This window comes from Oreochromis aureus, linkage group 3 (genome assembly GCF_013358895.1).
Source record: "Oreochromis aureus strain Israel breed Guangdong linkage group 3, ZZ_aureus, whole genome shotgun sequence".
In the NCBI taxonomy this organism is placed as follows: domain Eukaryota; kingdom Metazoa; phylum Chordata; class Actinopteri; order Cichliformes; family Cichlidae; genus Oreochromis; species Oreochromis aureus.
In genome coordinates, this window is record NC_052944.1 from 39,612,854 (window position 1) to 39,846,483 (window position 233,630).

A 233,630-nucleotide genomic window follows, 5' to 3' on the forward strand; every position below is an offset into this window, starting at 1 on the left:
GTAAAATTGTTTTATTAGTTTTAACCTTTTAATTTTATGCACATCAAGCAAAAATTTAATTATAAGCAACAGTCTTTGACTTGGAGAAATTTGTTTAAACCTATTTTCTGCATCTTGATGCATTCTCAATCATCCAGGAAAGTAAATCTCCAAAAGTTGATTCTGTTCATCTGGACGTAGCGTTTTGTGGGAGAAACGTTTCGTCACTCATCCAAGTGACTTCTTCAGTCTCAGCTGACTGCAGGTTTCCCCAAACCTTATAAACAGTACATTTGCATAATGACTGAAACCAGCCCACTGAAGGAACAATGGGCTGTGAGGTCAGTTCCTTAATCATAATTATGCAAATTCCCATGACCATTGATCAACAATCACTGACCAAAACCCACTGATCAAAGAACACTGATCAATGGCCATGAGTACCATTCACAGAGAGTTGGGGAATGGCTGCAATCACAGCATTGTAAGATGGCGAAAGATGTACCCTTAGGCCCCTCCTCGATTCAGAGATGGTCTTTCCTTTTCACGTAAATGGCCTCCTTGACTCAGCGCTCAAACCAGCGTTCTTCCCTGTCCAGGATGTGTACATCCTCATCGTTGAAAGAGTGTCCACTGGCCTGTAGGTGTAAATAGACTGCAGAGTCCTGGCCTGATGAGGTTGCTCTTCTGTGTTGTGCCATCCACTTCGCTAGAGGTTGTTTGGTTTCCCCGATGTATAAATCCTGGCAATCCTCCTGCACTTAACAGCGTACACTATGTTACTCTGTTTGTGTCGGGGGACCCGATCCTTGGGGTGGACCAGTTTTTGGCGCAGCGTGTTTTGGGGTTTAAAAGCCACAGAGACCCGGTGTTTAGAAAAAATGCATCTCAACTGTTCCGATACTCCTGACACATATGGGATCACTACAGGTTTTTCACCTGGGCAGCAGTTGTCCTTCTCTCCTGGATCGGCTGGAGTTTTCTTTAGGTGCCTTCCCAGCTTTGACAAAAGTCCAGCTGGGATAACCACATTTACTCAGGGCCTTCTTGATGTGCTGTTCTTCTGCCTCCCTGGCCGCTGTGTCAGTGGGGATGGTGTTCGCTCTGTGTTGTAGCATCCTGATGACACCCAGTTTGTGCTCCAGTGGATGATGAGAGTCAAACCTTAGATACTGATCCGTATGCGTAGGTTTACGGTACACATCAGCTTTTAGATGTCCCCCATTACTGATGGAAATCTCACAGTCTAAGAAGGCTAACCTGCCACTTTTCATATCCTCCTGGTGAATTTGATGTGTTGGTCCACCGAGTTAATGTGATCCGTGAAATGTAGTACGTCCTGAGATTTGATTTTCACCCAGGTGTCATCCACATATCTGAACCAATGGCTTGGTGGTGTTCCAGGGTAGGATAGCAACGCCCTCTTTTCCACTTCTTCCATGTACAAATTGGCCATGATGGGTGAAACTGGGGAGCCCATGGCACACCCATGTTTCTGCCTGTAGAACTGACCCTTGTATGTGAAATAGGTGGAATGAAGACAGTTCCAAAAGCAAACACACTTGGTCGATGCTGAGAGTGGTCCTGTTGCTGAGGTTGGTGTCATCCTGTAATCTCTTACGGACTACCTCCAACGCTTCCGTGACTGGGATGCAAGTGAAGAGAGATGTAACGTCGATGCGAGACCATGGTTTCATCTGCCTCCATAATGACATCTCTCACCTTCTCAACAAAATCCAGGGTGTTCTGGATGTGGTGTTCAGAGCTGCCCACCAGCGGGTTGAGGATCGAAGCCAGAAACTTGGAGATGTTATAGGTGACCGAGTTGATCATACAGACAATTGGTCTTAAAGGTGCACCCTGCTTATGTATTTTCGGTAAACCATACAGACTTGGTGTAGACTCCCCTGGGTACAGCCTGTGGTATGAGGTCCGGTCGATAGCCTTGTCTTGTTCTAACTGCTTCAGACAGTCTATGACCCTCTTCCTGTAGCCACTTCCTGGGTCTCGTTTCAGGGGCTCATAAGTATTTTCATCACTGAGTAGTGACAAAATCTTCTCATGATAGTCTTTCTGGTTAAGCAATACTGTGCACCTACCCTTGTCTGCCGGAAGGATGATAATGTTGTTGTCATCACTAAGTGATGTGAGTGCCTTCCTCTCCTCCATGGTGATGTTGGATGCTGGGGGCTTTGCATTGCTGAGACAGGTTTGAGCGCGGAGTCAAGGAGGCCATTTACGTGAAAAGGGAAAGACCATCTCTGAATCGAGGAGGGGGCCTAAGGGTACATCTTTCGCCATCTTACAATGCTGTGATTGCAGTCATTCCCCAACTCTCTGTGAATGGTACTCATGGCCATTGATCAGTGTTCTTTGATCAGTGGGTTTTGGTCAGTGATTGTTGATCAATGGTCATGGGAATTTGCATAATTATGATTAAGGAACTGACCTCCCAGCCCATTGTTCCTTCAGTGGACTGGTTTCAGTCATTGTGCAAATGTACTGTTTATAAGGTTTGGGGAAACCTGCAGTCAGCTGAGACTGAAGAAGTCACTTGGATGAGTGACGAAACGTTTCTCCCACAAAACGCTACGTCCAGATGAACAGATTCTATTTTCTGCATATTCCAACATATAAAATGAACTAATTTTTTATGTTTACACTCACTCTTTCAAATAGGTGCAAGTAAAACAGCAAAAAATAAATAAAATCAAAGATTCAGTGGCACTAAGTCCTGTCACTCTTAAATCTATTTTCACCTGTTTAGCAGGAGTGGGGCGGGTGGAGATTTGCCCAGTGCCGCAATGGTCATGTGGCGGGATTTGGGGGTTTCTCTGTGAATTTCACATTCCCGTGGCAGCTTGCTCAGTGCTTGCTCAGATTTGAAGTTTAATTTTTCTTCCCACGTAGAGTGTACAGCGGACACTAATGTTTTTGTCACTTTTTACAGAATAAAACTTGAAGTAATATAAGTACGCTTTTAACACTTACGTCATCGTCATGAGACATGCTCACAAACAAAATCACGGTTTAGTAATGCAGAGTGCTTACAGGAAAGTAGCGGTAATCTAATTACTTTATTTGCAATAGTAATCCCAATAGTAATTCAATAGTAATTACTCATTACTTGAAAAAAGTAATTGGATTAACGCGTTACTGCCCATCTCTGATAGGGACAATGATTGTATTTTAGCATTAAAATATCAAAATTTACTGGGAGAGTATATACTGTAGGTAGTATTGAGAGAATTTAAAAGCAGAATGTCAGTTCTCATTCGTTTAAATTAAGCTAACATGCATGTCTGGAATATGAGGGAATATCCAGTATCCAGAAAGAGCACGTGCAAGGACCAGCGAGGGAGACCCCAGCCAGGATTAAAAACCAGGACCTTCTTGTTGTGAAGGTACCACCGTGCTGTCCAATAAAAACTGCAGTTTCTCTTTAGATTGCTAGTCAAAAGAAAGAGTGGTCAAAAAATTCCCTTTCCAGATATCTTTTTCATTTTATATTTTATTACAGGAGTATATTTAACAATCATAGTAACAAAAAGAAAACAAGGAAAGTAGCACACGACATTCATATTTAACCTAAATGATTTTTTTGTATAAAGAAAGACAAATATGTACAGAATGACGTAAGACAGGTTCAGACACCAACAGGTGAGAGGAAAAGGAAGTGTAGTCGCATGGCACTTAAAAAATAAAACATACCTCACAAGTGCTTTTTTGTTTCCCATAATTAATATCAAATAAAATGCAGTGATAATAAGTCTGAATAACAAAACAAATAATAATTATTACAGTAATCAAATCATCAATATTAACATTTTAAACACTGTTTACAATATAATTGAAATACATAACATTCTAAATACATCCAATATTTACCAAAGACCTTCTCATTTAGCCTAAAAACTCTAAATCTGTAATAGAATAAAAAATAGCATTTCAAATATCTTATAACAACAATATTAATCGTACAATAACATTAATATTAGGTTATTAGTTGATGTAAATAGCTGATTTTTCCCCATGGCTTGCTAATAAAAGGAATATTGTACAAATTAATATACACTATAACCTATTAATCCTCTTTCTGGTTTCACAAAATATTTTAATCAGCTAAATTACATATATATGTATATATACATATATATATATATATATGTATGTATATATATATGTATATATATAAATGAAAGAAATAGCAAATCTCACTCGATACAAACTATTGCAATCTAGAACTCTCAATTAGAAAATGTACACAAGAAAAGCAGCAAAACCAAAAACAAAAATATCTACGTTCATATTTTTTCATCATGACGAGATCAGTGGTGTGGTTGGCAGAAAGAGTGAACAACATCTGGCACAGGCAGGATCCATCTGGAATGTTAGTGGACAACAGGATGGTCCAATAACAATTCAAATTTAAAAAAAAAACCAAACAAACAAACAAAAAAACTCTGAGTGCCACCCTGTCCTCCCCTAAAACCTCATTGGTCCTTCTCTCCCAAGCTCAAAACTTAGAACTCTGTCCGAGGAGTTCAGAATGTCCCAAACAAGTCCCAGATTTCCGCTGTTAGAAGCTTTCCATATATGGGGAAAAAGAACTGGATGTTCCTTTCCAATTATGGAACACAAAAATCTCCAAGAGTTCTGATTGTGCAATCACCTCGAGCAATAAATCTCTTTCAGCTCATAAAGTTGCTTAAACCATGGAATTCATTTTGTTTTTGCATTCTTAGTGTTGATTGGAGGAGCAGCAAGACAGAGCGTCAACTTTTCCGCAGGGCTCAAAATGGCCGCCCCAGGGAGCCGCGCAAATAAAAACAGCACACAAATAAACAAACGCAGAATGACAAAGCAACACTCAAGCAGCATGTATGTAGGACTTCTCTCCACCTCCGCCTTACCCTTCTTTCTTTTTCACCACTCTCTCTCTCAGATTAAGTCCTTAAAGTTACTTGTGTCCTTGTTAGCGGGACAAAGTGTCCACCCGAGAGAGAGTACAATCTCAATGCAACTTGGTAGTGTGGTATATAAAAAAATAAAATAAAATCAAAGCACAGGTTCAGAGAATTTACAAAGCAGACCTGGACCATATTACTTTTGACCTGGATTCCATTGCTTTTATCTTGTGTGATGCCGAATGGGAATTCCTGTCGGTTGTTTGTGCTTCCACCAACAAAATTGTTTGCTTTGGGGGATGCAAAATGGTTGCAGAAGGGTAACATGTCAAGTAGAAAAAGAATTGCTGTTTGAAGTTGCTCACCCTCACCCCATGATTCATCTTCTTCTTTTTGCTTTTTTTTATGTGGGCAGAAAACATCGATCCAGCTTTGAAGTTACAGCCGCGAGTAAGGGATAGTCCTGTTATGTGCAGTCATTGTAAATATTAAAGAAGGCTTATCAGTTCTACACCACAGTGCCTAATCTGCACCTGAGTTTATTCACTTTTTACATAATTAGGATTTGTATATATGGGAAAGATTCTGACTTAATGCAGACGGGCAACCTGAAAAACAATCTCAAGGTTCGAAGTGGAATTAAGGAAGTAAGGCTTTCTTTGAGCTTCTCTTGAACTCAGTTCCCGTTTTTAGGGCTTTTTAAGTGGAATGTTAGAGCCAGAAAGCACATTGTCCTTCCAGCATGATTTTATTCTTTCAAGATATATCTCAAAGACTTTGAGGCTCCCTAGTCCCTCTCTTTACTGTGATTGCAGCTGTACTTTGCATTAAAATTCCCCCTCCCTCCTGGATAAAAGCTCTGCAGCTCTTAGCCTTTATGTATGTGTTTCTTTGCGATGCTAGTACTTTGAGAAGCTTATTTTGCTTTATGGTGCACGAGTGGAGGTAATATGGAAACTGTTAGAGGCAGATAGGAAAGGCAATGTTGTCATAAGAAACAAATTGCCCATTTACATCACTTCAGTGTGGTTTGAGTACTGCCCCTCAACTTAGCCGTCCAGCATATCTTCCCTATTAGAATACATTCTTCATTGATACTTGACACTAATTAGCAGTACAAGTTTAACCACTCTAAAGTATATACTGCATCATCATACAGTTAATGGTATAGAGCTAAAGTGATGCACAACCTGCTACCCAGTGTGCAACGATCCTTTAGGGTGCATCCGAGTGCTAGTGAAGAACTTGAATTGGAAAGAACCCAAAAAAAGCTACCACTGCCATACACTAAAAAGACATGGATTAAATTTGAAGGGCACCACTAAGAAGGAAACGAAAAAGACTAAAGGATCATGAGACCTGAAATTTTTAAGTCTATATATCCATCTCTCTTACCCTGCTATACAACTGAAATGGTTCACTCATTTTTTGATTAAGCACAAGCATAAATGCTAGAATATCATATTCGTTCGTCCTTTACCCTGTTTCATCCATCTCACCTCCCATTGACAACCATCTTTAACTTTTCTACACTTCATTTCACCAAAAGTACCACCACACCTCTCTTTCTCCCTTTGTGCACTACCCACATTCTCTTTCAAATTATATTATATAGCTTTTTTTGTTTTTTCTTTTGTTTTTTTTGTACATACTTTTTGTTTGTATAGTTCTTTGTATAGTATAGAACTCTAGAACTTTTTTTGGCAGCTTCTTTCTTTCTTAAAGGAAAGTCCAAATCATCAGCTGTAGCATAACATGAAGACTTCTCTTTCTTGGCAGGAAAAAAAAGGCGGAAAGGAAAAGATAACTCTAAAATGTATTTCTTCCTTTCTCAAATCTTCTCCCTTGCAAATCTGCTCTCCTCCCCTACCGCCACTCATCGACCCCTCCACCCTTTTAAACTGTCGCTCCCAGGAGCTCTTCGGACTTGGCCATGATCTCATTTTGGTTGGAGTCCAAACCGTAGAACTTAACCTTCAGCCCATCAACCGGGTGGACAACGGGCACCGTGATCACGCGGGGGAAGTTCCGCGTAGCCAGCTCGAAGCGGCTGGTGCAGGCCAGCTCGATCGCCAGGATGCGAAGGAAGAGGGTGGCGAGCTGCTTTCCCAAACAGGACCTGACACCCCCACCAAAAGGCAGATAGTGGAAACGTCCTTCTTTGTCTTCACTCCGCTCCTGACTGAAGCGGTCAGGGTCAAAGGCATCCACATCTTTGAAGACAGCAGCAGTGTCATGGGTGTCCCGAATGCTGTACATCACACTCCAGCCTTTGGGAATCTGGACTCCCTGGAGACAAAAGACCAGGATCCATAACAATGAACAAACATAAAAATAATTGTTCACTTAGCCACCATAAGCTTATATGACCAATTAGTTTGGATAAAAATCTGATTTCTGTTGTTGTATCCCCTAAAAGTAATTGTGAACTTTTCTGCTAATATGTGTTCTTCCATATTCAAACCATCTTTTCTCTGTTCATACCAGAATACAGCAAAATGAGAAGCATTTAGGGTCCTTGATCAATCCAGGAACCCATTGGAATAGAATAGAATAGAATAGAATAGAATAGAATAGAATAGAATAGAATAGCCCTCTACTGTCATTGTACATGTACAATCGAAAGAGTCTGTTGATTTAACATCTGGCTGCAACACCCATTTTTTTCAGGCTTGCAGAGTATCCAGGGCTAGGACCTTCTTGTACTATCCAGTGGTCATTGTTTATGAATGCAAATACATTAAAGAAGCAAATAAATTCAAAATCATCATAAATAGTTTCATTGCTAAATACATCTATGATGGTGATCAGGAAATTGGAACACTTTTCGTACCAAAATTCGTGTCCATTGCCAACCGGTTCTCTTTAAATACAGATAGCTATTTAAAGAGGTCCGTCCTTGGTAAATTTCCCCTAAATCTCCCCTTCCCTCCTTTTGTGTGATCAGACTGTTGATGCTCTTGTAATGATTCTTTTAGTGTCTGCAAGTTGTGTACCTACACCTACACCATTCATTTGAATGGTAACCTGATGATTCTTCTAGTTGAGTCTCTGACTTTTTGAGCAGATTTGATATGACAGAACTACCACTGCACAAAAATATAACAGGAAATGAAAGCTGACATTGAGTAGCATTGATTTAAAAAAGAAAACTTCCATTAAGAAAAGCATGCTGCACAACGAGAGGTACATGGAGATGTGAAGGATGTACTGTTCTAGGGACACTTACGTCCAGTTCGAAGGTCTGCATGGCGGTTCGGTAGGCCCCAGAAACGGGAGTAAAGAGTCTCAGCACCTCCTTGATGACACAGTCCAGGTACTTCAGGCTGATAATGGTGTCGAGCCTCAGTTCTGCTTCTGGGCAGAGGCAGCCATTGTGAAGGAGACCCCTGGATCTTAGTTCCTCCCTCAGCCGCTCAAGGACTTGAGGGTGGCGGAGGAGCTGCATGATAAGGGAGGTGCTTGCGCTGGCAGTGGTGGCAAAGGCAGCAAAGATCAGCTCAATGGTTGATTCCTGTGGGTCAGCAAACAGATACGATGGTGTATTAGTGCGCTCCTTGGGTCTTGTTTGGTTAATTACTTCTTGCTTTAATAAACAGTTTGCAGAGTGGGAATAAAGATTCTAATATTATGTGCTGAAGGATGAGGGTGGGCATCAGCCAAATGCTCAACCAGTAGTCTTTCATAGTCCTTCTGAGCTAGAAGCAAACCCAGAAACTGCTGGTTTAACAGCGGCATGTTGGAATATTATTCTAAAAAATGTAAAATTGTTCTTTCCACTGAGTAAAAACAGAGCTATGTGCAAACTCAACCATAATTTGGGCACAAATCCATTACCCCACACCTCAAGCTTGCCATTTGTTTTGGAACAATGTTGGACCAAAAAAAGAGAGAGAGAGAGAGAGAAGTCAAAAGCCAATACATAATAAAAGTATGTTGTTTCTAATTCCTGAAAAGTAGTGTGTATGGAAATATGGAGGTAACATCCAATAACAAACTCAGTGTGCACCATGCTGGGCCCCTTAAGGCAGTGGAATAAATAATAGTGAGGTCCTCCTCACATCTACCAGTGTGTCTATGTCTGTATGTGTGCGCGCGTGCAGGTGTGTGTCTGTGTGTGTTATAAATGCATGCAGTAGAAAACTGCAGGAGAGAGCTTCAGCCTAGGCCTCTGCGACAGGGCCTCCCCAGTTCACTTTGTGTGTGTATTTAAATATTTGTGTGTGAGTGCGTGCGTACAGGAGGCCTCTTTCAGACCCCTAGCAGGGGGGGAGTGTTGACTTATTTTTGGCCCTGGACTTAACCCAGAAACCACAAAGTCCGAGAGAGAAGCAGAGAGTCGAGTTTCCACAGAATTCCTCTGAATTACTTTAATAGGTAAACAGAGGGTGTGCCTGACCATGAGTGTGTGTGTGTTATGCTGTTCCTGTCAGCCGATAGGTATTAACGCAGCTCGCTTTCATATTTCACATTAGGGTGTGTATCATTATCCCCATTCAGTACTTATGATCACTGGCTGATTTGGCAGAGAATTATGATGACTGTTTGTGTTTTCAGTCAGCCTAGACTGGTTCCTTTTGGCAGCTCTCTGCTAGGTAAACAGAGATTTCTATGTGTGTTTGCACCCATACGAATTAGTGTGTATCCACGTGCTTCCACATGCGATTGAGTGACTTCTTGTGGATCCTGCTTCTTTTCAGCACATGCTTGCACTACCCTACCCTCTTTCCCAGGTGGCTGTTTTTTTGTGCTTAGGTATGTTACCTTGAGTTCTTGCATGGTGAGCTCGCTGCCGTTCTCTTTGGCACTCTCCATCAGGACGTCCAGCGCGTCACTGTAATCTTTGCCTTGGGTGCACAGGGGCTTCTCCCTGATGGCTTTCTCTATGCTCTTCTGAAGGGTGTCTCGTGCACGGATACCCTGCAATAATGCACAAATTAAGTCCTTTTACCCTTAAAATGTCCTCTTTAATGCATAGTTAATCAGACTATGCTTAATAATCGAACGAATTCAGTTCAGCTGAGCAACAAGCATCTCAAAATGCTTTGTATTGTAAGGTAAAGATCCTGCAATATTAGAAAGAAACCTAAACAGTTGCACAACGCCCTATGAGCAAACACTTGATGACAGTGGGAAAGAAAAAGTCCCTTTTAACAGGAAGTAACGTTGAACAGAACCAGGCTCAGGGAGGTGCAGCCGTCTGCAGTGACCAGTTGGGAAAACACTTCTTAATTTTATTTTTGGGGACATTAAGATGTAAAAAGATATACTAAGATCCAAAAATATCAATGAGAAGGAAGTGGACATATGGTACACTTACCCTTCTGTACCCGCTAAATGGCAGGTCTATGGGCAGACTGAAGAGGTTGTTAACAAAGTCCTGGAAGGTTGAGAACAAATGCTTCATTTCCTCCTCTGTCACTCTGAAGCCCAGCAGCACCCTGACAGCCATGGTGAAGGACAGCCTTTGGCTCTCCCTGCAGAAAAATGACAGATGAATAATATTCATTTAGTAGCCCTTTGAAGCAGCCTGTGTTTTTGAACTCTTGTTTATTCTGAGTTTCTACCAATGCTGATAACGACTCTGTGTAGTCAGCGATACTCATCATAAATACCTTTCTACCTGCGTTCAACTAGGATAGGAGCGGTGTTTTAGTCTTGCTCCCAGATTTTAGCTACATTAACAACTGTCTCCACTATCACTCCCCGGCCGTACCTGTAGACATTGATGGGCTCGGGTGTAGAGCTCCACACTCTGAGACTCTCCTGGATGACCTGCTGGATTTTAGGGAGGTACGACTCCAAGGCCTCATGGCTGAACACTTTGGCAAACACCTGGAGAGACAGAGAAATGAGCAAATAACATCAGTCTCAAATGCAGAATGCAACAGCGCCCAGCTGTTGGCGAAGTGCAAGTCAAAACAGAAGACAAAAGTCCACAGATTATATGTTGTAATCCCCTCGGTAAATCCTGACTGACAGGTATGTGAAAAGACAACAGGAAGCACAAGTTTATTCTGCTGTAATGCTGGCATTCACTGGGAATTTATTGGGGTGTTTTGTGTCTATCTCTTGGTTTGCAGGGCATCTAAAAAATGTGCACTTTACAAGTGAAATTTGGTACAAAAGTCCACAGTTGACCATGAAAGAGACAACTGGTTTTTGGTAAAGGATAAAACTTTTGGCTGTATTTTTTTAACCATTGTCTTGGCCTCTCCTATTTCTCTACACTGTCTAATCATTGGTCTCCTTCTCTCTTCTAAATTCTACCTAGGCTGGACTTTCCATCACGTGTTCATTTTTTTTTTTTTCATTTTCTATGATTCCCGTTCCTTATTTATCCCCAAATTCTCCCTCTCTCTGTCTCTCCCCCCTTATTGCTCTTGCTCGGTCTTTACAGAGACTTATACATTGTGGAGGTTTTTCCCCTGTAGTCAGCAGAACTAGAATGACAGACAGAAAGAGCACGAACAGAAAGGGGGGGAAGAGCTAAGTTCTTTCCTGGCTGCTCAGAGTATTTCTTAGTATGAATCAGTCACCAGTCGTCAGTGCTGTTTGGACAAATAACATTCCATCAGATTTAAAGTGCAAAACTGCCCTTGAAAGAGTCTTGGGAATGATTTAGAAGTGGAGAACACTGGAGAGGAGAAAAAGGAGAGGGAAGTGGACTAGAATAGGGCTTTTATATTAAAATGAATCAGCTACCCATGCTTAGCTTTATTTGAACTAATAAGTTTCTTGTTCATTTAACACTCGGACATTTAACTATTAATGTAGATGAGTGAAGAAGAAAAAGGAAAGTTAGAACCAGATGAACTGTAGCTGTTAGCAGCCTTCATAATTTTCTAAAAACACTGAGTGAAATCAAATTTTGTAGCTGTGTTTAGGATTTCACCTAAAAAAGATTACGCCAGAAGGGAGGTGCAGTTCCTTCAGTTGCCACTTGAGGCTGATTCCAAAAGTGAGTCAATGCCCATAGAGCCCCATATTAAAATGCTCTTACTTTATAACAAATAAACATGTTCACAGCCTGCTTAAATGTTAGTGGACTCTATAATAAATTTATCTCTTCTTAATAGCTGTACACAGTTACTATTTTTTATATTGTTCCCTAATCTAACCAAGGCATGGCTGACTTGTTGGGCCTTTTTATCCTTTACATCCACTGATGCAAGTAACTGAAGTGGACACTTCAAACATATTTGGAGTATTTTAAAGCAAATATTGTTTGACTGTCGAACAAGTCTGTGCTCTAGTTTTGGTGAGAAAAAAACTCTACTATTTTTTATACTATATTACAATACTAATAAAAAATACTACTAATAATAAAAATAATAATGAAACCGTGTTCTGCCTAGTAGTATCTAACTGTGTCTATGCACTCAACCATCACACTTGGCTCTAAAACAAGACAGTGATATCAGAATGGTCACACTGAGACTTCAAAACAAGACTGTCATCTATTTCATTTTGACCGCCCTCTAATCAATACATCTTATGGTTTTTACTGAATCAGAAATCAAAGCTGAATGAGTTGAGTTTCCATTAGAAGTGGAAAACTTCCAATAAATAGTGGTCATTGAAGCCTTACAGTTGTTTTGGAAATGTCTCCAATCCAGCAGAGTTAAAGTGGCTTTTTATTATTTTTTAATGGCTTTCGTTTTTATTATCTAAAATACACATACAAACTCCCAACTGCTACTTGTCTGTGGTTTTTCGCTGCTCTTTTTAATCACTGTGGTTTCTTTTTATGACTTTCACCTTTATTAGACCCTGCAGAGAAACTAATCTATGCTAAAAAATCCTGTAGACGTATTGTTTCTAATAGCAGCATGCTGTAAAAAATATATGCTTAATCTCTTTGATAATGGCTTTTGTCTGCAATCATCCTTAATTCGTTACCTCATGGATGCTGATGAGGAGGAACCCTTGAAACTCTTTTTCTGAGCTGAGTGGTTTCTGTCATATTTCAGGGCTGCTTACATAACAAAATGCGTGGTTGTTCATCAAAAGTTGGTGAGGGTGGTCTCTGCCTATGCAGCTATCCTTGGAGAAACCCGGAAACTATTCTAATGGTGGTCAAACCACGTCTTTATTGATACAGTGAAGTGTCAAAACTCATCATTAAGGGTACAGGGGAGGCTGTCAAATGTTGTCTGTATGGGGGAAAGAGTTTTGTTTTTAAAGTATAACAGTGTATGTTTGTAAAAACTGTATTGTGTCCAGATTCTTTGCTTTACTGAAATATGTGCAAACAAAGTGCCTTTATTGTTTATTTTGGAATATATTTCCCATATGTTAACACACTGGAGGAGCTGGTGGAGTGTTTCTGCTTCTCTTCATTGACTTATTGAGAGGGAAGAAAGGAGCTTCTAGTGGGATTTGAACCAAGGCCAGAGAGGGTACATGTGGTTCTTGAGGTTGATGTTTCAGCCACCAAAACATCAGTTGGGCGCTCATACTCTTATTTTGCTCTCTACTTCATTTTCCTCTTATTTTCTCCCACTCTTCTCATTCCTCCAAAGCCTGCTTCCCTCCCTCCGCCCCCCTTAAAATGAATGAACAATAGTCCACTGAGCTGGTGCCGAGTGCACGAGTGCATGCATGCATTACATGTGCGCACTGTACGGGTACATACGTATGTGCTGTGTGTTAGGGAGTGGTTAGTGCAGATCACAGAGCCCTCTAAGACCTTAGTAGCACTACATTTCCTCTGCTGCCGCACCCTGGGGCTGCTGGTCACAGATCAGCTTACACGACCTGCTGCCCAACCCCAACCACAGGAGATTACACACAATATCTGAACTCAAAAGAGCCTGAGATACTGAAACACTGCCTGCAGTGACGTCTTTTGTTCGTCTGGAAGACAGTATGCTAGTTTGAGGACTGTCAATGTAGGATTAATCAGTCATTTGTTTGTCTGTTGCCCAGGAAACAGTGGACACCGCTGATTGGATTTGGATGAAATTCGAAGGATTGCACATCTTTGAACTGCTTCCCACTCTTTTCATAATGACATTGATTGTCCCGTGAGGGTTGCTGAAGTTGCGTGGAAATACAGGGTTGTGGATTGCCCCCACCTCTACCTCAGCCTGTTCCTATTCCCATGGTGTCGAACGCTGCCAAGGTCAAATTTGTCAAAGCTGTCAGTGTCTGAGAGACACTTGGCTCTGGCACTGTGATGCACCAATCATGGCAATAATGAGACGAGTGTTACGCACATATCAATGCTTGTTCAAGACAACTCGGTGTCACATTGAGTGCCACGTACCCTGCTTGTGTGCAGGGCTGCTGTTGTGAAGGGGCATATTATAACAGAGCCATTTTGTCTTAAGTCTAACAAAGTCCCTTTTGTGCCTAAACCTAACCAATCAGTGAATGAAAACAGAGCAAAACAAATCACAAAACACAAAGCTCCCCAAGGGGATGCAACAGTCTCCTGGCTGGCAGCTTTGTGCCTTAAACTTCCACCAGCCCTCATCGTGTCTCCTCATGCTGAGGTTTTGCTTATAAAAACTAGGTTGTTCGTTTTCAGCATACCTTCAGATAAGAATGTGTTTTCCTTCCTATGTGCTGTTTTTTAAAGTTTGGTTAAGTTTGGTATGTACTGTACAGGATACTGCTAAAATGTCACGTGTGGGACTACATATCCAACATTACCTTTGCGTCATTATATCATTAGTCTTTATATTGGTGTCTTTGCCAGTAAATTAGATGGCTAGTTGGTTGGTTTATTAGCCCGTTTTTCACTTTGAAGGTTTCTCATGTTGTAGTTAAGTGGTGGAAATGAGCTTTCTCCGAAGGGTGACTGGGCTCAGCCTTTGAGATAGGGTGAGAAGTTCAGGCATTCGGGAGGGACTCAGGGTAAAGCTCATCCACATTGAAAGGAATCAGTTGAGGTGGTTCAGGCATCTGATTAAGATACCTCACGAAGACCTGGTAAGAAGAGGTGTTCCAAATATGTCCTACCAGGATGAGGCCCCAGGTAGGACCAGGACACACTAGAGAGATTACATCTCTGAGCCTTCCTGGAAATGTCTCGATGTAGAGAAGTATGGATGGATATGACCACAGTTTGCAACTTAAACATCACATTGCGCTCAGTCAGTCTGAAAGCTAAAGTCTGAGACCTTAAAGAATGTGAAAAGTGTTGACTGAGAGGCGGAGATCAAATAATTTTCCAATAACCTTCAATGCTACCCGAAATCTTTTTGCAACCAGTCGAGTCTCCCTCTGCTGGCCGTTCAAAAGAATTCAGGTTTAAGGCACTTTTTAAATCAAGAAGCTCAATTTATCTTTTATATACAATATCCAGTACATGCAAGGCAAATATGTTTGTGAATCATCATGAAAAATCTGCAATAACCACAATGCAAACACACACACACGCCAAGCAGAGACTGAAGGCCAGAAACACTAGTTAGGCCAAATAAGGCTTTGTAACATTGTGAATTTAGCCATTTAACCCGTCTGCACTGGATTATGCATAATTGGTCAATCTGGTTGAGCACTTTGTCTCTTCCAACACACACACACACACACACACACACACACACACACACACTTCTAAGTACAGACGGAGCAGAAAGGTTGAGCTACTGTAGGACCCATGAGTCAGGCAGTCAGTGTGTGAGCAGGGAGACTCTGAAAGGTAACTACAGGTCAGACAAACACACACATGTTCAGAAACAGACGCACACACAGTATCTCTGGCTGCCAATCACCGTTTTTTATGTAGTGTCACTCTGGGACGTTCCAAGTTCCACACAAGACGGGAGTGTGTGTGTGTGTGTGTGTGTGTGTGTGTGTGTGTGTGTGTGTGTGTGTGTGTGTGTGTGTGTTTTAGTGGGGGATTGTTCAATACAACAGTCATTTTGCTGCACCACAAAAACGTGACTGTCTTCTGTAGCCTGCAGCGCAAAGACACATGCTTAAAGACACACTCACTCCTGTGCTCTCTCTCTCACACACACACACACAGATATAGTCAGACACACACTCACACACAGACACAGTTGTCCTAATAACGTCCATATGTCTTAAATTATGTGAAAGTGCTGCGAGCTGCTGGTTCCACAGACATGTAAAGACTCCTTTATTCTTTTCTCTGCCCTCCTTTCCCTCCCTCTTTCTCTCTCTTTCTCTGCTCCCACCTCTTCCTGGCTCTCCCTGCCCCTTCATCCATCCTTTTTTTCTAAACGATACTTTTTATTCCTTTTTACTCATTTCTCTTACTTACACAAGCAGTCCCCATGTTTTTCCCTGCTTCTATTGTCACGTTGAATCACAAAGTGATTGCTTTGCTGATGAGGGTTAAGGTCAGTATCAAGGTTAATATTTCACCCCGTCATTTACTTTTAGGAGGAAGATGCGATAAATTTAACTTTTAATTTTTAACAGAATTTGGAAATCTAGAGCGGAAAAACTAACAGCAGTGCACATGTTTAACGTGAAGCTACAACACTGTATTCAGGAACACATCTCTATCTAATTCAGGGTAATGGGGTGGCTGGAGCCCCTCCCAGCTGTCACTGGGTGGAAGGCAGGGTACACGCTGGTTGCACAAAGAGATTCACACCTTCAGGCCGATTTAGAATCACCGATGAACTCAACATACATGTCTTGGACTGTGGGTGGAAGCCATCCTGCAGGAAACCACGCAGGCACAAGCACAAAATGCAAACTCCACACAGAAGAAGCTCCTAGACTCAAACCCAGGACCTTCTTGGTGTGTTGCAATAGCTCTAACCATTGTACCACTGTGCTACTGTGTATTCATGTCAAGTAATAACAACCTTTAATGCTGGACTGCTGGATTTTTACTTTCTGGGTGTTATTGAGTATTACTTTTGTCAAAACTAAATAATCTTCCTCACGTGCTGTATTTCTAAGACGGTGTAGGACTGTACTGATTTTAAACTTCCACTGGATCTTTAAAAAAATATGTATATACACTTTTGGAATTTCTAAGAGGGCCATGTTGCACCCCATCTGCACTATAAACAGCAGTTTCTCCAGGCAACAAGAGGATAAAGTGTAAATTTGGTCTTGGCAATGATAAAACCTGGAATACAAAAAAGGGACGCACAGAGTGGGCTTCACCTCAGTCCCACTTTGCAGTGCCCTCTACTGGTGATGAGCAGAAGCACAGGAGGCTGACACAAACATACAAGGGCTCCATGCAGAGAATCATCACCATCGCAGCACTTTCACTGACATCACATCTCTGTGATTTCCCTGTACGCTTATTTAAAGCAAGCGTTTATGGAGTTCCTCAAGAAAACCCAGGCAGCAACCGAGAAAAGGTGTCAGATCGAGTCAGATTCTTGTCCATTCTTCTCTCTACATCTCTTTTTTTTTCTTTTTCCAACTTGTGTTTCTCCTAAATGTAGGGATCGGGCAAACGTTCCAAAAGAAAGAATAACAAGGGAGGAAGGAAAATGTGGAGAAAAACGGGAAAAGAAAGAGATGGTATGAGGGAATGTGCGGGCGGCTGCGGGCTTAAATTGAAGAAGTGAGAAGAATCTCGTGAAGCTGAAAATAAAAGTAGTGGCTGCCACAGTCAACAGAGTGGTGTGAGTGTTTGCACAGTGTTGTTCCATCATAGAGGGAAACATTTCCACTGAGAGCCAAGTAGGACTCTCTAAAGAAGCATGTTTATAACCGTACCCTGCTTCTTTAATTTAGCCCCAACCAGCTGCCTCTCCCTGACCCGGAGGTTTCTTCCTGTTTAAATAGGAATAGAAATAGTTTTTCGTTCCCACTGTCACCAAGTTCTTGCTTATAGGGGCGTCACCTGATTGTTGGGGTTTTGTCTGTATTACTGTGCGGTCTTTACCTTACGATATAAAGCACCTTGAGGAAACTGCTGTTATGATTTGGCCAATATAAATAGAACCAAATTTAATTGAATTTAAAACACTCATGAATGCAATGTGTCCAAACAAAGAGGGGGAAAGGGGTCAAAGCTAGCAAATTGTGTAGCATCTTCCCTGATCTGACAGAGGAGACCAAAAACAGAGTTACGACCTCTAATTATTGAACTTCAATTTTTTAAAGCTGGAAATAAAAGAGATATATCTCTAAACTCTGATTTCTGATTCTGGCCCAAGAGTCATTAACCTAATCGAACACCTTTGTGGAGTTTAAGCAGTCTTGCCGTGCCTCTAGTGTTTGCACAGATCTGAAAAAGACATATTTCATTGGAAAGTCTGATGTCTGCATGAGCACAAACACTATGCTCAAACCCTGAATTATCCAGTTGTTCATCCAGCAGGAGCAAAGATCCCAGCCTACACAAGTAAAAGCCACCAAAATAAAAAAAGTCCTTCAGTTTACAGCAGAAATGCAAACGGTATGTTCGACGTTGTTTTCAGTCAAGGATGATGTGTAAGTGCTGGCTGCCCTTGTTAGGCTCTGGTTGGCCCGTAGTGGAAAACCAGTCTACTGTGGTTCTTTGATGGAGTTAGTTTCCTAGCTTAACACGGGGTTATATGGAAACTGGCTGGCTCTGTTGATCCACCAAAAAGGCTAATGCGCTGTGTGCAGATTGTTTTTCCATATGAAAACCACAGACACACACACACAGAGGAGACGCTCTGGTCCAGCTGGTCAGACAGTAAACCAGTTTCTTATTTTTCTCTCAGCTGATGGTGTTTCGCTTCTTTCTGTTGACTTAGCTTTATTATCCAGAAAAACAGGGGGGAGCCTGCACAAACACACACACAAACATAGCACACACACTTTTGCTTAAGCTGCTGAAAAATGGTCAGCTGACCTCTGGCTCTCTGTATAACATCATTTATTCTGTCGGCAATCCTGATATTGAAGTGATGTGTCTGTAAATCTCACAGCAAGCAGAAAGTCAAAGTGTAAACACGCGTACCTCTGAAGGACCCTGTAAGCCACCCGCCTCTCTGCACCTGCCACAAGCTCGATCTATTGGTTTTCTGATGGCTCTTTATACCTACACATGTTCACTAATAGTGCTCTCAGAGTCTTTCTAGTTCTGTATCCACAACAAGGTTTAAACAATCACATACAAGTTAGGGTGTTGTTTTTAGGGGGGTAGCTGCTAAATGATGACTTAAGTGCTTATATATACATATATATTTATCTTGCTAGAAAGTGACTAACTTGGCAGCAGTGATGGGTACTGATCCATGATGGGATTGGTCGGCACTGAAGCTAAGACGATGTTTGAGGTGGCGTGGAGGCCCACAAAAATCAAAAGTCTTACCTGATTTAAACTTGGCTGATCTTCTAGGGTATGTCATGACAGCTTCCAGGCTGCTTTTAGATCTCTCCCTGAAAGTCCTGAAAGTTCTGACCACTTGCGCTCTGTGATCTTACCACAGGCTCGAAACTTGTGCAGAGAGAGCAAACATCCTCTGCTGTTTCATGTAGAGGAGCATAATCGGTGACCAGAACCGGGTCTGCGGCTACAACTGAAGTTTTTAGCTCATCCCTCAGAATGAGACTGACACTGCAGAGAAATAAATACTGTCTCACCCCAGAAAAAAAACAGCCTGACCTGAAATGCTTGTGTGCCATTTTTTTCTCTCATCACTAGGCTCCACACGACTTCATCAACTTCCCAATCAAAGTGAGGAGACTCAAAAAGGCGCAAGTGCAAGGGGAAGGACCACTGAGAGATGTAAACATATCAGTCGTGCTAAAAATGCGGGTTTCCCGATCATAAACAGGACAGTAGACACGTTGAAATCAGGTTAGATACAACAGTCGAACATTCGGGTACAGCCAAGCTGTACCCGAATGTTGGCATTTCGTTGCTTTAATCATTTTTTCTTCATGTTTTACTTCTATCAGAGAAAGGGCTTCAACGACAAGTTTTTCCTCTTTGCATTCCAGTCAAAATTCTCTCTGAACTCGACAGTTTGACACCACACTGGCTGATCTATTTAGGAAGGATCTCTTTTTTTTGCCTATTATGGAGGCCAGAGGTCACAAGTTTGAGTTTTGAGTCTTGCTCAGAGGCACTTCAGCTTAAACCTATGAGGCTAAGCAACTTTACTGTGTGTGTATCCATCCAAGGCAGCGTTCAGGTGTGTGTGTGTGTGTGTGTGTGTGTGTGTGTGTGTGTGTGTGTGTGTGTGTGTGTGTGTGTGCGCGTTGGGCCCCCACAGAAAGCCCCTCTTTGTGCCGTGTCGGAGGCAGCCTTCCTAATCAGGGGTCATTACATGAGGTTAGTGAGGGGGTCTCCAGGGAGAGGAGAGGGGATCAGAGCTCAGATTAGACCCGACCGACCCCTCGCCTGTCCCGGGGCACGGCAGCAAGGAAACCCGACCCCGCCTCCAAACCCCTCCAAAAAAAAAACTTAACTGTGTCTGCAGAGAGAAAATGAGAGACTGATTTACAGGAAAACACAGCGAGCTCTGCTTCTTGTTTTTCTCGTTCCGATTCTTTGTGCGTGACGTTGTGTGTGCATCAAATGTGTGTGTGTGTGTGTGTGTGTGTGTGTGTGTGTGTGTGTGTGTGTGTGTGTGTGTGTGTGTGTGTGTGTGTGTGTGTGTGTGTGTGTGTGGAAGAGATAGAGAGAAAAGAAGGTTTGTGCCCTGGGGATACGGGGATAATAGGAGGGAGAAGTAAGTGGCTGATTACCTGAAATGGTCTTGGCACAGAAACGAGAGAGCCAGAGAGGAAGCGAGAGACAGAAAAGAAGAGAGAAAGTGCAGGAAAGAGAGAGATAATAATAATAATAGTCAGGGGGAGAAATGACAGAAAATTAAAAAAAAAAAAAACGGAAACAAGAGGGCCGTCTCTCCCTCTCTCACTCACTCTGTCCGAAGGCAGATGAGAGGAGGAGGAGAAGATGGAGTGATGGAGGGGTCGTTCTCACGCTTCAGCAGCCAGGACGCTGCTGATAAGAGCGAGCGGACAGGATCAGCTTTACACCGATACTCTCTGTCTGTTTGCACGTCCTGCCTCACCCTTTGTGCAGAGGAGGACTCCAAATGTGCGCACGTCACTGTCTGCCACTTATACCACAGCATGAATATTGATGAGCGTTTTTGCATGCAGTTGCAGCTGCTGCAGGATGATGTGCACATAGTGTGTAAAGAGATGAAGAAATCAACAGAAAATAGGCTCAGAACTAGTTTGGGACTCGATCAAAGTCGTCACTCCCGAGTCCGATGGTTGCCTTTGCAAACAAAAATAATGTGCACATCCCAATACCCAATTTTTTTTTCAGTCAATCATTAGGAATTAAAAAGTTGATGTTCCATCTATTAATTGTTTGCATTTAAATTAGGTGTGCTCTTTATTTTCTTCATCGACCAAAGCGCAGTGGTTCCGCCCTCGCTCCTTTCAGAGTCTAAGTAAAGTAAAAACATTTTTAAGACATTGTGCTTGATGACGGGTGGATTTCTCACTGTTCTCTGGCAGCTTATAACTGAAATGACTAACAGATTAATATAGAAATCCTATTAAGGTTTGACATTGGTCTTAATAATTAAATAATTTTTAGACATGAAATTAAGAGTTAGTTTTTGTTTGCATGTGGAGTCAGATCTTTATCTTTGGTAAAAGTAAAAGCCAACTATTTAAGATGTCCTGGTGATTTTATATGTTTTTATTGCCTCACATTTCTTTTGCCTCCGAGAAATGTATTCGAGCATTGTCTCGGTGAGCATTTGATATCCCCGTGCATGCTGCTGCATGAAGATGCAGTTCATATGACTACCTTCAGTTCCACACTTCAGCCCCGTGTGTGTTACAAAAACAAGGTACAAGAGAAAAGCCCGTAAGTCGAAACCATTTAACCTCATCAGGCTAAACAAAACAAGAGTTTAATTATCTTTATAACTTGTGTAATTAATCTTGTGTCTCTTTTGTGTTGTATTTTGTGTTCTGGGTTTGTATTTGTGAATCCAGGAGGGTTTAGCCGCAGACATTTTGAGGGAGACAGATCCTTTGCGGCATCTTTTCAGCGTTGAGTGTTTCTTTCAGTGTGCTGCTTTTAGTTCATACTGAAGCTTTGTAAGAAAGCTGTTATTATACATTATGGGGGCCAGGGACCTCTTAAACAACCCCCTGATACGATAGCAAGCATATGCTTCCCACTTCATCCTCTTCAGTGCTCTTAAGGTTGTCCCCCTAAAGCGTCATGTGACAAGATGATCAGTTTCTACCTAACATAACGTAAAAGAGAATAAAGGACCAAACTCAGTGTTTCTGTCAATACTGAGTTAGGGCTGGAGTTTATCGTCAGAGTGCAGTTTTATAATTTGCTGCTAATTATTTAGAGGAACTGTTTATGATGTGTTGCAGGCAGCTAGAGGTCTGAAGCCAAATATAAGCCGTACTTACAAAAAAAAAAAAAAAACCCTGTTGTGCAGATTCAGAAAACACTTGAAGATATACTTTCATGTTACTTTTTTTCTATTGTGTCAGGTGAGTACTCTGGTCTCCAGAAAGTTCAATATTATGCTTCAGTTTAAAACAGTCTTTTTAGCTTTACTATCATGTTAGAATATCATAATAACTTGGTAGCTGGTGTTAACCTTCTCACATTGAAGGGAGAAGTTAGTTGTATCCGAGGGCAGAGTCATTAATAATGATTGTATTTAAATTAAATCAGTAATTGCATTGTTATATTTAAGTGTGTATCTCTCCTCAGCCTAAAGTATTGAAATTATAATGCTGCATTTTTTTTGTGCTGCTAAAAATATAAGCTAGAGACTGAGATGTCTTACTAAACACTTTGTATAGTCAAATGGCTTAACATCAAAATATTTACATCCTGAAAATATTTAACTTTTGATTGGTTTAGGATGTAAATTTTCCTTGGTCGAGTTGAGTCTTTGCAGTTAGCACAAAGTGAAGCATTTAAAGTAAAGATCAACACACACAAATACATGCGTTCGGTATCTCTGTGTGTAGTTGTGTGTGTTTGCGAACTTAAAGTAACACGTGTCCTGACCTTCCTTCTCTTGCGGTGGATGTCTCCGATGCTGTTGGCCAGTGAGTTCGGTCCCAGCAGCGTGGACGTGCTCTGGGGCCAGTCCACCGCCACCAGTGTGTGCTCGCCCATCAGCACCTTGCGCACGTTCTCTGCGCCCGTAACCCGAATCACAGGACGGCCTAGCAGGTGGGTCTTGAACACGTTGCCATACTTCTGTCTCCGTGATGCATGGAAGCTGGAGCCCTGGACAAAGGAAAAGAGAGTAAGCACAGAGATCAATCACAGATCTAACCTGAAATGCTGAAGACACAACTCACAAGAGTCATTTTAAGATATTTTCTACGGTAGAATGAACGACAGTTCTTTAGTCGTGCTGGAGGATTAATTATACGAGGCAGTATGTCAAAAATCCATATTAAAGAAACTAGTTTTTCTCATAGAAAAATAAACCTGGTGCTTTTCCAGTCTTCTTCCTTCAACATCTATAAGAAAGTCGAAATTCTATTAAGAAAGGAAGAAGAGAAAGATGGGTAGTTTTAGAGAACACTGTTGGGACTGAATGCTGGAGTTCCCCTTCGCCATTAGAGAGAAGCAGAAGCTGTGAGGAGACAGTAACAGAAGGAATTCCCCAAACACTCCTCTACCCTGTTTCACAGAAATCAGAGGAACCTTTTCAAATCTTGCTAATGGAGATCGACCTCATCTCCACTTCTAAATCTATATCTTTCTTAATATCTACACTCAAAGAAATCTTTTAGATTGTCAGTAGTTTAAGGGTTCATGTATTCTTAACATGAAATTCCTTAAAATTGAGTGATTCTAGCCATCATCATCACTGTTACGGAAACATTGTGAGACGAGGTTTTATTCATGCAGAAATCATTTTAAAAATTGAACTGATGGGGCCTACTCTGAAAAACACTCTCCTTGCCCTCGACCACTGTTAACAACAGATGCTAGTTCTTCATGCTTTTTGCACTTTCTAATAATTTAAAACAGTCTTTAGGATCCAACCTTCACCCAAGCTTTTGATCTTCATCTCTAAAAGGTTTCAGTAAGTACTTTCTACTCTCTCTGTGGCTCGGGGCCCAAACAGACTGGTGAGTTCTCCACATGCTAAAAGTTACTGAGGTTTCCATCATCTCAGCTCTCAGAGAAAAAAGTAAACTTAAACCAACTGAAAGCAGAAGACTGCAGATGTTTAAGGAGCCTGTATACATCAGGTTAATGCAATGAAAACTGATTCAAGTTGCCTTTAGGGCACGGGCAGAGATCGGTTTTAACATCGGCCCTCGAGCGGTGAGGTTAAAGGTTCTCAAAACATTTGCAGTTCAGGCTTAAAATACAGTAAATGAAATTTCTCATCCTGATGAAGAAGACTGACAGGAGACTGCTCGAGGATATAAGAAGTTTCAGCCTCAGATTGCTCATTTTTGGCCATTGCCACTTCAAATCTTTTTCTCCTAGTTCAACAACTGAGGTGGAGCTCCAAGTTGTCAGGCCTGGGGAACCCTAGCCCTAAGATGAATGGACTGTGCCGGCGACCTTACTCATGCCCTCTGATGACTGGTCATGACAATCTACATATTAACAATCATGAAACCGAGCTCATGGCTCATTGTTAGGCAATGTTCCTAGTGCCAGTCATGTTTATAAGGTTGGGGAAATCCGCAGTCACTTGGAAAACTGACGAAATGTTTCGCCAGTTGAAAACGTCCAGATGAACGGGATCAGTATACCTGAATTATTGAGGAGGTCCAAAAGATGTAGTTTAACATGTAGCACATTAAACTACAGCTTTCTTCACATGGTTGTCACTATTTAAATCGCAGAGGGGATTCCTCCTTCTCAGATTTTTTTATTTGAAGGCAATCAGAGAAAGTGAATTTTGCCTTTTTCCATAAGAAGCATAGTGCTTGCTAGAATTACAGGGAGAGCTTCTGGTTTAACTCGGTAGAAAGAAGAAAATAGTTCTTAGGGAAATTGCAAAAGAATTTTTTTATTGACAGGTGTGTGATTTGTGAAAAAAAACAAGAGAGAGAGATTAAGTGCACGTTTTATTCCTATAAGCATCTAGATTAGCGTTGTTACAGCCGATACCTGCAAAACTGGGCAGCTCACCCCAAAACAATGTAGGTGCATGAGCTATACTACGAGCCACGGAGAAAAATTCGAATTTCTTGCTGGAGAATAAAAAAATACACATTTGTCCCTGTTTTATGTTTGGACCCATCACAAGGAGCCACATCGCCACATTTCAGGGCCCCTGTCCCACAGTTTGGACAACGCAGGTTCGAGCAAAACCCCCAGAGGACCGAAGCTGGAGTCAGTTAGCGAGCTGACCTGAGTTCAGCTTTGACGTTGACCTCTAAACGGTCTGGGTCACAGCAGAGCGAGAGGGAGCTGACCCCAGAACTGTAAATGGGGTGTTTGAGTGAAAAGAATATATATCCGCCTGAGAGGCTGCTTACTGTGTTACACACACACACACGTACACAGGACATACACACTGAGTCTAACAAGGCATTATTCAAATGCGAGTATTAACACACATGTGCATATAGACTTAAACACACACACACACTCAAGATTATTAAAATAAAAAATGTTTAAAAACCCAAAACATGGAACGCAAACAAACACGCGGAGGCCCAACTGCAAATTGCCGTGACAACACTAACTGGTTTGACCCCAGTTTACTCAAGGGGAAAGAGATATTTATGACCGTGAGGCACACAGACACACAAATATATATGTATACATATATATTTGTGTATGTGTGTGTGTGTAAACATACAACCCAAAGAACAGCCTGTAAGGCAGTTTATTCACACATCAACACAAAACAGACAAGGAGAGCATTTTTATTGTGATTTTTGTTTAAAAAAAATCAGATGAACTTCAAACCTTCCTGACACGAGCCAACATTAAGATAAACTGTAACCCCGAGCGCTACAAAACAGTCAGCATGTGTGGCAGGGCTTCAGCGTGTATGAGTGCAGTTATAGGCAGCATGTTTGTGTTTGAATGCGGAGCTCAGTGGCTAATTTTAGCAGGTAGTTTGTTTCCTGGTCGAGGGCACACCTCTGGCAGCGGCGGCGGTGCTTTTTGTTTGTGTGCGAGGGCTCAAAATGTGTCCGCTCACTGATTCCGGTCAGCGGTGTGATTACTGGCTCGCAGTCCTGCAGTGAAGCCTCGATAGATTTACTAAAATCCAAATCAAAAACACCCCGCTTGGCCAAGAGGTTTTAAAGCTGAGGAGGTGCTTATGGTCTAAATTAGGAGTGACTTTGTATAGTGTAAAAAAAAGTGTGTGTGTCTCTGGTTGGGTGTAAATAAGCTTCGGTGTTTTACATTCGGTGCGTAGATGTTTGTAAAGGGGAACTCTGTGGAATTAGTAGTGCGTGTTTATAAAGTCACATATTTTAAGAGAATAAATTACCAGAGGCTGAAATATTCCTGCTTTTAGTCCCTATGAAAGCTTCAGCTCCAAAAACACTGGTAAATGTTAAAGAGATGTCTAATTATCAGAGACATATTGCTCACTTGTGTTTGAGCAGCCTGCAGTTGTACACGGGAATAGATAAAGACTTTGAAGGGGGCTAAAAGAAGCAATGGAATAAATGCAATCTCAAAACTTTATCTGGTCTTTCACGTATTTAGATTTTTTGTAGCAAAGAATGAGCTGGATAAAACTGAAAAACTCCAAAATTACCATCAATTGATAAGAGGTATATCGGTTTTCAATTACCTGGTGCTATCAGCTTGAGGATAACAATACCTAATTTCTTTTGTATTACCTCTCACAACTAGCAAAGAACTGGTGGACTCCACCTTCAAGCACAAATGAAATATATCTTGAAGGCGGAGACACCAAATCCTATTAAACAGCTTGAAGCGACGGTGGATAAAATAACCACTGGTGACATGAAGTGGGTCAATTGATTGAATAGAATTCAAGTGAAGTATGCCGTCGATTGCCATGTGGCAGGGTTTTAATAAAAATATTAGAGGGTTACCTAGGCAACCAGAAGGTAGAATGTCTCCTGGCTACCAACCATCGGCACCAAAGTGATGCGCTTTGTGTATGGAGCCCCTTTGAAAAAAGCAGCTACTCTCAGCTGCTCCGTTATGCTGCTCTATTCCATAGTATGCTGTATTCAGTATGTTTTGCCAGTACTCCTTGGATTTACATCTATGTTGTACTGCACTGTGCAGGAAAACCCACGACCCTAAACGAACACAGCAGACACGCAGGTGAAGCTCCTACTCCTAAAGACTGGTAACAAACCAGTTTCGATCCCAGTTTCCCCCCACGATGAAGTTGCTGTAGTAAAGCTGACTGAGTCATTTTTGCAGAATATAACATTTTGAATCATTTTGATTCCCACAGCTCAGCACAGTGTTACTTCAGGCAGGCCAAGAAGCTGAGCTGAGCCTTTTACATGATATCCTTGTACACATCCAGGCAGCAAAACTCATGTAAGGCATGCTATGTATCAATGCTCCTTCTGCAAGCCACATTGCAACCCACCTCCACTCCAAGCAGCTCCTTTTCATGCCACCTCTTACATCTCTGTTGTGTAAGTGGTTCCTGCTGGTGCTTACCATTACCATATCACCAAATATAAGTTAGTGCATGTGGAAATAAGAGTTGTAATTAAAAAGCACACTCTTAAACACTCTGCCGTGTTTCAGAGTGTTCACTCGAACTCGAGGTGCTGGCGTTATTTTATTCACACCGGGTTTTATCCTGCAAAGCTGTCCGACAGCTGCCTGACTCCCGGTCGATGTCGTCCACCTGATAGTCGGCTTAAAACTGTAGAAACCATCCAGTTTCAGTGTAGCTGGGACTGAGTTTTCGTTAAACAGTCTATTTTTGAAGCAGCATCCATTCATTCATTCATGCACCTTTGCAAATTTTGGGGGTTTCTTTTTCTCTCTGTTGATGTGTCTGGGTACAAACTGTTGGCCCGAGCTGTTTTCACAGCTCCTGTACACTTCCTGTTTTCACTGCGGCACACACACATTAACACACACACACACACACACACCAGGTCGACCGGCTGGCCTCTAGAGCCCTCAGGGTGTGTGTGTGTTTGAGTGCGTAAATGTGTGTGTTAGAGCAGGGTTGTTTTCCAAGCTACATTTTGCTGCCACATGGATGTAGAGTGGTTTAGTATGTCTGCCTGGCAGGCCTGCTGACACACACATACACACACACAGTCCAATTCAAAGGGAGTTCCTCAGGCAGCCAGACAAGGCTCCCTTTCACCCTCCGAGATACAGCATCAGATTGGGACGATTGTGTACTTTTTTTGTGCGTTACGACTTCTCTTTCCATTTCTCTGTGTTTTCTTTTTAGAAACTCGCACACATTTTGGCAAATGCTGAAGGTTTTCTTCTGTCAGATTCTCTGCAAGAAAAAAAAGTGTGTGCGTGCGTGTGTGAGAGCATGCGCCAGGGGTGTGGTCTGGGTGACATTTAGCTTAAAAGGTGAGAAGTGTACAGCCCCCGTACCCCCACCCCATCCCTCCCTAACCCCACAACCTCCCCGCCTCTCTCAAATCTGGCCCAACACACACACACACAGGGAGCAAGCATGGAAAGTTGTGATGTAATGACGCCACAGTTCTTCTGCAGGAGAACACGTACATAACTGTGCACACGCACACACAGACACATAGATTTGTAAACGTAGCCGTCGCGTCTGCAATCACCCTGATTGGTTCAAACACACTTTCCCTCCAAACTCCGGCGAGGCGAAGCAGCCGTCACTGTAAACACACACACACAAAAAAACCCCAAACCAAAATTGGTCCCACAACATAACGGCTGATTTTACCATCGAGGTCACAGGCAACAAACTCTGATGTGAGCTGAAAACCATAAAGAGGTTTCTCTTAATGACGGTGGGCATAAAGTTTTTTTTTCTCTTGTTACATAGCAACTGGGGGAAGTACAAGCTGGCTATGTAAGCTGAAAACATCACGAGGAACGCACCTCGGGTTTTATTTAATTTTATTTTTATTTTCCAGCACCGTGCAGTCAGAAGCTGTGAATAACACTGGAATCAAGTCAAAGAGCTCAGGGTGCAATCACACCCCTGCCGCCGCTTCGCTGTTGAACCGCGGCCGACTTTGTGAAGGTTTTCCAGCACGAGCTGAATGAAATTCCTGCAATTACCTGCAATGCCGTACGCCAGTTGGATGCTTTATGAAAAGCAACAAAGCTGACGACATGTAGATTTTATTTTGGATCTGCTATAAAGTAGCCTGCTGTGATTAGATAACACAGCTAATACCAGCAAGCATGGCCTCGAAAACATTCACAGTTGATTTTAACAATTATAAATAACCACTAGCTACTTTTTCTTTTTTTTAGGTATTTAAAATAAATTCAGGTCCTTTATTTGACTTCTCACGGATCATTTTAAGTGGGTTAAATTTGTTTCTCTTGGTTTAAATTAATTCCTGTTTGAACTTTACTGCATATTAGCTCCATGCATTTAGCAAATGGACAGCAAATAAAGGTGCGTGTGTGTGTGGCTTCACTTAATTCCGCAAAATGTCTGAAGTGCATTCTAATCTGACTCTTAAGAACAAAATAACAGCGCTTTTGCTGTTGTTCGTTCTTTGCATGTTACACGGAATAAACAGCAGCAGTGGGGCCTGGACCCAAACTGGTTCACAGTGTCATTAATAATTCAAATTTATTACTGTTGCCGTGGCGATGCAAGCAGTTTAAAATATTTCTACACCTTGACAAGCTGTTTGAATCCAAATTATCGATATGAAGGTTTCGTGACTTTTAAGGTTTGGTGGCAGCAGACTGATTGCATTTTTTTACAGACTTTTGTCATGTGGATCGATTATTTAAAGGGAACATCTTTTCTAAAAAAAAGGGGGTCAATCTTACCGTCAATCTCCTCGTTGCAACAACTTGTACACTGACATTTTCAGCTATTTTCCCTGTTCTTGATTTGAAAGGAAGAAGTGGGTTTCATTCAAAAACAAAAGCTTTTCTTGACTTAAAAAAATTTAAAAATTGACGCTTTTTTCCAAACACTTTTTTCCATCGGTCTCACCCGTAAACTCCCCATTCACTTTAAGATAAGAACAAAACTGCCGCCATCGGGTTTAGACAGGCGAACGCAGCTTCAAGCTGGACCCTGAGGTGTGGTTAAAGGAGGGTTAGGATAGGAGGGTTAAAGGTTTTATACAAACAATGGGTAGGGGACAGAGTAAAGGAATAGCCTTGAAAGATTGTCTGTGCGTGACTACAGTCTGGACAGCGTTGCCGCCAGTCTCCGCTTCTCTAGAGTGCTTTTATCAGATTTTTTTCTCAATAAAGGACAGCTACACGCTCACATTTCAACAGAATTTCTCACAAAAACCAGCACAATCACAAAAGATGTCATAAAATCTCAGTTTCTCTTCTTTTCTCTCTCTCGTACACACACACACTCACTCACACACACTGTCCCGGCAAACCCTGCTAGCACGCCGGCCGTGCTAAAAATACACCCGTCTGTTCTGTTGGGGTTGGCCTGGGGGCGAACCTGGGCCCGGGCTTATAAATGTCCTCTTTGTAGTGCAGTGGAAATGTCCAACAAATGAGTCTTTTATTAGGGCAAGACAAAAAAACACAGCTAATTATGTTTACTCAGATCAATCCACACACACAGACACACACTGGCTCGCTGACCAGGGACAGTGAGAGTAAGTGTGTCTGTGTATAAATGTGTACATTTAGAGAGTCTATGAAATACAAATATTGGGGTGATGGTTAGACGGAGCAGAGAAACAGACAGTTGCAGGAAATTCACCAACAAAGCTGGGGTAGATTTTTTACCAGCTGCAGAAAAAATAAGGGAGATGGAAGCTTTACTGTGTAAAGAGATAAAGCAGCTGATATAACAAGAGCAAATATTTCAAATTAACTTCAGGGAGTGAACCCAAACTTGATGTTTTGGGGGATCTATTTAAATATATGAATTACATCTATCTTTTTCAAGGCATTCCCAGAGCGGTTGAAGGTTCCCTTGAATGAAAATGTTTGACTTATTAACTCGGTGTAAAGTGCACACGATGCAGTCGACATATGCAGACGCTATACCCCGATTTAGACGTGCTCGTACGAGTGTTGTTTCAGGACATTTCCCGCTAAATTACCAGAAAGAAAGAAAGAGTGCATCCTGAAGTGTTTTGTCTAAATTCTTGCTTTGCGTTTATTTTCTGTGATTTAAATGCATTCATGTTTTTAAAAAATCTTTATAGTTTCTAAGTTAATGGTTAAAATGTCGGTTTTTCACATCAAACTCCAGTCCCTTTACAGCTTTGTGTGAATTAGCAGGCTCACACTTTAAAATGCTTTAAACATTTTCTTTAATCAAGCTGTGTGCACTAACATTTAACAAGAAAGCCGAGTATGAGCCCCAAAATATTATATTCAAAAATACACAGTGACATTGAGAGAAAAGGTTTTACTTCGGAAAAAACGTAATCGTAGTAAAGCGGTACATTTACCAACGCGAGTCGTTATTATAAATACTTATCAGAAGAAGCTGTTTGGCTTTTGTTTTTAATTCAAAAATGTAATTTAAATATAATTAATTGAATATTAACCTTAAATCTAACAAACTTAAGAAAGCTCAAATTGAACTTGTTGACCTCATCCAGCTTCGGCCTCGCCTCCTTCTTACCGTATTCTGGTTTTACGGTTGCTCGGTTGTTTTGTTTTATTGACGCTTTTAATCACGGCTCCGTTAAACACATCTGGGTGGCGCAAGACCGAGGCGGCTGGTTTCCAACAAAGAGTATGTTTGTGTGGGACGTGAGGCACGTCAGTAATATATAGTCAGAAATTTCAATATCGATATTTCTTAAAAATGAAAGCAAACTGTACATGTTAGGTTTGTCACGGCATCGATCGTGTGACAGACAGATCTACGATTGTTCTTATGGTCTTCGTGCACTCATGAATTACCGTTTTCTATCCTGGTAGCTTTTTTTTGTACACCCAAAATCCCTGTGAAACGCGCATGTGTGTTCACTTTGCTAAAATGGAGCCAATTGAAATGTAGGACATTGCCTCGGTGATGCAGTGCTGGGGAGGGCCGGGTCATGCTTTCTGAGGTGCGTGCGTGTTGCTGTCATTGTGTTGGACTCTGTCGATGGTGTTTCTCGTTAAAATGTGTGATTGTCTTAAGCGTTGCGTTTGCATTTATCTGTGCTGTATCTGACATGCTGGGAATTTCTGAGAGGAATGGATATCCATCAGACTTTAACTCTTTATTGTCTTTGCACAGACATATTTGTACACAGGTACAGTGAAACTGCAGTACGGTTGCACATCGGTGCTAAAGAGGAAGCAAGCGAAACAAATGTACGAGGAGACACCGAGTTTACTGACTGCTTATTTCCTCTAACTGAAGAAATGACAGGTACCAAGTGCCGGCCTTCACCTCTTCAAGTCTTTGCAGTTTGTTAAAAGGCAACCTTTAAGACGCGAATGGCGACGTGAAGCAATGTAAGGTCGTTCGCGGTTAGCTTGATGCGCTAACGTTACTAGAAGTGAGAGAAAGAGAATTTAAAACCCACAAAAGTCACAGGCGAAGAAGCAAAAACTAACTCCATTAGGAAAAACATCCACATGGTCTCTGTCCACATGATGCTTGACTGATAGGAAGGGGAGAATATATAGTCTGGAAACACAAACACATACAAAAAACCCACTTTTATCTTAATCAAAGGTTAAAAAATGAAAAGTGAAAATGCTGCGAGAATAGCTGTGGAAGTGCGAGGCAGAGGAAACGAGGTCAAAGGCTGCAAGGGAATTCCTTCTCTCTTTTCAACTGTCAATCATTCAGCTGGAGCCAGAGATACCAAGGAGCCAGTGTGTGTGTGCGGGGGGGTGGGTTGTGCGTTTGAATGGTGCGATAGGTCCTCAACTTGACAATGAACCCCCGTCCCTTTGCGGTCACGCCACCACATCAGAGAGAGTTACCGAGAGGAGGAGGAGAAGAAGAAGGGGTAGGAGTGAGGGGAGTGGGGTGGAAGAAAGAAGAGAAGGAAGGAAACTAAGGTAAAAGGGAAGAAGGAAAGAGAAAGAGGAGAGGAGGAAAGATAAAGAATGAAGGTGGGGGGGGTGTTAAAGAAGGAGGGAGAAAGTATGAAAGGGCGCTGAGCGTGGCGGAGGAGGCGGGGAGATCGGGATGGGTGCTCGCTTCAGAAAGGACGGATTAAGGAAAAAAGGGCTATGGATAGTTCAGCCAAAAAACGAGGAGAATAGAGCGAGAGAGCAGGAGAGAGAGCAGGAGAGAGAGGGAGCGGGTGGGAGAGAGAGGGAGAGGCTTGGCCCCTGACCCGGGGACATTATAGAAAGGGAGATTATGGTTGTTTAAAACTCTCTAAGCGCTAACCCTGGGGACCCGAGCTAATACCCTGACACACAGACGCACCCCAACTACAAGCCAACACAGACACCGTGTGAAAGTCCACCAATATCCTTCAGCTGATATTCCCTCTTTTTCCTTCTTAATGACCAAAACCAACAAGGACTTGATCCTCCTAGCAGCCACCATCTGACACGTCCTCTTCCTCCATTGTTGTCCAGAGAGTTAACGCTCATTTTGGCTAATAGAAGCTTTTTAGAGGAGGCATCACGCCACTTTTCTCCTGCAACCTCTGAGCCTGAACTTGACTTTGGATGCTGCGACTGGAACCCAAACAGGGTTTTGTTTGCACTGGTTCTCCCAGCAGTGTTTCTAGAAAGATCTGCTTGACTTAGTCCCATTTACAAGCACCAAATACTCATTATAACACCAAATGTAAATCAATCCGCTGCTGAAAATAGTTCCTAACACATTTAGCATTTGCTACAATGCCGTGCTCGTCTGTTTTTTAGGAGCAACTTCGTGATTTCTTCTGTGACGCTTGGCAAAAAGTGAGGAAAGCGTTGTGAAAAACGCAGCGAGTGTTGGGCTCTTTGGTAGGAGTTGTGCAGCCAGTTTGTTGACAATGAGAAAATAAGAGAATGAAAAAGCTATCCTGATCTTTTAAAAACTCGAGCTCTCTGTAACACACACACATGCACACTCATTGAGAAAGGGAGATTAACACTGGCCTCTATACTCAGCCCAGGACAAGAGTGTTGAAGGAGGGAGCAGTGTGTTCTCGGGGTGAAAGAAGGGGCAAGGGAGCCTGCTGCCAGTACCTCCTGCTAATCTGTACAAGAGGAGGGAGGACGAGGGCAGGGATGGATGGATGGATGGATGGATGGATGTAAAAGTGAGGGGGGGAAAGGAAGAAGAAAAGTAGTAATGAGAAAGGTCATTATTGATTGATTGGGGAAAACAAGAAAATGGCGAGACGGGGGCTTCAGGAGACAGCGGGGAAAGAGTGGGGAATGCAAGGCAAAGGGGTTTTTTGAAAAACTGAAATCCAGAAAGTTAGAAATGCCTCCGAAATTTGAAGAAGATAAAAAACAGAAGGGTGCGGGGAAGCAGCACTACGGGACTGAAATATTGGGGGTAAAAATTATATCACGCGATATCATTAAACGCACTTAAAATGTAAAATTGACTATATTTACACACGACGGTGACAGGAGCTTTTTTTCATTGTTAAATTTAAGAAATTTGAAAAAAAACGGGAGGAAAAAAATACAACAAAAAAAAGAAAAACACAGAGAGAAGCTTGAACAAAGTTTAGCGGGGTGTGAGAAGAAGAAGCGTCCTCGGCGGTTCAAGGGTCCTGCCTTGAATGTTAACACTTTTACCCCCTGTGCCCGCTCAGTGAACTATGTATCTCTCACCCAGTGAACATGCACTTGCCAGCTCCCTGCCACGCCACACAAGAAAGACAGAGAGAAAGAGTGGGTTTATGATCTGTGTGCTCTCACACACTGCTGTGCATGTGTGGCCAATTAATTGTGTCTTTGCATGTGTGCTACATCATCGTACTCTATATGTGCGCCTGCTGCATGTTATATGACTTTATGCTCACACAGACCAACACACAGCAAATGGAAAGACTCTGAGTGTGTGTGTATGTGTGTGTGTGTGTGTGTGTGTGCCTCAGGACTGTGTAACCACAGCTATGCAGCACACAGCGGGCTGGACCGCAGTAATGGAACCTACTATAGATGAAGCCACCAGTCCTCACAATCCCCCCTCTGTCTGAGCTGCTTAAAGGAGCAATCCGGCTAAAAAACAAAAGGCCTCACATGCGCTACGAGGCAGAGGAGCTTCGAGGTGGTCGTCTGCCGTCGGCATGAGAGAATCTTGTGTCGTATACGACTGAATTTTGAGTTTTATGATGACAATTTGTCGAGATCGCGAATTGCAAGCTCTTGATTTTGCAGAGCGAATCTGTGAAGCTCTGTTAAAACTTCTACAATTGTTCCCACTTTTAAAAAAGTTTAGGAAACATTGTTTTTTAACAACAATCTTTTTTTTAAGTTTTATTGCATTAGATTTTTTTTAAAAATCCAGTGTTTCTTTCTTGCATGTTGTCCATCCTCACTTCCAGCTCCTCACATGCTGACATTCGGTCAGGAGCCAGAAGCTTCACGTATTGCTCCAGCAGACAACATGGCACGTCCCCCCACATGCCTGGCACAGCCGTGAATAGATGGCATGGTTGCTGGTACAGGACACTGTGAAATGACCACCGTGCCGATTAGGCAAATGAAGAATGGTGCTGGTGTTAGGGAAAAGGTCAGTGTTTGGGTTTAGATGCCTCTTTTCTCAGCATTGAACAAAACTTGCGTATCTCCTCTTCAATAAGCCTTAAGCAACAAATATAGTTTATATAGCGCTTTTCTGCTCTGTTTGGGATTGGGTGCAGCACAGGAGGTAAAACCAGGTCACCTGCTTATTGGAAAGTTGGCGGTTCGATCCATGTCTAGATATGCTGAAGTACCCTTGGGCAAGGTAACAGGTTGCTCTAGGAAAAAATGAAAAAAGTGCGTGTACGAACTGGTGAATGAGGCATGTTGTATAAAGGGCTTTGAGTGCTCAGGTGGAACAGAAAAGCACTGCATATGAACCAGTCATTTTACTAAAGCGCTTTCTTACTACAGCCTTCATTCATCCTTTCACACTCACATTCTGATGGATGCATCAGTGGAAACTCAGGGTTCAGTATCTTGCCCAGTGATGCTTCGTCATGCTGAAGTGTTTCCTCCACATCCTACTTCAGACTTCTGTATTTACTTATTTGTCCTCACCGGGCCAAAGGGTATGCTTGCAAACATCTACGCACACTGAAAAATGCTGCACAGCGGGCTGCAGTGAGACAATATGGGCCTGACCGAGCATCGGCGTCATCCATGTAGCCTCTTAAGCGCTTATCCAGGTGAGGATTGCCAGACGGAGCCAAAGCGAGATCCAGCACAGAGAAGTCGCCAGTCCGTCGCAGCGGACCCACCATAGAAGAAGACAACAGTGCAGGTGCAAAAGAAGAAGGAGCAAGCTGTAAAAGGAGGGAGGCTGTCGTCACTGTGAGCCGCGAGAGAGTGTTTGGGCTGCAGGATTGTTACTACTCTGGCCACCATCATTTACACTTCATCACCGCCAAACAGACAGAAGAAAGCAGGCAGCGGGTACATCATTAGTGTGTGTGTGTGTGTGTGTGTGTGTGTGTGTGTGTGAGTTGATGTAGCTCCATCTGAGCTGCTGGTTGCTACTTTTGACCAATTATATAAGCCAAAAATGACGACACAAAACATTTGGACCTTCTACTCTGTGTGTGTGAGTGTGTGAGCCTCATGTTCATTTCTTCTCATCTGACCCAGATTCAGTCCAGCGAGTCTGCTCCACGAACATGTTTGTGTGGTTTGTTTGTGTCTGTGTGAGAAAGTTATGAGGCTCTGACCCAAAGAAACTGCATGAAAAACAGAAGAAATGTTTACCTGGTTACCTAGCAACAGTAGATTTGTTGTGTCAAAGGAGGATAAAAATGTATTTAAAAAACTTCATTGGTTTGACTCATCTGTGTTTCCGATGTTTTTGAATTCACTTCTTAGCTACCGAAACATATTCCTGGGATCCTTGTGGTGTGGTGACCCCTAGTGGTCGCGGAAGGTAACTGTTAACGAACTTCAACCAAGTAGAAACTCAGCGACAGGCGTACGATATTTCAGAAAAACTTCAAAAGAAGTTTAAAGATCAAATCGGATCATTTGCGTCCAGCTTAAATCGTGCGGAGTGGAATGATTCAAACAAAGTGTCCAGATCATCTAACGTGAGACTAAAACAACTTGGAAAAAAATGATGCGCGACAAGTCTACGGCTGTACAACTTCACTCAAAAATAAAAGTTTGTTATAAATTATATGTTTAAAGGTAACTCAGAATCAACATGCACTTGTGGTTTTTGTACCATATTTTCTCTTCATATGTGTGTGCAGGAAAACATTTATGTCTATGTGCAAAAAGGTGTGTACATTATTTCTGTGCGCCTGTATGTGTGTTTGTGTGTGTGTGTGAAGGCTCAGTAGCGCTCCTGCTTGGCACCGTAGCTCCAGAAAGCTCAGGCTCCTAATGAGAGCAGACAGGGCTCTGGCAGAGTGACCACAGAACTATTTCTAACTGCAGATTGCTTTAAAATGGATCCGTCACAGAAATGTGCTGCTGCATGTGTGCAGGGTAAAAATATACCGTGTGTATATGTGTGTATGCGCATAACTTCACTGTTTTGACGCTCTCGCAGTGAGAAAAAAAAATTCAGCAGCAGACAGACAGATTTACCAAATGGTGACTATGTGTGTAGCTAAAGTGTGAGGAGTGGGCAGCGGCCGACGACAGCGCTAACACAGAACGCTCAGAACCTCCAAATGCTGCTTCTGCTCTGCATGAGTTGGTTCTCACGATCCCAAGTGATCAAAAAAAAAAACTGAGTCTTTAAAAAGAAACCAAACATTCAAACAGGGAGCTAGTTCTGGATGATGACGCTGCATGTAACTCAACTCTGATTGGTAGAAAGAAGATGACCACAGAAAGTAGGGTTGATCACTAAGAGGAAGAAGAGCAACAACAACAAAAAAACTACATCGCAGTAATACAGTCCCCCCAAAATTTTCTGAGTAGCACCAATTCAACCTCCGCAAGCCAGCTTTATGTCTGATGGCCAGCAGGGGGCGAAGTCAGCTTTTAATTAAACCTATAGGAAAACAGCGCTGGTGCGTCTTCAGGCAGTGACCTCGCGAAGCGCTTTCCTGGCGAGTTTATGACCTCATTGTTCGGTTTCAATTTATCTTCAGTGCAGCCTTTGTTGTGTCGGTTATGTTCCCATTTAGAGAAAAATATGCCTGGGGGCGTGGCTTCCTTAGCGCATGGGTGTGGTGTAGTCTCCTGTGGCTCGGAGACTGGCAAAGTGCTCAACCTGAGGCTTCCAGACAGGATTTCGCCAGCCAGCAAGTGATGTCACAGACATCCATCTTCTATCTACAGTCTTTGGACTGGACACGGGACACACACAGAGTGTTTCTTTTTCTTCTGACACTTATAATCAAAAAGATGTCTGTAATGACTCCTGGTACACTGGCTGCTACTGTAAACACAGAGCAAGTATTACCGATGTGCCGATACTACTACTTGATGAAGGCAGCTCACGTAGAGGAGAGCAACGAGTCATGATTTATGAGATGAATACTCAAAAGTGTGTAAATTTCGAACACTTGTTAGCAACCAATAAATCACCCTGATTCTTACTCTCCACGATAATTAGTTAACAACAAAACACAACTTTCAGCGTTTGGTGTTTCTTGAATGTAAATGTGCCTGCCTATGAAGCACTTTGGCTCGACTTCTGTTCTTTAAATGTGCTATAAGCTATAAATGAAACGGGCATGACAGTCAACACAAGAACGATCCTAGACCAATACCAGCATACGATTGATATTAGGACTGACCCGCCCACCTCTCCTGACTGCGCTGTGTTCTGAAACTTCACTTTAAGGTTATAAATCAGGTCTGAGCTCTGCTTGTGGGGACGCGGGGTCCTCATAAGTACAGACAGCCTCTTATTCCTCCTTCTGACTGACATGCCTCCCCCCTCCCCTCACCATAAACTTGGCCGTGGTTCCCGCTTGCATTCCGGGAACGCGTCTCGCTCGGTGTCAGATGTAACGCAGAGGAGCACCGCGAGTTCAAGCCCCGCACGCGGCCAACGTGCCTCCGCTCGTCGAGCCTGGCTTCACTTTCCCTCCTGTCTCTCTTCTTCTCTCTGTTTTATTAGCTGTCCCCTCAGCTGGCGCTCTCCCGGGAGTCCTCAGTAGCGGCACTCACGTGCGCCCTGATCTCCTATCACTCACTCACTGGTCCAAGTGTCTCGTTTTTAGCCTCAAACATTAAGATTATCTACAAATTTTATTGATAAGGGTGGATGCTGGGGGGTTTTTAGACAGTGACGCATCTCACCGATTAATCGAACCTTCGGTAAGCTGGATCAATACTGCGCATGGTGCAGGACTTTCCTTTTTTTTCTGCAGGAATCTCTGACCAATCTACTGAACACGCAGCGTGTTGGGAACCTTTCTGAATGCGACCAAAAGAAGAAGAGGAGGAGGAGGAGGAGAGCGTGTCCGGAGACTGCACTTTACCCTCGATTTAACCCTTTTACACAGAACTTCTCTTTTCTCGTTCCTTCACCGAACAATCAGCACCAAACAGAATCTCTTTGTGGACACGAGTGTCCTCCTTCTCCGTCAGAGACATGAGTCCTCACGGCTCAGCCGGGACTCGCCACCGTATCAGATGTGATCAATAGACTGTGACGTCGCGCCGCGGCTGGCTGAGCCGATGCGCTCCTGTGTGAGATAATGAGGGGAAAGAAGAGTCTGTGCGGAGCCACCGCTGGAGTGCGGGGAGAGATATTACAGGGCTGTAAACTAATAAAAGATGAAGCGAAACTCTTTGATTCTCCTCTGTGTGTGTGTGTGTTCACTGTGCATCCCATTCGCGCAGGATGGAGATGAAGCAGCAGCTCAGTTTTGGGGGGTTTTTTTTAGAATCTCGATGTTTAGGAGTTTCTGAGTTAATGTAACATTGTGCATTATGGGATATGGAGTCCAATTAACTAAAGCTATAAAAGAACGAGTGTGAGGCTTTAAAAACAAAAAAGTTGCGCTCTGGTGTTTTTTTAAATGAGTTTTCTCCTTTTTGCAAACAACAAAAATGTGGCTGGTAAAAAAAAGGCGCAGATGTTTGCACAAAATACTAAAGATGTCAATAAAAGAGCGCAAAACGATCTTTGGGGAAGAATAAATAAATAGATGAGACTGATATCACCTTACAGACACGGAGACCGGCGCTGACCCAGATTCTGTCTCCCTCCACCAAACTCATCCCCTCTCCCTCACTCCCTCGCTCCCTGCCCAGAGTGCGCTCTTACCTGCAGGAGCCAGTGGCAGGTCTCGCCGATGAAGGGGAAGCCCATGGATCCTTTCGGCATGGGCAGCTTGCAGTTTTTATCCCGCGTGGCCGTCCACCGGAGCTGCCACAGTTGCTGTGACACGGCGAGGAGCAGGGCCATGGACACAAGGCAAGCGGCCAGAGTGGCCAGAGCGGAGACGATGTCGAAAGTGTCGAACAGCATGATGATGGAGAGCCCGGTGATCTCTGCAGAACTGGGGTCGACTTTCAAAAACTTTGGACAAAGATGCGCTGAAACTTTGTTTTTGTGGCCCAAAAAGGGGGTAAAGTAAATCTTCGTCAAACTTTAAAAGTTCTTTTTTGCGTAAAATAGCGCAGCGCTCTTTTTACGCGCACTGGAGGTGTCAGGAGGCAGCGGCTGCTCTGCTGTGAGAATGAATGAAGTGTGTAAAGTTCCTTTCTGATTTCGTGGGTCTGTGTTTTAAAACAGTCACAAAGTGGCGTCTCTGTGCCTCAGAGGTGCAAATCAGGCTCGGCTGAACTGGGCAGAGACGCTACAGGTGAGCTCCCCGCGTCTTCAGGATCACGCCTCAGCTTATGAAGTGTGTGGGGGGGGAAAGTGAACAATTAAAACTCGCTTTGTTTTAATGATTGAAACATTTAGGACACGGATTTCTCTTGGCTGGGGTCTGTCCTGATGTTTGAAATATCATTTTTAGTCTCGTTTGTGAATTACTGACTAAAAAGAAAAAGAAAAAAGGGAGTTGGAAAAAATTGCTGAAGAAAGAAAAAGAAAAAATGATCTCTAAGGTGACACGTTTATTTCAAACGCCGGGACTCCCGGGGACACGTGGAAAAAGTGAAGCCGAGCCCTGGAACTGACGAGGGCTTTTTACTTTTTAAAACTTCTCGAGGGATGGAAAGAGTTGGTTTAAGGTGAGAGAGGAAAAAAATAAACGAAAACTCTTCCAGGAATCGCGTCTCCTTCAAATATTTTTAAAGAGAAAATCAAAAACCTTCTTTGCATTAAAAAGTCACGTCTCTGTGGCGCAAACACGACGAGTAGATCCGTGAGCGTACAGGGATGAGTGGGTGCGCAGGAGATGCTCAGGAGCTGCCGTCCTCCTTCTCCTTCTCTTACTTTCTGACGTCCACTCTCCTCTCTGTGTACCTTTCTGTTTCTCAGAGCGCTCTCTCTCCTCTCTCTCTCTCGCTCTCTGGCTGCCTATACAAGTCACCCTCAGTGTGTGTATTGTGCATGCGTGCGCAAGGAGTGTGTGTGCGTCAAGCCAGAGGCACCAATGAGTGTTTATATAGCGTGGAGGCAACTGGAAGGCGAATAGGCGGCCAAGGGCTCCCGTCGCCCCCCTCCAACCCAACTCTACCTCACTCCAGTGTCGGCAGAGAGACTCCCCTGCTCCCTCCCTCCGCTCGGCTCCACCTCTTTCAGGGGCACCCCCTCTCCATCCTCCCTCCCACTCTCTCTCTCCCCTCTCAGGAGAAGGGGTGGTGTAAAGTGAGCGGCAAGCGGCGCAAGAGGAGAAGAGGCTCGGAGCGTGCTGGAGCTGGCGCGGTGCCAACGGGAGGAAAAGAGAGAGAGGGGGGAACAAGGCTCGCAGTTCTGACTTGTGCCTCCGTGCAGGACGTGCGCACTCGAGTACGAGTCACCTGCATCAGGACTGATGAGACCTCTTTGTCTTTTTACAGAAGCGACAGCGTCCAAACTGTTAACAGATCCTGTCGCGGTTGTTTGAAAACGTGATTCTCAGCTGCGTCTTTACTCTGAGATGCGTCTTTACGCGCAGGCTGTCTGGAGCGAGCTTCTTGTTTCTTTCTGTTGCGCATGTCAAAACTTGAATCACTGAGCTCTCAGGTGTTTTAGTGTCAAACAGAACTGATGTAAACAGCGTGGAGCTGATTTATGCTGACTTTATTCACAGAACATCCCTTTGTTCATCCCATCTTTTACGCACATCCCGCGCGCTTCATCAGAGTGACAGATGAGGTTCTGTCTGTTTCTTTCCTGATATATTTTTTAATTAAACTCGTTTCCTCACTTTCTCCGATTTCTCTTTGTGTTTGTAAAGAAATGAGTTCAAGTTTAGGACTGGGAATACTGGGAATGTTCGCTCTCCAACTAAACCCGCTTCTGCTCATCCTCCTCGCTTCTCTCTCCGTGTTGTGTCCGTTCCTTGCCTCATCTGAGAGTTAAAGTTGCTGCGCATCTTCCCAACACGCACCTCATCTCGTCTCATGTCTCCCGCGTAACATTGATTTAATCCCGCTCACTCAGCTGACCTTTTAAAATTGAGCGCCGGGTGGTTTTCTCTTTCTTGAGCCCCCAGAATACAATCTCATCAATGACACGGAGGAGCGCGGGGGTTGGGGGGCGGGGTGGGTTGCGGGAGCTGCTTCATTCCAAAGAAAATGACTGGCTTCAATTAGGTCCACAGACATTACCTGTTACGTAACACGGAGGCAGAGAGGAGACGCTGACCCGCAGCACGGATGCAAAAGGTCATTCGTACAGTGAGGGAGCGCGTTTTGCTCTGCGGTCTCATTGTTTCAGCTCATTTATCAAACCACATTTAAACTCTCTGTTTTCTGTCTTTGCATCTTTAACCACACTTGTGTCTTTTTTCACGAATCCTCCTTTCTCTTCACTCTTTCCCCTCTTTTCTCCATCTCCGAAACCTGTACTCCAGACCGAGACTCACAGAGCCAATTTCTCATTTCTCCTTTCTTTCATCGGGTCTTTCCCCTCTCGCTCTCAGACAGTGGCTCAATGCTGCCGCCTAGCGGAGGAGAATCACATGACCCGCAATTCAGACATGCGGGAGGAAAGGGGTGAAGAGAAAAGGGTGAAGAGCAAATGATAGATAAGAAAAAACTGTGTCGAGTTTTTCCTTTCATCGTGAGAGCTTCAAAAGTTTAGTTCTGCATCATTACACGCTTGAAACTCACTGCTCAGCACACACACGCACACACACATGCACTGATATCTTATAAAACATCTGCTGACAACAGGAAACTTCAAACATGTGTTAGAGGTCAAAATGAGTCAATCATTTCTTGAAATCCCAATAAAATGCTTACATTCAGGATCTCAGTATTAGTTTGAACTCATATGTGGGGAAGCAGCAGCTTTATGTCATAAACCCAAAGTCACCACAGTGCTGAATCATTTCACACACAGATCTGATCCAATAAACCCCAGCAAGACAACAATAAAAACAAAAATAAAAGCAGATTTTTGGATTTTATTCTGTTCTTTGCTTCTTCACTTTATTGTGGCGTCTGGCTTCAATGTACAGTTTGGAGAGTTTAAATGCAAACCAATCAATCTCAGCAGAAGGTTTGCTGATTTGTTATTTCAAATCTCTTGACCACATTGAATAACATTCCCGAGAAGACTCCATTTGTCCAGTTTGTGTGTTTCTGTGACTGCAGGTATTCAAAGTTTCAGTTTCTGTGAGCAGTTTAATCAGTTTCCCCAATCAGCCAATCACATGGCAGAAAAGCATTTAGGCACAAACCTGGAATCAACATTAAGAATAAAGGTGATTTCAGTGACCTTGAATGTGGCATGGTTGTTGGTGCTGGGGATATTCCCACACAGCCATCAATAGGGGTTAAAGAGAAAGGGCTGAAAAAGAGAAAATATCTGGTGAGCAGCTTTGTTGATCACAGGGTTCAGATGAGAATCAGGCTGCTTCAAGCTCAACACAAATAACCACTTGTTGCAACTAAGGTAAGGAGAAGAGCATCAAACCTTGAAGCAGATGGGCTGCAGCAGCAGAAGACCACGCTGGATGCATTCCTGCCGCCTATAAATAGGAAACTGAGGCTACAACTCACACTGGCTCACCTGATGAAGATTTCTAACAACCTTTTGTACTCAAAGGCCCTCCACACTCAGCCTCAGATGTGTTCAGCAACTTGTTGAAGCTTAGCCACGAAGAATTAAAGCAGTTCAGAAGGCAAAAGGAGCTCCAACCTGGTACTGGTGACGTGTAACTCATGAGTTTTCACAGCACCTTTGGCAGATGAGCAAAAAACATGTTTCTCAGAAGCCAAATTAGATTAGAAAGACAAACATTAAGGCAAAACAAGTTTAAATGACACGACTATAAATAGGAAACTGAGGCTGCAACTCACACTGGCTCACCAGTGTGAGTTGCAAGATTTAAATTTTAATAAACACACCCTTATAAATAAACATACAACAGAAGCAATAAGTAGAAACCAGTTTATACTGAAATAAAGATGAATATAAAAGCATGTGGATAAACGTACGCAGTGACATAAACATGCCTCTCTGCATATCTTTTACTCTAAAAAGCATGCCTGAAGGTCTAATCCACACACAGAGTTACAAATGATGCACATTTATGTATTTAAATATAAAGTTCAGAGGGTTTAAGAAGCTGTTGTGCTGTTACTCTAACACGTGTTTCCTATTTTCACTTGTAGATGTTTTCTTTCGCAGTTGTTTTTCACCTGCCGTCACGCCGATTTCACAACAAAACGCCCGAAACCTGACCTCAGACTGAACTCTAGATTAGAACACCCTAACCCGCATACCATTGCCAAACTGCTGAATCAGAGCTGCTTTGAAACTGACTTTAGGCTAAGTGAAGGGAGTGTCAGCACCATGGACAGAGTCGCAGCACTGCAGATTGACAGGATCAAACGCTTCGTGTTACTTAAACTGCACAGAGTTAAAAAATGGAAGGGAAAGTCCAAGCTCACGAGTTTCTAAACAGAAACAGCGAGATCAGCGAACTGCTTTACTTTTAGTCTCGTTGTTATTTCAGCCTGCAGCCAAAACTGGACCGCATGCCATCCATGCTTATTATCTTGGACTGTTTGTTTGTTTCAGTTAAAATTCAGCTTCATATCCCAAGCAGAGATTCCTCACAGTGATTATGGGCACAGTAGTGATGTAATATTCACTGCTGGCAGAACAGAGGAAACCACAATAGCACAGAAAAATGCTCCCAGCACATCGTATATTGTTTGAGACAGATGCATGTGTGCTCAGTAGAATGAATTAAGTTTGTTCCTAATTTCAAATCTTCAGGTGTCCTCCAGGTCTGCAGGTTGCACTCATACTGGTTATATATAACTGTTCTGTATATTGATACATAGCTGCTATTTAAATGCAGGTTCTTAAGTCATGTGTAACTAACTATAAAATATTAAACATAAAAAACTGTGTTTTTATAAATAGGGAGTAGCTGTAGCTAGGTTATTTTGGGGAAACCTGCAGTCAGCTGAGACTGAAGAAGTCACTTGGATGAGTTTCAACTTTCTGGGCTTTTCTCACCTTTAGGTGTTCCTCCCTTCCTCGTGGGTCTCTCTGTCTTCAGTTTTGTCTTCAGTACCTGTTGGGTTGAGAGTTGACTAACAGTTGACTAACTTGGCCGTTGAAGAGCATCTCTTTTCTCTGCCTTAAGAAACTCTTGAGTTGTTGCTGTGTTTTTTTTTTTTTGGGGGTTTGCAGTGTGCTTTGGGTCATCATATGTTTGCATTTTGAAACTCTTTCTGATCACTTCTGCAGAATTTTGCTGAATCTGAGCGGAGAGTATAGCCCAGTACACGACACAATTAATCCTGCTACACCCGTCAGCAGTCACACCGTCAATAACACCAGTGAGTTTTATCATCATTTGTGATGAAATAACAAGGAAACAGGCATCACCTGGCCCTGAAACTGCTTGTCAGTTAATCATTGTATTCTCACCTCTATAGTATTATTGATTTTTATAATTGAGCCATTTGTATATATTAGTGCTATTTCTTAAATTTGTAAACTCTGTAAACATATTGTGTTATTTAATACAATATGTTAGTTTAGTCTGTTACTGTGACTGTCTTGGAGCAACTGAAACCCACATTCTTAGGGATTAATAAAGTATTCTGATTCTGATCGATGAACCTTTGAAAATGAGGGAACGTGTATAAAAATGTGTAACTCCTAAACAGTGATTGCAATACTTTAGTTAAATCCCTTAAATTAAAGGTGGAAGTCTGCACTTTCTGAAAGTCTGAACCCACTTAAAACCCACTTTAAAAACCCACTGTGGTGCTGCACAGAGGACAATATCCAAAACTAGGGTCAAAGTCTAAACACATGTGGGCTTGACCACATACTGTAGGTGAGTAATTAATTGAAGAGGAACTGTGAGACCAGAGACCTTCCAATTCTGGGAAACTGGCTTCAGTATCTCAGGGTTTTAAAAAAACAGCAACCCTTTCACCTCCACCTTTTTCCACACCTTAAAAGAAAAAAAAGCAGGAAAACATTTCTCCTGTTAGAGTCCTATGTTTTTTAAACCCATCCATCCAGCCCAACCTCCTCCTGGTGTGGATTTTGTGGCTCTAAAATATAATCTGAACTTCTTCTTTGCTGCTGTCACACATGAGTGATTGCCAAGGTGTCTCACTTGACCATAGAGGATCATTTATCATTAATACATGAGCAAACGCACCACACAGCAAATGTCATAATCATTTTTCTTCTGTGATACAAGTTATGCAATGTAATGATGTCACAAATGCAGTATTATTATATTATTATATACACCAAAATTATACATATACGCCAATAAAGAGAAAGTATTTTAAATCCAATCGACCATCTTTGTAAAGTTTTGGTTGTTTAAAGGAGTTTTTAGAGGGGTAGAAAATGAGTAGGAGTGCAGATGAAGCAGTTTAAAGTCACTCTGATTCAAAGTTGATTCACAAACTTGTGGTGTGACTCTGATTGAACACAGTGAGGCAATGAGTGAGCAACTTTGATTTAAATAGTTCCTGAACAAGTAAATCACTGCCCTCCTGAACATCCTCTGTGGGTGACCTCATTCGCTCGACTGCGAGGTCGTGACCTCTTGTATAATGTTTCAGACTTCCAGTGTTTGATTTGGTGCTGCTTAACCCCGTTAACGCTGTTATGCCTGTAAGACAGATAATTACCCATTTCATGTGGCTGCAGCGTAAGCGTGTGTGTGTGTGTCTTTCGTTGTATAAGCGCAGACGCCTTATCTTTACATTCCACAGCTATGTCCATTTAAGCTTTTAACGCTCTACCTAAACACACACAGCCGCTTGCCTCGGTGAGCCCGAGCAGAAACAATGTGGGTGCGCAACTTACAGAAAAGTGTGTGTGTGTGTGTGTGTGTGTGTGTGTGTGTGTGTGTGTGTGTGTGTGTGTGTGTGTGTGTGTGTGTGTGTGTGTGTGTGTGTGTGTGGAGAGAGTCCTGACGTGTTTCTACTCAACAGATATTTTCAATTTCCTCTGACCCTGGAACAACCTTTCACAGCCAAGGTGGCTTTAGAAGGCTTAGCGGAGCACAGGGAGTGAACACGAGTGCACACACATGCAGAAAAGTGAAGCGGTGAGCAGAATTATACTGATGTGTAACTTCATTTTAAAACTGTAAAGAAAACCCTTATTGATTTTGAGTCTGTCTCAGGTATCTCCTGGAGGTGTTCACTTCATCATATTCACATAATGAGTCTCTCTTTCCTCATACCATGTACATACAGAGTTGTGCAAAACTCTTGAGCCAGCACTCACATCTTTAAATTTGTGTCCAGTGAGACAGACTTTCTTGGGGTTTTTTTGCTTTTTGAGAGACTTGAAACTGACCTATGAATCATTCGAGAATAAAAGAAAGGCACCAAACACAAGGGATGAACAAGTGTCATGTGTGTGTTCCTAGTAAGGTTATCACCTGTGCTAATTTCTGATGTGAACTCAGTCATTTTGTTCTGCAAACAGGCCTGAAATATCACAGAAACCACTCAGTAGGCATCCAACAGGAAAAGAGTTAAAGCTTTTGGACCCAAAATAAGCAGCAAAACAATGAATTGCAAGAAAAACAGCGAAGGCTTGACTTGTAAAACTGAACATCGACCCAGTATTTTAAAACAGGGTAGAGGGGAGAGGAGAGTGAGACTGCAAAGATAGTTTGCAATGACCTCATTATCTCACATACAAAAACAGAGATAGTCGTTTCCATCACCGCGTTCACTTCCTGCTGATTAACTCAGCAATGCTCAGCAAGTCAGTCGGTCTTTAGGTCGCTTTGGTAGATTTTGCGTTCAATAGAAGCCATTTATCCACTGTATTTAGTATGTATAATATATGTATAATCGATGATATAGTGTATTTAGAAAACTATCTGAAGCACTTCTCCATCCAGCTAACTGCAACTTTTTAAAATGTAACTATATCTGACTTAAAGTTTTCATTTGCCACTAGCATTTTATTGAATCTCTCCATCTTTACTGGTGACTTATCCAGTATTATAGTACATATTTAAACTATTTCTCAGTTGCTCTAAGCTATTGTATTTCCTTTTAACTACATGATCGAACTTCTTTGTTCCATTTAGTGTTTTTATGATTCAGCGGGGACATGTTTTTGTTTTTTTTATTTTTAATCAAATGAATCTATTTAGTGAGGTTTCCTGTAGGGGTGTGGGTACCCGTGAGTGGGAGTCAGGGATTTAAGTGATTAGGGCTGTTTTTCCCTCCCTGAACAGGAACAGGGTCCCCACAAGTAACTGATTCACAGTGCGCCCCCACAACATTGGTTATACAAGTACACACACACACACACACACACACACACACAGTGCATATTTATCTACAACAGCACCCCAGGTGACCTTACAGGCTGACTTATAATACAGTATCCATTCAGCAAGCCATGACATCACCACTTACTGCCTGCAGACACTCACACAAATCAGATTTACAGTAACCTGCTGATTTACAGGCAATACCACCAGATTTACAGCCTTAATAAGGACACAAATAACACCCAGAAACTAACCTGCATTCTTCTGAACATGAGACATTTGCATCATCAGCTTGTTGTTTGCTGTTGTAATTTTTTTTCTTTTTTTAATATGTGGGTGTTCAAAACAAAATCAGGGGAGGGAATTACCGAAAATCCCAGCCGGTGAGACTGGTCTCAGCCTTAGGCTTGCTATTATCTTCTGATGGAGCACCAGCTATTTTCGAATTAGGGGGAAATTTAGGCAAGTTTGGCATGCAGAAGTGACGATAGTTTGTTGGGTGCCTTGCCAAAAGATGTTGGATAACATTTAACCTCTTCAGTGCTGACAGACTAGTGTAGGAAGGAGTTTGCAGAGCATTTACTCAAATAGAAAATCCAATGGTTTTACATTAAATTCTTTATGCAGATGGTACTACTTGTGTGTGAAAAATGTAGCTTGCACAAATGTAGCTTTGTTCCTTGGGGCTTAAGAGGGCACATGTTTAAAGATGTGAATAAACTAGCATCAACTTTCCTTTTTGCAACCATTTTATCTTAGTTGGCTTATTATCTTACAGGTATGGGATAGGTGTGTCTGGCTGTTTAGTTTTGCATGTGCATGGGCTGTGTACATAAAAAAAAAAGGGTGTAGCTTCTACGTCTGTAAAGTGAAGCCAATCTGGAGGTGTCTAAAATCATCAATTTTTAATGGCCAGCAGGAGATGAACCCTGCAGCTGCATAAAGACTTCTGGTTGTATATAAGCCTTTCATTTTAATTTAAAGCACCTCACGAGTGTTTCTATTGGAAAATTCAAGTTTTGAAGGGTTAAACGGGTAAATGAAAAGAACTAAAAGTTAATTTGGGCATTATAACTGTGGAAAAAGATGATCATCGGAAAAGCCTTTATTATATTAATTTTAAATGAGCTAGTAAGCCTTCTGATATGTAATCACAGGCTGTGCCAATTAGCTTTGCACATTTTTTCATCATTTGAACTCTTAGGTAACCTCCATTAACAAAATAAGAGCTGTGTGTAGCACAGCAGGCGGCTGCAGACCTGTGGTAATGGATGAAACAATAAAAGGACCGGGCAGAAGTGGGAAGACAACAACACGGTGGAACAAGCAGAAACAGACAGATTAAATGAACTAAAATTAAAGCTGCTCAGTAGTTACAGATGTGGCTGATGTTCTGTTCTGTTCATTTTAGTGGGGAGACAGAGGTTTTCCACGTGGCACTTTTTGTTTTGGATCTCCACATGAGCGTTGAATCGAATTAATTAGCTATGCTGATAACAAACCATGTCCTCATGTGCCGTTCGCGGTGTTAATAAACACTTGGATGTCACATTAAAGACGGCTGATCCGGACTTTAAAGTTCAGGAGAGGTCAGCAGCCTGCTTTTTATTACCAAAATAATAATCCAATTTATTCACAGCACTTTTCAAAACAACACATTCAGAAAAGTTGTATTCGCGAGTCAAACATGAAACCTTCTCGTCATCTGTTATATATTGAAGACCCGAGCCTTTAAAACGGCTGAAGCTGAACACACGACTGATTCTGGAGACGAGTCTCACAAGACGAAGAAGAGAACTATCTGTGCTGTGTTTGATGCCTGCAGGGTACAGGGTCAGTGACTAAGTGTGGTTAAACAGTCCAAGGTTTTATGCGGATTCCTTGAAGTAATTAAGTACAAAGTGCCCTTCCTGCTCCACAAATTTTCTGGATCGGGACTTGTGGAAGACTTCTGAATAAAACTAGGATGTGGGTTTCTAAGCTGCCCCTCAAGGTCGCTGTGTGACAACTTAATTAGAGCTTCAGCTCATCAGAACTCTAAGCTTCTAGTCTTGGCTGCATATTTGTGAGAAGGGAAGATGTAAAAATCTGCTCACTTCACTTATTTAATACTTAAAAAAATGCTTTTTTTTTTCAATCGGAAAGCTGTACATTTGAACCCTTACATTTGGCCGAGGGATGTGAGTGCATGATTTTCTGTTTGTTCAGTCTGTCCTGCTGATGAGCTTGTCACTAATTTATTCACAGCCATATTTAGGGTCCTGCTTGACAGTTAAAGTCAGTTCTAAGTTGGCGGCTGCAGATAAAACAAGCTAAATAGTCCAGTGGGCAGACTGTACGCATGTTCTTCAAAGGAAAATTGTGACATTAACTCAAAATCCTAACCAACAACTCATCCAACCACTCACTCAGGTCCAGGTCAGTTAGATCATCCATCTGAATATTGCTGGCCACCTCCTCCACTTCCTCTGGGGCAACACTGAGCCATTCCCAAACCGGCCAGGAGACATAATCTCTCCAGCGTGTCTTGAGTGCACCCCTTGTTCTCTTCCCATTTTGATGTCACCTAGGAGGTGTTTGGGAAACATCTTGATCGAATGCCCAACTCATCACAACTGGCTTCTGTTGATGTGGAGGAATGATGAAGCTCCTCGCAGCTCTCTCTTCAACGTATAGGCATCTGTAGATGCAGATGTCAGACTCCACGCTCACCTCACTCGTGAACAAGAACCTGGTCTGAAGCTTTGTATGTCAGTAGATTGTGAATTTGGTTTTGTCTTTGTGTTGATGTTTTCTTTGTTGTGTTTTTAGAAGGTTTACTTTTATTTTTGAGTTTCAGGTTTATTGATTTACTTGGTTGATGGTTATGTTTACCACACAATTTTGGAAATATTGATTGTATTGATCAGTGTGTTGTGTTATGCCTTTTTCACCACCTTACATATATAGTGCAACAAATCTAAAGGTTTCTAAAAGAAAAAGTAAAAGTAAAGAAAGAAAAAGTAAAAGTAGATCCAAGTGTTGCAGTACAAAGAAATGTTCATAATGTTGTGAGTCTGCAGTTCACATGAGGGAAAATGACAAAACGTAGTGAAGGTTCATTGTGTTTATTATGATTGTTGTGATCCATCTGACATCCAGATGTGTGCAGAAGCCGGTCCAGAGGCAAGTTTGGTAACCAGGATCTGTATGTGAATCAATTTTTTTGGTTTGTGACTTTTTTGAAAAAAGATTTTTAAATTGTTTTGAATTATGTTGAGAAGTACACTTTTTAAGTCAAGTGAGATGATTGATTCCACCCTCATACCTAACTGTGAAGCTGCAGCCAGCAAACACATGTTTCTAAACAAGGAAATGGCTTGCCTCGGGCCGTTTTCACACATGCACCACAGCTTTAAAGTAGACAGCACCCAGCAGAGCTTTATGTGAAAATGCAGTACACCAGAAAAAGTTTTTGCTCTGCTAGGTCCCAAGGACAAAGCCCAAAAATGACCCTCGAGACCATGTGGGATAGTGCAGGGTGTCTTCATGTCACAGTTCCTTTCACTGAAACCAGGCAGTGTTTTTACTGCTCTCAATGTAACTCATGCCTGATATGACAAAAGGCAACTGGGGACAAAGTTGCAACTCAGTTCTCCCAGCAGTGTATTCTTGAAAAGAGCCTTAGTGAACTTCAGTGACCTTTTAAGATCATGTTAGGTGGACATTAACATTTCACAGAACCAGTTTAGCCATTACTCTCTCTCCAGTTTTGTAGCCTTTTTGTGAAGAGATTAGAGAAGAGAACTTATTTCATGTTGATAAGAACCAGATGATGTAATCTGGGCATCCGATTAGGATGATTAGGCTCTTGGGCACTTTTTTTTCAGGCACAACCAACTTGGAGGACACCCCATGATGGACTCAGGACCTTATAGAGAGATTATACAGCTCTATCACCTCAGGAATCCCCTGAAGTATATCTGGAATACTTGACTTCATTAAGAAGCACAACACCTCTAATCTCTAAGTTAAACATATGAAAATATTTTCTCTTTAAGAATCTGACTGAAACCTCTGATTCGTGCAGAAATACAACATCTGTTGTGATGTTTTGCTGTTGTTTTGAGAAGAGCCTCTAACTTTTTCGCCGTCGGGAGCTCCACAGGGAGTCTTTATGCTACTGGTCGGGCAGAGGATGGTTTAAATTAACTCAAAGTCTTCTTGTGTTAGAGTGCGAGTGAGAAACAGACAGACCTTAATCCGCCCTCGTCAGATGCCATGGCGACATCTGATGATGCAACAAAAACAGAGGGATTAACGTATTTCCTTTGAAGTGACAAATAAACCCTCTGATGAAGAAGAAGAAGCCAGAGAAAAGAGTGACGCTGGGAAGCCAGAAAGGGAGCATAAACATATTTTTCTGACAGAATAAGTGATCAATGACAAGCACCAACAAGGCGTGGAGGGGAAAATATGACAACAGTGGTGCCATACAGGGATCAGAAGTGAGCATGTACTGGAGGTTTCTCTGGTACAGACCAGACTGAGACCAATGAGCGAAAATTAGAACAAGAAATGCCAGTGTTTATTCTCTGTCTACCCAGTTTGTCTGGTTTCCTCTAAACTAGTACTTAATCACTCCTCCCTACCATGTTATTTTCTCTTTAAGTCAGCTTTTTTGTGGTGCTTCTCTTTGTATTTTCTTTTCATACGCATTCCTCCCACGCTGTTTCTTTCCCCATCCTTTCTTCTTTCTCCATCATCTTATCAGCCACTTTCACACAGTCCAACAAACAGCCTTCCTGCCTCCAGTTTAGAACCCAGTCTCTTTTTAAATAGGTCAAGTTTTTCGAAATGCGGATGAAATGTTTAGTTTCCAAGTACCTCTTCAGTCTGGCACCAAGTTAGCATTAGCTTACTTCTGACAGAGGACACATTCGAGCTGAGGATGTCCGCTGACGCAATAAAACAGGTAAGTTGTTTTATCTGACCATTTTTTTCTGCATTCTTTAGGTAATGGGTCATACTGGTGTTTAGCTGTGGTCTGCTCCAGATAAGAAAGTATTCAACGTTCCCTCTTCATTAATGTTATCTTCTGCTGTGAATCAGTGCCTTTGATGCATCATATCATAATAAAAACCCCTCCATCTATGCTCGTGAGAGCTTTAAAGGTTGTGTCTGTCTTAGTAAATGAGTGCAACATAAATAAGTACAAAGTAATGAGTATAACAAGTTACTCACAACATGTTTGCTGTGTTTTTGTATATTGCAGCAGTGTTGGATAATGTCACCAAATCTAGATCCACAGCAGAACTTGCATCGCAGTGCACGAGCACTAAGTCTGAAACTGATGTTCTGCACCATAAAAGGGTGGAGTGCCCACTCGGGATGAGGGAGGAGTTGCTGCCCTAAGTGGAGGAGTTTAAGTATCTTGGGAGTTTCCCAAGTGAGGGGAAAGTTGAGAGGCAGATGAACTGGTGTGGTATCAGCAGTGAGGGGATTCTGTACTTGCCTCTTGCTGTAAGGTGAGAACTCAAAATAAAAAAGTCACCAATCTACCAGTTGATCTACATACCCTCCACCTATTGTCATGAGCTTTGGATAGTGACCAAAAGAATGAGTTCGCAGATACAAGCGGCAGAATTGAGTTTCCTCTGAAGAGTTTCTGGAGCCAGGTGAGGTTGTTCAGGGTGTTTTAAGCATATCCTACTGGGCGGAGGCACCAGAGACCCCAGAGTCGTAAAAACTCAGTATTCAAGGAGGTAGGAGTCTCTCCTTAGAGTGCTGCCCTTGTGACCCTGACCCACATAGGAGGCAGAAGTTGGATGGATGAATACTAACAAATTAGTATCATCCAACAACAATTATAAAGCTCAGGAAGTTTTGGATCATTGTCCTACTGCATGACCAAAGTGAAATCATGTGTTAGTTTCACACCAAATTTAACCTTACTTTTGTCTCAATAATCCACAGAGTATTTTCCCCAAAGTCTTGGGGATCATCAAGAAGTTTTTCAGCAAATGTGAGAAGAGCCTTTGTGTGCTTTTTGGTCACCGGTGGTTTTCTCCTTGAATTCTCCCATGGATGCCACTTTTGCTCAGTCCCCTTCTTACTGTTAAATCATGAACTCTGACCTTAAGTGAGAGACGTGAGGTCTGCAGTTCTTTAGATGTTGCTCGGCATTCTTCTGTGATCTCCTGGATGAGTCAGCGATGCGCTCTTGGAGTAATTTGGTAGGTCGACTACTCCTGGGAAGGTTCACCACTGCTCCGAGTTCTCTCCATTTGTGGATAATTTCTCTCACTGTGGTTCACTGAAGTCCCAAAGCCTTAAAAATGGCTTTGTAACCTTTTCCAGACTGATAGATGTCAATGACTTAGTTTCTTAGTTGTTTTTCTAGGTATGATGTGTTGCTTTTTGAGATCTTTTAGCCTGCTTCACTTTGTCAGACAGGTTCTATTTAAATAATTTCTTGATTGTTAATCAGGCCTGTGTGAAAATAAACTCAGCTTTCCAAAACATGTGGTTAATCACAGTTAATTCAAGATTTACCAAAGGAGGTAATTACTTTTTTATACAAGGCCAGGTTTAGATTTTAGATTTCTTTTTCATGAAATGTTTTAGGGGGACAAAGATGCAGAGCAGAGAAAACATATACACAGCACTTTATATGTTTATATCTTAAGTTAGTCAGGTGCTTATCAGCATCAACTTCAGTGCAATAAACAGTGAAGCATCTCCATTTAATTGTAAATGTTGGCAGAAATGAGAGCGTTTTGCTCATAGAGATGTGGTGGACATTTACTGTAAAATCAGCCCCTTGCCGTTGACTGGAAACTACAACCTGATTTAAACCTGTAAAATCTTTTGACTAAGGTAAGTTGTGGTCATGGCTCTGTTTATGGAAATGCAATAAATTCACCAAAAAAACCCGCAACTTGTTTTCCCAAAATAACTTTTTTATATAAAACTAGCTTTCTTTCACTCTTTCTGGATCCACCTCTCTCTCTCTCTGTCTCGCTCTCTCCCTCTTGCTCTGATGGATGGTGTGGATTAGTGTGACAGATCGTCTGACCGCAGACTGGTGTTTTACTGGGCAGCTCCAAAGAGATCGTTACCCCGCTGCTCCACACTGACATATCTGTAAAACGTCTCGGAGTGTCAGATCTCCTGCTGACAGTCGCCCCGCTTGGTGCCAATGAGACGAAACGCACATTGCAAAACTATTAGTCTGCACTGCACAGGGGGTCGCAGTGTGTCCATGTGTGTGTGAGAGAGAGACACTGAGCATTTGTACATCCAACAACCCATTTCCCACAAACGTCATGAGTTGCACATGTACACAACACACTCTTTAGCTCTGACACACACTGTTGTTAATCAGCGGTTTATAGATAACACATGTAGCACCAGTTCACCATGATGACATATCGCCGTCAGCTAGAAAACACAGTTCATTAGGTCAGCCTGGTCTGTGAGCATACCATCAGGTGAGTTCATGATAATGGAAGAGTGCGTTTGTGTGCATGTATGAGTGCATTCAATCGTTCGTTAGTGTATTGTGTGTGGTTATGAGATTGTATTTTGGGTTTTATGAGTGTGTCTCACTTAAACAGTCATTCTGGGGGGTTTTGTTTTTTTTGTTTTTTTAGGTGAAAAGCCGAATCAGGACATCTGGGCTCAATGATTCACTTCTGTGTGAGTTTGGCTGCCTTCTGTAACTTTGTTTCTCCATAGTTTGTGTTTTAATGTTTATGTCTCACACTTTTGGTGTACCTCATCATGAGTGGTGGGAAAAGTTTAAGCGGATTTTTTTGATTGCTGTGAAAAAGTACAGAGTTACTGTCAGCGGTAACAACAAAAACAGGAAGCTGTTCTCGTTTAGAGGAAGGACCAGTTTAAAGAAACCTGTGGGGGCTTTTCTGAATTTAATCTTGGAATTTTCAAATGTTCACATTAGATGAGGTCAAATTTTCAGATAATCAAATAAACTTATATAAAAAAAGCTCGGGCTTAAAAGCTCGGACTTGAGACTGCTTTAAATGCCTTGGTTTCCAATTACTTTCTATGTATCTGACAGATTTCCTTATTAGGTCATTTACTGCAGAATAAGTACAGGCACTGAAGCCAGGCTTTACTCATTGCCAGGGTTTAAAATAACGCTTTAGTCAAAGTGATGTAACTGGTGACATCATTAATGAAACCTTGTTGTCACTCCCAACCCATCATTTTTCATTACCGATGAAGGTATTGATATCGAATTGATAGTGTAGTGAATTGAATTGTTTTAAAAACATACCTTTTTTTAAATCCACCCTCTTCCGCTTATCCTTGTCAGGGTGGGGGGCGATTAATTGCATTTAATCGCACAAGAAAATTTGCCCCAAAGCGCAAATGTTGTTTTGTTTTTTTCAATTTAAAAGGGTTTTATTGGGCAACAGAATCAAATAATAGACATGGACATAAATATTGCAAAGTCAAGCAGACTTAAAAAATAAAGTGCTAATTTAAGTACTTTAAGTACATTTTCAAAATGGTATTGTCTTTAAATAATAATAATGATAGAAATTTTAACATTAAGTACAGTTTTTCTTTTTAAAAAAAAAAATAAGGCAGAAACATAAAAGGTTATTTGACCAGCTTCACCTTTAAACTCTGAGTAACCTTAGCCCAAATTATTTTGTACATTAGGCTAAACCATCAAACATTTTAGTGCAAAAAAATAACAAACCCATTGGAGTCACAATACCTTCATGCTTATTTGCTGTCCGTCTCTTTCAGCCAGTTACTTAGACAAACCAGCCTGTTTACATTTTCAAGGCAGCACTCTTTTTTGTTACAATGTGACCTGCGAGTGAGAAAAGTCCCTCACATGGGACAGAAGTGGCAGGACTAATCAAATACTTGCGGGCCAGGACAGACAGCTGTGGGTGGGTCCCTGCTCAACTGGACCACCACTGCAGCAGACAGTCTGTCTCGCTGATGGTGGATTCTGCTCTGTACAAACTCAGGGCCCTGTTACACAGGGCTTCCTCATCTGAATCAGAGGCTGAAGACAATGAAGAGAGGAGGAGGCTCTTTGTCTTTGCTGGCTCCTTTGTGATGGCATCTTTACACTGTTCCTGCAGCAGGGTCTCAACGCTGGTCCAAACCTCTTCTCGCTATCCCCTCGCAAGACACTTTAAATCCTTAAAGCGTGGGTCAAGCACAGTAGCTATCTTGAGCCACTGATGGTTGAGTGTAGCTACACGTTGGGATAGGTCCTTTGTGAAGGCAGTCTTAAATTTCACCATGTAGTTTGAGTCATCATCGGAGACCTCCATGGTGAGATGCAGGTGGCAGAAAGCAGGTAAAACCACTGAACACGAGACATATGTCTCACCTCCAACAAGCTCAGTAACAAACCGGTAGTAGACAGTTCAAGAAAGTAATTATTAATCTACACAATAACTGTAACTATAGAGCTTTTTGAAGAAACAGTAACAATAAGTTAAAAAATAGTTTTATTTACCTGCATGGCTCAAGGACACTCGCCAGCTTTTGGAGTTTTACCAGCTCTGATGGAGTTAAAATGACTAGCTTGTGGTTTTGTATGTCTAAAGCAGCAAGAACAGCCACTTGATTCTTAGGTAGAAATGAAACCATATCTAGCGTTGCTGGGGTTTGCGGAGGATGGTTTTAAAAAAGAGAAAATATCCAGTGAGCAGCAGTTCTGTTGTTGATGCCAAAAGTCAGAGGAGAACAGCTACACTGCTTGAGCTGTAACTCAAGTAATCACTTGTTACAACCAAAATTTACAAAATAGCATCTCTGAATGTGCAAGAAAATCAGCTACAGCAGCAGAAGACCACAGTGGGTGTAACTCCTGTAAGCTAAGAACAGGAAGTTAAGGCTACAATTTACAAAGGTTTACTGGGGAAATTTGGTCGATAAGATTTTTTCATTACCAAGCAGTTGAAAAAGGTAAAGATATGTGGTGAGCAGTGTTGGTCAAGTTACTTGAAAAAAATAATCAGTAACTAATTACTGATTACTTCCCAAAAAAGTAATCCCGTTACTTTACTGATTACTTATTTTCAAAAGTAATTAATTACTTAGTTACTTAGTTACTTTTTAAAAACACGATTTACAACCTGAATAGGTGATAAAGCGATAGATCTTTCAGCCCAATTCTACTTTTTCTGCATAATCCATCATACAAAATGTAATCAAATGGAAACGTCTCTTTTGAAAACTTGTTTTATTAGTTTTAATCTTTTAACTTTATGCATCAAGCAAAAATTTAATTATATGCAACATTCTCTGACTGGAAGAAATTTGCTTAACATTTAAACCTATTTTCTGCACATTCTAGCACATAAAATAAAATATTTTTTTGTGTTTACACTCACTCTTTCAAATAGATGAAAGTAAAACACAGCAGAAAATAAATAAAGTCAAAGACTAGTTGCTCTATTTTCACCTGTAAAGCAGGACTGGGGTAGGTGGAGGTTTACCCTGGTGCAGGTGTGCCGCAGCGGTCAGTTGAAGAATCCGCGAGTTTCTCTGTGAATTTCCCATTACAGTCATAGCGCACTCAGTGCTTGCTTGGAAGTTTAGGGGTTTTTTCGCTGTAAAAAGAAGTTTTCTTCCCACGCAAAACGGACGCTAATGTTTTAGTCACTTTTAATGGAATCAAACTCAAAATAAGGTCAGTACTTCCACGCTTTAAACGCTGCACGCTCATACTCTCTCCCGCACTTGATATATTATCCATTGTTGATCTGCAGACAGCTGTTGTCATGAACGTCGCACTCGCTTACGTCACTGTCATGAGACACTCAGAAAAGAATCACGGTTTTAGTAAGGCAGCGTTCCTACGGGAAAGTAACAGTAATCTAATTACCGTTTTTGCAATGGTAATCCCTTACATTACTCGTTACTTGAAAAAAGTAATCAGATCACAGTAACGCATTACTGCCCATCTCTGGTGGTGAGTGTATGTAATTATACCAAAATCCTGGTACAAAGCACTGCAGTTTCACAGCCTTAACCTAAAATTCTGTGTTTCAAAGCAGACTTGATGTCTGGCTGTATCAAAAATTCCTCCTGTCCTGGTGGCTAAATGAACAACGAGAGTCAAACGAGAGTCAAACAAGCGTACGTTCAATTTAATTCAGGTCCAGGAAGCTACATGAACATCAACAAAGTAATCCAAACACTCTATCATGGGTTTTGCTGACATGTATCTAAACACAGCTGATGATTCAAAGACCACTAACACACACTCTGCACTTAATTTATCACAATAATAATAAAACACCACGAATTAGCAATAAACACACTTGTTCTGTGTTCACTAATGCTGCTCATTTCCCAGAAATCATAACGGTAATCAGTTAGTCAGTTTCCCAGCTGGATCGCCGTGTCTCTTTCTGATGTACACACACACACACGCACACACACACGTGCACATACATTTCCGAAAATTTCCCCAGAGAGGTCTGTATCGAATCAGATCTAAAACGGCAATTACAGTAATGCCGCCTGACACTTTAATGTTTTTTGCATTCACCGTGAATACCAGGGGAAAAATCCAGCAAGCACACACACACACACACACACACACACACACACACACATACGTGTTTTCGTGAAATATCAGGACCTATGACAAAAATGTGACAAATGGGAACGTGCCTTTCTGAAGGTCCTAGAGGCATGGGAATCACACAAAGTTTGACCCATGCTTCCAGGAACACGCCCATCTGTTGAGATTTTGGCTAGGGTGAAATTTTGGTCAAACCTGAATTTAATGCTACTTGTGAGGACACTGTCAGGTTTATGTGACTTATGAGTACCATAAGGTCACACACTGATATTTCATGTTTAGGTGAATTGTGAAGCCCATGGAAACACATAATTTTCAAGTATATATGACTTATAAGGACCAGGTAAGGGTAGGTTCTGTATTTTTAAGCTTGGCTCCTTTTGAGATTACAATATAATAGGCATGGATGCACAATAGTAATGCTCACCAGTCGGGTAACTTCTGACAGAAATATCAGACATTTATGTGTTAATAAAACAGTAAATATGAGCTGTGTAGAGACTTAAAAAAGACATAGGTCAAATGTGGTCAGTCTACTTTTTAAGTCTTAATATTGTAATGCATTAATTCATTTTGTAGTGAATGTTCATGTCAATAAAAACGTGGAACATTATCTGCCTTTCTTATCATTTAATTGGAAAAAGCACCCAGCATAAACCACAGATTTATGAGTAAGAACAATGCAATACAGAAAACTACAATATTGACATAACTGTGGAAGCAACAAAGTATCTCTCTTGGTTGTTTCTTTTTTTCCTTGCATCTTTCTTTTAATGCAATGATCCTGTTGTGGATGTAGTACTTTATGGCAACCCAGTCTCTGCCTTTACGAGCTGCCGGCTCTGCTTGGAAGCAGCAGTCACATTCCTTTTACCTGGTACTTTGCAGCAACCTTTACTTCATCATTTGTCCACTTGCTTCTCACCTTCCCAGCTGTCATAAATGGAAACAAAAGAAAATATCTTAATGTGAATGCAAGAAAAGATAGAAAATATTCTAGTTTATAGTTTATAATGTGAATACAAAATGTTCTTAAACCTTGCTTTCTACTGGAGCACTTTAAAGGAGCAATGTAACACAAACTAGAGTTGTTGGTTCTACCAATTGAGAAAGGCTACAAAAACACATTCATGTCCTTCACAGCTTAAAACAATATGAGGACAATGTAACACAAAAACACAAAAATATCAAATTTAGTAGGAATAAATATCAAGCTGATGCTTTAAAGGGAAAGTTAGAACTAACAAATGGTACGCCAATTTCTTTCTCCTAAGATCTTCACAAAGAAGTAAAGCTAATGTTGATTTTGGGAAACTTTGACTCAAACTGATTGTTTTAATACAATCAAAGTGCATTTAATTTATGCACTAGGCCCAACTGACACATAAACTTGATTACTAAATACAAAAAACATGATGTGTAACCTGTTGGAAGAATGAAGTGGGTATGTCACTCACCAATTGGTCTGTATGAGGCTGAGACAGGACCTCAGCACTTGGTGTCTGCAACAAAAGACAACAATATAACGTCAGAAACATTCTCTAGTATAAATCCCGACTAGATGATCAACTACAGATCATATTTGTAGCAGTGAACATTATTCACAGAAGGATCCGACTTCCTTATACAAGATTCTATAGAAACTTAACACTGTACAGTTCTGCTACCAACAATATGAGGACAGTGTAACACACACTAGAGTTGTTGGTCCAACCACATGAGGAAGGCAACTGAAACACACTCATGTCCTTCACAGCTTAAAACAATATGAGGACATTGTAACACACACTACAATCACTGGTCCTACCATATGAGGACTTCTTCTTAAACACACTCATGTCCTTCACAGCTTAAAACAATATGAGGACAGTGTAACACACACACTACAATCACTGGTCCTACCACATGAGGACTTCTACTTAAACACACTCATGTCCTTCACAGCTTAAAACAATATGAGGACATGACGACTGAACACATGTAGAGTTCATGTTCCTGACTTCTAACTTCTCCTGCTGTTGTCAATAAAAGCTCTAAACCCAACACTGATGTAAAGCCATCTATTTCCCCAGAAATTAAATCATGTAAACTGATCAGCGGGAGGTTAAATGGACAAAAACATGTGTAAAAGGACAAAAATATCAAATGTAGTCAGAATAAAGATCAAGCTGATGCTTTAAGGGTAAGTTTGGACTAACAAATGGTATAGACCAGGGTGCCCAATCCCAGTCCTCGAGAGCTACTGCCCTGCAGCTTTTAGATGCGTCCTTGTTCGAGCACACCTGAATCAAATGAATGGCTCGTTATCAGGCCTTTGCCAGACTTGATGGCATGCCGAATTGGTAATCCAACTATTTGATTCAGCTGTGTTGGAGTAGGGATGCATCTAAAAGCTGCAGGACAGTAGCTCTCGAGGACTGGGATTGGGCACCCTGGTATAGACAATTACTTTCTCCTAATGCTAATGTTGATTTTGGTTAACTTTGACTGAAACTGATTGTTTTAATACAATTAAAGTACATTTCATTTATGCACTAGGCCCATCTGACACATATACTTGATACCAAATACAAAAATATGATGTGTAACCTGTTGGAAGAATGAAGTGGGTAAGTCACTCACCGATTGGTCTGTATGAGGCTGAGACAGGACCTCAGCACTTGGTGTCTGCAACAAAAGACAACAATATAACGTCAGAAACATTCTCTAGTATAAATCCCGACTAGATGATCAACTACAGATCATATTTGTAGCAGTGAACATTATTACAGAAGGATCCGACTTCCTTATACCAGATTCTAAAGAAACTTAACACTGTACAGTTCTGCTACCAACAATATGAGGACAGTGTAACACACACTAGAGTTGTTGGTCCAACCACATGAAGAAGGCAACTGAAACACACTCATGTCCTTCACAGCTTAAAACAATATGAGGACAGTGTAACACACACTACAATCACTGGTCCTACCATATGAGGACTTCTACTTAAACACACTCATGTCCTTCACAGCTTAAAACAATATGAGGACATTGTAACACACACTACAATCACTGGTCCTACCATATGAGGACTTCTTCTTAAACACACTCATGTCCTTCACAGCTTAAAACAATATGAGGACATGACGACTGAACACATGTAGAGTTCATGTTCCTGACTTCTAACTTCTCCTGCTGTTGTCAATAAAAGCTCTAAACCCAACACTGATGTAAAGCCATCTATTTCCCCAGAAATTAAATCATGTAAACTGATCGGCGGGGAGGTTAAATGGACAAAAACGTAAAAGGACAAAAATATCAAATGTAGTCAGAATAAAGATCAAGCTGATGCTTTAAGGAAAGTTTGGACTAACAAATGGTATAGACAATTGCTTTCTCCTAATACTAATGTTGATTTTGGGAAACTTTTCCTCAAACTGATTGTATTAAAACAATCAAAGTGCATTTCATTTATGCACTAGGCCCAACTGGCACATATACTTGATACCAAATACAAAAACATGATGTGTAACCTGTTGGAAGAATGAAGTGGGTATGTCACTCACCGATTGGTCTGTATGAGGCTGAGACAGGACCTCAGCACTTGGTGTCTGCAACAAAAGACAACAATATAACGTCAGAAACATTCTCTAGGATAAATCCCGACTAGATAATTAACTACAGATCATATTTGTAGCAGTGAACATTATTACAGAAGGATCTGACTTCCTTATACCAGATTCTAAAGAAACTTAACACTGTACAGTTCTGCTACCAACAATATGAGGACAGTGTAACACACACTAGAGTTGTTGGTCCAACCACATGAAGAAGGCAACTGAAACACACTCATGTCCTTCACAGCTTAAAACAATATGAGGACAGTGTAACACACACTACAATCACTGGTCCTACCATATGAGGACTTCTACTTAAACACACTCATGTCCTTCACAGCTTAAAACAATATGAGGACATGACGACTGAACACATGTAGAGTTCATGTTCCTGACTTCTAACTTCTCCTGCTGTTGTCAATAAAAGCTCTAAACCCAACACTGATGTAAAGCCATCTATTTCCCCAGAAATTAAATCATGTAAACTGATCAGCGGGAGGTTAAATGGACAAAAACATGTGTAAAAGGACAAAAATATCAAATGTAGTCAGAATAAAGATCACGCTGATGCTTTAAGGAAAGTTTGGACTAACAAATGGTATAGACAATTACTTTCTCCTAATGCTAATGTTGATTTTGGTTAACTTTGACTGAAACTGATTGTTTTAATACAATCAAAGTGCATTTCATTTATGCACTAGGCCCAACTGGCACATATACTTGATACCAAATACAAAAACATGATGTGTAACCTGTTGGAAGAATGAAGTGGGTATGTCACTCACCAATTGGTCTGTATGAGGCTGAGACAGGACCTCAGCACTTGGTGTCTGCAACAAAAGACAACAATATAACGTCAGAAACATTCTCTAGGATAAATCCCGACTAGATAATTAACTACAGATCATATTTGTAGCAGTGAACATTATTACAGAAGGATCCGACTTCCTTATACCAGATTCTAAAGAAACTTAACACTGTACAGTTCTGCTACCAACAATATGAGGACGGTGTAACACACACTAGAGTTGTTGGTCCAACCACATGAAGAAGGCAACTGAAACACACTCATGTCCTTCACAGCTTAAAACAATATGAGGACATGACGACTGAACACATGTAGAGTTCATGTTCCTGACTTCTAACTTCTCCTGCTGTTGTCAATAAAAGCTCTAAACCCAACACTGATGTAAAGCCATCTATTTCCCCAGAAATTAAATCATGTAAACTGATCAGCAGGAGGTTAAATGGACAAAAACATGTGTAAAAGGACAAAAATATCAAATGTAGTCAGAATAAAGATCACGCTGATGCTTTAAGGAAAGTTTGGACTAACAAATGGTATAGACAATTACTTTCTCCTAATGCTAATGTTGATTTTGGTTAACTTTGACTGAAACTGATTGTTTTAATACAATTAAAGTGCATTTCATTTATGCACTAGGCCCATCTGACACATATACTTGATACCAAATACAAAAACATGATGTGTAACCTGTTGGAAGAATGAAGTGGGTAAGTCACTCACCGATTGGTCTGTATGAGGCTGAGACAGGACCTCAGCACTTGGTGTCTGCAACAAAAGACAATATAACGTCAGAAACATTCTCTAGTATAAATCCCGACTAGATGATCAACTACAGATCATATTTGTAGCAGTGAACATTATTCACAGAAGGATCTGACTTCCTTATACCAGATTCTATAGAAACTTAACACTGTACAGTTCTGCTACACACAATATGAGGACAGTGTAACACACACTAGAGTTGTTGGTCCAACCACATGAAGAAGGCAACTGAAACACACTCATGTCCTTCACAGCTTAAAACAATATGAGGACATGACGACTGAACACATGTAGAGTTCATGTTCCTGACTTCTAACTTCTCCTGCTGTTGTCAATAAAAGCTCTAAACCCAACACTGATGTAAAGCCATCTATTTCCCCAGAAATTAAATCATGTAAACTGATCAGCGGGAGGTTAAATGGACAAAAACATGTGTAAAAGGACAAAAATATCAAATGTAGTCAGAATAAAGATCACGCTGATGCTTAAAGGAAAGTTTGGACTAACAAATGGTATAGACAATTACTTTCTCCTAATGCTAATGTTGATTTTGGTTAACTTTGACTGAAACTGATTGTTTTAATACAATTAAAGTGCATTTAATTTATGCACTAGGCCCATCTGACACATATACTTGATACCAAATACAAAAACATGATGTGTAACCTGTTGGAAGAATGAAGTGGGTAAGTCACTCACCGATTGGTCTGTATGAGGCTGAGACAGGACCTCAGCACTTGGTGTCTGCAACAAAAGACAACAATATAACGTCAGAAACATTCTCTAGTATAAATCCCGACTAGATGATCAACTACAGATCATATTTGTAGCAGTGAACATTATTACAGAAGGATCCGACTTCCTTATACCAGATTCTAAAGAAACTTAACACTGTACAGTTCTGCTACCAACAATATGAGGACAGTGTAACACACACTAGAGTTGTTGGTCCAACCACATGAGGAAGCAACTGAAACACACTCATGTCCTTCACAGCTTAAAACAATATGAGGACAGTGTAACACACACTACAATCACTGGTCCTACCATATGAGGACTTCTTCTTAAACACACTCATGTCCTTCACAGCTTAAAACAATATGAGGACATGACGACTGAACACATGTAGAGTTCATGTTCCTGACTTCTAACTTCTTCTGCTGTTGTCAATAAAAGCTCCAAACCCAACACTGATTTAAAGGCATCTATTTCCCCAGAAATTAAATCATGTAAACTGATCAGCGGGAGGTTAAATGGACAAAAACATGTGTAAAAGGACAAAAATATCAAATGTAGTCAGAATAAAGATCACGCTGATGCTTTAAGGAAAGTTTGGACTAACAAATGGTATAGACCAGGGTGCCCAATCCCAGTCCTCGAGAGCTACTGCCCTGCAGCTTTTAGATGCGTCCTTGTTCGAGCACACCTGAATCAAATGAATGGCTCGTTATCAGGCCTTTGCCAGACTTGATGGCATGCCGAATTGGTAATCCAACTATTTGATTCAGCTGTGTTGGAGTAGGGATGCATCTAAAAGCTGCAGGACAGTAGCTCTCGAGGACTGGGATTGGGCACCCTGGTATAGACAATTACTTTCTCCTAATGCTAATGTTGATTTTGGTTAACTTTGACTGAAACTGATTGTTTTAATACAATTAAAGTACATTTCATTTATGCACTAGGCCCATCTGACACATATACTTGATACCAAATACAAAAAAATATGATGTGTAACCTGTTGGAAGAATGAAGTGGGTAAGTCACTCACCGATTGGTCTGTATGAGGCTGAGACAGGACCTCAGCACTTGGTGTCTGCAACAAAAGACAACAATATAACGTCAGAAACATTCTCTAGTATAAATCCCGACTAGATGATCAACTACAGATCATATTTGTAGCAGTGAACATTATTACAGAAGGATCCGACTTCCTTATACCAGATTCTAAAGAAACTTAACACTGTACAGTTCTGCTACCAACAATATGAGGACAGTGTAACACACACTAGAGTTGTTGGTCCAACCACATGAAGAAGGCAACTGAAACACACTCATGTCCTTCACAGCTTAAAACAATATGAGGACAGTGTAACACACACTACAATCACTGGTCCTACCATATGAGGACTTCTACTTAAACACACTCATGTCCTTCACAGCTTAAAACAATATGAGGACATTGTAACACACACTACAATCACTGGTCCTACCATATGAGGACTTCTTCTTAAACACACTCATGTCCTTCACAGCTTAAAACAATATGAGGACATGACGACTGAACACATGTAGAGTTCATGTTCCTGACTTCTAACTTCTCCTGCTGTTGTCAATAAAAGCTCTAAACCCAACACTGATGTAAAGCCATCTATTTCCCCAGAAATTAAATCATGTAAACTGATCATGGGAGGTTAAATGGACAAAAACGTAAAAGGACAAAAATATCAAATGTAGTCAGAATAAAGATCAAGCTGATGCTTTAAGGAAAGTTTGGACTAACAAATGGTATAGACAATTGCTTTCTCCTAATACTAATGTTGATTTTGGGAAACTTTTCCTCAAACTGATTGTATTAAAACAATCAAAGTGCATTTCATTTATGCACTAGGCCCAACTGGCACATATACTTGATACCAAATACAAAAACATGATGTGTAACCTGTTGGAAGAATGAAGTGGGTATGTCACTCACCGATTGGTCTGTATGAGGCTGAGACAGGACCTCAGCACTTGGTGTCTGCAACAAAAGACAACAATATAACGTCAGAAACATTCTCTAGGATAAATCCCGACTAGATAATTAACTACAGATCATATTTGTAGCAGTGAACATTATTACAGAAGGATCTGACTTCCTTATACCAGATTCTAAAGAAACTTAACACTGTACAGTTCTGCTACCAACAATATGAGGACAGTGTAACACACACACTACAATCACTGGTCCTACCATATGAGGACTTCTACTTAAACACACTCATGTCCTTCACAGCTTAAAACAATATGAGGACATGACGACTGAACACATGTAGAGTTCATGTTCCTGACTTCTAACTTCTCCTGCTGTTGTCAATAAAAGCTCTAAACCCAACACTGATGTAAAGCCATCTATTTCCCCAGAAATTAAATCATGTAAACTGATCAGCGGGAGGTTAAATGGACAAAAAACGTGTAAAAGGACAAAAATATCAAATGTAGTCAGAATAAAGATCAAGCTGATGCTTAAAGGGAAAGTTTGGACTAACAAATGGTATAGACAATTACTTTCTCCTAATGCTAATGTTGATTTTGGTTAACTTTGACTGAAACTGATTGTTTTAATACAATTAAAGTGCATTTCATTTATGCACTAGGCCCATCTGACACATATACTTGATACCAAATAAAAAATATGATGTGTAACCTGTTGGAAGAATGAAGTGGGTAAGTCACTCACCGATTGGTCTGTATGAGGCTGAGACAGGACCTCAGCACTTGGTGTCTGCAACAAAAGACAACAATATAACGTCAGAAACATTCTCTAGTATAAATCCCAACTAGATGATCAACTACAGATCATATTTGTAGCAGTGAACATTATTACAGAAGGATCCGACTTCCTTATACCAGATTCTAAAGAAACTTAACACTGTACAGTTCTGCTACCAACAATATGAGGACAGTGTAACACACACTAGAGTTGTTGGTCCAACCACATGAAGAAGGCAACTGAAACACACTCATGTCCTTCACAGCTTAAAACAATATGAGGACAGTGTAACACACACTACAATCACTGGTCCTACCATATGAGGACTTCTACTTAAACACACTCATGTCCTTCACAGCTTAAAACAATATGAGGACATGACGACTGAACACATGTAGAGTTCATGTTCCTGACTTCTAACTTCTCCTGCTGTTGTCAATAAAAGCTCTAAACCCAACACTGATGTAAAGCCATCTATTTCCCCAGAAATTAAATCATGTAAACTGATCAGCGGGAGGTTAAATGGACAAAAACATGTGTAAAAGGACAAAAATATCAAATGTAGTCAGAATAAAGATCACGCTGATGCTTTAAGGAAAGTTTGGACTAACAAATGGTATAGACAATTACTTTCTCCTAATGCTAATGTTGATTTTGGTTAACTTTGACTGAAACTGATTGTTTTAATACAATCAAAGTGCATTTCATTTATGCACTAGGCCCAACTGGCACATATACTTGATACCAAATACAAAAACATGATGTGTAACCTGTTGGAAGAATGAAGTGGGTATGTCACTCACCAATTGGTCTGTATGAGGCTGAGACAGGACCTCAGCACTTGGTGTCTGCAACAAAAGACAACAATATAACGTCAGAAACATTCTCTAGTATAAATCCCGACTAGATGATTAACTACAGATCATATTTGTAGCAGTGAACATTATTCACAGAAGGATCTGACTTCCTTATACCAGATTCTATAGAAACTTAACACTGTACAGTTCTGCTACACACAATATGAGGACAGTGTAACACACACTAGAGTTGTTGGTCCAACCACATGAAGAAGGCAACTGAAACACACTCATGTCCTTCACAGCTTAAAACAATATGAGGACATGACGACTGAACACATGTAGAGTTCATGTTCCTGACTTCTAACTTCTCCTGCTGTTGTCAATAAAAGCTCTAAACCCAACACTGATGTAAAGCCATCTATTTCCCCAGAAATTAAATCATGTAAACTGATCAGCGGGAGGTTAAATGGACAAAAACATGTGTAAAAGGACAAAAATATCAAATGTAGTCAGAATAAAGATCAAGCTGATGCTTAAAGGGAAAGTTTGGACTAACAAATGGTATAGACAATTACTTTCTCCTAATGCTAATGTTGATTTTGGTTAACTTTGACTGAAACTGATTGTTTTAATACAATTAAAGTGCATTTCATTTATGCACTAGGCCCATCTGACACATATACTTGATACCAAATACAAAAACATGATGTGTAACCTGTTGGAAGAATGAAGTGGGTATGTCACTCACCGATTGGTCTGTATGAGGCTGAGACAGGACCTCAGCACTTGGTGTCTGCAACAAAAGACAACAATATAACGTCAGAAACATTCTCTAGTATAAATCCCGACTAGATGATCAACTACAGATCATATTTGTAGCAGTGAACATTATTACAGAAGGATCCGACTTCCTTATACCAGATTCTAAAGAAACTTAACACTGTACAGTTCTGCTACCAACAATATGAGGACAGTGTAACACACACTAGAGTTGTTGGTCCAACCACATGAGGAAGGCAACTGAAACACACTCATGTCCTTCACAGCTTAAAACAATATGAGGACAGTGTAACACACACTACAATCACTGGTCCTACCATATGAGGACTTCTTCTTAAACACACTCATGTCCTTCACAGCTTAAAACAATATGAGGACATGACGACTGAACACATGTAGAGTTCATGTTCCTGACTTCTAACTTCTTCTGCTGTTGTCAATAAAAGCTCCAAACCCAACACTGATTTAAAGGCATCTATTTCCCCAGAAATTAAATCATGTAAACTGATCAGCGGGAGGTTAAATGGACAAAAACATGTGTAAAAGGACAAAAATATCAAATGTAGTCAGAATAAAGATCACGCTGATGCTTTACGGAAAGTTTGGACTAACAAATGGTATAGACAATTACTTTCTCCTAATGCTAATGTTGATTTTGGTTAACTTTGACTGAAACTGATTGTTTTAATACAATTAAAGTGCATTTCATTTATGCACTAGGCCCATCTGACACATATACTTGATACCAAATACAAAAATATGATGTGTAACCTGTTGGAAGAATGAAGTGGGTAAGTATGAGGCTGAGACAGGACCTCAGCACTTGGTGTCTGCAACAAAAGACAACAATATAACGTCAGAAACATTCTCTAGTATAAATCCCGACTAGATAATTAACTACAGATCATATTTGTATCAGTGAACATTATTACAGAAGGATCCGACTTCCTTATACCAGATTCTAAAGAAACTTAACACTGTACAGTTCTGCTACCCACAATATGAGGACAGTGTAACACACACTAGAGTTGTTGATCCAACCACATGAGGAAGGCAACTGAAACACACTCATGTCCTTCACAGCTTAAAACAATATGAGGACAGTGTAACACACACACTACAATCACTGGTCCTACCATATGAGGACTTCTACTTTCCTGTTGGAGGTTGAGACAGGATGGAAGGAGAGCAGGAAGTAGCTGGCACAAATGATTCTATTGACACAACAGGTCAGTGAGATTAATGAACTGAACACAACAGACTCTTTCAAAATAAAACAGGAAAAATGGCATGAAAATACAAACGTTGTAATATACAACCCTAACATAAACTCCTTAAAACAATGTTAATAACGTTAAGCCAAACTCAACTAACCCGCCACTAAACATAAGAAACTCAAAACCTTAGAATAACGTCAGAAACGCTGGGCCAGAGACCCAGACCCTATTGGTTTGTGCTAAATACGAAAACATTATTATTAACATTTAAATCCCCCAAACATATCTTGTGTTGAAAAAAAAATGTGTGTTGCAGTTAGCTACACTTAAAAAGAGCTTAGACTGACTGTCTGTGCAGTTGAAGATGCAGAGCACGTGCAAGGCCACAGGTCCCTTTAACTCCAGTGGGAATTTAAAACAGTTAAATTAAACTTCTAATATCTATTGTTGAAGATAAATCTTAAGTAATTTTTTAGCATTTATCATCATTCATCACACAGTTTGTTCAAATCGATTGTGTATTGTTTTAGTTCCGTTTAACTAGCGTTAATTAGCTTGTTAAACATACAACTTTACCTTGCTAAATGTGCGTCGAGTCATGGATATCAAAGGTAAATACATACGTCAAGACAAATCTCTGCTGAGTGCTGAAGGTCCCGGATGTGCAGTTCACTCAGAGCTCCGGCGAGTTTGTATCTTGCCGTGACCAGCAGCTCTTTGGTTGAGGCTTTCGAACAATCAGATGCAGCGTTACTCACTTGTTGTCCAATCACAGACGTCGTTCTATGCTCCACTGACGAAATGCCGCATCCTCTCACCAGCCACGGGCTCTCCTCGTCCATTTAACAACAAAAACACAGCAACACTCGCTGTATTTGAGGTAGGAACACTTGAGAAGTGTCACAGTGTTTTGCAAACTGCTGTTACAGTTAATTTCGTTCCGTTAATTTGTTTGGTTCCTATTCTTAAGTAACACTTAAATACACATGTGGTTAGCTTGCTGGTCTAGTTTAAGTTAGCATGGGCATGCTGTTCACTGATGGAGTAATGCCAAAATTGGCCTGATATTGTCAGTGTGTTATCATAAACATGTCCTAATTTGTCATGAAAAGAAGAGCAGTACCCTAGACCCTCAAGTGAAAATACAGATAATAGATAAGCAATTTAAGAAAATAAGTATAATGTGTATAATAAATGATTTTACTGTCACTTTCCTGGGTTTGTTGACCCAGCATTTTAAGTTTTAGTTTGTTTGGATGTCGATGTTTATTTATAAGTTCTTTAGGTTAGCTAAGTTCATTTGTTTATTAGATTACCCTTGTGATGTCTGTTTTATTGTGAAAGTCCTTGTCCTATATGCAGTGAGTCTAGTTTTGTTTCCCCTTGTCTTGTTAGGTCTGATTTGTCCCAGCTGTTCCTCATCCCTCATTGTCTCTCTGTGTACTTACAAGGGCTTGCAAAAGTATTCGTCCCCTTTTCCACATTTTGTCACATTACTGCCACAAACATGAATCAATTTTAATGGAATCCAATTTCAGCAAAAGGTGGTTCTACAAAGTATTGACTCAGGGGCTGAATAATTACGCACACCCCCTTTTCAGTTATTTATTTGTAAAAATGTTTGGAATCATGTATGATTTTCATTCCACTTCTCACGTGTAGACCACTTTGTATTGGTCTTTCATGTGCGAGTCCAATAAAATTGATTCATGTTTGTGGCAGTAATGTGACAAAATGTGGAAAAGTTCAAGGGGCGAATACTTTTGCAAGCCACTGTAAGTCCTGTCCTCATTTGTTCAGTGTCAGGTCATCTGTTGTCTTTGGTGCCACGTTTCCATGTTCCAGGTATGTTTGTATCCATGTCAGGTTTCATGGTTTGTCCCCAGGTTAGGTTATTGTTTAGCTTCACTTCTGCCTTTTGTTTTGTAATCTTTTAATTCAATTAAATTCAATTTTATTTATATAGCACCAAATCACAACAACAATCGCCTCAAGGCGCTTTATATTGTACAGTAGATCGCACAATAATAGATACAGAGGAAAAACCCAACAATCATACGACCACCTATGAGCAAGAACTTTGGCGACAGTGCGAAGGAAAAACTCCCTTTAACAGGAAGAAACCTCCAGCAGAACCAGGCTCAGGGAGGGCGGGGCCATCTGCTGTGATTGGTTGGGGTGAGAGAAGGAAGACAGGATAAAGACATGCTGTGGATTAATAACAAGTATGATTCAGTGCAGAGAGGTCTATTAACACATAGTGAGTGAGAAAGGTGACTGGAAAGGAAAAAACTCAGTGCATCATGGGAATCCCGGCAGCCTCACGTTCACTGCAGCACAACTAAGGGAGGATTCAGGGTCACCTGATCCTGCCCTAACTATATGCTTTAGCAAAAGGAAAGTTTGAAGCCTAATCTTAAAAGTAGAGATAGTGTCTGTCTCCCGAATCCAAACTGGAAGCTGGTTCTGCCTATTTTACCAGCCTTAATAAACAGCTTGCTTTCTGTTAATATTAAAATTTTCTTTCACGTTCCTTTGTGTCTGCATTTTGGGTCCATTCCTCAAATTCATACATGTGTCTAAACGTTTTTCCCCACTCGGCGACACACCGTCGGGGTCAAACTCTGGTAATTGGTGATTCTGTTCTCAGACATGTGAAGCTAGAGACACCGGCAACCATAGTTAATTGTCTTCCAGGGGCCAGAGCAGGCGACATTGAAGGAAATTTAAAACTGCTGGCTAAGTGTAGTGAAGTAGATTCTGGGGTAGGATTTTTTACATGATGTCCACAAACGCACCACTAACATCCACACCTTCCCAGTTGACAATTAGCAGGCTTATAAGAAACAGCTGCGCTTCACTACCAGAAGGAGTCATTTGGTAGTCTTGTCCATCCAAGGTGGCTGCGAGCATTAGGCAGTTAAGCGCTGCAGATCTCTCCAGGAAAGTTACTCAGTTTAGTATTGCCCTTTAGAGAGTGGTAAGTGGGACTCTTGTGTTCATCATAACGTGGCATAGTAGGGTGGACTTTGACAACTGTTTCCCTCTTTTGTTGCAGGCTTGCACTATACTACTGCTGTCTTGTCATATGCTGTTTTGTTTGTTACGCAATGCTTTTATAACAAACAGTAATTTGGGGTGTATTTGTTTTATGTAGATCTTTTACTAATCTGTTTAATGTTTTATGCTTTCTTTTATTGCTTTAGTGGAGGTGTGGCTGCTTGTTGAGGGGCTAGGCACGTGAGGTGGAATCCCTCCCGATGCATGCGAGTGTACACACCGGCATAGGTAGATTGCACCGTTTAGTGTGAGTGAGGTCTGCAGTGAAATCACATGGGTGAGTAATTGGTGGCACCCTTGGGCACTCCTCCCTGTAGGTTGCCTCCTCAAGTGGCCGGTCTCCACCATTTTGTTTAGTTGCTCTTTTATCATGTTGTGATTGTTTTTAGGGTAGCATCGTGGTAGGGAGTCTGGTCGTTTTAATTAACTATTTTGCCGTCTCAACCCTGCTACCTTAGGTGCCTCTTTGATTTTATAATTCTATGTTTTTAGTAGTTCTTCTTAATAAACCTTGATTTGTAAAATTCACCTGCCTCACCTTTGCCGTTAATAACAAGTCTGTGGGCTTTGGTTGCCAGTGTAACACTTACATTGGCTAGAGATATCTTTCCTGGGGTGTAACTCCCTCCCCAGGTGGCGTTGTCAACATCTTAGTTACCGTCCCGGTTATTCCTCATTCGCGCCACCACATAAGGGTAAACGTAAATTCAGTAAAATCATAATTCACATCGGCAGTAATGACACCCAGTTACGTAATCGGAGGTCACTGAAATCAATATCGAATCAGTGTGTAACTTTGCCAAAACAATGTTGACTCTGTAGTTTTCTCTGGTCCCCTCCCCAATCAGACCAGGAGTGACCTGTTTAGCTGCATTTCTCCTTAAATTGCTGTCTGTGTTGTCCCAGAAATGATGTCGGCTTCATAGATAATTGGCAAAGCTTCTGGAGGAAACCTGGTCTTGTTAGGAGAGACGGCATCCATCCCACTTTGGATGGAGCAGCTCTCATTTCTAGAAATATGGACAAATTTATTAAAGCCCCAAAATATGACTATCCAGAGTTGGGACCAAGAAGCAGAGTTGCAGTCTTACACGCCTCTCTGCAGCTTCTCTCCTCCTGCTACCCCCAAAACCCATCTCCACTGAGACCGTGTCAGCTCCCAAACAGACAAAAACAAACTAAAACCAGCAAAAACAATTTAAACATAAAAAAAATCAAAAGAAAGAACAATACAGTATCCACATCTGAACCAAAGAGTAAAACATTGTGGATTATTAAATATTAGGTCTCTCCTCCAAGTCTGTTAGTACATGACTTAATAATTGATCAACAAATCGATTTACTCTGCCTTACAGAAACCTGGTTGCAGTCGGATGATTATGTTAGTTAAAATGAATCAACACCCCGAGTAATTCTAACTACCAGAAATCGCAAAGCACAGGCGGAGGGGGCGGTGTGGCAGCAATTTTTCACACCAGCCTATTAATTAACGAAAGACCAAGACAGACTTTTAATTCATTTGAAAGCCTGATGCTTAGCCTCGTCCACCCCAGCTGTAAAACTCAGAAACCAGTCTTACTTGTTATCATCTATCGTCCACCTGGGCCTTACAGAGTTTCTGTCTGATTTCTCAGACTTTTATCTGATTTAGTGCTCAGCTCAGATAAAATAATTATTGTGGGTGATTTTAACATCCATGTAGATGCTAAAAATGACAGCCTCAACATGGCATTTAATCTGTTATTAGACTCAATTGGCTTCTCTCAAAATGTAAAAGAACCCACCCACCACTTTTATCACACTCTAGATCTTGTTTTAACATATGAAATAGAAACTGAACATTTAACAGTGTTTCCTGAAAACCCTCTGCCGTCTGATCATTTCCTGATAACATGTACATTTACAGTAATTGATTACACAGCAGTAAAGGCCCTGGTGTGGTGCCTATGGGTCTAGCTAGGCCCTGGTGCGGTGCAGATGGCCTCAGAAAACAGCACAGGCCCTGGTTGAGGCTCAGTTGGTTTATGCTAGCAGCACAGGCCCTGGTGTGGTGCAGACAACTTCTGGTAGTAGCAGAGGAGAAAAAACCAAAACAAAAAAACAACCCAAAATTCAAAGCAGACATTCAACAAGGAGACATGCTGCTGCCCTCTTGGAATTCAGAGTCGAGACTGAGCCTGATGATCATACTGAATCACATGACAGCGGCAGGAATCTCTAAGTTCAACTGCAGATTGCAGATGCAATTATATTAATGCAGATTAATATAAACTCTTCAAGGGTCAAAATCTGCACACACATCATTCTGCTTAGTGAAGGTCAGACAATTTGTGCATTGATTTTGAGAAGTAAGACTCATTAAATAACAGTAATATAATTACACAAATGTTGAAACTTTATATTTTGAGACATTTTGTCAACAACAAAAAACCCCAAGATGTGCAGGCACTAATAACTGAATCTAAAGACCTTCATTTTTGTCAAGATTTGCCTGATTTAACTGTTGTTACCCTTGCTTAAGCCCCAAGAAGGGTATAACCTGGGTCAAATGTGTTATTGTGTCTGACACACCTACAAAATGAGGACTCGCAGAGTGACGTCACTATAACCTGGGTCAAATGTGTTATTGTGTCTGACACACCTACAAAATGAGGACTCGCAGAGTGACGTCACTATAACCTGGGTCAAATGTGTTATTGTGTCTGACACACCTACAAAATGAGGACTCACAGAGTGACGTCACTGAAAGTGTGTTAAAAGTGTGTTTTGTTCCAAAACTGGCCAGTAGGCGGCGAAACTGAAAGTGAGCAAAAACGCTAAACACACTTAAACACACTTTTCATAAAATTGTGATATTTCAGGACATTCGAGATTTTTGGTTTGGGAGCATGTTGGGGCCTCTAGAACACTTTAGAAGGCTCGGAAAATGAGGACCTCAAAATGTCCTCATTTTTCCGAAGGTCCTCATTTTGTGAGTGTGTTATCATAAAATTGTCCTCAGATGTCACGAAAACAAGTACACACACACACACACACACACACACAGACACTCACATAATAAATGTACTTGCATCTTTACGAGGACCCTGTATTTGATATCATGAGTTTATTTATAACCCTAATTGTAACAAACAATAAGATCACTGTGAAAAAATGTCCTCTCAAAAATCTGAAAATTCAAACTAGGTGCCCCCATAGAGACATATACACACACACACACACACACAAAATAATAATCCTCAGAAACACAGAGCGATCAGGCCTCTGCTAAGCCCTAATAATGGGCTCCATTATGATTCAGTTTTCTTCATATGTGGTCAGGAAGAAAAAAGGAATGAAAACCTGGCAGGACACCGCTTTCTCTCTCTTTCTCTTTCTCTCTCTCTCTCTCTCACACACACACACACACACACACACACACACACACACACACACACACACACAGTAGTCATCTTTCAGTGAAGAGGAGAATTTGCTGGTCAGGCCGCAGCTATTTTTGGGGAGGGATATTAGCAAAACACACTGCAAATGTCAGCTAAAAGAGATGATGAGATAGGAGATGAAAAGACAGAGCAGAAGGAGGCAGAGGAGGAACAGGATGGAAGAGGAGCTTCAGAGCAGTGGACCACAGGCATCCAGAGAGAGACAGGGAGATGAATAATGTGGTCGCCTTATGTCTCAGAGGACATTTCCAATTTTAAATCAAGTTACTTTAACAAATATTTTCTGGTGCGGTTGTGTATTGTGTCCAAGTCAGACCAGAATATTTTATCCTCGTTATATTAAACAAGCTAGGCTGGGCAGATTTGAAAAGCAGCGACAAGTAGCGAACTGGATTTAACAGCACCAAGAACACAAGCAGTGTAGAGAAGAAGAGACGGGCAACTTATTTTAGAAAGATGGTGAGGAAATGAGAAAGCTCACAGGAATGGACTCGTCTATTTCTGTCAGAGCCCTCATCTGAAATAACAGCTGCAGACAGTCATGTGGCTCTTCTCCTCAGTCTTTCCTAACTGTATAGATGAAACAAAAAGGTTATGTTTGAGTCAAAATTCAATTCAATTCAAGTCAATTCAATTCGATTCAATTTTATTTATATAGCGCCAAATCAAAATAGTCGCCTCAAGGCATTTTATATTGTAAGGTAGACCTGAACAATAATACATACAGAGAAAAACCCAATAATCATATGACCCCATATGAGCAAGCACTTTGGCAACAGTGGGAAGGAAAAACTCCCTTTTAACAGGAAGAAACCTCCAACAGAACCAGGCTCAGGGAGGGGCGGGGCCATCTGCTGCGAACGGTTGGGGTGAAAGAAGGAAGACAGGATAAAGACATGCTGTGGAAGAGAGACAGAGGTTAATAGGTTCTCCCTCCAATTCTACTTTTAAATACTCTGGGAACAACAAGTAAGCCTGCAGTGTGAGAGAAAGACAAAGAATCCTGAGTAAAAAATCAGTGTGACAATTATTTAAAAGCACAGATGCCAATTTTTCATGTCTGTTCAATTAAACAGCCAATCAAAAGCAGAAATTGAAAATGTGGACAGCAAAGATTTATGACGGTTTCAGCACTTTTACAATAACAAGTACAAATGTACCTATGAGCACATGCCTGAAACTGCCTGATTTTGAAACAACATCTGAAACAACAGATTTCTATTTTTTTAAAGATAATATTTGTTGGTTTCTAAACAACAGATAGATTTTTCCATTTCCATTCCAGAAAATAGGTTAATGCTAATGCTAAAGATGGTTGAAAACTACATCTTTCGGTAGCTTTTCAATACCTAAAAACTGTTAAAAAAAAATAGCGATGCACCTGCAGACTCTTGAATCAACACACATTTAGTAAATGTCATGTTACGCATGAGAAAAGTTACATGATATTATCACTTCAAACCAACTCAATAAATAGATCAGTATGTATGCTCATCCCAACAAAGAGCTAAAAAAAAAAAAAAATACGAGCTTGGGAGTCACTGCACTGAGTGCTCCGATTGCCACTGGGACCACTGTTACCTTCACCCTGCACATCTTCTCGAGCTCTTCTCTGAGCCCTTGGTATTTCTAAAGCTTCTTGTGTTCCCTCTTCCTGATGTTACTGTCATTCAGAACCGGTACGTGTACCACTATGGCTGTCTTCCTCTGCTTGTCCCCATCATGTCCGGTTGGTTAGCCACCACTAGTTTCTCCATCTGTATCTGGAAGTCCCACAGGATCTTAGCTCGGTCATTCTTGACCACCCTAGGGGGCGTCTCCCATTTTGACCTCGGCACAGATGTTTCTGTATACAGAAACATCCCTTTCTTGGATGTCCGCCTCTGTAACTATCACCCTGTTAGGGAGGTTGCTGTGTCCTGCTCTTAGCTCCAGTAGCGAATGAAGATTGTTGTTATCAGTTGTGTCCTTCTCCCAGATGCTCTTCCAGTATTGCGCTGTCTGCAGCGTTGGTGGGGCTGTTCATATTCATATTGTCCCCTTGCCACGGAAAGTACAACATGGAAGTTCAGTGGAGTAGCTTTATCCTCCTGCCTTCTGTCTTTCTGGTATAGCTCTTCAAGCGGCTGGCCAAGGCTGTGACTCTTTACTTGGCACTTTGGTCTGTTTAGATGTAGTATTGAAAGAAACTTGAATTGTCTTTAATAGTGGGGGAGGGGCTTAGCAATTAGTGAATGGTTAAACATAAAAAAGCTGAGATGACCTAAAGTATTTTGACAACAGATTTGTGGGTTTAAAATATGTAAAATGTAAGATGTAGAACTTAGAAAAAATGAACTGAATGCAACATATGAATGATGTCTTAATTAAAAGTTTCTGTTAAGCTTCAAAAACATTCTTGCTTTACTTTTAGTACCTAAAACTTTTGCACAATGCTGTAAATGATTTACAGGTAAACAATGATTGGACCAAAAATGTTCCAGAAAAATAAAAGAGAACATACTAAAAATTAAAATAAAATAAAAAAAACACAGAACTTAAAATCACAGCGACAAAGGAGCAAGAGTGAAAGTTACTCGCACACCTCTACACAGATGGTGTTTCCTTAACCTTTGACCCCTCAGGCTCATCAATAACCGGGAGGCCAGGAGAAGTGTGTGTGCTGTCTCATCCATCTTCATTAGGCTTCTGTGTGTTTGTTATAGCGGCACTGATGTGCTAACCTTCACACACAGGATTGATTTATACAGGGACGTACACTAAGAAAACAAACTTGCAGCCTTTTCTCTGATTTACTGTAAGTCTGTTGCTTCTTTTAGTTTTTTGGTTATTTTGAAAACTTGATGGAACTAAAATGTAAAACCAGCTGTGCAAGAAACACACAGACACAGAGATCAACCACATATTGTGTCTGTTTTCTCTCCATATCTTCTTTTTATCGCCTCTCTTTGTTTGGAGCAAGGAACATGAACACACTGATGTCTGATTAACTGATTATTTAACTCTGTCTCACACAGGACCCGCAGGATATGCAAACCAGAACTAAAGCAGGAAGAGATGCTGAAGCTGAAAGCCGTGTCACCACATACACATGTGACAAAGACTTCCTCCTATGTTTTCTTTCCTTACATTCAGTGCATTTGTCTCACCTCAGACTGGGTCTGAATGAGGTCATCACTGTGCTGCGCAGATTTTTACATCACAAACTGTAAATAAATTAATGAAAAAATCCTGTTCCCGATCACTGGAAAGAAATGTTTTTCCACCATGATTCAAAATTTGGGTGTTTTTATCTCAAAATATGGAGTTAATAACTTAAATTTTGGAGACAACCTGCAACTTCCACTTTGGTCACAATTTTTTCCATTTGGTTTTTTTTTTAATTAATTTTTTCTTCAGTGACAGAAATAAGCTTCAATTCAAAATTCATATATTCATTTAAATAAAAAAATTAAAAATTAAATTGTTGGTAATTGGTTTGTTTTTGTTTGTTTTTATTTAAGGAATGATATTATTTCACTTTTCAGTGTCAAGTTGGAAATAAATAATGAATCGTGCAAAATTTTATTCTAACACCAACAGCATCTCCTTCCAGTCATGTTTTTAAGGTGGACTCGATTTAATTAAAATGACTCTGACTTCTACGTGCAGCTCGCTCCGCAGGGATTGAGTTAGCTTTTTTTCTTGTTTGGTTTTGCTCAGAATTTTACCCACCCTCTTATATATTGTTTTCACCTTTTTCTTTTTCTTAATACATCATCGTGGTTCTCTCACCAGCTTCATCTTTTTTTGTCTTGACTACGAGATATCTGTCTGGTAAGATACTCACAGTCTCAGGTTTCTTGATTGAATTCTTGCCTCGGCTTGGAGAGAGCATAACTGACTGACTTAACGCCTTCTGCTTTTTGCCTGACTGGCCTTCTGTCATCTTTGTGACTGGGAGGGAGTTTTATGATCAAACTGTGTTGTGTGAATAGCATTTCTGTAAAGACATCCCATCATTTTCATTTTCCATATAACAAACATACAATCTCTTCACATTTAAAGTATATAAAGAATGTGGTAGAGCACAGGAATGTTTCTCTACTAAACAAATGCTACCCTTAAACTTGCATTTGAGAATAGCGTTTAGGTTTTGTGTTGTTGTTTTCAATGCCCCTGGTAAGCTGTTGTGAAGCCCTTTGGGATTTTTATCTTGAAAGTTGCCATAGAAATAATGTTTTACTTGCTTACTAAAAAGCCTTGTCACGGGACGAGAGGTGGGGTACACTCCCCTGCAACAAGGTACCTGCCCTTTTGCAGTGTTAATGTATAGAGACAAACAACCATTCATGCTCATATTCACACCTACAACCACTTTAGACTCACCAGTTAGCCTAACCTCATGCATCTTGATGCATTCTCAATCATCCAGGTAAGTAAATCTCCAAAAGTTGATTCTGTTCATCTGGACGTGGCGTTTTCAGTGGGAGAAACGTTTCGTCACTCATCCAAGTGACTTCTTCAGTCTCTGACGAAATGTTTCTCCCACTGAAAACACTACGTCCAGATGAACAGAATCAACATCTTTTAATTTTATAAAAATCTGTGCATTTAGCATGTGGTTAAAACCCTTCAGCTATCTTTAGATCAGGAGTGTCAAACATAAGGTCTGGGGGCCAGATTCAGCCTGCCAAAGACGCCAGTCCAGCCCACTGGACAGCTTTGGAAAATTCAGTTCAATTTAGTTATATAGCGCCAAATCACAACAACAGTTGCCTCAACGCACTTTATAATGTAAAATAAAGACGCTTCAAAAATGTGACAGAGGGCCTACATTTTGGAGGTTTTAGTGTTGATAAATGTGGCTGTAGCTCAGGTGGTAGAGCAGGTCACCTACCAACCGGAGGGTTGGTGGTTCAGTCCTAGTCTGCTCCAGTCTGCATGCCAAATATCCTTGGGCAAGATACTAACCCCAGGTTGCTCTCCAATGCATCCATTGGAGTGTGAATGTTAGTTAGACAGCACAAAAAAAAACTTAGCGCTTGGGTGAATGAATGAGTTGTGTAAATCACTTTGAGTACTCAGATATAGTAGAAAAGCGCTATATAAGAACCAGTGCATTTGCATAAATACACCCCGCACTCGACCCCGTGTTTTTAATACTACACCAAACTAATTCGGAAAAAATGAAAAGACATACAAGTTCCTGTTTTTTCAACTATAGAGATTTCTATTTTTTACAGCTTTTCCGGCTCATAAAGACCTCCTCCATAGGCATCCATACAACACTAAAGTAATTAAATAATAAATAAACTATTAAAAATCAGAAATGTCCTCTTTATTCACAATCAACTACAGAAATGTATGATTTTTACAGTGGATTCACAGCAAAGAAAAACAAGGGCACATTCTGCCATATAACAAAAAGTTTTATGTAACTACGGGACAGTGTTGGCAAGGAACTAATAGAATTTTTTTTATATTACAGTTTGAGCCCAAAGTTGTGGTGACAGAATTTTTACAATTTACTAGAGCATCATTTCATTATTGTGTAGAAAACGAAGACGTGCTGTTTAAACATCTTTATGTTGACAGAACGGCAGAGATGTTTCACTGACATAAATAAAATATAAATAAAGGAGGGAGGGAAGCAAGACTTCTTCCTCAGGCTTTCCTTCCTCTCGTCTTTCATGCTCCTGGCTGATTTGTGTTTGGGGGAAGTTATTCTAGTTTGTTATACAATAACTTCCTGTTTCTATATTTAGCTCTCGTCTCTTCCGACTCGGCTTGAGCACACAATCGAACCTGAGCATCACAGACACAACGTGATCTGATAAAAATGAGTGTAAAGATGAACAGATTGTGCAGTGAAGAGTGTTTGAGAGAAACTCTGATAACAGATGCTCTGACCTCGTGTGAACCCCTGCTGTCTGTAGCTCTCAGAGATCTAAAACTGGCTGAGAAATGGTAAAAATAAAGAAATGTTTGATTAGCTGAAGGAAGGAAGGAAAGATTTAAGTAACAGAGATTCAGAGGCCTAACAGAGGTCTCTTTGAAAGAAAATAATAGTAGTGTGTAAGAAATTAATGAATAATTAGGATGAAAGGGGAAACTTTAAGACTTATGAGACCTCCACTTACAACTGCATTTCAGCGTGTTGTGGATTTCCACCACATCAGGTACAAATGATCCAAACAAGAATACGTTAGCATGTTATGAATGACCGTGTGTCCTTTAAATTGTATTTAGATGCAACTAATCTGCAGTACATTTGGAAGGAAATGTGATTAAAGCCTAACTGCGTCCTCCCACAGTCTCTCAGAGCTTTATTAGTTATCCACAAGTCTCTGTAGGTGTCGATGTGAGCGATCTGTCTCTCTAGCTGAGATATTATACACTCCAGCGCTGTGATACGTTAGTTTAATCAGGCATGCCATGAGGTGCTAACAGGCCCACCAACAGTTAATAAATAAGACAGACTGAAGAGCTTCCAGTGTTGTCACAACTAAAATTCAGTTGCAGCTAATGAATGCAGGGAAATGTGTGTTCCTTCTGATATATTGCCTTTGGGTCAGTTAAGTTATGTAATCTATAAGTAAGTTAAGTATGTCCTAATTGTATCTGTTTAATACTATTTGTTTGTTATAACCAACCCCTGGCCTCCGGTCTTTGTTTTCTTAAAACTAATCCCTGGTTGAAGCAAGTTCAGTGTCCCTGATGGTAACCCTTCACAGGATACAGCAAAGTTGCATAAATGTAAGTTTACACAGTTGGCATCTGATGGATTTTTTATTAAGACATATATCCTGGTTTTGGTAAAAGTGGAAAGGTTTGATCAGAACCACAATCTTTCCCCCTAAAACTACTCTGATCTCCTCGACCACACAGGGACAGGGCGGGTCATGAAACATGTGAGAGATCAGTTAGACCACCAGGGATGAATATCCTTCCTGCCTTGAAGTTTGTGATGTTCTTGACATAATTGCTGTTAAAAAATAATAATAGTTTTGAGAAACACTGTTTCAAGGCCTCATATTAAAGTGTATCTGTTATGCTTTTCCTTATGTTTTTTCACAGCACTCCTGTGAAAAAGTATTTGCCCCCTTCCTGATTTTGTAGTTTTTTGTAAGTTTCGGGTAGTCAAACTAATTTTATTATTAGACAGAGATACCCCGAGTAAATTAAAAATCATTTTTTGTGCCACATTTGTATATAAATGACGATATTTCAGTACTGCAGCCAATTACCCATATGCCATTGGACCGTATCTCATTTACTGTCATCCCTCGGCCTTGATGATGCGTGTTCTCATGAAAATGTTTGATGAGCAGGTGCGACACATGATGTTTCTTTGGCAGAATGGCTGGGTGTTTGATGTTGGGATGGATTGACGCTTTTGTAAGTCTTCCTCCTAACCTCAAGATATTGTGTTGATCAAGGAATGGACTTAACTGATGTAGCTTTGAGTGAGATGGTTTGACTTCCTCCTTATCTTTTACGATCTTAATTTCCTTTCCAAATGCTTCTCCTTGAACTGTCCGTATGATGAACTCCTCGGCTTCTTTCCTTTCTTCCAACGTAGTACTTTCATTGGACATTTCTTTTGAGTTCTTTGCATACTTTACACGTTGTCTTAATCTTGCTATTGCTTTCACAACTCTCATCCAATCTGAGAATTTTTCCAGTCGTTCCAAAATGGATTTCTCTTCTTTTGCCTTAACTGCGAATACTGTTGTGACTTTGAGTTCTGGATCTTCGACACTGATCTCTTCCACTTTAGCATCTTCTTTTGGTAGTTCCTTTTGCCATAAAAAACTTGGTCCTGTGAACCAGTTGGACTGTACTAGTTCTTTTGTCATGACTCCACGTGACGCGTGATCTGCAGGATTTTGTTCAGAGGCAACGTATCGCCATTGACTTGGTTCTGTACTTGATCTGATTCTCTGTATTCTGTTAGCAACGAATACATGAAAGCGCCTTGCGTCGTTGTTAATATAACCAAGGACAACTTTGGAATCAGTCCAGTAGTACTCCTGAATATTTTGGATCTCCAATTCTCTCTTTAGAAAGTCAGCTGCTCACGTAGCTACTACAGCCGCAGAAAGCTCCAATCTTGGGATGGTTGTCACTTTAGTAGGAGAGACTCTTGCTTTACCCATCACAAGAGTGCACTGTACTTTTCCAAACTTGGTCACTGTTCTCAAGTATGAGCACACACCATAACCGGTTACACTGGCATCAGAAAAGCTGTGTAACTCATACTGCTTCACTTGGTCAGATGTTGATGGGACATAACAACGTGATATCTTTATGGAGGACAGGTTCTGGAGGTCTCTGAGCCAAGCTTCCCATTGAGGCTTGAGATCTTCTGGAAGCGGCTCATCCCAGTCCAGCTTTTCCTGACACATTCTTTGGAGGAGTTTCTTACCAACTAAAATGAATGAATGGGCAGCGAATCCAAGTGGGTCGAATATTGAGGCCACTGTCGAGAGCACTCCTCTTCTAGTGAAGGGGTTATTCTTTACAATCACTCTGAATTGAAAGGTGTCTGAGCTTACACACCACTGGACCCCTAAGGCTCTTTCTATCTTTGGCTCTCCTAGTGCCAGATCCAGATCAGTTGCTCCTGCTACACATTCTTCCTTTGTGATAGCAGCAATCACTTCCTTGCTGCTGCTAATGAACTTGTGCAGGTGCAGCTTACCCGTGGCACACAGTTCTCTAGCTTCCTTTACAAGTTGAATACCTTCTTGTACTGAATCCACACTCACCAAACCGTCGTCCACGTAGAAGTTGCGTTGCATGAACTTCACCGTGGCTTCACTGAACTTATTTTCACCTTGCGCATATGCTTGAATCCAAAGTTTGCGCATCCTGGTGAAGATGCTGCACCAAACAAGTGGACTCTCATGCGAAACACTGATGTGGACTTTTCCATGTTACCATCCTCCCACCATAGGGATCGGAGGTAATCTTGATCTTTTGGGGCAACATGAAACTGGTGAAACATGCGCTCCACGTCATACATGACAGCTACATGTCCTTTCCTGAAACAACACAGAACTCCAACAAGAGTATTTGTGAGGTCAGGTCCTGACAGGAGATGCTCGTTGAGCGATGTATTCTGGAACTTTGCAGAGCAATCAAAGACGACACGAATCTTATTTGGCTTCTGTGGATGGTAGACGCCATGGTGAGGAATGTACCATGCTGGTTGATTATTTAGCTCAGCCTCTGGCACTTTCTCTGCGTCACCTCTCTTTATGATGTCTTGCATGAAAGCCACATAGTCCTTGTAGTAGCGTTCGTCTTTTCTGAGACGCTTTTCTAGACACTTCAGTCTGTGTTCTGCACAAAGTTTGTTGTTTGGCAAGTCAGGTCTTTCTTGTCTGAAGGGTAGTGGCATTTCAAAGTGGCCATCTTGCTTTTGTCTTATGCCTTCTTTTACTTTGGCTAGAAACAGTAGATCTTCTTGTGACATTGACTCTTCTTCAACACCCTTTTCAACAAAGTCCATCTCTAGCACATTAAGTATCTCAGCTGGAGTAAGTATTTCTTTGACTTTGTTTCTGCTTACACAGTGAACTTCTGTTTTGAGCTTGTGAGCGGGTTCTACAGCTGGCAAGACTTGTCTAACAATAACACGATGGCTTACTCCTATTTCATCTTCACAGTCACCTTCAGAGTCGCTGTAGCCAATGATGCTCCAGCCAAGCAGAGATTTCTGTGCAAATGGCTGGTCTCTATCACCACTGACCACCGCTAGAGGGAGCAGTGCTTGAGGACAGTTATATCCGATCAGTAGTCCAACTTCACAATCAAGCTTGGGAGCCATCTCCTTTGATAAATGTTTCAAATGTGACCAGTTCTCTGCTGTTTTGTTTGTGGGAATATGTGATCTGTTAGCAGGAATGTAGTCTCTGGTATAGCTTGTTGGTAGTTTGATTCTCGTTTCAGAGTAAATGCCTCTTACTTGTAAGTCCTTTAACTTGCTGCTTGAAACAATTTTTGTTTTGGATGTTATAGTGGAAATCTTGAGTTTAACTGGCTCTGACATGGCGTTGAGCGACTGAGCTGTGTCTTTCAAGATGAAAGTGGTGTCACTTTGAGTATCGAGCAAAGCATACACCAACTTTTCATTCTCTGGTTCATCCACAGTTGATACATAAACTGGGATAACTGAGGAAGTACAACCTTTTGACTTTTGTTGCACAACTCTGTTGGATGTAACTTGGTTAGATACTTGCTCTTGTACTTCAGAAACCTCTGTTTCCTGGTTAGTCTTTGATTGTTGTTGGCTATTCTTTCTTTGTTCCTTGTCTCTTTTCACTCTGTCTTGATGTAGATAAGTTGGGTGAGGCTTTTGGCATTTGTCACACACACTTCTGGAAGTACAGTTCTTAGAGTTATGACCAGTCTTGAGGCAACCAAAGCACAGTTTTTCAGACTGCACAAACTTTACTCTCTCTTCAACTGACTTGTCCATTATCTTGCGACATTTCTGAAGCATGTGACCAGGTTTCTTACAAAAGAGACATGTGACATTTGTCCTTTCACTAGAGCTTGTACTAAGTGCCTTAGCATTCAGCATGTAGTTTCTTTTGGGCTTTGGGCTTGTCTTTGAATGCATGCTTGTCTTGTTCACTTGGCTTTATTGCAGGCAGAGAAGTGATAGGATTACATGCAATTCTTGCTTCTTTATTCAGGAATTTGACAAAATGACTAAAATCTGGGAACATTTTGTGTTCATCTTGAAACTCTGTCACCATTCTGTTCCATCGTGCACTTAGCCAATGAGGCAGCTTTGCAGCTATCCTCTGATTTCCCACGCAATTACGCAAAACTTGTAAACCTTGAACATAAGGTATGGCTGACTCAACACTAGGGATGGGTATCGAAAACCGGTTCTTGTTGAGAACCGGTTCCCACTGTTTCAATTCCTTGGAATTGTTTGCCATTTTTGCAAACGATTCCCTTATCAATTCCAGTCGCCCCGAATGACGTCACCACGTTGCGGAGCGTCATTTACCTGGCAGGAAACATGGCAGCTCAAACGCTCAAAAGTTTGGTTATACTTTACAAGAACGGATGACAACAGGGCAACTTGCAATACTTGCAAAGTAGATATTTCATTTAAAGGAGGAAACACTACTAATATGCAAAAACATTTGCTCACTGCTTAGAAAATCTGCAAACTCACGTAGACCTTTAGTGTCTTTGCTGTTAATTTTTGGCCATGACTGAATCTTGTCACGATATGATTTGCCTATCACAAAGGGATCTCCAAACCTGTCGTTGAGTATCTCCCAGGCAGCATGATAAACGGTGTCTGTTCCAACCAGAAAATGTCCTTCAATAGCCTTCTTCGCTGGACCTCCAACATACTTTCTCAGGAAGAAGAGCTTTTCTTGAATTGGCAGACTCTCGCGGTCAACTAATGTTTCAAAAGACAACTTCCAGTCGTTATACTGCAGCGGATCACCTGTGAAGACTGGAGGCTCTGGGATTGGGATTCTGTTTGCAGTGATAGCTTCAGCAAGCATCCTTACAAGATCAGTGGAGGGCGTTTCATTTGCACTACGAATTGCTGTTTGAGGAACAGAGGCTTGGAGAGGTGCAGTTTGTTGTGGAGCTTGTGAAGAATAGAAATATTTTCCTGCTATTATTTGCTGCTATTAGTATAATCATCATTAATATTTCATGATTGAGAGTGATGTTGAACTTGAGAGGGGATGAATGGTATCGAGTTCACATTTGGAAAGCTTGGTTGCAGGAAGGAACTATCTTGTCTTACTTGGGAATGAACAGATTTGTCTTCATCCTCACTGTTCACACTTTCAGCATACACCTTCAGTCTTGCTTGTGCTGCGTTACGCTTTTGCAATTCTTTCAAAAGTTCCACTTCCTTTCTCTTTTCATCTAACCTTGTCTTTATTGAGGTGCTCTCATTTAGAAATTGAGCTCTTTTCCTTGCATCCTCAACTTCAAGTTCTCTGATTTCTTCCTCACACTGATGCTGTGTTTTCATTATTTTAATGACTTCTTCTGTAGCTGCTACTTCAGCTGCAACTTCTTGTCTTTGTTGTAATGTGACCAGAGATGATTGCTTTGACATCCCAGAGATAGACCTTGACTTATATGTGATCCTTGAAGAAGCACTGGATGAACTGCTGTCAAACACAGACTCTGAATCAGGCCAGGGTATACTATTTGGATCACCATCTTCTTCTAAAAGGCACCGAGCCTTTGCTCTGGCAGTTTCACTGATAGCCATGCACACATCACATCTGCTGCGCATTTCAATATCAGGACTTTGTATTTTTCTGATCTCATCATGAATGTTACAGATGTCAGCCATACTAGGGTCTATAACACTTACAGCTTCAGGTATTAACTCAATGTCTTTACTCTTCACCATTCTTTTAAGTAAGTTTATCTGGTATTTCCACTTCTTGTAAACTCGCTCAAAATTGTTTGTCAAGTCATTTAACTTGGCTTCTTGTAAAGACTGTCCCTTTTCAGTGACAGTGCGTGTGCGCTGGCTTCTGCGCAAGCTTTCTGACTGTGTCCCTTCAGTAAATACTGAGGACTGTGGAGTTTCTTCTTCATTTGTCTGCTCTTTACTTTCATCATTTTGAAAATTATCATCAGCACTTTCTTCTTCAGTGGGCTGTATTGCATCTTCATTTTCATCTGCCATGTTGTCTTAATAGTATTTTCACTTGACTTTAACATTTACTTGATAAATCTTGATTTTAGCTGCTCCTTAATATGAAAGGTCACTTTGAATCTCAAATGGAACTGAGGCTTGATAGCAATTTACAAGTGCTTTTGTTACTTCCAAGACACGGACTTTTGTGCTTGCTTGATTATCTTTCACTTCTTAGCTTGCTTCTTTACTTATTCAATGCCTTTGCTGGAGCATGTGATACTTCTCTTGCTAGTAGCTTCTCTTGCTAGTAGCATCTCTTGCTAGTAGCTTCTCTTGCTAGTAGCTTCGGTCCAACCATCTCGTTACCTTCTCCGGGGCAGTGCAGTGTTCTACTATGCCGGCTTGTACACATACACGAGAGACACGAGAGTTCTTCTTTACTGATGTTTACTGTGCTTCTTTTTAACATACACAGGTACACCGTAGAACTGGTGAATACAAATGTACAAGAAAGTTATATTTCAGCATTAAAACATATTACAATATAAAATTCACAAAATATAAACAAACATACCACTTTGGCCTGCAAGTAGACAAACCAGTGTAATTGGAACTTAGGACTTGTTTCTTCTTTGACATTCACACAGCTAGACCGTCACCATGAGCAGCTTCTCTGACCTTACTTCCCAAAACAGGAAGTGACCTCTGCCCTTACCTTATACTTACAAAATTAACCAGTTATTTTCCATGTATCAAATTAACTTTACACCAATCCGGTATGCAAAAAAGGAAAATGTTAACATGCTCAACACAAAAATAAAACATACAAAATAAAATGCGTTAATTACATTATCATTACAAGAGCTCCGCCTAGTGGTCAAATACTAACATTTCATCAACTGTTACAAAGAGAATTCGCGGCTTCATCAATTATGGCAAGTCGTCCCAACGCAACAAAGCAGCCCCAGACCATCACTACCTCCACCATGGTTTCATGTTGGTATGTTGTTTGTTTTAATGAAATGCTGTGTTACTTTTACACCAGATGCAACAGGACTTAAACTGGTTTTCTCCTTGCAGCTCTTTCATGCATGCCATTTTTGCCCAGTCTCTTTCTTATTGTTCAGTCATGAAATTAATGAACTCTGAGCTTAACCGAGGCAAGTGAGGCCTGTAGTTCTGTAGATGTTGTTCTGGGTTCATTTCTGACCTGATGGATGAGTTGTTGATTCACATGATGACAATTATTTTAACTGAGGATTATTTAAAGTTACTCTAGTGCAGTGGTCATCAATCTTTTCCAAGACGAGATCACTTTACACTTTTAGATGAAGGCCGTGATCTACCATTTACAATTCTAAAAAATACAATCCTACAAATGTTTACATGCTGGAAAATATGAACTTTTTAAAATATAAACAAATGGTCAGCTTTAAAAACTTTAATTCAGACTAGTATATGTTTGCGTATAGGATTTTTGATGTCATGTTTGTTTTTATAGTCTTTAAATAAGGTGTCCACAGAGATGGATAGTGCTTCCTTAACTGACTCATCATCTGTAAAATGTTTAATTTGTGCTTTGCTATAAGGTGACTCACACGAAATGATGCCTCTATAGAAGCTTTTAGTATTTCTGCAGACCTAGTAAGCAGCTGCTGTTGCGTCTTTAATCCGACTTTAACTCTGTGACTTTGGCGGCGTGCAGACCGCTTTTAGGTGGAGGCATTCTTTGAATTTTGGCTGGGCCATAGCATGATGTCATTCCAGGTTGCCTTTTGTTCTTCAGCGCAACTGCTTGGGTGCAAAGCAGGCACACTGGTCTGTCATTGACTAAAGTGAATTAAAACTCATACTCCCATTCTGAGTGAAAGTGGTAGGTTTTAAACTTCTTCCGAACGCCATCTGCCATCTTACGCTGCTACGTGGCTTGTAGTTTCAGCCAAATGACCGTCTCTGTATCTTTGCTAGTAAATCAGTAAGGCACCCAATTAAACATCACACATTCAGACATCGTGAGCCAATCAGTCATGGGAATGGTAGAGTGACACATTATAAAGTAAACAGATTGGCTGTGGATGGGAAAAAAACTTAGGTGACCTAACTTCTGATAGGTTAAAATAATATATCAGGAGTCTTAAATGCTTTGCAATCTACTTTGACACAGAGAACGTTGGCGATCCCTGTTATAGTGCAATAACATAAATCTAGAGGTGGAAATGTCCCCTTAAGTATTTGGAATTTATCCTGAATAGAAAAAGAGTAAAAAAGCAGCAACACTGCCTCATTGGAGTATATAATGACTGAAATTATGGTATATTTTCTCTCCTAGTAGCAGCTTTGAAAGGATTTTGTACACTGACACATATATCTAATCTTCAGCCAGCTCCTTTCTCCGAGCTTTTGATGTGGTTGGCTCCTCTTAAAACGACAAAAGACAGCAGAGGAAATGTGAAGATTGTTTTATTAGAGCCTGGATGCTCATGTGTGCGTTTGAGAAAAAGATCTGCTTCTTCTCACACTTGCCAGACCACATGAATCTGAGACAAACCACTGTCAGAGGAGTATTAATGAGATAACACACACTCTCACACACACTTGAGTTTGCACTATTATCAGACACTCCTGCAAGGTTTAGTGCATGTCCTGCAGAAAAAGACACTGATTGCACAAGCTTGTCCATTTCTTCACTTATTCTGTTTCCTTCTCTTTATGACTAAGATTTCTTGCCATTTTTCAAAGCTAAACCCAAACAAAACCCTTTTTTGGATGGATCTTACAATCTGTGAGAAAACATTGTGTTAGCAGGATTACTGAAAAGGTTTTATAGATGGACTGGCACAGGAATTTATTTTACCAGACCGAACTTCAGGAAGCAAGGATTTGTTGGATTTTTTACCACAGTGGGGCAAAACTAGACATTTATTATTATAGCTTTACAATAACATATGAAATTGAACCAAGTAAATTCGGCAATGCTGTCTTGATAGTCTCAGCAAAATACCACACACTAATCCAGTTAAAGATATTCTTCTTAACGTGGAGGCTCAGTTCATCCATTCACATCATTGGGAGAATTTTTAGCCTTAGAAAAGCTATGTAGTCTAAAATTGCTTATATTAGAGATCAGGGTCGTTCACTTTTTCAAACCAAGTGAACCAGGGCTGAAAAAGCTGCAGTTCTTCCAGTGACCGCTTGAGGCTGGCTACAATAGCCATAAAGTCTCCCATGTTAAAAATGCTCAACTTTACAGCATTAAACAGCACAAAGAATAAAGACTTCTGATTAGATTCCCCTTCATTACAACATTTAGTGGCCACTTTGATTGACAACTGGCAGTCGTATCACTTCCCCAAGCAGATTGACCTTTGAACTGGATATTTTGACTGTGTTTGTGCTTTTGGTGTCTGTTGGACCATTTCTTGTGGAATTAAATGAGAAATAATTAATTTGCTGTGACGTGCAGAGTAGGGATGTCACAGTACTGGGAATTTAGTAGTCGCTATCAGTACTAGTAGAGTTACACGATTCCTGATACCAAAATAATGTCGTCCCACATACGTAAACATGAACATCTTCATTAAAAAGTCATTATAAAACACTGAGTATTTAATGTTAGCTATTCAAACATTTCAGCCTGTGGATCAAAGTTTATTTCCCCAATAATTACTTAAAATGCAAAACTAACATTTTACATTATTACATATTCTGAGTGATATCAAGTGACCTACTCCCAACTTGTTCTCCCAGTTGTTCTACCGGAGCTCCTCTTGGACGGCAGGTCTGTGTTTCTGCTGCATGATAATAATGTTGAGCAGGGTATTGCAGGAAAAGAGCATCAGTTTTACTTAAGTGTAGGTTACAGTATATATGAACAGAATGAAAAATTCCACTGCAAATTGATAATTTTTCTGACACTCAAAGCCTTTCTGGATAAAAGAACTGACCTCCAGTGGAGTAGATGCACATTAAGATAGGGAGTATGTGTGATGTGCAAATATAACTGGAAGAAGCTTCAAATGAGCACTTTTGCTCATAGCCATCTGTGTACAGTAATCACATCTTTAGTTTCAACACTTGGGAACCAAACAGTGACCCAAAGAACGCCGCTACAAGGAACCAGAGAGAGGAACTAAAATCAGGAGAGTCAGCTACTCTGAACTCATAAAAAGAAGGCCGACTGACTCAATGCAAAAATCTGCAAATTTCATTAGAAAAAAACAAGCTGCCTCTTTGTTATTTTGGTTAGGAACAGTTAAGAACTCACAGAGCGGGAAGGATGAAAAGGAGGAACTTTTCAGGAAACACTGTACGTGCAGCTGAGGAGAGTTCAAGAAGTTCATGCTGTGGAAAAATGTGAATAAACACAGAATGCAATGATTTGCAAATAATTTCAGATCTTTATTTCATTGAATCCATATTTGATTGGAAACAACACAGAGATGATGTGAAAGTGCTGCTGCACCACCTGTTAATCTAGCAACACTGTAAGCACTTTGGACCTCAGGAGAGCAAGCACTGAAGCTGGCTGAAGAAAGGATTTCAGCTGCTCTGTGATTCACAGGCTCCTGATCTAAAACGTCTTCAGGGAGTGAGCTCAAACTATTTAACTACACAGACTGCTGGATCAAGTGCAGAATCTGGTTTAGCACAGTCTTCCTGAAATAAGCAAGAACTCCCTGAAAAGGATGCCTGGATGTCAGTAGATGTCAAAAATTACCAATGCCACGTGCACTAAGGTGCTGCCACGCAGTAACATGTGCTGGCTTTTGAGCTATGTGTTGACTAGCCAGATGTTCTGTCTCTTCCCTTTAGCCCGAAATATTGATTGATCAGATCACAGGACAGTTTTCTGCTCCTGCCCATCTTAAAACCAGAGATGGGCTGAAGTGAAAATACTGAGTACACATGCAGCACACATGATCTTACTGATGATGACAAAAAAAAATCATAAAAGCACTTTCAGCATTTTTACAAGTGATCATGGTGACATTTGGAAAGGTATGCACATGTGCAAGAAAACACAGCGGCATTTCTCAATCTTGTTTATGTCTGTTATTTTCTTGTTTTGGTCCTATTTAATTCAGTTCAACTCAATTTTATTTATACAGCGGCAAATCACAACAGTTGCCTCAAGGCCTACTGTAATACAAAGAATACAGAGAAAACCTCAACAGTCATATGACCCACTGTGAGCACGTGCTTTGGCAACAGTGGGAAGGAAAACCTCCAGCAGAACCATTGCCTTAAAGTAAGTTTTAACTTGTATGTGTGGATAGAAAATTAAACTGTGTGCACTGATCATGATTTATTGAAGTGTTCTTGAGCCCAAGTGGCGATTTCCACCTCAGAGACACATCAGGTTTTAATGCAGTGGCACTGACAAAAAGACTTGTTAACATGTTAAGATTTTAATTTCGAGTGCCTAGAATGGTCAAGATTAGAAATGAGCACATCAGAGGGACAGTTCAGTTTGACATGGTTGGGACATGTGCAGAAGACGGATAGTGGATGTTGCAGATGGAGCTGCCAGGCAGGAGAGGAGAGCACAGAGGTGGTTCATGGTTGTGCTGAAGGAGGACATGCAGAGGGTTGGTGTAACAGGAGGATGCCAAGAATAGGATGACATGGAGGTTGATCACTGGCTGCCATGGGGCCTAAAATTTTGCAAGTGTCAGCAGTGCATTTGTTGTCCTGACCTAGTCGCATTAAGACGTCTATGTCAGTGAGCAATAATTTGTGAGTAATGCATTCCAACAGGGAGTACGTTTTGTATTAGAAGCACGTACATTTTTCAGAAAAATCAGTCACCATCACCACGGCAACCAAGTAAACAAGTTTTTAACAGATGTTGCAGCTGCTATATTTTATCTCAACACAGACGGTTTTTTTTTCATCCTTAAATGTAATCAAGCAACTTCCTTAAAATGAAATCATAATTAATCCTGAAAAAATCAGAAAATCCTGAAGGAGACTGTGCGACCATCAGTCCATGCTCTGAAGGTCAGGCTCACTTGGGTTATGCAGCAGCTTTTGGAAGTTGTTTGTTGTTCAGGCACTACTTTAACAGGCCGTTCATGCTGAAAAACTGTGTGCGTGAGTTAAAAGAGTTCTGCAAAGAAGAGTGGGACGGTTCCTCCACAGTGATGTGAAAGACTCATTGCCAGTTATCACAAATTGCAGTTCTTACTACCAGGGGTCGCACAACCAGGAACATACAATGAGTCAGAAGAGGTCATGACTATTTCATGAATTCCTGTGGATTGTTTTGGGATTTTGTGTCTATTCAGCAGTTATTTTTTTCTGGTTTTTGTTCCTTTTTTCATAAAAATATTTCTCTGAATCATTTAACAATATACCATAAATTGTCTAATTCTTATATTGTTAATGTTATAATTCACATTGAAATCATCCACGTTAATAACCAGATTTTTGTTTTTTAATGATTATTAAATGTTTCCAGTCTTTTGTTGCCTCTTTCCAAGGTTTTTTTGTGGGGGTTGTGTGTGTGTGTGTGTGTGTGTGTGTGTGTGTGTTTGCTGGCATCAAATTCTTAATCAGATTAATATCAGTAGGATTTTTTTCTCAAAAACCTTTAAAAGTTTCAACATATGATCTCACCCTTGTATGTAAAATATAAGGTTTAAATTATTTGGAAATCATTACATGTTTTGATCTGCACCTTTCTCAGCTTTTTAGGAAACAAATTGCTCCTCAAAGGTGGGATGGGTTAGGGAGCCAGTCGAGGACCCTCCAGTGAACACACGCACACACACAAAACTTCTGTTAATCACATCCTTCACAACAGACACCTCTGCTGCCGGAGAGGTCAAGGGTCACAGAGATGAGAGTGGGTGAGAGAAGACCAATATTTCTTTCTAAACAAACAGGATGTCAGTCTGTTCTGTGCACCCCTTTTCCTCATCAACTTAAGAGCTTCGGTAGATCTACAGAGGTACTGAGAGGAACACACATGAAAATCTAAGCATATATAAACTTCACCGTCTAAGCCACAGGAGGCTGAGCAGATGCACACTGGCTAAGATAAATGGTATTGATACAGTGCTTTTTAAACCCCATGATTTTGGTCCACTCTTCTTTAAAACATCACTTCAGTTCATTAAGGTTAATTTATGCACAGTTCTCTGAATGTCCCACCGCAGCATTTCCATCAGGTTTCTTCTTTTTTCAGTCATTCTGCTATAGATCTGTTGCTGTGCTTATGCTGTTGCATGACTTAGCCATGCTTTAGCTGTCAGACAAACTGCTGCAAATTTGAGTCTAGAATATTTCAGTATACAGAGGAGTTCATGGCCGACTCAATGACTGCAAGGTGCCAAGTGGCTGAAAACAAAGACCAAATCATCACACCTCCACCGCCATGCTTGACAGCTGGTATGAGGTATCTGGTTTTCCTCAAACGTGGTGCTGTGCATGATGGCCAGATATCTGTACTTTGGTGTCATCAGTCCAAAGGACATTATTTCAGAAGTCTTGTGGTCTGTTCAGATGAAACTTGGCAGCAGAGCTTTAGATTTGCAATCTTTTTTTTTTTTCTCCTTAGAGAAAAGAGGCTTTGTCCTGGTAGTTCGTCCAAAAAGCCACACTTCAGTCTTTTTCTAACTGCACTGTCGTGAACTTCAAAATTTAACTTGCTAATCGAAGCCTGTAGAGTCTGAGATGCAGATTTTTTTTTCAATTTTTTATTTTCGTTTCGCTGAGCATTGCACACTCCTGGGGAGATTGTTGTGTTGTAATAACACATGACTATATACTGAAGGAATGTCAACAAACAGTTTCGTTAATACTGGCACCTATCACTGTCACCCCTCAGACTCCTAATAGATGGACCTAGGTATCAATTTGGAAATGCTACGTCGCCTTGTTCTTGAGTTCCCAAAGTAGGTTGTCCACGCTACCTGCACGGCAGGGAGACAACCCCCATCAGCCTTTTTACATCTAAGGGGTAAAAAGGATTATGTAGCTTCAAGCGACAGAAGAAACTTGAGCGAACAAAATGTTCAACAGTTTTTCATTTATTCCATATTCATCTGTTGGCATTTGTCATAATTTTATTAGTATTTTGTTTCATTCATTAGTGGTTTAATACAACAGCGTGTACAGAGTCTCAATAACAACATCTGCTTTACAAAAAACCAAAAAACAAATTAGCAACAACATCTGCAGTGTGTGGACTCTGGATACCAAGAGAGTTTTAAATTGAAACGGGGACAGTGGCACTAACACAAAAATGTATTTCTTATGTCTTAAATTAAACAATATAAACATCAAGCAACTATCAGCAGTTCCTCTAATGGCCACTTAAGGCTCAGTCTAGAAGGTCACTCATAGACTTCCATTTGTCTAAACTCTCTCTTTGTATAGCGGTAAGGTTTAAAGTTTGTCTACTTTGATTAGCTAGGCTTGACCTCAGCTAATCTGAATGACTAAACTGCACCTCTCCACGGTGTTTGTGCTTTCTGATGTATTTTTAATGAAATTATCTGACATATATTATGACCTGCTGTGTGGTGTAAGGTTTCCCGGAAGTTTGAGTGAAGCCTTTTTTTACTCTGTTTTTTAGTATTATTTATCTCTCTGTTTATGAATGCTGGCTAGCATTAGCTGTTAGCTTAGCACTCCTAGTAGCTGGGAAAAAAAGAGCTATGTGACGCCAAAAAACCCCAACATAGTGACAACTAAAATATTAATGCTTTAAAATGCTTAGTCCAAAAATCAAGAGGTGGTACCACAGTGGCAATGTTCATCTTTTACATACAGTCTATTGCAATTACATTAGGAATACTAAGAAATGTTTTGCAGATCTCTTAGAACTATGAAAAATGTTTTTTATAATAAAGGTAGTTTTTGTGAATTTAGTAGATGCCCAGCTGTCTTAAATAAAAGAAAATAGCCTTCAGTTATTTAGAAAATGCAAAGCAGTCTTCACTGTGATCATAATAAACTGTGTAAGTCCAGGGTATTAACATAAAAGCTTCAAAACAGCATTATAAATAATATTGCAGAAAAGAAAGCAGAACAAAAACACACTGTAAAAAAACGGAAAGATTTTGCAGATTCTGAGTTAATTTTTTGTAAAGAATGAAGTGTTTCCAGAGTCCAAACACCACAGCTGCACACGGCTGCTTTATTGGCAGGAAAAACAACAAAATACAGCAAAAGGCACATTCAATAACGACGGCCTCGTTCCCTTTCTAAAAAAAACAAACAAGAACAAAAACAATCCCCCCAAAAAAGATGCACAGCTAATAATGAATCAAAAAACCTAAAAAACTATTTAAAAACAAAGAAAAAGAAAAAAGCACAGTGCTGCCATGCACAAGTGAAACAACACACTCATGAGCATGGGAAGGAAGACACTTTTTCCCTTCAGACACCCACCCACACCAGGTTAGCATTCCCTTTGTAAATCCCTATTTATAATCCCTATATGATTAACGCGCACACACGCACACCTGCTGCAGTTTCTTCCAATGTCATTATTGCACCCGAGTTCAAGAAAGAAAAGTTATACAAAGAGTGAAAAGACCCCCGTTAGTTTCAAAGACGATCTAGTGTGAAAGGAATTAAGTATTGTGCTTCAGTTATTTAAGCTTGCGTGTAAAAGTAGCCGCACTACACACACTCGCACACACAGCTTGGCATATGTTCATGGAAGAGACACATCTGTCTACAGCGGTTTATATACAAATCTTTCCAAACCACGCGGCAAGCAAACTACACATTTTATAGCAAGTTGCAATGTTGGAGCATTACCCCCCCCCCCCCCACCGTTAAGACCTAGTTTTTGTAATACATTACAACAAAGAAAACACCCAAGCGATGTCCCTTCCATTCCAAATCAAGTTTCACTTAAAATGTACAGGGAATGCGTTGCCATGTTGGGAGACCCCACCACCATCACTCACACACACACCTTTAAATCCCCCAACATGCACTGTGCTACCAAAGGAAATAAGGTTGCCAAATCAAGATTCAAGTGTCTGCAGGTTGTATATACTAAGAGGGGAAATGGGTTACCAAGCTGCGCCAATATCCCCCCTTCTGTTAGAAGATAAAGGCAGTAACATTCTGTTCATTTTCACTAATATCTTGTTTTTGTTTTCAGTGCTTTTCCAGCTTTTTCACAACCTTGAAAAAAAACAGAAAGACATTCAGCCATGGGAGGCGACCCTCTGTGATGTACATTCAATGCGTTGTTATCACGCCACAGTGACGGAGAGTGATGCGGAAGACATTAAAGCCAAAGTTTCTTGTACACAATTCCCTCACAAAACTTTTAAGCCAAAATTAACTCTCATTCCCACTACGTAGACCCACAAATGGATCGATAGCAACCATCCAGCAACTGGAAACGCATTTTTCAAGCTTCAAAGATGATGGAGAACATTTGATCTGAGAGCAGTGGATGACAGCAGGTGTAGATTTATTTGTAACGTTACATTTTTTTTCCTTTTAGCTGCATGATAAAAGAGAAATGATCAATTTCATTATCACTTGTGCTCCTAAAGAGACCAAAGTCAGAAACCTTCCAGGCTGAAGAACATCAGGTCCAGTTAAAGGCAGAAGTTGGTGATGATGTAGATTTTTTCTTGAACATCGTGAGGTTTAAGGCAGAGCCAAAGAAAATACACTAGTTCTCTGTAACTGGGGTTACAGAGCCAGGGAAAAAACTTGTGAATATACTTTGTGTTAGGAGAAGATATTGGTACTATAACTTTTCTGAAACTGTAAAAGCAAAGCTGTTAATTTACTGTTCAGTCTCTGTTCCTACCCTCATCTGCTGCCATGACCTGCAGAAAATGTCCGAAAGGAGGCGATCATGCAGAAATGAGCTCCCTCCAAAGGCTGTCTGTGCTCTCTCTTAGAGACAGATTGAGGAGCTCGGTCATTCAACAAACACTCCTCTACAATGAAAGGAGCCAGTTGAGATGGTTGAGCTATCTGATAGGAGGGAGAGTTTGTCTCTCAGCTTGGGAACACGAAAGTGTCAGCCAAGAAGAGCTGGAGGAGCTGGCTGAGGAGAGGGAGGTCTGGGTGTCTCTGCTTAGACTGCAGCCCACATGACTGATCCTGGATAAGCTGCAGAAAATAGATGGATCGAAGTTTTCTGGTTTCTGTTTCTACTGACCAAACAGTCTGAAGACAATTAAGCCTTAATTGTTGGACTGCAAACAATGCCTGGGGCAGAGAACAGAAAGCCTTGGCCCAGATATCGAAGAGCTACAACAGAAGTCCCAAAAACATTAAGCTTGAAGCCAAAATTGTCACGTAATAGCCGATGGGCTCCTACATTTCCTCCTCATCAACGAATACCATGAAAAGACCAAAACCGACAAAGTTTTAATCTATCGTTTGGTAACTAAAGACCTCCTGACACCTTTTCTAACTACTGAGACGATAATTGGTGGAAATCAGTGGGAAATATTATTGAACTTTAAAAAAAGAAGGCTCAGCAGGTTTCCGCCATTTATTGCAAATGGCTCTAATAGACGAGTAAACAGTGTTAGAAAGATGAGTTTGTTCGTTTTGATCTTTTTCTGTACTAAAGAAAAATATAACATGGCACCAGACTTCTGTTTATAGGTCGGTAGGACGTGTGGACATGGAATTAAATTTTGAGAAGCCTGTATGGTTATCTAACCAGATCCAGACGGCTGGATTAAAACTGAACTTTCAGGATGTACAACACTGCTTTTAAAAGGATGTCATTCCAGCTAACATGCTACTCTGGACAGTTTCTTACATGGTTGTCTTCAGCCAAAATGTAACCATTAACTCTAATCAGACTGCAAGCTTATCATCCGGTGTGCTTCTTCCAGTTTTAGACTGCCTAATTTGTTGTTGCTTTTTGAAGTTTTTTTTTTAACTTAAGGTGCATAGATCAGCCTCGTGGGGTTGTTGGCCAATTGTGTGGCTTGCTTTAGGTGTGGTGCTGCGCGATGAGGTTGCGTAGCTGCTTGATGACGGTGTCGATGAGCTTCTGCCTGTCTCTATCCGTCTTTCTGAACTGGGCGAAGACGTTGTTCTTCCTGCTCGTCTCCTTCATCCTGGAGATGGGATTGTGGGTGGGTTGGGGGGGGCAAAGGAATAAACAGGGAGGAAAGAAGAGCCAAGCAGAAATAAAAAAGATTTTAAAGAAATCAATCAGGGACCAAAAAGGATCAATATTCACTGGGTTGTTCATTTCATGCAATCAGGTAAACACAAGTTTACGAGCATGCTCAGAACAAGCACACATCCCTGCTAAGGTCACCTATTTGAGAAGAAAAAACCATCATTGTCACATGTGCATCTCGGCATGTATTTTTTTTTTTTTTTTTGTATTTTGTAGCAGAACACTGGAGTGTTATGGACCTCCAGGAAGTTCGGGGCCCAGCAGACCAGACTAACCCCAGTAGGGTGCTTCCTCATGGGCAAAGAGAGACCACCAGGCTTGGCTATCTGAAGAGAAAAGGCTGTCCCAAATTAAGGTGATCTGCCGCACAATGAATGAAAACACATGACTTTGTGTGTGTGTGAGCATTTTTTTTGTTTCTTGCCTCAAGTCTTAAAAGTGTGTATTTACTTTCAGGTTTCTGTGTGAAAGCTTTTAGAGGCGGTGATCCACAAAGTCAGATTATAACTTTTTGAGTTCATGCAGGTTGTGTGTGTGGTTATCTTCCCTATTTTCATATCAGCTCGAGCTCTATGATCAGGCCCTACACTGATGGTACACAGATACAGGATGCGGGTGGTGTTGTAGCGATAACATCCTATGGTTAACAGCCATGGCGATAAACATCAGTATCATCACGACATGAGTTTATGTTCTCAGGATGTGTGAGAGTGAGTAATACGGAAGGTGAGATTGCACACACCCTTTTTTAAAAGGAAGAAGGTAAACAGCTTTAGTAAACCCGAGTATTGGTCTCGGTGTAAGTACATGCCTCAAACAAGCATCTCTCTCTCACTCTCACACTCACACACACACACACACACACACACACACACACACACACACACACACACACACACACACACACACAGATGATACTCACGGCTTAAACAACCTGTCAAGAACATGAAGGAGGACAGGAGACAGAAAAGAGCAGATGGAGGAAAAGGTGGATGAAGTTCAAAAGTTCAAATGAGATTTGATGTAGGAATGCTGCTAGATTTCCACTGATCTGATGTTGGCTTTCTCATTAAAGGAGCTCTGCATAACCCACAAACCCAAAATCCATCCATTAACATACATTGTATTTGCCCACTTCCTCGTTTCCAATTTATATTGCATGTTTGTCATACTTGCATGATTCAGGTCATTAGATAAGAAAACCACAGTAAATGCAAAATGCAATTTTAAATGATGATTTAATTTATTAAAGGAAAACGTTATCCAAACCTACATGGGTTGTGAGAAAGTCATTGTTCCCCTAAATCTAATAACTGACTGGAGTTGTTGCTGCCAGGGCCAGCACAATCAAGCATTTGTGTTAATTGTCAATGCGTCTCTTCTCTGTGGAGGAATTTTGGTCCACTCTTCATTGCAGAATTGTTTTAATTCAGACACATTGAGGGGGTTTAAGTATGAACACTGTGTTTTAAGCCACGCCAAAGCATCTAAATCTCACCTAAGTCCAAACTTTGACCAGGCCTCTTCTTCATTTTGTTTGAGCCTTTTAGAGGTGGACTTGCTGATGTGTTTTGGATCCTTGTCCTATTGCATAACCCAAGTGAGCCTGAGATTCAGGACACAAACTGATGGTTGGACATTCTCCTTCAGGATTTTCTGGTACAGAGCAGAATTCGTGGTTCCATCAATTACAGCAAAATGTCCTGAAGCAGCAAAGCAGCCCCAGACCATCACAGTGCCACCACCATGTTTGACTGCTGGTATGATGTTCTGTTTATGAAATGCTGTGTTACACCACATGTAACGGGACTCAAACCTTACAAAAAGTTTGTCTCGTCAGTCCACAGAACATTTTCTCAAAAGTCTGTTTTTTTGGCAAATATGAGACGACTCTTTATGTTCTTTGTGGTCAGCAGCGATTTTGTCTTTGGAACTTTGCTCCAGTCTCTTTCTGATTGTTGAATCATGAACTCTTAACTGAGACAAGTGAGGCCTGCAGTTCTTTAGACGTTGCTCTGGGTTCTTTTGTGACCTCATGGATGAGTTGCCGTTGTGTTCTTGGGAAGGTTCGCCACCATTTCCTGAAATCCCAAAGCCTTGAAATAGCTTTGTATCCCTTTCCAGACTAACAGACATCAATGACTTTGTTTTTCAGCTGTTTCTTTAGATCGTCACGGCATGATGTGTTGGTGTTTGAGATCTTTTAATACACTTCACTTCGTCAGACAGGTTCTATTTAAGTGATTTCTTGATCCAACAGTTCTTGCAGTAATTTGGCGTGGGTGTGTGAAACTAAACTCAGCTTTCCAAAACATGTGGGTACTCAAAGTTGGTTCATGATTAACGTATTCAAACGGTCAGGTAGATCTGGATAGAATTTTTTCCTTAATATATGAAATCATCATTTTAAAACTGCATTTTGTATTTTTGTAGTGGGTTATCTTTGCCTAATGTTAACATTTGTTTGATGATCTGAAAAATGTACGTGTTACAAAAATGCAAACAAAAACATCCGCCCAGGAAATCAGGAAGGGGGCAAAATCATCAGTTTGCCCTTCCAGGTCATCTCCTTGTGCAACTTTCACTGCTGTCTGATCCCATTTCCACCACATGTACATCTGTAACCGGACAAACATCAACTTCTGTGTAAAACCAACCTGACTTTAATACTTGTATATCAAGGACAAGGGCTGGTTGTGAGAACTAGGGTGCCCTATGAAATACCACAAAGGAATCACACAAAGGATGTTGGGGGTACAGGATGAGATGCTAAATTTGTTTCTTTTTAGACACTTGTAGGTTTGCGAACTACAAAAAAAAAAAAAAAAAAAAAAATAAACAATTGGATCAGACTGTTGTAGAACTTGGAGTTGTCTGAGGCACAATCCAGATTTGGCTCCAAGAAACTTAATCCTCTCCCCTAAAATAAAATTGGGTTGGGACACTGAGGGCGATCCATCACACACACACACACACACACACACACACACACACACACACACACACACACACACACACACACAAGTGCTCAAGCTCAGAGTGGGACCTCCACTGATCTACAACTGCAAACATGCTGGATGTGATGCAGACCTTGATAAGGAAATCAGCCAAATTTGAGCCAGGCAGGGTTTTAATTTTTATGTGTGAAGCCCCAGAACTTTGTGTGGGGCGAACTAACCAAAACGTTGACGTTTTATCAATAGAATGAAGTTTATGAAAATTTCATAAAACTTAAAGTGAGGGCTTCAACTTTTTTTGTGAGATTAATTAACATGAAATTAACAGTAGTATAAAGCTGAGAAATAAAGGAAACTCTCACATTTAAGAAGCTGGAATCAGAAAATGTTTGGTCAATTAATGGCAAAACAAGGATTTGAGTCATCCAAAAATGAGGCAACAGAACAATAGATGAACAGTAATGTGTGAATCCCATTATGATGAATTACTACTCACTTCTCCAGCAGTGCCAGTGCAGTGTGTGGGTTGACTCTCAGGTATTTGCAGGTGGGTTTGCCGTAATCAGCCAGGTAGGTTGACCAATCCCACTGGGTGAACAAATCCAGTAACTAGAAAAACGTCAGAGGAAGAACGTGAGATTTAGGGAGTGTTTCTGTTTTACTCATAGGAAGATTTCAGATTTTGGAGATGATAAATTATCCATTAAGCAGTGATGAAATAAACACCAGCAGATCTCTGATTCACTCACAAACCCACCAACATGTTGTGTAACAGCTGGCGCCCACTTCAAAAACCAGGGAAATATGAACCTGTACCAGCTTTGAAGATAAATATGTGGTGTTTTATACAACCACGATGTACCCAGATGGATTCAGAGCCAAAAGTTTGTCTTGTGAACAGATGTGTGGCGCGTCCATAACCACACTTCTCACAGTTTTTCTGGGCTTCTTTGCTCAGCTTGGCATCCCCACACTACCCCCTCACTCACAGCAGTGATGATCACGTTCATCACGACCTTGCTGTCGCAACTCTGCCACTGGGTTAGTATATCAGACATGAGTGATTCCTTAGGTATGCTCAGAAATACAGGATTGTTATAGAGGTGCAGCTCGCTGTAAAAATCACACCAACTGTGCTCTCCTTGGAAAAGGCTGGCAGGTGCGATCACGTCTCGATTGCAACTTTCAAAAACTAGAAATGCTCCTCTATGCTGACCCGACTGTCCTGTAATTATAAAATGTTTTTGTTATATCACAGTAAAAGTCCGATTCTTATTGAATTTTTACTGTGAAATCAGTATAGAAAATTTATTTCTATAGAAGAAAGTATAATTTGAAAACATAAATAATTAAATGTCTTTCATTTAGTTATTTATGTATTACCAAATTACTTTGGTGGCGTATGAACAGCTATAAGGGGAGGTCTTTATTAGCAGGAAAAGCTGTAAAACTTATGAAAACAGTTTTGAGTACAAAATTTCTGCCTCCACATTTTCTATCTCACATTTAGTGAAAAAAAAATCTACATATTTGACACTAATAAAGAGCACTGCACACTAACTCCACATTAGCACACTAAAACCTCATCCCAACTGTGAAGCATGGTGGAATCACCATGTTTGGAGCTCCTCTGTTCTGGCTCAACAAAACCTAGAACCCCACAGATGGGGTTCTAGGTTAATCTCGCTGGGTAGTACACCCCTCTGAAGACTGCTCAAAAACCGTGATGAACCGAAGAGACCAACAGAGAAATGGTCCAAAATTCCTTTCAGCTCCCTTTAGTTGCCATAGGAAACCTTATATGACGGTGCTGTTTGCGTCCAGCGTGCACTGCGAGTTATTACTCAGTGTAATTAATAAGAACATTAAAAGCACATTTGTTTGTGCATTAATGCTTTAGATTATGCTTGTTTACAAGTGCCACTTGTGTTGAAGATTGGTCCGCATGTTATATGAGTAACCACTTGTGAAATCCTGGTAACTCCAAAGGAAATAGTATCAAGTTCTGGCACTTGCAGCTTGTGCCAAATTAATGCGGATGTTTATGTTTTCAGCACTTAAAAAAATGACCAAATTGTCTCAAGAAACTTTTAAGTTCCCCACATGGAGGCATTTTTACATTTAGGTAAATAAAAGCAACAACGCCAAGAAAGTAAACGGCAAACGGGTCTAGGGAAAGAAAAGAAAAGCAACAAGCTGGAGAGGCTGAGTCTTCTTCGGAATGGCCCACATTTCAAACAGTTGCATAACCTGCCGCTGCCCTGCTGAACTCTACCTCACCACACACACACACACACACACACACACACACACACACACACACACACACACACACACAGAAACAGGCCCAGGCAGGCAAACCCGTAAGCCTGCAGACATTCACACACGCCGTCTCTCTATCTCTGTCTGTAAAACACACACACACATATGAGCAGGGAGCCCCAGTGAACTCTGGGTAACACCAAACACAGATCCAGAGAGAGAAACCATATGTGAGCGAGGGATGAGAGAAGAAGAGGAGGAGGTGGAGGAATGGAGTACAGAGGGATGGAGAGCAAAACCACATGTGAGGAAAGAGGGAGAGAAAATGAGGGAGAGTAAAGATGGAAGGAGACACAGATGGAGAGGAATGGATAACAGCGCTTACAGAAAGAGGGAGAGGGTAAAGGAAGGGCAGATGAAGATGGATAGATAAGACTAAGAGAAGGGGATAGACCGGAGTTAGCTGATGAAGGTGCCCTGGCAGGCGACCGGGGAAAACGGAACGGATGACAGAGGACACGAGAGAAATTAGGTGAAATGAAGAATCTGTGAAAGTCACTGGCTTGTACTGCTGCTTTCTCAGTATTCACATCTATAACTGTGGTCCTAACGTTTACGAGAACTGTGCTTCACCTCACAGAAACTCCTGCATGAAATCGCTAATTAATCATCCAGTTAGTCCCTATTGTACATAGGATTGATTTTTACTAGTTCCCTTGAGGATCCTTTATCTTTTCTTAATTCTTCTTTATACTCCAGTCCAGGAGACACTATTTATTAAATCCAACACGCATTTTTGTGTTTGTATAATCAGAACGTCGAGCTGTCATGGATGTGCTTTCAGTCTTCCACTGAGTTTAACCCCATTAGATTGCACACACTTAGCAACTTGGTTTTGTACCACTGAACTGTGCGGTGAAAACTTCATATAGTGCGGCTGGTTGTTATTTTTGACATGAACCGCCTAGCTAACCTCTGCTGGAGACTGAGAACCCTTCCCCCCATGCACTCCCCGATGGCAGCACCCTCCTGCAGCAGGACAGTTGATTTAAGAAACATATCAAAGAAGCCGAGGCTGTCATACTCTCTGGATCTCTCCAGACTCTGTCCTAAAAAAAGCCCTGGAGCAGACCCAAGATGCTGCAGAGTTTATGTCTCTGGGCTGGTTTGGGAACGCCTTGGTGTCCACCCAGACAAAGAGGAGGTGGTCAGGAAGAGGTAGGTCTTCTTGCCCACGCAATCCAATCACACCTAAGTATTGATGGCTGCTGCGGTGCGTGCGGCACCGTGTCAGACTAGCTAGCAGGTTGCGTTGCTAATATAAACAGTGCTAGCAGCAGTAAACTGTACCTTTCTCCAGGCTAGCATCTCCATGCATCTGCGGAGCGGGGTTGCTGACATAGCCGACAATCGTCGACAATCATCGTCTGCATCAAAGTCCTGCAGAACCACACCGCGCTGCTGACATCTATTAACGTCACCACTTGTTCTTTAACATCGCTGACTGAGGAAGAAAGGGGCGTGGCCCTGGTAACGGACTGGTGGTGTTGTAACACCTTTCAACCGACAGGTAACTGCTGCTGTACATTAATAAAATAACTCGTGTAACTGCAGAGCATTCGTGGTCAGCAACTTCTAAACATTACAACACTGTGATTGACTAGACTTGGACATGTCTGTACAGTATTTAACACCAGACCAGTCGATGAACTCGCTGACTTAAAAATGTGAGTGGATAATGTAACAAGTTGCTACATCTCTGCGATGTGATAAAACGGCCCAAACGAAACGAGAATTCACTGGGTGTTCAGTTACTTCTTTATCTGGAAACTGAACTCATACAATCAAACCAATAAAGACAAGAATATCAGCTGAACAGTGCCTGCTTCAATCAGTAGTAAAATAGATCGCCTTACAGACCACCATAAGCCACGACTCCACATGCATTCATACAGCGCTTTACCTTTGACACACAGACTTAAGACTATCTTGGCCAAGGACACTTCAACATACGGACTGGATTGAATCAGTGATTTTCCAATTACTGGACGAGCCTCTCCACCTCCTGAGCCACAGCCGCTCGTGCTTTAGACACGTGGAAGTTTCCTTTCATAAAGACCCAGAATTTGAAGACTGCTGTGGGATTACTGAGTTATTACAGTGTATTTACTTTCCAATTAAGCATTGCTTTTGCCTTGTTTTGAATTCACGCCACGTTTATTTCCAGAGCAGGTTTAGTTCAGTTTTTATTATTTAAAAACACTCCATTTTTTTTTCGGTTTCATTATTACTTTGTTTTCCTAATTATTTTTTAATGGAGCATATTTTTTTAGAAGTACAGACTAGAAAAGCTGACAGCACTTTATGAAGCTCACAATCGTGTAAACACCTTGAGAGTGAATAAAGAAATACACCAAAACATCATGAGGCGGGCTGTGATGACAAATTTGACCAATCTGATAAAGTAAAGCGAAACACATTTGCTTTATATTATTATTAAATTATAGTGAATTTTGTGAGCGCAAAGTTTTTAAGGGCAGTTTTGCTTTAACATGCCTGGGTGTGTCACCGAGCTATTAAACAGCTATAAAGTAATTGGATCAGGAGGCGTTGCCCACCGGCAGGTACCAAGAAGTCATACTAGTCTGAGCTAACCACCAAAACTGATTGCTTTAAAATAAATATTTATTCTCTTCCTCAGCCTGTCAGGTCAGCTGATTATATGATTTATCAGTTTTATTGATTAGCCTTTCTTTAAGCGTTCTCCTTTGTTTTGTGCTGTAGTTTGAAACTATTTGTGTGTATGAAAGTGTGCATGTTGAAATGAATGTGACACTTTTTTTAAAATATGAAGCACTTTGTCACTGTGCTTTGAAAATGCCATACAAAAATAAAGTTATTATCATTATTTCACTTCATATGTGTAGTAAGTGAAAGTACTCCTTGAAGATGCATCTTTATCTGTATTTTTTTTAAAGGTCACGACTTCTACCTGACTTCACCTCCTCAGAGTTATTCCTGAAAACAGGAAACATCCTAAATATTTTCTCAAATGGTTCAACCTGGCTTCGCAAGACAGGCGGTTCCTTTGGACTCCCCCCTTCCTTTCCTCCCTCCTTTGACCCCCTCCCAGCGTCTCCTATCGCTGCTTTCTGCTCCTTTCCTTCCACCCTCTGGTCCTTTCACTTCTGCGTTCAGCTCTCTCTACTTTGTCCCCGAGTTCACCCTTGCACGGCCGAGGTTTGACCTGCTAATCCTCCCATATAAACAAACACACACACACGCACACACACACATACATGCACACACACAAACACACACAAGTGAGGGCGGTTAAAGCACAAATATTATCTGATGATTAGGTGCCGATACAAGTGTGTGCACAGTGTTCACATAAACTGTTTCAGTATTTTATAATATTGTTTGTCAGGATGTTTCCATCTGCTTGTGTGCAGCCAGTTATTTGTGCACACGCACCTTGCTTTGTGTATGTGTGTGTGTCTGCACTGCTTGTACGTCTGTATTTGTGGGGACCACATGCGCACCATTCTTCACTTTAACACAGATGTTTAAAAGGCTTTTTTTTGGGTTCAAAGTTACTGTTGAAGGTGTTGGAGGATGAGGTTCGTGCTCAGAAACACGGCACATCTGTACTTGTTTCTGAGGAACATACAAGGTAAAAGCATGTGGGATAAACACACATACTTTAGCTGCCTGTTTACAGGAAGTAACGCTCCAAAGCGCCACACACACACACACACACACACACACACACACACACACACACACACACACACAGCAAAGAAGACACACGCCACCATGCATCCATAGATGGATAAGCTGTTGGCTGAGATCCGTGAGATTTTCATTTTATCTGACAGCAAATCACTGTCTTCACTCTGCAATCATGCTCTGCATCAGTCCTCCTTTATCTCTTTCTTTTTTCTCCCACCCACTTTCTTTTTTGTATCAGAGATAAAAAGGAAAATAAACCTGCACAAAATTTCCCGTTAGGCATGAGGATTGCAGAGGACTAGGAAGGAGAGAAGAACAGGACCACAGACCATATACAAGATCACCCATGGTTAGCAAAGTCCCTTCAACCCTTCAAACTTTGAGTTCAGGGTTTTTACTGCAGCTGCGTTCGTGTGTTTGAAACTGGACATGATGAGGGATTGACCTGAAAGCAATGAAACTGTGGCCTCGTTGGCAATTGTATACTGTAAGGTAAGGACCCTCCCCAAGCCGCAGGTTTCTTCCTGTTAAAGGGGAGTTTTTCCTTCCCACTATCACCAAGTGCTTTCTCATAGGGAGTCATCTTACTGTTGGGGTTTTCTCTCTATTATTTGTGTCTTTTTCTTAAAATATAAAGCACCTTGAGGCAACTATAGTTGTTATTTGGTGCCATAAAAGTAAAACTCAGCTAAATTGGCTTAACTTCATTTTTCAGTCTCTTAGTTTTCCACTCGTATTCTTTTAAATGCAAAAGGAAAAATGAGTATGGGGAGCATCACAGACAAGATAGGAAAAAAAAACTGCAAAAACAAACCTTTAGCTTCATCCGAACATTAACAGCTGTGTCCTTTTTTTGGCAAAACATCTCATGTGAGGAAGGGCAGCATTTGGGTGCACACGTAAAATTATGGCTATTTGTTATCTTCAACTTTGGTACCTCAGGTGCTGATCTGAGTAAAATTAAGAGCAGTAATGTGGGATAAAAGGGATAAAAATTAAGAAAAGGGAGAAATCAGGGCAGCAGGGAAAGTTTTTGAGTGAACCTCAGTTTGGATGACAAACTTTATTTATACGTCACAATTTCTTTGCAAATTTGCACCAAGGGAAAAAAAAAAAGTCTAACCCAAACATCGATTAGGGGGGTGACACAGGAGTGAAGAGTGGAGGGCACGAACAGTAGGAGAAGTTCAACAAGAAGGGAGGACAGCAGGAGTAGGAGGCAGATAAGACTGATGAAAATGGAAAAGAGACGGAGAAAAAGAAAAAAAAAAAAGTGCGTGTGGGTGGGTGGGTGGGGGGGTGTGGGCTGTCAAAAAAACCCCCCAAAAAACCAGCCACACGCGAGCCAGCAGGTCCTTCACACACACACACACACAGACAGACACACACACACACACACACACACACACCTGACCCTTGATTCACCCTAAACACACACACAGAAAACGGCAGGTCTCTCGCTTCACCTCTAGCTGAACTTCTCTCTCCGTCTCGCTCTCCCTCTCTCACCTCGCTGTGACCTCCCCCACGCTATCGCTGCTGTCTCCTCACACACACACAGATTATTGCTTCCTCTTATTCTTCTGGGGGGTGGGCAGAATAACAGTGATGTGTTGCCCTCACATTTCTTGTTTGTTTTCTCTCATTTCTTCTCCACTAATGGGCTTCTTTTACTTCTCGTAATCCCTCACCCACAAACCCCCTTCCCTCCCTCTGCCCCCCCTTTCTCTCTCTCATCTGTTTCTACAAACTCCATGCTCTCCATCCTTTCTTTCCCTCGTTATCCCTCCTTTTTTCGTGTCCTCACCAGCTTTTCTCACTTCCATCTCTTTCATCCTCCTCATTTAACCCAACTTCCATTCTTCACCCACCTTTTTACTCTCCCCATCACTCTCCCTGTGTTCTCCTCCCCTTCTCTCAGCCCTCTCTACCTCCTCAAACTTTTCACTTGCTGCTTCAACTTCCTCACATCCATCCCCATCTTTTCCCGTCTCTCTTTCTCCCAAGTTAACTTGAGCCGTACACTCCCCCCTTTCCATCTTTCCTCGATTCCCCTCACCATCCGTAGATTTGTCTACGCTCCCCTCTTCCCCCTCCTCCTCCTCTTCTTCTTCAGTGTTTAGCAGACTTGTTAATGGTTATTCCGGCTGCGGGCAGGATTTATTTGTTTGGGACCGTTGGGGAATTGCCATGTTCCCGTTGCTAATGGCCAAACGTCAGGGTCACCCAGAATTCATCATGTTTACACTCACACACACACACAGTTAGGTTGTGATTATGTAATGTTTCGGCTATGAAGAAAACAAATTTGTGACCCAGCGGTGTGAACTTAGTATCATTCATCTTTACACGGGAGAGGAAAATGAATAAAAATGCACCATCTTGGATAATAAGTAATGCTTCCCAACTTTTCATCCCTTGCTCTTTAAGCTTCAGTTCACATCTCTTACTCCCTCTCCCTGTACGGACTCGTCTCAAAGCTCTATTAGCTCTCTGTGCCCCTCAAAATTTGACAGGCGAGAGGTCAAAGGTTGCTAAAAGCAGGGAAAGTGCACCGGGCTTTTATCAAGAAAAGCAGCCCTTTTGGCACCCGTCCATCTCCGAAATCCAAATCTACCGCCTCCATCCTTCAGCTGTCAATCACCCAATGTGAGATCACTCTTGTCTTTATTCCCAGTGAAGTGCTGTTAAAAGCAAGAGCGGCCCTGTTGAGATCCCTGTTACAGGAATAAAGTGGAATTAGCATCCAGGCTGCACGTACAGTGCTGGGAAAAAGTATTTACCCTCTTCCAGAATTCATATCTCTTTGCATATTTGTCACACGTGTTTCAGATCAAACACATTTTAAGGTTATACAAAGATAACCTAAGTAAATACAAAATATGTTTTTTAAATAATGTTTACATTTATTAACAGTTATCCAAACCTACTTGCTTTCTAAACCTAATAACTGGCTGTGCCACACTTCTCAGAGAGAACAGTAATCAAGCATTTGTGATAACTGTTTTTTCCTTTGTCTCATCACTGTGATGAATTTTGGTCCACTCTTCATTCAACTCAGAGACATCGGAGGGTTTTTGAGTATGAACAGCCTGTTTGAGGTCATTTCAAAGTATCTCAAACCGACTTTAGTCTTGGACTAGGCCTCTTCTTCATTTCAATTGTTTGAGCCTTTCAGAGGTGGACTTGCTGGTGCGTTTCTGATCACCGTCCTGACAAACTGTTAGTTTGTGTCCTTGAGCTTCAGGACACAAACTAACAGTTGAACATTTTTCTTGAGGATTTTCTGGTGCAGAGCAGAATTCATGGTTCCATCAAATCCAGCACATCATCCTGATTCAACAAAACAGCCCCAGACCATCACAGTACCACCACCATGTTTGACTGTTGGTATGATGTTCTGTGAAATGCTGCGTTGGTTTTACCTTAGAATTAAACTAGATTAGACTCAAATTTTCCACCAAGTTCAACTTTTGTCCACAGAATATTTGTCCAAAATTCTTTTGGATCACTTTGGATCATCAGTTTTCTGGCAAATGTGAGATGACCTCTGTGTTCTTTTTAATTAGCAGAGGTTTTCTCCCATGGACACCATTTTTGGCCGGACTCTTTCTTATTGTTGAATTGTGAACACTGACCTTATTTTGGTAGGTCAGCCACTTCTGGGAAGGTTCACCACTGTTCCACGTTTTCTCCATTTGTGGATAATTTCTCTCACTGCGGTTTATTGGAGTCCCAAAGCCTTAAAAATGGCTTTATAACCTTTTCCAGACTGATAGATGTCAATGACTTAGTTTCTTAGTTGTTTTTCTAGGTCATGGCATGATGTGTTGCTTTTTGAATTCTTTTAGCCTGCTTCACTTTATCAGACAGGTTCTACTTAAGTAATTTATTGATTCAACAGTTTGGGCAATAATTAGGCCTGAGTCAGGCTAGTGAAAGTAAACTAAGCTTTCCAAAAAAATTTGATTATTAACAAACCAATTACGTTTTCACAGCACTATATAATCTCTCTCTCTTTCTAGATAGATATTTATCTATATCTCTATAATTTAGAGTTCAATATCCTGCCGAATGACGCACTGGTATTGGGGAAGCCAGGGATTGAACCAGCAACCCCCTGACTGGTCTATGCTAATTTGCAAGAACTCAAATAATTACATTTTAAAAATAATTTCTTTGAAATAACACAAAAAAACCATCTAATTGTTATATCTAGATATGTTAAAAAAAGTTTGAACTGGCAAAACTATTTGGGTGCCGGTAGACATGAAAAAGAAAATCAAAACAATGCGGCTAATTTTTTGTTATCTATATCTAACATTTTACTTTCAGCAGATTAAAAGGTCAAAGGTTAGCAAAGCAGAGAAAATGCTTCAAATTGTTCCAAGGCTAAACCGTTTCCTTTGACACCTGTCCATCACCAGCTTCATCGCTAAATCCTCTTTTCACTTCAAAGTTCAAAGGTCACCATCAGCACACAAAGACCACCCCCACACCTGTCAGTTAGGTCTGTGCGTCAGGAGTATGTTTAAGGTCAGACAGAAGAGAAAAAGGAGGCGAGGACATGCTGGCTGTTTGAGGCAGAAAATAAGGAGGGAGCATCTCGACACCTGCCCATCACGGTGGTCGTCCTGTCGAGGAAGCAGTTTTTACCTTCAGCATGAAAAACAACAGCAGCTGTCTGTCATCCTTCAGCTCCTTGCTTTCTTCCTGACACAATCTGTATTTTTTGCTTCCACTCTGCACCAGATTTTAGGGTTAAAGGTCAGAAGTGGAGCAGAATTTGGAAGCAGCCCCACGGACCCCACAATCCGAGATGGTAGCAATGCACGTGATCAGAAACCTTTGGGGTGACTTTTGGTGACGCTTGCACCGATCCTCATGTTCAATCTCTGGTTGTCTCTTGTTTCTGTCACTTAAGAAATATTCCCAAGTTAAGTGTCACTGTGTCTCAGTCTGAACTGCAGATTGTCATTCATGCATTTATTGTAATTCATCGTTCATTTGTTTAAGCAAACTCGCTAAAATGTCTAATTCCTCAAGGTCATGTGATCAGGGTCTGCTGGCCGTGCAGCTGAGAACTAAAGGAAGCAGACCTTTTTGCAGCAGCAGCCTCCAGACTCTTAAACTTTCTTCCTCTTCTAAAAACAAAAAAGCTCAAACCTTCTCTTCCTAAACTTGCTTTTGTGTATTTTTTGTTATAATGATTTAACATTAAGCATTTTTATTATGAAGCACTTCATAATATTTTCATTGTGTCACTTGTGTGACCTTGCTAAGAGGAGAACAAATCCTTGCTTTTAGTGCTGTATTACTGGAATGTGCTCAAATCGGGAGTGATGTCACTCTCAGCCGCTGGCACCCGACTTCCGGATATAAAGCAGCATTAACTGCATTAATAGCCCAGTTGTCCCTTTGAAAGTGAGAGCCAGGACCCCACCCTGTAATCTCGTTGTGATGGCTCGTGCGACCCACATGGTGTGCATGGAGGTGTGGGTCATTACTTTCACAGGGGCTCAGCCATGGATCTTTAGACAGGAAGAAGCCTCCTGAATGAAAGATTAAATTCATGAACCTGAAAGAAGTCCCAGTCCAGGTGCCTTCGAGTCCACCTGCTACACTAGAGTCCTCCTCCAACCTTTTCCATTAGCACTTAACTCCTCGTCGAATGCTCAACAGACTTAAACTAATACCAGTGAAGAAGGAAATTCAGCAGTGTTCACCACACACACAACATTCGACGACCTCCCCTGTAACATCAATGATGAGTTTTGACACCTCGGTATATATCAATAAAGACATGGTTTGAAGAGCATTATAATAGTTTCCAGGTTTTTCCACGTGTACCTGAATCGGCAGAGACCACCCTCACTAACGTCTGGTGCAAACCTATTCATTTTATTCTATAAGCAGGCCTGAAATATGACAGAAGCCACTTCAAGGGTTACTCCTAGTAGGCTGTTAAGGGTTAAAACGTTAAGACACCTCTTAGGCAGTTTTGTGAATGGATGGTTCATTAAATGTGAACATTAAAACGTGATTACACATGATTTACACAAAAAGAAACATGTCATGACATGTTGTCATTTGTGCAGTGGGTTTATTAGTTTGGCACAAAGTCTGCATATGACCCATAGATTGGGAGTGTGGCAGTTCTGCATTACAGCACTAAATGATCACATTTGTGAAGCCAATATGGCTGGCAGCCATTTTTTTTTGTTCTTTTGCTTTAAAGTGAATAATGATCTATCATCAAAAACACATAAAAGGTTTTACATTCAAACCATGTAACAACGAACATACAAACATCCTGCCGTGGTTGGTTTTTTGGGGTTTTTTTTTTACTCTGGAAATAATAGATTTTCATTATCATTTCGGAGGAAAAATGCTTCTTCTGATTCGTCAGAGCCCAGGGTGATGTCCCTCATTTGGTTGTTTTGTCTGAAAAACAATCCTAAAGCCCCCAGATTTCATTAAAATAATTTGAAACAGACAAAAGCAGCTGTGAGAAGCTGCAGGGAGAAAATCTATTGACGATTTTAGCACCAATGTCCCATCCAGTGTGAGAAAGTCCGCTTAGACACCAACGTGCTCAATCTTATCTGCCACAGAGTCCCACTGACAATCTGCAGGAAAACCCTTAAGTCAGCTCTTGACTCCTGTAAGTAAGAGGTCAAAGGTCATATGCAGAGGTTATACTGACTAGCTACTAGCACCTCCACTTTTACTTTTTTAAGTGCCAAACAGAAACTTCTTCCTCTTGGTTTCTTTTTTTGTTGTCGCATTCAACCAACATTTGTTTCTACCTTCATGTCAGCATGTGAAAGGCCCTCCATCACTGCTTACACATAGCCCCGTACCCTGCAGCTCGAACGCTATCGCTCAATCTCGAGCTATGAATGGAATGAAGCACGCTTGGATGTTTATCGCTTCGCAACAGGGAACTAATTTCACTTTCTTACTGCAGGGCCAGGAGTTAAATTAAAACCAAAAGCTTGTATCTTTGTACATCTGCCTGCTGCTTCGTTTCCACAGCCGCAGCACGCTGCTGCCAGTGACCACAACGCAGCACAACCTCCGCTGTGATACTGCTTCGCCGTGCGCACTGCACTTCATTAATCCACTGCAGGTCGACTGCTCGCCATGTGCACGCAGCAAAGTGGAGATAAAATCCTGATACGTTATCGCTCCCTGAGGGGAAGCTATCTTATGCTTCCCCCACACGCACACAGAGACGCCAGAAGTGTGCTAGAGAAGCTTGCTCAAAAGCACTTTAAGCATGCTAGATGTATGCCATACAGGAGGATTTGAATCTGACTGATTTTCAGATAGAATATGGTTTGAATTTGGTCAGTGACCCATTTCTGCCTCTTGCCAGTAAATGAATAATGAACAGAAGCCACAGCAAATGGATAAAATTGATTTTCTGACCTGCTTATTTTACAGAAGATTGATGTACACAAGTATTTTTTTTTTAATCATGCTGCTCATGTTAGCACACTTACAACACTCATAAAAGTAAATGAACACTTGGACTGGAAGCAGACGATGACGAGGAGCATTAATCCATGAATTTTCCACTTTTCGGACACTAACCAAACTAGCAGCCTACTGAGAAGCTGCAAGTGGGTTACTATTGGTAACCAGGGTTCTTACAGCTGGAGGCAAAATGAGATTTTTAAGATATTCTTTTTTCATGTCACTTTGAATGAAATTTAACATCAACTACACAATAATCGAAATTGAAGGGGGAAAAAAACATCAGTGATTAGGGATTTGGACGCCAACTGCTTGGTTTCGTGGTTTGGTTGAGGCTCCGGATAAACATTAACACAAAGGAATTCTTGTTAACATCAACAAGAAGTTGATTTGCAGTGTTCTGGGCTAATCCGCACTCCCTGATGTAGGTTATATCATCCAAAATGCATGCAAACAGACTTTTGAATAACTTTGGAGTTCAGCATCATCAGGCTGGGTTCAGTGTCTAAAATTCATCACTGATTGTGATTTGTTTTAAACACTGACATAGAAACGGGTCACAAAGCACGATTGTTGCCTACGGTGAAAGGCAGTAAGCCTGTTCCCTTATTTAGTAACTAAGTAAGTAAGTAAGTAAAATTTATTTATATAGCACATTTCACAGATAAAAATCACAAAGTGCTTCACAATAAGATCAGACATACAAGTTAAAATTAATTAAAAGCCCGTTTGTATAAAAATGTCTTCAGCTGCTTTTTAAAGGAGTCAGTAGAGTCTAGACAGCGTAAAGACAAGGGCAGGGAGTTCCACAGCCTAGGTGCCAGTGATCTGACAGAAATCTCTACAGTTACCTGTCATTTCATGCTGTCTGATGAACAAACATGGATATTTTCTTGAATTAATGAAATTCAACAGGAAAAATCTTTATAGCAACATTGGAAGGTGCTGGATGTGGTGCACCAGGAATTCCTCTTGAGGAAAATTCACTTCTTCACATACTACTCCCTGATACTGCTTTTAGCTGGGTGGAGCAGCCCTAACCTACATTTTCCCATTTCGTCACTAAGAAGGCAGAAAGGAAACAGTGCATCGGCTCTGGGGATCCCAGTTGCAAAACATAATGAGTGTTGATGGTTCAGCAAACCTGCTTGGTGATATTAATGCCAGGGGCTTTGGGGTACATTACTTAAATTACTTTGAATGTCTCAGAATTTCTCAAGCCTTAAAAAAGCCTTCGTTTTTTAGGGTAATGAATTCAATGTTTAAGTTTTTCTTTTTTAAGGAGACACAAAAAAAAAATAAAAGAAACTACATGAATGATACAACTGCTGTATTTGTGTCACAGAGTCACAAGTACTGGGAAAAATGTGACCAGAATTAAATGGTTTTAATTCACCATTAAACACGCCGTTTGTTCAGACAGCCGTTTCTTTTTGACCAGTTTCAGTAATGTTTTATATCCTTATACTGACTACAAAGTCAAACACAGCAGTGGGTCATTTCTGGATGTGATTTTGGCTCCTAAACATACTCCGATCTGTTGAGGATGACTGTGAAATGCAGTTTTTGGTTTCCTGGTCATGCTACTAGCTGCTTTTTTACTGCACAAGCTTTTACCAGTGATGAGAACCCTCTGAATGGACTCACTGTGCTTCCACTGCAGGGATAAATGTCTGCTCAGGGGGATGGTACTTTCTGAAAGTTCGGAAGCATTAAACTCTGGGTGTGTGGCTTGCAATCGAGAACATTTCTTAGTGCTTGCAGCATTTCAGCCACTCACTGAATCATTTCCGTCATTAGCTGGTAAAAAAAAAATGCTTACTTTAAGGTATATTGCACAAATTGTTAACGTAAACACAACCTTCTAGAATCATTACTGGGTCAGTGAGCCAGCAGGCTGGAGAAGGAGGGCAAGCAGGAGTGGTGGGGTGAGGTAAGGAATGAATGAACAAGAGGGAGCTACGCTAGAGGAAACCAGGAATGGATGCATTGGGGGAAATTTTGGGGTTCAGTATCTTGCCCTAAGATACCACAAGAAATCAAGATTCAGATTGGCAGACAAACGGCTCTACTTCCTGAGGCTTAGCAGGTTGTGGCTCAGGAGGCAGAGTATTAAGGCTGATGGTCTTTGTTCTTGGGAGTAAAAGCAAAACTATGACTGTGGAAAGCGAGCTACTGTTTAAAAAGAAAAACAAAAAAACATTTCATGCGCAGACAGAAAAGCCAGTCAGTAAAGGGTTGCAGTTCAGAGATGTCCTGATGTAACTTCAGACCAGTAAACAGAAAACTGCTGCGAAAGCACACAAAACACAGAAGAAGCTGAATAAAATACAACAGAAGTGACAGAAATCGAGACAAGCAAAGGATTGCACCGAGACACTGATTATCCCCATGTTGATGTTGTTCCTGCATCATCATCATCATGTTGGTCCAGGATCATCATCAACTGACCAATCATATCGTTATGATGTCATAGCTTTTCAATGTGGAGGAAAAAGAAAAAAAAGAGTTTGTTTACATAAAACCTCTTCTGTAACAAATGGTAAGCATTTGACGTGTTTATTAATTTCTACAATATAATAACTATATTATCAATTTATGTTTGCTGTTAGCCAAAATTAGGCTACTCATAGTAGTTTCCTAGTAGCAATATTTAAAAGCATTAGCCAAGTTCTTGGATGCTAACTGAATGCTCAGACAACTTGGTCATTTTCAATGCTGATCCTGGACCAGCATTATTATGATGATGTAGGAAGAACACCAACATGGGGATATCATCGTGCCTGAGACATACTTTAAAGAAGTGCGATAATTCAAGCTAACGTGTGTTCTCTAATGTACATAAATGTTTGCTATTAGTTGTTTGCTGGAGTTGTCCCATCGCGTTGTCTCCCCTAAGTCACTTCTGTTGTGTTTTATGAGCTTTTTATGTTTTTTGAATGTGCTTTCGGTGTTTGACCTTTTGTTTTATTCAACTTGTGTTGCCTTTTGTGAGCTTTTGCAACTAATAAATTACACTTCTGAACTTGAAGTGCGTTTGACCTCAAAGGGCCACCAAGATGGGCAGGAGAAAGCAGAACTTCTGGAGGAAACCCACAGAAGCACAAGAAGAAGATGTCATGCATCTTCCTGCTTCCTGTAAGGCGACAGTGCTAACTCCTGAGCAGCAGAGCTTTCACAAGTTCAACAACACAATATAACAAGAGGAATGGGAACACGTCTGCCAAATGACTTATGCTTCTGAACTCTGAGCTACCCTAAAAGAACGAGCTTTTCAGGATCCGTCCCCTCCTTCCTCTCATCTTTCATCTTGTCCTTGTCCCCACCTTTTCTCTCACCTATTCATCCTCCCTTGTTCTTCGTCAGGAGTGTTAGAGAAGTTGTGTGACTCGCTTTAAAAAAAAGTGAGAGGACTCGAATGGAATGAGTGCCGGAGAAAAGGAAAAAAAAAAAAAGAAACAAAAATGAGAGAAGAGTGCTGGTGGTTCAACCAGGGGTCTGCGCTGTCAATTAGACACTGCACAGACGGAGAGAGGGCGAGCGAGAGACATACATGGACAGAGACGGAGTGGGGAGAGAGAGCAAGAGAGAGAGAGAATGAGAGGAGGTAAATGAGAGGGACGAGAGAAAACTCAAAAAGAATGATTGGGGGAATATTACAGGACTGGAGGAGCAAGGGAAAGGAGGGAGAGCAGGAGGTCAGGCGGAGGGTAACTAGATGTTACGGAGGAGGAAGAACGAGTGAGTGAGAAACAGGGAGACGATAAACAAGTGCAGGCTGAAGTCAAGAGGGGCCTGCTGGGAGCTGCTCTGTGCGCTGATAAAGCAAATAAAGACAGAACACTCCAAAACAAACAGGGCTAGAAAAACAGCAGCTTTTAGCTGCACTCTGAGCTCAGTTTAGATTCAGGCACTTTTTCAAAAAGGTCGATTCAAACTCAGCCACTTTCTTAAAGTCAATTTGGGTCCACACACTTATTTTTAGAGGTTAATCCTGGGCCGGGAGTTCATGTGAGGTTTGTCCATTTATTAGACTTTGATAGAGTCTTGATACACCGCTGCACTGCAAGTCCTTCACATTTTTTCTATGCAGACCGAGTCCCTTTAAATGAATTTAATAAGAAATTTTTACCATAGGCTGCTCTACAAGGCAGCACGCATTTACCTGAGAGGAACTCGGTGTTGTAGCTGGACTAAAACATAGACCCTTAAGAGGAGATGGTCCTGGTCTGGTACAAAGAAAGCTTCAGAGAGATTTGCCTATGACAAGAACGTGATCTGCCCTCAATCTGGCCCAAAGACCAAGTGTATGCTTCAGGTTTGAGCTAAACGTCCTGTATTAAAGTACAAAAATTGGAGTACCTAGCATGCTACACGCAGATTTACCTGAAACATTAATCAAATAAATATAAATCAAATCACTCAATCAATCTGTCGTTTTTCACTTTACAAGGTGTAGTATCCAGGATTGTGGAGGGGGATGATGGCTGGATAGGTGAGAGTTACACTCTGAACAGGTCACCAGTCTGTTGCAGGGATAACACAGAGAGACAGACAACCATTCACATACACGCCTACAACCAACTTAGACTCACCAATTAATCTAACCCCACTAACTGCATCTCTTTGGACTGTGGGAGGAAACCCGAGTACCTGGAGAGAACCCATGCAGACACAAGAGAACATGCACAACATGCAAACACAGCTGATAGAGTCAAACCCAGGACCATCTTGCTGTGAGGCAACAGTTCTCTATGTTATCCATTAGTCCAGACCACTAAGGGATAACATTTATTTATTTTAATTACTCCTGCCACAGGCACTTCTGACCAACACGTGGACTGAGTGTTGTCATGTGGTTTGATTTGATGCATTTTTGGTTCCAAACCACAGGAAAAGTTATTATTTTACAAACTCATCAACTAACCAAGATCAAGTAAACACAGTGTAGGTGTGAAATGCCTTCAATTACAGTACACACACACTGAGAATTTGAGGGTTTTTTGGAGGGGAAGAGTAGGAGACATCTTGTGTTTAAATAGTGTAACTCATGGATTTTCAATTATGAAGAAGGTGGAATGTATATTTTCCAGGGTTTTAGCCTCTAGGTCGTCAGGTTGAATAATGGCCATCTGACCAAATTCTCATAGGCTGCACAATTTCCAGAGTTACTGAACTCCACACGTCAGTTTATGGCATAAGGTTTCAGCACTGACATGTAATCCACTGCACCTCGTCCACTCTTCCCTTATTGATGCCTTAGATGTATCAAATAGTACATTTCAGTATGTTTGGTCTAATAATCATCTCACACGATCAATAGAAGCAGCTACACCCAAGCTGGATGTAACACCTCTTCTCTCATAATAAAGGAAGTTTAATTTCAAGTGAAATTTTCTTTGGGCTGCTGCAGACATAGTGATTTTATGAATGATGAAATAAGATTACAATAAGTATTAAAAGATATCTTCAGAGGATCTTTAAAGAAAAAAACAAGAGGAGTAACATTTTTGAGAAAAGTTTACTAAATTTGGAAGAACTCATCATGAAAACTCTTCATTTTGGTCAACTTACTAGATCTGTTGTTTTTGCTGTAATTCTTTATATTAGTCTCAACATCTCTTCATGTCCATAACTGAAACGGGTTAAAATAACTTTTAACTTTAAAGCACGTGGCTTTAAAACGTGGCAAAACGTTAAAAGTATAAAAATAAATAAATATATAAATCTGGGATATTTTAGTCAGCTGGAGCCATTTTTTCCCAAACTGGGAATAAGGAAACCTAAAGGTAAATCTGAAGATGTCCCGACCTCCAAAAAGCCACTGCTGGGTTAAACTGGAACACTGGAAAAGGCTTGGGAGCATGTGCATACAATTAGTCAAATTTCGGTGGCCCCCGGACTGGTCTTCAAAAGATGATTTAACTGCTGTGAAAAATCTAATTTGCAGATCCAGGAAAATGAGACTTCACAGCATCACTCTGCAGCTCTCCGAACCCTCCCCCCCGAACAACAGGAAACAGTTGAAAGGTGAGAGCTGTTGGAGGGTTTTTCGGTTTGACCACAGAATGACCGCAGAGTCGCACTCTCTCACACACAGGAAGGGGTGTAGATGTAGGTCATATCGGAGGAGACTGACGGAGAGGTCGGGACTGATAACGCAGAACAATGACCTGACCGGGTCACAGCGCGGCCACTGTATGTGCATATTAAAAACAAAATATATACAAGAGGCACTTCAGCGTTCTGCGTGTGCGCGTCTGCATCTGTGACTGCGTGCGTGAAGCTATTTATCAAAGTGTGAGAGAGCTCGTGTTGTGTTTGCATTCATCAGAGTTTGAGCCACCTTGACTCGCCCCCCGCCTGCCCCCCCTAATTCCTGACCGCTACTTGACCATTGGTCGGAAGTAGAGAGCCAGCGCTCCCCACCCCGTCCAATCAGGTCAGTGAATAGCTTCTGCTGCCGTGACCACCACCTGACCCGCTGTCACGCCGATAAGGCCGGCCACAGACAGGACAGGAAGTTGAGACAGGGGCCGAGAAACACAGTAACCGTTCCCAGATAAATAACAGCTTACGCTCATAAATCCGCAGATATGGACGCACTCGCGTCTGAGCAGCAGCCGCTTTTTGCTGCGTTATCTCGAGCGCAACAGGATCGCAGGCTGCTGTTACGCTCAGAACCTGTTGGAAGAGGAGAAGAGCAGAAATGTGTGTGCGTGAAGCAAAGAGGCAGGACAGGTGTATACGGCAGACTTTCAGTGTTTGTGGAAACGGAGAGAATGTGTGTGAGAGACAGATCGATCAGATAAGCGTCTTTCAGGGGGGAGGCTGACGGCAGATTCTCGCCCCTCCCTGGCACCACTACTTATCCCGCTGACCTTATATTGCACTTATTGTGAACCGTGTGAATGCGTGCCTCTGTGTTTGACTGAGACATCAGCCCCCATGATGCCCAGCAATCACGCTTCAAGGCAGAAATTTAGAGAAAGTGGAGGAAGAGCAGAAGCAGATGAGACCATCAGAGCCAGTGAGAGGGAAATTACTCCTCACAACCGGTGGATGACCTAAAGGTTCAGGGCACTAAAGTAGGAGGACTGTAAGCACCCACTCATTTTGCCTTTAACTGCTATCGATATTGCATGCAACATTTTTTTAAATCACTCGAAAGTAGAGCTGCAGTCATATTTTGCATTTTCTCTTTTTTTTCATGCCACAACCTCAAAAACTAAAGATCCTATAAGAGCCACCTCCAAAAGTGATTTAATCCCCATAGATTTGAAGGTACTTGCGGCCTTTGGGCTTGGAAACTGGTGAAAAAAAACTTTGTGTAACCAGAGATCCAGCTTTTACAGAGATCTTCCACCAACCTCCGAAGGTTTTAAGAAAACAAAACAAAAGATGAAGGTTTCAAAAAGGAGTCCAGAATCACAGAATCATGTTTACAGCATTAAAAACCACATAACCTGCTTATCAAGTTAGTATTTCACAACAAAAAGTCAGCAGATGAAGTTTTAACTTCATAAGATCAGTGACACAAAACATGGGGGAAACATAGGACAAGGTTTCGGCAAGAAAACCAGGACGAGGTTGCGTGGTTACACGGCAAGTCTCTCAAGCCGTTTGGCCATCATCGCGCCCGGGGGGAGGACTATTTTCTGTATTTGAGAGTTTTTAGAGGGCCAACAAAAGCAACGTTTCAGAGCATTTTTTTCTCCCCCCGTTTCCACACCCAAGTTTGCACGCATGGATGTCCACTACCAGCAAATGTGTTGCTGCATTTTGTGCAAACTGCCCCATCCATGTTTTTGTTTGTGTGTCGGCCTCTGCACGCTCGTTCTTCCAAAAGATCGGCAGGCGAGCATTTAGATGTCCGTCTGCTGCTCATCCTCTCTTCGGCCCCTTTCTTCTCCGCTCATCCCACTCTTTCACCCCTCTCCACTCCTCTATTCATCCCCCCTTCTGTGACCGGTCAAACGGATGAAGAGAAGTGTCAGCCTCCCGATGAGAGAGAGAGGGAGCGAGGTAGAGAGACAGAGGGAGAGACCGGTGGAGAGAGAGACCACCCTGTCCGTCCGTTCGACTCGCCGTATCACTTTCACCTGACTGCACTCTTTCACTTGCAATCCCTCGCTTTTTTGCTCCGTTCCGTCAACTTTTTTTTCCCTCTTTTTTTACACATTCATGTCTCGTTTTGTCACTCGGTGAGTTCAGAATCGGGCCAGAGTGCTTTCTCTCTTTTCCACTTCCATCTCCTCCCGTCATCTTCCTTTGGACTCATTCATCTCCTCCTCATCGAGTCTTTCGCATCAACTTTCCCCCTCATTTCCGCCTTTCTGTGAAGATTTTTGTACTTTCGCCATCTCTGCCTTTTCTCCCACCCCCACCACCCCTTACATTCATCTTCCTTACGTGCTCGTCCTCTCCTCTTTCCCCATCAGTCTGAGTCTGGTGAGGAGTTGAAAGGTCAAAGGTGAACCTGTTGCATGTGCGGTCATTGCTGTTCAACCCTAACACACACACACACACACGTGCACGGTTCGCCCTGGTCTTGTCAGCAGTCCCTTTCCTGACTCTGACCTGCCTCTCACACACACACACACACACACACACACACACACTCTTAAAAACACACACACCCATGTTGCAGCTGTCCCAGCGTGACCACAGTTCTTAGGAATGTGATGGTAGCAGATTTTTCTGTCTCCTTCCACTCCTCTGACCTCGTCTATCTCTTCCTGTCCTCATCCTCACCTCTGTCCTACCCTTCTCTTAATCCTTCAGTTTCTCTTTACCTTTTGCCTCACATCGCCCTCCCCGGCATCTTTCTCTTGTGTGAAAACATCGCAAAGAGTGAAGACAGGTCACCAAATAAGCAAGCCTCAGCATACGACCTGTTAAATGTTGCCACAAACGGGTAAAAGACTATAACTGCAGGGTCAACAGCTCAAAAGGAGTTTGAGCTAGGAGAGCGTTGTCTCCATATGGTGTCTTGCTTTCCAGTTTCCAGCCAATGAAGGCTGTCAAAGCAGTAAGCGCAAACATTAAAAAGCAAATGGGAACAAAACAGCAGCACATAAAGCAGCTTCAGGAATGTCTCGTTCCCGTGCACTAGTAGGTCTTTCTTTCCTTTCTACTGTTTCTGTTTACATAAAATTTACAGCATATAAAATCAACATTTCATGTATGATATGTTGATATGTTGTTCCTGACTAAACTAAGTCTTTTTAGTTTATTTACTCTGTTTTCAGTGGAGTTTGGTCACTAATATAATATTACTGAATTCTGACCAGAGTTATTACAGATAACTCTCAGATCATTCATTATTTTTGTTTTCATTTTGTTCTGAATTTGAGTTTCAGTAAGTTTTTATGATTTAAAACTGTCTTTAATTTCTTATCATCAGGATTATTATTGTGCTCAACATTATTTTTGCTCTTTATTATTGTCATTAATTACAATCATCCTTATAACCATTATATCATCATCATCATTATTCAGCAGCAGCATCATCAGGTCAAAAATTTCCAGAATTAAAATCACCAATATTATTAGTAGTAGTAATTGTTTTAGGATTATAAGCACATTTTAACACAACAGAACTATTACAAACAACACTTGGGTAAGTAGTTTACTCACACCTGACTGTGGTTGACGAATTAGCTCAAAGTGACATGAAACAAAAAAATGTAATAAAACACTTCAGCTTGTCCTGCTTTTCTTGTTGCATCTCCAGCTCCTGTCCTGTTGTTGCTTTGTTAAAAATAACATTTAGAAAATAAAATGAAAAAACAAACAATTTGTTAAATTGTGTTTTTCCTAAATACAAAACTGAACTATAAACCCTAAGAAAGAAAAGAGAAGACCACCTACCTTACCATATCTATCTGGCTACTTACCTATCAGCCTACCTACCCACTCGCCTATTTAGCGCATGATAATGTAAGAAAACCCCTGGTTTTGCTCTCCCTCAAAACATTAACTTAACCTCCCTACTTCACTACCATCATGCGCTCCTTTCCTTCTCTCTCATTCTTCCCCATATGGGTGTAGTTTTCAGGTCAACTTGGCTAAAGACAGACTCTGGATCAAACATCGAGAAATAAATCACACTGACATATTACGGGCTTAGCAGTAGCTAAAATGAAAATCCATTTATCCCCGTCACGAGGACTGAAGTAAAAACTTTGCCAAAACTAAGGAGAAACCTGATATGATCAACACAAAGTTTCGGGTTAACGATGTAAGCATAAACAAAGTTACTAAGACAATATGGTTGTGAGGGATTATTTCCTGCAGGAGCGTATCACGTTTGAAAGGAAGCGGGGAGCGTTAAGTAGCATGTGCACTCCAGTGGGGAACAATGAGTCGACAAACAAACTGTGGTGGAATCAAGTGAAGGCTTCCTGCCGTGTTGATGGACGACCTTGTTCTGTACAAGTTGTTTTTCTTACTGATACAACAGGCCTGAACGAGAGCCAACAGCTTTTCCCCGAGGAAGAAACAAACGCTCGTTTTTTGCAACTTCGTGAAATTTAATCCACTACGTGAGGTTATCGTCATGTTGTCATGCCATGAATAAAAGCTTAACCAGGGTTATTTTCCAAGTCTCCAACTTCTGATCTGGGATAAACAGCGTATGCATTTATAACCTGAGTCAAGCCAGGCTTGGTTTAGTCATCTGTTTTTAAAAAAACAAAAACTTTTGCAGACTTGTTGCTTAATTTAAAGTTAAAGTGCACATTTAAAGGAAGGGATGCTTTGTTTTTCTTAAATGTGACATTATTAGACACTTCAAATCCAAACTTTTAAAAAAAGATGGGCAAAAGAAAACAAGACAGAGGAAAGCAAAACCCAAAAAGATGAATACAAACAGCTTCGTGTATCAGAAATATGAGGTAATGCTGCAGCATTATGAAAGTGTTGTAAATGAACGCAAAACAACATTTTAATCTTCTTTAACTTCATTTGTATTTTGTGTTTTTTTGGAAATGAAGGTCCTCTCCGAGGATTTTCACAGTTAATTGGCCTACACAGTTAATTTTATACTGTTATCATTCGCTATCATCTTTAATGGCTTTAATCTTCAGGAAAGAAACATAATGACAGCAGAAATTACAAGGACTGCCCTGGGGGTGACGGAGTTCCTAAAACTGTTAAGACGATCAAAATAGCAAGTGCAGAAAAATAATACAACTCCTGATACATTCAGCTTGTGTTTTCCATATCTTCGTTTCTTTCCATCACTCCTTCTCTTTTTCCAAACTTCTCTCCCGTCTCCCTCCCACTGCTCTGTCAGTCTGGGTTAGGAGGAGGTGAGATGGAGGTTTCCTCTCCCACTGGGCCTCATCGCCTCCCTTAGCTTGTGTATTGCCTCCACATACACACACAGAGGGGGAGAATCTGCTATCCTGTCACTGGATAATCGCTACTGGCCACGCCAGTCAATCTACACACACACAGAGTCGGGATAAGGGGAGCAGTTGTCATGCTGTGACATGTTGCTTTTGGAGAGTGAGGGGGGAAGCCTCGTGAGGTAATGCTCGGGATGGACGCGAGCGTCAGACACAGGGCAGACGGCACTGAAAGTCTGCACGACTGTGTGTGTGCTTAAAAAGGGAACTGGGTGATATGTTGACCGCTGAAATCCAGCACGTGAATTGGTGAATTGGCGGACGGAGAGACGGAATAATTTAAGGAAGACGGTGACAAATACAACGGAAAGAACTACAAGTGGGGGTAAGAGTGAGAAGGACACAGACAGGGAATGAAGTAAAAGGGAATGAAAAAGTGCCAGTAAGTGAAGCACAGAGCAGAGGAAACTAAGAACATCAAAGTGAGAATTCAAATGTTTAGTTAGTAGTTTTAGTTAGTCGTCTTCTGTGTTGTGTGATTAATGTCAGCTTTTTCTTATTTTGCCCCAGCTGTGTTTTTTCCAGATTAGTCTCCAGTTTGCTTAAAAACCTTAGTTTGCCCTAATGTTGCACATTTTGGATTTTTTGCTGTTTTCACCAAATAAAAGTTTGTTGCTGTTTATTCACTCTAACATCCGAGTCTGTATTTTGGGTTTGCATTCCACTTGCATGTGAAAATATACTGTTGCAATGTTGGACTCATATGAAACATGACCATTGGACCTCTACACTGCAGAAACCGAACAGCCATTCCATAAGAGTCACCTCGACAGGACATGACTCATCTGCACCTAAAGGTTAAAGGTTACTCGTTCAAGGGTGCCAATGTTCACGATTAAGTCCAAGAAGACAGATGGTTTGAAAGCCATCTACGCTCACTGTGAACAACCATCGCTGAACGGGCGGGTACAACACTAACTGTTTGCCACCTACACTCCAGTTTTGAGATCCTTTCTCAGGTGCCTTAACCCCCACTTACATTTTGCATCAGGTGACCTCAATAGGTCGGATAATAGAGTGAGGCAAAGTCAGTTGTTTCACTACGAAACCTCCTTTTTTCGAACCTTGGCTCATGCGATCAGCCATCCTCCTTTTAAACGTTTTGGGAGGGGGAGCCAATCAGCAGAAAGCTGACTTAAAAGGAGACAGAGGATGAACTTAAGGCCCAATTATTAAACAAATATGGGTTATTTAGAACTGGGAATCATGCAACAGTACATTAGTAGAATCCTAGAATAAAAATATGGAGTTGGTCAACTTTCAACTGCGCAGGGCAGCTATGCCCATTAGGTTAATTGCTCAATTTAAAGTGAGTGTAAGGTGTGAATGGAGAGGTGAATGGGAGCGTTAATGTCTAAATCTTTGAACTGGCGACCTGTCCAGGAGATATACCCCCCCCCCCCCCCGGCAAAAATGGATGGACAGATGGTTTAAAAGAAAAAAAAAATCAAAAGAGGAAAGAAATGACATTTTATTTTTTAAGGAGATGAATGGGTGGAATTTGACTGTCTGTGGTCAACCGAAGGAATGAAACCAATCTCACACACACACACACACACACACACACACACACACACACACACACACACACACACACACACACACACACACACACACACACACACACACACACACACACACACACACACACACACACACACACACACAGACGGGAGAAGGCTGAAGGTGGAAGAATGCATGCCTGGCATATGAACGAGTGGAGAAGGGGATGAGTGGAACTCCACTGTTGCAAGCGTTTTTTTGGGGGGACGCCACACCGCAACACAAACACACACGAGAGGGCCAGCCAAAGGTTTGAAGCAACCACAGACTTCTGAATGTTCTAAATATAGGAGGATTGATAGGATCTGTGGAAAAGGACAACCTGGGGATTGAATACACACACCAACACAATCAGCCTCCTACGCTCACCAAATTATTTAGCAATCATAGGGAAGAGGAGAAAGCTGCTGACAACTTAGATAAGCTTGTTGTTACAGCGAATCAGCCTTTTTCTAGACAGCCTTGAGTAGTGTGCCATGAAAATGTGAATTCTGGCTGGTGTGACACTGCGCTTTTTTCCCTTTTCTTTGTTTTTTTGGTGATTTTGCAGCTAAAGCATGAACTTGTCTTGTTTGGAGCTTGCAGTGGTTTCACTGTGGGACTCAAAGTTGGCAAATTCTGAATACTAAAAGTGACAGTTTCTTTCTTTAAGTTAATTTGATGCATGGCTGCTTATAGAAAGCAATGCACCAACACAAATCAACCTTATCAACCCAAATCTTTGGGAAAACTCCACCACTGCCTTGTCCCAGGTCCAGGATGAGGGAGTAGGAGGGTTGGGCATGGGACCAACAACCGCACTCTATAAACAGCTAACTGCTACAGAAGCATCGATGACAAACTCACAGCAAAGCGCTGGCAGGCAGCTGTCGATGGCCTACACTCCAGGAGGAGGCTAAGGGCCTAACTGACGTCGTTGTGTCCAACTTTGTATGTACACTAGCAGCTACCGGATCACACAAACACATCAGGGTTTTCCCAGAAGCGGGGGGTAGAAATCACCAGCTTTGTGGCTGAAATATCAAAGTTTCATGAGACATCTAAAGAGGCTGGATACGCGATATACTGGGCAAAGGGTGTTGACTATGGAAGAGCCAGGCAAGAGGAAGACCACAGAGAAAATACATGGATGTAGTGCAGGAAAACATGCAGAGGGTTGGCGTGACCTGGGAGTATAGCAGGGATAGGGAAGGATGGAGGCAGATGACCCGATTTTGTGACCTCTAAAGGGAGGTTTGAATCAATCTGCACTGTATAAAGAATAGAAAAGCTTTACTTATCCCATGTTTCTCTCTTCTATTTGTCACAGTAAAGAAAGGAAGTTTTTCTGACCAAACACAAATAACTCGAGACACTCCCACCTTCAGGAATCAGTAAGGATACCATTTAATTTTGAGGGGTATTGACTGAAATAGGTCTGCAGCACTGACTATTGAAAAAAATCCCAAAAGCTTACAATGCTTAATATTTATTTATTTATTTAAAAAAGGCCAGCTGAAAACACCTGATATAGCATATAAGATTATTGCTTCCAGCTAAATATTCACAGTCGACAGTGCCTTGACAGGGATCCTTCTTCTTTGATCGGACAAAAAGTTTATACATGTACGTCTATTATATCTTTAAGTGGAGACTTGTAAGTCTATCTTTTGTTCCACATGGCATTTTTTTTTCAATCCTCACAGTTGGTATCTGCTCCAAAATGCAGGTACTGAATTAAAAACAGGCTGTACTTTTAAGAAAATGCTTAATGGTGTTAAATTTTTTTTTGCAGGTACGACATATGTCCGAGCTGCCCGTTTACAGCGATTGTATGTGCTCGGTGTGTGTGTGTCCATCCAAGTATCTAAAAGTGCATAAGTGTGTGTGTCCTGGGGGAACTCCTGTCTCGGCCCTGTCCCAGGACCCCGGATCCTTCCAGAACACCGGGACCCGACCACCCAACAAACGGACCCGTCAGCGTGATTTATCGGCCATTCAAAAATCAGGTCACACACACAAACACACACAGACATGTTGCACAAAGACCCGCACACACTCACAGAGCGCCAACATACGAAAGTCGACACAGGAAAATGAAAAATCGACCCTCGCACAAACGCACAAGAAAAGATGCGCTCGGGCAGATGTGTACGCACCGACGTCACGTATGAAAGCTCGTTCAGAGCTTTTGGGGGGGGAAGGAATGCTCTTTCTTTTGATATGAGAAGAATGGTGAGGAAAAACAAAGGAAGAGAGAGATATAAAAGAGTGAAGGAGCTGAATAATGCTAAAAGAGTCAACTGATTCTGATCACTGACAAAGGAGGAGGAGGAGGAGGATGGAGCTGAAGGAAGAGGACGAGGTAGCGGGCAGTGGGAGCAAAATGGGGAAAGAGCGGAGGAGAGAAGAGAGAAGGAGGAGGGGGGGTAGCTGAAGTAAACATCAATGCCGGATGAATGCAATTTTTTCTTTTCTCATTCTCCCCATCTTCCCCCCTTCCTTCTCCTCCTCCGAGCGAGAGAACAAGAGGCACTGCATCATCCCGACAGGCGGAGAAAGAGAAGAGAGGGAGAGAGAAAGAGGGATTGTGACGGAGGGATAAAGGGCTATCCGTCTCTGTCTGTCACCTCATTCATCGTCCCCTGCTCCGTCCTGCCGGCCCATCCGTCATCCGCTGTCTCACACACACACACACACACACACACACACACACACACAAAAATACAAACACACACTTTCCACCAACTTTCACACACTCAACAACAACAAACACACATCAAAGGCGAGCACAAACTTTGACTCCCTCTCCGCCCTGTTTCACACATTCACTGCACTGACACACAAACGGACACACACACACACACACACTCTACGCTCAGTTTCACACGCGCAAACACACACACACTTTCACAGCAACGATGACAAACACGCAGCAGCCAGAAAAGCCACACACAAACTTTTGAGTCGGGCTCTCCGCCCCGTTTCACACATTCAGCGATGACACAGACACACAAACGGCGCTTCAGTTTCACACACTCGGCGGCGACTCACGAATGCGCCAGAGCCTCGGAAACGGCGACGGCAAACACAAGTTCGCGTGCTCTCGCGCACGTACGTGGGCGCCAGCTTGCCAAACGCTTTTTCGCAAAGTTAATATGTGACATCGACACACACACCCATACACACAAACGTCGCCTAGCGTCCTGGATTCTCATCGGGGTTGTCCAGTTCTGTCCCCTGCTCTGTTTTTCCCAGGATCCAAAAACAAGACACCCACAACACACAATCGGGCCGCTTCCTGTACTCGACTGTTTCTCAGCATCCGGTTCGCAGACCCACTTTATTGCCACAGAGCGCAATATGAAGGCCGCTTCAGCGACACGTGTTAGAAAGTCAGAAACTAAGCAAAAGAGACAACACGGGACACGTCACTAATGCTGAGACCAGCCTGAAACACTGGTGTCAATCCTGACAGCTATATTGTGTGGTCCAACTTCTCATATACGCAAACTGAGGCTGAAGTTGTTTTTTTGTGGTCTTTCTGGTGCTTTAGTCCTTTTACCGCCCGTGTCTTACCTGCAACAACTGGTTTAAACTGTTATTTCAGCTGCTGCTCTCTCTGATCATTCATCTGTGGGTTTTCAGCAGGGATCTCTTTCTGTGAGGTAACCCCAGTCAAAATGTGGGACACTGTCTATAGATGTGGTCGATATAAATATGTAAAAATGCTGCAGAGTCCCAGATAAAGCAGAACTCCGTGTCTGCACCCATTCACTTACACACTGATGGCAGCAGATCATAAGTCAGCACCCTTCAGGGGCAGTTCTGGCTGTGGTGAAGTTGAACGTTTTTCTTGCTTTTGCGGTGTAATCAGAGAAATGTTATATGCAACTTCATGCAACAATCAACCACAACACTGAGGTAAGCAGAATAAAGCTCACTATCTTCTTACACTTGTTGCAATGTTCTTCTGAGAGACTGGTGTGAGAAACCAAATCACTTCCAAACAGTTCAAAAGAACACAAGAAAAAGGTGTTGACCAGACATTCAAAGTCCACTGATCTCAATCAGAGAGAGTATGCATAGACGCCGGATCCATGGAGCTCCCGCCCCACGACACCCAAAGGATGTGCGTGTAAAAGACTTCAGTGCCAAGGACTCCCAGAGGTCCTGAATGCAGGCCCAGACTGAACAATTTAGCAGAACAAAGGCAAACCTACACAATATTAAGCAGGTCACTTCAATTCAATTCCGTTTTATTTATGTAGCACCAAATCACAGCAACAGCAACAGCGAGGCGAAGCCATCCACCTCGACCAGTTGGAGGTAAGAGGAGAGATTTCATGAAGTGTCTGATTTAAATCTTTGGTGAAAATGAAAAATTTCATTTTCATGTGAGGTTAACACATGAAAGTTTTTTTGGGGGGGTGGGGGGTTTGCAACAGACGTTTAATTTTTACACTCTACAAAAGTGGGAACTTTTAATGCTTTGCTCTTAAAGCAAATTGATGAATAGCACACTGAGATGCTTTAACACTGGAGCATCTCCATCATATTGGATGATGCAGAGAGATCATTACAGGAGATCTTCAAAGACGTTAAGTTAAAGACCCAAAACAATTATAGACAGAAACCCAACAATCCACTGGTCTCCGGTGAGCGAGCATTCGGCGACAGCGGGGACATAAAGAGTAAACAGGAGGACCCTTCAGGTCAGGGTTTTTGCAGATAAGATGTTTGAACCTCTCACCACAGTAAAGCATCAGTTGTTCGTTACAACATTCACGTTTCCCGTTTTTTCTCTCAAAACATCGTCTCTTCCTCGCAATGAATGCGTGAGGAATTTGATGAGCGATAAGGCAGCCATAGAGACATGTTAGATGTTAGAAACTTCCAGATAAAACGCAGTAAGTAAACAAAAGGGTGGGAAAAGCAAGGACGACTGGGATGTGGGATAAAAAGAAAAGAGAAAACGAAGAAGGAATAAAATCAGAAAACCAAATGAAGGGTGAAGATGAAGATGAGGAGGGCTGAGGGGAGTGTGAGGGAGGATGGGAGAAGGATGAAAAGGACAAGGAAGAGGGGGAGTAGGAGGAGGCAGAAAAAAAAGATAGTGGGGCAAATTTAAAAAAAAAAAAAAAAAAAAAAACACACAGAAAGAGAAAACGAAGGAGAGAGGACCACGAGGGAGACAAAGACCTACTTGTCTCAAGTCACTGAAGGCCAGAAGCAACGTGTCACCCTGGAAGCCTGCGACCGGGCCGGCTCTGGCAAAACCTGTGGGAAAATACAAACCCGCCCCCCCCAGTCCACCCCCGGAGAGAGGGAAGAGAGGAGGAGGAGGAAAAAAAATAAGAGGGTGAAAAACAGAATAATAAAGGACCTGGTCGGATTTGCTATGCATCGGGATAGATTGGCAGACAAATGACAGCCTGGGGAGGAGGGGGGAGGAGGGAGGAGAGGAAAGGGGAGGGCAGGGTGTTAGAGTCATGTCGCTAGGTCTTGCTGAAAAAGAGTGTGTGCGTGCCTGTGAAAGTGTGTGTGTGTTGGGATGATGCAGACTTGGTGAAAGTGAAGGAGATAATGTCAGAGTGTTAAGGCTAGCGCGCGCGCGTGTGTGTGTGTGTGTGTGTGCGTTGCTTGTACAGGGCTTTGCTGTTCGATTTTGAACCCAGACGTGAGGCGTGTGTGTTTGCGCGTCAGGGTCGTACGGAGTGTGAACTGGGGTCTTGGCGTCAGTTGGCCCCTGTAAACAAGCCAAAGCGAGGGAACGAGAGGAGAGGAAAGAGGAGTGCCGTGGTGGAGAGAGGGAGCCAGAGCCAGCCTGTAGCTAATCTCTTTTACCTCAGGACACACACAGAAGCACAAGGCCATACACACTACAGCACTGATTACACGCCTGCCATCTTCACTGACCCCAGAGACACACACTCACACAGGTCCTGCACATAAACTTTGAAGCCATCGCCTAAGCTAACCTTTTAAACAATTCTTCCACCCAAACTCGGTTGAACTTTCTCTTAATTTCTCCCTCTGCCGTCACTTAACAGGCACTGGTCTTGGCAGCAGCACCAGACCTATTACCACTCGCTCCCCTTTGAATATTTCAAATTAGTGACAAATCAGACCTGTTCTCTATCGCTTGTCAAGGGAAACGAAACAGGAAACCCATCACACCGGCTGTTCCTCCAGGTTTAGTGTTAGCAGACAGCAGTGCTTTGGGTGCGTGGAGGCGCAGCCACTCGACCAAAGCTTTCGCGGCTTAAAAAGCCGGCCACAGTCCTGTTTCACACCACCTGTTCAGCGTTTTCCTGCCCAATGCCGCTACACTTTATACAACCAGAGTAGCATGTTGGCTTTTTTGTGCATTCAAACTTCCACACATCTTTAAACTTGCAATCTCTTTCACTACTAGTGATAACTGGCATGCAGTGCTCTCCAAGTCAGGTCATTTGAACTTGCTCGAGTCCAAGTGACACAAATTTCCTCATCAGATGGTGAGCACTAGTGTCCTTGTGGACATTCGCGTGCCTACCTGTATTACAATGCACCAGTTACGCATGCACACCTGGTGGTGTACTTCAAGCGGACTTAAAGGAAGTACAATCCACGCCTAAGGTGGTGCACTGTCACAACAGAGAGAACAGTCACTGTACAGCCAACCATCCACCCCGACCTCCTCCCTAATGGTTTTGCTGTGTCTCAGTGGCTTCCTTGCTCTTTGTTGTTGGGTTCAATAAATCGTCAGATTCTTGAAAATCCCTGATTCTTTTTGGGGTTTTCTTTTAGCGAGGAGATCCTCGCCTCCATCGTGGAGGTTATAATACATTTATGTCCATCTCAAACATACATTTTAAATAACTGCTTTGAACACGTAGCACCTTCTACCTTTGATTCCAACTCCCACGCTTCATTCGTCTCCTCCTTTCATCTCTGGATGTTTTTCTCTGTAATATTTATATCTTGTCTCGTGTCTTGGCCCCCTTCTTCACCTTTGAACACGTCAAAGTTACAGCATCACTTGTAATACAAAAAAATGACTCAGTTCTTTACCCTAGGTGTCGTGGCTTGTGCTCTTTACAAAAATGACTCGTTTGCGCAAATTGCAAACAAACTAAGGCAGCTTGGCGATGGCTTTCAAGAAACTGACTCTTTCCTAACGTATTCATTTTTGTAGTTTTCACCCAACATATACAAGATAATAGGAAAGCACAAGCCTGCATCCTCCGCGACGCTGTTCCCAAAGCCGGATAAGTGGGGATGGTCGCTTCAGTAAGGCCAAATCAAAAATGTGGATCATAAATCAGGTTTCCATCCTGGATAGTTTTGAGGTCAGGATTACGGATGCCCCGTTTTTCATCCTCTACTTTAACTTTTTTCATTTTATTCTCACTTTATCTAACTCCATGCTCTACTTCTTCCTCTTAAGCCCCGTCCACACATAAAGTGATTCGCTCGACGGGATTCACTTTGTAGCTGCCAGCTGGTGGCTGCTGTGGATAAACTCCGGACGCTAGTTTCCCACCCTGTCACACGTCCATCTACAGTACCCATCCCTCCCATTGGATTTGCTTCAGGGTAGAAATTAGTTTAACCAGTGTCCGTCCACTTTGTGGCAGCAACAGTCATTGCAACAAGTCTCTGAATCTCACTGACGACCTCTGGTCACCAGCCTGGTTTGAACGCTTCCTGCCCGCTGTGTCATGCTCGTAGTGTCACACCACTCATCCTCAACCCTTTCTTTTCCTTCTCTCCATCAATACTCCTCTGCTTTTCTCAAACTCCGACATCTCCTCCCTTTTCCTCCCCACACTCCCCTGGTGATCGCATCCATTCATCTGTACCTTCCTTTTTCTCTTTATCCCTCGCCATCCTGAAATTCCTCCCTTTATTCAAACTCTAATCCCTCTTTCTTGTGCTTTCTTCCTTTATTTCCTCCTTTTTTATTTAAACCTCACTGTTAATTTTCATTTAATCCCTCCTCTCATCCATGCTTTCTGCTCTTGCCTCTGTCTGTCTCGTGTGCCCTCCTGATTTTCATTTGATTAATTTTACACCTCTTCCATTTAATCCAATTTTCTTTGCTCACCTATCCCTCACCATCAACCTCCTTTCACCCAAAATCTGTTCTGTCTTTTAATTTTACCCACTTGCCCACTCATTATTCGACTTTTTGCTTCAAGTCTTTGGGTTTGAGTTGTTTTCTTCTTGTTGCTCTTGAACATTTAACACTTTCTTTAGTCATATTCCTGTTGTCACTGCACTCATGCAGGGACTTTTAAAAAAACAGACATCCAAAGCTCTAAATTGAGCGTATTTATTTAAACACAAAGATCCTTATTTGCCCCCATTTCTTCCACTCAAACTGTCCATGCATCTTAAACTTCTCATTTCATCCCCCTTTCCTTTTTCAGTACTTTCTCCTAATCTTTAACCTCCCTTTCCCACCACCGCATTACTCTGTCTTGCATTTTTACTCCTCCACTTAAAGGTTTAACTCATCTGCCACTTTCCTTTTCTTCCATCCATCTACTGTACCATCAGCTCCACTTTTTTCCCAGTTCGACTCCCACCCCTCCCAATCTGTCCCGAAAAACTAACTCTGTAACCTGCTAACCCCTCCGCAGCACTGCACGCATGTCACTGCACATCACATCACCCACACGCTCTCAGACGGTGTGACCCACGCTGTGACTCTAAGAACCTTGATCATGTAAAAACTGAGCCAGCGACGCGTCTCGCTCTTTCATTCCCTGCCCGCCTTTATCTGCAAGCTCTGCATCTTTGTGGCTCTGAACCAAGGAGGAGGAGGAGAGAGAGGAAAGAAAGAAATGAGGAGAAGAGGGAGAGCAACGACGATGATGGGAAGGAGAGAGGCGGCTGGAGACGAGGAGGAGGGTAAGGAGACATCCGAGGAAAAAAGACGGAAGAGCAAGAAAAATTCAAGATTTTTAGAGAAGGGAGTATCAAAGATGCTCTCCCTCAACCATGTAACTGGTTGTTCCATAGCGCCCCCTGTGCTCTCAGATGCAAAGTGCAAACATGGCCTACTTCCAGCTCGTTTTATAAAAGCGATCTCATGTGATTAATGTCTTTATGCGACTCCAAGACTTTTAATTCAAAGAAAAATGCATTTTATGTTAAGGAGATGTGCCTCCTCACTTTAACTTGGGTTAGAAAGTACGTGTGTGCATGCGTGAAAAACAAAGTGGGACAAAGAACAAATGGTGAAGAAAACAGTAACCTGCAAAACATTTATCTTCTTAATTCATGTGTCAACATAAATCAAACATCCAACCATAAACTTTGTAAAGTTTGCAGAAAAGTAACATAAACGATCATTTTCCAGGAAAAAAAAAAAACAAAAAATGTTAACTAATAAAATATGTTTGTTAAATGTGACTTTGAAAGACACAAAACCTTTTCACACATTTCTGTAAAAAAATATGCTTCAACACAAAAACCCACTAAAGAAATGCCCAAACATTTGCACTGCGACACTCACTCTCGCACTCCTTCACGTCGGTGTCGAGCTGGTGCAGCGCGCCCATGGAGATCTGTCGGACCTCCGGGTCAAGCAGGAGCTGCATGAGGGAGGTGGAGATGTGCTTACAGGACGACATGCACGCAGTCTGCGCTACTTTACCCTGAGAAAGAGAGAGAGAGAGAGACGACACAGGGAGAGAAGAAAGGAGTCAAGTGAGGATGCTCAATTTTCTTCTCTTGATTTCTAACCAGAAATGTAAAATGCGTTGCTTTTCACTGTTAAACTGAGCTCTTATATTTCAGGCTTCCTTATACATAAGTGACTGGATGTGCATCAGAAGTTAATGAGGGTGATCTCTGCCTGTGCAGCTACAAATTGTGCCCAAAAACTAAACACAACTCAAAATTAAAGCTTGTTTAGTATCAGTTTGATGCCAGTTTTGTACAGCAGGTGAAACACTTTAATTTATTTGTGACTGTCTGCAAAAACAGAACTAAGGAAGCTGTGATCCACACCGATGCATGAACATTAACAGACGTATGCACAGTTCAGGTGCTCTTTGTCAGAGGATGTTTTTTTAACACCCACACACGGCGACGACAAAGACGTGTGCTGCGTTCAGGTGCAGTCAGAATGACGAAGTAGCATAATAAAAGAATAAAGGCAGGGGATAAGGAAGTACATGACAAAACATTAATATAGAAACAACAATGTGTTTGACTGGGTTCGATTTTCTGATTGTGTATATATATATATATGTGTGTGTGTGTAGTCTCAGTGACAAGCTGTGGCCTCGAGTTTGACCTCTATGACTGCATACCAACAACATGAAGCAAAGAGATGAAAAGGGGGAAGAAGTGGTAAAGGGCCTTAAAAAAAACGAGGTTACGTGAAAGAGCAAAAGTTCAGTGGGAACCGAGAAAGAAAAGGGGAAATCTAGAGGTTGAGAAGATGATTAGTTTTCTTGTAATCTTTAAATAAACAATTTGTATGATTTAATTCCTCTTTCCTGAGTATCATCAACATAGTTTTGACGAGATGTTGCTTTGAGAGAAGTACTGAGAAAAAAAAATGGAAATCAAGTCTATTAAAAGATCATCTTAACCTTGTAAACTCTGAGTGAAACGCCGAGCAGAGGAAGTTTCCCTGAAGGGCCTGATTACACATATTAATCCTGACGTGACTTTGATGTGTCCGGCTGACACCAGCGCACTTTAGGGGTGATTAATAAGAAACGCGGGGCCTTTCATTTCAAGCCCTGCATATTTAATTACCTACATTAATCACACAGTGAAGCTAAACACACATGTATACATGCAGCATGTGCAAATACACACACACACAACATTTATATTTGTGTGATTATGCACAAGCATGAAGGTGCTGGTGTGAACCTAGTGTTTATACAGCTCTAATCACACATGTGACTCTGTTTCCTTGTGTTGTTTGCAAATATTCATACACAGCGAATAAATTGTTGATATCTTCCTGCGATTGTTAGCGTGCATTCGATGTTAAATTAATTGAATTTTAGTCGTTTTAGCTCTTTGCGCTCCGTTTAAAGCAGTCTGTAAGTGTTTTCATCTGACCTGCCAATCAAAGGAAGGCAAACCAACACTGTGAGCAGTTATTCTCACATATTAAAACTATTTCTTTACACACAGATTAATTCAGAGTAATTTCTCATAGAAGTCAAGCAAATCTCAGAACATTTACCCCCTGACTTCCATCAACACATAAAAAATCATGCTGAAACAGAAGGAATCACAGATAGCAGGTAGAGGACGGTATCAAAACCTGCTTTGACCAGTCGGCAATCACACTGTGACCTAAAACTCACTGCAAGTTTTCCCCAATGAATTCTCAGAAACCAGATGAAACAATTCCTGTTTCTGTTCCCCTATGCTCCTTAAACCGGTAACCTTGACCGATATATCAGCGGGGGCCGATACTGCTGGCCGATAGCAGCTACTTGCTGATCAATCGGTATCTGCATTTATCATGGCTCAATTTGTTCCTCCGCATGATACCAATACAGACATTTGGTGATTTAAATATCCAATATTCCAGTATATATAGGCTATTATTTTTTCCCCGCTCGCAGACACACGAAATATAGACACTTCCCCAACGTTTGTTATGTGCAATTATTTATGAGTCCTTACTAAGATATTTGTATTAGTCAATTAAAAAAAAGAAAAGAAAAGCTAATTAGTCGGAACATTCTGTGATTTACAAATCAGATATCAGTTTTGGTCTTCATAAGCCGGGCTTAAAAATGCTGCACAAATCTGAGCCCACTCCTATGCAGTGTGAAGGACTCAAATAATATGCAAGACATGAAGGTAAAATTTAGCTGGACTTCACTGCATACGCAAAAGATGCTGCACAAAAAAGGGGAAAATTATTTTATCTAATTCATATGTCAGGAATTATTTAATCATTAAGGATTTTAATCAGGGCTACATGATCACATAATATTAATAAGTACCTATAAATGGCCCAAATTACACCGACAGAAAATACTTGATCACATCTTAAAAAAGAAAACAACACAGCAAAAACCTCAAAGACACTATTCAGGGCTGCCCATGGAAGTTCCTGCAGCATGATTTTATAGAGGGAAAGTAACATAACACATCAGACAACCTGAGGAGCAATTTCAGCAGCAGATCTCTTCAACCTCGCTGTATGACTACACCGGAGGTCCTTCCTGCTCATCAGACTCTACACATACTGAACTGGACTAACTGCACTCCATCACTTTTTGTACACGTACATGTGCACGCCTGTGCACCTACAATATCTGTAAAATCCTTTTAGTAACATTACTGTTAATTTTAACTCTTTATTTATACCTCCATTTCAATATTCCATTTTATACGGTTGCTTTGTTGTCTGTTCTGGCTGTGTGTACGCTGCTATGACAACTCAATTTCCTTCTAAGATTAATAAAGCTTCTCTGAATGCGAATTTAAGTAGTTCTAAATTTGAGGAAGTTACATTTCTGCTTTTGGATAGTGGCTCATGGAGAAAAAACTCTTTTCTCCGACGTTGAAAACAGCAAAGTCCCATCAAGTGACTTTTGTTTCCTGCAGCGAAGGTAATTACAGAACCAGTTAACCTAACCAGCATGTCTTTGCACCCTGATGCAAACATGAAAACTCGATTCAGAAAGACTCAAATTCAAACACAGGACCCTCTTGCTGTGAGGGGACAGTGCTAACCACCACTGTGTGAATGCTCTCATTTGTGTACAAAAAAGAAAAAAGAAAAAACAGAAGCATAAACACATTTCTAATCATAACTTTAACATCAGCGTTGGTCGAGTTTGCTGATGTTTTTCTGCACACTGTCCACGCACTCTGGCGTCTAGACTGGGATGGAAACCTGCAGCGAATGTCCAAGCATTAATGAATGAACGAAACAAGCAGCACAGCACATTAATTATCCTTTCAATTGATCCCCTAGTAAAAATCCTGAGTAATGGCTGAGCTCCCAGACTTTTCCTATGGCTGAAAATACCCTCCCACTGATTCCCAAATACATCCAGGAAATGTGAAATTAAGGAAAAACAAAATAGAACATTAACAGACACATTAGTTAAAATTATTGGCTGTCATTAAGCAACGATTTAATCAAGACATTATTTTTATTTTAATGACACACTTTAATACCATTTCCTCCGTTTTCCAGGCAGCAGCTCAACTCACTGCCGTTGTAATAAAACAGTTTCCTCTCAGAGATCCATAAAATTCATCTCATCTTATATAACAAACCTGACAGCAGCAAGAAAGAGAAAAGAAAAAAAAAAAGATCTAATTGTAGCTGCGCATGAACTGAGGTCCAAGTCAGGAAAGAGTCTGGAGAGCCTTCACCTCACAGGGAAAATCAAATTATACACAAGGCACACACGTGCAAGCACATATGTTCGAGAAACACACACCTACGACTGGCCGGATATCCTCCAATACGACGCTGGCCTCTGAACTCTGCGCACACGCACACACACACGCACACACACACATAGAGAGAGAGAGATACAGTGTTCGCACAACCTCGGGGGTAACTTATCATCGGGTGAGACCGAGCGTGAAATGAGCTAATTCTATTTACATGTCCTAAGCAAGGACAATCTGACACACACACACACACACACGGACGCACACACACACACGCGCACAGAGGTAGGTCTTTCTGACAAAAATGGCGTTGCCTTGGACTTCAGTGCAGACAACTGGGAACGATTAGCCTGAGGCACAGTGGAGAGGAGGAAGGAGAGGAAACTATAAGATGATAAAGGAAAGGGGGTGAAAAGAAAAGGTGAGGGAAAGAGGGTGGAAGGTTGGGATTTAAAAAAAAATAAAAGGAGTGACAATTGAAGGGAAAATGTGGGAAAAGGAATGGAAAAGAAAGAAAGGATGAGGAAAGGAAAACAAAAAGCCGGAAAACAGAAGAAAAACAAAAGAAAAGGTGCTGAGAAGTGACAAAAGGAAGAGCAAAGTAAGAATGGGTGATGAAAAAAGATGGAAAATAAGAGGAAAGAGAAAAACAATAACAGGTGAGCTGGGGAAAGGAGGAAAGGAAAGATTAGGACAGCTGGAAGAAGTAAACTTAAGTAGATGTGATCAAAGGAAGAATGAAAAGGAGTACTGGTGAGGAAGTAGATGAAGAAAAGGAAAAGAAAACAAGAAAAATGTGAAAAGAGGAAGAAGAATTGAAAGAAATTAAGGAAAGGAAATGCAGGTAAAGGAAAGTGAGATAGCAAGGTGAAATAAGGTAAGGATGGAAAGAAGGATAGAAGAGGATGCAAAATATGAGGGGGCGTGAGCAAAGGAAAGGTAAGGTGAGGACAGAGGAATGAAAGGAAAGGAGTCAAGAACATAAATATGTAGAGAAGAGGTGGTGGGAGAGAAGTTAGTAAGGAAGGAAGAGAGCCAAGAAAAGGAAACCAGAAAAACAAGTGATGCTTCTCCTCCATCCTCCCACCTCCAACCCTCCTTCTAACTAACGAGAGACGTTCATCAAAGAGCTCATTAAAATCTACTCAGCGCCTAACGGCTGAACAAATAGACAAGAAAGAAAGAGAGCAGGCCAGGTGGAGGGAACGAGGTGAAGGGAAAGGATGGGGACGAGACTGGCGGGGTCAGGCGGAGAGACAGACGACGGGTGGTGGTGTTGAGTAATCAAGAAAGAGGAAGGAAGAGGAGGAATGCACAGTCGAAAAAACGAAACATCTGCTCGTCCCACTGTTCAGGATATGAAAATTCACCTTCAGGTGCTTTCACACACGCATTAATCTCTGACATTAATATTTAATCGTTTTTACGTGCGGGAAACCTACAAATCGCTCTACGCTGTGATAGACCTGCCGTTTGCTTCCTTCCAACACCTAACAGCAGAGAAAGTGGAGAAAGTCAAAAACTGGGAAAGAGGAACTGTTGCTTCGCTAGGCCTGTGTGAGGGGAAATGATGGGCATGTGACACATGCAAGTGCCACATTAATAATAACATATCCAACTGTGAGTTTGACCACCTGATATTCAGTACTTGTATTCACAGTCTAACTGCTAACAGTTTCCATCTAGTCAGGTAACGTCCACCCTAAATCAGCGGTCCCCAACCCCCGGGCCTCGGACCGATACCGGTCCGTGAGTCGTTTGGCACCGGGCCGCGAGAGTTGAGGCTCAGGTGTGAAATGTATGTTTTTCAGGGTTTTTATCGGTTTTCAGCGTTATTTTGTTATCGTTTTTATCGTTAACTCGGTTTTCCTGGGTCTTTTCACGTGTGTTATGAATAAATCTTCTTTTTTCAACAATGCTGCAATATTCCCAGGAACTAGCCCAAGTACTACATCTCTGACTCTAAAGGGCTCAGTTAGCATGGTAAATGTTAAAGCTTGTGACAGTACAATTAGAAAAATGCTAAATATTGTTTGAATGGACTGTCAGCAGAAAGGCCCTGCAGCACAGCTTAGGCTTGCAAAGTTGCATATGAACAAACTAGATCAATGTCCTTTGGACAGAAGACACCAGACTGGAGATGTTGGGCCATAACGCACAACAACACATCTGGAGAAAACCAAACACAGCATATCAGCAGAAACACTTCATACCAACTGTCAGCACGGAGGTGGAGGCGTGATGATTTAGGCACCTTGCAGTCATTGAGTAGGCCATGAATTTCTCTCTATAAGACGTATTCTACAGCAGGGATGTTAAAGTCATTTTACATTGTGAGCCACATACAGAGCCAGACCAGTAAGAGTCCCCACTGTTTGTCTGTCACTGTAAATGCATTTAACTACACATTTAATCCCCCAGAAGTGTTAATATGAGGAAAAGAAGTGTGATGTCAATAGCATGTCTCAGTTTTTCTACATAAATAAAGGTGTAAAATTACAGAACAAAGTTCTGGTAGCTCATTTGTCTTGACAAATGTTTCATTAGATATTTCTAGAGTAGATTATCTACTACTTCACTTTGGTATAGTATCAATGCCTGCGGAGGAGACCTTTGTCAATAGGAAAAGTTGTAAAACCTATGAAAAATGTTCCAAATCATTTAAGTGGGCCAGACTGGAGTCTTTGCTGGGTCAATTCTGGCTCTTGGGCCTCATGCTTGACACCCCTATTCTAGAGTCAAATGTAAGGCGATCTGTGTGACAGCTAAAGCTTGGTCCAAACCAGGTCATGCAACAGGACAATGATCTCCAGCACAGCAGCAAGAGTCAAGGCGTTACAATGGACCAATCAGTCCAGTCTAGACCATAACAGTACTCAAATACTGTGCTGGGTCCTTGAAAGAGCTGTGCATAAACAAATGCATGCAAACCTCAATGAACTGAAGCAGCACTGGGCCAAAACCCCTCCACAGTGATGAGACAGAGTGATAAAAATCATACAGAAAATCTTTACTTCAAGTTACTGCTGCTAAATGTGGTTCTGCAAGCCCCTGAATCATGAGGTGTTCAGTGCATCTTTAGGGTCTAATCACTACTTAACTGACAACTGTACATCTGGTGTGACTACTAGAGACACAGTTATTTGATCAATTGTGAATGTAAAATTATATTAAGAACAAAGCTTTAAGATTTTTTTAGGGGCTTTCAAGTAGTTTTAAAAAAAATATCTGGCTCATGTTGATTGTCAGCTTCCAGCACAGCAAACTTGAGAAGAAAGTGTTAAGGCTATTCGTGGTCTTGCTTTGTGGGGGTAAATAAATGTGTAAGTGTGGTCACATGTATTACTCCAGCAGTTACTGAGGCAGAACAGGTACCTGAATACAGGCCAAATAAACACAATGATTTTCCCTTCATTTAATCTTAGATCATGTTCGAGCTAAATTTAATCAGGTTCTTTTAATAAAAACATTCATGTTTATGGATCTGTTAGAACAACCAGAGCCTCACATGTAAAAGTGTTCAGCATTATAGACTCATGTGCAACTCCCACCCCCCCTTTTTTTTGGACAGAGTTTGTTTTTGAAGTGCTCCCATCTGAATTCAACTGCAGCCTCATAATGCTAAAAGCAGGTTGAGTTATAAACACAACAGCACCGTAAGTCAGCGCTTCACAACGCCACAAACGCACTGATTCACAACTCCTGGAACTGATTCGACATGGTGTATAATATGCTCTCCGTCCATCCAGAAACCTGTCAATCATACGAACAGCCACGCAGGGCAGCCAAAAGTCAAGAGGTGGGATCACAGCAAAAAAATATAAAAAAATATGACACTGCAGAGCGACACCCGGCTGTAGTGCTTCTTCACCTAAATCTGCGACTGGGGGATACGAGATTGAGCGCTCTGGGTAAATCTGAAAGGTTACAGGTGCTTATTCTGATTAATGACCTGAAAAAAAGACTATAAAAGGGGGAATATACTGATGTGTCTGAGACCGTGCAGGGGCAGGCCCAGGTTAAGGCTTGTGGAACAATCACAGATTTCCACACCAGGCAGGTATTTGTTCATGTCACTCAAGAAACACCACAAAAATGAAGTCTGGACTTTTGTGCATTTTTGTGAGGGATTTTTTCCTTCTTTTCTTTGACTGTAACCTTGACACACAGACACACAGATACACAGAACCAGTGCAAGCAGCTTTACTTCAAGGACTACAAACCACATTTGATCTGACAGACACCAGGGTTGGAAATTTCTTTTGTCTTTTGAAGCGGCTGGTAAACACATTCTTCTCATTGGCCTTCTCCCTTTGTTTCATTAGAGCCTGTTTTAGAAATCTGAAGAAAGTGAGCACCAGACATCAAGCTTGGGCGGTATCCATCTTTTCATACCTTCCTGAAGCGTGTTTTTAATGGCATACAGTGGCCTCCAAAATGTTTGGGACAAAGAGCTTTTGTACTGTTGTCTTTGTACACCACAGTGTAAATTAAACATAATCAAAATATGTGATTGAAGTGCTGACTTTTAGCTTTAACTCAAAGGGTTTTACAAAAATTTTGTGTCAACTCTTTGGGAATTACACAATTTTTTCTGCAGTCGGCCATCTTTAGAGGCTCAAACTTAATGCAACAATTGACGGGCGATTTCATAGCCAAGTGAGATATGTTCCCTTGTGATTTTGTGATAAATGAAGCAGATATGACATCTGAAGTTGATTCTGAATGTCGAGTTTGTATTTATAGCTTTTTACTATAATTTTAAATCTGACTGCCGTTAAATGAAAAACACCCAAATAAACCAATCAGTGAAAACTTGAAGAATCATCTATGGACTGCCTTTAGTAAGTCCAGAATGGGGCAGCACGTCTTTTAACTGGTATTAAAAAGCGTGAACACCTCACACCGGGTCTCTCACCCCTTCTTTAGCTCCCTGTCTGTTTTAGAATTGATTTCAAGATTTCATTACTTACTTTTAAGGTTTTCAACAGACTTGCATGTTTGTATAAGTCTGAGTCATTTCACACTGACAAACCTGTAAACGCTGAGGTTATCTGACCAGTTCCTCTAACCCACGCCTAAAACCAAGAGGTGACTGAGCTTTTACAACAGAAGCACCCAATCTATGGAATAATCTACCTCTCCGTATCCACACGGCTCAGACAATACACTCATTTAAATCTTTATTCGCCTTGGCATTTGGTTCCAGTGCAACATCCTTAGATTACTGCATTTTGTGTTATACATTTATTTTATTTTTATCTTATGTTATTCATTGTCTTTTAAATGTTGTGTTTTGTGCTCAATTGTTCTGGATTTTAGTGCAATGTTTGATGGCGCTATATAATTTTAATGTACAGCCCTTTGGTTAACTCCGTTGTTTTAAATATGGTATATAAATAAATTTGACCTTGTGTAGCAGCCAAATGGCTCATTGTTAAAATAAATGAAGGCACTGGCCAGCTGAGCTACAGCAAAAGACCTGAAAGACCAGAAAATACAACTAAAGTGGATCACAGAATTATTTCTGTGGTTATGAAAAAAACCTGTGCATCATTGTCAAGATCTGCAATCAGGAGACGCTTCCATGAATGTAAATACAGAAGCTGTACAACAAGGTGCAAATCACTGGTTACAGTAAAGACCACGGTGGTCAGATTAGACTTTGCCAGAAAACATCTAAAACATGTTAGACAAATGAATCCAAGATTAACTTGTACCTGAATGATGGGAAGAGAAAAATACAGAGGATGACAGAAACAACTCATGATGCAAAGCTATACTATGCGTCTAACATGGTGGAGGCTGTGTTATGGTGTAAGCGTGTATGGCTGCCAGTGGAACTGTGTCACTAGTGTTTATTGATGATGTAACAGCTGATAGAAGCAGCAGAATGAATTAGTAAGTAGCTATTCTTTCTGCTCGTATTCTGCTAAATGCTGCAAAACTGATTAGACAGAGCTTCACAGCACAAATGGATAACGAACCAAAGCATAAGCTACCCAAGAGTTTCCAAGGCAAAGAAAAGGACATTCTTCAATGGCCTTTTGTTTTTATGTTCTGGCATTTGTTGTGAAGCAGTTTGTGATAAATATCACACAATTTATTTATTCAAATAGAATAAAATTTAATTACTTAGTTCTCAGGACTAAAAAACAAAAACAAGAAAATGCTAGAATTTCACTCAGCAAAGCTGACACACACTTCTTGGATGGTCTGTACCACACAGCAAGCCATAACGTTAGTCAGCTAACCCAATGGACAGTGGAAAAGCTGGGTGCTTCATCTGGGAGAAAGACCAGGGGAAGGAACACAGCCAGTTTTTCACAAAAAAATGCCCAGTGCTTAAAAAAAAAAATAGGTTAAGGCGATTAACGAGCATCTTTCACATTACGCTCTGACTTTAACAAAATCAACCCAACAGTCAGAAACAACCTTCAGTTTTCTCTCATTGGATGATGATTATGATGGGTCTGTGTAGTCACCACCCCCACACGTGCATGTAGAAGGACATTAACCCGTGCGCTTGTTATATAAGGAGGTGTGGCATAAAATCATTTCTTGACGGATTTATAATGAATCTCGGAATAATATTATTAATTTATTGAGTCAATGAGGACTGTATACAATAACTCTTTGACCATAACTGATCCCTGGTATTATTGCCCATCTTTGTCTGTGTCCTCAACAGAGTACAAAACAATTTTTTAAAAGCAAGCAATCCACACAGCTTCTTCCTTTCTGCCCGTTTGGCTGCCTCACTTTTATCAACTGGACTAAACCCCAAAATATTCCCAAGTTACTGGTAACCAACTTGCAATTGACAACTTTCACAGCTCACTGAGCTCAGCTGCTTGTCCACTGACAGAATCTCTCCTCTTTAATACAGCACTGTTGGGGTTTTTTTTTTTTGGACAACACTGAAGGAAATTACATAATTTCCTCACGGATTAATAAAGCATGCTGATTCGGAAAACAAACTGCAAATTTCTAAAATAGCCTTCTATACTAAAACACCTGGATACCAGCCATGCACAAGTAAAGCCCCGATAACTAATAAAGTTTCAAATTCCAATGGTTTATATTACCGTTTTTATACAATTAAAACACATGATAGTTGTTTTATACTGTGACTGAACCTACAAAAATATAAACCACAACTTTTCACAAGCAAAGAATCCACACAGTTTTTCCTTTCTGCCTGTTTGGCTGGCTCATTTTATCAACTGGACTAAACCCCCAAATATTCCCAGTGTACTAGTTATGAGTTAACTAAGTCAAAGCCGACATCTTTCACAGCTCACTGAGCTCAGCTGCTTGATCACTGACAGAAATTGCAATCTTTTTTTAATAAAAGGAGTAATGTTGGTTTTTGACTTTTTTGGACAACAAAAAAGTCAAACTGTTCAGATTTGTAAATAGTCTTCCGTACTAATATATGCGATACCGCCCAAGCATACCAGATATGCTCTAGTCAGGACTGGATAACTCTCAGATAAAGAGTTAAATATCAACTGTTTATACACAGTTATAATACATAACAAAGGTTTCATACTATGACTGAACCTACAACAAAATGACAATTTAACCTGCCAAAATATGTGGTTCAGTAGTTGAAACAAACAGAATTGTGCCACCATTTCCTTCCCTGGTTGGGACAGAGATAACACCGATTCAGGCAAACGTGCATCACTCTCTTTTCATCTTGCATGCTGGTCGATGCGTTCTAGTGAGGAGATTTAAGGTCAGGGTTGAGGGGTTAACAAGGTGAGTCACGGGTTTGTAAACATCACTCCATCACAACAGCAGCCCAGATACTCACCGGTAAGGTAGCGTGTTCTATGGGTGTTCCCTAAAGCAAGAAACATAAACCAGGAAATTTAGCACAGGGCAAAGCATCAGAAGTCATGTGTTATTAATGGAAGGGGAAAAAAAAAAAAAAAAAAAAAAGAGTGGAAGGAGTATATAATGGCTGCCTGGAAATAATCCTCCTCAATCAAATGGCTGCAAGGACATTGGCAGCTTTTTCTACCTCAGTGTGTGTATTTATTACACACGGGCCCTCGAGATGAAGCTAATCTGGTTTTAACTGGCACTTTGTGCAACGTGCTGAAGCACCACGCAGATCTGGTGGACACAACGGCAGCAGCAGTGGCCAAAACATCTCAGAGCACTACAGAAAAATGATCAAAGTGCCCATAAACCATAAAACCGGAGGGTTGTTGGCCCAAAGTTTGCTCTCCAATATTCATGTGACTGTTTTCACTCCAGAGGACTTTTCACGTCGTCCCCCTTCTGCTTTTAAAATTTGAGCCCAATTCGATTATGATCCTTTTTCTAAGTAGACGTGGTATTAGTTTTTGGATAAAGGAAACACTTTCCTTTCTAGGAACTGAAACTGAGGCATGAGACGAATAAGTGTAATCTTTCCTGTAGCTGTTCAGGAAATATGAGCCAAATACCTTTAGAGCCTTTACATTTAATACTAATAGGTTTAGAGCTGTTTAAACAGCTGACACAAAGCATGTGCAAAAATATAGCGAGCTGATCGCTGCAGGAATGTTTCTGTAACATGCTGCTCCTTCACTCCATAAATATCGGATTGGGGTTTGTATGTTTGCGCTGTTTTCAATGTCCTTACTGTTGGCTGCATAACATCCAGGATTTTATATTTGGATACTTTATTTCCTTCCCATTATTGTCCATCAAATCTTCTGCTTCAAAGCTTGGAAATGGTGCAATATATATTTAAAAAAGGCTCATTCACAGTATTCCATCAAAGTAAAATCCATGAGTGGGAAGCACTGCGAAGCCCCGAACTTGAGTTCATGAGTTGAAACTGGTCTTAATTTGGCTGATGATCTAAGGTCGTCCAGAAAATTGTGGCTTTGAAAGTGTATGACAGTCAAAGTACAGGAAGTCTGTAATAATCTAATTTAATTAGTTTAACAATTTAATTCAGATTGGCTTTCAGTACTAATACTAGAAGCCATTAAAAGCGTTTTAGATGTTATTTTGTGGACTTGGAGAAGACATTCAACCGCATCCCTCAGTGAATCCTATGGGGTTTAATAGTTGATTGTACAGTATTGGGTTTCATGTTATGTGCTATTTGGTCCATGTAAAAATACAGGGAAAACTGGCTTCACATTGCCACCAATAAGTTACTCATACTGGGCTCATAACGTCTATGGACAAAATTTCAGGCACAGCTAAAGATCAGAGAACATCCTAAAGATCACGTCTGCTTTCTGCAGATGATGTGGTCGACATGGCTTCATCAAGCAACGGCTTCCAATTTGCTCCAGGATGGCTTGACTGGGATGCGAATGAGCATCTGCAAATCTAAGGCCACAGCTGTCAGCCGGAAAAGGGTGAAGTGCTGGTTCAGGGTTGAAGATTCAAGTATCTAGGTGTCTTGTTAATGAATTGGGGAAGGTGGTTAGATAGACCAACAGCGATGTGCTGGAAAAGAGCCAGTTGAGGTGGACTGGACCAACTGAGATGCTTCCATGGTGAGGTTTTTGGGTAGTGTGCAAAAATGACGACACACGCTGGAAAAATCAATAGAAAGCATCTTTTGGCTGCATACCTTTGTGCCACCCCGGAAGTAGGAGGTTTAGATATCTCTTTTAAATGCTGCTGCCCCCTACACGCATAGACACAGTAGGACATGAATAAAGGTGCAGTATAAACGTATTTGTTAATTTATGCCCCTATAAACCTGTTTACACACTTTAGTAGTATCTAATTCATTTCCGTGAAACCTTACTCTTTCACACAATCACCTCTTAATCTAAGAGGTCATACCACCCAGCATCATAGGTTCATAGCATCTGATCTGCTTAGGAGGCCCCACACTGGGTGTTAACGTGTGTGTGATGGGGTCATGTCCAGGGCTTGTGGGGGTGCAGAAAAAGCCTCTTAGAAATGCTAGAAAACACTTGGCGCGTACATGTGTGGGTGCTTATGGCCTTGTGACCCTCTGGGACTAAATCTGCGTGCAAAATCACCTTAAAGCTAATGTGTGTGTGTCCATGTGTGAGTGGATTTCTCTGTGTGTGTAGGCTCTCAAATCAGTTTGTGTGCCTAAATGATCAAAACAGCTGATACAAAATCCAATTTCAGGCTTTAAAATTCAGTTTTTGTTTGTCATTAAAAGCTGAGCTTTGCTGAGCGGGTTAATCCCACTTTACTTTTTAAATTAACCCAAAACAGTAGATTCAGAGTGGGAACAACGTAGCTGGGATATTAAACTCTGTCTGCTTTTCTGCCTAACATGCAGTACAATGCCCCTCTATTTTCTTCAGTTCCTTCTGAAGGCTTTGTATAAACGATAAATGTAGCGAACATGATGCCATTCACACATTTTGGCCGTTACCATCTTGTTTATTTGAAAATGGAAAGTGAGCGTATTTGGACAACAGTGCAGTGCTGTGACATTAGCACTGATTTGAGGTTTGGCTAGTGAAAAACAGCAGACACTGGACCTGCTGCTTCTACGGCCCTGTCCAGTTAACCTCGAGTAGCTGCCTGTCTCCTGGCATCTCCTCTGCACTCTTGAGACTGTGCAGGGAGACACAGCACACCTTCTTACAACACCACGTAAAGTACTAGAGAAGTTGAATATCTGTGCAACCTGAATGGGCTGCAGGTGAACTCGTGCTACTAGTAGTGAAAAAGCCGCTAACAAAAAGGAAAGTTGGAGGGGAAAATGGAAAGAGCAATGATGTGTGGCCACCATCTGCAACCCATTGTCTTTTTTGGAGGGCTTTCCTGTTGTTGCCTGTCCAGTCATTGCTGTCATGTTTATTTGCACCAAAGCAACTGAAATGGATTCACAATGGCTTCTGCTTCCTAGTGTGGGACAGACATGCCTGAACTTTAACCTACTTAGTGTAGGTTTCACTGTCATGATCAAGCATTGCTTTCATTTTCTTTGAACAGTATAAATTATTTCTTTCCACTTTAGAAAGCACTGTAAAATGTGAAAAGTTGCGCTGTGATATCCTGACCTGAAGTGTAATGTCATTGACATTGGGCAGCAGCGTCACTAGCCCGAGTCTGTATATAATCTAGTGGTCTTGACCTAACCAGCTCACCCTTTAATAAGCTTAGCGGACCCCATGTTAACGACCTAACCTGTAACAAGCTGATCCTTTAACAAAGTAAAGCAGATTGTGCTGCCCTGTGATGCGTCATGCTAACACGAAGCGAGACGGACAAATGAACACACCAGCACACTCAGAGCGTGTAGCCTAGAGTAAATACAACACGTGTGAAACACAGGGCTACTAAACCCCCTTCTTGTAATTTAGAAACATTTCACATTAATCTCACACAGGGGGCACTGTGAGGCTGTTTTATGATGACCTTAGGACGACCTCATGTCTTGGGCACAGGAAGCGATCTCACCACGCCGCGATCTTGCCACGTAATAGTGGCCAAATGCATAGCAGAGCCCTAAACTGTTAGCACAAAGGAATCAGCTTCAGTCCAGCTGATCTTTGAACTACTATAAAAGGTTTTGGAGAAGTACTGATACCGAGCGCAGCCCGGTGAGGTGATCGTGAAAATGGTGTGGGTCAGCCATATGAATCGATTATAGGAGACCTCTGAAGAACTGAGACGAGCCATTCTTTTGGATTTCAGATAAGATAACACCCGTGTAGTAGATAACAGAAACGGCTAACTAGGGATGTCCCAGAAAGTTGATTTTGTTCATGTGGACGCGGCGTTTCGTCACTCATCCAAGTGACTTCTTCAGTCTCAGCCAGTTTTAATTTTGATAGCAAATTTTAATTTAGTTTAAGTCACAATGTTTTTATGAAAACCTCAATTAGTTTTAGTCATAATTGATCTAAAATCTGCTAGTTTTGAGAAAATATAAGACTATAGAGGACTTAATCTGAAGTTGACTGAAACATGTAAAAGTTTGTTGCGTTTTTCCCCGTGAGAGGTGCGCCATACAGTTCACAAAGCATTTTATTTTCCTTGAAATCAACAGTGATATGTGTCCATGTGTACAGCAGTACATTTTTTTTATAGTGTCCCAGGGACAGATCAAATGTCCACATCTACCCTTACTGCACAAGTAGATTATTTCCGAACTCATCCCGCCTTTCTACACGACTTACGTAACTCTGCTTGGATCTGACCTCTTCAGAATATTTTCATCTCACTTTTACTCGTTGGTGAAAGTCTCAACACATTTCATCACAGTTTCTGTGCATCAGTTTTTTTTACTTTGCTATCGTCAGAAAAAAAGGTTTGTTGATGAAAGCTTTAATGAAAATTATTGGTCAATGAAATTAACACTGGTCACAGCTGACTGCAGCTTTTCCCAGCCTTACAAGTTACATAATAGTAGACCATGAGTTCAGTTTCATGATCATTCATACGCAAATTCTCGTCACCATCGATCTGTGGCCATGACTACCATTCACAGAGAGTTGGGGATGGCTGCAATCACAGCACTGTAAGACGGTGAAAGACGCTCTCTTAAGTTTCATCCCTCTGGTAAACACTTCAATCACCCACATATTGTGAACACTACAACATCCACCGTACCTGCTGCTGAACCGAAGCACGCTGTATACACTTAGGATGTCAACTTGGTTAATTGTGGCCAACAACACCAAAACCTGCCAGATTTCCCAAGTTTTGTACATTTGTTTCTGTAGCAGTTTGATTATATTTGGGATTCATCTTTTAAAAACCTTTTAAGAAAACTTCTCATCAATTTTACTCACTTCCATTTTAAAACTTTACATTTTCCTCTTCTTCTATTACTTAAATTCATTTTAAGTTTTAATTTAATCACTGTCTGCTGTAGGACAACACGATAATGGTGGTTAGCACAGTTTCATCACAGAAAGAAGTTCCTGGGTGTCTGAGTGGGTTGTCTCGCGGTACTCTGGCTTCCTCCCACAGTACAAAGACATGCAGTTAGTGAGATTAGGTTCACTGGTGAATCTAAAATTTAATCTTAGGTGTGGAATGTGAGTGTGAATGACTGTACGTCTCTCTGTGTTAGCCTGCAACAGACTGGCAACCTGTCAGGGTGTACTGATCTCGCCTGCTCTTGCCCTATGACAGCTGGGCTCCAGCCCCACAACCCTGACCTGGATAAACTGGATGGAAAATGGATGTAAGGATGGATGGATGGAGCACTGTTATAGTTATTTAATTCTTTATATTTGCAGGTGAGATTTGCAGATTTCTTTAGTTGTGCTGAATGGCTCGATTATCTGTTCTGGTGCTCCAATGCTGTAAAGTCTATAGTGTGTGTGCGTGTGTTCATGTGTTTACTAACAGGCAGGTTGGTGAAGACACTGAAGGTGCTCTTGAGAAAAGCAATCAGGTCAATCAGGTAGTCGCTGGCAGCCAGATTCTCGCCTCCGGGCACCGCAGCCATCCAGTCGTAATCAGCCAGCTGCAGGAACTGGTCAATCTTTGCATTCAGGCTGGTGTAGATCTCCGCCTCTGCAGCGTGACGAGCGTCCTGCAAGAGAAGATTGTAACAAACAGAGAATTTTTAAAAAAAAAGAAAAAAAGGAAAAGCATCGTAGAATTTACAAACTGGAGACACGTGCGTGCCTTCATGTTGCAGACAGACAATGCATGGCACAGTAAATAAAAAACTGTGTGGAAAGGAGGACAAAAAAAAGAAGAATGGGGGAATAAAGAAAAAGTAAAACAGCTGGGGAGAAAAGAGGAGACAGAAGAAGAAAGAGCAGCCTTACCTTAAAGGTGGAGGTGCCGTACAGCTTGGTAGCATTTACTGTGTCAGGAGGAACATTGGTTATGTTTGATATGAACTCCTCCAGGAAGTGGCAGCTCTGCTCCAGGTGAGTGGTGTTAATGATCACCTGCACCAACTACACAAACAGGACACAAACATGTAGCCGGTCATCTTTGGATTCTTTCTCCTTTTGTAGCGCAGCTGATAGTTCTTTTTCCTCACATTTTTTCACAGTGTGTCATCTTTTGCAAGTGGAACATATTGAAGAGTTCGACTTTTTTTTCCAGCATGTGGGCAATTTTTCGATGAAATGGACCGAGAGCTCGCCAAAGAGCCAAATATCAAACACACCACTGAATTTAAAAGTATAATGTCTCCTGTGGACCGTGTGGGATACGTTTGCCACGTTTACTGATATTTCTTAGGTTAAAAAGTGCTAACCTTTACTTGATTTTTGGCTTTAATCATGAATTCTTAATCGAATCCAAACTGCAATACGTGCAATGACCGGAGCAAACGGGTGTGCAAATGCATTCACATTCTGCAGCAATCAGTATAGTGACACTTCCTCATAAGCCTCAATTTGAACAACAAATAGAGCTCTGTGATTCTTAGATTAACTTGTTTAATAAAGGATGCAGACGTGCTGAATTTTCCATAACACGTCGTCTTATCATTACATCCTGTCCCCGTGAATTAATGATGTTTGTGCTCTAGTGTAGCCACTGAGCATGAAAATAAACAGCAACAGAAAGTGGAAAATATTAAATCATTACTTCACATCACATTCTGCAGCGATGGGACAACAATAACAGTGGGCCGAAAAGAGGAAATGTCTGTTTTTGGGAAAGTAAATGAACTGGAAATGCTGAGAATTGTCGTTCCGAGTAAGAGAACTACTCTGAAGTTGTGCAAGCGACTTTACAGTAACGTGTTCACTCTGAGAGGGTTATTACAAGTGTCGGTGGCGACAAAAGTTACACTTGCCAAAGAAAACAACATAATAAAAGATAGAATCAAAAACATAAGACTTCGCTTGTTTACCGTCTCACATCACTGTAAAAATCCACCATTCAGAGGCCATTATTGTAACACCTCATAGTCTAATGAGCATTTGTTCAGTAAACCTCTGTCTCCATCGCTTCATAATTTCACTGTCATTACTGGCAATGTTATTTTTTCTCTCCACTAGAGCAGCTTTGCATGAGTCCCAGCTCAGAATAATCCTTGTTTATCTTATAGTGGGTCTTGGTGCAGCTCCTCTGTTCATCCTCTGTCTGACACAAGCTGCTTTAGTTCCTCTTACTTTGCAAACAGCAGGCCGGGCCCCACTGCTGGGACCGAAACTATGTTCAGTGAATAGGGTTTCGACCCCACTGGACATGCTTCCGACTGCAATTCAACATTATCCCTTATTTTTGTTGTTAGATACACCTGTTGTTAAAAGTTGAATTTAGGGGGTCATCTGATTGTTGGAGATTCTTTCTAATTTTGCACAGTCTTTAGTCTACAATAAAAAGTGCTGTGAGGCGAATGTTATTGTGATTTGACACTATATAAATAAACGTATTCTCTTGTTTATCAAATTCAGTTAAAAAACTAAACAAAACAAACAAAAAACACGATGGAAAGCGTCAAAATGCTCAACTTATGTCAAGTTTAATGTCTGCGTCTACGGTCTTGGGTCAGACAAAAATATTAAATCCAAAGTAGGAGAACAGAAAACTCCCCACATCTTCCTCAGTTCAGAAAAATGTCTGACCTTTTGGAGTGACCATTGTGGTTTTATCTGTCCACTTTTTTTGGAAAAACACACACACACACACATTACCTCTGCCAGTCCGACATTCTTCTTCTTAATGGCGTACTGCAGACAGTGGCTAAGAGTTCTGGTCAACAGCAGATTTGTCGACTTGCGGATCATATCGTCTACCTCCGTGGAGCTGAGAAAAACACATACATAATAAATACATAAGCGAAGAGAACGGGAGAGAGTCTGTGACTGTGCAGAAGCGATTTCTTCCATTTCTTGCAGAGAGCTGCTACGCCCGAAAGCCAGTACAAACAGTTTAAGTGAATTTCTCTGTCTGCGACTCTCTCCATTTGGGAAAAAGTCTAAATGTCAGCCAACTCTAACAAGTACATTACCATGTTATGAGCTGTCAGGCTCATTAAAACTCTAACGCCATCCTAAATGCCCTGATAAGACTTTAGCTTTAAACTTGCCGACCAAAAACTGGTCATTTAGGACTCATGATTCCTAAATGTATGACCATAAAATATCACAGAAATCAAACTTCTTCCTCCAAATTCTTAAAATTCTTAAAGCTTTAATAGTTGTAAAATTACCAGCTGTGCTCAGCCAGCGGACTTAACTCTGAAATGAGCTCAAATTTCCTATTAAAACAAATGTTTGATGGCAGAAAAATCGGACCCACTTAACGAATCTCCGACACGCTATCAGTTTTGTTATGTTTGAAATCCGGGTGATGTTTGGTGAAGAAACCCAGACAATTTTCTGCACAATTTTGGGGGGTCCAGTAAAGTTTTTTATGGCAGGGTGTCTCTTTCTCTGGCCTCCTGTTTAATAACAACACGTTCCTGGAAACAACTACACAAAAAGTCGTGTGACTTCGGGCTCGGTGTGATAGACAAAAGGTTGCGCGTACAGACAGAAGAGAGGTCGAAACCCATGAGAGACCAGAAGTAAAACACACAGTATCAGAAGATGATGCACGCTCTTGCAGGCAAAGGTCAGGGGAGGTCAAAAACGAGTCGCACAGGCGGAGATAATCACTGAATGAAAGCAATCGCTTTCTCCCGCTGAGAGATGATGAACAATCTGTGTTTGTGTGTGTGTTTTATTTTCTGTGTTTGAATCCAGAGCCCTGTGGGCAACAAACACATTCCAACTGAATCAGTAAATTGTCTGTGGCTGGAATTCAACACACATGCACACTGAGCTGCCTGAGGGAGAGCGAAAGCTGGAATTCCAAACTCACTGCTTTTCCAAAAAAGCAGAGGAATCCTAAAAACGTTCCGACAATTCGGAGCAAAGGTTGTGGGGGGTGGTGGAGGAAGACAGAAAAAAAATTTCCTGGAGCGGCAGAAGTGCCGAGTGGACAGAAATGGTGGAGAGTGGCAAAAAGTCAATGTATGCTGGTGAACTCACCGAAACACACGCATACATATACAAATATAGACACACCGCAGAGCTGGGATTGAGTTTCATTGTATTTATGCTGCCATCAGTCACAATAAATGCACGGCGGTCTGCGCTGTCAAAGGGAAGCCAGAAGCCTTCAGATGAGGCGTGTTTACAGCACGCTCAGGAGGTATTTTCTAAAAATACACAGGCAGCAGCATCAGCGATGACAACAACTAAAAAAATGAACGCAGTCAGCAGTGAAAACAGCGAAGGGCTGAATACACACAAAACACTCTGGACGTTCAAACGTGTGGCAGTAAGTAACTGTGCCACGTAGCACTCCCTACATTTAATAAAAGAATCAACTGTGGTAACCAATTTGCCAGCCAAGTAAACTCTGCTCTCCCTCTGTGTGTCTTTCAGCTGACATGCGGGTGTTCACCCTGCTATCTGTGCGTGTGTGTATAACCGCCACCAGCGTGCGTCTCGATCTGCCCAAGCATGTGTACGATGGCACACTAAAAGCATTCCAGTCGTGCTTGATTCTCGCGCTTCAATCGCTCCTCAGCACAGCTCTCTGGATCATCCCTCACTAAATCAGCAGATTTCATACCACATTACGTCCCAGCAGCTCGCAAAGCAACCGAAAATAATGCTGAGAAACAGAAAGGCTGCTATGATGTCACTGAGAGCAAAAATCAAAAGTGTTTCAGTCAGTCCGATTGTGAACTGCAGCTCAACACACAACAGATATAAAGGTTTGATGAGCTTCTCTGCTTTCTTGGTCTCTGCTTATTAAAAGTTGCAACTGTCTGCTCAGGGAGTTGCAACACAAGAGATCCAGTCTTGCGTTTACAGCTACACTACATAGGTCACGTGTTTTTGTTTTACAAAACAAATCAAAATGAACATCAACCGAAACCAGCATTTCCTAACCTTTTCATACAGCACTTATATATTGATGGGGTATTCTCGTTCATGAATAGAGGGTGTCTATCTGCAGAGGTTTGAGAACAGGTGTGTTTTATGGTTTTAAGGTCCGTATATCGATCCGTCTATCCATTCAGCAGTCCATTGGTTCCATCCATCCTCAATCCGTCCATCTGTGTACATCCATCTGTTTGTTAATCCATCTATCTGGCCATCCATCCGTACTTGCTTCCACCCATCCATCTGTCCGTCCGTCCGTCCATACATCTGCCTGGTCATCTAGATCTGGATGGCCCCATGGCCTAAGCTCGGCAGCACATGTGTGACAGCATCAATGCTTCAGCTTGGGTTGGATCCAGCCAGGCACAGGCCGAAGGAGCAACATCCCCTCACTCCCTTGTGCGGCCCCACTGCCTACAGGAGGCGCTGCAGGGGTTTGGTGCCTTGTGCACTAGGCACATGGCCCTGGCAGGCAGAACAGTAGTTGCCAAGAACTTGAAAATAACTACCTTGCTTATATTTTGTATTTATATTCTATACTTTATCTATGTGTGCACATACCTGCCCAGAGATTGCATATAGAAGTTATTAGTACAACAAACAAAAAGACATCTCTTGAAGACAGAGAAAACAATGTCTTCATGCTGGTTTTGTTTAAAAAAAAATAATAGACAAACTAATGAAAAAAATGAATGAAGAGAAACAATTATTAAAGGTCATGAACTGGCTCCACAATATATATAAAGAATGTGCTAACTTTAGATTCTGCCAACAACTCCTTTAAGTCAGTCTCATGCTTTGCTGAGATTTAGGCCCAATAACTAGTTGGGTTACACTGTAACATAAAAAATGTGACATATAAAGTTCCACAGAGATGCTTAATTCTCCCCCACCTAAAGATGAAAGTCAATTATAGTTTGTAACAGCTTGAACATTCTGTAGTTTTCTGATTACCGGCATTCACAGTTCATCGCGAATAAAAATCTGCAGGCTATCTGACGATATATTTCAACTGCTTTCCTGATAATTTTTTGAATGTAACAAACCAGATGGATCTTTTCCATGCTGAAATAAAGACAAGCCATCATGCTATCTGGCAAATCATCACTAGGACTTTCTAGCGTCACTTAGATTAATTTGATTCATTTCTTCTTGTAGACCTCTACAATTCAGAAAGATAGCCATATAAGCCATATAGCATCTCTAATTGTTCTCTAATGCCGTGCTACTTCCCGCGATCCATTTCGCGGACTTGGTGCAGTTCTATCCAATTGCATCCAGAAACACTGTGTACATTTGTCTACATCTGTTGTTAACACCCCCTGGAAATCAAAAATGGGCTGAGGCAATCCAGATTATTTGCATTCACACATTTGTCATGGTAAACTTCCAACTGTCCGATGTCAAAGAACTACTCAGCTCTCCCAGTCTCAAACATAAGCATGTGCTCATGCCTGTTGTTATCGTGCCAGCACTGCTTTGGAAATATTACCACTCTGACGTCCACAGCGGCTTGAAGTGTTTGCAATCAAATACCTGCCTGTGAACAAGACTGACATCTGCAGCTTGATTTTGAATCACTTGATTGTATTTGTGGGGAAAATGTGGCCAATAAGTGTTGACATTTTCATCTACAATCGCCTCTGTTTTCTTTCCAGTCTTTACCTCAGATGGGCTGGCTGAGCATGCATGCCATTTCTCAGCAACACACTCGTTCATATTCACAGTTTGACAGAGTCACACCCACAGTGTTCTTCCACTGGACCGGCTCATGGGCATCTGTGTGGCAGCAGTTCTCATTTTCACCTTCCAGACTGTTTCTCCAACTGGTTCATCATGAGCCCCACCATCCTCTGGCTAACAGCTCCCGCTGATCTACCTCTAGGCTACAGGTTGATGTCTTTCACACATATTTTCATGCCAACATCACCTCATCTCCTCCTTCATCACTCAGGCTCCTGCCAGTCCAACACTCAGGTCTTCGTCAGGTCTATAATTATGTCTTAGTTGTCTGCTTTAGCTACCTTGGCACAATAGACTATGCGATCATTTCCAAACTGCATATAAATAACAGAATTTCCAAGGTAGTACTGCAAAATTTCAAACAACAGCCTCCTATAAATCCAAGGGTCTGACATGTTCAATCCAAAGTGTTTTTTTAAGTTCGACAGACATCCAGACAACAACAAAAAAAGCGTCTTTGCACCTGATATTACCTGAGCAGGCATAATGCAAAGAACTCTGGATAAACTGATAAATGGGATTATAAATAACTTGCAGAACTAAACCTAAAAAGTACAACTGCTGCAAATAAATTAGTTGTTAGAGCTTGTCATACTTATCTTTGAACATGAATATAATCATTTGTGCATGCAAGTCCATTGATACGTGAAAAAATACATAGTAATGCCAGAGAAAATGCTTTCCAATTTAAGATCTCTTAAACACAGATACCAACTGGGAAGACAAAATAAAAAAAAAAAAGAATAGTGACAGTGCTAAGACCATCATTTTTTTAATGAATGCTGCAGTGAGCAGATGCTGCAGATGTGGGATGGAAGATATGACGAACTGGGGAGAAGGTGATGCAAGAGCTTGAAAATCAGCACCAGTATGACATCAGTCTGTATTTGAGTCATTGGAAAGGCAGGTTTGTCTTTTTCTAGATGCTTTGATAACACAGATTGAGTAGTTACGATTTACTAGTTAGTTCTAAAGTCAACAGTGCTAGAAGACTCTGGAAAATACTGGCAACAGCAAGTGGGACCCCTCAGCCTCCTACCAGATGGTATCCTAAGTGACTTCCTTCTCAAGTTATGGTCAAACTTGTGTATGCAATATCAGCCAGGGCTTATAGAGAGCTGACCGGTCCATACCAGCTGTGGCTTTCGAACAGTAGGCAACATATTTTCCATCTTGGGGAATCATCAAGATTTGTTTTTGTGAGATGAACCTTTGTATTATTTTTGTTTGGCAGTGGGTTTCTCCTTGGAACTCTTCCATGGATGCCATTTTTGCGTAACTATTTCAATGTACTAATGTGCAATGATTTTTGTTTTCTGATGAGGCGTCGATGTTTTCTTAGTTTAATTTTGGAAGCCCATCCACTTCTGGGAAGGTTCACAACTGTTTCAACTTTTCTCCATTTGTGGATAATGTCTCTCACTGTGGTTCACTGGAGTCCCAAAGATTTAGAAATGTCTTTGCAACCCTTTCCAGACTAACATATGTAAATGACTTTGTTTCTCAGCTGTGTCTTTAGATCGAGGGATGATCTCAAGTTGCTTTTTGAGATCTTTTAGCCTACTTCACTTTGTCTTGATTAAACAAGTCTGACAGTGGGTGTACCTATTAAAACAAAGCTCAGCTCTCCCAAAAAATGTGGTTAATCCCAGTTAATTCATGATTTGATAAAATAAATAAATACTACCTCTGCTGGATGATCTAAAACACTAAGTGTAACAAATATGAAAAAAAAAAATTATATTCAGGGGTCAATACTTTTTCACAGCACATGAACATGTTTGAATTCCTGGAATGCATAGATTTTTGAACTAGTAGATAATGGTTCCCATGCAAGTCAAATAAGTATGGCATGACCTCAATTTGTTAGTCAGAACAGTCAGTATAGCTCAGTTGTCACCTCCAGGTTTTATAAAACATCAAAGAAAAAATCGTAGCTTAAAAGAGGTAGTTTCCACACCAGTGAGTAACATCACAGTGGGTAGATCCAGTTTTTATTTAAAGTCTGTTGTGTGGAAATGCAGAACTATGAGGTAAATGTTTCGATATTTGAACTTGGACCAAAGTGGTGGCTTTATCAACCCCAGGGCTAAAAATGTAATCCTTATAGCTTCTATACCAGCTTGCCTGAAACACACAAGTGTAGAACAACAGGAGAAGACAAGCACACATGGAGGCACTAAAGTACACTTGTGCACATGCATGCAAGTGTACCCAATTTCCACCAAATTATAAAAGTGAACAGAGGTTATGGTCAGAGGTCGGAGTGTGGGGGGTGCTTGGGATCAGTGACCAAAACGCTGCTCCATCATCCCGTCTGCTTCCGGATCCGTGCATCCGTGTATGTGTCTGTTTGAAGCAGGCAGGAAGGCATGCCGCTGCGGTAACCAGATAGCAGGGTGTGCACGACCATTAAAAAAAATCCAGCCAGGTCAAACAGTGGAGTCATTACTCTGATTGAGAAGAGCGATTAGTGCTGTCTGGTCAGCAAGAGACCAGAAAGAAACTTTTACTCGAAAAACATCTGTCGGGAACATTTTGACAGGTTCAGACAAGAGTCCAGACGCGCACACAGAATCGTTTCAACTGTCCAATAAATCTGACCAAAGCAGACTGTATTTGTAGGACTGAGTCCTCAACAAATACAGAAGACACTTGATTTTACAATTGCTTTTCTACAATTGGTGCTCCAGTGAATTCTGCTCATGCTTTCAATTTTTAGCATTTCAGAGAGTTCATAAGCTCTAAAAAGTGCCAGAGACACAGGCTTCTTCAGCTTGATTCATTTTCACACAGATTTGTGGCAAAGATTGTGTCAGACTAAACTGGAACACTGTCTCTGACACAAACACAAAACTATTCTGCTTTTCTAAACCAATGACTTTGTTTAGATGCCTTGGACTTTCTCTTTTTTTTCCCCATCCCCAATCACCCCTGCTCCTGCCGTCGTCTCCTTTTCTTCCGCTGGTCACGGATCAATGGCACCTCCCCAAATCCCAGCCCCCAGGGAGAATCAACTGATGCACACATATGCACAAGGAGCGACTAAACATTCGTACAGCTACGTCTACAGAAGCGGACAAGAGCACAAAAATATTAAAGTTTTGCAACTTAAAGAGTTACAGGTACAAATAAAAACAAATGTTATTCAGTTTAAAGGCACAACGCAAATCGGAACACGACTCTAATAATGAAGGACCCGGAGCACGTGTTATTCTGGAAGTGAATGTTCAGTTCTTTGTTCGGCTTTTTCAAGCTCAAAATGAGGATCTTTAGGTTTTACATTAAAGGGGAAATTTCATGTGTGTGTGTGAATGCTCTTCGACATGTGTGCATGTTTGTGTGTTTGGGTTTGTCTGGCTGAGGCCCAGGCCTGCTGAATCCCTCTGGACAGCGGAAGTTGTTTCCTGATTGCTCGTCTTCTCAGTAGAAAAGTAGCTGCATTGTTTTAGTTAATTCTTCCATCAACCATAACCCACACACCCACACGCCTACCATTTAACCTTTTCAGAACATGGAACAGAAGCTGTATTTGATTGCAGGTGTGTGTGTGTGTGTGTGTGTGTGTGTGTGTGTGTGTGTGTGTGTGTGTGTGTGTGCATGCTGTATCCCACTCGAGCCAAATCTAATGAGACAAAAACCCTGGTCAGAATGGAAAGAACCAATCAACCAAGCAGCGCCTGCTATGTGCTGAGTGTTTGTGTGTGTGTGTCAGTGAGAATGAATGGGAGAAGGTGTGCAGGCATAAAAGTTTGTGGTAAAATCTGAATTGTTTGAGCTGCAACAGTTGATCCTGACCTGGTGAAAATATTTGCCTGAATAAAAAACACTTATAATTGCTCACACAAAAGCCCATTTCAATGACTTTTGAACGACCTTTTATAAGTACTACAGATAACTATCTGTAGTACTTATAAAAGGTAGAGACTGACTACATGGTAGAGACTGATAAGTCCGCATCAGTGTGCAGTCATTGCAAATGCAGATTTTGTTATAACTAAAGACAGCTAATACAATCTCATCTAAATCTTTTACTGTAAATGATTTTTGTGAGGTAATGAGAGACGACATTTTGTAGGTGAAGTGATGAGTTTCTGGACATTTATGCTTCAGCAGGAAATTTGCACAGTAGCTACGCTATAACCACGATCTCCCCTGAAACACTGTGCAATAAGCTGCACCTTCCTAGTAGTTTTGGAATTTATCAATCAGAGAATAACAATCATCTCCTCAATATGAGGAATAAGAATCATAGCATCAATATAAGGACTCACAAAAAGCAGCAAATTCCTGGGATGAGATTTTTGAAACAATCAGAATGGACGTGAGCGAATGTAAAAAGAAGTGGAAAACCTAAATATGTTTGAAAAGAGCAATGAGGGGGGAAAAAGTCCTGGCGTTTTATTTGTTTCTATTGTTTCTATTTGTCTAAACTCTAAATCAAGCTCAAATGAGACCTTAGCGGCTGAACAGCTTCCGTATATATTTTTCCATATATTTTTTGAGCTTCTCTTACAGAGTGCACAATTTGGGGAGTAAACTATTTAAATGAATCACAAAAACATAATTTGATAAGACAATACGACTTCTGTGCTGCCAGGAATGTATAACTATTTGGAATGATGTGGGAGATGATCAGAGCGTAACTGGCACTGGTGGATATGAAAATGCTGTGAGCGTGAGGTTTAACACAGAGACCTGCATATTTATCTATTTCATTTGTATTTCCTTTCCTTGTGGGAAGCTTCATTATAGCATCAGATCTATTAGACAATACTGTGCGCAAAAGTCTTGAGCAACCCCTAATTTCTTTATTTTGTGCCAAACAGGGAAAAACGGCTGCACTATGCCAAATCACACAAGAACATTAGTGGCAACAGGTCTTACAGAGGGATGAATTCAAACTTGGGTCAACATGTGGGATCATCTTGACAAAGAACAGAAGAAAAGTCAGCCAACATCCAAAGAAGAACTTTGAATATCCTTCAAGAAGTCTGGAGAACTACTTAAAGACATCACAAGAAAGCTAAGAGAGTTCAAGCTTTACTGAAGAATAAAAGGTGGCCGTACTAAATATTGACTTTCAAGCTCTTCTCAAATATATACAACGAGGCGTGTGCAAGACTTTTGTACAGTAGTGTACATTTTTAGATGTCTACCAACATAGATTTACTGAAGTGACTCATATCTGGAGCTACAATCATTTCTGATTCTTGTAAACCACGATTGTCACTGAATGCATTTCACTGTTTGCTTGCTGCCCACAGAGAAATCAGATTCAAGGTGAACAGAACAAATCTATTCACCTTCAGCTGGCTGTCCTTAACCAGTGTTGCCATGCTGTTTATAGAAGCATCTGTAAAATCAAAAGCACTAAACTCTGACCCCAGGACTGTCAGTGGCAGAGGAGTGTATGCACGCAGCGCATGTACCTGAGATGAAGGTCCTCAGAGTATTTCAGACAAGCGTAGATGAACTCTTTTAGCTGGCAGTAGACTTTTGGCACAAACTCTGAGAAGGGAAGCTTCTTTGGGAAGGGAAGCTGGAGGAAATGGGGCGAAAAATAAGAGATTTTACTCAAACTTTAATTCACATACTGCACAAAAGCTAACCTGAGCAAGTTCAAGCATAGTGGTAGTTTTTTCTTGAGAGCTCCTAAAGGGAAGAAGCTTTTGCATGGAAGAAATTAAACTGACATGACTGCAGGAAGCAACATGCAGCACTTTTCAGGGTATATTTTCTCTCTTTGCACACTTTTATATCGTCTATGTTCTCTACCTTTTCCAGTTCGGGGTCTTGAAAGGGACATTGGGAAGTGTATTGTCTGTACTCCTTCTCCGTTGAGACTGGGATTGGACTGTAGTTGTCCTGGTCTATCACCTGCCTGCAGAGGGCAAAGAAACAAATAAATCAGGTAAATAACTTCCCATCTTCTCCAAAGAGGTCAACACACACCCACACCCACAGAGGATACATATAAACAATCATCCCATTGGGGGTCGTTTTAATTCTTGAGGTTTTCTTACCACCCTGCCCTCTTTCACCACCCCCGCGTCTTTTTGGCACTCCAGAGTTCGGACGTTCCAACGTTCCATGGAGAGGCCGTGAACCGGAGCGCGCTCTCTCCCTCTCCCCAACAATACAACACAACATTCCTGTGGCTTCCACGATGTGTGTGTGTGTGTGTGTGTGTGTGTGTGTGTGTGTGTGTGAAAGAGAAAGATGGAGGAAGGAGAGAGGGAGTGTGTGTTTGTTTGTCCGTTCTCACTGCTGCAAGTCCCACTGGTGTCATTGGACAAAAGTGGTGCTGAAACAATGGCACGTTTAGCCCAAATACAAACACACACACACACACACACACCCTCTCTCTCTCTCTCTCACACTCAGAGTTTTGTAGGGGGTAGTACCCATTGAAGGGCAGAGAATGTTCCAGACGTTGTTTTAAACACTTCCTCCCTCTGGCTGGTTGTAAAACTTCAAAACCAGGACGTTTCCCACAGACATGCGCTGGTGTGCAAATATGTGTGTGTACGAGCTGCATGACCTTATCGTTAGAGAGGTGAAGGTCAGTGCGGCACGCACTCGAGTATTAAGAACTCAGCTACTGAAAAACAGCTATCAGGAGAGTGTGGAAACAAAACGTTCGCTACCTGAAGGTGATGTTCCATCTCTTGAGCAAGATTTCTCCGTACTGCTCCCTAATCTCCAGCAGCATGTCAAACAGCTGAGACACAGGGAAACCATAACCCTGCAGAAGGGAAAGAAGAGCATCTTGATGTGAATTCACCCAAGTAAATGGTAAATGGTCTGGTGCTTATATGGCACGTTTCTGCTCTGAGCACTCAAATGGTTAACACAACTTCCCTCATTCACCCATTCACATCCATGTTTTTTTTTTTACGCAAGTGCTTCTATCTAACATTCACACGCATTCACACTCTGATGGATGCAATTTTGGGGTTAGTATCATGTCCAAGGATATTTGCACAGAGATTGGAGCAGACAGACAAGCCCAAATATTCATGCCTCCACCACTGTGCTTGACAGTTGGTATGAGGTGTTTATGCTGATATGCTGTGTTTGGGTTTCTGCAGATGTGGCACATGTGGTTTGCTAAGATGCAACTTTGCAAACTTAAGCTGTGCTGTCACGTTCTTTTTAGAGGGAAGTGGCTTTGTTCTGGCAAACCTCATAAGCAAGCCATACTTGTTTAGTCTTTTTGTAACTGCACTGTTATGAGCTAACCGAGGCTCGTAAAGTCTAAGCTGCAAGCTCTTGGGTTTTTTGCAGTTTCTCTGAGATTGAACGATCTGTTTTCACTGGGACATGTTCCTGGGAAGATTGTGACAGCACATATCTGGCTAACATGGCTGCTGTCTGACAAGACTTCATTCTAGGAGGACTTTAAGTTGATACAGGTAGATGAGATTAAACACGTAATTATTTGATTTTTCAAAACAACATTTTGCATCAAATGTCTGAAATGTCAAAATAAAGACTGATGGAAGGACCAATTAAAATAAGGTTGGAAAGCAACATGCCTTCAACATAAGACTGAGAGTGTGGTATAAAGAAAACCCCATGGTATAGTTTCCTCTCTGCTGGAAGAAATACAGAAGACTTCCAAAAAATAATAATAAAATAAAACAGAAACGCCCTCAAACATAAACAATGAGAAATAATTTAGCCATTCAGCAGCACTTCATCTCTGTACGTGAATGACTTTTGGACATCGAACCACACATTCATCACTCCCCCGCCTTTAATCTGCCTCACTCTTCTCTGAATGTTTCTCCCATCCGGTTTTCACCCACATCCCCTCTATCTCCCCTTCATCCTCTCATACATCACACTCAATCCATCCAGGCTAGTTCATAAATACAGCCAGAAAATAAATGGATGGAGCGCAAACTGACAGCACATGATTAAGGTCCATTTCTAAAAACGGACGAATTAAGACGGAAAGTCTCTTTTTTTAAGAGACTGGCAGCAGTCTGTTTTTTAAAAACTACAAAACATGCTTTGAACAAGAATCACGGGCCTCTGGGGTCAAATGTCTTAGGAGACGTGTGCCAAGATAACCGAACAAGAAGTACAAAAACACAACAGCATTTCACATAGCGTGATGCGAAAGGGAACGAGAGGATTTCCTTCCTTTCGAAGTGAAATATTAGGAATTAATCACACACATACCTGCAGAGTATCAGCAAACAGGACAATGAGGTTCTTCAGATCCAGCACCAGGTCAGGGTCGTCACAGTATGACTAAGGAAACAGGAGGGAGGGGTGTGTCTGTGTCATTTCGGACTTTTGTGGAAACATGCATTTCGTATTTAATGAGTGTGTGTGATTCGCCTCACAGAGTGCGTCCTCAGGGCAGCGACTATTTTGGACAGCGCCAACTCCCAAAGCTCCTCTACGTATGCTCTGTTGACCAAACCCTGTGTGGTGTGCAGGACGTGATCCTCCACAACAAAGAAGCTGCAAGCGAGGAGAACAGAGAGACAGACGGAATTACTTAGGCAGTTTGGTAAATATACCTAATCACGCTCCTGCCAAAAGTAAGAGGAGGAGAACAATACCACTCCTGCTGGAGCCAGGACATGGTTAGCTTAGCTTTGCATAAATACTGAGTGCCGGGCTCTGTCCAAATCCACCTAGCTCACTGAAGCGCACTAATTTGCATGTTATATTACAGTTCAATATGCACAAAAACCAGCAGGATAGGTGCCAGAGTGTTTCTACCATTACCATCCAAGAAATAGCTTGGCCTGAAACCTCCAGCGCAACAGCAAATTGTCCTTGTTACACTTACACGTACAAATTAAATAAATGAGATATCACTTGAAAAATATTTGAGTAGGAGTGTTTCCTGGATTAAAATTGGATTCGTCTTAGGTGCACTTTGGAAGGGATATACAAACAGATTTAAAGGGACAGTCCACCCGTAAATCAGATTCACATATTTGGCAGAATACTGAGCTGCAGTGACATTTATCCTTTAGACTTTAGAGTTGGCTGCCCAGTTTTTGATATATGTGCTATAGAGAAGTCTGCCTCCTCTTGAATGTTATAGAACTGAATTGCGCTTTCTGTTTAGTCCCCTACGCACCACAAAAAAACAACAAAAAACCTAAAACCTTAGCAGCAATGTCACAAATCAAAGCCAGTGATACAAAACCTTCCACAGACGTTGTTCTAATCCCTTTCGTGCAGGAGCTACTTTCCTTCTGTTCAACTAGACCTGAAAACCAGTGGAAACGAAACTGGCAAGACATTGAAGCAGCTGACGGGAGATGCCATTAATTTTTACATCATGCCACGCTATCAAAATCTACTCATGGATAGATCCACACTAGATAAAATGTTCCATTTCTTACAGATTTTGATGCGGCGAATCAAATATGACAGTTAAAAGAAGTTGACTTGCTACTATTCAGAACAAGGTCTTCATAAAGAAGACTAAACATTAAACATCTTCAGCCTGGTCAAGATGCTGCGTCTATCGAGACAACGTTTTAAATGTCACATGGAGAAAAATCTGTTTCATCAACTCCCCCCAATTAGGACAAGCTGGTTCATCAGGTGGCAACACATCTTTCTATATGGAAGTCTTCACAATACTTGTTTAATTATTTAGCCAACCGATAAAGTTCAAAGGTTACATGGATTTCTGGTGTAAGCTCTAGAGATGTCACCAAAACTCATAATGAAATTCTAGTACTAGTTTCTTTTGATACGGTACACAGCAAGCAGCTTTTGGGACGGAATAAGGCAGCACACGGTGTTCTAGGTTATCCTGTAGACGGTGAAGACAATGAAGATGGAAAAGACCAAGAAGACAACAAAGACAAAGAAGAAAGCAGGAAAAAACTACATGTGGAAGATGGCAACATATCCAGTTGTGTGTTCGCTGTACTCAGACTCATTGGTAAGAAAGACCGAGTTGGCTTTGGAACCATTTTGTCTTTGAGGATCAAGGGATACTGATTTTAATACTGCCTCTTGCAAATATAACAGTACTGTCATGTTTTCCGGACCAAGGTTAGAAATACTTTCACATAAGCGAAGCAGTTAAAAGACCAGCATCTAGATTAGGTTTCAGTTTATTAATCCATCTGCTACTCTTGACAATAACTGTATTTTCCATCATGTCAGACATTTCATAGAAATGTGAAATCTGGTTTTCATAAAAATAAAGCTGCTGATCTTTTCTATGACAAATGGTTTTCTTTGGTTCATCTTTCTCTTTGTGATCCAGTTTTTTTTTCTACAAGATGTTTTTGTGGAAAACAATCCTTAAAATCAGCTGCATGGTGAATTAAAATAGGAACGCAAATGAAAACATGTTTCTGGACTGCAGAGGAAGGGACTGTTCAAAGATATCACCAATCTCAAATAAAAGACAAACACTTGTGTGGCTTATTTTCACCCTGAGATTACTTTGGGATAGTTTGAGTGAATTCTGAAAACTTTTCCAGACGAGCTGCCATGTTTCTCTGATTTAAAATCATTTGCAAGTGCAAATGACAGCCAGGCAAACGGCACATTCGCCCAGCCAGGCGTGCGAAGATGCTGATATCTGAGCACAGCAACAAACCCGTCAGTCACACGTTGTGCTGCTGTCTTGAAATGACGCCTGTGTGAAACGGATCAAATCGCCTGCAAAGTGACTTTGGTTTACGTCCACTGACAACACGTCTAACTCAAACCAGTGCCCACGAGCACTGCCAGGCCACAATGAGCCGCAGTGTGGTTGGATCTGTGGCCCGGCTATGCATGGTTAGTTTTCTCTTTGCTATTACTGAAGGGAATAAATATGATCAGATTCACTCTTCAACACATTTTTACTTTTTCCAGCTTTTTCTTCATGTGAGAAACTAAAAGATTTGTGGACTTTTTTTGGAAGACCAAGCAGCATCCTCTACCTACTTTGTACCACAGCACAACAAAGCACAAACTTCTGTACTGTAACTGTAACTTAAAAAATGTTGATATGTTGCTACAGAACAGCTTCACATTTGAGAAGCTTTGGTTTTCATTTGATTTACATTTATGTCGGATTTATGCTTTAAAAACATCAACCAGAAAACACTTTGGTACAAATCCTGTTTTTAAATGTACCACATCAATGAAAGTGACTGAACCTGATTTAGACAGCCAATTATTAGGTCATTAATCATGTCAACCAATCAACTTTTTCTTCTCCTATTCTATTCCAATTGACATATTAGGGTTTTTTTTTATCCAGTCCTATGGACAACTTGGCATTCTCCAAGGACGCATCTCAGCAGACTAACAATAACCCAGGGCCAAACTGGTCATACTGGATGAGGTTGCAGGCTGCGTAACATTCTCCATATCTAACACACACATGCTCAGCGTGAATCTGTTTGGATCTGCAAAGAGAACCTGTCAACTCTGAAGTTCAACAGCCAGTTCATTACATTAATATCCATTTCTCTGTTTGCTTATTCATTGGCTCATCAGTGACTGGTATCATTTTCAGATGGATTAGCCGAGCGCCTCTGCTCTCTAATGAGCGCCTCCTGGAGGCAGCCATTTATATTGTGAGAAACCTTCAGTTAGTAAGTTGGAAGACAAACATGGCGTGATGAATGAAACAAATGTAAAACATGATTAATGTAAAACATAAAAAGGGTAAATTCAATAAATACAGATTTTTAAAAATAAATTTTGATGTAATTTAATGCATCCATTTAATCTTTTTTTTTGTTATTTTGGAAGTTTCAGCCTCCAGAAGTTTCCTTATATAAATACGCACAGTTACTAACTCTTGTTTTGTGGGCATGCAAAACTATTACATTAAAAATAAATGCAGATATTAAAGGAAACTTTATTAATAAGCTCTGGAGTTATTTTGAAGTGTTTAATCTCAACAGTGAGCGCAGATGAAAGAATATTTTGGGGGGGGGGGAGAGACATGGATGAAGAAGCACCAGTGGATAACAGACAAAGGATGGCACTTTCCAGCACTTCAGATGGGAATAACAGACCTGAGGGTGAGTGCACGAGCCTGAGCTGATGTCCAGTGTTTATAGAAGCGTCTGCTCCAGCGAGACAGACAGAAGGAATAACAGCAACACGCCAACTGCCATCACACACACACTATCAATCCTCACTGCTGCGTGCGTGTGAGAGAGAAAGAGCGGACATGTGTGTAGATGCAACATAGAAGTGGGATGGAGTGATGGATGGGAGGACAGTAAAGAAAAGGAGGAGGATGGGGTGCGAGTGGGGAAAAAAAAGGGGGCAGGAATAACAGCTGGATAGGAGGGGAGATGAAAAGATGTCAAACGGTCAAAAGTCACTCAGAAGAAATGAAATGAGGTGCTGCTAAATGCTGAATGTTTGCTTTCACTCAAACGTTCCTCCACCTCTGCCAAGGTACACAGAAATCTCACAATGAGCGGGCGGATGGTCGGTCGGTGGAAATCTGTTATGAGCCATTTTGAAAATATTTACAAATATTTCTAAACAGACGTTTTCATTCTGACGTTTTGGCAAAAGTTCACTTTCAATTAGGCTGAAATTAAAGAAGGAAATTAGAAAAACTTCAAGGGGTAGGAAATAAATAAAAGCGGGTGGGCGAACTTACCCAACAATCTGATTGAAGTACCGCCGGTATCCCTCCAGAGTTTCATGCTAGAAATAAATAAAAACACAAAGGACAAACAGAGGGAGAAACGGGGAGGAGTCCAACAGCAGTGGAAATACATAAAGTTACTAATAATGTGGAAATAGACAAATATCAGAATAACAGCAAACAAACTTATACCAGAGAAACCAACCAATTACTCAAATATATGCATCTAAATTCTCTGTTTTATGCATTAGCAACATTTGCTCTTCATTTTCAACTGACAGAGACATTGACTGTATTTCTATGTGAGGTTGTTGTATTTTTCATTCTAACAATTTTGTCCAACCACTGTTTATCTACATGTTTACAGGATAAACGGTACAGGCTTTATAATACAGTCCTGCAACAGGGGAGTAATTACATTTAATTTCAGTGTGTTTTAATGTTCGCCTTCAAAATAAAAGCTGCAAATCTTGAAACCCTCCAGTTGTAGCAGTAAGGCAAAAGCTTTACTTTGAAAGCGAATGCTCTCAGTTTCTGGTTTGTGTTGCACTTTCTGCAGTTTCATTTTGTTGGGCAAGAATTAGCCTTTTGTTCTCAACACTAAACACACTCATCAGTCCTCAGTTTATCATGTTTCTGTGATCTTTCTATCTTAAGCTTAATTTTAAGGTGTCCAAAGCATTCATGAGAAGGTTTCCTTTGGAGCAACTTAAACCTTTTTTTGACCAGTTTAACCAGTAGAGTATTAGAGTAGTTTTTGACCAGTAGAAAGCCAGCAACCACATGCCAACATGTTGGGATATACATCGGTGGTTGCCAGGGGGTCACTGGCCAGTCTAGGCCTGTGTGAGTGAGGCCTTGGCTGCTGAATCAGCTTGACAGTGTGTGTGTGTGTGCAGGGGTAGGGTGGAGTCAGTGTAGTTAGGAGTGTGTGGACATAACAGTGCATCGAGTAACACACAAAGTGAGGGTGCAGAGTCATACCATGTTAGAGTGGGGCTGCAGTACGAGGCGGGCCTGTTTCCTCCTTTGCTTTCTGTAGTAGTTCTCAAACACATCACGCAAACCCTAAAAACACAAACTGGAGGTAAGAACGGCTGCACGGGTGGACTGCAAGTACAGCCTGTGAAGCGCCAACAACAGAAGCATACAACCCAGTGTTTCAAGTTAATTGAGGCTGGTAGACATCAGGGGAAGAACTCGTGTAATGAGGTACAAAATCAAAAGGGTAGACCCACATGAGGGTGGAGAAGGTCATGTTAGTGCATACGTGAGTAAGAGGGAGATAGGGAAGCTGCCTTTGATGGCTGGCTAGCATCACTGCTCAGACATCAAAACTAAAAGCACCCACACAAGAGACACAGAATCAGCTGTCTAAACTTGACCATCTCGTATCTGTTCCTCCCATTACACTGAAGCTCTCTCTCCCTTATCTCTGTTGTGCTAAGATAGACCACAAGTCTCTCTCTCTTTCTCTCACACACACACATATCCAGATCCCACAGTAACCGGTGAGCTCAGAGATAAAAGCCCAGGAGTGGGCAGATAACATGACAAGCTCCCTGAGCTACTGACCAGACCAGCGCACGTATATCTACCCAGCTGACGTTACTGTTCATGTAGGAGGTCAGATACAGGAATAAAAATACACCACAAACACAAAAACACCACTGTTTTACCAACTTTGACATTTGACAGCTTCAAAAACAAATGAATACAATTTATGCCAGCATTCATGTAGAAGTCACTTTGATATGCATATGCTCATGGCAAAAAGCACTCCCCAACAGCAGCACCAGGCAGGATAATATGCTCCATCGTAAAATAAAACCTGCTCAGGAACAGCTCAGTGAGCACCGACCCAAATGCCATAGAGCATCTATTGGATACCCTGGAACAAGTCCAGTCCTGGAGGCCTAACCCCACTGCCAATAACCTGGTCCCAGAAAACACACAGACTGAGTGTATGCTGCTTTTGGTGGCACAAACGGTGTTGAAGGCGTTCCTCCTGATGGTAAAGTTTCCTTTAATATGAAATTTGTAAATTCAGAAATTACATTTATGTTCATGTTCCCTGCAGTCCATTGCCCCAGTTATTTAAAGAGACTAGCTTAGCTTCCAACATTATACTTTAACCAAATCTCTAATGCTGCAGTCACATTAGTTGTGATCTCATCATCTTTGAAAAGGCTGCTTTGAAGACAGGTCTGCAACCACTGCCACCTTCAATCAGATTTCAGTGCTTCAAGACGGCAATGAAACGGTGACAAGAGTCAGTCTGCTATTAGTTTCTGATTGAATGGGGTCATGTTGGCGATTATATATAATCTGTGTGTGTTGATACAGCAATTCACTGCGATAAATCAACAAAAATCATGAATCGGTTGCAGAAATTCACATTGACTCATTACATTTAGAGTCCAGGGAAAACTTTGCCTGTCACCAGGTGACCTGTGCCATTGCCTTAAAAGTAGCAATTGAAAATGGTTGCCACAATTACCTGCGATCAGTCGCCAAATATGAATATAATACGATGGCCATAATATTTTGACTCTAGTGTCACTGAGCCATAAAGGACAATTCCCCTTTCTCACTCTTCGTCTGTCGCCCTTTTGTATTTCTAACGTTTGCAAACAACCTTGTCCTTCATGCTTAAACTGTCCGGGCTCCTTTTCAAAACTTAAATAAAGAAAAAAGAATATCAACAAAAAGTGAAGATCTAAAGTGCTGTATGTGACAAATCGAGTGGATTTTGGCATCATGTTCAGCTGCATTCTTCAGTCGTTCCCTTGATTAAACCGTGCCCTTTGAAAACAAAGATACCAACAAAACAATGTGGTGGATGGTAGAAATACAGCTCTCCCTGGTAGTGTGTCAGAACTAGGTTAAGCTTGTTTGGAGGTGACAAAACTGTGTTTTTTAATTCCCAGTTTGACCCTCAGTGGAACAATGTGTATTCAACAAATGAGAGGCATCAAACCACTGTGAACTCTGCATTATACAGCGCTCGCTGTCCCTGAGAGAGCGCGAGCACGGGGTGAGAAACACGGGGCTGAGATCAGTACGTGTGTTTGTGCGACACTATAACATCACCAGAGGAGGTGAGGAGAGATAAACGAAACAGAGTAGCTGAAAGAGAGAAGAACACCAGGTGGAACCAGCAGAGAATCAAAGAAAGAACGGATCAGACAGCGTGAGGATCGGACAGCGTGAGGATCAGACGTGAATAAATTACAACAACATGAACCCAACCGAAAACCTGGTAACAAAGAAAGACAGAAATGTTTCTAGTAACTGCTCACACACAATTTATTTATATTCATGGCACCAGCTTTCTTCTGATTGGCTGCCCCACACAAACAGAGTTTGAGGAACTGGTGGGTGGGGCTTGTCTACTACTATGCGCTCTATACTGTCTGAGATGACCATACTGAGAATGTACCTGTTCACACACCAACTTCATTATGTGAATCTTGGTTTTATATGCACATCCGCCAAACTAACAGTGTAATTACAACAAAAAAGTATAACAAGCAGGTTCCCCTCATTAACACACTACTACATCCTCCCACTGGAGTGAGCGGGACTGAGCATCAGTTTTCCACCTTTACTGAAGCAAACACATTTGCTTGCTAAAGGTCAAGAATTCAGACTTTTTCCACCTTTTTGATCTCTTTATAGACATTTCCCCCCCCACTACAGCCCAACATCCCATCACCCTGACCCCCTTATTTGAAACTTCAGCCCATGTTTATTATAAGCATCCAACAATAAGGGCGTATATATAAAATGTAATAGACTTTGAGAAAAACATTGTTTGATTTATAGTCTCAGTTACTAGTTTTATATCTTATTTAATACAAAAAGATTCATTTAGCAAATTTATATCTCGTATCAGAGTCAAATTGCCCTCTACGCCCCTGTCTCCCTTTAAAAAAGGTAAAGAAGAAGGATTTTACAACTTTACATCTCTGGCAGGTTTTTCCAAACCGGAGGGGTAAGAATGAAGGTAATGAAGCTTCAGCAATCTGTCAGCGTGACCGAGTCGGACCGCAATTGTTGGAGAGACGCTGCCTTCCACCATGTGACCTGTGCAGCACTGTATGATTGCCAATCGTCGCTCAGAGGTTGAAGGCGTTCCATGCTCAACCTCCACAACTACTTGGTGGCACCAGCGTAGCTAATAAGGCTGAGCATGTGACCCAAATGCTGTGAGGCTATTGCAGAGGCCTGTATGTTTTGGTGCGTGCAACAGCTTTCCTGTCAACTCAGAACTGTCCTCTCATAATAAAGGCTAAAAAGTCCAGAAAAAAATACTTCCATCTCCAAGCAGCTACATGTTTTTCCTAGTTGCAAAGAGGATGCTAGAGCAGGCCGATATGACCAAAAATATTTATCACGATATACATTTGAAAATTTGCGATAACGATATAACTGACACTAGACAAAGTACTTTACAACTCCACAACTTTATTAGTGCAAAAAAAAAAAACCCATCAATGTATTTCCACTTAAACAAGCAGCTGTTTTTTATGTGCATTAAAGTTATATAAAAATTTAACAGTGTAAATGCAAATTCCTCGCTGACAGTTTAACCAAAAGGCATTTCCAGTGGAAACTGGCCGACATATCCTCAGCATAACCATTAGAGCTGGGCGATATAAGATTTTTTCATATCACGATATGTTTTTTTCATTTCAGGCGATAACGATATATATCACGATATAAGCCAAATAACTATATTTGTAAGATTTAAATGTGCCGTTGCTCACAAGTAAAATGTGAAATAATCAGCAGCTTGTTTTAATTTAAATATTTATTTCCCATAATAAGTTCAACAGGGTAGATGTACTTAAGGAACATGAGAATTTTTCAGATAAATAAAGGCAAATATTGCAAACTACACAAAAGGCAGCCGCTAAAGCATTTAAGTTTCAAAATAGAACAAACAAAACAGACTAAATTGTCAATTCCACTTAGAAACAAAATGTTAATTCTAAAAATAAATCTTAGTTTGTTTTACAGAAGAACAGACAAAATTGACTAACTTTTGTCAATATCAAATAAACTGAGAACTAAAAGGAAATTTTCAATCTCTCCTTGTTGTATAGCTTTCTGAACTTTCTGAATCCTTTATCATCCGCAACTGAAAATAGTTGTGGATGATTACTATACCTTTCTAATGTGACGTTGTTGTCCCTGGCTCTCTTTCTCTCTCTCTCCCTCCCGCTCTGTTCCTGTGCTACTGCGACTGTAACTACCGCCCCCCCCCTCTGCTCAGCGCAAAGCACAAGGCTCGCGCGCGGAGTGAAGCGGAAAAAAAGTGCGAGAGAGAGGGTGAGAGAAAGAAAGAAAAAAACCCACGGCTCGCGATAAGGAGCCGGCTCGCGTCGTTCACGTCAAGCCATTTCGTTCGCGACCGACACATCACTACGAAACACACTTTCCTCCGTTACCAGCGGCTGGCTGCTTCCCAAACCACACATGCGCGGCTTGGCACTTGTGCTATACGTAACAAGTCACGTGACGTGACGCTGCGGCTGTGATTGGTTCGGCTCTGCGCTACTTAATTTGGATTGGCTGTTCTTCTTTTCTTTTCTTTTTTTAAGAGAGCAAGAGAGAGATGAGGTCTATCGCAATAGTTTAATTTTTCTATCGAGAAAAATTTATTTCGCAATACATATCGTTATCGTTTTATCGCCCAGCTCTAATAACCATGTATAATGTCCACAAAACTTGAAAAGAGGTTATACACACACAATATGGTAATATTATGTTGAAGCACGGTACGTATCACTCCGCCAGGCTCCTGCCTACTATAGCCGTAATGCTCCGACAATCCATCAAGCGGTGCGGCTTCGTAGCTTAGCAAAGTCGTACTGAAACATTTGACAGATTTTCGAGCGCCGTGTACCACATAAAGTCGTTTCGAGGTCAGGCACACGGGATTATAAGGGGCACTGTCGATTTTCAGAAAAATAACGACGGCCCGCTAGCATGCTCTACCAAGAATAGTGCTTTATTGTGTATCTGACGGACGAAAGCTAAACCAGTTCCACACCACTGAAGTCGCAGCATTCTTACAAACCAATTCTGGTTCATCCGTTTCATTCAACGACCCGCTTTCGCCCTTCTCATTCTCCGTCGCCGCCATGCTTTTTCCACCATTTGTGTATGAAAACAAAGGCACTGCGCATGCGCGTTTTACCCATATTCTATTGCGATATTTCATTTTCTTATCATTGCCCAACATTATACTGGTATTACCGTGAACGGTATGATATGACCCAGCCCTAGAGGATGCTATCCTATTTTTACTTTATTTAAGAAAAACAAGCTGAGAAGGAGCAGAAGTAGTTGGTGAGAGGAAAGGGAACTTTCAAAATAAAAGACCAATTAGACCAGGGCTCGCAAAATCGCTAGCCCGACGTCACGGGGCTAGCGAATTTTCCAGTCGGGCTACCAAAATCTATCTCTGCCCTGCCCGTCGGGTTATCATAGGAAGGAAAAATATATGTCATTGCTTTTGCATTCTTTCGGAAATGTAGCTGGGTAATTATGTCATTGGCATCGGGGAACCACTGTCAATATGTGACATATTGAAATCGCGTTTGAATTTGCGCTTGTTTTTTGCTTTCACTTTGCGATCGCGCGAACTGTGTATAGAGAGCGACAGTACTGATTGGTGAGTGACGATTAATTGCGCACCAATTCCTCTGACATCGTCTTATCACTCATTAGCTTACTATTCAAACCTGACAAGTGAAATCTCCCACAGCAAGCTTAAACATGTGAGAGGTTGATTGCGCAGAGAATCGCTGACCGTTATGTAAGTACGTGTGTAAAAGCAGCAGGATATATATTTTAGTTCTGCTGAGCCAAATAAGACAGGTCAGGGTGAAGAAGTGACAGCCAAAGAAAAGCCTACCACAAAACGGAAAAGTTATGACAAATCAGACTATGAGGGAAAAAGAAAGTGCAGCTTTATGGTTTCATGGACAAAAGAATTTCTGTGGCTGGAATATGACGAGCTAAATAACCAGGGGTGCACATAAGTGGTCCGCAGGTGCGCATTCGCTGTCAAAATAAAAAACGCGCACCAGATAAGAAGTTGCAACACGCAACTCCAGATTTTCTGGAGGAGGACAGACATTTGTTTAGAACTCTTAAAGATGAAGAAGCAAGCTCCTTTAAGCAATTACTTTGGTGTTCCTCCACCTCCAAAGAAATGTCAGAAGGAGTCCGAACCGCAAAAGAAGCGCGTATTCTCGGAAAAGTGGTTGCAGGAGGTGAGCTGGCTTTAAACAAATGATGAACGCACAGAGATGTGGTGCAGAATGTGCCGTGAAAACCCCACTCTAGCGGACAAAAACAGTGCCTTTTATATGGACGCAAACGCGCGTTGCAACTTCTTATCTGGTGCGCGTCTTTTATTTTGACAGCGAATGCGCACCTGCGGACCACTTATGTGCATCCCTGTAAATAACATAATGTTCTGCCGGGTGTGTTGTTGGTTTTCCCTCGATTTCTGAGTCGACAAGCGCCTTTGTTACTGGGACCAGTAATTTTAAGAAAGGCCCCCATTAGAACCCATGAGAAATGCAAGAAATGCATTATTGCTCAGTCTGCAATATCAAACACCAATTGCAAAGAACATACTAAAAATAAACCTGAGAAATCTGTTTAGAACAGCGTACTATGTTGCAAAGAGTGAACTACTATTGGCAAAATTTAGCAGTCTTTGCAAACTTCTAAAAAAATGCCCTAGATCTTGGTTCCACTTACCTCTTACCCGTGACTTCAGTGGAAATTTCAGATTCAGGAGCTGACACAGACTGATTCATGTTCTACACAGTTCTTACAAGTTCATAGAAATTTCTGTTCAATTAGAACCAAATATTTGAGTTGATGATTGTAATTTTTATACAATGTTGTAATTTGTGTTTCAACAATTTTTTGATTAATGTTTTGTTTCCGTTACAATATTATACTGTAATGTATAATATTGTAAAGGAAACAAAACAGGAAACAAAACATCAATCAAAAAATTGCTCTCTTTTTTATTCGGGCTACTTAAATTTATTTTGGGCTACCACAAACTGAAGAGTGCCTGCCCGAAGGGCTACCAGGGATTTTGAAATTTTGTGAGCCCTGTAGACGAATGCCTGTATATGGTAATGCTCTCTAAAATTATTTATTTTAAAAAGACTCAAGGATCTGTTAGAGCAGCTGCTTTGTTCCAGCTGTCGTGCTGCAGCTCAGAGTTCCCAGTCTGACCAGTTTGATGGACTGGCTGCTACTGCCGCTTGCCTCGCCTCTCCTTCCCTCGTCTCTGCCCGACACGCTGGGCTTCAGGCCCGTGTTTACATCCATCGCAGCTCTGCCCACATTTCTCAACGTGCGGTACGTGTGCAAGTGTAACAAAGGAGTATTGTTCAGGCTCTACGCTGCTCCACAGCGGGTGGAAAATTGTGGGCCTTAAAGGTGGAAAAGAGAAAGAGGGGAGAAGAGTGGATAGTGGAGGGGGGGGTGGAGAAAGTGGAGGTCTTGATTGCAAATGGGATTCCGCGTCCAGGTTTGCAAGAAAAATAAATGAAAGTGCTACAAGCGTGTGCCTGTGGAAGTACAAGACATTCTCAAACATTTAACAATCAGACTGTGTGTGTGTGTGTGTGTGTGTGTGTGTGTTTGTGATTTTCCAGACACACACTCCTCCTCCCCCTCCTACTTTTTACCCTGTGCTACAAACTGTGTGGGACAACTCTGGTTTTATTTTCTGATATTAAATCCACATCTCCGCCCAACGTCTTGTCACTCAAAGCGCCGCAACGCAGCTTATTTTAACACACAAAACAGTTTGAGTGCGTCCAATCTTGTGTCCTTTCTACATTTTAATAGAAATGCAAAGAAAATATTATCAAATGGCGGCAGCAGGAGGATGAGAAGGAGGGAGGGAGGGGGAACATAAATGTCTAAGAGTGTGTGACCCCGAAGGTTCAGGGGTCAATCCTTTCAACACCTTCCCGAGCAGCAGCGTGCTCCTTTCCTCCCCCCTTTCTCCTTCATCTCGAGTCCTTCATTCCTCCTTTCTCATCCATCCTCCCCTCTCTTCTCTCGCTGCATTTTCACCCTTGTCTTCCTGTTTTTGCCCTTTTAACCTCCCCGTGACCTCCCTCCCTCTGCTCCCTACTCTCCACAACGGCTTATCTCCAATCAGCTGATTGAGGCCTCAGCAACATGTAGCAGGGCTGGTTCAAGTGCTGCTGAGGCTCTAATGATTGAGATTTGTGGAAAATTCTTCTTTCCTTCCACTTTTCGCTCCTCCTGCTTAGCCTCCACATCTCACCCCTGCTCTTATCATAACCCCCTCTCTGATTGCCTCTACCACATCTTTAAAGCACTTTAAGGAGTGAGTAAGAAGAGAAAAATCACCATACGGTGTAGTCCATTTACTGTACATAGTTCTCCTCCCTCTCCACGGACCAATTACACCTCACCTGTTACTTGATTCAACCAATCAGATGCCAACTGCTCCCTCTTGAAGCAGTATATTGAATTTTGTTTTGGTTTTATTGAGCCATTTATGCCACAGATCCACTTTATTGTACTATTCAACCATTATTTATTTTGTTGAATTTGTTGAAACTTTATTTACCTACATTTCCTACATTTGCCGTATTTTCATATTGATTTTACTCATTAAGCATTTTCACTTTATTTGTGAATTGAATATATTTTACTTACATTGGGTGACTATCCTACAACATAAAGCACCTTGACGTGAGCTCTGTTTCAATTTGGCACTATATAAATTACACTGAACTGAATTTTTGTCATATTCTGTTCTGTTGCCCAGTTCTACTTCATTTAAGCTATTTCGTTGTAGGTTGTGTATACTCATTTTAGCTGCGGTGACAAAGCAAATCAAGTTGTCATCAGATTTTTTTTTTTCAAAAGATGGAGATTTTCTCCAATTCCTCCACCTCCTTCAAGCTCTATCTGCAGCATCAACAACTTTCTGCACTACATCCATGAACCTCCTCTGAGGTCTTAGTCGTTTTGTCCTGCCTGGCAGCTCCATCTTCCAATATATCCATCATCCCTCTGCCTCTCTAACTCCATCTCCAAATCCATCAACCTGAGTTGTCCTTCAGTTGTACTCATGTCTTGTTCAATCTGGTCACTCGGAGTGAAAATCTTGGCATCTTCATCTCGACCTCCCATCTTTTTGTCAGTGCCACAGTCTCCAAATCATACATCATAGCAGGAACAAAGCTACCATCCTGTAAAAATTCCCTTTTACTCTTTTGATGGAAGAATAGCAGCAAATCACCCCTTACACTCTTCTCCACCCACTCCACCCTGCCAGCACTCTCTTCTTCATCTCTCTTGTGGACTGTCTGCTGTTTGCATGGCTGACCCAGGTATTTAATCTCTTGACTACCTCTCCTCCTTTCCCCCCGCTCCCTCTCATTCACACACATGCTGTCTGTCTTGATTCCTTTGATAACCCTGTGGTACTGCAAACCTGGAGCTCAGGGCCATAAATGAGTGGTTCTTATACCTAGATCATTCTTCACAGGGTCACTGATATCCTTTCATTTTTATTTTATACACAGTAATTCATACTTTTTCCACATGTGGTTACATCATTATAGAAACTGTAACACACTTTTCCTAACCCTGTCATATACACACCAGGGCCAAAGCACACAGATCTGTCCTACACAGTGGCTCAGGCAGTCACTGATGGGTGATGTGACTTAAAGTGACAATGAAAAAAACTTAATAATTAGGTTTACGCAGTACTGCCCTGTATCCACAGCCCTGCAACACCGACTACAGAAACAAAACCAAAATGACAGACTTATATTATATTTTTTTTGTTCCTTTCCTTTCTTCTGCTGCAGATTTTCCTTTAAAAGGCCAAAAAATTTAATTTTAGATTTTTAGAACTGTAATCTTTTCCTTAAGAGGACATGCAGTGTTTCAAGTGAAATGAGCTTCACACAAACATTTAAAGCCAAAAAATAAAGTGTTTGTGTTTTTTTATACTTTCTTCACCCATGTTGTCACCTGTCTAAACGTTCTGTAGCCTCTCTCTCTTCGTTTCTCCTCCATCATTAAATCGCGCCCTGCTTAACCTTTCTTTAACCTCAGGCTTGCTTTTCTACTCCCTCCCTCCCTCCTTCACTCTTTTGCCCGTTCACTTTCTCCTTCCTGTCAGAGTTCATGCACTTCCTGTCCTCCTGTCATACCCCGACCCTCTGGCTGTGCTGGCCTGATAACGACCCCTACAAGTCCTACAAACACACACAAACGCAAACACGCGCACACTCACACAGAGAACCTGAATGCACAGCTAACCCATTCGTGGCACCTCCACCCATGTCACTTTCACTCTAAGTGAGACGAGACACGCGAGTTCTCTCGGCAGTCTGGTTGGAGTGAAGCCAGGCTCGAGCAGGAGGCCCCGTCGTACCGAATCGTTTACCCCTGTGCCAGGTCACCCTCAGAGCTGGGCACAAGCAGATTCTGACATTTAAGCAAAAGAAGTGGGCCTCTTCATTATCGCTGGCTGTAGTAGGCAATGAAGGTGATGCTGCTGCAAATCACTGAGCAGGGCTGACTGATGTCAACAATCACATTTCATGAATATATGGAGAAATACATGAGTCAAACATGCCATTTTGGCTACGCTTCAGTCAGTGGTGTAAAATATAAAGAAATGAAAGTAGGTTTAATACTTTCGCACAATATGATGAGTTGAACACAGGGCAGGGAAAAAAGTAGAGAATTCAGGCCTGATCTCATGAGGCCAAGCACCAGTCACTGCTGGTCTGCCTCTGTGGGAAGAGAAAAAGAGGCCCAGGCACTGGCAGACTCAGACAAACGACAGAGTCAAAGCTGACTGTTGCACTGCACTGACACTGGGCCACTCTGGAGTCAAAGCCAGCTGTTAATAATCCTTCTCGAGCTTCATCTGCAGAACCTGTGTGGGTTTTACTTCCTTTATGTGGATGCTGTAGACCAAATGCTTCCTTTTAGTCATGTCAGCTCAAGCTGAACTAAACAGCGTGTAGATTTAAGCTTTTGGGGAACAACATGAGCCCAGCGCTCTAAAAGAAAGGAGTGAACCTTGTAACCAAAGGAGAGCAGCAAAGTATCTTGTTTTCATAAAGCTAAAACCATAAATCACCCAGACCTGATGCAGGTAAAACAAAGTCAGTACAAAGGGTGCAACACACAACACTGTTACTTCAGCCAATCCCATGCACAGGGAATTCAGGCAGATACACCTTTACAAGATGAGAAAGGAGTTGCAGCTTCACTTAAGCTGGAAAACTGAAGCGCTCATGGACGGAGGAAACAGAAACAGCTCTGCATCTTTGATTTGAGAAAAAGAAAAAAGAGAGCACAGAAGAAATAAAACAGAAAATGAGAAAATGAACTCACCAGCACAGTGTAGATATGCAGACAGCGGTAAACTGGAGAGAAATCCACCAAGTCCTGAGCTCCTGGGACCTGCAGGGGGAAACAATTTGCACAGTTCACATGTTCAGTTCATAAACTGCAATCAACCGGCCCGTCTTCAGTTTTCTTTTACAAGTTTTGGCAACACCTGTTTTGGTTAAAGCCAAGCAAAGTAAAACCAAACCTGAGATTCTAACCAGAGAGAGAAAGCGAGAGACAAAGATGGCAACGAGGGGTAAGACAGAGACAAATGATTGTTTGTGAAACAGATGAAGGAAATGTGAAGGGCAAGAATAAAACAGGCCGCGTCCCTAATGATGAACAGCCTCCAACCTCAATAAAACTTAAATGGCAGAGCAAAAAAATGAATTAGTTACCAGGCTGCAAACACGTTTACTTCTGCTATAAAGCTGTTAATTCTAACAGAGGAGTCGAAGGAGATGATTCATTTCTGGAGCTGGCCTCGAGTGGACACCAGAGAAACTGCAGGTTTTGGCATGTCCCAATTTTCCAGCCCTGGAAGCTGCAACTTTGCTTTAACAAACACAGCATCTAATTTCTTTTCTCACTGTAAGATTAGACAAATTTAGAATGTAAGTTTTAGGGGTTTATATTAGTTTTATTTCATTTAATTATATTTTCTAAGATATTTTACCTGCACAAAGGGTACAACACACAGTACAATTACTCATTGAAATAACTTAATGTAGAGGAACATTACAGAAAAATTCAAATATGGGTGGTATCAGTTGTGCTTAAACAAAGATATTTATATTAAAAACAAACAAAAACAAAAAAAACAGGCACTTCCTGTGAAACAGACTGAATAATTCACAGCCTTAAGTTTAAAACTGATCTCAGAGCTTGCTGCTCTATTTGCTTGAAGTTCTCTAAACTCTGGACTTTGTTCAGCTGCGCTTCACCCGCTGCCAAAACATCCCATCCACGACTCATTCAGCCCTGCAGTTTTTATTCATCTTTTATTAAACTACAGTTCCCTACATATTCATCACAACTAGCTAGCTCTGGCTTCATAACAAAAGACTAATAATGAATAAGCCCATTTTAGGAAAAGGCCATAAAATATGAATTGACACAGTTTCAATTCACCAAATTTTTAAAGCAACCCGTTTGGTGTTTCTAGTGTTAGTGGCACTGGATAGGGAGATAGTGTCGGTCATAGGAAGGTTGGTGGTTTGATCCTTGGCTGCTCCAGTCTGCATGCCAAAGCATCCTTGGGCAAGATACTGAACCCCGAGTTTCTTCCAATGCATTCATCAGAGTGTGAATGAGCCATTTTGTTCTACATGTGCACTTTGAAGCAGAAAAGTGCCAATTAAGAACCGGTCCATTTACTACTGACTGACAATCACTGAATTATTTTATTTGTTTTGGTTAGGATGCTTTTAACATCATGCAGATTTGGTTTAATTAACAGAACTGAGACAGAAATCATTGGTTTAAATATTGGCAGAAACAGATCAACACTCAATTCAAGTCAACACAATTTCTTAGAATACTTTTACAATACAGTGATCAACAAACTTCTCATATGTCACTGCCATGTGAAGTGAACTGAAGCTGTCAGGGAGTCTTCTGTTCCGAGTTACTCATACCTCTTTTTCTTAGCATCTATCCCTCAATCTGACCATCATTCCAGTCCCTCCTCCCTGCCCACATCCTCTGTCCCCTGCCCTCTTGCCCTCTGGAAAGTTTGCCTTCTGTAAAAATCACTAGAGGCGAAGCACAATGCCAGCTTTGATGTAACCGCACACAAACAAGGGTCCCGAAACAATAAGAACAAGAACAAAAAAACAAAACCAAAGAGTTGGTACCACTTAAAGACAGAGGAAGAGCTGAGAATTAGAGGGGGGAAAAATACAAACACAGGCAGGTAAAACTTAAAGAAAGACAACCAAAAACGACTCAAAAGGCATAGGTGGAAAGAAAAAGAGGATGAATGGAACCAGTGGAAGCAGATGAAAAACATAAAGGTGAGAAAAAAGCCAAAAGAAGAAAGAATGAGAAAATAAGGTAAAGGAGTGAGAAACAAACATGGGGGACGGCTGTAAATGAAGGGAAGTAGAAGAAGTAATGCAGAGGCAGGGTTGGCGTGAGGAGACGTGACGCTGATGGTTGGCATCGCTGCAGCCAGCGGCGCCAACACGGTCGTAACCCTGACGGCCACGGGGTCAGGTCTTTGTTCGAGCCAAGGTCTTCCTGTGAAGAAGGTTGAGTCAAGTTTACAGGACATAAATAAAGCCAAGGGGACGACAGGGACCTTAAAACAGAATGGCAGCACAGGGGTGACAAGTTCAGCTCTATTCTCTCCTTAACCTCATTGTACTTTATTTTCCCTGAGCAAGAACAACAAAAGGCTCCAAAAGGAACTCTGATCCCGCGAGGGATGACTTGAAGAGTTCAGTGTCAAAATGCTTTGTGCCCGCTTTGCTGCCCTGACACGATTTCCAAAAGTTCAAAGTATTAGAACGTTTTTCTCCAAACTCAACTGTGTGCCGGTAGTTTCTTTTGTAAGACGATATGTGGACAACATGAGGAAGTCAGCAGTTCTCAATGTTTGTAGCTCAAAAATGAAGGTGTGTTCCCACCATTCCTATAAGGGCATCTTCACACCTTCACAGCTCATTTACTCTGATCTGAATCATTTGATGGGTTTGTAAACCTGTAGCCTTTCCCGTGCTTTGGTTTCTTTTCACACACAGAAAAATCCAAGTGAACTTTAAGCGAACCAAAATGCGTCACTGCAAACAACGTGAGAATGCTCAGCCTGCTTATTGTGCAGATGTGCCTGGACCGGACCAACAAAAGTAAATACAGAAGGAAGGTGCTGTGTTCTGGACTTTTGGAGAACATAAATTTCACAGCTAGCTGCTAGCCTGTACAGACCCTTTTATTTTTCTCCTCCCTCAGACTTGGTAGTGTAGTACACTGGGTCGTTTGTTCGGCTCATGGCTGGATCACATTCACACCATAAATGAACAGCACTGGAGTTAATTTGGAACCGTACCGAGACTACTTCCTCCAAAGGGTCTCGGTGTGGTTGTTTCAGAGTAAGATTCAAATCGGCACAAGTGAACTGCACCAAAGGGGAGAATGAACCACAGTTTAGTTTAAACCAGGAGTGGGGAACTTCAGGCCTCAAGGGCCTGCCCTGCAGGTTTTAGATAACACCCTGGGTCAACACACCTGAATCAAATGATTAGTTCATTACCAGGCCTCTGGAGAACTTCAAGACATGTTGAGGAGGTAATTTAGCCATTTGAATCAGCTGTGTTGGGTCAAGGACACATTTAAAACCTTCAGGACACTGACCTGGAGTTCCCCACCCCTGTTTAAACAGACCAAGGTGCGAAGGAAAAAAACCAAAAAATAAACCCACACACACCTTTACATGTCCCAGCCGACAGAAAGAAATGGAATACTGAGACGTTTTTTCCTCTTTCCTTCTTTGTTGTGTTCATATGTTTTTCCAGCAGCAAACATATTTGTTCCTGAAGTTTTTCCACTTCGTTATACATTTTAGTAGTTTCAGAAATCGCCCACCAAGAATTTGCTGTCCTTACATTGATGTTATGGTTCCTTATATTAAGATGGTAGCTGTTGTTCTATTGAAGATTATTTCAAAAACTGTTGAAAAAGTAGGTGGAAATGCACAGCTGTAATCAATGGTACTGAACAGGCTACTCAAAATAGTGGCGGGCTGCATCGACCTGATGTGTAGTTACATTTCTGGGGCAATGCATGTCAGATCATGGCGTAGCTACAGCATAGATTTCCCCCTGAAGCACAAATCTCCAGTCGGTGAGTCCCACCCAATTTTTGTTTTGTTCTTTTTGTATAGTAATAAAAAAAAAATAAGAATAAAATATCCAACACCTGTTTCTGTTACTCTGAATCACAGATATTAAACTGGTGGAATAAAACTCTAAACTATGATATGCCTCAGATATATATCTCATTACTTTAATGCTCAAAGTCAGTCACAGATAGAAGAAAAAAAATCTCAAAAGAAATTTTGGCTTTTGTAAGACTTTTACTTGAACTGCATGTGGTTGCAGTTTTAAATAAGTTTTTTACCTCTGAAAATTTCATGCGGCTGTCATTTATGCTGAAAATGCAGGAAAAAAATTAGAAGTAAAAGACGTCCTATTTCAATCCACCCCTATCTAATTTGGTGCACGGAACAATTTCATAGTCTGACAGTAATATACTGCACGGCTTCATTAAAAACACTTAAGCTGTTATACACGAAAATCAGGTGATTCTGAGGCAGCCAGATGGGAACTTTGTCAGATTTGCCTAATTTTATAAGGAGTGCCCTCCCTGTGAATTAACATGTCATTTGTTCCGTGCTCGGGTGGGAGGATAAGCTGGAGACGGAATTTAGCCTGTTATGGAGCTGCGATGTTATGAAACTGTGTACGTGTGGCAGAAATATAAAAAAGCTTTTCAGCCCTTATTTTAGGGCAAAGTCATCAAACTTTTAAAAGGAGGGTTTTTTTTGGTTTTTTTTTTTTTTTTAAATCAGATCTGACTGCTGCTTCGATTCAAAAACGCAGTTATGTTTCGCTTCCTCTTCACATAAATAGGTTGCCTGTTCTTATTAACCTGAAATAAGCGCCTGGAGATGTTGCCAAGATGGCTGCCAGGTGGCGAGACCCGCTCCTATGAGGAGACTGTTTCAAGTGTCTGAAGCTGGACGCGCACTTAATGACTGTCGGGACAATTACAGATGCAATTTGGGCGCGCTGACTGACCGAGTCCAGTCGGACCGGGTCTGCTCCAGCTGGGCTCGGTCACCGTTTACATTCAGATGATAAAGTCATGATCAGTGTGTGTATGTGTGTAGACTATTCTTAATTCTTAAAGGAGTCGCTGCCAGCTGTCAGCATTAAGATGTTTATTTAGAGCATGTTTAATATTGGCGACACAGTCACAAATGTTCACTGACAGCGTTGGTGTGCTCCTTCCTCGGCAGCCTGTCCAGAACTTTTATTTACAGGAGCTTCAGCAGTTAGCAGGAGTTTATTAGAGGCTTCTTTCTTATTTCCTCACCAGATTTAAGAAGCCTTCAGCTGATACACTCCCTTTTCACTTTGCTTTTCTAAACAGGCTTTTTTTATCTTCTTGTTAAATATCATGTAACAACTAAATTGTTACCGAGGCTCTCGCCTTTTTAAAAGACGCAGCGGTGTCACCTGTTATCTAAACAGACACGAACTCCTGCAAAAAAAGCTTGTTAGTGGCACTAGTCCTGTATCAAGGTATGCTGTAAGATCACCGGCTCCACCTTTAGTGAGCTTCAGCAACTGTATGAAGCGTAGGCCCTTGAAAGATCACCCTCCATCATTTGGACCCTCTTCATCTTTTACATTCCAGAATTCCAGATGCTTCCATCAAAGAGAAGATTTGGTTTTCCCAAATGTAGGAATAGATTCAGATATTCATTTTTTCTATCCACTGTTGCTCTTTAAACACATTTTTCCCCTCTCAGTTCATGCTGACAGGACAGGATCTAATAGTCAATTTTATACAACATACAGTAAGTGTCCATGTATTGTATCTGTGCAGAAGTCTTAAGCAATTCCCCAGTTCTTTTTTTTTTTTTTGATAGGAATATGGGAACTACTTACAGTGATTTATTGAAATGGGTACAAACATAAATGCCATACAAGCCAAAAACAGGGTTTATCCAATTGTAACGAACTTGAAAGTCAATTTGGTATGGTCACCTTTATTCATCAGCACAATCTGAACACAGTTATAATTTCTTCAAGCAGTCTTCAGGAATAGTTCTCCAGGCTTCTTGAAGGACAATCAAAGCGCTTCTTCAGATGTTTCTGCCTTTAAATAAATGCCCAAAATGCTTCAGTACTGTTGAGGTCTGGGCTCCGGGGAGGCCAATCCATGAGTGATGGTGTTCCACTGTGTGTTTTTCTATCCAGGTATGCTTTTACTGAAGCAGCAGTGTATTTGTGATCACTGTCATGCTGAAAAACAAAGCTGTTCCCAATCAAATATTTTCCAGATGGTATTCTGGTGGATCAAAATCTGATGATACTGTTCTGTGTTCATAATACATAAATTTTGACAAGACTTCAAACACCACTGTCTGAAATACAGAACAAAACCATGACAGCACTTCCGCCGTGTTTTACAGATCACTGTAGATTTTCACTGTTGTGACTTTGATCTCATTCAAATATATCAATGGGGATTTGAACCAAAAACTTCAAATTTGAATTGATCACTCAATCAGACCTGCTGTCCCTGATTTTCGGTCCAGTTCTTATGCAATTTGGCAAACCTCAGTCTTTTTTCCCTGTTCCACTTCCTTAAGAATTCTTCTTGACAGCCACCCTACTGCTGAGACCATTCCTAATGAGGTTTCAGGGACCAGCAGACGGATCAACGAAGGGCCAGATGGATCCCTCAGGTCCTGTGTCAGGTCTTTGCTGGATTTTTTCCTGTTTCTTAAGGACATGACTTCCAGATACTGTTCATCTGCTGAAGACATTTCTTAGTACGAATATTTCTTTTCTCCTCCATTTGTCCAGTTTCCTTACATTGTTTTAGGACACACTGCATGCCATGTTGACATATGCCAAGTTTTTAGCTAATTGCTCTTTGGGAATCACCTTGTTGGTCCAAAAATACTGTGCCTGTCAGACTGTTATCTTTGGCATTTTTGTAGCTTCAACTAAAAAAAAAATGGGAACAACTGATTTGTTTTTACTCCAGGCTGCTAGGAACAAAGTGCCTAAAGATACAGTTTAATTTTGCTAAGTTGTCATTTGTGGTTCAACAAGCAAAAAGCACATTCCGCTGAAAGTTGTCAGGTACAAGGACTGGACTGAAAATGACTGAAAAAAGCCAAAGCCAAAGCACTGAAGGATTATTGCTCAAGACTTTAAAAACTTACAAGCATCTCTGGATCCTTGGAAACAACATAAGAAGAAATGAGGCATGGCCAAAGACTTTTGCACAACACTGTCTGTATGTATTTATTATGTTTGACTTCTACAAAACAAGCTGCCATGGGGACATTAAAGTTTCACTGTACTGAGGTGTAGAAACTCGTTATGCTTATAAAAATTACTGTTGTACACACAGCGCCAAATATTTCAAATATCAGAACACTCTAGAAAACAATCACTCTCAGGCCAAACAAGACTTCAGTGTCGACATTAAGCTTAAGATCACAACTTCCAAACCACGCAGCAACCTTTTAATGACTGACCTCATGTTGTGGATGAGCTTTCAGACGTCTAACTCTCCTCAACCTTGTAAATACGCCCGGAAGTTACACGTAATTGCAAAACCGGGGAGAAGCACCACACTGATCATCTTATTGGAGATCAAAGAATTTGAACTATTTTAACTCTCAAGTGATCCCTCAGTGTTTGTTTGCCTTTAGGAAATAAAGAAGCATTTGTATTCGGAAATCTCTAAAGGCATTAGACTTAACAAGCGGACCACGAAACATCCAGCTGCATTTTCACAGTAAATGTTGGCTCTTATTATTTATTTGTTGGTTTGCCCACTGGCAGAAAGCCCAGTCATTACTTTCTGATCTTTCAGCAAGTTTTTTTTTTTTTAAATAAATTTTTTATCCTCAGCCGTTTGATTTGTGCTCCTTTGACTTTCAAAGACTAGAATCTGCTCCAGCCAATGGGAACAGTCTTTTGAATGTGTTGCATACCTTCGTACAATGTTTCGAGCGGTAGTTGAACGCGCGCCCAGTATAAGGTGGTTTATGTGGGCTACTTGCTGAAGTGGGATGAATGTTCGCTCTCCGGAAACATCAGAAATGTCACCTGGGCCGGACCTAATTACTTCAGACTACTGGGACTGAAGAAACATTCACAGTCAATGTGCAAGGAAAAGGAAATGAATGGGAAAAAAAGAAGATGATGAAAAAAAAGAGAGAAAGAGTCATGTAGAAAAAGCAGCATAAGCCTTAGGCGAGAAGAGGACACATGGAAGAGATGAAAGGACAGAAAGACTAAAAACTGACTAACAACAAAGAAAACGCAGCAGGAAGCAAGTAAAACTGAGGCCACACTGAAGGATAATCAGACTTCAAAGGAAACTGGTCCAGCCTGCCAATCTTACGGGAAACCCACAGTCAGGATTGGCAACAATTATCTGACTGTTTAAGGGGTTATAAAAATGAATGTCAGCCCACTTGGAAACAAGTCTGAGCTGCCCAGGCGACTCATGTACCCCGCCATGGGGGCGACATCAGAGACGATACTGCCAAGGACCAATCTGAGATGAATGGGATGCACTGGATGTACAAACTTACCAGTGCAGAGATGTTTGTTTCATCAAATAAGGTGAAACCAGATAATCGGGAGGCTGCGTGTTGCCTTGTTTTTGTGTGTGTGTGTGTGTGTTTGTTTGCAGTTTTCTCACTTCATCTTCCTCCTCTTCATCCTCCACATCCAGAATTCCCGTGTCGTGTTCTGACAGCGAGTTGACACCCATTCCAGCCCGAATTGCCGCCGGCGCCCCCTTTCTGCCGCGCCGGCCGAGTAGGACCCTCGGCTGAGGTGAAACGGAGCTGTCCAGCGAGCGCTGTAGCTGGGCCTGGAGAACAAAACAGAAAAGCACATGAGAACTCCACAGAGGGTCAACGGATTATTTTAAACATGCATTGTTTGGTTCATTTCAGTTACTTCCTACATTTCCCAGAATCTCTTTTAAGTCCAACAGACGAGTATTTGCATTTAGGCGCTGGCGCAACTTCAGAGCAAAACAATGGAAGCTCTTTGATTTTCACGCTCTGACACCAAAACCAGATGTTGTCTGATAACACTCATACTCTGTCTGCAATCAGACTCCTCACGTGCAAGAACTTTTATAGGGGACGGAGCAGAAAACAAACCCAGGAAAAATTCAAAAAACACCAACTGCTTTCAGACACTAATGGGGAAATGGTGTTAATCCAACTCAGCATGTGAGCAATAAATGCTTAAGTTATTGCTCATAGTACCCCCCTCGTTTTAGGACAATTTCGGGAAAACGTCAGAAATTGTGGACGGTGTTGTGAGGTCACCGGTTTAGACCTTTTGAGCCGCTCCTCGTCGCATTGGAAATGGCCAATAAAAGTGATTTACCAAAGCAGCCTAAGAATACACAGGGGGGAAAATACCAGGCCAGGAAGGGAAGGACAGGAAGGATGAGGAGTCGATGAAAACAAAGCATGTAAAATTAGTGCTCGAGACATAAAAGTGCAGACAGGGACAGATTACATGTCTGACCTGTGCTTTTGCTCGACAACGCCTTCAATTCAGCTAAGGCGTTACTGTTCCTTAAACTCAAGCTTACCAAAAAAAATAAAAATTTGGAGGACCAAAACTGTCCGAAAAATAAAATGGGAAGGACTCCGAAAGCACAAATCTCCACTGAGGCAGCTCATTCTCTGAGCAGTATTTCCTTCTAATCAAATAATATTTCATTTTGCATGTATTCATTTTATTTTCTTTGTTTTCTTTAAATCATGCACAAACTACCAAAAAATAACCTCCTTGTTACAGGTAATAAGGGATACAAAACTGATATAGAAAATACGCAGTGGTCAGCAGATCTCTCTGCAAAAATGCTTTGTTGATACAGAGGAGAATGGCCAGATTCTTCTGCGCTGACAGGAAGGCAAAAGTAACTCAAATAAGCTCTCAAGACAACCAAATGCAGAAGAGCATCTCTGAAAGCGCAACACATCAAACCTTGAAGCTGCATCTAGCTATTTGACATAGCCTACACACCATGTTACAAAGCTCAGATCATCTTAAACAATGTGTCAAAATTCAAAATGGCTCCACGGTCACCAGATCTCAATTCAACAGCGAACCTTTGCAATGTGGTGGATCAGGAGATTCACATTAAGGATGTGCAGCATGATGCTATCACGTCTGTATAAACCAAAATCTCTGTGGAATCTTTCCAGCATCTTCTTGAACCTCTGCCACGAAGAATAAAGGCAGCTCCGAACGCACAACTCGAAAACTATACCTAATAAAATGTCCTGTGAGGATCACATTACTTCTTTTGTCAGTGCAACACAAACACACACGTGTGTACCATATACAGCTGCATTTGGTTAATGTCCAACTCATCCTGTCATTTAAGTTTCTCAAAAACGTGGTCATTTAAAAGAAGGTGGGGTAAAACAGAGCAGGAAATGGAAAAGTCTACCTGGAAAGATTCCCCCACCAAACAATGCCATGTGTAATGTAATGTCTGATGCTAATTGTGTCCTGCGTCTACATCGCTGTTCGGGGATTACTGTGGGAAGTGATACATTCATCTCCCTGTGCGGCAGTGCTCGATGATGAGCTCTAAAAATAAAAATACTAAAAAACAGGAAGTTTTAGTTAGAAATTAATGGAAGCTGGTATCCATAACAGAGTGAAAACAGAGCCGCGGTCACTCCAGAGGTGGCCAAGTCTTTGTCAGGACCTCGCTGGTAAGAGATCATCATCTTGCACTTCTACATACAAATAAAACTGATCTGAAGTCTTTAGTCATTTCTGTCTACATGGGCCTGATGTGCGTTTTGAACTCTTTAACATCACCGCCATTCGCCTTTCTTCGAAATCCTCCTCCAGTCGGTCCTCGGCCGCAGCATGGCCGCCAACATTTTTCTGTGGGAAAACCCTCAGAAATGAGGTCAGCGCGCCTTTCCATCCACACCCAAATCCGCATCGGGCTACTTTTGAAAAACCTATGCAAGCGCCTTCCTTGATCACTGGCGCCAGCACGTAGGCTGCCTTGCGCACTTAAATGTGTCGAATGGAACGTCAATAAAGACGTCAGACACATCAAAATGCTTCTTTTTGGGCTGTTAATGCAAGGTTAATGAGAAAAACTGTTGCGGACACGAGGGCAGATAGGCACAAACCCAGAAGAGCACAATATCAGAGATGCTTGTGTATGAACACAATGCCATCTTTGATCTAATGTCCAAACACACACCCAAACACAAACACAAACACACACACACACAAACACACACACACAGAAGACAAGTGAGTCACGGAGGACAATAAGAACAAACAAAGTCAGAGGAAAGTGTCGTTCGGCTGCAGGAGGAGCTTAGGCCTAACGCTGAGGAATGTGCCGAGTTCTGAGTGTTTTCTCTAATTACTTTACATTGAATTAAATCAAAATGCTGAAAGAACAACAGGATGGAGAAACTCAAGATGGCGAGAACCACAGAGTGAAGAGTCCTGTTGCGTCTGCGAGTCATTTCTTTGTAATTGTTCAAATGCTCAGAAATGTACAACTTAACATAGCTCAACCACAAAAGACGGCAACCTGTGAATGGCGGGGAAAAGAGAAGAGGGTTTCAGTGACGTCAGCACCTGCGTCAAAGTAACTCGGCGCGGCGGTCGAGTCGGGGTCTGGCATTCTTCAGCAGGTGCATCCATGCCCGCTAACATTACTGTATACACACTCACCCGACCATTCACTCTTAACCGGGAAGCCTTTTTAACCCCGTCTTTTGTTGTGTTTTTTTCTTTGGGGACGGAATTCGGTGCGGCGCTTGAAGCACAAGTGTGGGAATGTGCGTCATCTGCGGCGCAAAAAAGCCATGAGAAACTGGGACGCCGTTACAGGAGGGAAACATGGGAGGCATGGGGAGTGGAGCAGATGGAAAACGAACAGTAGGAGTCGGGAAGAAAAGGAAAGAGAAATGGGAAAGGTGGTGAAGAGGAAGACAGGTTTGGAATAGATGATGGCATTGGAGTGAGAAAAAAATAAAAAGTGTACAAAAAGAAGGCAGCACAGCATTTTGGGATCAGTCACACTATAATGGTTTAGAGTAAAATCACTTTAAATACTTTTTAAATGATCGGAAATTACTCTGTGGAAACGCCAGGAGGGCAGTCTTGACTTTAATATGTGGCTGAGGTGAGTTGATGTCTCTGAGTGCATTTGCAACACAAGTCGGCAAACTGAGAAAAATTGCAAGTGAAAGAGCAAAGATGCTGTGATGCGCTTGGTGACAAGTGGTTTCGACGGGTTGTTTGTTGTGGGGGGCTGAGCGACATGTGTGAAAAATCTACATTGGTTACATTTTTTGTGGGAGAAATCAAAGTGACGGAGCATGTTTGGAAAACATGGTTGTATCTACCAAAAAAAACAAAAAAACAATCACTGAAAATGCAAAAGTAATGCTGTTAACAATAAATGTAAAATTGTTTCCAAGATTGCTCGTTATCCTTTGAAAAATGTGTTTGTGGGATCCAAGAAATCTTTAAAAAACTCTGAATGAAGTACTCTCATAGGGAGTATTTAAAAAGGAGCTAACGGAGACATTGTTAACAGACTGATTGCTTGATTGCCTGAATGATCCCCTGGTTATGCAGCTAATAAGGTTTGTAAAAGGTGACAGTGTAGGGTCAAGTGAACAAGGCCCCAGTTACTAGAGACCAGTCTGCAACAATCTGGCAACCGCTAAAAATATTCACTCCCCAACCGTCTGGAGAGTGGTAGCTGGAGGTTGATTGGAAACCAATTGCTCAGTGACCCCAAAGAAGCCACCAGTGCCAGGGGAGAATCTGTATTCCCCAATTGAAAAACCTCCCTGTGACTGTTTTACCAAACTATGGGCAAGCATGGCAGCTTGCCATGCATCCTACTTGCATCCTGGATGCAAACAGCTGCATTACACTGGTAACACAACTTCGGCTCTTCGCAAGCACCTGCACAGATAGCATGCTCTGTGTTAGCATGCTAACACAAAGCTAGCCAAGAATCCGGAGCTGACAGTATGCCGACACCAGTGATGACTAGTCAGTCTCGTAGTCTCTAGTTCTACCAGATATAAGTGTAGGATATCATACAAAACATCTCTACAGGCTTTCAGTAACAGTTTCTTCTCTACCCCCTCCCCTCTTAACAGGTCACGTTTTCTTTTTTTTCTTTTTTTTTCCCGTTGCAGGGCGACTTCTTCCTCCCCACAGTCACAGAGAGCTGTGCTCAGGGGACATGATTTTAATATTGAACGAAATTGTTTTAAAGGCTACTGAAATGATGAAACAGCTAATACAACTCTGTTCAAAAGGACCTCCAAACCTCACTAAAACCATGTTAAACGTGTTTATTTTTATTTGGTTTTGGTTAAGAAAAGCTGGCAGGCTTCAAACTTCAACTTCAAACTTCACAAAATGTGCCCATCGAATTAAGTCTAGAGAGACTGAGTATCAAAAGTTTGCTCAATTTTTCCTTTTAACTCAAAGATGAGGAGGAAAAGTTACCTCTATAACATTTTACTAATCTTTTTTTTTTTTTTTTTTTTTTTTTAAGTATTCATTTGGTATTTAGTTCAGTATTGGAAAACAATCCTGATAATACTCAAAATAACAAAAGAATCAAATTGGCACACAGAAAAATACTCCGTAACAAATGACTCGGATCAGGATAGAAGCTAAAACCTGACTGGGGCATCCCTACTATAGATCACTTTTTGGCAGACAGTCGGCCAGCCAGAAATAATGGTGTCTGATGGCAGTGAACTGTGGTGCATTATTCGGCAGACAACACACACACACAGGGTCCAGACAGGGTGACACAGCAGCCCATAACAGTCTATTTTCGTTCCCCTTGTGATGGTTCAATACACCGACCCAGCGTGCGCCCTCCGCCACCCTCACTGCACGCACACGCATGTGTGTGTTCAGTAACTAGATACAGGTAATCAATCTTCTTCCACTTCACAGGCCCGGCAATCTGTTTCCCATTAGTGTGTACGAGTGTGTGTGTGCGCCTACTGAATACACAGCAGAAGCTCCAGATTCGTCCTCTGTTGAAAGCGAATACAAGAAAAAGAAAAACAAGAGGAACAAGAGAATGAAGGAGGCAGGCAGGGAGATGGAAAGATGAGGAGGTGGAAAGAAAGGACGAGAGAAAAGACAGACATGGAGATTTTGAGGAGGAAGGGTACGAGGGGACAGCAAGACAGAAAGAGGGACATGACAAATGACAGGGAGTTATGGGAGAATGACAAAGGCATTTAGAGACGATTCTGGCTAATTCCACTCCCTTGGTTCTCTTTCAAAAGGACCTATTATGCTTTACTTATTTTCTGTCATATATATGCTGTTATAGTTCTCTTGCTCATATTAAGCTCACAGTCAATAAAGTTTTTGAGTTTATAAACAGAAATAAAGAATATTCTACTTATAAATATACACTGATTATTGTGTAGTTAATGCATTCTCATGAACTTCGAATTAATCCATTAACAATTCATCCTGTAGGAGCAGGTCAAGATTGACATCGCCGTTCCACCTGATCACGTTGTATGTACATGGCTGGCGATCAGCCACAAATATATTATCGATGTTGCCATTATTTATCAGCAGATTAAACATGTGACCCTCATGTCTCCCCATCTCTGCACAACTGACAAAAAAAAAAAAAAAGAAAGAAGCAAAAGAAACCCCCAAAACCAACAGCTAGTTATAAGCTATAGTTGTGCCAACTAATGTTAGGCTCATGTCCTAAAAAATAAAATATTTCACTTTCCCTCAAATAAACAGTTTGATTACATTATCACATCTTGTGAAAGTTTGCTCAACAAGTGTCCAAAGTAAACAAGACCTACTTCAAAGTAAGTTTCACTAATACTTGCTAACAGCAACTAACAGAGGCTAACAGAGGCCAACAGAGGCTAGCAGCAGCGATTGCCAACAGAAAACTTCAGGATACCCTAAACCAGGGGACCCCAACCTCTTTTTTGTGCCACGGACCGGTTTATGTCTGACAATATTTTCACGGACCAGCCTTTAAGGAGTCACGGATAAAAACAACAAAATAAAACCAGTACCGGTTTTATTTAAAAAGAAGATTTATTCATAACACAAGGGAAAAGATCCAGGGAAACAGAGTTAACAATAAAAAAAATAACGATAAAAAAAACGATAAAAACTGAAAATCATAAATTTCACGGCCCGGTACCAAACGACTCACGGGCCAGTACCGGTCCATGGCCCAGGGGTTGGGGACCGCTGCCCTAAACTGTTATAAGACAAAAGCGAGCTTCACTGACTTGTATCGCTTCTCACCTGTCAGTTTGACAGGTGAGGTAACTGACTGAAAGCCTAAGCTCACTCTCAGAGTTTTTGGAAGTTATTCGAAGGTAAAGGCGTAAAGTATAGCAAAAATATTTAATTGTCGCATATCCTTTGTTACATTTGACAAAATTTCAGACTGCTCTAAGCACTCATTTTTCCCCACTCCTGATTTTGTATGACATGAAAGACAGAAGGACACACCGTGTAAACCCTCTGTTTACAAGGGGTAAACCGATAAGAAGAAAGTTGGCTTCCAGTGAAGGGAAGATCCACTTTTCAAGATCTGAAAACTGCTGTTCACAAACACTGTCCATCTAATCTGACTGAGCTGGAGCTGTTTTGCAAAGAAGAATGGGCAAGGATTTCAGTCTCTAGATGTGCAAAGCTGGTAGAGACATACCCTAAAAGACTGGCAGCTGTAATTGCAGCAAAAGGTGGTTCTACAAAGTATTGACTCAGGGGGCTGAATAATTACGCACACCCCACTTTGCAGTTATTTATTTGTAAAAAATGTTTGGAGTCATGTATGATTTTCGTTCCACTTCTCACGTGTACACCACTTTGTATTGGTCTTTCACGTGGAATTCCAATAAAATTGATTCATGTTTGTGGCTGTAATGTGACAAAATGTGGAAAAGTTCAAGGGGGCCGAATACTTTTGCAAGCCACTGTACATGGATTATTTGGAATTGTCAGTCATGCAAAGCTACTCTACAAGAATCAAAGCATGGCAGGTCCCCTTTGGCCCTTTCACTCTATGTGGGATATCCCTGAGGACTCTGTGTTTTTTAAGAAGTTGAAGACAGGCAGGAGTTTGTACCATCATGAAAGTAACCACACTGACAAATCTGTGATGGTCCAACCTACCTGCCTCCTACTCCATCCACCCCATTTACTTCAAGCAGAAGTCTGGGTGGGGCATCAGAGGTGGTTGCACCTGAGAGGTGGGAAGGGCAAAAATAAAAGCTTTATTGGCTTTATTATTGCTCAATAAGATGGCTCAAAACAGGCCTGACATTTTTCTTTGAAATGTGTGGAGTTCTTATAGACTGGTTAACATTTTATTATCAGGACAGCGACACAGCTGATAAAGCCTCTGGTGTAAACAGGGATCCAATGAATAACTGTCCTGTTATTTGGGGTGTTTTGACAGCATATGCAGGTTCAAAACTTGAAAAAGCCCATCTCTGAACTCCACACTTCAGTGAAACGGCTTCACAGAAGGCGTGTTTTTTGTAATGAAATACCAATTTCTTGTCCTATCCTCCTCACCCTCTCATCACCTTCCTGACGTCTTTTTTTTGGCTCTAAGCATCCTTCTGCTACTCTTTTTCAGATATCCACATCTCCCTTACCTCTTCATCTCCTCCTACTAACTTCTGTACTTAACTTTTTTCCTGCCTCTCATCCATCATAATCCCTCCCAACAATTCCCCACTTTCCTCTTCTTGTTTCTATACATTTAGCCCCCCTGCCCCCGCAACTTTATTTTTCTTTACTCATCTTCTACTTTTTTCTTTGATCCTCCCTCTTCTTCTTTCCTCTTCCTCCACTTCCATGGGCATGTGGCAGCAGACAATAGCTCCATTGTAAGCCATTTGCACTCCTCAATCTCCTCCACCTCTTCTTTCCCCCCAGATCTATTTATTTTCACATCCTTGGTTGAGGGAGTTGTAACGACGGCCGGGTAGAGAGCTGGAGCTAATTTGGAACAGAGCGCAGCAGAGAGACACACTGTCTGAGGGAGAAAGAGATGGAGCGACAGAAAAAATGGAAGCAGAACAAGAAGAAAGAGTGAAGGAGAGACAGAGGAGGAAAGGAAGGGAAGGAAGGGAAGGAAGGGAAGAACGTCTACTTTGCTTGTGCACATTCAGTCCCAAACACACACACACACACACACACACACACACACACACACACACACACACACACACACACACACAGTTATGACTGAGGGTGTGTGTGTGTTCTGAGCCAAACATTTGATACAACAACATAATCCCAGTATCAGTATCAGGTCTGCTGGACTGCTGGGGTTTCCATAATCTTCCTTGTAATTAGTGGTTAGGAGAGTAAGTGGTTAGCTTCTTCAGTGACTGCAAGTGGATTTTCTACGCCAGTGACGCTCAAATTGTGGTCCGAGGACCCCCCACCCAAAGGTCAGTGAAGGGTTGTTAGCGTGCAGATGTTATAAATGGGAACTGCTTGTGTGTGATCATAATTTCTATTTAATGTCCATCACCTCCTTCCTCAGAGAGAAAACAAATACTTTCTCCCACAAAGATGTGACAAATTGAAGGAAAACTACTATAAAAGGCTCTTTGTGAAGTGCTGGATCAACAGCAACATCTTTCCACAGCGATGGCAGCTGTCTAAAAGGTCACTCTGAAAACTCCAGTGAAGTTCAAATAGTTTGGAAATCCTCAGACCATGCACTGACCCCTGTGACCTGCTCTGGGTGTTTGTTGTTTTTTTGTTTTTGTTTTTTCTAGATGGGAACCTTTAAAACTCACTGCCAACCAGAAGCAGCAGGATTATGAAGTGAGATCCTCTAGTGACATCTAGAGGACAAAAAAAAAAAAATAATGTATGTTAACTTTTTCCCCCAGAGGGCTTCAAACTGCCACCTATTATATGCATAGTGAGATGTCTATAAAAAATTAGCTTAATATCTGACAGCTTCTCAACAGAGACTACCTTATCATGACTTTTAGTGTCAGCGAATTCGATTTTCCACCTGTAGGAAATGTTTAACAAACTCTCTGAATCTTTTTTTCTTCCCATTAAAAAGAAAATATAGCCTGCCTGAGTGCATGAGTCTTTTTAAAATAATTTAAAGTCAAATACTTTTACGGCACAAATTTATTCTTCTAGTGATTGTTCTCAAAAAATGATTTCAGCTTCGTCTGCAGTTCGTGAAGACATTTCTCTTCTCATCCAAGAGGCTTCTTCAGTTCTAAAAATACTGGCTGCCCCCTGTGCTACCCCTTGTCCAGTCAGTAGATGCACCTATGGTATCAATTTGTACATCCTACATTGCCTCATTCTTCTCTACAAACTTGGATCTCTATGCCGCCCACCCATTTAATACTGAAAGCACTGATAAAGGGATATGGGAGGTGTTCTGAATCTGCAAACTGATGGAGGCCTGATAGCTCAACTCCTTGCCCCGTTATGAAGCTTCAAGCTGAGCATTTTCAGTCTTGGTATTTTAAAGATGGAAGTGAAGAGAATCCCAGGATGCACACACCCTGGAGTATCCCTACACCACCACAGACCTTCCTCTTCCCAAACACTTTTTCCAGGTCTTCTGGGAGCAAACTGAGGTATTCTCAAGCAAACCAGCAAGGTGCTGTCTAGCAGGTCTTGGCTCTACCCTGGAGCTTCCTTGCAGTTGGACATGGCTCCTTTCGATGTGGAGGAGTAGCCCAAGTTCCTCACCCCATGTCCAAGTATTAGCCCAGGCAGACACCCTTCGGAGGAAGTCTCATTCTTTTGGTCACTAGCCACACGTCGAGGCCATAAAATGTAGATGACAGGTTAATCAACAGCTTCACTTTGAATTTCAGCTCTCTCTTCACCACAACCGGCAGATAAAGCAAACACTGTGCCTTACGCCCCTCACTCCTGAACAAGACCCAGAGATGCTTTAACTATTCCACTTCAGACAGCAACTCATTCCCAACCAAGCTGAGCCAAGCCAAGGGATGTAATCCATCCAGCGTGTCCTGGATCTACTCCTGACCCAAGTAACCAGCAGAAAACCAAAAGCTGGATGACTTTGACTGATCTTCGGTAAAAATGGCATTATCTTTGAGATCGTAGAGAACTTAGATTAACTATATAATATTACATTTACTGCTGAATTGAAATACATCAATAGGAATGAGGTGAAAGTCGTCAGTTCTTTTTGGGGGGGGTTGTGGGTATCTGTATTTAAGTTGAATGTTGATTGAACGGCTGCTGCTTTGGATGGAACAGCAGAGGAGCGGTCCACCCATTGTACCAACACTAACTAAAGTAATTATTAGAATGTAAAACAAAAGCAAATGTGCAGCGTGCTTTATTCTGAGCCTCCATCCACTTGTACATCTGTCGTGAACCACTCCTTCATCATTCCCATCCCTTCCCTTCATCCTGCACTTCCATGGAACAACATTCCCCAAATAATGGAAGCCTGCAAATAAACAAGGAGGCCTTCACTCTGAGCTATGGATACCACAAGAGAACATAAAACACACAGACATATATAACTTCCTTAGCCTTGAAGAAAAAAAACAAAACAAAACAATGAGGTAAGTGGAGAAAAGCTTCACACACACATCTTTGTGCGTGCATGTGTGTGTGCATGTTCCTTGACAAGCCAACGTACTTGTTTACTGGCAGTGGAACCACAGAGCAACACGCACACGCGAACACACACACAGGCTGCTTCCAATTATCAGACAGAAAAGATGAACAACAAAAATCAGTTGTAGGATGAAGTCAGTCAGACAGGCAGTAACGTACAGTCTTTATCGCAGACACCAAACGACGTTACACACCGGACGTGTACAATCCGTAAAATGTCTCTGCGCTCTACTGCCATCTCCAATATCTCTTGAGCACCAGATAAGGCCAAAAGATTAAGTTAAGGTTTAAAAATGGTCATCAAAAACACACCAACAAGTGTTCAGCTAAAAGTTTTAAATCAGTAGTTTAAATCTTTTGTTTGGGAGGGGCAGCCAATCAGAGTGAAGTTGGAAAAGAGAAAAAGAGCTGAGGATTTGCACCGAGGCCCAGAATGAGATAAATGAGGACAGTTTTGAACTGTAAATCATGCAAAGCTACTCTAATACAGTGCAAGAATAAATATACAGAGCCACATTTAATAAATCTGTCATCTCCTGTGAATCAGAGCGTGTCGGCTGAACTCTGTCAGCCCAAGTGTTTCTGGGTGTTTGTGTACCTGTTTCATGGCGGTCTCTCCTATCTTATCCGAGTGTTTCCGAATGCTCTCCAGGAAGTCTCTCAGCTGTGACATGGCCGTGTCGCGGATCTGTATCCTCAGTTTGGGGATGTTTTCAGCCATAATGGAGCAGAACCGGTACTGACCCGCTTTGGGAAGACACGTCTGTTCCAGCTGCTCTAACGTTCGCAGTGCAGGGTAGTACCTACAGAGACAAAGCATTTGGAAAAGTGCAATCAGCTTGTTTGTTCAATCACTCAGTGAGCTGGTTTGAAAGTTCAGGATGAAGTCTGACTCGTCTCAAGCCAAACTCTGTTTTTTTTTTTTCAACTTTCACGCCTGAATGCAGCTAATCTGGTTTTGTTTTGAACATGTTAATTTCCACTTGCAAAACTGACAGACACACAGATGCATGACCAAAAAACACCCAACCCAACAACCTAGGAGTGCTCGCACACAGAGAAATAAACACACTCCGATACACCTCACGGAGATTTGGCAGCACAGAAATCCCCCAGACACTTCAGCAAACTTCACTCCACTGCATCGCTCAAACACAGGCTCTCCCTCTCGAGGAGCGTTCGCTTTTGGCTGACCTCCTCCTGCTCTCTGAGAGCCCAGCAGCCGTGGGACAGGGAGACGGGGAAAAACACACAAACAAAATGACAAATTTATGACCAGCCAAGACTCCTATCTACAGGCAGCCCGAGGACAGAGAAGGGAAAGAAGGATGCAGAGAGAAGTAGTCTCAGCTGCTCAGGGAAGCGCTCTGGCTCCATCTTGTGGCTGCCAGCTAGCAAACATCTACATGATCCAAGCGGGATGTGAAATCATACAGATATACAACTATAAAATAGTAGCTCTGACAAAACAGCAGTATTCCCCACACTGGGAATGAGAACAGCATGATACCTTTAGAAAATATATTTGCATCAACAAAGAAAAAGACTCAATGCTTACCGTTTGGCCTTCATCTGCTCCTGAAGTCTGCTGTACATCTCAAGAACTGGAAGGAAAGAAGAAAAAAGACTTTAATTAGTCTGAGAAAGGAAACTCGTGCTCAATCACCCCGGGAAGGAAATCTCAGGACATCGATTGCGTCCATTCAAATGTAGCGTCGTCGGTGTGATCTCTGATCTACAGGGACGAGGCCTATCACCGTGCAAAGGCACCAGTAAACCCTCTGTACTGCCACATTATCATTACAGTCACTGCTATTTATGACGAACGACACTTCTGGAGTATTCTCCTGAAAAATAGGTTTCACCACTGCGACAATATGGCCACATCAGGGAGAAGTCATAACTGAAAGTAAAGACTTTGCAGAGTGGTTTTTATTTTTCCAAAAAGAGCTTTCAAACATTTGCTTACTTCCCTCTACATTTTAACTGTGTATCTCTGAGCATACTGAGAATACTTGCGTTTGTATATGGGCATATGGGAGAAATTTGAAAACACTAAAACAAAACTGGCAAAATACCGGACTTCCTGTTGCGCTCAGGGCACGGCTCCTGTGTGTCTTAAATCAAACGTGCACGTGAAACCAAAGCAGGGGAGCTCATTTTTGTCATTTGTAGCTTTGCTCCCCTCGTTTTGGGTGAGAGCTATAAAACCCACACATTTTCACCCGACCTGAACATGTGCAGAAATTCATGAGGCTTCAAGCACGTTTAGTGCCTCAAAACGATGATTAATCTTCTAAAACAACAATAAACAGAGCAGACACAATAAAGGCGCGTTCACACTGAGTGTTTGGGTGTTACCTGGTAGGCAGTGCGTCAGTTTGTCTATCGTGGTGGCGATGTTCCTCTGTTGTACCCGACACTGTCTGAGCTCCTCCATGGAGGTGGTGAGCTAAATAGGAGGAGGAGGAGGTGAAGAGAGCAACATCAGTGAGGACGTAAGCAGAAGCATGCAAGACTTCTCTGTGTGAACCTGTCAGCTTTTACCTCTTTGCCATTTTCCTGAAGATGCCTGTTAGTCTCAGTCACCTGACTCTGAGAGGCACAAAGGAGGAAGACATTAATTCAGATGCTTTACAGTCAAGTGCTCGCCATCGCACCTGTGATGCAGACCTCACCGGCACACCTTACCTTCAACTTCTGCGCCTCTCCTCGCACTTTGAGCAGCTCTGTGATGGAGTCCACGAACCCCTGGAAGTGATGGTTACACATCTTCTCGATCTCCCGATCATGGTTCCTGATCCGAGCATCCAGCTTCTCCATGAACAGGCCATGCTCCTGACCATCGTACACTGACCTGAAGACGAACAAGAAGAAAAGTTGTTGATAAGAAGAGCTGCAAAATATTCTGTTCATTCATTTTTAGCGTCATTAAAGTCATTTTAAAGTCTGAGATTACTTTTATTTAGGACCAACAGTGACACAAAACTTTTTTTTTTTTTTTTAAATAATCCTCCTGCTCCATGAAGGAGTCACCACAGCATATCGTCTGCCTCCATCTCATCCTATCCCTACCATCCTCCTCTGTCACACTAACCCTCTGCGTGCCCTCCATCAGTATACTCATTAATCTTCTATCCAAAGCATAGCTCCACCTCTCGAGGCTCTCCTCTTCACCTGCTACCTAATCTCACTACAGATCACAACATTGTGTACAAAAACATCACAGTCCACAGAGACTCCTGCCTGCCCTCATCTGTCAGACTGTCCATCATCACTGCAAACAAGATGGGGCTGAGAGCTGATCCCTGATGTAATCCCACCCCCACCTTGAACCCATGTAACACACACCACTCTACTATCTCATACATGTCCTGCACCACCCTCACAGTGAAGCTCCTTCTGACCTTCTCTGCGCCTCTCCATCAACAATTCACCTCTCTTCTTAACCTAGCTTCAACGGGGCTTTCCTACAGCTTCATGGTGTGGCTCATCAGTTGATGATGATACACTGATTATTATTAATCATTTCGATACATTAAGCATTAAATGATTTAAAGTTGGCCTATAACAGAAAATAAAATGGGAGAGTCAATAGTAAGGGAATGTTTTTTAACACAGATGGAGTTACATAGAATTAAATAGAAATTCATGCCACATTTTAGCTAAATTTATTTAGCTAATGAATTTGGCATTTATTTTTTATATTATTTATTTTTTATATTATTTTCAATTAATTTAAATAATTCATTTATCCGATTCGGTTTTTTTCCCGGTATTGTCATTCAGAATTTTTTTGTGGCTTCACTGATCCCGGGGTCTTGTTTGCGAGTGATGGGAGCCGGAGATCGACAGACGGATTGGTGCTGCGGCTGCAGTGATGCGGACGCTGCACCGGTCCGTCGTGGTGAAGAGGGAGCTGAGTGTAAAAGCGAAGCTCTCAATTTACCAGTCGATCTACGTCCCTACCCTCACCTATGGCCACGAGCTGTGGGTAGTGACCGAAAGAACGAGATCGCAGATACAAGCGGTGTAAATGTGCTTCCTCCGAAGGGTGGCTGGCCTCTCCCTTAGAGATAGGGTGAGAAGTTCAGCCATCCGGGAGGGGCTCAGAGTAGAGCCGCTGCTCCTCCACATCGAAAGGAGCCAGTTGAGGTGGTTCGGGCATCTTACAAGGATGCCTCCTGGGCGCCTCCTGGGTGATGTGCTCCGGGCATGTCCCACAGGGAGGAGGCCCCGGGGCAGACCCAGGACACGCTGGAGAGATTATATCTCTCGGCTGGCCTGGGAACGCCTTGGTGTTCCCCCGGATAAGCTGGAGGAGGTGGCTGGGGAGAGGGAGGTCTGGGCTTCTCTGCTCAGGCTGCTGCCCCCGCGACCCAGCCCCGGATAAAGCGGATGAAGATGGATTGATGGATGGATGGATGGATGGATGATCCCAAGAAATCAGGTGCTGAGGTCACATGATGTTGGAGATCAACTCAACACCTCATCGTAGTTTTTATCAGGCTCACCGTGAGGGTGTTCACATGAACAGCACAGCTGGCAGCTGATTTTACAAAGAAAGACAAAACTGATAAAAGAGTTCTCACACACACACTGGATAAGAAGGAAGATGGAGTTATCAGTATCACAGATTAATCATAAAGGCACAAGAAACAGATTTTAATCCATTTAATTAATGTTCAGATGTTTATGAGTAAGTTTTACAGTTTATTCTGTCAGCTGCTGTCTTGGCGGTGCGTAACAGCCTGAAGGCAAATGAAAAAAAAAAAAATATAGAAACATAATTCTAATGTGAGTTTACTTTATAAAATAGACTAAACCTTTTATATGCATGCTGCATATAAAATACAAAAAGAAGCAAGGATCCCTTATTGAGGCTTAAAATTGATCTTAAATGCATTTTTAAAAATCAGTTTCTCCCCAATGCTCATCAGGAAAAGGCCCTGTTGCCATGAGCAATGCTATTTTTCAGATCAATGACCACATCATTTATATTCTCTAACAAATCCTCCAACAAAGCAGGTCCAACTAATGAATCACCTTCATAACACTAAAAACAGTTAAATCTGAAGTTAGCTCGCTAAGCCTGAAAGCTTCAAGCCTGCACCATTTCTTCCCTCGGTCTCTTTTGATCTGAAAACCAATTAATCCTAAACCTGCCAACCTTTATCGGCTATGATAGCATTCAGGAAAGAATCAAAGCATTAACCGTGCACAGGTTACTGCTTCTTCTAAAAGAAGAACAGTAAAGAAAACAACTGCATCTCCTCTAAATCTCCAGTAGAGGTCGCTCATAATCCAGCATCAGACACAGCTGCGGTCAACCACAGCAGCTTCCAGTTCACCGCGTTGCTCCAGAGCTCATCGGCAGTCGATGCTGTGATTTTTAGCTCAAACAGTCAAATTACTGATAAGTTCTCCTCATATGCATAAAATGTTTTACTCATGTTTTATTTAAAACGACATTAATGTGGGCGGTTTGCTTAATGTACTGACCGAATATAAATCTTCGTCCTTTGGACTGCTGGTCAAACAAAAAAACTAATAACTGCATGCTTTCTATTTTATTCCCATGTGTGATTGTTGGGAAACTTTGCAGCTTCACTGTGCAAACTGTATATTTTCCATTTAACATACTTGGAGATTCATTCATTCTTGAAAAATGACACAGTAACTGCCTGCCCCTGATTATACTCATTATTAAAGATCCCATAGCTATTAAACGGTAACTACTTTAAATCACAGGCTGTAAATAAAAGAGGACCATAGCTCTCAGGTCTTATAAGTGGATGAAATATACATCTTCTCTAATGGCAAAGAGGGGCCAATTTTTGTGGTTGTCATGATATTATTACAATATCATCATCATCATCATCATCATCATCATCATCATCATGCAACGTTTGGCTACTCCCTTACTGAAAAAGAGTCACCATAGCAGAGAGCTCACGTTTGATTTGGCAGTTTTACAACCAATGCTGTATGTTGTATATTTGTCTCCTCACTGACTATCGATCAAGTTACTGAAATAAGCAACAATAACAATGATAACAAATCCAGAAAAAAAGCACAGAAAATCAGGCGATAACGATGTGGGAATAAGAACACAAAAGACACTTTATAAAGCAACCTTTTGGGTATTAAATCACTGCCAAATATATATAACTTTAATATCTTCATTTTACATGCTTACACTGAACAAAATGTGGCATTAACAAATTTGTTATATTAATTATTTGATTAAAAATAAGAAAAAGTAATTTATTGATCTAACAACAAAGGAGAAGGAAAGGAAGTTTAGCCATGTCAGAATCAACGAAGTAAAAGAATTTTTACAAAAGACATAAAAGGAACTATAAATGTTAAAATGAAAAGAGCAGATGATTACGATCTATTGTGCAGTACTGTATTATAAAAAGTTACTGCATAAGGTATGAAAGACTTCCTCTTTCCATCCTAAGGGCAAATGTTAATACAGATATTTGACTGATTTTTCAATGAGTTTGAGCCACAAACACCAAATAAATAAATAAATACTCAGATTACTGCCAGGAAACCAGCAAATGTGTGCCTTTTTTCCCTGTAGGTCAGTCAGTACATGTCTAGCTTACATTTTACATTCAGACTAACTCCAGCACACCCGGAAAATCTAACCACACAAAACCATAAAACTGGATTCATAGATGTAAAAAAAAAAAAAAAAAAAAAAGCGCGCCTCCATTCGCCCGACCACACGAGGACAGATGTAGAAAAATCTCATGTTATTTCTGTGTCCTCCTCTGTGATAGTGAACACAGTACTTCCGGTGTTTTTTCCCTTCCTGAAACAGCAAATACAGACACACACACACATAAACACACACACCTGTGTACAGCTAACAATCCCCCTCCCTTCCTCCTGCAGACCAGGAAATGCCCAGCATGTACAGCAGGGAGCAGGTCTGACGTCACTAACTGCTTTCTTTAGATGCACTCATACAAACATAATAAAGCCCTGCCTTTGGCAAACACTTAGGCAAACTGCCGCCTGCTAATGAAACCAGAACAGAAATCAAAGTAAAAACAAGGGCAGTGATAAATAAACAGACTGCTGAGGGTAGATGCACAGTTGGAAGGGAGGCCATCGGTCCACTCCTAGTTTTTCTACCTTGGGGATGAGGAAAATCCCTTCGGCCTTTCATCTCTATAACTCACATATTTGTTTTTCCTCAGTGCTTTGGGGGGGAGGCGGTTCACAAGTAACTATAACACAAGCCGCAGCAGCATGTGCTCTTTTTTTTGGTGGCAATAGTGGAAAGTTTTCACTTGATTCTCGTGTGAAGTCTCCAAACAATGGCTGGCTTCCTGTGTGTACAAACTAAGATTAGCATGTTAGCACATCTGCAGTGCCTGGTAACCCTGTACGAGTCTCTCACTCACTCAGTGCCTGGTGGTGTCTGATATTGAGCAAGGGGAGAGGGCATGCTGCTTATTTTTGCTCCTCGGCTGCTCAAAAATGCACAAAAAAGGTTCCAATAATGGCAATGACAAACCGCCAAAGTCACCGGTTCATCGACAGGGGAAAAAAAGGTTTATTTTCTCTGTGTTTCTGTGTGTAAAAATATTTGATTTTCACCTCTTTAGGACCCTTCACAAAGGCAAAACTGGACACTTCCAACATGATAAGCTTCTAAAACCACTTAAAATACTCAAATACTGGCTACTTTTACATTACATAGTTGTTACAGGACAATTGAAGTGTTCCTTTTTTAATCTACTCTCAACATCACAGTTAACAGCTCAAAACAACACTACCACCATAACCTGTGATGGAGGAAACAAGTACTACTTCATTTTTTGGTGCAATCAGATACAGCGCAGCACGTCTGACACTTCCCTCTAAACTGTGCGGGACTTCAGTGTATGTATCCACATTAATGTGCATATCTTTAGTATTTTCATGTCTTTGTGACTACATGACATTAAGATCTTGCAGTGGCCGGGCTCCATCTCTCTCACGCCGCTTCCTTTATCTGTGACAGACAGCCATAAATGCTCTGATGTAATTCATTTCAGTGCATGAAGGGTCAGAGCTAGTCTCGAGGCTTCCACAGGTCTGTTAGTGATGTTTCACTACAAAGCAATGTAGTGATTAGAAGCAAGGATTCAATATAACCTATGGCGTAATTGCTCACACACACACGGCCAGCTGCTGGCCTGTTTGGGCCACTGACCGTGTTTCCCAAACACACTGGCTGTAATGAACCCTCGATAATGAGTAGCGTAGCTCTTTTCACATTAAAAACAACAGAACTGCTTTCATCCCCCGTGTAGACAGTTTTACTCTGCAACACCACCACATAAATTAGGAAGCTGTTTAAGAAAAAAAAAAAAAAAAAAAAAAAGCTGTCTGTACAATCCTGTGAAAACCATTTCACAGGCTTCTATGCATAAACTGAGTCTATGCTTGCTGCTGTTACAGGAAATAAGAGGGTGCTAATCAGATGTACTCGATTAACTGATGAAAGTGTGAGCACCTCTTTAAAAGCTGAAGTATTGGTAGTTTACTGGTTTGGAGCATTCAGCTGTGTTAACAACACCGCAGTCTTCTCAGGAGTGGATTTCATAGGAAATTCAGCCAAAGGTCAGACCGTGCAATGCTCAGAGAGATTGCAACAAACCAAAGAGCTGCATCTCAGAATCTATAGGCCTTAGTTTGCATGTTAAAATGTTAATGTTAAAAGCTTATGACTCTTCCGGGGCAAAGGGGGCCCTCGGGCCTCCGGCCTCGGGGCCTGCAACTCGGTTCACTCTGGCACAGCTGGCTGCCGGCAGAGCCGGCGGGCACGCCAGTGCAGTCCCCTCTGGCTTCTGCTCCGTGGCTACTGGGTGACCCCTCATCTGGGGATCTCCTCAGCCCTTCCCAGGAGGGTGGCACGGATGCCCCTCCGGTGGTACTCCTTGGGCTCTCGCACTCTGGGGCCTCTGGATGTCTGGAGCCTGGATCTCCTCCATGCCTGCTTCATGCCCTGGGGGACGGGGCTATGGGCCTCCACACCCTCTAGCAGACCGTTACATGGGGAAACCTTTTGTATACAAGCGCGTTGATCCACACAGGTGTGCACACGGGTGTTCACTGTTCGTAGACATAAACTACACCTTTCTTAGCTGCTACTTCAAAGCACATTGTGCGCTGTCTGTCCTGCGTGCTGCACAACAACATTCAATATTTAGTATTTACTGCTGTTCACACTTAGCTAGATTAACGTGATGGTGTTGTGTTTAGTATGTTGCTTTGTTTTTGTTTGGTTTTTTTTTTGCTTGTCTTCTCTTCTTTTTCTCTCAACAGGTGATCCAGGAGATTTTTTTTTTCTCTGTCTTTGTAAGTGCCCTTTCTCACTGTCCCTTTTCCCTTCTGTTTTTCTTTTCCTTTCTCTCTTTCTTTCTCCCTTTCCTATCCCCCAGTCATGTCTGTCCCATCTGTAACAACGGAAAATAAAATAAATAATAACAACAAAGTTTGATCAAATGGACCAATACGGCAATGCCATGATGATCCATTTGGCAAAATAAATCCATTTGGTATCCTTGTTGGTCTTCAGACAACAATTCTGACGGCTAAAGAACCAAATGGGACAGACAAAAAAAAAAAAAAAAAAAAAAAAAAAAAAAAAGCTTATGACTACAAGACTTCTGAAACATCATCCTTTGGACAGACGAGACCAGAGTGGAGATGTTTGGCCATAACATGCAGCACCTGGAGAAAACCAACCATCGCACATGAGAACAAATAGCGCATACCAGCTGTCGAGCACGGTGGTGGAGGGGTGATGATTTGGGCTTGTTCTGCAGCCACAGGACCTGAACACCTAGTAGTTACTGAGCTGACCATGAACTCCTCTGTCTACCAAAGTATCCTAGAGTCAAATGTGAGGCCGTCTGTTGATCATGCAACAGTACAATGACCCCAAAGCACAGCAGCAAATCTACATGAGAATGGCTGAAAAAGAAGAATCAAGGTGTTGCAATGGACCAGTCAAAGTCTAGACCACAACAGGATGGAAATGCTGTGCTGGGACCTTATGAGAGCTGTGCATAAATGAATGCCTGCCTGCACAGAGTCCTGTGAAAACTCACAGCACTGTATGCAGACAAAAAGCCAGCTCTTTAAAAACTGGAGATTTCCTGTAACCTTTGCTGCAGTGTGTGCTCTCTCTCTTTCTAACAGCACCTGCAGCATGAAGGACGTCGGTCAGCATAAAGGCAAACTCGGCACACCACATTTAGTTGAAGCTGAGTTATTAAATGACTTACTAACAGTTTTTAAATACAAATCTACTCGTACATTAGTCTACATTCTTCAAAATTGAGCTATAAGGCGATCTATTGGCTTAGGCAGCTCAGTGAGGTAAAAATGTTACGTTGAGCCCTTGTAAGTGGAAATTGACAATAAAATTAATCCTATAATGTTAAAAATACTGCAACATATCACATGCAGGTTAACATGTATTTGCTGTTGCATCAGAGACGCATTAGCCATTACCCAGTAAACTATGAAGACATGAGGGCTGCTCATATAGATCCAAATTATAGGAGACGTACGCAGAGTGAAAACAAGCTGACAACAAAGACGGGGAAAAAGAGAAGCTGTGGTTCCCAAAGCGTAAAAGTTTGGTAAAAGTTCAACAAAGCTGCTCTCAGTTATGACATCATTGTAAACAGCTGCCCGTGTGTGTGTGTGTGTGTGTGTGTGTGTGTGTGTGTGTGTGTGTGTGTGTGTGTGTTCGTTCTATCCAAGGATCTTTGGAGAGGAGTTTGCAGTTTGCTGACTGCTCGACAGCTAGCTAAATAGGATCTTAACCCACTTAAGATGTGCAGCAAACCCCTGATTGTGTGTTTGTGTTTCAAGTGCAGAATGATGACTCAGCAGGGTGTGTGTGGTTCCATGTGTACGTGATCTAACAAGCTTGTGGTGGGTTCCTCCCACTCTTCTCTGACTAGTTGAACCCTTCAGACGGAGAGATTCTCAGAGTGTGCTAAATGTGGTACTGTGTTAGTTTTCGGTGGAAGACGTTAGTGAGGACACAGAAAACAAACAGATGACCAAGAACGTCTCCTCCAGAGAGCTTTCACTCCTCCCCAGTATGAACTACGAGCCACACAATAGTGTTCAGTGCCTCTTTTCCACGCACAGCTTTTATTTGGGCGGGCTGCCCAGGTATACTAACACTGGCCCAGGGTACATTTGGTGACTCATTTTAGCTTCTTTTTTCTCGTTTCCCCATCTGCAACAGATTAACTGGTGTTCCTCATATTTCGAAAGCTCAGTTACTGCAGCTGCAGCAAGCTGTGACCCTCTCTAGAGCACACATGGACAAAAGATGAATATCTTAATCTGACTCCTGACACCCTGAAAGGGTCATCCCATCTTAAATCACCATGGCCCTTCTGCTCGACTATCTCAGATGGTCTCAGATTAATTACATTAATAAATAACACTAAACCTACTTTGTGAAAATAAAACAGAGTGAATATCAGATGCTCGTCATCCTATGGATGGACTTAAATATTATCAGGGCTTTTTCCAGTGATAATCTGACATAGATGGCTTACAGTATCTGCAGGTATTGTGTTAAATTAATAAACTGTCTTCCTCTTTGTGAGGAACAGACTGGGAACCATTTATTTTTAAGTATATGAGGTTAACCTGAGGCTTGACTTAAACACAGTTTCCTAAATGTTTAAAATAAAACAAAAAAGGAAAAGAACTTTTATTTTAGTAAAATAATAAATTATTACAGGATGAAAATAATTAAAAGCATTACTGAAATTCTTCTTCAAAATAAAAGCTGCTGGTGAAGTCAGACCGAAGCTGCTGACAGTTTCCTGTTTGAAACCGGTGCACTGCTCCCGATGAGTGGCCTTGTAAATGAACAGTTTTCATCACAACACATGGAACGAGCATCATTTCAGATTTTATCTTAGCCCAACACCAACACAGCTGAGCCGGAGTTTTTTGGCACTGGAGTTTAACATGCGGCTCATGCAGTCTCGTGGTTGAACAGCACAATGACTGAGCTGCTCTGTCATATTTGAAATGCAGGCACGTGCGGGGGGGGGGGGCTTCAGCGCCCGCCCCTTTCCTGATGGGTGCCCAAAGTGCCCTTTTGTTGAGGCAACTTTTTTTTTTAAAAATTATTTATTTATTTAATTTTAATGTGTGTGTGCGTGTGGAGTCCTGTCTGTGCCCCTCAACAATAATATTTAACTATTAATCACATTTTTACTAAATGAAAGGATCTGGCTTGCATCAGTCACATGATCACCATTAACCAATGATCGCCCTTGACGGCAGAACGCAGCGCTGGTTACGAGCCGAGCGAGCTCACAAAGTGCACGCGCATTTTTTGCGGTCCGGAGCTGTAGGAGAAACACAAATTAACTCAGAGACACAGACTGATGCGACAAAACCAGTATGTAGGTGTACAGCGCACACTGTAGTCTATAGCACACAGGAGTGTTAGCTTATTACGTACACGCTGGTAAGCTGTCTTGTGGCAACTGACGAACTGAAACAAATGAGCGTGCTGTGTGTGCAGCAGCATGACAAACTTTACCTGTCCTTTTATTAACTGCACAAGTAGTGCTGGTCATAGCTGCTGGCTCACTGGGTAAGGCTGTCATGGGTCTGTAGCTCTGTCCACCGTTTTAGGGAACATATTTAGTTTTAAAGTAAGTTACAGGGCTTTTCCTGCCTTTCTGGAGGGCTTATATTTCACTTAAAATGATCTAATATTCATGTCCACATAATTATGGATTATTATAATTATAATATTTTTAAAAAAAACACACGCTGTATTTTAAAGAACATACATTAAGAAACAGATTATATTAGATTTATATTTTAAATAAGACAAAATGCTGATTTTACAGCAGTAAAATTATTGTATCTCTACAGTTTAAAAATGTAATAAGCTTTCTGCCTGCACAGAGTGGATAGTGAAACAAATGGAATCATCATAAATACATTATTATAAATTTGTTACTTTTTTTCCCTCATTGCTTTATTATTGTAGCTCTAGTAATAAATAATAAGGGAAGGATTCTGGATCAGCACCATGATGGAAACTTGTGCCCACAGTATATACAGTATTCTGAAGAAGGTCTAAAATGTCACTGTGTGTGCGTGCATGTGTGTGTTTTATGTATATGGATTTTTGAATTATTACTCATAATATAACATTGTCCAGACATGGCTGGTATGGACATGAGGAGGAAACAGTAGGAGCTGTGTGAGGTTACTAAAGGCAGTGGATCCCTCAGCAGCTGGATTACAAAGAGCACAGGTAACATTAACACATGTACCAGTTGTTGGAGAGGTATTCCAGTATAAAAATAATAATAAGCACAACTGAAATGTTTTGCTTCTATAACATTTTTCTCTCATCATTTTATTATTGATTAAGTGCAGGAGTTGTTAGGTGAGGATAATTAAATTATAGTTTATTGCAATAGCAAGTTGTGCCTTGTTCTCAGATGGACAGCAGGTGCAGAGTGATATATGAGATGAGAAGATGAAGGAGGAAGAGAAGCAAAGAGTGATTCACAGGCAGAGCCGAGTTTATTTCTCACAGTTTTTTGTTGCCTTATGGTTCCAAGCGCTGTCACCAATCTTTGCATTTTGTTATTATCTCATAACACTTGTTTAATCAGCTACCATCTATTCTATGGACTTTTTAATGTCTACAGTCTCAGATCAGCAGCAGGAGCAGCAGAAACTCCTCAACAGCAACATTGCACCCATCAGGTAAAACATAGGCTACATTTGCTTTGCCTTGTCACCACCTTACAACAGTGATATAGTATGATGCGATCCCATATTAGATTCTTGATGAATGTGTGTTATTGTTATTCAGCCTTGTTCAATGTGCTCCTTTTTAACTTTGAGCACCCGCCCCTTTAAACGTCTCTGCACGGCCCTGTTGAAATGAACACCTGCAGCCCAATAAGGAAAAAGCATTTTCCATGACTTTACAGTAGGAAAACCACAAAATGAGCACATGCATAAAGATTCCCTGTCATTAATGGCTAAATCTGACAAACCTCCCCGCCGGCATGCTGTTAAACACAGGGTGGAGCTCAGCACACATACACGACTTTTTAAAGGCCTCTTCAGCCTAGGATGAGCTGGACAACTCTGAGATGCACTCGACTGTTTCTGAAGAAATAAACATGAGCAATAAAACCTCCACGGGCTTTGAATACACAAAACATCTGCAGAAATCCAAGCTCGTTGTTCTCAGCTGACGCAGACAGAAACTTGAGACTTAAATCGACTGCTGTGCTATTTAACCTGTTTATATGAGCTCCTGATAATCTGAACAGATTAAATAAGGCACAACAATGAACTTGAACAAATTTTTGTGAAAAAACAAACAAAAGAACAGAAAAGCTGTTGTTTTAGTGTGTGTGCATGTTTGCAATGTCTAATGCAACGTTCACTGCATTAGAGAAGAGGTCTGTCATGATACAGCAGCACTTCTACACAATGTCACTCATTCATTAGCCTCACTTTAACCTTTTCATAGCCATCGCTGTTCTTGCCCATCTGTGTTTATGCAAGTTGTAAAGCAAGAGTGCATCCCAGCATAACTGCCTTTTAGCAAGGCAGGAAATCCCTTACTGATGAAATATGCAGTTGATGCATAATGTCATTTGCAGACATCTAAATACGGGTAAAATTCAGCTGAACATCATTATAGTGTTGATGTCATTTACTGTAAATCTGATACTAATTTGACCCAACAGCAATGTAGGGGGAAAAAAATCAACACAAACAGAGCCAAGTAACATAAAATTAGATCGGGTGACATTGTTTTTTAATAAAAAAATAAATAAATAAATCTATCAAAAACTGAAACTTAATCTGGATTTTGGTACGGTGATAATGACCTTTTCCCAGGTGCCAAAGTGACATCTTTAAATCTGTTCTGGCTAACAGACAGACAGTGATAGTGATGGAAACGATCTTCTGTAACAATCACAAAGTCCCTGAGCGGGATGTTTTCACGCGTCAGCACAGAGAGTGACAGCCTAACAGTACCACAGAAACCTCTCGGGGTTTCCACCAGCATACAGCAAGCCCCGCAGCACCAGGCAGCTTTCTTTTGAAGCTACACTTGTTTTTAGGCTACAGTTTAATGTGAAAATAGCTAGAAAGTTCACCAGTGACATCTTTAAAATGTAAACACACTCTAGAAAAACAGCAAGGTGTTATAAGTGCTCTCTACCCTCAAGCATAGCAGGACAAAGTTCAGTGATGTCAGACAAAAGGGTCTGGGGCTTGGTGTGGGCCCTTCAGGCTCGTCTACACTTAGCTCATCGCATCCGTGCATCGATGGGCCTTGCTTGGTGCACTGCCAGCATGTTTTACACTGCTCCACCTTACATTTGGCACCCAGCACACTGTTTTTGTGCTGATGTTAATGCCAGAGGAGGTTTGGAGCTCTGCAGTTATTGAGTCAGCAGAGCGTTGACAACACACCCACTCTGAAAGTTCCAGTGGTTCCTAAATGCCTCCACTTTGCAATAATAACACTTACAGCTGTTTGTGGAATATCTAGGCGGGAAGAATTTTCACAGACTGACTTGTTGCAACAGTGGCATCCATGCTTAAATTCAGTGAGCTCGTTAGAGAGCCCCACTCTCACTGACGTTTGTAAAGGCACGCTGCATGGATCTTACTGCTGATCTTATACACCTGTGACAATGACATTGAAAACACCTGAATTAAAAGATTAACTAAGATGAACTATTGTCACCCAATACTACACTTCATATATCCTCAATACCCAACACTGATAATCAAATCCTGTTTTTTTTTTAAGTGATTAAATACTTTCTTTTCAAGCCATAGGTTAACTTATGTTTCACATTTAAATAGTTCTGTAATACACACACACACACACACACACACACACACCTCGTCCCATTTCAGTGCTTTCATATCACACATTGTGACACAACCTCAGGAAGCTCGCCAAGCATTCAGTAAAGCTGATACTTCATAATTAAGGTAAGGAAAAATATTTAAACCCCAAATGCCCTCAACAGAGACATAGAAGCCTGAGAGATTTTAAACTTTTGATGTCATTCACAAGCTGTTTGAGTCCATTGTGCTTTTACGGCTGTCAAAAAATACTTTAAATTAAACTGAAAATTATGAGAAAATAAGGAAAAAAATATCAGCACTTAAAAATATGAAGCTGGATATCCACGAGCAAAATTACAGCGCTGCTGGGGTGGGGTGGGATTAATGGAGTGTAACACACCTGCAACGCAGCTTAGTGTGTATGTCAAAGTCAAACAGGTGGAGCGATCACTGACTCAGACTTCAGACACACAATGGGCAGTGTAATGAGAGACGGAGGGAGAGGTGTGAATGACTTAGCCTGACATAATTAGAGACAATAAGTGAATGGAGGTCAACTGCAGGTAAACAGTTGATATTTTTCTTGTTTTAATTTTCTTTTGTTCTAGGAATGTTTTCACATAGTTTTAATAGGCTAATTATATACATGAGACAATTTATCCAACTGTGATCAAAAGTTGATTGCACAGGTTGCCTGATAGGAGGCAGCTTTTCTGCAAACAGTTGCAGTCTTGACTGCAATCACTCTCAGAGAGATTGTCAAAGGTTTGTAAATAATTGCTGTCATCAATAATAATTTCCATCATGTTGCCATCGGTCTGAATTAGTCTGTCAATGAGCACAACTCAAGGGGACTCGATTCAGCTGGCTGCCAGCTGGTTATATTCCTATAAAACAGGAAGGCTGCCAAGCTCAATTATAATAGTTAAATGTGAATTTCAGTCCATGTGGACAGCAAAAGACATGTGAGCTTGATGATTTATCACAGTTCATTGCTGTATTGTCAGAAACAGATTGGATCTAATTGCCAAGTTGACCCCTTTCAATAAGCTCCGTCTTATGGCAACATTTATGGCATGTTTTAGTGACAGTGCTGGCATGCTTGAGAATCCAGTTTTGAAAAAAAAAAACTAAAGTGAAATAAATTTGTGTTATTGGAGAGAATGGATACTGACAAAGTTTAACTTTGAGAACATAATTTGCAGTTGAAAAAAGGTGATAAATAGTAATAAATAATGAGTTTTTTTGGAATAAATTTTGACAGCACTGCTTTCAAGTATTTGCTAAAAAAGCTACAAAGAAACAGCAAAGACACAACAAATCATACATGGGTGCTTCCTTTGTAATGCATCACTCTATAAGCTTTCACCTTATGGTCAACGATGCCAGCAGAAGCTGTTGAAATTTTAATAAAGGTAGCTGAAACGCTAAATAAGATTCCTGGCACACAAAGTGGGATTTCTATCATGAATTTAGAGCTTTTGTTCCACTAAACTTTAAGAAAATCTTCTAGTTGCTTTAGCTGATATTGTAATTTATTAACAATATCAACAATCTTCACTGTAATGTCCAACCATGTAGAGGACACAACAACCTCCATGAATGTTTTGATTGGACTGTCTGGGCTTCACTAACCCATTAGCATCAAGGTTAAACACCCACCCATCGATCTTTTTAACAGCTGATCCAGTTCAGGGTCGAGGATGAGCCAGAGCCTATCCCAGCTGACACAGAGCAAAAAGCAGATTGAACAGGCCTAAATAAACACACACACACACACACACACACACACACACACACACACACAGCCAGTATTTTAGTATTTATCGACAGTATTTCAGTCTTGAGTGAATGTTGTAACCTGAGGGAGTTGGCTGGTTGCTCATGGTTGCTCCAGTCATATTTATGCTGTCAGGGAGGAATTCTGCAGCCAGCCTCGACCTGCACACCAGCACTGCATTCACACACTCACACCTCTCACTGCCAACCTGATTTTTCCAGGCTGTTTCTGAGGACTTTCAGTCCTGGGAAAATTAGATGGAGACTGAAGAACAGCCAGAAGTTAGAAAAAGTGGCAGAACATGCAGCTAAATCAATAGTTTAAGAAGTTTACTTTTCAAAACTGAATTAAGAGATTAAAGTAATGAAAGCTCCCCCCCACCCCCCGATGAGCGTGAAGAGGTGGGTTGGGGTTAGGGCAATCTGGGCTTCTCTGCTCAGGTTAGTGGCCTCAGAACCTGAACCAAGATAAGCAGAAAATGGATGGATGGACTTTTTACTTATTATTATACTCTGTCACTTTACTCGACAGGCATTTGTGCATTTTCCTGCCATTTCTGTCGTATTTGAGCAAAACTGACAAAAAAATAAATAAATAAATAAATAAATAATCACAGTTCTGGTGATTTTACTTTTTCACTTTTAAGGAAGGAGGACACGATGAAAGTCTCGACCACATAAGTTGTTATAAGTAATGTGCTTTAGCCCATCAAAGCAGGACTTGCAGAAGAGGAAACCCCAACAGATTTGTCCTCATAACCAACAGTCTAATAGTTTATTACCAGGTGTTCTACGTATTTTTTACCGTTTTATATCCTTCAGTTGACGAGCAGGACATATTTTTTTTATCCCTGGAGATATCTGCACTTACAAAAAAAACAAAAAAAAAACAAACATGCTTCTTTGGAAAGTTTCATTTCCCACTGCATACATGCAATCTTGACAACTTCCTTCCTTTGCATTTGCAAACAAAACTCCCTCTTTTAGGCGTCTCCGGACTAAATTTAATTCGCAATGAAGATGACAGCTCCAAAATTAGACTGTGCTGGTGTATTTTAAGAGTGTTGAGTGCACACAGGGTGAAGTGGAAATACTGAGATGTCGGACACAGGAGATGAAACATCACCCACAGGAGGAAAAAGAAGAATAATATAAAAAGGCAGACGAACGTGGCAACCGGAGGTTTCGCACAAAGTTGTCAAGTCATTTTAGCAACAGGATCTGGAGAGGACTGATAAACACACATGCTCGCTCGCTCTCTCTCCCTCTCTCTCACACACACACACACACACACACACACACACACACACACACAGAGGAGCTGACCTGAATAACAAGTTTAAACAGGACTTATGATGACCAGAAGAGCCCAACGTAGAGGAATAAGAGGGGATAAACACCTTTGATAAGCCTTTGGTAGCCTGCAGCATTTCCCCCCTTCATTCACTGCCCGTTTCCTCTCTGGACAATCAGGGCAAACACCACTGGTCAGGAACAAAGCTGATTCACAGAGGCCACTCAAAGGCCACATTTTGGAGATCCCTTTGCTCTTACGTCTATGTCCTTTATGTTCTCGTTGTGTTTTACACCTCTAATCTGAAAGCTGAAGATAAACACGAGTGTGACCCATTCCAGGTGCAAAATGAAGCATCCTCCTCCATTCCCTCCTAATATGATTGAGCAAACCAAATAAACAAAACGGGGAGCAAAGCAAGCGTTTAAGTGTAGCTCCCACTAAATTATTGATAAAGACACTAAACGGTCAATAAGAAGCATGACAGCACGTGCCTCTCTGCTGCTCGGGGAGGGTTTGGACTGAGCCTCTGTCTTCATTCATTGACACATGCAGGGTTTGTCAGGGCTGCTGCACTTGACACTCCTTGATAAAGCTGCTGCTAACAGCAAAGGGCACAAACACTCACCCCCTCCACACAGAATAAAGTTTACTAACCCTGCCTTGACAAGTTCACAGAGCCACACGGGTAACACGAACGGTTCTGCAACGAGAAAACAGGCTTGTGCCCCCGTGTGAGCAGAATGTCAATTAATTAGCACAGTTAGCTTAATGTTAGCCAAAGTTGCTGAAATTCCTGTGGACGACTTGCCGAAACTTCTGAGACAAAGCCAAACAAACTGCCTCGAGAAAAAAACGTGAAGCCAGTAGAGACAGCCGGCAGTCAGGACTGCTCGGGCTCACACTCCATGTGTTAAAAGTGCAAATTAGCTAGCTTTAATGTTTGCTAAAGTTAGCCGGCTAGCTGTCCGATAATGGAAGCAGACGGGTTAAAGTTTTGAGCAAGCTCCGGGAGTCTCTGGATCAGCGCTAGTCGCAGCCAGCTAGCCGCGGCTCCCGCAAGCTGCGTGACGCCGCTGCTTCCTCCCCCCCAACCCAGCCGAGGAGTGGGGACTGACTCACCGGAGTGTCGGTCCAATACAGTTGGTGTCTGTGCTCTCGATTTCCCGCAGGATACGTTCGTGCTCGGCGGCTGTCTCCAAACTCGCCATCCTGCATGTTGCTCCGGACGGTTCCGAGCTGAGCTGAACGGACTCGCCGGGATCTGTGCGTCACGGCAGGAGGAACCAAGGGGTTGGCTTGATATTTTAACCGAGCAGCCCGAGTGAGCGGAGCTTCCCTCTTTGTCGGGAAGAAGGGACATCGAGTTATGAGGAGCGGGGACCTGTGGAGTGTTAATGTTGTTAAAAGAGTTTAAAGAGTAACATTTGTGGTTTTAACTAAAACCACCGATTTAAATTGGTGATCACTGATCACTGGAATTTTCAGTCCTCTACTAGTTTTGATAAAATAGAGTTTTTACTCCCCTTTTAAAATTCTGTTTTACTTCTAATTATGTGTGCCTATGCCAAGAGGCACACATATTACTATTCGTCGGATTTATTATTATGTGTGCCTATGCCAAGAGGCACACATATTACTATTCGTCGGATTTATTATTATGTGTGCCTATGCCAAGAGGCACACATATTACTATTCGTCGGATTTATTGTGTGGATGCCCTAAAGGGCTTCCACACTATTGAGTTCCTGTTTCTCTTTATTCTTTATTATTCCTCTAGTTGCTTCCGTACACTTTTTGGCACTTAACTACTTTCTCAGTTTTCAGCCGATTTTTTCAGTTCAAACTCTATACTGTTCTGCTCTTTCTGCTAATGATGGCTATGACTTTTGGTGTTTATTACTGTTATACTTTTTAAAATATTACACTTTTTTCCTTTAATTTGTCCCATTGAAATGAATGGAAAACTTCCACAATTCTGCTAAAACTTGCTTGTCTTTGAAACTTAACTACTTTGTCATACTTTCACCTAGAAACTCCATTCAAACTTTAAAATGTTCTCAGATTATTGGGCTATTCCTGTCTGATTCAGCTTTTTCAGATCTTCTACCGTTTTAATCTTATCTCTTTAAGTTTGCAGTTGCAAAATTGTGATTTTCCAGAAAATACATGCGTTGCTATGGTTGCTATGCAATTAAGTCAGAGTGAGTGCTGGTCCGTTCTGAATTTTCTCTTCATGTCTAAACAACTTCTTGCTACTGGCTCAATTTGCACTCAACCCCACAAATTATACATCAAAACGTAGGTATTTTTGCTGGCTTTCAGGCAATGTCACTATCTTTATTGTGAGATTTACCGTTTTTCATAATTTGCCTCGGAGTGACACAAGGTCTCAATACTCCCCATTCAAAGTCTATGGGGAGGTTTTGAAATTCAGAGCTGAAATTCTGTAACGGGAGGCATTTTAAAATCGCCATATCTCTTTAACAAAGCAAAGTTAGGACATGAGGCTTGTGCCAATATATCTTCAGACACTGCTGACACTCACAGTGGAAGCAGTTTTTACAATTATCTTACCGTTGAGCAATGAATTACGTTTGTTTGAGGGTGGAAATCTGTCCTTCTCTCAGTCTTCAAACTCTGGAAATGAAGCCGTTTCTTCTCTCGTCATATCTCCGCGACGAAGGTAGAACGAGCTATGAAAATCGCAGTCAAAATACACCAAAGTCCGCTGATTCACCCAGTACAAGAATTATGCTGCTAGCCCTCCTAGTTTTTGAGTTACACGACGTTTTGTAACTCCATAAAACGGCGCGCCGCCTCTCACCGCGATCTATTTTCTGACTGCCCAAGTATCTGTCTTTCGGACCGCCGCCCCTGTCCAGGTGGCGCAATCAGTAATGACACGGCTCTGCAGCTCAAAGGTCGTGGGTTCAATCCCACCTTGGTCCACGCTTTTTTTTTTTTCACTACAAATTTATACACTATCACAGACCTGTAATTTATATTGCTAATTTATTACAATTCTGCAAAGTTTTATGATTTTAGCAGCTTTTCTAATATGGACCTCAGATTCTTGTTAATGCTCCATGGCAGAAACAAGTACACAGCCTGATGAAGCAGACAGAGGCAGTACCTCTGATTGGTGAATTTGAGCAGAACCAGGTTGTTCTTTCATTTCATTTCTTTATTTATTTCACACATGGTTCAACAGTGTTTCTTTTTCTACATACAGAACCTTCTGCCTCTTTTCAGCAGAAATTCTGCTCATTCACCTCATCTCTTGTGTTGGAGTGCCCTCTTGTGGCGCCTTTTGGGTAGTGCCTTAGTAAACATGAACACTGCAAAGAAGTGGTATCAGACTGGTTTGTAGTGGAGGAATTTGTTGCCAGTTTCTTTCATCTTTAATCCGTATTCATGTTGTAATGTAGTAGTACCACAATATGGCAGAAACACTATGTTTTGGCACAAATACTTTGATTTGGTATACTTTAGCTTCTTCACCCCTTTTCAGCAAAATTTTCATTTTTTTCACCCCTTTTCAGCACAAATTCCAGCTTTTTGGCTGTTTTCAGAAAAACAAAACTCTTTTCAGCAGAAACTCTGCTGATTCATCTCTTTTCAGCGCAACTTATTGCTTCTTTACCTCCTTTCTGCAGAAATTCTGCTGATTCACCTCTTTTCTGCAAAATGTTCAACCTTTCACCTCTTATCAGCACAAATCTCAGCTGTTTTCAGGAAAAAAACTCTTTTGAGCAGAAATTCTGCTGATTCATCTCTTTTCAGCGCAACTTATTGCTTCTTTACCTCTTTTCTGCAGAAATTCTGCTGATTCACCTCTTTTCTGCAAAATTTTCAGCCTTTTCACTTCTTCTCAGCAGCTTCTGCTCATTTAGCAAAATTGTCAGTTGCTCCATCTGATGTTTTTGTGAGAATGAGTTTGGTTCAGTGAGATGAGCAGCTGCCTTGAGACCAGAAGGGCCAGGTTCAAATCCCGGTCATGGCAAAACCTGTTTTCAGTTTTCTCTTTTGTTCTGCCTCTTTTCTGCAGAAATTCTGCTGATTTACCTCTTTTCTGCAAAATTTTCAGCCTTTTCACCTCTTCTCAGCACAAATCTCAGCTGTTTTCATAAAAAAACTCTTTTGAGCAGAAATTCTGCTGATTCATCTCTTTTCAGCGCAACTTTCTGCTTCTTTACCTCTTTTCAGCAGAAATTCTGCTGATTCACCTCTTCTGCAAAGTTTTCAGCCCTTTCACCGCTTATCAGCACAAATCTCAGCTGTTTTCAGAAAAAAAAACTCTTTTGAGCAGAAATTCTGCTGATTCACCTCTTTTCTGCAAAATTTCCAGCCTTTTGACTTGTTCTCAACACAATTCTCAGCAGCTTCTGCTCATTTAGCAAAATTGTCCGTTTCTCCATCTCTTGTTTTTGCGAGAATGAGTTTGGTTCAGTGAGATGAGCAGCTGCCCAAAGATGAGAAGGGCCGGGTTTAAATTCGGTCATGGTAAAACCTCTTTTCAGTTTTCTCTTTTGTTCTTTTGTTCTACCTCTTTTCTGCAGAAATTCTGCTGATTTATCTCTTTTCTGCAAAATTTTCAGCCTTTTTCGCCTCTTCTCAGCACAAAAATGAGTAGCTTCTGCTCATTTTAGCAGAATTGTCACTCTCCTCTCTCTCTTTTGAGAGAATGAGT

At 41.5% G+C, this 233,630-nt stretch overlaps 2 protein-coding genes across 2 annotated transcripts; both read right to left on the bottom strand.

The window, feature by feature from the left end:
- Positions 1–3,480: 3,480 nt before the first annotated feature.
- Positions 3,481–41,497, bottom strand: LOC116316199 (cytochrome P450 26B1). Its single transcript, XM_031734712.2, has 7 exons — positions 40,211–41,497; positions 22,831–23,055; positions 10,603–10,721; positions 10,207–10,363; positions 9,651–9,806; positions 8,116–8,400; positions 3,481–7,175 (listed from the first exon to the last, which is right to left on the bottom strand). The coding sequence occupies exons 1-7, from the start codon at positions 40,412–40,414 to the stop codon at positions 6,783–6,785; spliced, it is 1,539 nt and encodes a 512-aa protein (XP_031590572.1). The 5' UTR covers positions 40,415–41,497; the 3' UTR covers positions 3,481–6,782.
- A 57,441-nt stretch (positions 41,498–98,938) lies between these two features.
- exoc6b (exocyst complex component 6B) lies at positions 98,939–230,226 on the bottom strand. The gene is made up of 22 exons (XM_031734737.2): positions 230,060–230,226; positions 212,641–212,806; positions 212,497–212,544; positions 212,311–212,401; positions 211,508–211,553; positions 210,548–210,752; positions 198,932–199,105; positions 190,475–190,543; positions 179,003–179,086; positions 178,031–178,077; positions 173,772–173,892; positions 173,605–173,676; positions 172,062–172,159; positions 171,190–171,295; positions 170,844–170,953; positions 161,422–161,533; positions 159,592–159,726; positions 159,162–159,350; positions 141,963–142,104; positions 137,661–137,734; positions 106,516–106,628; positions 98,939–102,994 (listed from the first exon to the last, which is right to left on the bottom strand). Exons 1-22 carry the CDS (start codon positions 230,146–230,148, stop codon positions 102,868–102,870), a joined length of 2,418 nt encoding a protein of 805 aa, XP_031590597.1. The 5' UTR covers positions 230,149–230,226; the 3' UTR covers positions 98,939–102,867.
- Positions 230,227–233,630: the final 3,404 nt, after the last annotated feature.

Coding starts and splice junctions, on each gene's coding strand:
- LOC116316199 (XM_031734712.2), bottom strand. CDS start 40,414: ATGCTGTTCGACACTTTCGACATCGTCTCCGCTCTGGCCACTCTGGCC. Junction 10,364..10,602: donor GAGCCCATCAATGTCTACAG/GTACGGCCGGGG, acceptor ATTTTTCTGCAG/GGAGAGCCAAAGGCTGTCCT. Junction 7,176..8,115: donor TGCAGACCTTCGAACTGGAC/GTAAGTGTCCCT, acceptor TTTTGTCTCCAG/GGAGTCCAGATTCCCAAAGG.
- exoc6b (XM_031734737.2), bottom strand. CDS start 230,148: ATGGCGAGTTTGGAGACAGCCGCCGAGCACGAACGTATCCTGCGGGAA. Junction 179,087..190,474: donor TGCATATCTACACTGTGCTG/GTGAGTTCATTT, acceptor TTGTGTTTTTAG/GGTTTGCGTGATGTGTTTGA. Junction 172,160..173,604: donor TGTTTGCTGATACTCTGCAG/GTATGTGTGTGA, acceptor TCCCTTCTGCAG/GGTTATGGTTTCCCTGTGTC.